Source organism: Hirundo rustica, chromosome W (assembly GCF_015227805.2).
Source record: "Hirundo rustica isolate bHirRus1 chromosome W, bHirRus1.pri.v3, whole genome shotgun sequence".
NCBI lineage: Eukaryota > Metazoa > Chordata > Aves > Passeriformes > Hirundinidae > Hirundo > Hirundo rustica.
Genome location: NC_053487.1, coordinates 20,764,830 through 20,992,199, shown reverse-complemented (window position 1 = coordinate 20,992,199; position 227,370 = coordinate 20,764,830). Strand labels below are relative to the sequence as shown.

Here is a 227,370-nt window from a genome sequence, read left to right as displayed (position 1 = left end):
GATTAAGGGAAATTCAAGGAGGTGTGTTACTGATCTCCTATACCTACCCAAATTAGACAGTAGTCTACTTGGAAGGGACCTACAGGTTCAGTTGGGGGTAGGGATATTTCCTAAAGAGAGTAAAATGGTGGTTCAGATGATGAGAATGACTACTGAGGATCTAAAAGAGGTCAAACCAGAGGTATGGGCTGAAGAGGGGAAATATGGATATTTAGATATCCAGCCCATAAAAATAGAAATGCAGGAAGGAGCATCCCCTATAAGAGTTAGGCAATATCCTATTTCTATAGAGGGCAGGAAAGGACTAGCCCCAGTCATAACCCATCTACTGACTGAGGGAATATTAGAACTGTGTATGTCCCCCCACAATACCCCCATTCTGGCAGTAAGGAAAACAGAGAATAAATTCAGGCTAGTACAAGATTTAAGAGAAGTAAATAAGAGGACAATTGCTCGGTACCCAGTGGTGTCAAACCCATACACACTTCTAAATAAAATCCCTAGAGAACATGCTTGGTTCACTGTGGTAGACCTAAAAGATGCTTTTTGGGCCTGTCCTTTAGCTAAGGAGAGCAGAGATTGGTTTGCTTTTGAGTGGGAGTGCCCTGAAAATCAGAGAAAGCAGCAATTAAGATGGACACACCTTCCCCAAGGCTTTACAGAGTCTCCAAATTTATTTGGACAAGCTTTGGAGGAATTACTAGGACAATTCACCCCTAAAAGTAATACACAAGTCCTGCAGTACGTAGATGACCTCTTGATATCAGGGAAGGAGCAGGATGAGGTGAGAGAAACTAGCATTGATCTCCTAAATTTCTTAAGAGAAAAAGGCCTTAAAGTGTCTAAAAACAAGTTGCAATTTGTGGAACCACAAGTCACCTATTGTCACCGAGACACAAACCAGGGTAACAACCTATCTTGGACACCTCATTGGGGAAGGGTATAAGAAACTAAGTCCTGAGAGAATCTCAGGCATACTGTCCATCCCAGCTCCAACAACCAAAAGAGATATAAGAAAACTACTAGGCCTATTTGGATATTGTAAATTATGGATAGAGAAATATTCACAGAGTGTTAAATTCCTATATGAAAAATTAGTCCAACCTGAACCCGTAAGATGGACAGTCAAAGATGAAAAACAATCGGAAGATTTAAAAAACAAATTATCCTCAGCCCCAGTTCTGAGCCTCCTGGACCTAATTAAGAGGTTTGACTTATTCATTAATACAGAAGGGGGAATCACCTATGGGGTATTAACTCAAGAGTGGGGAGGACACAGAAAGCCTGTTGCCTGTCTTTCAAAGCTCTTAGATCCAGTCGCAAGGGGATGGCCAACTTGTCTCCAGGCTATAGAGGCCACAGCAGCCCTTGTAGAGGAAGCACAAAAGCTGACACTACAAGGAAAAATCACTGCACACACACCTCATGACCTTAGGGCAGTGTTAAGCCAAAAGGCTCAACAATGGTTAACTGGCTCTAGAATCCTAAAATATTAAATGATACTAGCAAATGCTAGTGATCTAGAGTTGACTACATCTAAGAGCCTAAATCCTGCACAATTCCTCTCAGGGGAGCCCATACCAGAGTTGGAGCATGACTGCTTAGAAGTCATAGACTTACAGACAAAAATGAGGGAAGACCTTGAAGATATCCCTTTACCATGTGAGAGGGTGTTATTCACTGATGGATCATCTAAAGTATTAGAAGGAAAAATAGTATTAGGATATGCAGTAGTCGAAGGCATTGAAAGAAAAGATTTGAAAGTCTTAGCAAAAGAAAAATTACCCTCAAATTGGTCCGCCCAATGTTGTGAGGTCTATGCACTTAAGAGGGGATTAGATCTGTTAGAACAAGACCAAGGTACAATATACACAGATTCATGGTATGCCTTCGGGATAGTACACACATTTGGAAAAATTTGGGAGGAAAGGGGGTACCTAAATTCCAAAGGAAAAGATTTAATACATAAGGAATTAATCAAGTCAGTATTGGAATCGCTCATGAAGCCTAAAGAGGTCGCAGTGGTGCATATCAGGGGGCATCAAAAAGGAGACACCTTTGAAAGCAGGGGGAACCAAGTGGCTGATCAAGCCGCCAAATCAGTAGCCCAAAACTCAGGGAAGCCAATAGAAATTTTTAAGTTAAGTAACACACTGCCTAATAAAGTAAAAGAACCAATATATGATGAGAATGAGCTGAGAGAAATAAAGAAATTAGGATTACATCAAGGAAAGCAAGGGGAATGGTTAACCCCAGATGGACGAAAATTTTTGAATAAGGCCCTAGCTCAGAAAATACTAACAGAAATACACCCCTTAACTCACTGGGGCACCCAAGGGTTGTGTGATCATTTTCTAAGAGAATATCTATGCATTGGAGTATACAGTCTTGCAAAAGCAGTTACTGAAGGATGCTTAATATGCCAAAAAGTAAGCCAAAAAGTAATGAGAAAAACTACACCAGGAGGAAGACAGATAGCATTGAGGCCTTTTCAAAATATACAAGTGGATTTCACGGAAATGCCTCCAGTGCAAGAATACAAGCATCTACTTGTTATAGTTCATCACTTAACCCATTGGGGGGAAGCTTTCCCTACTAAGAAGGAAACAGCACAAGTGGTAATAAGAATATTTGTAGTGGTGTGAGAATTGTTTTATTAAGTTATTAAGTTATTTTTGTAAGATTTTTGAGTTATTTTTGTAATGGTTTAGTCCACTGTATACCCCTGTGTTCTGTATTGGTTTTCCTCTTATAAGTTGGTTGTTTAACCGACGTTTTCTGTCAATCATTCCTTCCCTGCACCTGTCCCTGTCAGTCTCTCTCCCTCTCCTCGTGGTCGCCCTGTCTGTCACTTCGAGACCCTTCCCTGGATTCTGGAAAGATCCAGAAGAGGTGTCGAGTGATAGGCTGGTGCCCGGGGAATCCCCTCCTACCCTCCTGTGATTTGTTAATGGTTCAGAAGTTGACACCCCTGTTACCACCCCCATGTTCCCTGATTGGCTGACCCGTTTTCAGCCCTCCCCCATTTATAAGTGGCTGTCAAGCTTTGATCTCTGCTCTCTCTGGGCAGCAGTGGGCTGAGGCGGAGCTCCTTGCTGGACTCCACTTAATAAACTACCTTCTACCCTGCCTAAAGAGAGACGACTCTTTCCGTCGCCGCCGTCGCAACTCCATCGGGTCCACTCGCTGGTTTGGGGAACCAAGAACCTACCGGGAGGAGGTTACTCGCCCTGCCTGTAACCCCGACCGATCCTCGTAGTAGCAGTGCAGAACTGAGCTAGCCTGCACGCCTGGAGGCGTGAGAGGACACTGCTATAAATATTAGAACACATCATCCCCCGGTATAGGTTAGTAAATAATATTGATTCAGACTGTGGCCCCCATTTCGTCGCACGAGTACTACATAATGTCATCAAAGCTTTAGGGATCAAGTGGTGGTTACATACACCCTGGCACCCCCAAAGTTCGGGGAGAGTGGAGAGGATGAATAAAACCCTCAAGAATATATTAACTAAATTAATTACAGAAACAGGAATGAATTGGCTTAAGTGTCTGTCCCTAGCCCTTTTGAGAATTCGAGTCTGACCGAGGTCTGACATAGGGGCTTCACCATATGAAATGATGTTTGGACTCCCCTTCTTACTAAGCCCATACAGCACTGGGGATTATGTAGAAGGAGAGGCAGTTACACAGGAATATATAAAGACAATTGGAAAAACATTAGCAGATCTTAAGTAAAGAGGGTATCTTCCTCAAACCTCTCCCTTAGATACTGACATGCACCAAATCAAACCAGGAGACTGGGTTTTAATTAAATCTTGGAATGTTACCCCACTAACATCTAAATTTGAAGGTCCGTTCCAGGTCTTGTTAACTACTCACACTGCAGTGCGAACTCAAGAAAAGGGCTGGACACACATTACCAGAGTAAAAGGACCATTACCACCCTCAAGTAACCTGTCAGGCTCAGACTCTGCAACACCAACAGAGACTTCCTCCGAGTGGATTACCATTCCAGATCCAGACACGCTTAAAGTAACTTTCAAGAAACAACCAAAAACTGGTTAAGGACAGTAAGAGACTATAAAGGTACTACCAGTTGTTACCATGAGGTAGAAAAGTGATCACTATTGTTAAGAGTTATCACAATGGTTAAGTTATTGTAAGTTTTTATAGTAAATAATTACAAGGTGTTAAAGTTGTAAAAGCAATAGTTATCATCAAACTAAAAGTTGAAATATTATTACCAATTTCCCATAGGGCACACCCCAGGAAAGCTAACCAAAATTGATAAAGAAGTAGGAATAAGCAGGGAAGAACTCTCAAAGTCCAGCCTAAGAACTCCCCGACCCAAGAGGCAAGACCAGGTGAGACCAAGAAAACCACAGGTGAAATGGTTCATACTGGACTCTTGAGAGGACTAATAATAGTCCTAATAATGAGCAAATCCACAAAAGGAGCTTGCTCCAAATGTTACTATCCCATCTATGGCGGAGAAAATCTACAATCCTTGATAAGAGTTCACACCCATGTGAATTCGACATGTTTTGACATGACTCAATTATCTACCTGTCAGGAGGATGGGAAACAATATTGGATTGTTAGAAATGCTGCAACTTTTAAGCAGCGCTTAACTGGGGAATGCCCTATCAGAGAATGGTTTTGTTTTGAGGAATTAGATAATTTGGAAGGAGTCGCAGACTTGATAAAAGAGAGACCACTAGCGGTAAGAAAAAGTGAAATAAATGAATCCCTTGGTAAAAACTTGTTTATTGATTTAATAGAAAGAATCAACCATGAACTAAATATAACAAATTGTTGGATATGTGGAAGTACACAAATGTCTGATATATGGCCCTGGGAGGGGACAAGCCTAGCACCCCTAGACATCTTAAGGTGAAAATTAATTAAACAAGAGCCTCCAAATAAAGGGGAAAGAAGAAAAGAACAATGGAATCTAAAATCAAAAGTAATTGGGGAGGAGTGTATAAGGAGGACAGGGAAAATGTATAAGACATTCGTGGGGAGAATGGCTTGTAAGAGGTACTTGGTGATAAAAAAGTTAGAACAAGAGTGGATCCCCAGGGAACCTAATATATATTGGTCCATTGGAAAAAAAGAAACAGGATGCATCTATAATGAAGGTTATAATTTACATGAGTGCACTGACCGAGGAACCAACCCTTTTTGGGGAATCAGAGAAATATCTAAGTATTGGGAACACCCCTTTGACACCCAGAACATATCCTGGAGAGCCCCAAAACACCTATTTTGGATTTGTGGGGACAAAGCTTACACCCACCTCCCAGGAGATTGGGCAGGTAGTTGCACCATAGGGGTGATTAAGCCAGCCTTCTTCCTACTTCCACGAGAATCAGGGAATCATCTAGGTGTACTCTTATATCACAATTTAAAAGGGAATAACCGAAGGAAGAGGACAGTAATTGACATGGTGTCCTAGGGTAACTTTATGATGCTTGTATCCCCAATCGTCTGTTCTGTTTGTGCTGTATATTGAGTCCTGTGCCTTTAAGACTGGTTCTAAGAGCAAGGAGAAGCGCAGAGTTTGTTTTGAGAAAACTGCCTGACTCCTCCACATTCTTCTGCGGACGTGGTGTTCGGCAGAGGCTTGGAGAGACTGCAGGACAGAGATTTCTTTTGCTTTTAGTTAGTTTCAGCTAGCTAGGGCAGAGAAGTTCCCTGGACTGGTTTTTTCCCTTTTTCTTGGAACTGTTTAAACCTGCTCTGGACTGAAAACCCAGGGGAGCACTGGGGGCTGCACCTGCGGCCCACCGGGGCCTGGACCTCGGCATTTTCCAGCAGCGCTGGAGGGACTGGGACTGAGGAGAGACTGAGAGAGAGCCGAGCTACACCCACGGCAAGAACTTTCTCAATTTGCCATCTCACTTCAGAAGGAGAGGTTTTATTGTTTCATATTATTCATTTTTTATACTTGTATGCACTCCATTTGTTTAGTAAAATAGTTTTTTCCACTTCTCTCCATGGAGGTTTTTTTTTTTCCGGACTGGTTGGAGGGAGGGGCCACTGGGGTTTGCTTCCCAGAGGGATCCTATTCAGGGGTTTTCTCCCAAATTTGTCCCCAAACCAGGACACATGGGCAGCACCCAAACGTGGAAAGGGAAAATATGGACACCCGAAGAGATAATAAAAACATATGGACCAGCGACCTGGGCCCAAGATGGGTCATGGGGGTACCGAACTCCAATTTACATGTTGAATAGAATCATCAGATTGCAGGCGGTATTAGAAATAATATCAAGCAAAACAGCCCTAGCTCTTGATCATATCAGTAATCAAGTAGCACAAACAAGAGCAGTAGTCTACCAGATCAGGCTAGCAGTTGATTACTTATTAGCCAATGAAGGAGGCATTTGTGGAAAATTTAATTCATCTGAATGCTGCCTCAAAATTGATGATAAAAGTGAGGTAATCAGGAATATTTCCAAAGAAATAAGAAAAATTGCCTATATAGGTACCCAAGAATGGAAGCCTTTAATTAATACAGACTGGTGGGACAACTTTTGGTCCCTTAAAGGAGCCTGGTGGAAAAAGTATTTATAGCGATAAGCGCATTTGCCAGCCTTTTACTTCTCCCCTGCATCCTCCCTTGCCTAATTCGAACTATAACCACTACTGTCCAAACAAGTCTCCAGATTCCCGAATTAACAAACCAAACACACACAAATATAATGAGATTAGAGTCCCAAGAAGAAGAAGTTAGCACAGCAAAAAGAATTTATAACCAATACCAAAAATTAAAAAATATATATTCCAATGAACCTGAAACAGCAAACTGATGCAGGCAAAAGCCCAGTCAAAGAAATAGAGGGAGGACTGAAATGAATAAGAACCCAAAGACTCCAAGTTATGTTGATTGTTGTATTGTTAAGAAGGTTATACTATTTGCTGTATTGCTAAAGTGTTATGCTGTTACTTACCCCCTATTCCAAACTGTTCATGCTGACCCTGTACCCTTAAATCCCAGACTCTTGTTTTCCAAAGTTCTATATATTCCTCCCCAAATCCCAAATTCCCCTTACACCCCGGCCAGCTAGGCCTCCGCTGCTCCCTGCCTGTTCGTCAAACTACTGACACCACCTGCTCCTTGCCTGCTTGTCGAACTACTGATACCGCCTAATAGGAAAATCCAAGAGACTCCCATGATGCTTAGCTCCAAGCGGAAGTCCAATTAGCACCAGAAAGCCCCTAAAACAACAAGCCAACACAAGATCTCAACTTGGAAAAGACATTCTTATATAGACAGAACCTCAGGCTACCCATGAGCAGTTTTTATCTCCTCACCATAACCTAAAAAGTGCTAAGAGAAAGAGACACCCCTGGATTACGTGAGCCAAGGGGAGTTCCTGGGAACCCCTGTGAGGCAGGAATCCCGACTCTGCAGCGCGAGCAGCAGATTCGACTTGGACTTCCTCCTCAGCGGTGTCCTGTCCAGAGGGAGCAGCGGTGGCCTGATTTTAATAAAGGCATTAAAAAGGGGCAGGTCTCATTGCCCATTTCTTTCACAACACTCCTGACTCCCTGGCACCTCAGCTTCCTCTCCTTAATGCTCTCTCAGTTGCTTCCTTACTCCCCAAGCCTGCTACAAGGGCTGTTATCAATACCTCTTCCTACCTCTCCTGGGTTTTCCCCTCCAGGAGTCATCTCTGGTCAGTAATGCCCATCCTCTCTTTCCTCAGGAGCTCCATTTCCACACCACTCTAGGATCCTGCAGCTCCATGACTCATCTTTTTCCAGATCCTCTGCATCCAAGCAGCAGCATGCTGGGGGTGATAGTAAATCTCGAAGTGAAAGCAGGATTTTATGGATGTGCTGATTCATCTTTCCTCAGAGCAGAGCTCTGTTATGTAAATGCCAGCAGCAGCTGGTGGCAGGAGGGAGAACAGACTAATGGGGATTCAGGAACAGAGATGATTTAAGGAAGAAGCTGGATTGTAGCTGTTTCTTTCCATACTGCTCTTTAAATAAATGAAAACTAAAGTTTTTGAGAGATTTTAAGATTAGGAACTGATGACATTCAAATACCCATTGCTTCTCCCCATTTGGTGTTGTATTGGATTATGTAACCTAAAAAGGTGTATTCTATTTCATCTGTTGAAAGCTGATTTTTGGGAGATGTTTTATCCTTCTCTTGTAACTCCAGGGGGAGGGAGGAGGATGCCTTCTGATAATGGCCCAGCCATTTAAACCAGGTGGGGCAGTGTTTCTTATCTCTTTCACCACTCCTCCATCCTCCAAGGGGACATCTTCTGATAATGGCCCATTAGGGCCCACCAATGACATGACACATTCCATCATCCCATTGTGAGATCCTGCACCCAGTGGAGGAGGAGCCAGCTGTTCCTAGCTAGATAAAAACTAGGACTGAAGGACACAAGGTATCCAGTTTTTTTCCACTGGATTCCCGTAGGAAGACCGGACCCATCTCGTTGCCACTGGACTTTCTACAGCACCTTCTCTACCCCACAGAACCACATCTGTTACTCCAGGAGGATTTATTTGGACTGCTTCCAACACCCTGGCCACCAGGGTGTCAGGTCATATCCCTGACTCTGTCAGGGTTTTTCCAGGATTTTTGTTTGTTTCCTTGCTTGTTTTTTTGTACTACTACATTTGTATTTTCTATTTTTTAATATTCCTAGTAAAGAACTGTTACTCCTATTCCCATATCTTTGCCTGAAAGCCCCTAATTGCAAAATTATAATAATTTGGAGGGAAGGGAGTTTACATTCTCCATTCCAAGGCAGGCTCTAGATTTCCTTGGCAGACAACTGTCTTTCAAAACTGAGACAGGAGTTTTACTCTCAGTTGTAGTTAAAAGTAAAACTCAAGCCCCTGTTTAATTTGACTACAAAATTAAATTAACTTCCCCACAATCAGCTTGTAACACCAGGTAAAGGTGTGTCTCTCATATTTTATTTATGATTATTCTGTCCTCATGAGTCAAATCCTGCTTTAGCTGTGTATGAAAACAGAATTGTGGTTTAGCATAACCACAAATGTACAGTTAAATATCAAAAAAAAAGAAAGTTTAGAGCAGAATTGTGCAGTTGTGGTGGGTTTACCTGCATTGTACTTTTCCAATAAATTTAGATGGGGCTACACATGCCTGAATACAGCTGGATTTAAACTCTGGAACAAATTAAGCATTTTTGACTTTTTTTTAATATATATTTTCTGTGTACATTTCATAGAATACACTGAGTTGGAAGCAACCCACAAGGATTTCTATGAACATCCTGCTCATCTTGGACCTTTCATATGGAGCTAAATGGCAAACAAGGATAGTAGTTAAATTAAATCCAAGTTTTTGTTTAACTGATTAAAAAATAAGAGCTGTTCAGAAGGAATTTAGGAGTTGGTGCCTTGTGCTACACAGTTGTGAGTAAAGGAATATTGAAAAGTCCAAGTTTAAGATCTTTACATACAGAAACCTCAAATTTCGATACATAGTTTATTTAAAAAAAATAAATGAGGTGCAAAATAATTAGCACTAATTACAGTTGCTGGAGTGCAGGGCTCGTGTTCAAACCAACATCCTGTTTTTGCAGGACAAATCTCCAAGCTCCCACACCTTCCTGTGGTTCTCTCCCTCGACAAGAGCTGTTAAATAATAACTAAATAGCTGTTAGATATTATATAAGATCTGCTCTAGGATTTTTGCTATTTTTAATAATTTAATATTTAATTTCTCTGCTGCATCATTCCAATCATTCCTCTAGATGGTGCCAGACATCCAAGAGTTGGGTGCAACATTATCCTATAGGAGGGCAATGGAGGAACAGCCAGGATGCTGCTTGCCTTTGTTTCTAAATTCTATCTTGCAATAGTTCATCTTGTTGATAAATTACTTGTTCTGGTGATGTAAATATGATGGGTTTTTTTTCCTTTTGAGAATCCTAAAATCCATTCAGCCTAAGTTCCACCTTGCTGGAGCAGTGTCATCCCTTGCTCTGTGGACTGATCCATATCTCATATTTCTTTATGGCAGCCATTAGCTGCTGTGAACTGTGATCAGTGTGTGCAGCCCTGCTGCGACTGGGGAAACTTAATCTGCCTGGTTTGCAAAGCAGTGAAATTTCTGACTATTATCTAAACATTTCTTCTTATCTCTATTTCACACAGAAATGCCAAATCCAGCTGTGAATGAAACACCCAGGAGAAGGGGTGGTTCTGTGTCTTCTCCTGGAAGCCTGGGCACAAAGCATCTGACTGCAACTGGGAATTCATGACCTCTCTCCCTGGACATGCAAGTTTTACTGGAACTCCCTCAGCTAAGTAAACAATTTCAATAAAATTACATCCCTCTGTATCCTATACCCTTTTCCATAAAGTTTTGAGGATTTTAATGTTTTAATTATATTTTTCATTTTACAAAAATAAAAGAAATATTGGGAAGGAATGCAATAGGGATTTTTATTGATGCTTTTATTGAAATAAAAGGTTATGAAACAGTTTGATGTATTTTTTATATTTATTGATATCCCTAACAGACAGACATTATAAATAAGCTCATTAATACTCTTTAAATACAGTCTTATAAAATTAATTCTCAATTACTGCATGAGGTGATGGATTAGAAAACTGTTCTGTGTAAATTTGCCCACAGGAGTGTGAGCTTAGAATGAACTTTTTAAGTCATTAATCATGGAATCTGAGGATGGGATTTTGGAACATTTCTCAAAGTGCTGTCTCATACAAAAATTCTCTTCCCATAATTTTTATTTATTGAGTATGAAGATTCTTCTCATGAGATGACATCTCCCTCTTATCCCTCATAAGGAAAAGCTTTAACATGGAAACTTCCATAAATTCCTCTTCAGTAAAGTGACCCCATATTTCATTTAATTCTTGCACTTCCATCATTTAATGGACATTCACATTCTCCTATAGCCTTCCAGCTTTGTATCTCTGGGAAAAGTCTTTCCCCTGATGTCCTCAGTAGTTCAGATTTCAGAATCTCTTTTTTATTTTTGGCCTTAAATTATTAGGGCTTGAGACATAACCTGCTAGATTATGCTTTGTGTGTCATCTTGATTTGGAGAGGCCTTACATTCTTGGAAGGTCCTTTAAAGTGGTTTTTTTTTTTTTTGATCGAAGGACTAATTTAATTTAATTTCTAGTGAGGTGGTTTTCAACACCTGCAAGTTCTTGCCCTGTTGGCTGTTTCCTTTAATTTCTCTTTCACCAATAAAAGTGCATTTACAGTTTGTGAAGTCCCTAAGTTCTGTGTGGTTGAGTTTCTGCTGGAAAACCACCGCAGGTGGGAGGTGAAGCTGTGAAGGCCCATGGTGTCCATAAGGACAGAATTGTGCCATCAGTCCTTATTTCCCTGAGGTTTTTGTTGTTATCCCTGGATTATAATGGGACAAGTGTGGAATTTGATTGTAGAGGTGGAAAAAAGCATTTCCTGTTTGTTCTCCACATTTTCCTTGAAGTCTAAAGGATCTGCCATTTCCTATTAAGGAACCTCTTCTCTCCATGTGTTTCTTGATGTCTCTGGACAACTTTCTGGCTCCTGTTCTGTGCAGTCAGAAGATCTGTCTTTTCATTTTTTTTCCTCCCTTTGCTCCTTCCTCCTGCTTGGTGACTGAGGTTGTTACAGGTCACACTTTTCAGAACTTGACTTTCTTCCAAACCCATCTTCCCATCTTAATTTTGCTGCTGCCTATGGACTCTGCCAGCCCCCCATGCCCTTGTGTTTGGGGTTTTGTCCTTGTTGACTCCAGGATGCCTCTGGAATGGCTGGGGAACATTTCCATGGGAGACAGTGCATCCTGAAATGGGACATGGAAAAATCCCATTGAGAGTGACACTGACCTCTTGGTGCAGGTTTCAAGCAGATATTGGAGAGATCCTGGGAGCTGAGAACTGAGGGAGGGGGTTCAGGGAGACCAGAGGCTTGTGAGATGTGTTAAGACTCTTTAAAGCCCTGTTTTGTCCTTCTTGAACATGTGGAAAACAAACCAGGCTGTGGCACTCCTTCCCTGTCAGAAGAAAGCAGCAGGACAAAATCTGTTGTTGGAATTTCCCTCCAGCAGTACTTCCATCCCTCCCACCCAAGGACAGTTGGGGTGAGCCATGGCCATGCTTGGGAAGACTCATCCCAGGGGACCTGGGTATCTCAGAGCTGGGCACTCTGCTTTGTTCCCTGCAGCCCCACCCACCCCCTCAGCCAAAAATGACATTTTTCACCAACTGCTAAAGTCTCCTGCTCCTGCTTTAATGTTAAATTTGGGAGTTTTCAACTGGACTCTAAACTACCTCATCCAGGAATCTGCGTGGCAGCCCCGAGGTCCAGCCCCATCTGGGTGACAGAGTTTTTTTCCTTCCAACCCTGGGAATCATTTCCCTCAAATAGCTGCAAAATAAATGATGGGACATTTTCCAGTGCAGTGCTGCAACCACCCAAAACACCACTGTAAAATTCACAGAGGCCAGGCAGTGGGTGCATTAAGCAAGGCTGAGGGGGATTATGGAATTAAATTGGGAGCCCCTTCCACTCTTCCTCCAGTCAAAGACATTTGAAAATAAGTATTAAAAAAGGGTGTTAAAACAATGGCTTTGGCTAAAACCTCTGCAAGCAAAGAACCTCGTTGTGGAGGCTGTTGTTGAGCTGTGGACTGGTGTGTTTAGGCTGTGTTCCAGAGGGTTTCCATCAGGGAGCCGAGGTAATCCCAGGAACACCCAATGGCCGTGGCTGGAATGCTCCTGGAATGGCTCTACTTCCCAAATTCCCTCTGCAGAGGAGAAGTGCACCAGCCCCTCATACAGCACAGGACCTTGCCTCCTCTCCTTTGGATCCTGCTGTTGCCCGATCCGAAGAAAACACAAACAACCGAAGTCGTTTATGCGGTGCTTTATTGAGGGCCCGGGAGTCTGTGGACTAGCGTCCAAAGACAAGACCCCATCTTTACTGAAAAATCACAGGGTTTTTATATGTTTCTTTACATGATTTCTTCATCATTACAAATTCTTACTTCACTTTTACCACCTGGTACAATTATCTTTCTGACATTTAGGTTTCTGCCAAAGGTACATTCCTTAGATAAATGGATACACTCCTTAGCTACACTGCTTATATTACAAAATCTGCTATAAAGTTCATCTGCAGGTTACATGCGGCCTACCAAGCCTTAGCATGACTACTACTACTAATGTCAACTACTGTCAACTACTGTCAATTCTTAACATTTGCTACTAACTTAATACAGTTTATTGAATAAAATGAATGTGATGGCAACATAATTCCCCCCTTTTGAGCATTCTTCAGTCTTCTGCAAGAATGCTCAACTCTTAATCATCGTCGGGTTTTTCAAATGCTGGATTTTCTCGCCCGACGGCAATTTCATACTTCGGAGGAGGCGGGTACTTCTCATTATCTCTTGTTAAGGCCCTCATCACTCTTCTGGTGCGTCTTGTTTCTCTTTCAATGACTCCTAAAACACACTTATACACTAACCAAATAATTAGTAGTAAGACTGCAAATAACAGAACATTCTGTATCACTGATGACACCCATCCAGAAACTGAAAGTCCTAAAGATTTAAAAATTTCTCCAATCCAATTGTGTTGTGCCTCCTTCTCAATGTCTCTTGTTTTAAATTCAATTGTTTCTAATTGAGAAATATCTTTTTCTACTTCTAAAGTCATGTTTGGAATATGGATGCAACAATGGTCAATCTTTGTTTTTAAATACTGACACACACCATGCTCTTTTAACAATAGCATATCTAAAGCCATCCTATTCTGTAAAGTCATTCGGGATGTGGCTTGCAATTGTGAATTTATATCTTTGAATCCTTTCTTAGTGGCTGCTGCTAATCTTTCAGTTTGCCCCAGCAATTTGTACAGCATTTCTCTGTTTCTAAAAGCAGCTACAGGTGTAAAGAGTGATTCTAGAACCCACCCAATTGCAACTCCAGCGTCAGGTTCGTGCCATTCATCTCCAATTGGTATGTCATCTCCAATTTCCCGTTTCATTCTTCCTCCAATTTCTTCCCAAGTTAAATTTGACTCTTTCCAAAAGGGGCATAATGTGGGAACCCCTAATGTTATCTGGGTTACCGGGCCGTCTACTGGCATATGAGTAGTCCAGTGTCCATGTCCGGTCACCCAGACTAGGTTCCCGGGACTTCTTACAGTAGTAGTTTTACAATCCCATCGGCCCCTAATCTTTCCTTCAAGTGAATGGTTATATCCCCTACACTCACATCCCCATTTTAACAAAAATTTTACTGGCTCTATCCCTATTTGATTTTTAGTATCACAAGTGAGAACTTGAGAACAATTCCATAACCCTACTGCTCTCCCCTTCTGGCGAAACTCGTCTTTCTGTGATGATTTCTTTCCATAGTCTTGTTCTCTTTTTCCCTTCCATTCTATGCACCAGTTTACCTTTCCTAAGTAACTATATGTTTCTAACAAACTGGGTCCCCAAATACTTTTCCATTCTTCCATGGTGGTTATTTTAGTATCATTTTGACATACCTCTTCTTTCTCATATCTGTTTTTCCATACCCTAGATACTTGGCAAGGATACGTTGTGTTTTCAGGTATTACTAAACACCTTCTTGGTATCTGTGGGTGATCCCATGCATAATAACCTGGCATCTGTTCACACTGCTCTTTGGATACTCTAGACGAACCTAAGATCGCACATACAGTTACCCATTCCCCTTTTTCTTGGGTTTCAATTTTGCAATTCCACGTAACATTTACAGTGGCATTCGGCAATTGTCCCACAGGAACAATTCCCCATGGGATTGGTTCTCCTGCTGCTTTTGGGAGTGGCAAGCATGCTGTAATTCGGGATACGTTTTGCATTATTCCAAAATCTCTAATTAATCCTACTACTAGGTTCTCATGACCTTTCCTATCTAGATCCGTTTCTATCTCGGGCTGTCCCGTCCCTTCCATTACTTGCCTTGTCACTCTTCTTCTCTGAACCTTTGCTCTTCGTGCATCCTTATCCCAAACCGTGACTATATTGGCACCTTTCTTCCAGGTTGCTTGTATATTCTGGACTTCAGTTTTCTGGTCATTCGCTACAGAACAGGTCAGGTTCACATCTATTCCATTTATGACATCCACCACTGGTTCGGTAGCTGCAACTACAACAGAACCATTAATAAGAATTGGTTTCGTTATCACCAGTAACAATATAATCAAAAATGCTACTTTCTGCGAAAAATCATCTGCGTTGGGGAGACCAGCTGGGTTTCCCATTGTGCAGGGACTTTCTTGACTCGAGTGTAATGGATCCATGAGTCGATTCCTTTGACCTTTACTGCTGTATAGGTTGTTAGGATCACTTGCCGGGGCCCGTCCCATGTTTCCTTCAAGGGATGTGTGGACCAATTCTTCACATATACTCGATCTCCTGGTTGAATGTCATGCACCGGGTTCTCTAGTGGCATAGGTCGGTTCCACTGCAGGGCTCCCCTTAAGGCATTAAGAGTTTTGTTTAATAACATGACATAACTAAATATTGTCTGATCCCCTTGCACATGCAAATCTCCTTTCAACACGTTAGCATGGTATGGTTTCCCATATAGGATTTCATATGGGCTAACTCCCAATCGCTCCCTGGGTTTGATTCTGATTCTGAGCAATGCTAATGGCAATGCCTGTGGCCATTGTATTTTTGCCTCTTGACAAATTTTCTTAACTTGTCCCTTAATTGTTTGATTCATCCGCTCTACCTGGCCACTGGATTGAGGTCGCCAAGGGGTGTGTAGGTCCCAAGATATATCTAACATCCTAGCAACCTCTTGTACTATTCCTGCTATAAAATGTGAACCTCTATCTGAGGACAATCCCAACGGCACCCCAAATCTAGGAATGATTTCCCTCAACAGTGTTTTGACTACTTCCTTTGCTTGATTTGTTCGACAAGGAAAAGTTTCAGGCCAGCCTGAAAAAGTGCATACATACACTAAAAGATACTTATAGTTCTGTGCTTTTGGTAATTCTGAAAAATCTACTTGCCAGTAATCTCCTGGTTCTGGCCCCACTTGTAATTTCCCTAACTGGATCTGTTTCCTAACTATTGGGTTGTTCTTCAAACAGGTTGGACACATGGCATTCACCCGTTTTGCCAATGTTAACATCTGGTTAGAAATTACTTCTCTTTTTAGAAATTTTACTAATGCTTCTGCTCCCCAATGGCATTTGTTATGTTCAGTTTCTAAAATAGTTTTCATAATTCGGGTGGGGACTACAACTTGTCCCATACTTGTTACATACCATCCAGTTGCATTCTTTTGCGCTAGCAGCAGTGAGGCTAGTTTTTCATCATCTGGAGAATACTTTGGTTCCTGGATCAAATGTGGAGTTACAGGACTCACCTTGGTAGGTATCAAGGCCATTTGGATCCATACTTCTCTGGACACTCTTCGTGCTGTGATATCAGCTAGTCTATTTCCTTGATAGATCTTCCCTTCTTCCTTCTGATGACCCCTCACATGCATTACCGCAACCTTCTCGGGTTGGTGTACTGCGTCTAGCAAGGCTAGAATTTCAGTTCTATATTTGATAGCAGTTCCTTGAGAGTTCAACAACCCTCGTTCCTTCCACAGGGCACCATGAATGTGCACCACCCCAAAGGCATATTTAGAATCAGTCCATATATTTACTTTCTTTCCTGAGCTCAGCATTAGGGCTCTAGTGAGTCCAATAATTTCAGCTCGCTGAGCGGAGGTTCCAGGGGTCAAGGCCTTTGCCTCTACTACGGTTGTAGCTGTTACCACTGCATATCCCGCATACCTGGTACCACTTTCCACAAAGCTGGACCCATCAGTAAACAGTTCCCAATCCGGGTTCTCCATTGGGACATCCTTCAAATCAATTCGGCTGGCATACACTTGTTCAATCACCTCCATGCAGTCATGTGCTAGTTCTCCTTCTTCCTGCTCACTGCGGAGAAATTCTGCTGGGTTAATATGATTAGTCATTTTTAAATCCACATCATCCTGTTCTCTCAGAATTGCTTGGTATTGTAGCATCCTGCTGGATGAAAGCCAGTGACCCCCCTTTTGTTCCAAAACTGCCAGTACCATGTGAGGCACAAATACCTCTATTTTCCTCCCCAAAGTCAATTTCCTGGCCTCCTGGATAAGGATCACTGTGGCCGTAACTGCCCGCAAGCATGACGGCCAACCAGCACTTACTGCATCCAGTTGTTTCGAAAAATATCCTACTGGACGTTTCCATGAACCGAGTCTCTGGGCTAGCACTCCCAGCGCTAATTTCTGCCTCTCATTCACGTATAACTGAAAGTCTTTATTTAAGTCGGGAAGGCCTAACGCCGGAGCTTCTTTCAGGGCCTGTTTCAGGTCTTCAAAGGCCTTTTTCCTCTGTCGATCCCAGTTTAGCCGTGGTTCCTTCAAAGCTTCATATAATGGTTTAGCTATAAGTCCAAAATTTAAAATCCACAACCTGCACCACCCCACCATTCCTAGAAAAGACCTTAATTCCTGATGATTCCTGGGAAGGGGAATAGCACAAATTGCTTCCACTCGATTGACTCCCAACCGTCTCTGCCCTTGGGTGATTTCGCATCCCAAATAGATTACACTTTCCTTTAGTAACTGCGCTTTCTCCTTTGACACTCGGTAGCCAGCCTGACCCAGCATGTTCAATAGAGCAATAGTCAATTTCAAACACGTTTCTTTTTCTTCTGTTGCTAGAAAGATATCGTCTACATACTGGAGAATGACATAAGAGAAAGGTGACTCTCTTACCTCGGTAGTCTTCCATTCTTCTAATTCTTTTGCCAATTGATTTCCAAATATCGTTGGACTGTTTTTAAAACCTTGAGGCAGGCAAGACCAGGTGAGTTGTCTCTTCCTTCCAGTGTCAGGACTTTCCCATTCGAATGCAAAATATTTTCTACTTTCCAATGCCAGAGGGATGCAGAAGAAAGCATCTTTCAAATCAACAACAGAAAACCATTTAAACTTTTCTGACACAGATGTTAATAGAGTATATGGATTGGCAACCACTGGGTGAATGTCTTTTACAATCTTATTGATTGCCCTTAAGTCCTGCACTAACCGGTACTTACCATTTGGTTTCTTAAATGGAAAAATAGGAGTGTTAAATTCTGATTCACATTCCTGCAAAATCCCTTGTGTTAAAAATTGAGTTATCAAAGGAGCAACACCTTTCCTAGCTTCTAATGTAATTGGGTATTGTTTTATTTTGACTGGCTCTTTTCCTTCCTTTAATTCTACTACCACCGGCTGAGCAGCCTTTGATTTACCAGGGCTCCCCGTCTCCCATACCCAAGGTACTACAGCCTGATCCACTTCAATGGGAATAGGAGAGGGATCAATTTCTTTTATTACAAACAGTTTAGCAATTTCTTCTCCCGGGACCTCTAATTTTACCCTTCCATGCTCAAATATGATTTTGACATTCAATAATGACAATAAATCTCTGCCCAATAATGGTTTGGGGCAATTAGGCATATATAAAAACTGATGGTCTAACTCCTTTCCTCCAAATTTCAAGTTTAATGGTTGTAAAAAGGGTCTTTCTTCCAATTGTCCTGTTGCTCCCACTACCTGTATGGTAGTATTGCTAATAGGTCCCAGTCTTTTATTTAAAACCGAATATGATGCCCCAGTATCAACAATAAATTCTTCTGGTTTTCCATCAATGTCAATTCTGACTTTCATATCCTGTTCTAGTCAGCTTTGAGTCTGATAGTTTCCCAAAACTAATGCTTGGGCGACACCTTCTGGATTCATGGGGTAACCTGCTGAACTATTCACTGGCGCTCCTGGCATTCCTCCCAGTCCAGCTTTTACTGGACACTCATTTTTCCAGTGTCCTATCTGACGACAGAACGCACACTGATTGGGAGCAATCCCTCCTTGCTGGGGACCAGAAGGGGCTATCCCCCGTCCTCCGAATCCAATATTCTGAAAGCCTGCCCTGCCGCGTCCAAAGCCACGACCACGCCCAAAACCACCTCTGCCTCTTCCTCTGTCACCAGCTTGCTGCATTATAGCTAATATATTCGCCTGCTGTTTCTTGGCCGTTTCTTTCTCTCTATTATTATAAACTTTCCAAGCCACTTCCAACATTTTATCCAAGTCTCGAGTTTCATGTCCCTCTAATTTCTGCAATTTCTTACATATATCCTCCTGTGTCTGACCCAGAAAGATTAAGGCAAGCTGCAATTTTCCTGCTTCACTGTCAATTTCCAAATCAGTGAAGCGTCTAGCAGTTTCCTTAAGTCGCTCTAAAAATGCTGAGGGAGTTTCATTCTTATCTTGTCTAACTGTATACAATTTTGACCAGTTTATAGTTTTAGGCATTCCAGTCCTGATTCCTTCTACTAACAATTCCTGATATTCCCTAATAGCTTCCCTCCCTGCAACCCCGTTCGGATCCCATCCCGGATCATCACTTGGTACTAGTTCATTTACGGTCGTTCCTCCAGCTAAATGCAGTCTAATCATTTCTCGAGCGCGCTCTTTCATTGCCCGCAACACCATCTCCTTTTCAGTGGAATCCATTAAGGTATCTAACAAAACCTGCATGTCATTCCAATCTGGATTCTGGGTTTTAATAATCATTTTAACCACCCGTGCCACTCTTTCAGGATTCTCACGATAACTGCCTGCTGACTGTTTCCAAATCACCAGATCTCCTGGGGAGAAGGGTACTTTTACAAGCACTTTCTCTCCTTGGGGCCCCATAGCTTCCCTTAAAGGGGCGATAAGCTGGGGTTCCCCATAATTCTTACGTCCCTGTCTCGTTCGTGCCGCGAGCGGAGTATTTCGCTGATTTTGGGAAGAAACAGGGGAAGAGGTTGGAGAACGTATAGTAACCTTTTTAGTATTTCTTGGCTTTATCTCCTCCTCCTCCTCCGAGCTGCTCTCTGGTAACGGTGGATACAGAGAGGAATGAGGTGAGACAGAGGGGAGGGGTGAAAAAGCAAGGGAGGGTGAGACAGCAGAAGGGGGGGGTGTAGCAGAAGTTGTACTGGGTGACACCATTAAGGATAAGTCCTCTTCTGGTCGAGAGGTTAATGCTAAGCATTGGACACATTTAGATTTTTCTTTACAGCCTCCGCACCCAGATTCTTTCGTTTCTAATACCATTATTCCACATTCCGTCTGCCACTCCTTTTTACGGCGCAGTAAATAAAACAAGTCCAAATACTGTACCTCGTCCCATTTTTCATTATCTTTTAAGTACTGCATTAATGAACTCAAAGTATCATAATCTATAGTACCATTTTCTGGCCAAGACGGCCCTTCTCGTTCATATTCTGGCCACCAATGATTACAATATTCAATCATCTTACTCCTACTCATCTCCTGGAAAAACCCTTCACTTTTCCATCTCTTCAACAAACAACCAAGCGGTGTATTTTCAGGGATCTGCATGTTTGACTGGCTGAGTTTTTGTAAATGCTTTACAGCTCTCATAAATAACTTCTTCAATCTCCGGTAACACCTTTGACAAGCCACACCACAACCACTCCTGCAGAATAAATGCTTAGTGTTAGCGTCTCCTAACACGGGGCTTGCTCCACTGTCTACACTGCTCACCCCACTGACGAGGACAAATCTGCCAATTTTGTGGAATACCTACTTTCCCTCCGCAAACTATTTGCAGTGCCCGAGACGCTTGTTGTGCCTCTATCCGAAGCACCTGCTTATACAAATGAAAAGCCAAATATAAACAATCTCTCTGTTCCCAGTTTTCTAGTAACCTCTCTGCAGCAAGATAAGAATCCGCTCCTGTAAATTTAGGTAACTCAGTGACCCAAGTAAATATTCGCCAAGAGTATCCACACCTAATACACCAGGGTTGTCTGAGACGATATTGAAATACCCACCAGCAAGAATTACAAGCTCCACAATAAATCTTTACCCATGCACCACAAAACCTTTGTTTACACTCCCAACAATTTATATAATAGCAACGACAATCCTTCGGAGCACACTTATTTATACAATAACATTCCTGTCGTAAAGCTAAAATTAAAGAAATAACGTCCTGCCTAGATCTTATCACAATCTCTTTATCCCACACTTGAGATAATCGAAACAAAATAGGTTCTATAATCAATCCTAAGCGAAACAAATACAGTTGTTCATCAGCAATGATCTCATCCATGTACGGTATACCAAAACAATCTTACCAACACCCCATGATTTCTCGCTACTTCCTGACGCCGCAGGGAGCGAACCGGTTTTCACTTTCAACTGTACAGCAATTTCACAAACAAGCACAACAAGAAAGCAGCAGCAGCAGCAGCAATCAGCCCAGCAATATACAAGCAATAATAACCACGAGCAATATTAACAGCCTAACAGGAGAAATACCAGATAAATACCAGATAAATACCAGACCAAACCAACTTGCCGCTTCTCGACGCCGCGAGGGGCAAGTGCCGGACCTGCGCAGCTTTCGCCGCGTCTGACAGCCGGCGCCTAGGCTTCCCAGACCAACCAGACGTCTTAGCCCAACTCTGCGAGGATCGCCGCCTCGTCTTATGAGCAGGCACCCAGAACCAGAAAATAAAGCACCTTCGGGCTTACCTCTCGTGGTCGTCCGCTAGGCACAGGGGTCGGGCACGAACCGATGACTCCCGAGAATCACTCGGTGCCGGCGTGGAGTGGATCAGAACGTGAACCGCCCCAGCCACCTTCGGAGTCCCATCTGGGTCGCCAGAAAACTGTTGCCCGATCCGAAGAAAACACAAACAACCGAAGTCGTTTATGCGGTGCTTTATTGAGGGCCCGGGAGTCTGTGGACTAGCGTCCAAAGACAAGACCCCAACTTTACTGAAAAATCACAGGGTTTTTATATGTTTCTTTACATGATTTCTTCATCATTACAAATTCTTACTTCACTTTTACCACCTGGTACAATTATCTTTCTGACATTTAGGTTTCTGCCAAAGGTACATTCCTTAGATAAATGGATACACTCCTTAGCTACACTGCTTACATTACAAAATCTGCTATAAAGTTCATCTGCAGGTTACATGCGGCCTACCAAGCCTTAGCATGACTACTACTACTAATGTCAACTACTGTCAACTACTGTCAATTCTTAACATTTGCTACTAACTTAATACAGTTTATTGAATAAAATGAATGTGATGGCAACACTGCTGATGCCTTTGGCATTCCTTATCCTCTGCCTGCAATTCCCAGCTCCATCTTTTTCTCAGCATCAGGAGTATCCTGCTCCTTTCGAGGAGAGTTTGTGCAATGAAAGCTTTGCTTTAATCTGGGCTGGATTTAGCCAGATGCTGCAATCCTGGGAAAGTTTACACAGGACTCAGGTCTGCCATGAGAATGTAGCCTCGATTTGATAATCTGGGAATGGTTTATTTAAAATTAAAAACATAGAAAATCTTAGAACAGCTTTTTTTGAGCTCCTTTTGGCCTTGCAGTAGAACAAGCACCTAGGCTCTGGGTCACATATAGGGCCTAGCATCCATGAAATAGGTTTTAGGCTAATGAGGCACACTCTGCCTGCTTTAGTTAAATGAATTAGAGCAAAAAAAAAAAAAAAAAAAAGCATTTCCCATTAAAAGTCTTTAGCATCATAATAACACAATTAATTTAAATATTTAACATAAAAATACATTAAAGTAAATATTAATTTGACCCAAATGACCCCACAAATATTCCCTTACCAGGGAATCCCTTTTCTTTGTATCTCTATTAACATAATTACAGACCTTTGTATTTAAAATCTATTTTAGTGCAGTTCTCTTGGTAATAAAATAAATCCATGAGACACCTGTGAAGCAAGAAATAGGATTTACAGAGATTTTAAGCTTTTGGGGGCAAACACGGTTTATTCTAGCCCATGTCAGGGCCTGGGGTAGATGAGCACAATGACACCAGAGCAGCTGAGTGTATTAATTAGTGCTAATTAATAAAGCTACCTGGTTATCTTTGACCTTCTCACAGCTCACTGCAGGGGCTGAGGAGGAAGGATAAGGAATGAGCAGAGGAAAATCCTTCTGGTCAGTTTTTCTGTGCCTGCCTCTCCTCTGACTTCCCCAGGTCCCGTGTCCCCCTGTGCCTTAGCAGGGAGTGGTGACACCTCATCCGGCAGTCTGGAGTTCGAGGGAATTCTGTAGCCCCATGGGAAGCTGCTGGCCAGGAAGGGGCTGGGTATGCTGACTGCGTGTGACAAGTCTTGCCTGGGAGAAAACCAACACAGCAGTGGTTGGAAACCTGAATGATGTCACTATGGCAACAAAATAACTCACCTTAAAATAAAATGTGCATTGGAAGCAACCTCGTGATCAGGGAATACAGGGAGGAAGCTCCTATTTTTAATACGTATATATTTTTATGCTTATGGATTTTTTTTTAATAGTTTTTCAGCTTCCTAAATTCTTGCCCTGTTACCAGATGCTGATGCAGATATAAGAAATATTTTAATTTCTCTCAGCAATGAAATGAAACAGAACATGACCAGACCTCCAGAAAAAGGAAAAATGTGTTTACTAGAGGACAGGAAAACCCTGGAGCTGCTGATAACTACAAGTCATTCTGATGGATGTGAGTTCCAGACTATCAATATCTGCAGCTCACAGCAGTGATTTGGGACTAACTATTGCTAATATTTTTCATGGACATAGTCCATCCTTTTCCAATAATCCCAAACTCCATTTCCATATTTGTTCTTTCCAGACAGGTTTGTTTTCCCCTTGTTTCTGCATTAAATAACAGCAACAGGTGGAAATTTAGAGATCTCTCTGGAAATTCCAAACTCTCCCTGGTTCTTTTCATCACATGAGCATCCCAGACAGGTTGGAACTGTGGCGATTCAGCCACAGCACTGCTGGTGAGATGTTCCCAAGTTTTCTCATTGACGCGATGCTGGAGAAACCCAGCTAGCTTGCACTCCCTGGCATGTGCCAAGATTGGCCGCCCCTGTGCCGAATCTGGGTCGGATGGCAGTGGAGCAGAGCTGCTGAATACCGCAGCAGCAAGGCTGCTCTCTACGGCAGTCAGTTATGATGCGCCGTGGATCGGAGCAAAAAACAGGGAGGGGTCTCTCGTGTATGTCTCAGAGGATTTTATTCCCCAAGGGGTGCAGTGATGAAAAAACCAAAGAACCCGTGGCTTGCAGAGTCTTTTAAACGGGGGAGGAACAGGGGGAGGATACAATTCTTCAACCAATCAGGGATATAATGGGGAGGGTATTAAGGAGGGGTTCACAATATGACAACATATAGGAAAGGCAATGGGAGTGGAACGGGTCACATGGACCAACGGGGCATCGAAGAAAAGGGGAATTCCGGGGAGGGGTTAGCCAGGGGATAGGGACAACAAGGATTGACAGGGAACTCTCTGGAACTAAGGGAAGGGACTAGGGAAGATTGACACTATGTGAATGAGGTAACAGGTGGGTCTAGGGAGTGAATGACAGCTGGGTAAGGGAGGAGAAAACATGGGGCAAAAACAAACATATCAGGGGGGTAACAGGAACAAACCATTGGGGGAATAACTTCACAATAAGTTAACAAAACACACCACCACATCTCCCCCTTTTTTGTTTTGTTTGAAACGAAAGGAGGGAGGAGACTAACTCCTTAAACTCCTGTCTGTGGCCCTTCCCACCATCTTTCCACAGCAGCCATGGTGAATTTGGAAGGAGCCAATCTTTTAACCCTTCTAGTTAGGACTCTCTTTAGAGCCCTGCAGTGGTTTTACGTTCGCCAAATTCTGTTTGCCAAATTTAGTGTAGTGGTCTTAGTGTTTACTCTTTTTTTTGTGGGAGAAGATCAGGAGAAAGCAAAGCAGACTTACGCTAAAAAAAATAAATAAATAGTTTTATTAACACACACACAAAGAATGGAAAAGTTGGGAAAAAACTAAAACAAAACAGAATGAAACTTCAAAACACTCTTCCCTTCCCTTAACAAACTGTTAACTTCCTTACAAACAACATAGAGAGATACAACCTGTGATTTTCAGTCAGTTTCACCATTTAAACATAATCTTTCATCACTTTGGGATTCTCTCTAGAGTCCCATGGAGACATTTGCCACAAGACAAAAACAGTCTTGTGGCTCCCAATGTCACAAATCTGCAACTACCTGGAGTTTTTTGCAGATTGTGCTGTTTCACCCATTAGCAGCCTTTCCCTTGGCTACTCATGGGCCTCTCAGTGTATCTTGGGTACCGTTTTAAGAATGCTTCCTCTAGTACAAAACAAGGATTCTCTTCTATCTCTAAAATCGTCTCTATCTCAAAAGAAAATAGAGAACTCCTTTTACCCCAGGAGCAGGGGGCTTTAAGATTCCCACTTAAATCTCAATCATATTAATCCTTAACTTTGACTAAAACCAGAATTCCCCCAAACAACATTAAGATGTTACAAGAAACAGTCCATTTCTCCATAGTTTACCCCAGAGAAGTCCAGCTAAAAATGTCCACATCCTCAATCCCTCTTTCTAATAATCTTTATCAGTCCTTTCACTCTTGCTCCACTGACTTCATGCTGTGTCTTTTCTACGTCCACTCTGTCTCTTTGTTTTCCATCTCAGGGAAGGGTTACGCTTTGGAAGCTTCATGTTGCCAGGAAAAGGTTAAATCTGCCCAGGCCTGCAGTAACTATGTGATCTCTGCCAGCAGCAGTCTCTCCTCCAATGCATCTCAGATCAGCTGAATTTCCCCTTCCATTCTTTTCCTCTCCATCTAGGAATCACCGGGGGGGGGGGGGGGGGGGGGGGGGGGGGGGGGGGGGGGGGGGGGGGGGGGGGGGGGGGGGGGGGGGGAGTGCTCTGCCCACCCCTCAGTGACAATCGGGGCAGCCTCAGCCCTACCAGGCCCATAGCTGTTATCAGGGGCCTGGCAGAGATCCTTCCCTGCTCCGTGGCTCCGAGGAAGTTTTAAAAAGTAGTTGATGTTAAGCTGCAACCTCTCCTCCCCTGCCGGGAGCCAATGGAGTCCAGCTAAGCCTTGGGCCAGCTCCCCGCCCCCCCCAAAAGGGGGGTAAGCAGCAAGGCCAACTCAATGTTACCTGTTCAGCTAACCCGGAGGAAAAGGGCCTGACTTGAACAAAATCAGGATTTATATGGGTACTTCCCAAAGTCACATTCAACATTCTCAGTGGTCAAACCAGATGCCAATATCCCAACCTGGCTTCTGATAGGCCCCTGTCCTTTCTAAAACAATTCCAAGGTCCTGACAGGGTAGCACTTCACATTCCTCTCTAACTAAAAACTAAACTGTGCCAAGCCATGACAAGCCCTAAACTCTAGGAAAATCAAAATGATAATGAGAACAACCAACAAAGCATCTTTTACAACTGACGACATCTGCCCTGGCAACCCTCAGTCTTTAAAGAGGTTCCCCAGCTAGTCTCCTGCTTCCCGTTTAATCTCCTCAATCATACACTTCATTTCTTGAATGGAATCGAGGATACTCTGTCTTCTGCTGGATAGATTGAAGCAGCACATCCCTTTGAAGTCCTCACACTCATACCCCTGCTCTACTGACTGGGTTAGAAGAAAAAGAAACCACAGGAGTTCTGGCCTCATCTTGGGGGTCGGGAGGATGCCCTTAAAAGAAATCTAAAAACAACATACACAGATAAGAAATACTGTTTAAAACTCATCAAACAAATCTGTTAAAAACTCTGAATCAGGGATAACACGGAACTTGGGTTTCCCACTTCCTTTGCATCATTGCCTAGAGGAAGCAATTGCAACATCATCTGGTTGGGAAGGTAGAAGTGGGGCCGCATTCTGGGCCTTCTTTTCCCTGGGTGGAATATAGGGTTTGACCCATTTTTGTGGAACCCGTTTCAAACCTGAGGGGGTGGATACGTAAGCATATCCTCGCCTCCAAGTGACCAAATCAAAAGGCCCCTGGACCTTCCAAGTCTCAGAGTCCTTCACCAGGACCGGCAGTTTTCCCTCAAACTTCAACCGATGACTTTGTTTGAAGTGCCTGACAACAGGTGGATTAAGATTTTCAAAGGAACAGTTAGGAAAGTTCATATTAAACAGAGCCTTAGAAAGCCGTTGGTGTGGACTGTTGATCCTGGTATCCCCTCTCTGATGTTCCAAGGTCTTCTTCAATGTCTGGTGAGTTCTTTCTATCACTGCCTGGCCAATGGGGGAGTACGGGATCCCCTTACAATGTTCCACCCCCCACTCCTGCAAGAAATTACCAAACTCCTTGGAGGGAAAAGTTGGACCATTTTCAGTTTTTATCACTTTGGGGATCCCCAATGTGGGGAAGGCCTGTACAAGGTGTTTCTGTGCATCAGTGGTCTTCTCCCCTGTGTGGGCTGAGGCATAAACAGTGCCAGAGAAGGTATCAAAAACACATGAATATACTTGAATTTTCCAAACTAGGGGATGTCTGTGACATCTGTCTGCCACATCTCACAACTGCCAAGCCCTCTGGGGCTGATCCCCAATCCCAACGAGGGTAAAGAAAACTTTTGACAATTTGGGCACGTGTCTACAATTGCCTTGGACTGATCTTGCCTTAGATGGAATTGGCAGACCAGACCTGGGACATTCTGATGGAATTGTTGATGGCTTAGCTTGGCCTGCTGGAAGATGTTAGGTAGGCCAACCAGCTGTATAGGAGTGGCTAGGGCATCTGCTCTGCAGTTACCCTCCGCGATGAAACCCGGAAGGTCAGTATGTGACCTTACATGCATAATGTAGTAGGGTTGCTCTCGGTGGGAAACTAGATAATATCAGCTTCGAGAGCAAGCTGAAGATGGCTGGGTTCGAGACGTCTTTAAGAACTGTGTTCTCCGCTCTGGACACTACTCCAGCTACATATGCCAAATCAATAATTAAATTTATGGGTTCCGACAACTTCTCAAAGGCCCTGACGACTGCGGCCAACTCAGCAACTTGAGGGGAACCCTCAACTATCACAATATCAGCTTCTCACTGCTGAATTTGAGGGTCCTTCCAAGTTATCACTGACTTGTATGACCCTCCGGATGCATCAGTAAAAACTGTCAAACCTTTGAGAGGTTTGCAGCTCTGTTTCTCTTTTGGACTCAAATTAAATTCTGAGTTAAATAATTTATGACTAGGATAGTGGATCAAAATTTTCTCGGGGTATCTATCCAGAGCAAACTGCAACATCTCGTTCTCATGGAGCAACTGCTCCAGAGTGTCTTTAGTCAGCCTTCCGGTCGACAGTTTAATTGGCACATTGATGCATGTAAACTCACACCCTGCCAGCAGTTGCATCCTGACCCTAGCTTTGCTGATCAGCTGCGCCATCAACTCCTGTGGCTTGTGTTGTAGTGCATTAATTTGGTTTATATTGTATTTCATTTTTATATTGGGTTTTGTAATGGTTTCTTCTGTACCACCCTGTTCCCCTAGAAAATGTATCACGTGGTTTTTCCCTGCTCCCCCGCCCTGCCCATTCTCCCACACTGGAATGTAACCCAACACTGTTCCACTCCCACCTTGTCCCTGATTGGGTAGTGGCTTGTCCCAGCCTCTAGCCCCATCCCCCCTGGGAAAAAGCCCTGGAATCACGTGGGGATCTCTCTCTTGCTGCGGGGACCGGGACGGGGACCAGACTGAGCTCTGGACTCCGCGGGGGCAGGACCCCAGAATAAAGCTGTGATTCCCCCCCCCGGACTAAGAGCAGACTCTTTCCTTTTGCCATCAATGGAAGCCTGCTCTCTCTAAAGGAAAAGGTTTGCAGCCCCTGGGATCTTTAAGACCCTGAAGGAAAATTCCTTCTGGCGTGGTCTCTCTCTCAAGCTAGCCAAGGCAAAAATGGAGCGTGGGCTCCGAGGGAGAGAGAGAGCCGTTCAGGCTTGGTGATACTCTTGGACAGTTGGTAACTGAGGAACACCCACTCTATGATCAAGAGAGGATCCTTCTGGTCCTTGTCCCACTGAAAAATCAGCTCATGCAAGTGTCACGATCCGCTCGTACAAGCGGGGGTCGTGATGGTTCGTTTACTGATCTCAGAGTGCAAAACACAACACAGAGGGGATTTCAGCATTAAAACAAATGCACCTTTTATTGATTGACCATAGAAAATGCGATAGAGGGATTAAGAGTGAGAGAGAGAGAGAGAGAGAGGAAAGGGGGGATATAGCTACCAAATGTGGAGACAGAGTCCTCGTGGTCTGGTCGATGGGTCCGCCTGTCACGTCAGGGAGAGTCTCTCAAAATCTCTGGTGAACTCAGGGGTTTTTATTATAGTCCTCCATCATGGGGGGAACTGGTAAGTCTATTGAAGCCATCGAGGGGGAACAGGTAGTCCATGCTCTTAGCAGTAAGCGAGAGCCATTGTCTTCTTGGTCCAACGATCACGCTTCCAGGCGAACATCTCACTTTGGTTAAGTCAGACCCAGCCCCCTGTATTTGGGTTGTCGGGGTCTTATGTCTCAGTCCTTGAGAGGGGTTTCATATAGGGGTCTCAATCTCAGTCCATGGAAGGGGGTTTTGATCTCTGTCTGTCACGGTGGTTGCAAAGCAGATGAAGGATTTTCTGTGGGGGACCACCAAAGTTACCCCAGAAAGTTCCCTTGGCCAAGAGGTGGGGAAATTCATAGGCTATCGTTGTGAAGCAGGGACCATGAAGCAGGTGTAATCTTCAGGTACAGAACTACCATTACACTGCTCAAAGCCAGTGTACCGTGGCATGGTGACACAGGAAAATGCACCTGTGGATGACTGGCAAGCATCCACCTCGAGCAGGCCAGAACTGCAGTGGGGTCCTCAGGGTCCTTATGACGATCGTGAGGCAAGTGAGGGGAACTTCAGACAGACTCTTACAGCAAGTGTGGCAGTTTTCCCAGGATGATAAAATTAAATGAGACATCTGGCCAACAATGATGAGCCGGCCAGCTAGACATTGCCGATTGAACCCTCTCCAATGCCTGCTGAGCCTCCTGAGTCAGAGCCCTCAAAGAATCCAACTCCTCTCCCCTCTTCAACAAATTGAAGAGAGGGGCTAGGTCCTCTGTGGTGAGCCCCAGCCAGGGCCTGACCCAGTTCAAGGATCCCCACAGCTAATGAAGATCCCTCAAAGTCTCAGGCCTATCACTGATTACCAACTTCTGAGGTGTTATGGTCCAGTTGGCTATCTCAAGACCTAGGTACCTCCAAGGTGGAAGCCTCTGCACCTTTTCTTGCTGCAACTCAAATCCCGCAGTGGCCAAAGTAGTGATAGTCTCATCCAGGACTTGTGTAAGTATGTTGCCGTTGGGGGCACACACAAGCACGTCATCCATATAATGAAGGATGATAGCCTCCCCCGCCTTGGCACACACTGGGGACAGTATTTTGGCCACGTACCACTGGCAAATACTTGGACTGTTCTTCATCCCTTGCAGCAAAAGTTTCCAGTGGTAGAGCCTCATGGGTGCCTCCCTCCCTATTGATGGAAGGGACAGAGAACGCAAACTGCGGGGCATTGGCTGTGTCTAGGGGAATTTGGAAGAAATAATCTTTTATATCAATAACAGCCGAATTGCAATTTTGGGGTAGCATTGAAGGGGATGGCATACCCGGTTGCATAGACCCCATGTCCTCAATGACCTCGTTAATCTTGCAGAGGTAATGGAGGAGGTACCACTAGTCCTTCCCTGGCTTCTTGATAACAAACACTGGAGAATTCCAAGGGCTATTTGTTTCTACGATGTGTCCTTTAACTAATTGCTCCTCCACAAGGTCGCGGAGCACCTTCAATTTCTGTTTACATAGTGGCCACTGATCTGTGCACACTGGGGAATCAGTCAGCCAATTCAGTTTCTGGATGGGGCACTCTTCGGTGGCTGCAATTAAAAATCCCTAGGGTTTTTTGGGGTCTCTAGTTTAAGCCCCCATTGGGACATGGCGTCTCTCCCTCATTGCGTAAATTTGGAATCTAAAACAAATGGGCGCAGAGAAGCCAATTGCCCGTTTGGTCCCCAAATTTGCACAATGCCCTTAGACTGCTTTGCCAATCGTGTGCCCCCTATACCCATAACCTTGCCAGCCATGGGTTTGCAGCTCCCAATGTGATGGCCATTTGTGTGGTGGGATGACCGTCACATTTGATCCCGTGTCCATCATCCCTTGGAGTTGGATGAAATCCTCCTCCCTCTTGAGCCCACACCAAATCACAGGCTTGTTCTCTCCCACCATTTCTGCCCAATACACTGAAAGTTCCAGATCATCATAGAGAAATTGGGGCAATGGTATGGCCTGGGCGATGACTTGGCCTTTTGGCAGGAAGGGAGAGGATGGACACAACATGCCAAAAGAGCGAGTCACTCCAGATCTGATGGCAAAACTCCTGGAGCAATCTCGATCTCAGTGGGAATGTGCTTAGAATCCCCAACAAGATACTTACTGTCAGTCTGAAGCAGATTGGTCACCTGTCCAGGATCAACAGTGACCACTTGCCAGTCCGGTGTACCGAAAAGCATGCTCTCTGTTTTTTGTTCCGAGATTCAGGTGGTTTTAGAGTCTTTTTGCCTTCTGCAAAGCTCTGAGCCAAACACAAGAAAGAGACGGAGTCTTCAGGTTCTGATTTTTCAAGGTTGCGTGCTTTGTTTATTGTTTCTTATCTTACAATTTTTTCAGTGCCAAACAAAGGTCTGTGCAGCTGCTCGGGCATCTGGTGACTCCTCCCCACTGGGCTGTGGCATTATCTTTTATACTAATTGCTACGTGTTCTTTATTTATCATTATTTGCCAATACCTATCACTTATACTAAACAGGTCATCCCTACTTTGACCCAATCTCTTTAAACTACTTTGTGCCACCTTCACTGCAGAAAATGGAGTGAGGGAAGAAGAAAGAAGAAGCAGGAGACAACGCCCCAAATCCTCCATTTTGCTCCCATTCACTTCCATACTAAAAACCCAAACCTACTGTTTTCTCACCCTGTGATAAGCTAAACTACTATCTTTCACACTCTTGTGGCTTGCAATCCTACCCACAGTGCAGGAAGCCTTTCCCATGGACTGGGATCAAAGCCAATGTCCCTCTGGGCTCTGGGCCAGGGTCCCAGACCCCCCTGTCTAGGTCCCTGACCCTCCAGGGCAGCCAAAGGAATGCCCTGGACTCCAACAGCATGCCAGTTGTTAACTCGAGCCTAAATGGTTCATTTACACTCTTAGTTGTAACCAACCCTGAGGGTTCCTGAGGGTCCCATATTTTCCTAGAATTGTGTTGCTCCACAACCCCAATGACCCGGCAACCTGTCCCATTTATTTCATCACGTGGGACAAGTTCGCGCTCCCCCTCAAGTTTTTTCATGCAGGAACATGCCCCTTCTTCCCTTCCTACACTGGTGTATGTGATGGTGTCTCGATTTGGAAGACAGGTAACTGCTAGGGAGGAGTGGGGCCTCTCTAGGAATGGGGAATTCCAATCCCTTCCCTCCAAGCTATTATAATTTAGAAGATTAAAGAGGCTTTTCAGTCAGAGCTATGGGGAAAAGAATAACAGTTCTTTACTAGCAAGTATAACAAGGCAAACAAACAACAACAACTACAGCATTAAAAATAAACAGAACCAAGAACCTCGAGGGGCTTTGTTTCACAAAGCCTGGGGTAGTCTTATCTCTTGGGACTCTGAGAGCACCAAGCTGGACCAGTGGAAACTCCCGGGCTGGTGGCTGGAATGGCAGGATGTCCCAGGCAGGCAGGGGGGATGTCTCGGCAGGCAGGGGGCTGCGGGGCTACAGCATAGCAAAAAGAGAGCAGTGCTGAAGAAGCCGCAACAGCCAGACAGGGCTGGCCCAGCTCCAGCAGGGCAGGCGAAGGAGCTCAGAATTCCTGGGCACACAAGCAGATGATGGTAGATTTCCTAGGACTGGACTTTCTGGTGACAGTAGACTCCTCCCACAGCAAGCAGTAGCCTGGCCTCCTCCCTCCAATGCCGAGAGCAAGAAGAACCAAAGCTGCCCCCAGATTTGTCCTTTTCTTCCCTAAAACTCACGTGATCATCCCCCTCCTGACTTTCGGCCACCTCCTTTGTGTTGGTCAAGCACTATCTAAGCATTAGTACTTAGTCTCCTAGCAACTTAGGGGGAAAAATTCTATAGGAAAAAAAACAGGAACCAACCTAACTCCCAACAGATGCTTTATTCTTAAAAGGACAGAAACGCATCACATGTCCCTCCCACCCACACTAGGAACATTTAACTCTCCCAGCCACCGGTGGTCGAGGTGGAATGGTGGCTGGTGCTGCAATCTGGCCCCTGAGCCTGAGACCTTTCTGCTGATCTACCAGGTCCATGATGGCCCGCTTCATGCATGTCTCAATGAGGAGGTCCAGTGTTGCAGTGCATTAATTGGGTTTATATTGTATTTCATTTTTATCTTGGGTTTTCTTCTGTATCCCCTGTTCCCTTGGATAATGTATCACGTGGTTTGTCCCTGCTCCCCCGCCCATCCCCCCACACTGGAATGTAACCCAGTTCTGTTCCACTCCCACCTTGTCCCTGATTGGGTAGTGGCTTGTCCCAGCCTCTAGCCCCGTCCCCCCTGGGAAAAAACCCTGGGACTGCCAGGGGCTCGCTCTCTTCCACCAGGAACGGGGACCGGACTGAGCTCCAGATTCTGCAGGGGCAGGACCCCTGAATAAAGCCGTGATCCCCCCCAGACAAAGAGCAGACTCTTTCCTTTTGCCATCGATGGACACTTGCTGTCTCTAAAGGAAAAGGTTTGCAGCCGCTGGGTAACTTTTAGGACCCTGAAGGAAAATTCCTTCTGAAGTGGTTTCTCTCTCAAGCTAGCCGAAACAGAGCACAGGCTCCGAGGGAAGAGAGAGAGCTGCTTCAGTCCAGGGTTGGCAGTGGATCAACAGAAAGTCCCAAAATGATCCTCTTGCAAACTTCATTGGCATTGCTTTGTACCACTTCCAGGATCATCTTTTGCTGCAACTCTTGGTCCTCTATCTGACTCTCCACCACTGCACAAATCCTGTTGATGAAATCTAGGAAGGACTCAGAAGGGGATTGTTTAATAGAAATATAACTTTGCTGAGAATCTTTTGTAGGCATAATCTGAAAGGCCTTTATTGCAGCTCCTTGCATGCACTCAAGAACAGGCTGAGGGATTCCCCCAGCCTGCTTGCATGCTTGAATCCATTCACCTTTGCCGCTTATATGTTCCATTGTAAGAGGATTATTTTCTGCGTCAAATGCGCTTTCGAGGCTTTGCAAGAGCTCAGGAAGGAGATCCTTGAGTAACCTCTTCCATGCCCTTCCCCACAGAATATATTCTGTGGGAGTGAGGAGGCATGAAAATAAATCTTTTAGGTCACTAGGGACCAGCACATTTGATGAAAAGGTGGCTTTCAGCAAGCCTTTAAAAAAATTCACCTTTCCGACCAAATTCTTTCTGAGCTCTGCAAAGCTCCTTTTTATTTTGGTAGGAGAAAAGCTCCCATTTAGGATGGGTTCCCCTATGAGTATAGGTAACAGGAGCAGCAAAAGGAAAGGCCTCCAGTTCCAGGTTCTGGCCCTTGGGCCAGTCACTTTCAGTTTCCAGACTGTGGGAACCAGAAGTCGGGGGGGGGGGGGGGGGGGGGGGGGGGCTGTTGCTGTGTATTATTTGGTTTCGTATTGCATTTCATTTCTATATTGGGTTTTATAATGGTTTCTTCTGTACCCCCCTGTTCCCCTGGAAAATGTACTATCCCAAAGTTTTTCCCTGCCCTTTTTCCCCACCCATTCTCCCACACTGTTCCCTTCCTGGAATGTAATCCAACCCTGTTCCACTCCCACCTTATCCCTGATTGGGTAGTGGCTTATCCCTGCCTCTAGCCCCTTCCCTGGATATAAGCCGAAGTAACACGTGGCAAACCCTCTTGGCTCCAGGGACTGGGGCAGGGCTCCTGACCCAGGCTGGGGCAGGACCACAGAACAAAGACTGAATAAAGCCCTGGTTTCACCCTCGGATCAAGTGCAGACCTTCCTTTGCCATCAACAGGGATTGGCTCTCTCTCCTAAGGGAAAGTTTCCTGGCCGCTCCTAGGTTTTGGGACCCTGAGGAAAAATCCTTCCAATTGTGGTTTGTCTCTCGAGCTAGCTGCAACAAGAACAGAGCTGGAGAGCTCCGTGAGGGAGACAAGCCACAAGTGGCGCCTGCGACATGATGCCTGAAGCCACTGGCGTGGCTCCCAGGAGTGAGGCCCGAAGAATCAGGCGTGGAGCATGTGGCCAAGGGAATTCACGCAGGCACGTGAGTCCAAAAACATGGCTTATCCATGCAGAGACAGATCCGTCAGGCTTGGCGTTCGCTGTGGAGCCCCCGAAACACCGGACTCCACAGAGCGAGGCTGTGGTTTTCCTGCGGACTTCAAAAACCCATTGGACTAGTGTGAAGAAGCTCCCCAAATGGCAGGCTGCTCCCAGAAGAAAGCGACCACTTGTGTGGCCAGCCAACCCTGGGAACCAAAAGTGGAAGCTCTTTTTGCACCAAAGAGACAGTTTCAGGCAGAGGAGAGCGACTGGGAAGCTTTATTGTCACCACGCTGGAGTTCGGTAAGTATTCCCACTCAAGAATCCTAGGAAAAAATCTTTCAGAGGCTTCAAACCTCAGGGAAAGGTTTTTCCTTTGGGGGAAGGTTCTCGCCTTCAAGGGCAGACCTTCAGGGAGGATGCGCGGACCCTGGGTGGAGGAGGTAAAGGTGTCTCTTCCCGGGTTTCCTTTTCTTTCTTTTCTCCAGTGGGGTTTTTTGTTTTTTTTTTCTCTCAGTTTCCCAGTTGCAGACAAGGGGGACACAGAATCTTAAAATCAGAGCCAAAGAATGGGTGTTAGGCTGTCTGTGTTCCAGGAAAAGGTATTTTACCAAGTTTTAAGTGCCTTGGATGATGGTGGGACCCACTGTTTAAAGAAACAGTTGAAAAAATTTATTCGCTGGTTGTTTTCTCACTTTCCCCATGTGCCCTTAGAACAAATAAGCTTCCCAGAATTAGGGGAGACTGTTACAAATAAATTGGCTGAATCAGGCACTCCTAAGGACACAGAAACTGCAAATTTTGCTCTCTGGAGTTTGCAAATTCGGCTTGCATTGCAAAAGCAAAGTGAAGTGAAGAAACAGCCAGTTCCTAGTGAATTTTCCCCAGTTTCCCCAGTTTCTGCCTCTCCCGACCCCAAAAATCCTTTCCCCAAGCTCGGGTATTCTGAGGAAAGCAGCCCATGAAAAAGCGCAGGGAAGCTGCAGTCCCCCTGGCTTTCCCTGAATCCCCGATTCCCCCTGCCCAAGTGATCCTGGCCAGACTGCTCAAGAAACATCTAAACCTACCCCAAACCTCCCTTCTTCCCCAGTTTGTACATCCCATGTTCGGTTTACCTTTGTGGACAGATCGGGTGCCCAAAATCCCCAGTTTAGTGATCCCCAAGTTAGTTTCGGTTTTGTGGGGGGTCACAAGATGTAGGAGACCATGCAGCATCCTTCTCCTTTGGTCCCCAAGATGGTGGGTGCCATGCGGCATCAAAACACGTGGAGCCTCTTTCTTTGTCTAACCCTCCTTCTTCCCACAATCCCTTTCGTAACCTGAGCAACCCTTTCCTCACCCCAGACCCCTCCTTCCCTTTGGAGCTGCCCCTGGCACCGCCCTCACCTCTGACTCCACCCCTATCCTCAAACCTCCACCCTCCAACTCCGCCCCTTGTGACTCAAGCCTCCAGCCCCTCCCTGCTCCCAGTTCCCATGGTTTCCCCGCCCACAATCCCAGTTCCCATGCCCCGAAGGAGGGGGCGGGGGGAGCTGGGAACCCAGAAGCAGGAACTGATCCCAGCTTCTCTGCCACCCCTGTCACATATCAACGGTCAAAAAGGGGGGGTGTTGTCCATGGTGATTGGGACCCCCTTCCCCAACAAGCGATTCAGGATTTATGCAAAGCTCATATCAATTTTGGATGCGAAAGTGACTACTTTCGCAACCTTTTAAAAGCAAATTTAGCAGGGAATCCTATAGTTCCCTTTGACATCTGGCAGCTTTTTTCATCCCTCCTTTCGTCCACACAGTTTAGGCTTTGGGAATCAACATGGAAAAAAAAGTTAAGAGATTTACTTCCCGAGCTTTGGCAAAATCCTGAAACGGCTGTTGATAATAACAATTTACCAATTCGATTAGAACATCTATGTGGTGATGGTGAATGGGTCTCAGCACTCAAGCAGGCTCAGGAAATTCCTTTAGCTATTTTGGAGCGCATTAAAGATGCTGCTTCCAAAGCATTCTTTTCAATCCAGCCCAATGGGCCTTTCCAACCACACAGCAAAAGAAGGCAGCTTCCATCAGAACCTTTCATAAAATTTGTAGAGCGATTAACCAGAGCTATCGAGTTACAGGTTAAAAAGGAAGGAGCCCAGGAACAGGTCCTGGAGAAAATGGCTCTGGCCAATGCAAACGAACAGTGCAAGGCAGCCATCCTCAGCCTGCCCATGGAACCGGCTCCAACCTTAGATGACATGCTCCAGATGTGTGCCAGGAAGGTTCCCTTCATGACAGCTCACCAAAGCCACAGTTCAAGAAATGCATTTAAGCTACCACAAAGAGCCACTGCTGCAGACACCGTGCCTCCTGTGCCTGTGCCACGACCACTGCCCAGAGAAGAACAACATGACTCCTGTGCAATCAGGCTGGACATTGGGCATCTCAATGCCCTTTAAAGAGACAATTTTTGGACTTTCAGGACAATGGGGGCGGGGGGGTCTTGAGGGCCCAAAGGGAATCTTTCAAAAAACTAAAGGATGAGCGCCGGGTTGCCCAGCGTACGGACATAAATGTGGCAAGTCCAAGGAGGGGGGAGAAAAAACAGGAAAACGCGAATGCCAACCTAACTCATCCTGCCTTAACCAGTTCTGCTTTTCAGCAGAAGTCACCGGACATGACCCTTTCAGATCATGACCTGAGCAGACCCAATCTAACCACTGAATGTCTCCGGGAGCCTTTTAGGTTGCAGCTGACAGAGTCCTTGCACCTAATTGACACAGACTGGCATTTAGGTTCAATGGATCTGCAGGTGCCAGGCTCTTGGCAACACGTTGGCAGTGTTAGGAAAATTAATCTACGAACACCAGAGGTTTATGTCCAAAAAGGAGACAGAGGAGTCCTTTTACTTTATTTGAATAAAGGGAGAGGCCGTGGGGCATTTCCCCTGGGGTCTCTCAGATTTTCGGAGAACGCAGCCTCCTTTTTATCCTAATTTCCCGGCCGCGTTTCCCTCTCTCTTTCCTCATTGGCTGAGGTACTTGAGAGGTACAGACTTCCTGAAATGCCTAAGATTCCCCTTTTAATGTATAACTCCCCCTTAATTTTTAATTTTTATGGGATTTATGGGTTTTTCCCCATTGTTGCTTTCATCTTTCAATATTTAATTTCATCTACAGTTTGTTTGTAAAGGCAAGTATCTTCTTTTCCATTCATCAATCAGTAGAATCCTTCCCATTGTTTTGCTTATCTCTCAGTGCTAGTTCTATCTACCAGCAGACCCAGGGCTTGTTTGTAAAGACAAATTTGTCATTCCTCTCAATCCTTCCTCTTTTATTTTTAATAATTGTCTTTACAAACTTTACTTATCATTGACTTAATTTTTTGTTCTTGGGTGTTGAGGGTTAAGTTTCCTGTAGAATTTTCCCCCCCCCCCCATAAGTTTCTAGGAGACTAAATACTGATAGTTAAAGGGTGCTCAACCCGAACAAAGGAAGTTGATCACTTAGTTTTGGGGGAGGGAAAAAAGCTCCGGGGAGCTGAGGGTGGTGGGCTCACTGCTCTCGGTTTTCCGGGGAGGACAGTCGGGCGACTGAGAGCTGCGTGGAGTCCACGGTTAACAGAGGAGTCTGGTCCTGGGAATTCTATCATCTGTTGGAGCGCCCAGGAATTTGGAGTTTCTTCGCTGCCCTGCTGGATTTTGGGTCAGCCCGGGTCCAGCCGCTGCAGGTTCTCCGGCACTGCCCACTTTGCCTGCCTAGCCACCCCCCTGCCTGCCGAGGACAATCCACTGCTTCCAGCTTCCAGCCATCAGCACCGGAGTTTCCACCATTTGCCCGCAGGGTTCTTGGTTCTGTTTTACTATTATTATAATTGCTGTTGTTGTTTGTCTGTCCTGTTATATTTACTAGTAAAGGACTGTTATTCCTTTTCCCCATAGCTCTGACTGAAAAGGGGTTTTTTTTTGTTTTTTTAATCTTCCAAATTATAATAACACGGAGGGAAGGATTTGAATTCCTCATTCCTAGAGAGGCCTGCCTCTCCTTAGCAGACACCTGTCTTTTCAAACCAAGACATTGGGTCTTTTTTGGTTTTGCAATTATTTGCAGTGACATCAGTTTCTGTCCCTTTGTAGCCATCTCTGGATCAGTAGGCATGGCTACTACCTGCATCCTTTGATCACGTGTTGAATAAGTTGTACTAAGCAAGGGATCATGCCTGGTAAAAAGATAAGAGTTGCTACGACACATAAGAGGAAGAAAAGCATTTGTTTAACCCATTGTGCTGGCTTGAAGGCAAAACCAGCAAGAGACTCCAAGTCAGAAAAAACAATTTAATAGGAGAGGAAAAAAGAAGGTAAAATAAAATAAAATAAAACACATGCAATGGTACAGAAGATCACTGACAGAGTCAGAATACAACCTGAAACCGTGGTGGTAGCAGTCCAGATGAAGCGGTCTTGTTGAAGCAGTGTTCCTGCAGAAAGGTCTGGTAGCTCTTGTCCTCTGGGAATCCAGTGGGTAAGGCTGCCTGTGCTGTCCCAAATCCCAGGTTATATCCAGGTGGGAATGCTTGGCTCCTCCCCCTGGGTGGAGCATCTCACAATGGGCTGATATCATTTTATCAGTCTTGTAATGGGTCCTTGATTGCCTATTAGACAGAGATAGCTCCTGGAGGAAGTTATCTATGAGTCATGCAGCAGGGCATTGATGGGCCATTAGCAGACGATAGTCTGGAGGCAGGGGGCAAGGGAAACAGTGCACAACTTAGTTTCAACATTTCATGTAGATGGTGATAGAATACATACTTTGGGCACATCTTACATTGTAACCTAGGACACCCATAGTCCACCGGGTAACCACGAAAACATGTCCTATTCCCATCCTTTCCATGTTTGGACCGGTACATGAGCTAACTTTCTTATTTCTTTTGTTAATTGTTTCACCACTTTTCCATTGTCATCTATTTGCAAACAGCAGTTTGATTCATTTAATTTGCCACACACTCCTCCTTCTTCTGCTAATAAATAATCTAATACCATCCAATGTTGGAATATTGCATTTCTCATCTGAGTAGATTGGTCAGCAAGAAGGTCAAGAGCTGTAGCTGTCTGGTTCATTATTACTTCAAAGACAGCTTGTAACCTAATTATCTGGGTTAAATTATAAATGGGTTCTCTGGCACCTGAAATGAATTCATTAGGATTCCATGTGGCTGGTCCATAGTGTTGTATGATTCGTTCAGGTGGCCATTCATCCTTTCCCCACTTTTGGGTGCTCCGTCCCACCAGGGATGTATCAATTGACCGCTTTTCTCAAATTAGATCATCATAAACTTTGATTCCTAATTGATTTCCCTGAACTTGTGGTAGTAAAAAGAACAATGGTCTAATATACCCCACATAACATATCCCTGACCAATCTGGGGGTAACCTGCGGTAAGCATATTGGCCACAAATCCACTAATGCCCTCTTAAAGCCCAGGTCCCATTGGCAAATGGACCTTTCCAATTTTCATCATCAATTGGTGGGTCAAAGTAAAGCTTACGTCCTGGGCCTAGTGGTCCCCCAACAATAGTTGCCTTGCTATAAGCATCACAGTATTTGCACTTCCAAGCTCCTACATAAGGTTTCCACTTGCAGTTACATCCCAGATCTGTTTTATTGGATCTAGACCACAACTTATTAAAAAGAGTCCGAGTTCCATTCCAGTGCTGCCACTTCCACTGATAATCACGAACAACATGTGTCCTACTTGTGGAATTATCTCGGGGGCAGCTTAAAAATAAAGGGTAAAAAAACCTATCTTTTCCCACTGCTTTACAGCCTTCAAAATCCTTTTGGTGATTATGGAAGAAACACCTTACCCAGCTACTATTAGTGAGCTTAACATGTGTTTGATTCCATCTGCCTTGATATCTGGAACAATCATAAGGAGGGCAGTTGGGGGTCCAACAATCTAAACCTAAAGTCCAGTCTCAGACACTTTTTCCCACATATACGCCTCCTGTTCTATTTAGACAATAAATGCCTCTCAGAAGAATGAAGCTGCCATGGACTTCCTTCCTCATCCCAAAATCCTGTTCCATTATGGACCTCACTCAGGGTGCTAACCCACCATTTAGGTTTAACTGGACTGGCCACCCATGGCCAGTCTTCAGATCCCCCTGGCCCTCCGCAGACCCAGCAATTGCTAAGGTTAAAGGGTTTTGCTACTTCTTCTCCTAAGGTTAAAAAATTATTTTCCCACTTTTGACCCCAACCTAACTGGCAATATAAAGGTAAGATTATTAAGAGAAACATTCTAATGGTGTCATCTAATCTCCTAACCTAATTTTCACTTTCATGTTGTCCTCCACACCACCTGTGGCAAGTGAAGGCACAGAAACAGCTTAACATAAAGAAAACAATGACAGTGAGGATTGGCCCTCAGTGACTGGAGATCCGAGAGGAGGGATGCTCACGCAAACTATTTAAGCAGGCTCTCTGTGGGTAGGCACACGAGGCTTCCCCTGATGTCGACACACTGGCTACTGCTCCAGTCCATTCCTGCGGAGTGTCAGTCATGACTTCCCATACTTCTCTTCCAGCTGAGATGTCCAAATCTCCGGGGCCTCAGAGACTTTGACCCGAGTGTGGTGGGTCCACCCGTGTTCTGCTGTCTTGATGGCTGTTTCTGTGGTCAGCAACACTTGGAAAGGTCCACGCCACTTAGCCACTAGTGGTGCTTCTTTCCACTCTTTAACTAGGACCCAATCTCCTGGTTGGATGTTGTTGGGGAGGAAGAAGCCAAAAAACCCTATAAATATGATTGCCTCTATTCTGAGAATGAGAAACCTGTAACTGAGATAGAATTGAAAGTAAGTTTTGATGTTTGAGATGTATTAGATACTGGAACTGCTGTGCCTGCAGTTCCCCTCGCGCACACTAACGCGGAGATGTCCACCACCCCCCCGCGTGTTCGGCCGCGTGCGGAGTGCCCCAGCCCCGCGCCGCGGCGGATGCTACAGCCCGTTCCAGTCCCGGCTCCGCGGCGTGCCGCAGCCCTGCCCGCAAGCTACGAGCAGCTCACTCCCGCAGCACAGACGGCGGCTGATCGTGCACGCCCTGTCCCCCCTCCGCGGCGTGCCCCGGCCCAGCCTGCGAGCTACCAGCGGCTGAGTGCCGCGGCACAAACGGCAGATGGCCGTGCGCGCCCCGTCCCTGCTCCGCGGCGTGTTCCACCCCGCCCCCCCCGTCCCTGCCACAGCGACGGCTGCACCGGGGGCCGGGGCTGTGGCCGAGTTCACAGCACGACCCCCTGCCGACGTGTCCCCATCGCACGGTGACTCTCCGGAGCCCCCAGCCGCGGCTCCGGCGTGTCCTGTGCCCACAGGCTTCTTAGAGATCCCTCCCACGGTTCCTGCTGCGATCCCTGCGCCTCCGCCACGTCCCGCGCGCCCCATGCAGCCCGCCGCCATGATAACTTCCTACGCCGACCCTGTGCACGCAGCGCATTCGCATTTCGCGCCAACGCGCCCGGCCGCGTCACCGCCTGTGATACGGCCCCATGCAGAAACCTACGCTCAGCCGGAACTTGTTACATCGCAAATAGTCCACACTGCCGCGCGTGCTGCACAGCCCCCGACGCCACAGCCACCAGCAGTTTCTGCACGACCACAGCCTCCAGCAGCCCTTCCTTCGTCTACGACCCTGTACGCAGCACAACAGCAACATGATTCTACAGCGACTTATATGTATCCTTCCGCGCCTCTTCCACCGCCAGACCTACGTGCTACTGTAACAGCTTCATGCCTGACGACTCCTCCCGCAGCTTCAAGTTCCTCTCAGATGTCTTCACTAACAAGCTCTCTGCCTCCTGCATCCCTGCTTCTGCCTCCTGCATCGTGCCCAAGCATGACAGTACCACAGCTTGGCACACAAGCCATGCAACGAGAAGGGGGAGGATGGAATGTGACAGCCACTTTAACAAATACAGGACAGACAGAGAACTGCTTTGCCCTTGCAGATGCCAGCCCTCTCAAATCTGAGGATCCACCAACACCAATCCCGATTTTGGAAGGTCCCCAGAAATGTTCTGATGACCTTCAACTGACAGACTGGCATGAAGTCACACGAGAAATTTGCAAAGAAGAAAATCTAAATCCTCTAGCTATGCCTGTGATATTCAGCCAGCAAGCTGGAGGTCCCAGAACAGGGACACCTATCCCATCTCAGGACATGAAAGAATTGCAAAAAGTGATAAAGGACAGTGGCATCTGCTCTTCATATTTTAAAGAACTGCTGAAAAATACCCTAGAAAGAACACGCCAAACCCTAAAACGCATTTTAAGTCAAGTGAAAAGGGGGAAAGCCCAAGCTACACCTCAAAAGAGATTGAAGAAAGCTCAGTATGTTTATAATTTTCTGAACAGCTCTGCAAAAGAGCCTCACCCTCACATTTACAGACATTTCTTGAACACTAAAAAGGTAAAACTGAAAGAACACCCCCCAGTTTCAATTAAAAATTTAAAATCAAGACAGTTAGAAAGACCATATAATCCTGTAACATGGGGAAAGAGGTTTGCATTTGCCTCCACAAAAAGAGGACTCAAGTGAGTTCCAGTGAAGAATGTGAAGCAGTACCACGCATCGAAGCCTGCTGACACACCCATATCAGCCAGTACTGCTGCAAACCAAGAAGCAAGCACCCAGACCTGAGCTGCGCAGAATCATCAGGAGAAGATGATCCGCCAAAAGCAGCCCAAGAAAAGACTGAAGTTTTATTATTTGCATGTTACTTTTGTTCTTTTGTTTTAGTTTTTGTAGTGAAGCTTTACCTAAGTCAACCAAAGATGTATGTCTGAGTTGTTTTAGCTAAGTCTGCAGGCTCTGATACCATCTGTCTATCTGACAGAAGCCCTGAAAAACCTGTTTAGTTAGAGTACCTTTTCCAAAAGATTTTGAAGGTTTGTGCTGCACGAATTCATCCGATCACTCTGTTTCCATTCATAAACAATTGCAAGAACTGAGAGATTTAGCTAGCCAAATTACAATAGATGACCCATCCTGGTTAGACAATTTGTTTGATGGTTTGAGCTTTGCACCTTGGCTAAAGGAACTTTGTAAGATAGGTTTGATCATTCTAATAGTAGTAGTTGTAGTTTTAGTAGCAGTTCCCTGCATACTTCAGTGTGTGAAAAAAATAATGAGTAAGACAGTGTCTAGTGTTTTAGTTGTTAATAAGAACGGGGGAGATGTTGGGGAGGAAGAAGCCAAAAAACCCTATAAATATGATTGCCTCTATTCTGAGAATGAGAAACCTGTAACTGAGATAGAATTGAAAGTAAGTTTTGATGTTTGAGATGTATTAGATACTGGATCTCTGGGAAAACAGTTATGTGACCATCTGAAAGTTACCTGCAGCCAGACCCAGAGGTCAAATGGAATGTTCTGTCTCACCCCTCAATGTATGGTTCATCCCACACCTGTACCCCTCCCCTGAAGTATCAGGTATCTGTAACCCCATTGGCACAAGGCTTGTTCCAGCCCACCTTGAAGACCCCTGATAAGGGGTCCCAAGGGGGCTGGACGGTCTCTTTGCTCTTTGCTCTCTTTCTGCTTGCACCCTTCCCCGAGGACTTTCCTCTCTTGGAATTTCCTCTCCCTACTTCTCCCTTCCCCCACTTTCCTAGGCCTTGCCACGAGCTGCAGCCTAGCAGCTCAGAGCAAGGCCTCCACATCCCTTACAATAAACCTCATCTTCTAAAACCTAACTTCAGAGATCTCTCGTCTACATTTATCTACACCGTCCAGGAGTCCTCAGCAGCAGGAGGAAGCTATTTCTACAGGATGTTGTGAACAGCAAAGTCCAAAGGTAGAGTCTGTGCCAGCTGAGCTTCCTGTCGAAGAGATTTCACAAGAGACAGTATCCTGGCCACATATTGTTTTAAATATACATCACTTATCTCTACGCCCCCACTAGGCTGGGAATTGTAAGGGTAAGGAATTCCAAACATCAGTTCAAAGGGAGGTAATTGAATATCTCCTCTGGGTCTAGCCCTTATCCTTGCTAAAGCCAGTGGCAAGAGCTGTACCCATGGCATCTTAGTTTCTATTACTAGCTTCAAAAGGTGTTTCTTTATTTCTCCATTCATCTTCTCCACCCTGCCGGAACTCTGGGGATGCCAGGGGGTGTGGAGATTCCATCTTATCCCTAGAGCAGTCATAACTCCTTGAAGATTTTTTCCTGTAAAATGAGATCCTCTATCTGAGTGTATTGCTTCTACAATCCCATATCTTGGAATTATTTGTTCCAAAAATACTTTAATAACTGATCCTGTAGTTGCTGAAATGGCAGGAAATGCTTCTGGCCACCCTGTTAACTGACATACTATTACCAGAAGGTATTTAAACCTTGCCACTCATGGCATTTCAGTAAAATCCACCTGGCATCTCTGGAAGGGACGTATAGCCCAAGGCCTCCCTCCCCTGGCAAGTTTCTTTGTAACTCTGTTATTTGTTTTAGCACAAATCAAACAACCTTCAATAGCTCGCTTTGCCAGGGTAAAAAGACCCACAGCAGCATACATTTTGAGGAAAGCTTCTGCTAGTCCTCGAGAGCCCCAATGGCTCCTTTCATGGAGTTGTTTTAATAACTGTAAGGCTAGAGCTTTTGGTACCCACTGTTTACCATCCCTTGTAAACCAATTACCCCGGTTTTCCTCTGCCCCACTCTTTTTAATTATCTCAAGTTCTTCTGGTGAAAAAGACAGTTTCTCTGGCAGTGATGCAGTTACTGGGAGCAAGGGGAGGATCTTAGAGATTTCTGGCGACAGTGCAGCTTTTTGAGCTTCTTCATCAGCCAGTCGGTTTCCTAGTGCCTCCTCTGAGTACCCTGTTTGGTGCCCTTTAATGTGTATTATTGCTACTTTTTTTGGTAAGTTCACCACCTCTAATAGGTGAGAGATTAAGTTCTCATGAACTAACTTCTTTCCCCTGCAGGTTAATAAACCACTTTCTTCCCACAGTTTCTCGAATGCATGTATCACCCCATATGCATATTTAGAGTCAGTAAAAACATTCACTGTCTTATCCCGGTATAATTCACAGGCTCTCACAAGCGCATACAGCTCTGCTGTCTGAGCTGACCAGGTGGATGGTAACCTCCCCCCTTCCTTTAGTTGCTTTCCATTCACGATAGAGTATCCTGTAAATCGTTTCCCTTCTACCACCTTTGAAGATCCATCAGTAAACACATTTTCTCCCTCAGGCCATGGAGTATCTCATAAATCTTTTCTAGCCTGGGTCTGGAGATCTAATACCTGAATGCAGTCATGGGTTTCTCTTTCCCCCTCTTCTTTAGGGCCGTTCAAACAGGAGGCTAGGTTAAATCCTCCCCCACTTTTAAAATCTAAATCCTTCTGTTCTATTAAGCAAGATTCATACTGTAATAACCAAGCGCTGGTCATCCATTTAGAGGCTCTCTCAGTTAACAAAGCTTTAATCTGGTGTGAAACTTTAACAATCAGATAACCTCCCCTTGTCAGCTTTCGAGCCTCAGCCACCATCAGAGCTGTAGCTGCACAGTTTTGCAGACAATGGGGCCAACCCCTGGCTACCGGGTCTAAGAGTTTTGAAAAATAAGCAACAGGCCTCCATGTCCCCCCATGCTCTTGCACTAAAATTCCTTTACAATGACTCTGTTTAACATCCACATATAGTTCAAATTCCTTTTCTGTGTCTGGAAGAGCTAAGACTGGGGCATTAACCAATTTGTCCTTTAATTTTTTAAAGCTTTGCTCTCCCTCTGGTGTCCATACCATGACATTAGGACTGTCTTGGGTTAAAAGGTCATATAAAGGTCTGGCCACAACAGAAAAATCTTCAATCCATACTCTACAGTACCCCACCAACCCTAAAAACTGCCGTAACTCCTTTTTTGTCTTGGGTAATGGTACTTGTAAAATCCCTTGTATTCTTTCCAGATCAATACACCGCAACCCCCCAATCAAAATATGTCCCAAATATTTGACCTTTTTTTCTACCAACTGCGCCTTTTTTTCAGACACTCTAAGTCCTTTCTTAGCAAGAAGATTAAGCAGCTGTACAGTAGCCTCCTCAACCACCTTTTCCTGTTCCCCTGATAAAAGCAAGTCATCAACATATTGCAACAACCTAACTCCTGAGGGTGGAGTAAATTCTCTTAATATTTTCTGCAATGCTTGCCCAAACAGAACTGGTGACTCAGTGTAACCTTGAGGTAAAACTGCCCATGTCAATTGTTGTTTTACCATTTTCCCTCCTTCCTCATGTTCCCACTCAAAGGCAAAATACTGTTTACTATCTTCTGTAATCGGACACCCCCAGAAAGCATCCTTTAAGTCCAGTACTGAATAATACTGGTGTGAAGAAGGGATCTGATTCAGGATTGTATAGGGATCTGGAACTGTGGGATGCCTTGCTTTGACAATTTCATTTATTATTCTTAAATCCTGCACCATTCTGTAGGCTCCATCTGGTTTCTTAACTGGCAGGATAGGGGTGTTATAGGGAAACATACAGGGCTCCAAAAGACCTGCTTTTAGCAGGGACTCAATGACAGGCTGTAACCCCTTCTTTCCCTCCTTTGAAAGAGGGTATTGCTTTTTAGACACCACTTGTCCTGGTTGTTTCAGAGTAATTTGGAGAGGCTCTATGTCTAGTTTTCCGTATTTTCCTGGGGCTGCCCACACTTCCGGATTTATTTCAGCATAAGCCTTCTCAGACATTTTACATAAAGATATCACAGTGTTGGACTCTGTGTCATTTTTTTACAATACTAATTTGCATTCCCACTTTAGCCATCAAATCCCTTCCCAGTAAATTACAATCACAATTAGTAACAAACAGGAATTCATGTATTTCAAACCTGTCCCCCACATCTATTAATAGTGGTTGAATAAAATACACTCGCTCATCCTTTCCACTCACTCCTTGAATGACTAATGATCTTTTTGATAATTCCCCCCCCAGGTATAAAATTTAAAGTGGATCGAGAGGCCCCTGTATCTACCAGAAAGCACACCTCCTCTCGATCTGGACCCACCTTAAAAGTTATCAAGGGCTCCTGTGTGGTGGGTCCTTGATATAATGGGAGCCCCTGACACCCCTAACAATCCATTTCCATTATCCTCTGGACTTCCTCCTCCTGAGGGTCCAGCTGTTTCTGTGGACACTCCCTTTTCCAATGCCCTTCTGCCCAGCAGATAGCACACTGGTTCTTTTCTAACCTCTGTTTGGGTCGGCTCCCCCCTGCTGAGGAGGGAATACCTCTGCCACTTCCCTGTGGCTGACCCTGTCCCCTCTGTCCCGGGGGACCCCTTGGACCTGTTGTTTATTTTTCTGTGGCTGCAAAACTCTGCCGTCATCTTTGCCTTAGCCTTTACGTTTTCCTCATCCCTCCTTACATATATCTGCTGTGTTTTTCTAACTAGTTCTTCTAGAGGCTTGTTCTGCCACTCTTCATCTTTCTGTACCCCTTTCCGTATGTTAGGCCAGGCCTTTGTAACAAATTGTACCTTCAACAGTGTGTCAAAGGCTGGTCCCTCTGGATCCATCCCCCCATGCTTCTGCAAGGCCTCTCTAATCCTCTCTAACCAATGAGAGGGGCTTTCATGTTTCTCCTGTTCTAAGGACATAGCCTTAGCTATGTTGTTAGTTCTGGGAACTGCTGATTTAATTGCCCTAATCAAATAAGCACGGTAATCACAGAGGAGAGCCAAACTGGTCTCCTCATTTGGGTTCCACTGGGGGTCCACCTGGGGGATGGCATCATCTACTGTAGGTACGTTAGGTCCAGCTCCCCCTGCTGCTTGTGGATGTTCATCCTCCCACAGCTGCCGAGCTTTCTGCAAAACCATTTGTTTCTGTGATGACCCAAATAAAATCCCCAGGAGAAAATCCCAGTCCTTCCATGTATAATCCGCATTTCCCAAATATTCTTCTATCTTTTCCCCCACCCCTATGGGATCATCCAAATATGGGGGTAATTCTTTTTTCAACCCCCTTATATCCTGGGTAGTAAGTGGTATCATTACAAACCCAAAGCCACCCCCCTGACCCCCCAAAGGAACTTGGCAGAGTGGCATCTGATGTACCCCTGTGTCTTGGGTCCGGAGGGCTTCTGATGTGCTCAATTGATTTCCTCCTCTAGTTCTACGTGATTGTATGATAGGCTGCTCCCTTCCCCCTACACCATTATTATTCTCAGGTGGGGCCGTAGGAATAACATTCCCCTGATCCCTTTGCTCTGGGAGTTGAGGATACAGGGGACCTGCAGCTGGTCCTGGTTCAGCTGGCAACACTGGAGGACAAGATGGGGGAAGGTACTGAAGAACATCCCAATTCTCACCAGTTAACCCTTCTTCCCTTTTTTTCCTCTTCTCCCTTTTTCTTTAACACATAGATTTCTTTTGTTGCTTGTCTAAAATATGTCAATCCACATTCCCTTTCAATCCATCCTTTACAATTCTCCTCTAAATACTTTAACAAAATTCTACACAAACGAATCCTATTTGTTCCATAAGGTGGCCACATAAGCTCCTTTGGCAACTTATACTCCGGCCACACAAAATAACAATATTTTACCATCATCTGCATAGTTACCTCTGGGTGAATGCATAGTCTGTCCCAAGACCTCAGCATTCTCCCCAAGGGACTCTCCAGGGGTATTATGGGATCAGCATCCCTTTTGCCGGGGCCCCTTCCCGGCTTTACCCTAGCAACCCTCCATGGGTGCTGTGTTTTACCTGTGCTGCCCTCCATGGGCACCCTCCCAGGTTTGCTCCCTGAAGATCCCATTTTACTCACCGGTGAGATTTTCAGTGGTCCTTCCCTGCGGACTCTTCACGGACCCCCCCTGGTCTGCCACTCGTCTGTCTCCTGGACAGTCTTGGGAACCCAATCGATCGCCCTATGCCAGCCGCCACCAAGGGGAGCTGATCACTGAAACTGGGTGAGGCGCACCTTCAGCTCTGCTCGCTGCCCGCCACCCCAGACAGTGGAAATCTCCCGGACGAGAGCCCCCAAATTGTTAGGAAAATTAATCCACGAACACCAGAGGTTTATGTCCAAAAAGGAGACAGAAGAGTCCTTTTATTTTATTTGAATAAAGGGAGAGGCCGTGGGGCATTTCCCCTGGGGTCTCTCAGTTTTTCAGAGGACACACCCTCCTTTTTATCTTAATTTCCCGGCCGCATTTCCCTCTCTCTTTCCCCATTGGCTGAGGTACTTGAGAGGTACAGACTTCCCGAAATGCCTAAGATTCCCCTTTTAATGTATAACTCCCCCTTAATTTTTAATTTTTATGGGATTTATGGGTTTTTCCCCATTGTTGCATTCATCTTTCAATATTTAATTTCATCTACAGTTTGTTTGTAAAGGCAAGTATCTTCTTTTCCATTCATCAATCAGTAGAATCCTTCCCATTGTTTCAGTTATCTCTCAGTGCTAGTTTTATCTACCTGCAGACTGAGGGCTTGTTTGTAAAGACAAATCTGGTCATTCCTCTCAGCAGTAAGTATGTCATCCTTGGGGACACCAAATACACACTGAGAGATATCGAGATCCTTCCGGGTCTCGTCTCATCAAACCCTAAACAACTCGTTCTTTGGCTGCGCTGTGTCCGCCCACCCTTGTTTCTGCCTAAGGGGCAGATAATAGCTCAGGCAATTCCAGCACCTGACCCATTCCCTGAGAAAGACATCACGAGGAACAAACACCCTGAGGTTTGCCCCACACGAGTTATTGGGAGGGACAAACTCATAATAGGGTGTGAGGTCCGTCACAGTGGGGAAGTCATAAACATCAAGGGCGTTTTAGACACAGGGGGATATGTAAAAATTGTACCAGAAAGGATTTGGTGTAGTGGTGTGACAGTTGTTTTATTAACTTATTAAGTTATTTTTGTAAGATTTTTGAGTTATTTTTGTAATGGTTTAGTCCACTGTACCCCCTTGTGTTTTGTAATAGTCTTCCCCCTTATGAGTTAGGTATTTAAGCAGACGTTTTCTGTCAGTCATTCCTTCCCTGCACCTGTCCCTGTCAATTCCCCCCCTCTCCTCGTGGTCGCCCTGTCTGTCACTTCAAGGCCCTTCCCTGGATTCTGGAAAGATCCAGGAGAGGTGTCGAGTGGTAGGCTGGTGCCCGGGGAATCCCCTCCTACCCTCCTGTGATTTGTTAATGGTTCAAAGGTTGACACCCCTGTTACCACCCCCATGTTTCCTGATTGGCTGACCCGTTGTCAGCCCTCCCCCATTTATAAGTGGCTGTCAAGCTTTGATCTCTGCTCTCTCTGGGCAACAGTGGGCTGAGGCAGAGCTCCTTGCTGGACTCCCCTTAATAAACTACCTTCTACCCTGCCTAAAGAGAGATGACTCTTTTTCCGTCGCCGCCGTCGCAACTCCATCAGGTCCACTCGCTGGTGTGGGGAACCAAGAGCCCACCGGGAGGAGGTTACTCGCCCTGCCGGTAAACCCGACCGATCCTCGTAGTAGCAGGGCAGAACTGAGCTAGCCTGCACACCTGCTGAGCGTGAGAGGACACTGCTATAATTTGTCCCTCACATTGGGAACTGCATAATGTGGCAGGGCACGTACAAGGTGTAGGGGGAATGAAATTGGCAGAACAATCAAAGAGTGTTGTGCAAATTAAGGGGCCAAACAGACAATTGGCTACACTGCGTCCATTTGTTTTGGATTATTCAGAGCCCTTGTGGGGGAGACACCTGATGGCCCAGTGGGGGGTCACGATTGGCATTCCAGATGCCCCCTGGTTTTTTGGGCTGTGGCCACTGAAGAGCTCCCTACCCAGAAACTCAATTGGAAAACTGATTCACCAGTCTGGGTAGAGCAGTGGCCGCTCAGTAAAAAAAAATTGAAAGCGCTTCCGGAGCTAGTAGATGAACAGCTAGCTAAAGGCCACATTGTGGAAACCACATCTCCATGGAATTCCCCAGTCTTTGTTATCAAACAGGCAAACAAAGGCAAGTGGCAGCTCCACCACTATCTCTGTCAAATTAATAATGTCATTGAGGACAGTGGTTCTCTCCAGCCAGGGATGCCGTCCCCAGCAATGCTCCCTCATAATTGGAATTTGGCAATTAATGATATCAAAGATTATTTTTTCCAGATTCCTCTGAACCCTGACGATGCCCCATGTTTCGCCTTCTCGGTCCCTACCCTCAACCGAGAAGCCCCAAGTAAAAGACACCACTGAAGGTATCTTCCCCAGGGTATGAAGAACTCGCCATTTATTTATCAGTGGTACCTCTCTTCCTTGCTGTCCCCAGTGCGCGCAGCTGCAGGAGAAGCCATCATCCTGCACTACATGGATGATGTGCTTGTGTGTGCCCCGAATTATGACTTACTGACCCACGTGCTTGACCTGACAATCGATTCTTTTGTTGCTGCAGGGTTCAAGCTTCAGGAGGGAAAGATTCAAAGGATGCTGCCTTGGAAGTACCTGGGTCTGGAGATTGATAAGCGGACCATTGTGCCACAAAAATTGGCTGTCAAAAATAACATCAGGCCCTTAGCAGGTGTCCAGCAGCTGTGTGGGTCTTTAAATTGGGTAAGACCTTGGCTAGGTCCGACCGCCGAGGACCTAGACCCCCTCTTCAATCTGTTAAAAGGGGGAGAGGAGCTAAGCTCTCCTAGGACCCTTACCCAAGAGGCACGAGCAGCCCTAGAAAAGGTACAGGACTGCATGGCCACCAGACAGGCCAACAGGTGCAAATCAGACTTGCCATTTAAATTCATCATTTTAGGCATACTGCCACACCTACACAGGATGATTTTTCAGTGGGAAAGAGTGGAAAAATCAAAAAAGGACAAAGACTGTAGGGATTCCCTCTTAATCATCAAGTGGGTTTTCCTCAGTCACCACTGGTCCAAAAGAATGACCAGGCCACAGGAACTGGTAGCAGAATTGATCCGGAAAGCCAGGACCCGGATCAAGGAGTTGGCAGGATGTGATTTTGAGTGCATTCACATCCCAATTGAGGTAAACTCGGGCCAAATCACAAAAGCAATGTTGGAGCACCTGCTTCATGAAAATGAAGCTTTGCAGTTTGCTCTGGATAGTTATACAGGTCAAATTTCAATTCATCGGCCTGCCCACAAATTATTTAGAGAACAAATTCAGTTCAAATTGTCATTAAAAAGTGTTCAGAGCAGGAGGCCCTTAAAGGCTCTAACTGTTTTTACAGATGCATCCGGAGCATCCCACAAGTCAGTAATAACTTGGAAAGATCCTCAAACTCAGCAGTGGGAGGAAGATATTGTTGAGGTGGAAGGATCACCTCAAGTAGCTGAGTTGGCTGTATGTTGGAGTCCAGGGCATTCATTTGGCTGCCCTGGAGGGTCAGGGACCTGGGCAGGGGGGTCTGGGACCCCAGCCCAGGGCCCAGAGCTCAGAGAGACACTGGATTTAATTTCAGTCCATGGGAGAGGCTTCTTGCACTGCAAGAGGCATTGCAGGCCACAAGAGTGTGAAAAATTAGTAGTTTAGTACATCACAGGGTGAAAAAACAGTGGGTTTGGGATTTTTGGCATTGACGTGAATGGGGCAAGATGGAGAATTTAGGGCGTTGTCTCTTTCTTCTTCCTTCTTGTTCCCTCACTCCATTTCTGCGGTGACGTTGGCACAAAGTAGTTAGTGAGGATTGGGTCAGAGTAAAGATGACCTTTTTAGTAATAGTGATAGACATTGGTAAGAAATAGTAAATAAAGAATACGTAGCAATTAGTATAAAAGATAAGGACAGCCCAGAGACAGGAGGAGTCACCAGATGTCTGAGCCGCAGCAAACATCTTTTGGACACTGAGAAAATTGTAAGATAAGAACTAATAAACAAAGCATGTAACCTTGAAGACTCCGTCTTTTCCTGCGTTTAGCACAAAGCTTTGCAGAGGGCCAGAACTCTAAAACCACCTGAATGCCGGGGAATTTAAACTCCTGAAAAGGAGCCCCCGAAAACTAGCTGTAGATGTCAGAGCTTTTGAAAAGTTTCCTGAACCATTCAATTTGGTCACAGATTCAGCCTATGTAGCAGGTGTAGTATCCAGAGCTGAGCAAGCTGTACTGAGTGAGGCCTCCAACACTGCACTTTTCAACTTGCTCTCAAAACTAGTAAATCTAGTCTCCCACCGAGAGCAACAATTATATGCGATGCACATCAGATCACACACTGATTTACCAGGGTTCATAGCCGAGGGCAACAGAAGGGTTGATGCTCTTGCTGTGCCTGTGGAGATGGCCCCACTCCCAAACATCTTTGGACAAGCCAAAATCAGCCATCAGCTTTTTCACCGGAATGCACCAGGCCGAGTCCGCCAGTTCCACCAAACTCGGGAACAGGCTTGGGCAATTGTGGCAATGTGCCCCTCGTGCCAGCAACACGCACTCCCAGCCCTAAGTGCAGGAGCGAACCCCAGCGGATTGAACAGCTGTGAGGTATGGCAGATGGACGTGACACACATCATGTCCTTTGGTAGGCAAAGGTATGTCCATGTATCTGTAGACACCTTTTCTGGAGCTGTCTATGCCTCTGCCCACACAGGGGAGAAGGCTAGTGATGCCATGAAACACCTAATACAGGCTTTCTCCTTCCTGGGCATCCCCAAATCAATAAAAACTGATAATGGACCCACATACACATCCAAGGAGTTCGGAAGCTTCCTGCAGCAATGGGGAGTAGAGCACAAAACAGGCATTCCCTACTCCCCGACAGGTCAGGCCATCGTAGAAAGGACCCACCAAAATCTCAAAAGGGTTCTCAGCCAACAATGTCAGTCTCTAAAAATAGAAATGCCCCAAATCTAATTATCCAAAGCCTTGTTCGCTCTGAATTTTTTAAATTGCACATATGAAAATCTTAACCCACCGATTGTGTGCCATTTCAGAGAGAACTGCCAACTGCAGCTGAAAGCAAAGCCACCGGTAATGGTAAAGGATCCAGCAACCAAGGAGACAGAGGGCCCCCATGATCTAGTCACCTGGGGTCATGGGTACGCCTTTGTGTCCACTCCCTCAAGTCCCAAGTTGGTGCCATCCAAGTGGGTGAAACCTTTCATCCCTAAAAGTGCAAAGCCACGTGCAGAGGACCCACAAGTGGCCAGTGCTGCCTGGAGAAGGAGAAAGCGTCGAACCTTCTCCTAACTATCTGTTTTCCCTTGACAGTGTTTTTCTGAAATTTGTTTGCACTGGATGTCATTATTTTATTTTTCAGCTTTAAAGGTACTCAAGATCCAAACTCTGAGCATCTCCCATGGACTGAGCCTCCCTCCTTCTCAATTTGATAAGCAAGGGGGTAGATGTTGCTGTGTGTTATTTGGTTTCGTATTGCATTTCATTTCTATATTGGGTTTTATAATGGTTTCTTCTGTACCCCCCTGTTCCCCTGGAAAATGTACTATCCCAAAGTTTTTCCCTGCCCTTTTTCCCCACCCATTCTCCCACACTGTTCCCTTCCTGGAATGTAATCCAACCCTGTTCCACTCCCACCTTATCCCTGATTGGGTAGTGGCTTATCCCTGCCTCTAGCCCCTTCCCTGGATATAAGCCGAAGTAACACGTGGCAAACCCTCTTGGCTCCAGGGACTGGGGCAGGGCTCCTGACCCAGGCTGGGGCAGGACCACAGAACAAAGACTGAATAAAGCCCTGGTTTCACCCTCGGATCAAGTGCAGACCTTCCTTTGCCATCAACAGGGATTGGCTCTCTCTCCTAAGGGAAAGTTTCCTGGCTGCTCCTAGGTTTTGGGACCCTGAGGAAAAATCCTTCCAATTGTGGTTTGTCTCTCGAGCTAGCTGCAACAAGAACAGAGCTGGAGAGCTCCGTGAGGGAGACAAGCCACAGGGAGCTACATGAACAAGGGGTGTTACCAATGGGGGGTGGAGATTCCCAGTGATTCCCAGTGATGTTATTGGGGTGGAGCAAGGGGAGGAGCAAAGAGAGGAGCCAAATTGATTGACACAGGGGAGGAGCCGAAGAGGCTGATGCAGAGGAAGGGGAGGTACCCAAGGGATGAGAGGAGTTGAATGACTTGAAAGGGTTGGCTGGAGGGGAGGAGGCAGAGAAAAAGGGATTGTGGGAAGAAGCACATGCTCTATTTTGTGGCCTCTGGGGGTCATTTTGTGAGGCTGGGAACAAAGGAACAACCTGAGGATTTTCAACTGCGGGAAAAGGGTTGGATTGAGGGTTTGGGGAAGAGTCCCTGGCAGCAGGCACTTTGCTGCCAGAGCTGGGGTCCCAAGAGGGTTGTAGAAAGCCAGGGAGTCAATTACAGCCCTGTGCTTTTATATCTCCACAAGTTGCTTTCTCCAACCTGCCCAGGGTAGGGGATGAGGAGTTGGAACAAAGGGACTGGGAAATAGGGGCTTCGGGGAGAACTGGGGAAAACTGCAGTGGTTGGTTCTCCACTTTCCCTCAGTCCTTCTGTCTCTCCTGGTCTCTCACCACCGACTGAATTTTAATAAACAATGCATAGAACTTATCTCCAGAGGGATCCCCCATTTTTGTCAGATTTGTCAATACAGTTCCTACAGCATTCCAAAATATCACAGTTCTAACATCTTTCGGGGACATTTGTGGAAAATGGAGAAGCAGCCATCTCACAAACTGGTATAGCAAACCCTGTGAAAACTTCATTTCCCCCCCCCACCAGGGTATCCTCAACTAGGACATAAATCTCCCTCTGCCACACGGACTACTGCACACCCATCCCATCTGTGCAGCAACTGATTTGCCCTTCCTTGCAGTAAAAAGGAGAACTAAAACGAAAAAGAGTTCAGAGACCGCCTGGAGCATCGGGGCGCTGTGCTCAGCCGACTCACGCGACTTTTTGCCCGTCGGTCCCTTAGGGGACAATGTGCCCGTACCCATGCTGAGACATAGACTTTAGAGAATTAAGGATTTTTAGAGGGGTTAAGATTTTAGTCAGAGATAAGCTTTGCTGAAATTAACTAAAGTAGATAGGTAGGCTTTGTTGAAATTACAAGTTAGTAATTAACTAAGAGAAATTGGGTTTGGGATCACTCTTCCATATTAGAATAACTGATTACTTGTCAACTTTGGTTAGCTGTGTTTATAATGAAGAATATAGAAACTGATGAATAGCTTTTAGGAACATAAGACAATTGTAGGCCTCCTCTGCTCAGAAACCCATTGAACGGTCATGAAGACAGAAATAGGAGTCCTACCAAGGGTTCATTTATCACATTTGCATTGAAAAGGTAGAAAGGTCAGAACGAGGAAGACTTCTTTACTTCCACATTTTGGGGACCCCTCCCCATGAAAAGGACCACTGACCCATTTCAAAGAACAAACTATGCATGCTTAATAGCTTTTGAGCTAATTACCATACGAAGTGGGGAATGGGATGTACCAGGGTTATGAATATGCATTTGTGTTTTGGGTATTCAATACTTTTGTAAATAAAAGGACTCTGTAATCACCTGTAAATTGCAGTGTGAATTTGGGAGCTATCCCGCACACTGTCCGGTGCCGTAATAAACATACACTTTCTAACTTTAAACTGTTAGAGAGTTTTTGTCCATCTCAGTTGGGTATCGATACTAGATCAGTACCCATATTTTCTTTAATAAGTCATTTTGGCGAGCCAGCCAGGAGACTGCTCTCTCTGGCCGTGGGGCCAGCGGGGTCCGGGACCCCTCTGGGCACCCACCCGGAATTTTCTGGGAAGAGGGCTCCTGCGGTCCCGCTGAATACCCGGGGAAAGACCCAAAAAAACACCAAAAACCTGGTTTGGTGGCTTTGGTTGTGCGCAGAAAGCAGAGAGTCCAGAGCTTGTGTTCAGCTTGGCTGAAGTAGCTGAGAGATTTTTAGTGCTGAGATATGCTTGGCTCTCAGCTACATACTTGCTACGGTGTATGGAAGTTTGATTGCAATTTCTAAAGGTATTCTAATAACAATATATCTAGAGCAAGGCATAACAGAGGACCTGGTCTGATAAGTGATTAATAACCAGCAATTTGAGTGGACTGCCTAACTGCATTGTGGGGGTTTTTTCTTCTTTTACTGAATAAAAAGGAGTCCCCCCCCTTGTAGAATAACTACATTTTTTTCCAACAGCTGCTGTTCCAAGCCTCATTTTAAAAGAACATTGCTCCCCCGTGTCAAAGATTATAACTAACTTTTTTAGAAAATTAACAGTTTGTTTTATTCCTTTGTTTACTAGCAAAATTATATGCCCAGGAATAGGAGACACAGGAATCGAGGACCTGGTTCGGAGGAATTCCCCTGCTCAAGGAAGGATTGCTATTGTAACCCGTGGATTGTGTTTCGTTGTGTAGTTTGCCAGGAGTCGTGGGTCAGACAGGTAACTCATAGTGAAAGGGCTGGAATGAGCAATTCCTAAAACCATAAATTGGTCAGCCCTATATGCCATTAAACAAGTTCCCTCTCAAACACCTTCTGAATTTTTAGATCATCTGCGGGATGCGATGCAGCGACACACCACTCTGGACCCTGAATCGGATGAAGGGAGACAACAACTAATAAACTTATTTTTAGGACAATCCACAGGAGACATCAGGCAGAAACTCCAGAAGATCCGGGGTCCAAATAGTCGAGATTTGGAAGCTCTAGTGGATGAGGCGTGGAGAGTCTAGTAATCGGGAAGAAGGATATAAACAAGGAATGAAAAGACTGGTAGCAGTAGTAAGGGAGGGAGAAAAGGAAAGACGTGAGCAAGGTCCACCGAGACAAGGACCATCCCAACTGGGAAAAGATCAGTGTGCATATTGCAAGAAAATTGGATACTGGAAAACCCAGTGCCCAGAGCTAAGAAGGGGTGACAAACAGAAAAAAGGGAATCGGAGAGGAGAAAAGGTGGTTGCTCATGTGAAGGAGGACTGAGGAGGACCGGAGGGCCCTACCCTAGGGGACCCCCTGGTTATAGTCAAACTAGGGAACAAAGAAAAAGAAGTGGAATTTTTAATAGACACAGGGGCAACATTTTCAGTGTTGAACAAGGCCCTAATACCTGTAACCAATGATTATGTTATGGTAAAGGGGGCAACTGGCCAATCTGAAAGAGCTTATTTTTGCAAACCATTGAAGTATAAATTGGGAAAACAATGGGGGATTCATAAATTTTTATATATGCCTAATGCTCCATCTGCACTTTTGGGCAGGGATCTGCTAGAGCAGCTGGTTGCAAAAATAATATTCAAAAATGGGGAAATTAGTTTGGAGGTAAAGGACCACCAATATGTGGAGCTATTAAGTTTAATGTTAATTACCAGAGAAACTGAAGTTGTAAGTGAAGAGGAAAATTTTAGGAAAATAATGGATCAGGTGTTTCCTGGGGTGTGGGCTTCTAATATACCAGGAAGAGCAAAGAATGTGTTACCTGTACAAATTAAGCTCAAGGAAGGGGAACGACCAGTGAGAGTCAAACAATATCCCCTAAAGAAAGAAGATAGAGAAGGGATTAGTCCAATCATAGAAAACTTTTTACAAATAGGATTACTAAAAGAGTGTCAATCTGATTTTAATACTCCCATTTTGCCAGTAAAAAAGCCTGATGGGTCATATAGGTTAGTACAAGATTTAAGAGCTGTTAACAAAGTAACTGAAGATCTGTACCCAGTAGTTGCTAACCCTTATACCTTGTTAACCCGTTTAACACCTGAACTAACTTGGTTTACTGTTCTAGATCTAAAGAATGCTTTCTTTTGCCTCCCTCTCCACGAAGCCAGCCAGAAAATTTTTGCATTTGAATGGGAGAACCCCAAAACTGGAAGGAAAAATCAGCTCACATGGTGCGTACTACCACAGGGGTACAAGAACTCCTCCACTATATTTGGGGAACAGCTTGCAAAGGATTTAGAATCTTGGGAACCTCCACCAGGAGAAGGACAGTTACTCCAGTATGTGGATGATCTCTTAATAGCCACCCAGACCCAGGAGACATGCGTGGACTGGACGGTAAGCCTCCTAAACTTTCTAGGCCTGCAGGGGTATCGAGTATCTCAGAAGAAAGCCCAAATGGTGAGGCAAACAGTCATTTACCTGAGTTACAAAGTGAGTGCTGGACAAAGGACTCTAGGGCAGGATCACAAGGAAGCAATATGCCAGACCCCAAAACCTCAGACAGTGAAAGAACTAAGAACCATTTTAGGCATGACAGGGTGGTGCAGACTGTGGATTTATAACTATGGGTTGCTTGTTAAACCTCTGTATGCCTTGATCAGGGAAGGGAGCAGAGATCTTCAGTGGACAAAAGAAGCAACCCGAGCCTTCGACCAACTAAAGAAGGCCCTTATGTCAGCTCCAGCCCTGGGACATCCAGATGTGAATAAACCATTTTCCCTGTTTTCCCACAGGAAGCAAGGGATTGCCTTGGGAATATTAGCACAGAGCTTAGGCCCGTACCGGCGGGCAGTGGCCTATCTTTCCAAGCAACTGGACACAGCAGCTAAAGGATGGCCAGGGTGCCTCAGAGCAGTTGCAGCAGTGGCAATAAACATCCAAGCTCACAAATTCACCCTAGGCCAGAAGATGACTGTGCTAGTATCTCACACAATGTCTGCAGTCCTTGAGGCAAAAGGGGGACATTGGCTCTCCCCACAGAGGTTTCTGAACAAGATGGTGTTGAGATTGTGGTAACTAACATTGTGAATCCAGCTTCCTTCCTCAGCGGGAGTATGGGAGAACCAGTGATCCATGATTGCCTGGAGACCATTGAAGCCACCTACTCCAGCCACCCGGATCTGAAGGACACCCTGCTTGTGGATGCTGAGACCTGGTTTACTGATAGAAGCAGCTATGTCATCAGTGGGAAAAAGCATGCTGGGTATGCGGTTACTACAAGCAGAGAGGTAATAGAGTCTGGACCACTACCAGCCAACACCTCTGCACAGAAGGCTGAGATAATCGCCTTAACTCGAGCATTAGAGTTGGCAAAAGGAAAAGAGATCAACATCTACACGGACTCAAGGTATGTATTTGGGGTGGTTCATGCACATGGAGCCATTTGGAAAGAGAGAGGACTGTTGAACTCACAAGGAAAGAACATCAAGCATGCACAAGAGATACTGAGACTGCTAGATGCAGTACAGCTACCTGAGAAGGTAGCCATCATGTACATCAAGGCACACCAAAAGGTGAGCTCTGAATTGGAGGAGGGGAATATGCTGGCAGACAGAGAGGCAAAAGACGCAGCTAAAGGTGAGGTACCTGATGAGACAGTTGAAACAGCCCTAATCCCAGATGGAAAAATTCTTATTGAAGGTAAGCCAGTATATACTAAAAAAAATAAGAAACTCATTAAAGCAGAGAAAGCAAGTTATAATCAGGAAGGATGGGCTGTGACAGAAGAAGGGAAACTCGTAGTATCTTCTTATTTATTGTGGTCATTAGTGCAGAAAGAACATGAGAAAACACATTGGGGAATAGATGCCCTGTATAACCATTTGAAAGAAAGAATCATGGCCAGGAAACTACAGGGCACAGTGATACAAGTAACTCGTCAGTGTAGTCTTTGCCTCCAAACTAATCCTAAGAATACCCCAAAACCTAAAGTTGGACAAATTGGGAAAGGTTGTGGCCCTGGGCAACAATGGCAAATTGATTTTACAGAATTACCCAGAAAAGGAGGATATCATTACCTTTTGGTATTAACTGATATCTTTTCAGGCTAGCCAGAAGCTTTCCCTACTAGGAGAGCTAAGGCATGAGAGGTTACCAAAGCACTGCTGCAAGAAATAATACCAAGGTTTGGAGTTCCAGCCACCATATCCTCAGATAGAGGGCCACACTTTTTATTTCAAAAATTGTGCAACAAATAAGCCACCACCTAGGAATAGATTGGGAACTGCATACTCCATATCACCCCCAATCGAGTGGCCAGGTAGAAAAGATGAATCATTTGATTAAACAACAAATTGTGAGATTAGGACAAGAAGCAAATTTGCCTTGGCCCCAGGCTCTCCCATTGGCATTATTGCAAATTCGGACTAAGCCAAGGACAAAAGAAAAATTAAGCCCCTTTGAAATATTATATGGGAGACCATATGCAGTCCAAGAAAGAACAACACCTATACAAGTAGGGGAAGAAACCCTACACAGGTATATGGTGGCCCTGAACAAACAGCTAAGAGAAATTGAAAAACATGTGGCTGGGACTCAAAACAGAGAATTAGATGGGCCAGTACATGATGTACAACCTAGGGATTAGGTGTATGTTAAGTCTTTTGCAGAAAAAACCTTAGAACCACAGTGGGAAGGACCATTCCAGGTGCTCCTCACTACCTTCACTGCAATCAAGATCAAAGAACAGAAGGCCTGGATCCATCACTCCCGAGTGAAGAAAGTCCCTGAAGGAGTTTGGAAGGGGACACCAGGCGACAACAAACTGAAGCTGAAACTCACCCAGAACAGTGAATAAATGGACTTGTAGGAATCATGGACACAATGGAGAAAATTGTAACTATTGTAGCCATTGTCATAGTAAAAGGAGTCAACGCAATACCACGCAGGTACAATGTAACTGGAATATACCAGTGCCAAGGGAAGGCTTATGATCCCCACTCCCGTAAGGCCTTAAATGAGATCCTAAAGGTCACAAATGCACATTTGTGGGAAGGGAGAAATGTTTGGGGATGCAATTACGCATTTGTACAAGATGGGTTCTGTGAGGCTTACCGTCCACCCATGAAACTCATCCGGATCAGTCCTGAATGCTGTGACAAATGCTTGACAAAGTGTCCTGAATTTAGACTAAAAATAGAGGGGTGTGCAATAAAAGGGTATGATCTTGATTTTAATGTCACTCAGGTCTGTACTGACAAAGCCAGAACTACCCCAATAATGCCAAAGAAAGCTGTTTTAACCCAAAGGCCAGTTATTCCAGAAGTAGAGGAGAAGCCCATAGTTCCTATAGTTACTAGAATTGGGCCATATGCTATTAAGAAAATGGGAATTCAGAGACTACTGGTTAATCCAGAATGGTCTCTGAAGCGGGTAGAAATGGGAGTACAAGTAAATGCTTCGGACATTCGGCCAGAGTGTGCCCCATTTCTTAGAAATTCCTTCATGGATTGGACCATTTGGCTTCAAAAACGGATGCCCTCCAATTTTAGGAGCAAGAGAGATTTCACTGGGCTCCTAGGGACAGGATTGGGAGTGTTAAACACAATAGATTCAGAAATGTTAATGAATAAATTAACCACAATAGGGAGTGACTTAGTTAAATTACAGCAACCTCTGCAATCATCTTTACTAGCACTAGGTGACAGCCTTTGGAAATTATCTAAAGTATCACCAGAATGGGAGAACACCGAAGAACGAGGCCATGAGGTAATAATTAATGCACTAGGTACAGCCAGTGAAAACATTTCACTAGCTCTTGGATGTACTCAGGCACAACTGTGGATGCAATCGGTGGCTGCTGCAGTCATTAGGGAAGGCGGGGAGGGAATATTCCCTGCTGAACTCCGCAAAATTGTTTGGGATAATGCATCTGAGATGGAAAGATAACTTCAGTCTTGGTGGACTTTAGTCAATTTCACCTACAACCCCGTGACTAGTAAGGTAACAGCTTTTGTTTTAACCATACACAATGCATCAGTGAGCTTAATTCACCCAGTAGTTCCCCTAGGATTAAACCATGAAGGGACTGTGTTGTATCCTTCTGAACACAGAATGTGGGCACGGGAAATCGGAGGAAAATGGCAAACCATTAATTTAGAGCCCTGTTCTATGAGGAAACAACTAGGGTACATATGTGAGGAGACACTAGAAAATGATAAAGATACATGTTTGGACACAGACCAAAGCATTTGCCACTTGGAAACACATTCAGGCAATCAAACAACTTTGCTTGTATATATAGGACAAGGTTGTGTCTGTCTCAGGACAGCATGTCCCACCATAATGATAGACAATCTAGTCATGAATGAGACTCAATTTAATTTATGTGTTTGTAACTTTGTTAAAATTGAAGGATGTGATTTTTTATCGGGCACCTGTAATATCACATCAGTATATAAAGGCCAACGTAGTTACTGTACAAGATATAGTGCCTGTGCCCATAGGGATGAATTTGACTTTAGTTGCTCAGTTATTAGAGCATCAAGAATTGAAAGAAATTTTGAGAGAAATTAAAAATGCGAGGAAAAAGACTTTGATCACTATACACCATGACACAGAAACCATCAAAGGGGTTTTTAAACGATTTGAAGAACACTAGTCTCATCATTGGTGGGATGTGCTTTTTGGATGGTCACTCACAGCAACCAGTATACTTAATGCTTTAATTCATCCCATCATTGTGTTGCTCATTTTAGTTAGTATAAGCTTAATTTTGTCCATTGTGATGTTTGTTTGGAATTGGGGGATGCTGCGATGGATGACAGTTTAACCTCGCTGTCAAAGGCATATGGTTTAGTTCTGAGAGACACTAGGCATGTGTCTTGGGCAGATGAAGAAAAATCCCCATACTGAGTAAAAGAATTTACTCACCCTAAAGAAGAAGTGGGGAATGAGACATAAACTTTAGAGAATTAAGGATTTTTAGAGGGGTTAAGATTTTAGTCAGAGATAAGCTTTGCTGAAATTAACTAAAGTAGATAGGTAGGCTTTGCTGAAATTAAAAGTTAGTAATTAACTAAGAGAAATTGGGTTTGGGATCACTCTTCCATATTAGAATAACTGATTACTTGTCAACTTTGTTTGGTTAGCTGTGTTTATAATGAAGAATATAGAAACTGATGAATAGCTTTCAGGAACATAAGACAATTGTAGGCCTCCTCTGCTCAGAAACCCATTGAACGGTCATGAAGACAGAAATAGGAGTCCTACCAAGGGTTCATTTATCACATTTGCATTGAAAAGGTAGAAAGGTCAGAACGAGGAAGACTTCTTTACTTCCACATTTTGGGGACCCCTCCCCATGAAAAGGACCACTGACCCATTTCAAAGAACAAACTATGCATGCTTAATAGCTTTTGAGCTAATTACCATACGAAGTGGGGAATGGGATGTACCAGGGTTATGAATATGCATTTGTGTTTTGGGTATTCAATACTTTTGTAAATAAAAGGACTCTGTAATCACCTGTAAATTGCAGTGTGAATTTGGGAGCTATCCCGCACACTGTCCGGTGCCGTAATAAACATACACTTTCTAACTTTAAACTGTTAGAGAGTTTTTGTCCGTCTCAGTTGGGTATCGATACTAGATCAGTACCCATATTTTCTTTAATAAGTCAATGCAGCGGTCGCTGCTGCACCACACCCCTGCAGACAGCCTGCTGCTCTGCTGGGATGGCTCCTGCTGCACCCGCCTGCACCTGCCGAGCCCAGTGCGCCACCTGCCCCTCTTACCAAATCCTGGAGGCTCTGGAACAGAAATCTGCAAGAAAGGTCTCCGATCCGGAAGAGACCCCCCTGTCCGCGGGAGGGTTGCCTCTTCATCCCCGGTGAACCACGGCAACCAAAAAGCAAGCGAGTTTGACCCAGGGTCCTGACACACCACAGGCTATAAATCCAAGGAAGTTCAAAGAAGTCCAAACAGACAGCCTGGTCTGTGGGGCTCCTTGAAACGGAATGCCCTCACAGTGGACGCCAGTTGACATGATGCCAGAGAAACTCAGCTAGCTCGCACTCCCTGGCATGCGCTGAGATTGGCTGCCCATGCACCGAATCTGGCTTGGGTGGCAGTGAAGCAGAGCTGCTGAATACCACAGCAGCAAGGCTGCTGTCTACGGCAGTCAGTTATGATGCGCTGTGGATCAGAGTAAAGAACAGGGAGGGGTCTCTCATGTGTGTCTCAGAGGATTTTATTCCCCAAGGGGTGCAGCGATGAAAAAACCAAAGAACCCGTGGCTTGCAGAGTCTTTTAAACAGAGGAGGAACAGGGGGAGGATACAATTCTTCAACCAATCAGGGATATAACGGGGAGGGGATTAAGGAGGGGTTCACAATATGACAACCTATAGGAAAGGCAATGGGAGTTGAAAGGGTCATATCATCCACAACTGTGAGACCTGCGCTGCAATCAAACAGGCCAAGCAAGTGAAGCCTCTGTAGTACGGTAGACAATAGTTAAAGTTCAAGTATGGGGAAGCCTGGCAGATTGACTACATCACCCTTCCCCAAACCCACCAAGGCAAGCACTACGTGCTGACCATGGTGGAAGCCACCACTGGATGGTTGGAGACCTATCCTGTGCCTCACGCTACTGCCCGGAATACCATCCTGGGCCTTGAAAAGCAAATCCCGTGGAGACATGGCACCCCGGAGAGAATAGAGTCAGACAACGGGACCCATTTCAAGAATGGCCTTATAAACACCTAGGCTAAAGAACATGGCACTGAATAGATATATCACATCCCTTATCATGCACCAGCTGCTGGGAAAGTTGAACAGTGCAATGGACTACTTAAGACAACCCTGAAGGCACTTGGAGGGGGGACCTTCAAAAATTGGGAAGTGAACTTAGCAAAGGCCACCTGAATAGTCAACACCCGAAGGTCAATCAATTGAATTAGTCCTGCCCAGTCTGAAGCCTTGCACACAGTGGATGGAGATAAAGTCCCTGTGGTACACATGAAAGGTATTTTAGGAACGACTGTTTGGATTAATCCCACCTCAGGCAAAGGCAGACCCATCCATGGGATTGTTTTTGCTCAAAGACCTGGTTACATTTGATAGGTAATGCAAAAAGATGGGGAAACCCATTGTGTACCACAAGGAGACCTAATTTTAAGTGAGAACTGTGCGTAAGGTTTCAGTCTGTATGTATGTATATGTGTATGTATAAGCATGTGTGTGTATATCTATATCTATATCTATATCTATATCTATATCTATATCTATATCATCTGTAAGAGTGTATTGATTTGGGTATGATGTAGATGGTCAAAGAATAAGGGGTGGATTATGTCCTAGGTTACAATGTAAGATGTGCCCAAAGTATGTATTCTATCACCTTCTACATGAGATGTTGAAACTAGGTTGGGCAGTGTTTCCCTTGCCCCCTTCCTCCAGACTATCTTCTGTTAATGGCCCATCAATGCCTTGCCACATGACTCATAGGTAACTCCCTCCAGGAGCTATCTCTGTTTAATTGGCAATCAAGGACCTATTGCAAGACTCATAGAATGATATTAGCCCATTGTGAGATGCTCCGCCCAGGGGGAGGAGCCAAGCATTCCCACCTGGATATAATCTGGTATTTGGGACAGCACAGGCAGCCTTACCCACTGGATTCCCAAAGGACAAGAGCTACCAGACCTTTCTACGGGATCACTGCTTCAACAAGACTGCTTCATCTGGACTGCTACCACCACCCTAACTAACAGGATGTCAGGTTGTATTCTGACTCTGTCGACTCTGTCAGTGATCTTTTGTACTATTGCTTTTATTTTTATTTTTTTCCCTCCTATTAAATTGTTTTTCTGACTTAGAGTCTCTCACTGGTTTTGCTTTCGAGCCAGCACACTCTGGAACTAAGGGAAGTGACTAGGGAAGATTGGCGCTATGTGAATGAAGTAACAGGAGGGTCTAAGGAGTGAATGACAGCTGAGCAAGGGAGGAGAAAACTTGGGTTAAAACCATACATATCAGGGGGGTAACAGGAACAAACCATTGGGGGAATAACTTCACAACTTAACAAAACACACTACCACATCTCATAATCCTGGATGCTTTTTAGACTGGAGTGAGTGACTTTGACCACCTCTGTGTGAGGGAAGCTGGGATGGGAAGTGCAGTGGAGGGGGTGAGGCCATGAGCTGTGCCACGCTGCAGCAGCCCTGGCAGCTCCTCAGGGATTCAACCCTGGCAGCAAAGAGGAGTTGTCCTGTCGGGCTTTTCTCCTGCTTGCCAACAGCAAAGAGCATTTATGGGATGAAGCATAAGGCCACGGAAAACCCAGCACCCCTGATCTGGTCCTGCAGTGACCCTTGACTAATCCAGGGTCAAAATAGAAACACAAATTGTCCAACATTTCACTGGGAAGCAGAAATACCAGTGAAATCTCACAATGATTGGGTTTGAATCATCCAGATGATGCGCTGCAAAAGGGGAATGTTGCTCTGAAAATCCCACTGATCCCCAGGGACTGGGATCATGGTCCAGGTGGAGAGATTCTCCCAGTGTTGCAGTGGGCAGAGCAGGCAGAGCTGGAGCCAGAGCTATTTTAAGATAGGCAGCTATTGCAGAGGCAGCCTGCATTGGCATTGTGCTCACCCAGCATGTGTGTGCTGGGGATGGAGCATTTACCTGGGAATGGACAAAGAAGTGCCAAAGGCTCCACAGTCACAGGTTTTCCCATGGTTTTTGCAAAGTTCAGCCCATTCATAAGAGTCGTGGAAAGCCCAGCACATCCCAGCAGGAATTGTCAGCACCCACAGCTGCATGAGCAGCTCTGGACTTCCAGTTCTTGCAGTGCAAAAATAAATACATTTACAGAATAACTGTATATAATACAATATAATATAATACTTATATAATATATAATTCTATATTATAATTATATAATATCATAATTTTCCTCCCTATATCCCATTTTCTGAGAGCTTTGCACCCAGTTCAATGGCAGTGAAAATAATTTACTTCCAACTGTTTCTTTTATAGGAAACCAGAAAAAGTGGATTAAAAGGAATGAGGTTATGCAACATGAAAATATACTCCAAAACAACTGTGGAGGAGGGAAGAGGAGGTTCTGCTCTGGTCCTGGGTGAGTTCAAGGGGGTACTTTGGATACTTGGGTGCCAAATAATGCTAATAATTGAGAATGTCACATTTTGACCTCAACAGCACAGCATCCAGACAGTGCGTCTCTCCGTCCCATCGGTATTTCCTTGCAATCCCACATTCTCTGCAGCCTGTGGTCATTGGGAGAGCAGGGAATTGCTGTGGCTCCCTGCTCCCTGGCAGTGCGGGAGGGATGAGCCGAGATTGAAATCATTCCCTAACATTGATGTGAGAACGACTCCAACACTGGCTCTGGCTCCATCCACATCACTCCTGCACCCCATATCTGCAAGGAAATGTAATCACTTGTCTTACCTCCTGGTTTAATTAGTCCCTCCTCTGGGGCTAATTAGGAGCGCGGTCTGCTCGGAGGTCGGGGACGGAACCCTCCCTCCCTCTCCTGCTCCTGCTCCCGCTCCTGCTCCCGCTCTTGCTCCCGCTCCTGCTCCCGCTCCGTGCCATCTGCCATTGCCATGACACTGGCTTTGCTTTTCATGCCTGGCTGGGCGCGCTGGATGCGCGGGGTAATGGGGCTATTTTTCCCCCCTTGGTCTTTGGAAAGGAAGTAATGATAGTAAACCCAGGAATGGCTGGAACTGCTGCACACTGCCCTTTTCCTTCCCACTTTTGAAGCTTTTTAACATTCAGTTTTCCAGCAACTGGGAGGAAATTTGCCCTGAAAGAAAGAAACAAAAGCCTGTGTTATTTTTAAAACACCCCTCCCCCTCTCCCCCGCACCACACAGGCAGCTGAAGAGAATTTCTCTTCCAAAGGGATGATGTAATGGGCTTCGTCAGCCAATACTGGAATGAATAAAACACGACACCCGAAATCCATCTAGGCTTTTCATGAAACTCCTGAGGTTCCTGGAGCAAGTGGTCGCCAAAATAGGCTGGAACCGCTGGTTTTGTCATGCAGCTCTTGAGAGAAGTGAGATGGAGTTAAGGGCTCTGTGAAAAGTGCATATTATATGGCTCTACACAAGATATTTACTATATGTATTATGTTGTATTGATTGTTAATGTTGTATTAATATTTTGATAGTATGGTAAAGGTAGTTTTGTAGTTAAAATATAGTTCTTATGTACCAACCACAGGAAAATGTAAATCTATCAGAGAAAAAAGAATTTACTACTTCCTTATCAGAAGAGACCAACTCCTCCTGCCTTGCTCGGCCTTGTGGATGCCATAGATTAAAGGAAAAAAGTGATACTAACCAGAGACAATTCTTTCTTTGAATGGAATTTATGCATCATGTATGAAATGCATGAATATTCAACAGGCTATTGCTTTTAAGAGTTAATCCTTTGTTAACAGGGGTCCTTCTTCGGAGCTTTTTGCTCGGGGAGGCACCCAGACGTCTGTAACTTTGTTTTTATTGTCTCGTATTGTCCTAACCTTAATTGTTCAATTTTTTTACTCTAATTCTACTTTTATAACCATTTTATTACTATTAAACTTTCAAAATTTTAAAACAAGTGATTGGCATTTTTCACAATTATGGTAGCAGACGATGGTTTGAACACCTCACTGCCGGTGCCTCAGTGGAATCAGGGTGAGGACGGCGCGCCCTGCCCAGTTGGCAGCCTCGCTCTGTGTTCCCCTGATGTGACCAGCAGATGCAGGTTACGATCAGTGGACAAGAGGAGGCAATAAAACAAAGAAAAGGGAAAAGATTCCCTAAAACCGCAGTAATTAGCCCCTAAGACTAAAGTGTATACGAAGACAAAGACTCAGGGACAAAGGATAGGTAAGTACTGGTTTGGACGGGGCGGTTAAGGGGGGGATGAATGTGTGTGAATGAGAGGCAGCTGGTTATCCCAGACCTGCTATGTGAGTGCGGAGTCTCCTATGCTGCATTTCCGTTCTTTCGCGAGAAAAACGGCCAGTAAAGACATGAAGCGGGTGATAAGAAGAGCGAGAGAACCCCCCCTAGGGAAACTGGGACTGGGTCTACCCCTAGGAGACAGAAAGCCAGGGGTTTTCCAAGTATAATCCATAAAAAAAAAAAAAAAAAAAAAAAAAAAAAAGGCCCCTAAAACTTTAGCTGGGTTGAGGGATTAATATCCCAAGAGCACCCAGGGTTCTGCCGGATTGAGGTTATGCCCAAGAGCATCTAGGGTTGGACAACACAGCTGGATTGAGGGATAAAAATGCCCAAGAGCATCTAGGGTTGGACAACACAGCTGGATTGAGGGGATATCCAAGAGCACCAGGACTGGCCAGTACCACCTAAAATTGTAATAGGTGATTTGAAAGTAAAAGGTATCTTATTGTTGTTTTGTTGCGTGAGAGTGAGTCACACACAAAATCTGCCTCAGCTTCCCGGGTGGGTGGGACTGTGGCAAGAGATGTAAGTGACCCGCAAACAGGCCATTGTTCCCCCGGGCGGGTGGGGGCTATGGCAGAACTATGGCAGAACATGTGTGTGACACACAATTCAGCTCTTTTCCCTCCAGGCATGTGGAGGGGGGGTCATAGTAAAAGTGTGAGCGACATGCAAATCAGCCTCATAGGTGGACCGGCACCAGAGGCGACCAGATTCTGGGCCCTCCTCAGAGGCCCAGCTATACTGGAACCCAGAGACCAAACCCAAGGCGAGGGGGGCCACACATGGAGCCGCGATTCTCTGGCGACAGGGATCGGCTTCATGTCCTAAGGGTGTGAAAGAATGTGTAAAAGTGAAGGAGAAATGAAGTAAGAGTAGATGGATGAAAGCACATGTAATGTTGATTGTTAATTTTAAAATCCACTATATCTCCTTGGAGGGAGGTGTATTGTTTTGAATAGTTGTGTGAGAAAGAAGGGATTTTTTGTGTGTGTGTGCATAGATAGAAGTAAGTAGTCTTTAGGTTGTAAGAGAAAGTGAAAAACAGAGGTGGGAGACAAATAGATACGATCTTAAAAAATGGGACAGAAAAACAGTAAGTTGGATACAGGCACGAAAAAAGGGTATAAAAAATTACCAACGGAAATACCTCAAGATAGACCTCTGGGAGTTATGTTAGCTAACTGGGATAAAAACCCTTGTACAAGAAGAAAGGAAAAGATAAAGATGATACAATTTTGCACGATAGAATGGGCAGAGAAGGAAATAAGATCTGACCACGTTTATTGGCCCAGATACGGCTCTTTTGAGAACTGGATTTGTCAGGCTCTAAATATATTTGTAAATTCAAAGGAACCGTTTAATCCCGAAGAAAGAGAATATGCCACATGTTGGACAGGAGATTTTAGGAGAAAAAAAATCTTTAACGTATCAGAAACCCCCGAGACGAAACAAGAAAAGAAAAAGGGGAAAGAAAAGGGAGGGGAACAAGAAGAAAAGAAGGAAAAAGAGTGGGATCCTTTGCAGGCTTTGCCCCCTCCGTTCCCGCTTGCGCTCCCGCCGTTCGCGGCCGAGCCCCCTGTCCCGGGTCCCGCTTCAGCCCCGCCTGCCCCGGTTCCAGTCCCGAGTGCTGGCTCGCAGCCCGCGGCAGCTGCGCCGGTCCCCGCATACACCCCAGCCCCGGCCCCGCCGGTGAATTTGTCTGCCCCGGCGCCTGGTCCGAGGCCGCCCTAACAGCCATGCCGGGGGTCCCTCCTGACGCGTGGTCTAAGACCGCCGCCCCGACCGTGCCGGGGGTCCCGCCGGTCCCAGATGTCCTATCGCCAATCGCTTCCCCCACTGCCCGATCCCCAGCTGCCCTGCCCGTGACGGCTGTGCTGGGCACTGCCTCTGTTGCTTTGTCTCTGCCGGGAGCCGCTGACTCAGCCGCCATTAGCCCCACGCAGGCTGCCCACGCTCCCCTCTGGTATCCCCCGGAACTGCCCCCTCCTCTGCCAGTCCCGGCAGCAAACCCCGCCTACGCTCCGCCCTTGGAGGACCAAGCCTAAGCGCTATGCCCTCCCCTCACCCCCCTTCCTGCCCTGAGCTCCGTTCCCTCGGTAAACACAGCTACTGCTCAGAGAAACGACTTCTCCCTAGAAATGCCTTATCGAAACACTAGAAGTTCACTTAAAAGACAGCCCTCTCTGGATTCTTTCTCAAAACATGGGAAAAAGACGACAGAGGATAAAAACCAAAAATGGAATAAAGAAATTAGTCTATTTCCACTAAGAGAAGTCCCAGTGGGAGGGCGTGGAACAGGGTTTGTAAATGCCCCTTTGACTTCTTCTGAGGTCAGAAATTTTCAAAAAGAAATCAAAGGAATTTTAGAAGATCCCATAGGCACAGCTGAACAATTAGACCAATTTTAAAGTCCGAATATTTATACTTGGAAAGAGATGCAGTCTATAATGAAAATAATATTTTCTCAGGAAGAAAGGCAATTGATCAGAGCAGCTGAAATAAAAGTTTGAGAAAAAGAGAACCCACAGGGGCCCCCCGGAGAAGACAAAATGCCAAGTGCACCTCCTGAGTGGGGTCAAAATAATGAGGAAGGGAGGAAACACATGAATGAATATCGTAATTTAATAATCAAGGGAATAAAAGAGGCAGCACCCCGAGGGCAAAACGCTAAAAAAGCTTTTGAGGCACAGCAAGAAAAAGAAGAATCTCCAACTGAATGGTTAGACAGACTTAGGAGAAATATGGAACGATATTCCGGAATAGACTGTGAAACTGATGTGGGAAAAGCTTTGTTAAGGATTAAGTTTGTTACTAATGCCTGGCCAGATATTAGAAAAAAATTAGAAAAAATTGAGGATAGGAATAATAAATCATTAGATGACTTATTAAAGGAGTCTCAGAAAGTTTGCAGGATGGGAAGTCAATGCCCAAAAGAGGAGAGATGGATTTGTTTTACCTACATTATTTGGCACAAAGCACAAGATTTAGTAAAAGAGCAATTGATAAGCAAAAAGTCTAAGTCAGTACAACTGAGACGTTAATTTTGAGGAACTAAGGATTTTTTAGGAAAGTTAAGATAATAAGTTGCTGAATTAGCTGAAGTAGATAGGTAATCTTTGTTCGCAGTTAACAGAAGCCGGATCTTAGATAAGCTACCCCGGATCTTGTAACTCATTTCTTGTCAGGTTTATGTTTATGTAGTTGTCCTTGTCATGAAAAACAGAATGTGGTAAATAAGACATAAGATAGCTGCAGATTTCCTGCTTAAAGGACCCATTGAACACAGGAAACTGTAAGTTCTACCAAGGAATCATTTGTCACAAATGCATTGAAAAGGTAGAAAGGTCAGGACGAGGAAGACTCATCTTACTTCCTCATTTTAGGTGACCCCTCCCCAAAATAGACCCCCGACTCATTTTAAGAAACAAAGTACGCATGCTTAATAGCCTTTTTGCCAATTAGCATACGAAGCGAGGAATGGGAGGTGACAGGGGTATGAATATGCATTTGTATTTTGGATATTCAACACTTTTGTAAATAAAAGACTTTGTAATTACCTGTGAATTTCGCAGTGCGAATTAGGGAAATATCCCTCGTGCTGCCCGGCCGTAATAAACATACACTTTCTAACTTTAAACTGTTAAAGAGTTTTTGTCCATCACAGTTGGGTATCGATACTAGATCAATACCCATATTTCTTTAATAAATCATTTTGGCGAGCCAGCCAGGAGACAGCTCTCTCTGGCCGTGGGGCCAGTGGGGTCCAGGACCCCTCTGGGCGCCCACCCGGAATTTTCTGGGAAGAGGGCTCCTGCGGTCCTGCTGACCACCCGGGGAAAGACCAGAACCTGCTGGAACTACGGACAAAAGGTATGTTTATATTTGAAAATAGGTACCTTGGTATAGGCGGTTGGTAAGACACTGAGGGACGTCTCGTGCACAACATACGCCTCTTGGGTTTGTTTGTAAAAGTTGTGTCAGCTCTGCGGAGCTTGGTATCAGTGGTTTGGTAGTCCGTGTCCCGTAGTGGGGACAGCGGCAACCTGTCTTTGTTGTGTCATCTTGCAGTTTAAAGGTGCCTTGGTAGTCCGTGTCCCGTAGTGGGGACAGCGGTAACCGGTTTTTTTTGTTATGTCATCTTGCAATTTAAAGATGACTTGGTAGTCCGTGTCCCGTGCCGGGGCAGCGGCGGCAGTGAAATAACCGGTGTTGTTGTTGTGTATTAGGAGCAGCGGTGGCTCCGGTTACAGTTTGTGGTTCAAAGGTACCTTGACAATCCGTAATCCGTGTGGCGAGCCCATGCTGGGACGCGAAGGGTCCCGTTGTGGGTCGCAGAAAATCCCGATTGCGGCCCCGAGTGCACGGAGTGTGTGTGGTGTGAACGGATCCGTGTTCTGTGGTCTCGTGGTTTTGTGTGTTTGTGTCTTCAGGTGTGGAAGAATTATTGGTGCACCGTATGTATCGTGGTCTGTGGGAGTTTGTGTAAGCGTTTTGATTTGTGTGATTTTGGAGTGTGTTAGTAACCTGTGTAAATGGTTTTAGGAGTTTTGCAGGCTTGAAGTTGTAAAAGCCTTTTGAATTCCCCGCCTGATCAGTGGAGGGATCCCTCTGTTTGTAGGACGGAAGGATTTAAAGTGTTTGTGTTGTATCCTGATTGTGTGCTGGAGGGGAATTAGACTGTGTGTGAGCTTGAACAGCGAGTGCTTTTGGCAACAAGATTTTGCTGACGTTTTGTTAGGTGAGGGAAAAAAATAAAAAAAAGAAAAAAAAGAAAAAAAGCATTTGTGTTAGTTTAAATTGTTTGTTTTTGAACTAAAAGGAGCAAGCGGCGTAAGGAGGTTTGAAACCTGAGCCAGCCCCAGGGATTGGGAGGGGGTGATTTGTTTTCCTGGTAACCGCGGGGGAATCCAGGCTCTGCATCCTCGGGCCGCGTCTCTAAACTCCCTGTAAAACGCTAAGAAGTTCTTTTGGCGAGTGAGTGTTTTAGTTAAAGGGAAAAAGGTTTTGCTTGTTTGTGAGGCTTGCAGTTGCTAGAGTGTGTGGCAATATTTTAAAGTCCTGGTTGTGTAGTCCTTAACCACAGAGTGGAGAGGCAGCGTGGGATCAGGGTTACCCCCCCCACCTCCTTCTCACGGAGGGATTTGTGTGTGGTGTCCCGGCCGAAATCCGTATGATTTTTCGGCGAGACCTTGTTGAAACTTCTGGTGGAGTGTGTTTGGGGTCGTGAGGGACCCCTGGCTATTTTCTTTGCGAGCCTAAATCGGTTGGTGTTTGAAGTTGGGTCTCTCTAAGAAAAGGCTTTGATTGTGTGCAGAAAGCAGAGAGCCCAGAACTTATGCCCAGAGCTAGCAGAAATAGCCGAGAAATTTTTGTTGCTGAGAAGGGCAATTGAAGTAGTCTACTTTGTGTTTTGTAACATCTTGGAACAAAAGGGATTCTAAACATGGGGGCAAATGAGAGCAAAGAGATTCCCAGAGGAAGCCCTTTAGGGTGTATCTTAACACACTGGAAGGAACTGGTGGGCTGTGGTGGTACCGAAACTAAGAGGGAGCTTGCTAAGCTTTGTACACAATGGTGGCCATTATATAAACTTGATGAAGGTGTGAAGTGGCCAGTAAAACGGTACACTGGACTATGAGACATTATTACAATTGATGCTTTTCCTTCGGCGTGAACAAAAGTGGCAAGAAGTAGCTTATGCTGATATGTTTTTCACTCTCAGGAATCATCCCGAGTGGCAAAGGGATTGTGGAATGAGGTCACCATCTGATCCTTTAGTATTAGCCCTTGAAAAGGATAATAAAGCTACTAAAAGGAAGCCCAAACGGTGTTGTAGTACCTGCTCGATAAATCAGAGGTGCACCCATCCTGACAAAGTATACCAAGCAGAGGCTTTGGAACAAGAGACAGAAGACATACTTAAGCCAGCCCCTAGGAGGCAGGAAAGGAGGAGGGTGGTGGGGGACGCAAATTCAGAACCATCATTGACTCCAACCCCCCCCACTTCATCTTTAGCTTCATCTTCCTTTGGGAGGACAGCAATTGAGGTAGGGGTTTCTCCACCCACTCGTAAACCCCGGGATCCACCACTGCCTAGCAGTGACAGTGAGTGGGATGAACCTTAACCCCTCCCACCAGGTCCTAAGATTCCCTCACAAGGACCTATAGCATCAAGGACCCGAAAACAAACCAGAGTTGTCGTACAAGCACCTCTAAGACAAGCAATAACCTCTGATGGGGAAACAAAACTGATTAAAGTTCCCTTTTCCTCAATTGATTTAGAAATTTGGGAAAGGATTGCTAAGGGCTATCGAAGTGATCCTATAGGGGTTGCTAAGGAAATGAAGTTTATGGTTAAGCAGCATTCACCTGATTGGGCAGATCTGCAACTGCTACTTGATGCCTTAACAGAAACTGAGAAGCAATTAGTTTTGAAAGTAGCTGGGAATCTGGCTGAAGATGATTGTAGGACAACACAGGAGGATGTTAAAGATGTATTTCCCCTTCAAGACCCAGGTTGGGATCCTAATGATGATGAGGAGTTAGGGCGGTTAAAGAGATACCAAGAACTAATAGTAAAAGGGCTAGAAAGAGCAATCCCCAAAACCATAAACTGGTCAGCCTTATATGCTATCAAACAGGGCCCCTCTCAAACACCTTCTGAATTTCTAGATCACCTGTGAGACGCAATGCGCCGACACACCACCCTGGATCCTGGAACTGATGAAGGAACGCAGCAATTAATAAATTTATTTTTAGGACAATCCACAGGAGATATCAGGCGGAAACTCCAGAAGATCCGGGGCCCAAACAGCCGGAATTTAGAAACTTTATTAGATGAGGCCTGGAGAGTTTTTAGTAACCGGGAAGAAGGGTATAAACAAGGGATGAAGAAACTAGCAGCAGTAGTAAAAGAAGGAGAAAAAGGGAAACATGGGCAAGGTCCACCAAAACAAGGACCACCCCGACTAGGGAAAGATCAATGTGCATTTTGTAAGAAATTTGGTCACTGGAAAAACCAGTGCCCAGAATTAAGAAAGGGTAATGAACATAGAAAAGGTGATCAGAAAAGGGAAAAAGTAGTTGCTCATGTAAAAGAGGACTGAAGGGGACCGGAGGGCCTTACCCTAGGGGACCCTCTGGTTATAGTTAAACTGGGGAACAAAGAAAAAGAAGTGAAATTTTTGATAGACACAGGGGCAACATTTTCAGTGTTGAATAAGGCCCTAATACCTGTAACCAATGACTATGTTATGGTAAAGGGGGCAACTGGCCAATCTGAAAGAGCTTATTTTTGCAAACCATTGAAGTATAAATTGGGAAAACAGTGGGGCATCCATCGATTTTTATACATGCCTAATGCTCCATCTGCACTTTTGGGCAGAGATTTGCTAGAGCAGCTGGAAGCAAGAATAATATTCAAAAATGGGGAAATTAGTTTGGAGGTAAAGGATCAACAGTATGTAGAACTGTTAAGCTTAATGCTAATAACCAAAGAAATTGAAGTGGCAAGTGAAAAGGAAAATTTTAGGAAAATAATGGATCAAGTATTTCCAGGAGTATGGACCTCCAATATACCAGGAAGAGCAAAGAATGCACTACCAGTGCAAATCAGGCTTAAAGAAGGAGGACAGCCAGTAAGGGTTAAACAATACCCCCTAAAGAAAGAAGATATAGAAGGGGTTAGCCCAATTATTGAGAACTTTCTGCAGCTAGGACTACTGAGAGAGTGTCAATCTGATTTTAATACTCCTATTCTGCCAGTAAAGAAACCTGATGGGTCATACAGATTAGTACAAATTTTAAGAGCTGTTAACAAGGTAACTGAAGACTTGTATCCAGTGGTTGCCAATCCCTACACCTTGTTAACCCGTTTAACACCTGAACTAACTTGGTTTACTGTTCTAGATCTAAAGAATGCTTTCTTTTGCCTCCCTCTCCATGAAGCCAGCCAGAAAATTTTTGCATTCGAGTGGGAAAGCCCTAAAACTGGAAGAAAAACTCAGCTCGCATGGTGTGTGTTACCACAGGGGTACAAGAACTCCCCCACTATATTTGGGGAACAGCTTGCCAAGGATTTAGAGTCCTGGGAACCTCCACCAGGAGAAGGACAGTTACTCCAGTATGTGGATGATCTCTTAATAGCTACCCGGACCCAGGAGACATGCGTGGACTGGACGGTAAGCCTCCTAAACTTTCTAGGCCTGCAGGGGTATCGAGTATCCCAGAAGAAAGCCCAAATGGTGAGGCAAACAGTCATTTACCTGGGTTACGAAGTAAGTGCTGGACAAAGGACTCTGGGGCAGGATCGCAAGGAAGCAATATGCCAGACCCCAAAGCCTCAGACAGTGAAAGAACTAAGAACCTTTTTAGGCATGACAGGGTGGTGCAGACTGTGGATTTATAACTATGGGTTGCTTGTTAAACCTTTGTATGCCTTGGTCATGGAAGGGAGCAGAGATCTTCAGTGGACAAAAGATGCAACCCGAGCCTTCAACCAACTAAAGAAAGCCCTTATGTCAGCTCCGGCCCTAGGACTTCCAAACGTGAGTAAACCATTTTTCCTGTTTTCTCATGAGAAGCAGGGGATTGCCTTGGGAATATTAGCACAGAACTTAGGCCCGTACCGGAGGGCAGTGGCCTATCTTTCCAAGCAACTGGACACAGCAGCTAAAGGATGGCCAGGGTGCCTCAGAGCAGTTGCAGCAGTAGCAATAAACATCCAAGAAGCACGCAAATTCACCCTAGGCCAGAAGATGACTGTGCTAGTATCTCACACAATGTCTGCAGTCCTTGAGGCAAAAGGGGGACATTGGCTCTCCCCACAGAGATTTCTGAAGTACCAAGCCATACTGGTAGAACAAGATGATGTTGAAATTGTGGTAACTAACATTGTGAACCCAGCTTCCTTCCTCAGCGGGAGCATGGGAGAACCAGTGATCCATGACTGCCTGGAGACCATTGAAGCCACCTACTTGAGCCGCCCAGATCTGAAGGACACCCCGCTTGAGGATGCTGACACCTGGTTTACTGATGGAAGCAGCTATGTCGTCAGTGGAAGAAGGCACGCTGGGTATGCAGTTACCACAAGCAGAGAGGTAATAGAGTCTGGGCCATTACCAACTAATACATCTGCACAGAAGGCTGAAATAATTGCCTTAATCTGAGCCCTAGAGCTGGCAAAAGGAAAAGAGATCAACATCTACACGGACTCAAGGTATGCATTCGGAGTGGTTCATGCTCACGGAGCCATCTGGAAGGAAAGAGGACTGCTGAATTCACAAGGCAAGAGTATTAAACACGCACAAGAGATAATGAGGCTATTTGATGCCATACAACTACCTGAGAGAGTAGCCGTAATGCACATAAAGGCACACCAAAAAGTGAGCTCTGAATTGGAAGAAGGGAATATGCTGGTGGACAGAGAGGCAAAAGAAGCAGCAAAAGGTGAGGTACCCGATAAGGCTGTTGAGGCAGCATTGATTCCAGATGGAAAAGTTTCTATTGAAGGTAAGCCAGTGTACAATAAGAAAGATAAGAAACTTATCAAGGTAGAAAAGGCAAGTTATAATCAGGAGGGATGGGCTGTAACAGAAGAAGGGAAACTTGTAGTACCCTCCTATTTGTTGTGGTCATTAGTACAGAGGGAACATGAGAAAACACACTGGGGAATAGATGCCCTGTATAACCATTTGAAAGAAAGAATCATGGCCAGGAAATTGCAGGGCACAGTGATACAAGTAACTTGTCAGTGTAGTCTTTGCCTCCGAACTAACCCTAAAAATACCCCAAAGCCTAAAGTGGGCCAAATTGGGAAAGGTTGTGGACCTGGGCAACAATGGCAAATTGATTTTACAGAACTGCCCAGGAAGGGAGGGTATCGTTACCTATTGGTGTTAACTGATACCTTTTCAGGATGGCCAGAAGCCTTTCCTGCCAGAACAGCTAAGGCCCGAGAGGTGACCAAAGTGCTGTTGCAAGAAATAATACCACGATTTGGAGTTCCAGCCACCATATCCTCAGATAGGGGACCACACTTTATTTCGAAAATTGTGCAGCAAATAAGTCACCACCTGGGAATAGACTGGGAATTGCACGCCCCATACCACCCTCAATCTAGCGGCCAGGTGGAAAAGATGAACCATTTGATTAAACAACAAATTGTAAGATTGGGGCAAGAAGCAAATTTGCCCTGGCCTCAGGCTCTCCCATTGGCCTTCTTGCGAATTCGGACAAAACCAAAGAGAAACTAAGCCCTTTTGAAATATTGTATGGAAGGCCATATGCAGTTCAAGAGGGAACAGCATCCATTCAAGTAGGGGAAGAAACCCTACATGGATATATGGTGGCCCTAAATAAACAACTTAGAGAAATTGAGAAGTATGTGGCTGGAACTCAAAACAGAGAACTAGATGGGCCAGTACATGATGTACAACCTGGGGATTATGTGTATGTTAAGTCTTTTGCAGAAAAAACCTTAGAACCACAGTGGGAAGGACCATTCCAGGTGCTCCTCACTACCTTCACTGCAATCAAGATCCAAGAACAGAAGGCCTGGATCCATCACTCCCGAGTGAAGAAAGCCCCAGAAGGAATTTGGACAGCCACACCAGGCGATAATGAACTGAAGCTGAAGCTCACTCGGAACAACGAATAAATGGACTAAGAGTTATTTTGGACATTATGTGGAAAGTTGTAACTATTGTAGTAATTACCTTAACCATAACAGGAGTCAACACAATACCACGAAGGTATAATGTGACTGGTATATACCTGTGCCAAGGAAGAGCCTATGATCCTTACTCTCGTAAGGCTTTAAACAAGATACTAAAAGTCACAAATGCAAGCTTGTGGGAGGGAAGAAATGTTTGGGGATGTAAGTATGCATTCGTACAGGATGGGTTCCACGAGGCTTACCATCCACCCATGAAACTCATCAGGGTTAGTCCTGAATGCTGTGATAAATGCTTGAGTACATGTCTAGAGTTTAGGCTCAAAATAGAAGGGTGTGCGATAAGAGGGTATGACATTGACTTTAACATCACTCAGGTATGTACTGAGTACCTTAAGAACCAGACCAAGATCACTCCACCAGTGCCAAGAAAGGCTGTGATCACCAAGATGCCAGCTATTCCAGAAGTGGAGGAACAAATAACTCCTGTAGTTACCAAAATTGGGCCATAAGCTATTAAGAACACAGGAGCTCAGAAGCTGATAGTTAACCCAAAGTGGTCTTTAAAACGAGTAGAAATGGGAGTACGGGTAAATGCTTCACACGTTCGGCCAGAATGTGCCCCATTTCTCAGGAACTCCTTTATGGACTGGACTACTTGGCTTCAAAAAAGTATGCCTCCCAATTTTAGGAACAAGAGGGATCTCACTGGATTGCTAAGAACAGGACTGGGAGTGCTGAACACAATAGATTCAGAAGTGTTACTGATGCCCCAGTGGACTTAATACACCCAATAGTCTCCTTAGGATTAAACCATGAGGGAACTGTATTGTACCCTTCTGAACACAGAATGTGGGCACGAGAGGAATGAATTTGACTTTAGTTGCTCAATTGCTGAAGCATCATGAATTGAGAGAAATCTTAAAAGAAATTAGAGATGAAGGGAAAAAGACATTAATTACCATACACCATGATACAGAGACCATCAAAGGGGTTTTTAAAAGGCTTGAGGAACATTTGTCTCATCATTGGTGGGATGTGCTTTTTGGGTGGTCACCAACAGCAACCGGAATATTGAATACCTTAATCCACCCTATAGTTGTGTTGCTTATTTTGGTCAGCATAAGTTTAGTGTTATCCATTGTAATACTTGTTTGGAACTGGAGGATGCTACGACGAGTGGCAGCTTTAACATCACTGTCAAAGGCGTATGGCTTGGTCTTGAGAGACACTAGCTGTACAGCTTGGATAGATGAGGAAGACTCTGTATACTGAGTAAAAGAATTTACTCATTTCAAAGAAGAAGTGGGGAATGAGACGTTAATTTTGAGGAACTAAGGATTTTTTAGGAAAGTTAAGATAATAAGTTGCTGAATTAGCTGAAGTAGATAGGTAATCTTTGTTCGCAGTTAACAGAAGCCGGATCTTAGATAAGCTACCCCGGATCTTGTCACTCATTTCTTGTCAGGTTTATGTTTATGTAGTTGTCCTTGTCATGAAAAACAGAATGTGGTAAATAAGACATAAGATAGCTGCAGATTTCCTGCTTAAAGGACCCATTGAACACAGGAAACTATAAGTTCTACCAAGGATTCATTTGTCACGAATGCATTGAAAAGGTAGAAAGGTCAGGACGAGGAAGACTCATCTTACTTCCTCATTTTAGGTGACCCCTCCCCAAAATAGACCCCCGACTCATTTTAAGAAACAAAGTACGCATGCTTAATAGCCTTTTTGCCAATTAGCATACAAAGTGAGGAATGGGAGGTGACAGGGGTATGAATATGCATTTGTGTTTTGGATATTCAACACTTTTGTAAATAAAAGGCTTTGTAATTACCTGTGAATTTCGCAGTGCGAATTAGGGAAATATCCCTCGTGCTGCCCGGCCGTAATAAACATACACTTTCTAACTTTAAACTGTTAGAGAGTTTTTGTCCATCACAGTTGGGTATCGATACTAGATCAATACCCATATTTCTTTAATAAATCACAACCACCTAAACCTGTGACAATTTCCATCAACGATTTGTATACCAAACTTGAACAGCAATTAGAAAAAGAAATAGATATCTCAAGGATGGGTAAAAATCAGTTTGTAGAATTGGGGGAAAGAATAAGTAAGGAACTTAACATAACCAATTGTTGGGTCTGTGGAGGGGCTTTGATGTCAGAAGAATGGCCATGGAAAGGCAGCAGCTTAGGCCCAATTGAGCTTCTAAAATGGAACCAAGCAAGTACAAGTGGAAAAAACAGACCAGAAGGGTGGATTTTAAGCTCAACAGTGATAGGGGAAGAATGTCTCTGGGGCACTGGGAAAAGGTTAATTCATGAAGTAGGAAAAACACCCTGTAAAAGATATAAGGTTAGTAATGGAACTTCTGTATGGTGGATCCCAGAAGAACCAACCGTGTATTGGACCCAAGAAAAAGCAAAAAAAGTGAATTGTAAGTATGATAACAAAACAAAACTTTTTCAATATAATGATACAGGTAAAAATCCTTACTATGGCATCCCGGAAATTTCCTAATTTTGGGAAAATATAGATCAACAAAAATTCAACTATTGGAAAGCTCCAGATGGCTTATTTTGGATATGTGGAAAAAGAGCATACCCAAAACTCCCCTCTCAGTGGAAAGGGAGCTGCACTCTGGGAATTATACAGCCAGGATTTTTTCTTTTACCAGGACCTGATGGGGATCAATTAGGGATACCAGTTTATGAGGATCTAAAGAGAAACAAAAGAGAATTGATTGGAGGATTCCAAAAATGGGGAGATGAGGAATGGCCCCCTGAACGCATACTGGAAACATATGGGCCAGCCACCTGGGCACAAGATGGGAGTTGGGGATATTGAACCCCAATTCATATGCTAAATCATATTATAAGTCTTCAAGCTGCTGTAGAGATAATAACGAACAAAACTGGTCAGGCAATGGAATTAATATCAAGGCAACAAACCCAAACAAGAGCGGCTGTGTATCAGAATAGGTCGGCTTTAGACTATCTATTAGCTGAAGAAGGGGGTGTTTGTGGAAAGTTCAATACATCAGATTGTTGTTTAAAAACAGATGACAATGGAGATGCCGTCCTGGACATAGTCAATGATATCAGAAAATTCACCCACGTACCAGTTCAAAAGTGGGAATCAATGCTAAATACTAGCTGGTGGGATAATGTGTTGGGAGTAGAATGGTGGAAAAAGTTAGGCTTCTTCCTTTTATGCGCTACAGCTTGTCTAATATTTCTTCCTTGTTTGATCCCCTGTTTAATTCGACTCATCACCAGTGTGGTACAAGGCATGCAATTAGTGAACATTGACCAAAAGTTGCCTACAACAACACCACAAAGGATTATGGTGTTAAAGAAACAAAATAATATAGAAAACCCCTTCAAAGAAGCGAGATTGATTTGTGAAAAATATGAGCGAATAATGAAAGCTAGAAAACAATGAATATTGCTCGAGCCAAATCAACTATAAAAAGAAAGAGGGAGGATTGTGAAAAGTGCATATTATATGGCTCTACGCAAGATATTTACTATATGTATTATGTTGTATTGATTGTTAATGTTGTATTAATAGTTTGATAGTATGGTAAATGTAGTTTTGTAGTTAAAATGTAGGTTTTATGTACCAACCACAGGAAAACGTAAATCTTTCAGAGAAAAAGAATTTACTACTTCCTTATCAGAAGAGACCAACTTCTCCTGCCTTGCTCAGCCCTGAAGATGCCATAGAGATTAAAGGAAAAAAAGTGATACTACCCAGAGACAATTCTTTGTTTGAATGGAATTTATGCATCATGTATGAAATGTATGAATATTCAACAGGCTATTGCTTTTAAGAGATAATCCTCTGTTATCAAGCGTCCTTCTCCTGAGCTTTTTGCTCAGGGAGGCACCCAGACGTCTGTAACTTTGTTTTTATTGTCTCGTATTGTCCTAACCCTAATTGTTCAATTATTTTATTACTCTAATTCTATTTTTATAATCATTTCATTACTATTAAACTTTCAGAATCTTAAAAACATGTGATTAGAGTTTTTCACAGGCTCCAACCAGGGAATAAGCAAAACCACCAGGTTTTGTCCCTGCTGAGGGAAAGGGGACTTTGTGGGGCATCTGGGGACACTCAGTGAAGGGGTGCACAGCCCTTGGTGCCAGGACATCAACCCAAGCTTCAACATCCACCAGAGTTACTCCTGATCAGAACATGGCACCTACAATCACATTTTATAGAGAGATATATTTATATATTTAATATTATGTATATTATATATAATACGATATTATTGCCCAGAGAAGCTGTGGCTGCCCCCTCCCTGGAAGTGCCCAAGGCCAAGTTGGATGGGACTTGGAGCAACCTGGGCTAGTGAAAGGTGTCCCTGCCCATGGCAGGGGGTGGAACTTGATGGGTTTATGGTCCCTTCCTACCCAAAGCAATCTGTGATATGTATAAAGCATAAATATAAAAACTATAAGCAAATATCACCAATTCCTGCTGCAGCAATGAGCGCATTGTTGCTCTCCCAAGGATGTTGTGGGCTACTGAGGCCAGAAGATCTCTCCTCTCACTCTATGACTTATCCCAAGTCTCTGTCTAGCTTTCTTTGGGACCCCTTTAGACACTGGAAGAGGCTCTAAAGTCTCCCAGAGCTTTCTCCAGAACACCCTCAGCTCTCTCAGCCTGTCCTCATAGGACACACAGCACTGTTTCTGTCATCCTAAATTTCTGCAGCGAAGAGGCTGCAGGGCAGGCAGGGAGAGCTCCCAGCACTCCAGAAGGTTCCAGCTCTTGCAGAGACATCACACTTCCTTGTGATGGAGGAGAATCATGCATACATTTTACTTTGGCTGCTCTCTGGTCCCTGCCTGTGCATCCTTGCTGGACATTCCTGCAGCAGGAGCTGGGACAGAGCTGCTTCCACCATCCCCCAGCCCTGTTGAGCCACTATCACAGTGCCACATCCAGTGACACCCTGAGAGCTTGCTACTTGCTCCTGATCCCCATGCCATCACCCCATGCAGCTGGCTAACCCCAAATTCCCAGGGATGACCTCGCTGTGTGTGCAGAGCAGCCGTGCAGGAATCCCCAGCCAGGACCACCATGAGAGACTACAGCACCAAGTGAAGCTGAGAAGATTTATAGCCAAGATGAGCCAAAAAGGGGGTTGGAAATAATTCCTGAACCCAAATGGAGCAGCACTGGGAGTTGGGAATCTGGACCCCTTCTCCAACCCAGTGGTGGCCATCACCTCACCTTCAGCACCAGCAGCACCAAGCAAACATAGGCCCTAGGGTGGCATTTGGGGGGTTTTGCCAAGGGCAGGAGGATGTGGTGCCCTTTTCCTCCTGGGAAAAATTCAGCTACAATGGAGAATATTTCCGGGAACACACCTGCTCAGGGGGATGTGCATGGCCCAGGTCAGTGGCGCAGGGCTTGGCAGGGACACAGGTGGTACCTTGGGTACATCCATGCCATGTGTCTGACCCCACCAACAGCCACATGCAGTGGACAGCAGAGAAGTTTTCCTCCTTTCAAAGGGTCTGGAATGTGGCTGGAAGGGCTCAGACCAAAGGAGAGGTACAAACCTCTGTCCCCTCACCCCCCAGCTCCTTCCAGAGGTCCAGAGCCAGGGACAATTCCAGGTCCTCTCCCACCACCATGGGTTGCTGGTCCTGCACTGGTGAAGTGTTTCTGTGTCCCACAGCCCCACCGGATCATCTTCCAAAAATTTGTATAATCACTTCCTAAGCCATTACGATTCCTAGGCTCCATTTGGGCAATGAGTTACATGGTTTAATTACTCATTGTGTGAAATATGTTCATTTTGCATCTGCCACTCTGTAATTTCATTTGGGGGCTCTTTGTTTGGTGTCCCCACACAAGAGCCACCGACCCTTATTCACTGTCCCTGTGGTGCTGCACCAGGGAATACAAATCCCACCTCCTTTCCCCCCTTGTCTGTCAATTCTTTGCAGACAAAAAGTTTAATTTATTTAATTGTTACTGATATAATGTCCTAAAAGTCTCCTTTCCCCTCCAACAGTTAATTATACTTGTTAATTATTTTAATTATTCCCAGGGTAATGTTGTGGGTATAGAGGAGCATAGGAGTAAACACAGAGCAGGGAAATCAGGATTTACTCCAAGATCTTTGTTGATAACCAGGCTGTAACCACATGGGTGGTGAAACCAGAGCAGGGAATGTTTGGCCTGGATTTGGAACTTTCTCTTGGCAGCATGGAAGGATTTATAGGAAGAGAAGGCAGATCCTGTAGGATTGCCCTCAGATGAGGCCCGGAGAGGCAACTCTGGCCTTTCTCTCCTGGCAGAGCTGACACAAAATGGAACCATGACTTGGAGAAGTACTTCTGGTCAGCACCTCCATTACGCTGGATTTATATGAAGGAAGAAACCAAACCAAGCAAACTTCCAGCGTGCTGGAAAGCTGAGGCTCAGCCTGAGGCTTAGGGACAGCCAACCTCCAACTCCAGTCATGTTCCAAGGGGAGCGGTGGCCCCGGATCCATGAAACAGCAAAGCTCGTTTTTGGTCCCACAGAGCAGCCTTTGCCAGTGCCCCCGGAGCCAGGGTGAAACCCGAGAGCTGCCACAATCCAAACCTTCTCCACAGCTCCTTTTATCTTCCTGGGGGAAAACAAACAGCTCAAAAGCCGGAGCTTTGTGGCTAGGATGTCACACATCTGGTTTGAGCTCCAAGAAATGCACTTCCACTCCCTCCCCAAATTGTTCATGTTAAACAAACAAAACCTCGGCAATTTTGTGAGATTTTGGCTCTGGGATAACTTCGGAGCAGCTTTGACTGAGAATTCCAGGCTTGTGCTACACTTCATTCCCAGTGGAAGCAGCACACCTCACTCGCCAGGAGGGAGGCACTTCCAAAGGGGAACAGCCGTGCCCTGGAACCGCCTTACTGGGAATGCTGCCGAGAGTGGGAGGGGGGAGTTGTCTTGACCACTCTGTGTTTATGTTTCAATCCAGCATTTTTCCCCGTGTTATCTATGCTTCCTCACCCCCTTTTAAGAATGTCTGGAATTGTTTAAGATGTGTCCAATTGTATTAAGTTGCCTTTGAGAGCTTTATGGTGTCAGTTGGATTCCCACTCTTAGGAACAGAGCTTTCCAATTTGCCATTTTTCCCTTTTCTATCACATCAGCACCAGCTTCCTTTCAGTGCTTTCAGGTGTTACCTCAGCCTGAAGTTCATGCTAATCCTTGGACATCTCTTCCCTTTGACACAGTTCCAGTGATTCCCTGGTTGGTGCTGCAGAAGGAAGGGAGTTTGATTCCTCTGGGATCCTCTCCCACCAACCCCTCCCTGTTGTTTTCCATCAGAGGTGGATAAATCAGGGCAGATCGTAGAATAATGGAATCACAGAGTGGTTTGGGTGGGAAGGGACCTTAGAGCCCGTCTCATTCTATGCCCTGCGATGGGCAGGGACACCTTTCATGAGACCAGGTTGCTCCAAGCCCTGTCCAGCCTGGCCTTGGACACTTCCAGGGACGAGGCAGCCACAGCTTCTCTGGGAACAGATGAAAGGTGTGGGAGCAGTTCTGATCCTCCCCCCATCCCCTCCTTGACTAACTCTAGCCCAATCCCAATCAATGGCCACATGAGTCACCAGTGACATCTGTCTCCTTTTCCATGCTCACTTATGACTACCTCCAGCTTCTCCAGGCACTGGGACAGTCTCTGGAAGCCATGTTGACATTGTTCTCTCCAAGGACAGAGGCTCCTCGAAAGCCACCCAGCGCCGGGTCCGGGGTGTTCCCGGCTCCTGGAGCCCATCCAGAGCATCAAGTTTCAGAGTGGGGGCTCCCGGCAGCTGCATGGGAAAGGAGCAGCACCACTGGGACAGTCAGAGGGAGGAGCCATCATTTCCATTGCAGGGATTCAATTTTCTTTCTCCTTCATCAGATTAACACCAGTGTTACTCCATTAACTGCCAGGGAGTTGCTCTTGATCTGACAATCAGACCCATCGGAGTGTCACAAAATCCCAGGCTGGTTTGGTTTGGAAGAGTCCTCAAATATCCTCTGGTTCTGCCCCCTGCCATAGGCAGGGACACCTTCCACTCTCCCAGGTTGCTCCAAGTCCCATCCAGCCCAGCCTCGGACACTTCCAGGGATCCAGGGGCAGCCACAGCTTCTCTGGGCAGCCTGTGCCAGGGCCTCCCCACCCTCACAGGGAAGAATTCCTTCCCAATAACCAATCTAAATCTATCCTCCATCTTAAAGACATTTCCCTTTGTCTTGCCCCTCTATCCCTTGTCCAAAGTCCCTCTCCAGCTCTCCTAGAGCCTCTTCACGCACTAGAAGGGGCTCTAAGCTCTCCCCAGAGCTTTTCTTCCCCAGGTGAACACCCCCAGCTCTCCCAGCCTGGCTCCAGAGCAGTGGGGTTTTCTTTTTCTTTTTTTTTTTTTTTTTTTTTTTTTGTGTACAGTCACTTCACTCAAAGGAGCAAAGGTAGAATTGGGATGAACCTGCAAAACCCTTCCTTTTATGTGCTTGGAGGGGTTGATTTATTTTATTTTTCCCCATTTTCCCCCTTTTTTTACATCCCAAGGACCTCACTGTGATTTTCATTCTCTGATTGCTGAGGCAGCTGTGCCTTTTCCCTCCTGATCCTCCTGTGCTGGAGATCAGGATGGTGGTGTCTCCTCTGATTTCCCTGTCCCTCCCAGGACAGTGACCAGCGTTTTCAAAGTGGTTTTTAGTGGGTTAATTGTTTAGAGCAATCAAAAGCAAATGCTTGCCCAGTTCTGTGGAAGATCCCGTGAGGACACTGTGTGAGGACACCGTGCTGCTCTGGGAGCCTGCTCCAAAAGCTGGATCATGGAATTACAGGAACATTTAGGTTGGAAATACCCTCCAAGTCCATTGAGTCCAAATGTTTGTTGTTGTGCATTATTTGTGTTTATATTGTATTTCATTTTTATATTGGGTTTTGTAATGGTTTCTTCTGTACCCCCTGTTCCCCTGGAAAATGTATCATCCCAAAGTTTGTCCCTGCTCCTTTTCCTCGCCCATTCTCCCACACTGGAATGTAACCCAATTCTGTTCCACTCCCACCTTATCCCTGATTCGGTAGTGGCTTGTTCCTGCCTCTAGCCCCTTCCCCCTGGATAAAAGCCAGGAAACCACATGGAAAAGCCTCTAGGCTCAGGGATGGGGACAGGGACTGGGCTTCTGACCCAGGTGGGGGCAGGACCACAGAAGAAAGACTGAATAAAGCCCTGATTCCCCCCGAATCAAGTGCAGAGACCCTTCCTTTTGCCATCGGCGGGTGCCTGCTCTCCCTAAAGGAAAAGGTTCACAGCTGCTCCGGGATCTATGGGGCCCTGAGGAAAAAATCCTTCCAACTGTGGTTTATTTCTCAAGTTAGCCGAGGCAAAAACAGAGCCGGCGCTACAAAAGAGAGAGAGAGACACCACAGGTGATGCCCAAGCGTGGTGCCCGAAGCCACTGGCATGGCTCCCAGGAAAATGCTCGAAGAACCAGACATGGAGCACGTGGCTGAGGAACCTCACACAGGCACATGAGTCCAGAAACGTGGCCCATCCATGCAGAGAGACAGACCCTTCAGGCTTGGCGTTCACTGTGGTGTCCCCGAAACACCGGACTCCACAGAGAGAGGCTGTGGTTTTCCTTTGGACTTAAAAAACCCCATCAGATTGCTGCGAAGAAGCCTCCTGAGTGACAGGCTGCTCCCAGAGAAAGCAACCACATGTTCGTGGACAGCCGACCCTGGGAACCAAAACTGGAAGCTCTTTTGCACAAAAAGGGTCAGTTTCAGGCAAAGGGGAGCAACTGGGAAGTTTTTCGTCTCCACGCTGGAGTCTGGTAAGTAAAAAATCTTTCAGAGGTTTTAAATCTCAGGGAAGGGATTTTTCCTTTGGGGGAAGGTTCTCACCTTCAGGGCAAACCCACAGGGTGCTTTTAAAAGCAATTCGGTTTGGGCTGCGCAGCCCCGGGGTGGAAGTGGTAACAGTTTCTCCTCCCGGGTTTTTTTTTTTTTTTTCTCTCCAGCGAGGGTTTTTTTGCTTTTTTTTTTTCAGTTTCCCAGTTGCAGTCGAAGGGTGTCACCGAGACACACAAAGCAGCCACATGCAGACAAGAGGTTTCGCAGAGCAGAGGTTCCTCTGATCCGGCCCAAAAGCTGAAACCAGGCGGAGAGAGCCTCTTTGTTTTATTTCTTACTTTTTATACATTTGTGGGTCTAGCAGAAGATTGGCTTCTGGGGTTTTTCACCCCTCAGCCAAGTGGCTAGACCAACTGTCAGTTACAATTGTTTTCAGGTTAGAAATATGCAAACAAAGGACAGAGAATGAAAAACAAAGGATTTGTTTATGTTACATCTGTGGGAAAAAAGGTAGAATTGCTCTTAATATTGTACAGTAATTAAAAAGATCTGACTCCATTTATGAAAATCAAAAAGGCTATAAAAAACTCAGAAAAACCAGGGTAACAGAAGGGGACACAAAAACTTAAAATCTGAGCCAAAAATGTGTGCTAGGCTGTCTGTGTCCCAAAAAAGGGTCTTTTACAAAATTTTAAGTGCCTTGGATGATGGTGGGACCCATTGTTTAAAGAAACAGTTGAAAAAAATTATTCGCTGGTTGTTTTCTCACTTTCCCCATGTGCCCTTAGAACAAAAAGCTTCCCGGAATTTTGGGAGGTTGTTGCAAATAAATTGGCTGAATCAGGCACTCCTAAGGACACAGAAACTGCAAATTTTGCTCTCTGGAGTTTGCAAATTCAGCTTGCATTGCAAAAGCAAAATGAAGTGGAAAAACAGCCAGTTCTCAGTGAATTTTCCCCAGTTCCCTCAGTTTCTCCCTCTCCCGACCCCAAAATCCCTTCCCCAAGCTCGGGTATTCTGAGGAAAGCAGCCCATGAAAAAGCGCAGGGAAGCTGCAGTCCCCCTGGCTTTCCCTGAATCCCCGATTCCCCCTGCCCAAGTGATCCTGGCCAGACTGCTCAAGAAACATCTAAACCTACCCCAAACCTCCCTTCTTCCCCAGTTTGTACATCCCATGTTCGGTTTACCTTTGCAGGCATTCGAGTGCCCAAAACACCCATTCTGGAGATCCTCAAGCTAGTTTCAGTTCAGTGCGGGGGTCACAAGATGGACGTGACCGTGCTGCATTTTTTTCCTTTGTTCCCCAAAATGGGAGAAGCCATGTGCTCCCGAAATATGAGAAGCCTCTTTCTTTATCTTTCCCTTCTTCCCACAATCCCTTTCGTAACCTGAGCAACCCTTTCCTCACCCCAGACCCCTCCTTCCCTTTGGAGCCGCCCCTGGCACCGCCCTCACCTCTGACTCCACCCCCTATCCTCAAACCTCCACCCTCCAACTCCGCCCCTTGTGACTCAAGCCTCCAGCCCCTCCCTGCTCCCAGTTCCCATGGTTTCCCCGCCCACAATCCCAGTTCCCATGCCCCGAAGGAGGGGGCGGGGGGAGCTGGGAACCCAGAAGCAGGAACTGATCCCAGCTTCTCTGCCACCCCTGTCACATATCAACGGTCAAAAAGGGGGGGTGTTGTCCATGGTGATTGGGACCCCCTTCCCCAACAAGCGATTCAGGATTTATGCAAAGCTCATATCAATTTTGGATGCGAAAGTGAATACTTTCGCAACCTTTTAAAAGCAAATTTAGCAGGGAATCCTATAGTTCCCTTTGACATCTGGCAGCTTTTTTCATCCCTCCTTTCGTCCACACAGTTTAGGCTTTGGGAATCAACATGGAAAAAAAAGTTAAGAGATTTACTTCCCGAGCTTTGGCAAAATCCTGAAATGGCTGTTGATAATAACAATTTACCAATTCGATTAGAACATCTATGTGGTGATGGTGAATGGGTCTCAGCACTCAAGCAGGCTCAGGAAATTCCTTTAGCTATTTTGGAGCGCATTAAAGATGCTGCTTCCAAAGCATTCTTTTCAATCCAGCCCAATGGGCCTTTCCAACCACACAGCAAAAGAAGGCAGCTTCCATCAGAACCTTTCATAAAATTTGTAGAGCGATTAACCAGAGCTATCGAGTTACAGGTTAAAAAGGAAGGAGCCCAGGAACAGGTCCTGGAGAAAATGGCTCTGGCCAATGCAAACGAACAGTGCAAGGCAGCCATCCTCAGCCTGCCCATGGAACCGGCTCCAACCTTAGATGACATGCTCCAGATGTGTGCCAGGAAGGTTCCCTTCATGACAGCTCACCAAAGCCACAGTTCAAGAAATGCATTTAAGCTACCACAAAGAGCCACTGCTGCAGACACCGTGCCTCCTGTGCCTGTGCCACGACCACTGCCCAGAGAAGAACAACATGACTCCTGTGCAATCAGGCTGGACATTGGGCATCTCAATGCCCTTTAAAGAGACAATTTTTGGACTTTCAGGACAATGGGGGCGGGGGGGTCTTGAGGGCCCAAAGGGAATCTTTCAAAAAACTAAAGGATGAGCGCCGGGTTGCCCAGCGTACGGACATAAATGTGGCAAGTCCAAGGAGGGGGGAGAAAAAACAGGAAAACGCGAATGCCAACCTAACTCATCCTGCCTTAACCAGTTCTGCTTTTCAGCAGAAGTCACCGGACATGACCCTTTCAGATCATGACCTGAGCAGACCCAATCTAACCACTGAATGTCTCCGGGAGCCTTTTAGGTTGCAGCTGACAGAGTCCTTGCACCTAATTGACACAGACTGGCATTTAGGTTCAATGGATCTGCAGGTGCCAGGCTCTTGGCAACACGTTGGCAGTAAGTATGTCATCCTTGGGGACACCAAATACACACTGAGAGATATCGAGATCCTTCCGGGTCTCGTCTCATCAAACCCTAAACAACTCGTTCTCTGGCTGCGCTGTGTCCGCCCACCCTTGTTTCTGCCTAAGGGGCAGATAATAGCTCAGGCAACTCCAGCACCTGACCCATTCCCTGAGAAAGACATCATGAGGAACAAACACCCTGAGGTTTGCCCCACACGAGTTATTGGGAGGGACAAACTCATAATAGGGTGTGAGGTCCATCACAGTGGGGAAGTCATAAACATCAAGGGCGTTTTAGACACAGGGGCATATGTAACAATTGTACCAGAAAGAATTTGGCCCTCACATTGGGAACTGCATAATGTGGCAGGGCACGTACAAGGTGTAGGGGGATTGAAATTGGCAAAACAATCAAAGAGTGTTGTGCAAATTAAGGGGCCAAACAGACAATTGGCTACACTGCGTCCATTTGTTTTAGATTATTCAGAGCCCTTGTGGGGGAGAGACCTGATGGCCCAGTGGGGGGTCACGATTGGCATCCTAGATGCCCCCCCAGTTTTTCGGGCTGCGGCCACTGAAGAGCTCCCTACCCAGAAACTCAATTGGAAAACTGATTCACCAGTCTGGGTAGAGCAGTGGCCGCTCAGTAAAAAAAAATTGAAAGCGCTTCCGGAGCTAGTAGATGAACAGCTAGCTAAAGGCCACATTGTGGAAACCACATCTCCATGGAATTCCCCAGTCTTTGTTATCAAACAGGCAAACAAAGGCAAGTGGCAGCTCCACCACTATCTCTGTCAAATTAATAATGTCATTGAGGACAGTGGTTCTCTCCAGCCAGGGATGCCGTCCCCAGCAATGCTCCCTCATAATTGGAATTTGGCAATTATTGATATCAAAGATTATTTTTTCCAGATTCCTCTGAACCCTGACGATGCCCCATGTTTCGCCTTCTCGGTCCCTACCCTCAACCGAGAAGCCTCAAGGAAAAGATACCACTGGAAATTTCTTTCCCAAGGGATGAAAAACTCGCCATCTGTTTGTCAGTGGTACCTCTCTTCCCTCTCTTCCCTGCTGTCCCCAGTGCGTGCAGCTGCGGGAGAAGCCATCCTCCTGCACTACATGGATGATGTGCGCGTGTGTGCCCCCAATGATGACTTACTGTCCCACGTGCTTGACCTGACAATCGATTCTTTGGTTGCTGCAGGGTTTGAGCTTCAGGAAGAAAAGATTCAAAGGTCGCCACCTTGGAAGTACCTGGGTCTGGAGATTGGTAAGCAGACTTCTGTGCCACAAAAATTGGCTGTCAAAAATAACATCAGGCCCTTAGCAGGTGTCCAGCAGCTGTGTGGGTCTTTAAATTGGGTAAGACCTTGGCTAGGTCCGACCGCTGAGGACCTAGACCCCCTCTTCAATCTGTTAAAAGGGGGACAGGAGCTAAGCTCTCCTAGGACCCTTACCCAAGAGGCACGAGCAGCCCTAGAAAAGGTACAGGACTGTATGGCCACCAGACAGGCCAACAGGTGCAAATCAGACTTGCCATTTAAATTCATCATTTTAGGCATACTGCCACACCTACACAGGATGATTTTTCAGTGGGAAAAAGTGGAAAAATCAAAAAAGGACAAAGACTGTAGGGATCTCCTCTTAATCATCAAGTGGGTTTTCCTCAGTCACCACCGGTCCAAAAGAATGACCAGGCCACAGGAACTGGTAGCAGAGTTGATCCGGAAAGCCAGGACCCGGATCAGGGAGTTGGCAGGATGTGATTTTGAGTGCATTCACATCCCAATTGAGGTAAACTCGGGCCAAATCACAAAAGCAATGTTGGAGCACCTGCTTCATGAAAATGAAGCTTTGCAGTTTGCTCTGGATAGTTATACAGGTCAAATTTCAATTCATCGGCCTGCCCACAAATTATTTAGAGAACAAATTCAGTTCAAATTGTCATTAAAAAGTGTTCAGAGCAGGAGGCCCTTAAAGGCTCTAACTGTTTTTACAGATGCATCCGGAGCATCCCACAAGTCAGTAATAACTTGGAAAGATCCTCAAACTCAGCAGTGAGAGGAAGATATTGTTGAGGTGGAAGGATCACCTCAAGTAGCTGAGTTGGTTGCAGTTGTTAGAGCTTTTGAAAAGTTTCCTGAACTATTCAATTTGGTCACAGATTCAGCCTATGTAGCAGGTGTAGTATCCAGAGCTGAGCAGGCTGTACTGAGTGAGGTCTCCAACACTGCACTTTTCAACTTGCTCTCAAAACTAGTGAATCTGGTCTCCCACTGAGAGCAACAATTATATGCGATGCACATCAGATCACACACTGATTTACCAGGGTTCATAGCCGAGGGCAACAGAAGGGTTGATGCTCTTGCTGCGCCTGTGGAGATGGCCCCACTCCCAAACATCTTTGGACAAGCCAAAATCAGCCATCAGCTTTTTCACCGGAATGCACCAGGCCTAGTCCGCCAGTTCCACCAAACTTGGGAACAGGCTTGGGCAATTGTGGCAATGTGTCCCTCGTGCCAGCAACACGCACTCCCAGCCCTAAGTGCAGGAGCGAACTCCAGGGGATTGAACAGCTGTGAGGTATGGCAGATGGACGTGACACACATCATGTCCTTTGGTAGGCAAAGGTATGTCCATGTATCTGTGGACACCTTTTCTGGAGCTGTCTATGCCTCTGCCCACACAGGGGAGAAGGCTAGTGATGCCATGAAACACCTAATACAGGCTTTCTCCTTCCTGGGCATCCCCAAATCAATAAAAACTGATAATGGACCCACATACACATCCAAGGAGTTCGGAAGCTTCCTGCAGCAATGGGGAGTAGAGCACAAAACAGGCATCCCCTACTCCCCGACAAGTCAGGCCATTGTGGAAAGGACCCACCAAAATCTCAAAAGGGTTCTCAGCCAACAATATCAGTCTCTAAAAATAGAAACACCCCAAATCTAGTTATCCAAAGCCTTGTTCACTCTGAATTTTTTAAATTGAACATATGAAAATCTTAACCCACCAATTGTGTGCCATTTCAGAGAGAACTGCCAACTGCAGCTGAAAGCAAAGCCACTGGTAATTGTAAAGGATCCAGCAACCTGGGAAACAGAGGGTCCTCATGATCTGATCACCTGGGGTCGTGGGTATGCCTTTGTGTCCACTCCCTCAGGTCTCAAGTGGGTGCCAGCCAAGTGGGTGAATCCTTTCATCCCTAAAAGTGCAAAGCCACGTGCAGAGGACCCACAAGTGGCCAGTGCTGCCTGGAGAAGGAGAAAGCACCGAACCTTCTCCTTCTAACTATCCTTTTTCCCTTGACAGTGTTTTTCTGGACTGTTTGCACTAGATGTCATTTTTATTTTTCAGCTTTAAAGGTACTCAAGATTCGAACTCTGAGCATCTCCCATGGACTGAGCCTTCCTCCTTCTCAATTTGATAAGAAAGGATAAGGACAGGGGGACATGTTGTTGGATAAGGACAGGGGGACATGTTGTTGTGCATTATTTGGGGTTCTATTTTATTTCAGTAATGGTTTCTTCTGTACCCCCTGTTCCCCTGGAAAATGTATCATCCCAAAGTTTGTCCCTGCTCCTTTTCCTCGCCCATTCTCCCACACTGGAATGTAACCCAACTCTGTTCCACTCCCACCTTATCCCTGATTGGGTAGTGGCTTGTCCCCGCCTCTAGCCCCTTCCCCCTGGATAAAAGCCAGGAAACCATGTGGAAAAGCTTCTTGGCTCAGGGACGGGGTCAGGGACTGGGCTCCTGACCCAGGTGGGGGCAGGACCACAGAAGAAAGACTGAATAAAGCCCTGATTCCCCCCGAATCAAGTGCAGAGACCCTTCCTTTTGCCATCGGCGGGTGCCTGCTCTCCCTAAAGGAAAAGGTTCACAGCCGTTCCGGGATCTATGGGGCCCTGAGGAAAAATCCTTCCAACTGTGGTTTGTTTCTCAAGCTAGCCGAGGCAAAAATGGAGCCAGGGCTCCAAGAGAGAGAGACACTACAACTGTTCCCCCAGCATTGGCAAGGCCACCACTGGTCATGCGCCCAAGTGCCACATCCGCAGTTAAATCCCCCCAGGGATGTGACTCCAGCCTGTGCCAGGGCTGGACAACCCTTTTTTCCCTAATATCCAACCTAAATCTCCCCTGGTGCAGCCTGAGGCTGTCTCCTCTCATCCTGACAAGCTGCGTGGAGACCTCACCATGACAGGGTGCTGCCAACACTCAAATCTTGTCCCATGACACCACCTCCGAACTATCACTATCTTCACACTCTTTACCGTTGCATCTTCAAGGTCCCCAACCGTTATGATGAATAATGATAATCAGATCCACAGCAATCTGTGGATCTTTCCTGACCAGCATCAGATGTGGTAACACCCAGAACACAGGGAACAGCCAGCCAAGGACCTATTGGAAGGCACTTTCTCCACAAATTCCAAATAAACCTGAAAGTAGGTCGACTCAAGAGTTTGAAACCTCTCCTTTTCAGACAAAATAAGCCATGCTTGGGAGCTGCCATGGAGCTGGCCTTGGATTCAGTGTCTATAGACACCAGGACAGCCATGGAGGAGGGTTTGGCATAAACCAGACAATCCATTCAGTTGTGCAACTCTCTCAATACCCCATGGCTTCAAAAAGTTATGAATTTGAGCAAAATGTTCTTGGGCAATTTTCTGTACTTATTTGAAAGAGGAATTTGATTAGAACAATAGTTATAGAATTAAGAACAACTCCCACCCTGGCACTCGAAAAAGAAATAACCAAAACCAAACACTCAGTTGTATGCTCTGTGTAACAACCTCTGGACTCAGATGGAGAGACATGACTTGGGATCAGAGTGACCTCATTCCAAAGGGTGTTTGTGTTGTACCTTGGCAGATGGATGGATCCTGTGCTAAGAAAATATCAACTATATTCAGTGTCTGCTGCTTAAACCACAATACTTGAGACGCTCAGTGATTAGAGGTTGGAGCCAAAGAGAGATGGTCCCAAGGCACCAGGGCTGGGAGAAGGGGCTTCACCTTCCTGCAGGACTGCATTCCTGTTCAAAGCCCTTTTAGAGAAACCACTGGGGTAGGAAATAACACAAATCTAAAATATTTCCAATATACATTCTCTCCCTGGAGCAGTACAGGCCCATTGGGATGCCTCACCAACTGCTGGCTAAACTCATGGAATCATGGAATCCTGGAATCATTTGGGTGGAAAGGGAACTTAGATCATCTAATCCATCCCCTGCCCTGGGCAGGGACACCTTCCACCATCCCAGGTTGCTCCAAGCCCTGTCCAACCTGGCCTTGGACACTGCCAGGGATGGGGTAGCCACAGCTTCTCTGGGCACCCTGTGCCAGGGCCTCCCCACCCCACAGGGAAGCATTTCTTCCCAATATCCCATCTAACCCTGACCATTTCCCCCTTGTCCTGTCACTGTTACTGTATAAAAGATCCATCTCCCTCCTTTTTATAGCCTTTTTAGGCACTGGAAGGAGCTCCAAGGTCTCCCAGAGCCTTCTCTTTTCCAGGCTGAACACCCCCAGCTCTCCCAGCCTGTCTTTGCAGAGTGGAAATTCAGTGAATCATTTTTAGATGTCAGTCAGGATGAACTATTTTAACATTAGAACTACTGTTGGATCATGTTCCAACTGGGACGTTCAGTCTACCTGGTTTTAGCCACATCTCAGCACACTTCCACCAGGCAAAGGGAATCCAGTTACTGCTCCATCAGTTTTCACTGGAGGAGAGACCAGAGCATGCCCAAAAATCGCTGCTGGATTAAAGGAATACACTGCCAAGGCAAAGGCCCCTCAGAACTCCCTCACCTTCACTGCTGAGGAAGCTGGAGCCCAGTTAACCCCGAGCATTTGTACAGAACAGGTAGAGCAGCAGGAATAAAAATCCCGTGTCTCAGGCCTGGAAAATGAAATCCACATTTAAACATCCTCTAGTGGCCCTGGGAGACTGATCCTGAACCCCACTGAATCTAAAACACTGTCACTGAGATGCTGTTTGGGGTTAGGACACAAAATATTTAAGCTCTTGGAATTTCCCATTGCTGGACTGAGAAATAATTTAATGGGAGAGAGAAGGTTTCTGCATTGCAGACATTTTTCTTCTTATTAAATATATCCCGTAGTTGGCCATGGATGTGAAGAGACTTTCTATAAAAGCAGGCTTTAGCAGGAGTGATAAAGTTGCACAAAAAAGCTGTAACAACAGAACTGGGACTTAACCCCAGTTCACTGGTCTGGTCCAGTTCTTTCCCAGAATAAGGAAGCCTGGATTAATGGGAAGTCACACAACTGAGGCAGAGAGAGGCTTGAGCCCCAGCCAAAAGCCCAAAGCTCTCCAGAGCTCCATGGGCTCTCCCTCTCCCACTGCAGCTCTCCTGGAATTTGGGAGCTTTCTAGCAGCACAAGCAACAAACCACAATCAGCTTTTGAGGAGTCTTTTTTATTAAGATAAATCCAGCAAAATTCCTAACAGTGGGTACATACAACCAACCTGCCTTTTTTGAAAAGAAATGTTTGTATTTCATTTAAAAACAGGATTACACTTTTATTTATTTATTTTTCTTTTTTTTTTTTTTTCAAAACTGACAAAATAAAATTACATTTGGGAAACAACAGATTTCTAGCTCTTAGGTTTTTTCATGAAAATAGCTCACCTTCTTTATAAAAGCAACTCACAGAACCACTGGAATGTTTCACATGGTTATTTGTTTTGAGATCTCCCCACTTTAAGAAACCATACAACACATACAAGGGAAAAATTAAAATCTGAAGTCTGTAAGCATGACTTACACAAAAAGGAACACACTGACAGAAGTCAAAAGCTACCACCACTTATTCTTTCCATGTACCATACAAACTATTACAATCACAAAATTTTAAAACAATGATTTTTTTGTTGTTGTTTTGTTTGTTAGGGATTTAATTCCCAAGTAACTGAGATGAAGATGTTCCATAATTAAATTCATGCTAAAAAAACCTGCAGTTATAAAATAGTTGATAAAAATATTCCTCTCTGTTAACAATACAGCATGGAGGTACGGATACCAAATGATGGATATAGGACAGGGTTAACATTACTCAGACTTGGCTTCCTTATCATCAGATGCTTCAGCAGCTGGTGCCTAAAAAGGGGTTGGGAAGAATAGAAATATTATTGGTAATGCTAATTGGATTCCAATCTAACCAGCATCAAAAAGAGACCAGTTAGTTAATACAGTTAATATGACTTTGTGTGGATAGACAAGAATGCACAGAAAATATCAACACAACAGTGGGCTGATAATGCTTAAAATGAAAACATGGGAGTATTATTTAGTGAGGTAATTTTGGAATAAGTGCCTGCAGAGAGGCAGAGGTTTGGAATGTATTTTAATTAGGATCAATGATATGTTAGGGGAAGTTCAAGCCCTCATGATGGGGCACTGGAAGAATTGCTCGTCAACCACAATCCTGCTCTGTCTAAACTTTGAGGAATCACTTCTCACCTTTCTCTATAAAGACGTGCTTTTACTTTTCAAGTCAACACACCAAACCTGCAAAGCTCCTTCAAAGCCCCTCTGAAGCACATTAGCCATGTAGTGCTTTAACCAAGCGGCTCCTGATCTTGTTTTAGAAATGAAAGAATAAAGGACCCTTGGCTGGATGGTGACACTCAACCCATGAAGAGACACCACTGTCAGTGACAGAACACAATGGGCTGGGCTGTGCTATAGGCAAAGAGAGCCCTGAGAAAACACTGCTTCACTATCAGCAAAGAATCTGCTGGGACAATCCCTCAGCAGCTGATAGAGCCTGCAGCTGGACTTAGCAAAAGGCAGCTGAGGTAAGGAGCTGCCACAGCAAGGACCTGTGAGAAGAGGCTGCAGATAAGAGACAAGACTGAGTCTACTTTGCAAATCTCTTGTTGAATTGTTCTGAGGCAAATAATCATTTTAAAGAATTATGTAGAACTCAAAACCAGATTTCTGGCCCAGCACCAACCTGTGCTGAGCAGCAGAGGAACCCAGCAGTCCAGAGGGGATGTGCAAAGTCAGCTCAGGGCTGGAGGGTGATGATGTCCCTGGGCTCCTAGGTTTCTCAAATCTTGGGCATTGCTGTGAGCCAGCCCCAAGAGGGACCAGGGCCAGGAGACAGCACCTGTTGAAGGGCTCCAGCACAGAGCAGGAAGGAGCTGGAAGGAGAAGGCCATTCCTGCAGGCTCTCCCTGGGAGCTGCCCTGGGCAAGTACCACAGCTGCTCTGCCCTCACAGTGTGGCAGTGACCCCCCCACCCTCTGGAGCCCAGCAGAGTTCCTGCAACTGTACTTTCAGCACATCTGGCTCTGTTCCCAGCTTTACTGGAACTAAAGTACCTCATTAGTTTTGGTATCTCCATTTTCAGAGTGGTTTTCTTCTTTAGCATCCTCTTGTTTAGTTTCCTCTTTGCCTTTGGCTCCTTTCTTCCCTTTTGCTGCTGCCTTTTTGTCCTCCTTTTTATCATTTGCTGCTTTTTCTTTCTGTTAAGAAAACAGACAGTGAAATATTAAATCCTAATTTCCACCTTGTACATCATCATGTTCTCAACTCCAAAACTCTCTGCACAACCTCCTTCCACCCCCCAAACTTCCTGTTGAAAAAGATGAGATCAAAGTTTCACAGGAAAAATGTTTTCCTTCTGCATGTCCTGAATGTGCTACAGGGAAGTGCAGAATATAAAAGCAGCCCTGACTGGGGTTAAAAGAATTCTTATTTTAAATAGGCATTCAATTAAATTAGCTAAAAAATGTTGAACTGGCCTGTACTTCTGCCCTGCTGCTGAAAGGCAGCCACAGAACAAAACCAACATGTACAAGCACCAGAATAGTTCAGATGGGCTGTTAATGTAGCAGTATCTATTTAGAAAACTGTAACAAAGCTGTAGGCAAAGGACTTATCCCCTTCCCTTCCAGAAATATTCCTTGTGAAAATAAACCACTTCCATGCCAGAAAAACTGGGGGCTCAACAGCATCACTTTGCTAACCACAAGAGTTGCATTTATTATTTAAGTGCGGTTTCTTATACGTGGATCAGGCTAAATCAAAACAAAACCCAAAACTTTATGCTTCTGTAGTAATAATTTTCGGTAGGCAAGGTCAGATCCCGACCCTCACTAGTTTCACTTTCAAGGATGTGCCTCTTGCTGACAATAAATAACAGCACTGGCTCAGCCCCTTGCTTGATTAACCTAGTTCCCACAGAAGAACCAGAAACCCTGCAGGATCTACTCACAGCTGAGTGGGGATAAATGAAAATTATTGGATATACGTTTATCCACTCAGGAGATTTGCCTCAGTGACTACAAATTAACAAAAAGTTACAAAAAGTTAACTTTCATACTTCAATTCCTCAGTTATTAATGCACAGTTAATTTACCTTAAAAATGAGCTGCTAAGGGCAAACTCAAGTGTTAAGGGGTAAAGTCACCTGATTCTTCAATTATTAAAAATTCACCAAAATTAACAGCAAATCCTCCAGTAATGCAGAAAATTTAAGGTGGGGTCAGTACATTCAGTGAGTGAAGGCCTCTTTCCTCTCTAACCTCTCACTCCTCAGTCTGAGGGATTTCATCCCATCTGGAAAACTCTGCTACAGTGTGGTGTCAGGAGTCCTTGTCTTGGGAATACCCAGTATCCTGGTGCTGTTTGGCAGTGAAATTTAGAATTACAATTGTACTATGGCACTGCTTATTTGTTCCCTTATCCCACAACCCCCCCCCCACAACAAAGTATTAACAGAGCTAAAACCAATTCTCTGTGCTAGAAAAAGTCCCTCTTCAGAAAGCACTGGAGAAGAATCCAGGGAAACTGACTTCCATGGCTGGACTGACTGGAGAGAAAGGGTCCCACAGGACACAACAGGACCTCTGCTACAGCACTGTGTTAATTTTCCTCAATAATTTTTCTCTAGAGATGGCAACGACAGTTCAGCAATCAGGTCCTGCATTTTAGAAGTGAAAAAACTCCTTTGCCAGCTCCATGTTTTTCAAGATGGCAAAGTTTAACGGGTGAAATCTATTCTGACACACAAGAAATCATTCCAAGATACTGAAGGCTGACGAGTAAAGCCCTTGGGGCAGACATGAATTAAAAATGCCTCCACAATTCTTACTCCATCACCCTTTGCACAGATGTTGATGCAGTTTGAGGAGCTCTGGAGAGCCAAAAACACAGCTCAAGTGTCCTGGCTTCAAACAGCACCTCAGGAGCAGGAGCATCAATGCTTCCAAAGTCCATCTGGGGGCAATTCCCAAGGCACAGCTCCCAGGGGATCCATGCATGATCCCAAAGGGAGACCACACCACCCAGATGTGCACTGGGGGCCCAAACAACGCTTTGCCAGTCCCTTACAGACCTTAACTCTTGCATCCCTGTTCTTACAACTTTTCACATTCAGTTAACACAGCTTTAGTGTTTAAACCCCACAATGTTTCCATTAAAATAAAAAAGCAAACTTGGGAAAAGACCCAAATACAATAACGTGGATCATCCACTGCTGCCCTGCCCTGTGTGCCACCAGCAGCTGGCTCTGCTCTGCCTGGGGCACCAACCACTAGAGGGAAGTGCAGTGCAGAGTGCCCAGTGCTCCATCCAGCCAGGAATGTGGTCTAGAATTCCAGCTGCACAGCCGAGATGGAACAGGAAAACCTCATTGTGCACACCACTGAGATTACAGAGCTGAGCCCAAAATGACACCTGGGGTTCTCTCTCTTTTCCACGGCATCTCTGCTGCTCCGCACAGAGGATGTGGAGGGGAACAGTTCCCTCACCTGGAAGTCTGCTGGGCCATAGGCAATTGCAAATTCCTTTTCAAAGGAAAATGAGAGAGCTCCTGGTTCCCAGCCCATCATCTCCCTCTGCAACCAAAGTGTCTCTCCCCCCTGTGCTTTGCCCACCTCATCATCCCAAACCACAAGGAAAATGTGTGATGGGAACAGGTTAAAAACAATCCCTGAAGTTTTGTTGCTGGGGGGTTTATTTTTTTTTCAGCTGCAAAATCCTAAATGTTTACAGGAAAATCTAACAAAAAAGCACTGCAAACTGATGGCTGGGAAGTCTGATAAGGAGGGGATGGAAAGAAATCCCTCATGGACTGCAGAACTGTCCTCTTTGAAATGTCAAACTGTTGCTCCAAACTAAAAATGAAATTTAAATAATTTCTTTTTTAATTATACTGTCAGGCCAATGTTTTTGACATTTCCAAAAATATCCAGCTGAAGGGGTCTCTAGAACTCTGAGTGATTAAAATGTGATAAACTGATAAGTAACTGCAGAGAGGCCCTCAGAATGGATGTATAGTAAGAAACTGTAATTAAAAGCACAATTTTCAATGCCTCCTCTAATTGAGTCTCTGATCTTTATTCCAAGCATCATTTTCCCAAGAATGCACTATATGAAACTTCAGAATGGCCTTGTAAAGCAGCAGCAAAGCCTCACCACAAGGGATTTCAAATCTGCTCAGTTTACCACATTCCTTCAGTAGAAATTGAATAAAATTATGTCTTTCCCATCCTTTAGCTCACATAATTCCATCTTAAAGCTTTCAGGATAATTATGATTAAGCAAAGTGGTTAATTGTGGGGGGTTTATCCCTGCAAATACCTTGAGAAGGAAAATATAACTTCATTTCAAGACCCTTACCTTAGGTGCTGCCTTTTTGGGCTTTGGCTCCGGTTTGGGTGGAGCAGGTTTCTGCAAAAAACACAAGAAACAAGTCAGGTGAATACCAGAAATAAATACTGATTTTTATATTTTTATGAGCATTATGTTGGTAACTTTTGAAAATTTTTTGGTGGTCCTGTGAAAAATCAGTGGGCAAATTAACAGGCAAAGGAGACAGCAGGTGATTTACAGAGCCACGAGCATTTGTATGGAGAAGTCCTACAAGGAACAAATCCATCCTGAAATCAATATTCCTTAACTCTGGATACTTGTGCCCAGATGGAATGTGCACTAACACCGACGTTGTATCTCATGAGAAGCCTGGGATGTGGAGATGTTCAGGGAACAGAAACGTGGAATGGGAATTTTAAATATTGCAATACTTTAGGCATGCCTTTCCCAATTCTGGGAAAAAAAAAACCCAATAGTTTATTTTTAACCGTCCCCATCCCAAGTAATAAAATATTAAAGGATAAATACAGATACTCACAGCAGATAGTCTGGCTGACCTTCTCTTTGGCTGCACAAGGAAAGGTATGTCAGTAAAATTCAGAGAGCACGTAAAGCACAGCTTTCTCATAACTGCCACCCAAAATAACACGGCATCATGAAGCCCCATAGAAATCCTAGGATTTATGACATTATAGGCATTATGGTGAGGGCCTTGATGCCTCCCCATCCCTGGAAGTGTCCAAGGCCAGGTTGGATTGGGCTTGGAGCAACCTGGGATGGTGGAAGGTGTCCCTGCCCATGGCAGGGGGTGGTACTGGATGAGTTTAGGATCCTTCCAACCCAAACCATGCTGTGATTCCATGATCCTTGTAGGTCCAGCTCAGGGTATTCTGTGACTTCCTAGAAGTGCACCTTTGCTCAGCAGTTCTCTGCTGCCACCACTTTACTTTGCTGACATGGTAAAGGATGAAGTTCCTTTGCTTGCAAGAGTTGTGAGGCTAAAAGGGACATGTTCCCACCGGAACCGGTCCCTGACCTCAGCCCAGGGGAGCTGCTGGACCCCCAGCATCCTCAGGGGGGGTCACCTGCCACCTCAGGTGATAGTGATGGCTCTGAGCACCCCAAAACCAGGCACAGGCCACCCCCAGGGGCTGAACACCCCTCATGAGCTGCGTGGGTTTCCTAATTTCTGCAGAAGCCCACAGGAATTCTTGGAGTGGGGACCACACACAACTCCTACCTCCTCCTTTGCCTCGCCTTCAGCTGGAGCCTGCAAGGAAAGCGACACACTGAGGTGAGAAAGCAACACCATCCCCTGTGACTCCACCTGAGCCCCGAGGGGAGCCGGGGGGAAGCTCACAGGGCTCCCCAACACCACCCGCAGCAATGGCGACCTCCCCCCATCCCCGCCGCCTCACGGACTACAACTCCCAGACTGCCCCGCGACCGCCGCCGCTACGTCATCACGTCGAGTTCGAAAAGTTCCCGCTAATTTCCCCTCACACAACAAGGTCGCCGCGAGCCCCGCAAGGACAATGAGGGACAACCGGGAACGCGGCGATCGCACCCGCCCGAGATGTTTCGACTCGGTCTAGGCCCCCGGCGGCCCCGTGAGGCGCCTAGACCGGGTCGAAACCCCTCGGGTGGGCGCCTCGGTGACTCAGGGGCGACCGCGTCCCCGCCCCGCTCCCCCAGCCCGCACTGTGAGGGGAGGGGGGGCGCCCCATATTCCCGCTGCCCCAAAGTTCTTGACTACGGTGATAAATCCCTTTTCCCCGCTTTCCTTGAAGGCCAGTTTCAAATTCTGCGCCGCCTAATGGCCCCAAATTACTATTGCACAACCATCTGGTATGACAAGAAGTGGGAGGCAAAAAAAAAAAAAAAAAAAAAAAAAAAAAAAGAGAGAACAAAGGCAAACGCAGGAGAAAGAGGCAACATTTAAAGGCGAATCCAGCCGGGAATGGCGCGATGGGGATTAAAACGCTGGCGGAGGTGGGTGGGGGGTTCTGGGGTGTCGTGGCGCAGGTTTTGGGGGGTTTTGCTGCCCCGCGTTCTCCACAGGGGCAGCACAGCACTATGGCTGTTTGTAATCCAGCATGGAGACACTGCTGCTCCAGCATTCTCCTCCTTCCCAAACAAAACAGCCCAAAAGTGAACTCGCCGCGATGCCCTGCCCGCCCCGAGGCCCGAGCCCTCCGCTCCCCGCTCCGCTCTAGGACATACACCAAAATTTAAAAATGCAAAACAAAAGAAACCAACCAAAAACCCCAAAAAACTCCACACACGCGCGCGCGCTAAATTTTTTTTTTTTACAGCTAAATTTCCGCGATTGCCCCTTTAATCTCTCCCCCTTCGCTCCCCCATCTGCCTTCCCTCGTTTTTTGGTTTTTTTTTTTTCGTACTTACCTTTCTTTTGGGCATAGTTGCACCTTAATAGTTGATTGCAAAACCTAATAGAGATAAGATATCGAAAAATAAATGGAAGCGGCGAAAAACTGTTCCGACCGTCCTGAAAAAAAAAAAAAAAAAGACAGGAAAAAACCCCAAAAATAAAAAGGAAGATGTTTAAGGGACCAAGAGTTAATTGCGGCAGAAACTAAACAAAAAAAAACAAAAAAAACCCCGCTTTATTGCAAACAGTAAAATTACACCAACACGCAACCAAACTGCATGAATGGGGAGCGCGAGATGGGCCCGGCCGCTGACTGACGGCCGCAATGGCCAATGGGGGCACAGGGGCGGGGCCTCCGTAGCGCGCTTTCCGCGTGTGCACGGCCTGGAGCGTGGCTCCGGCACCGCCGCCTCCGCCCGCTCCCCGTAGGGCTCTGCGCCGCTGGCCCTGTCCGGCCTGCTGCCCCCCGCGGGCCGCCCCAGAAACTTCCCCGAAAGTTCCCACAGGCCGCAGGACCACAACATGGCTGCCTCGGCCCCGTGGCCTGCGGGAGCGCGGCCGCCGCCTCCTGGCCCTGCGGTACCTGTTGGAAAGGGCCGTGGCCCGCCCGTGGGCTCGGCCGGCGGAGGGAGGGGGCTGCGGCCTTTGTCTGGCCTGGACCCGCGCGGGGTGAGGGGGCGGTTTAACTGTCCCGGGATTGTCTGAGCACTTCGGGCTCTGACTGGCCTCTTGGGCTCTTGCACCTCGGCTGACACCGTTGAGGTTGGCCCCGGAGCAGGGCCTGCGAGCCTGAGGTTCCCAAGGTGAAATCTCAGATTTCAGCATGGATTAAGGAAAATCAGCTCTCGTTTCCATCATAGCTGAAAATGTTTGGCAGTGACTCTGTGAAAAACGCCAATCACTTGTTTTTAAAATTTTAAAAGTTTAATAGTAAATAAGATGATTATAAAAATAGAATTAGAGTAAAAAATTGAACAATTAGAATTAGGACAATACGAGACAATAAAAAAAACAGACGTCTGGGTGCCTCTCTGAGCAAAAAGCTCTGAAGAAGGACCCCTGTTAACAAAGGATTATCTCTTAAAAGCAATAGCCTTGTGATATATGTCCTAAAGTTAATTCGTGTTAAAAGATAAAAAGTATAATATTATCCCTATAAATATAAGTTTTGTTTTAATCCAATATGCTATGAGTTAACTCAGAAGAAAGCAGCTCAGTAAAAGTGCAGGAATTTCTCTAGCCTGAAAAGACAAGGGGGGGGGGAGGCACGAGACACAACATGATTAGAATTACCAGGAGAGAGACACAAACATGCCTTGGCTACAAATCGTTAAAAAGGAATGTAACATCTGCTCTAAAGTTACTTCATGTTAATAGAATATAAAATGTAATACCGAATGTATAAATATAAGTTCTGTATAAACTAGCATGTTAGAAGTTAAGTTTTGTTTTGAAATAGCATTTTGTGGGTTAACTCGGGAAGAAGGGGATTTAATAAAATACAAGAATGTCCCTAGCCTGAAAAGGCATGGGAGGGACACGAAGAGAGCTTGATTGGAATTACCAGAAAGGAGGACAGAAGACTGTCACTGCCAGGAATCGCTGAAAGGAAACAAAGGGCAACAGAACACAGAGATGATAGCCCAGAGAACCCGATGATAGTTTCAGATCCGTATCTAGATGGTCTCCGGCTGGAATTAACATGTCCACACCACACCTGGAACCGACCATTAACAGCATTGTCCTCCTCCACTGATCCATTCAGACTCTTAGAACTGAAACCTGCATGTTTAATGAAGCTGCCTCGGAGAGAGGACTTTCGACATCTCGAGCCTCTCTCCGCAATCCAGTGTATAAAAAGAGACTGCTACAAACCACAAATGTGAACTTGGGGATAACAGACTGGCAGAGTGTGTTATCATTGTTCACCCAGCGGCGACCCCGGGCTCGACGCTGTCCTTTTAATTGTGGCTGTCCGAGACTGTTGTTTTGTCTCTCAATAAAATTCCAAATTTTGATTTATCGAATTTGGTCTTCTCATTTATAACAGCCTGTTGAATATTCATGCATTTCATACATGATGCATAAATTCCATTCAAACAAAGAATTGTCTCTGGTTAGTATCACTTTTTTCCTTTAATCTCTATGGCATCCACAAGGCCGAGCAAGGCAGGAGGAGTTGGTCTCTTCTGATAAGGAAGTAGTAAATTCTTTTCTCTGAAAGATTTACGTTTTCCTGTGGTTGGTACATAAAAACTACATTTTAACTACAAAACTACATTTACTATACTATCAAACTATTAATACAACATTAACAATTAATACAACATAATACATATAGTAAATATCTTGCGTAGAGCCATATAATATGCACTTTTCACAATCCTCCCTCTTTCTTTTTATAATTAATTTGGCTCGAGCAATATTCATTGTTTTCTAGCCTTAATTATTTGCTGATTTTTTTCACAAATCAATCTCGCTTCTTTGAAGGGGTCTTCTATATTATTTTGTTTCTTTAACACCATAATCCTTTGTGGTGGTGTTGTTGTAGGCAACTTTTGGTCCATGTTCACTAATTGCATGCCTTGTACCACACTGGTGATGAGCCAAATGAAACAGGGGATCAAACAAGGAAGAAATATTAGACCAGCTGTAGCGCATAAAAGGAAGAAGCCTAACTTTTTCCACCATTCTACTCCCAACACATTATCCCACCAGCTAGTATTTAGCATTGATTCCCACTTTTGAACTGGTACGTGGGCAATTTTTCTGATATCATTGACTATGTCCAGGACGGCATCTCTATTGTCATCTATTTTTAAACAACAATCTGATGTATTGAACTTTCCACAAACACCCCCTTCTTCAGCTAATAGATAGTCTAAAGCCGACCTATTCTGATACACAGCCGCTCTTGTTTGGGTTTGTTGCCTTGATATTAATTCCATTGCCTGACCAGTTTTGTTCGTTATTATCTCTACAGCGGCTTGGTGTCTTATAATACGATTTAGCATATAAATTGGGGTTCGATATCCCCAACTCCCATCTTGTGCCCAGGTGGCTGGCCCATATGTTTCCTGTATGCGTTCAGGGGGCCATTCCTCATCTCCCCATTTTTGGAATCCTCCAATCAATTCTCTTTTGTTTCTCTTTAGATCCTCATAAACTGGTATCCCTAATTGATCCCCATCAGGTCCTGGTAAAAGAAAAAACCCTGGCTGTATAATTCCCAGAGTGCAGCTCCCTTTCCACTGAGAGGGGAGTTTTGGGTATGCTCTTTTTCTACATATCTAAAATAAGCCATCTGGAGCTTTCTAATACTTAAATTTTTGTTGATCTATATTCTCCCAAAATTTGGAAATTTCTGGGATGCCATAGTAAGGATTTTTACCTGTATCATTACATTGAAAAAGTTTTGGTTTTTTATCATACTTACAATTCACTTTTTTTGCTTTTTCTTGGGTCCAATACACGGTTGGTTCTTCTGGGATCCACCATACAGAAGTTCCATTACTAACCTTATATTTTTTACAGGGTGTTTTTCTGACTTCATAAAGGAACCTTTTCCCAGTGCGCCAGAGACGTTCTTCCCCTATCACTGCTGAGCTTAAAATCCACCCTTCTGGTCTGTTTTCTCCACTTGTACTAGCTTGGTTCCATTTTAGAAGCTCAGTTGGGCCTAAGCTGCCACCTTTCCATGGCCATTCTATAGACATCAAAGCCCCTCCACAGACCAAACAATTGGTTAAGTTCCTTACTTATTCTTTCCCCCAATTCTACAAACTGATTTTTACCCATCCTTGAGATATCTATTTCTTTTTCTAATTGCTGTTCAAGTTTTGTATACAAATCGTTGATTGAAATTGGCACAGGTTTAGGTGGTTGTACTGACTTAGCCTTTTTGCTTATCAATTGCTCTTTTACTAAATCCTGTGCTTTTTGCCCAGTAATGTAGGTAAAACAAATCCATCTCTCCTCTTTTGGGCATTGACTTCCCATCCTGCTACCACTTGTTCCCAAGTTCTCTGCAATCCAGTACTTCTTCCCTTTATGTATGCAATTGCCTAATTTGGATGGGTTATAACAGTGGCTGTTGACATGAGTGTGAGAAATGAAAAATGAACCTCGGTGTCTTTCCATGTACAGCTTTTGGTAACATCTGTAGCATGGACTTGTCGATATCCCAAAAGGGAGAAGACAAAAATTGAGTGACAGAAAAAGGAGTAACAGAGGTCCAGTATGGCTTATACTCCCACCTCCCATGCCTATGGGGTTGCAACCCACAGCAGGTGTATTTGATCTTCTTGGTGGAGAATACAGAGGCCAATCTGGTCTTGCCCTCTATTTCCTTGTCACTTCCTCGTAGCTAATTTCCAGACAAATCGTTTTTGACACTCCTTAACTGTCGTTTCCCACTGTTCTTTAGGTATCTCCCATTCAACAGGCACTAATAATTCCCACCTTGTCCTAGGGTAACTTTATGATGCCTGTATCCCCAATCGTCTGTTCTGTTTGTTCTGTATATTGAGTCCTGTGCCTTTAAGACTGGTTCTAAGAGCAAGGAGAAGCACGGAGTTTGTTTTGAGAAAACTGCCTGACTCCTCCACATTCTTCTGCGGACAGCGTGTTCGGCGGAGGCTTGGAGAGACTGCAGGACAGATTTTTTTTCTTTGCTTTTAGTTCGTTTCAGCTAGCTAGGGCAGAGAATTTCCCTGGACTGTTTTTTTTCCTTTTTCTTGGAACTGTTTAAACCTGCTCTGGACTGAAAACCCAGGGGAGCACTGGGGGCTGCACCTGCGGCCCACCGGGGCCTGGACCTCGGCATTTTCCAGCAGCGCCGGAGGGACCGGGACTGAGGAGAGACTGAGAGAGAGCCGAGCTACACCCACGGCAAGGACTTTATCAATTTGCCATCTCACTTCAGAAGGAGAGGTTTTATTGTTTCATACTATTCATTCTTTATACTTGTATGCACTTCATTTGTTTAGTAAAATAGTTTTTTCCACTTTTCTCCAAAGAGGGTTTTGGGTTTTTTTTTCCGGACCGGTTGGAGGGAGGGGCCACGTGGGTTTGCTTCCTTAGAGGGATCCTATACAGGGGTTTTCTCCCAAATTTGTCCCAAACCAGGACACACCTACAAAACAAAGTTATTATTTCAGTTTCTTCGATTTCTACTTGGATAGGAGATCAATTTGTCCCTTGACACTTCCTGCAACGAGAGCGTTGATTGTGTGAACTACAATACCAATTCTTCCCACAATCTAAACATTTACATTTAACTCAGCTAGCATGTCTGGTATTTGGGTGGATCAAACAGGGTATTTGGTCTGGCACTGATGGAAGTTGCAACTCCTCTTCCTCCTTGTATAAATCACAGGCTAAGGTGTGAATACAAGAGTTCTCTGTCTGAAACAGTCCTGATCTTCCTGTTTGGAGTGGAAGTATTACTCCCCAAGGAGGGTATCGGAGGCGTCTCAAAGCTTGTCCAGGCGGTACTTGAAACCACTGATATAAACTTGGCCTTATCTCCCAATTAGGTGTGATCCTGGGTATGTTTCTTGGACCATTTGGGTCTTCCCAGTTCATTACCACCCAGTCCCCGTTTAAGAGTCAATTTTGTATCACCCGGTTCAGATGTAATCGTCCACTCCTTAGGTTCTTCCACAGGTCTTTTGATTCTGCTGGCGTGGATCCACCCTCGTTCCTTGGTCCGGATCGCAGCCTCGGTCGTCAGAAATACCTGAAAAGGACCTTCCCATTGAGGAGTTAAAGATTGTTCTTTCCAGGTTTTTACTAGCACCCATTCCCCTGGATGAACACTATGGATTTTAAAGTCTAAAGGTGTGGTTTGATGGATTATTCCTTTCAACCGTAAGTTTTCAAGAGTTTTTGCAATGGTGTTAACGTATCTTTTAACACTCATTTCCCCTACCTCATAGGTAGCATTTTCATGTTGGGTGGTCAAAAAGGGTAACCCAAACATCATTTCATAGGGTGACACTCCCAGGTCTGACCTGGGTTGTGTTCGGATCCTCAATAAGGCCAAAGGTAGGCATTGTACCCATGACATTTGGGTTTCAACTATTAACTTGGTCAAAGTTCTCTTTAAAGTCTGGTTCATCCTTTCTACATGACCAGAACTCTATGGATGCCATGGGATATGCAGCTCCCATTTTATCCCTAAAGATTGAATTATTTGTTGTAACACTTTTGACGTAAAATGCATTCCTCTGTCTGAGTCTATTCTATTAACCATTCCGTATCTGGGAATAATCTGTTCTAAAAGGGTTTTACTTACCATGTTGGCTGAGGCCTTGGTAGTGGGAACTGCTTCTACTCAATGAGTTAGATGGTCTGTCATTACTAATAAATACTTCCATCTTTGTACTTGAGGAAGTTCAGTAAAATCTACTTGGATACTTTGAAATGGTCGAAGAGCTAACTCACAACTTCCTAATGTTGTTTTTCTCATCACCTTTTTGTTTATCCTTTGGCAAGTTATGCATTTTTCAGTTACTTGCTTTGCTACTCCAAAAATCCCAATGCATCCATAGTTCCTTAAAAAATGATCACACAAAGCCTGAGTACCCCAGTGGGTTTTCTGATGCATGTCTTCTAATATTTTTCTAGCCAGTATTTTATTAAGTAATTGTCTTCCATCAGGAAGTTTCCATTTCCCTGATTCAGCCTGTTCTCCTCCTATCTTGTTTAATTCTTTTTTCTCTGCTTCACTAAACTTTGGGATTTCCAATTTTTCCTCATTTGGAGTTAATATTAACATAACTCTTTCAGCTCCATTTTCTGCTGCATCCTTAGCTTCCTGATCTGCTAAATTATTTCCTCTTATTTCTGGGGTCACTCCTCTTTGGTGTCCCTTAATGTGTACTATAGCTATTTCTTCAGGTAGTTTTAATGCCTCTAAAATCTCTAAAATGAGTCCCTCATGTATTAATCCTTTTCCTCTTGAGTTAAGTAATCCTCTTTCTTCCGAAATTTTTCCAAAAGTATGTACTACTCCAAAAGCATACCTCAAATCAGTGTATATAGTTCCTTTCTTGTGTGCTAAATATTCCAGTGCCTTTTTTGAGCATATAATTCACAAGTTTGAGCTGACCAGTTTGAAGGTAATTTTCCTTTTTCAATAGTTTGCATGTTTTTTCTATCAACTACTGCATGACCTTACATTCTTTTTCCTTGTAGACATCTGGAGGAACCATCCACATAGATTATTTCCCCTTCTGAAAGGGCTTGTTCTTCAAGATCCCCTCGAACTTTTGTTTGGAATTGGATAATTTCTAAACAATTATGTATTAGGTTATCTGCTGGTTCTCCATATAGGAATTGAGCTGGATTTAAACTCCTGTTTACCTCTAATGTCAGATCATCACTATCTATCAAGATTGCTTCATATTTTAACATTCTAGAGTCTGTCAACCATATTCCAGCTTTCTGATTTAACACATTTCGAACCGCATGAGGTGTGCACACAATTAGTTTACCTCCAAAAGTAATGTTACAACTTTCTCCTACCAGGATTGCAGTAGCGGCTATGGCTTGAATACATACTGGCCAGCCGTGGCTCACTGGGTCTAACATCTTTGATAAATAAGCTACTGGTCTCTTTACTCCTCCCCACTCCTGGACCAGAACTCCACGAGCTACCCCCTTTTCTACATTCACATACAGATGAAAGGGTTTTTCTAGTGAAGGTAAGCTTAAAGCTGGTATTGAGGCCAGTTTTAACTTCAATTTTTCTAATTTATCATCATCTTCCTTGGTCCATTTTATATTATCTCCCTCTCTCAACTTTTCATACAGAAATTTTACTGCCTGTCTGTACCCCTCAATCCATAATCTACAATATCCCAATAATCCGAGTAGTTTTCTGATTTCCCTCTTTGAAGAGGGAGGTGGAAGGGTGTCACCCTGGTTTTTCTGAGTTTTTTAAAGCCTTTTGATTTTTCATAAAATTGGAGTCAGACCTTTTAGCTACTGTACAATATTAGGAGCAGTTTCTACCTTTTTCCCACATATGTAACATAAACAAATCCTTTGTTTTTCATTCTCTGTCCGTTGTTTGCATATTTCTAACCTGAAAACAATTGTAACTGACGGCTGCTCCAGCCAGTTGGCTGAGAGGTGAAAACTCCAAAAGCCAATCTACAGCCAGACCCACAAATGTATAAAAAGTGAGAAATAAACAGGCAGAAGGCTCACCACTTTGTTCTCCACCTTGGCTCAGCTTGAGCTGGGTCGGAGGGAGTCTCTGCCCTGCGAAAATCTCTCGTCTCCTGTGATTGCTTTTCGTATCACGATCACAGAAGGGATAAAATTCCTGCAATTCTCTCTGGACGGAGCCTTTAACTACCCTTACTTATCAAGTGTCCAAAATATTTTACCTCTGGTTCTACAAATTGCAGTTTCCCTTTTGATAACCTTAATCCTTTTTCTCCAAGAAAATTTAAAGTTTTATTGTAGCTTCTCTAACTTCAACTTCATCTTCCCCAGATAGTAAAAGATCATCCACATATTGGATAATTTGTATTCTAGGAGGAGTGGAGAAGGCTTGCAGTATTTTTTCTAAAGCTTGCCCAAATAAGTTTGGAGACTCCGTGACCCCCTGCGATAATTTCGTCCATCTTAATTGCTGCTTTCTTCCAGTTTTTGGATCCTCCCATTCAAAGGCAAAGATATCTCGGCTCTCCTTGGCTAGTGGACAGGCTCAAAAAGCATCTTTAAGATCCACTACATTAAACCACTGATGCTGGGGTGGAACTTTACTTAGAAGTGTATAGGGATTGGGTACCACTGGGTAACGAGACCGAGTTCTTTTGTCAACCTCCCTTAAATCTTGTACTAGTCTATAACTCCCATCAGGCTTCTTTACTGGGAGAATAGGGGTATTATGGGGAGACATGCAAGGTTCTAATGTCCCGTCCTTTATTAGTCCTTCTATTACTGGCTTCAAACTTTCCCGTCCTTCTAAAGATATGGGGTATTGACGTACACATATGGGACAATCTTCTCTCTCTATTGTAACACTTATAGGGTCAATATTTAATCCTCCCCTATTTCCTTCCCCAGCCCAAACTTCCTTGTTAATTTTTTCTTCATCCTCTTGGCCTAATTTTAAAACATTAGCTGTCATTTTCCCATCTTCTGGTATAACCCCTATTCCTAATTTCACTTGTAAGTCTCTTCCTAGTAAGTTGCTACCTGCCTTTGGGACCAATAAGAAATCTCTCATCCAAATTTTAGTTTACCCTTCAATTACTACATCTTTAATGACTGGAACTGTAAAAGTTTCTCCTTTTGCCCCTGTTACTTTTGCAGTATCTTTACTCACACTATAACCTTTTGGTACATTTAGCAGGCAGGTTCTTTCTGCTCCTGTATCTACCACAAATTCCAATTCTTCTTCTTGGGGGCCCACTTTTAGAGTTATCACAGGCTCTAGATGGTATTTGTCCCCTAAAAAATAGAGCCTTTGACCTCCCTATTCCTCATCTGTGCCCATCTCTTTGAAGATTTTCAGATCTATTACCTGCTTAGGACAATTTTTCCTATAATGTCCCTCGCCCCGACAGTAAAAGCAGACATTCCTGGAATGCTGCTGAGACTTGGTTTGTATTGGGATTCTATTCTTTTCCTTTCCCCTGTCTCTACTAATTTTATATCTAGAAGTAGTGCCTGTATGTTTTTGATTTTTTTGGAAAATGTTTTCTCGCATGGTGACTGCCATTAGTTTTGCTTTCAGTTTAGCTTTCTCTTCATCTCTTCAGACATAAACTTTCTGAGCCTCCTTTAATAAGTCATCTGATGATTTATTATGCCAATCCTCAAATTTTTCTAATTTTTTTCTAATATCTGACCAGGCATTAGTAACAAACTTAATCCTTAACAAAGCTTTTCCCACATCAGTTTCAGGGTCTATTCCGGAATATTGTTTCATATTTTTCCTAAGTCTGTCTAACCATTCAGTTGGAGATTCTTCTTTTTCTTGCTGTGCCTCAAAAGCTTTTTTAGCGTTTTGCCCTCGGGATGCTGCCTCTTTTATTCTCTTGATTATTAAATTACGATATTCATTCATGTGTTTCCTCCCTTCCTCATTATTTTGACCCCACTCAGGAGGCGTAGTTGGCAGTTTGTCTTCTCCGGGGGGCCCCTGTGGGTTCTCTTTTTCCCAAACTTTTATTCCAGCTGCTCTGATTAATTGCCTTTCTTCCTGAGAAAATATTATTTTCATTATAGACTGCATCTCTTCCCAAGTATAAATATTCGGACCTAAAAATTGGTCTAGTTGTTCAGCTGTGCCTAAGGGATCTTCTAAAATTCCTTTGATTTCTTTTTTAAAATTTCTGACCTCAGAAGAAGTCAAAGGGGCATTTACAAACCCTGTTCCACGCCCTCCCACTGGGACTTCTCTTAGTGGAAATAGACTAATTTCTTTATCTCATTTTTGGTTTTTATCCTCTGTCGTCTTTTTCCCGTGTTTTGAGAAAGAATCCAGAGAGGGCTGTATTTTAAGTGAACTTCTAGTGTTCCGATAAGGCATTTCTAGGGGGAAGTCGTTTCTCTGAGCAGTAGCTGTGGTTACCGAGGGAACGGAGCTCAGGGCAGGAAGGGGGGTGAGGGGAGGGCATAGCGCTTAGGCTTGGTCCTCCAAGGGCGGAGCGTAGGCGGGGTTTGCTGCTGGGACCGGAGGAGGGGGCAGTTCCGGGGGATGCCAGAGGGGAGCGTGGGCAGCCTGCGTGGGGCTAATGGCGGCTGAGTCAGCGGCTCCTGGCAGAGACAAAGCAACAGAGGCAGTGCCCAGCACAGCCGGCACGGGCAGGGCAGCTGGGCATAGGGCAGTGGGGAAAGCGATTGGAGATAGGACGGCTGGGACCGACGGGACCCCCAGCACGGTCGGGGCGGTGGTCTTAGACTACGCGTCAGGAGGGACGCCTTGCACAGCCCTTAGGGCGGCCGCAGACCAGGCAGACGGGGCAGACAAATTCACCGGCAAGGCCGGGGATGGGGTGTATGCGGGGACCGGGGCAGCTGCCGGGGGCTGCGAGCCGGCACTTGGGACGGGAACCGGGGCAGGCGGGGCTGAAGCGGGACCCGGTACAGGGGGCTCGGCCGCGAACGGCGGGAGCGTGAGTGGGGAACGGAGGGGGCAAAGCCTGCAAAGGATCCCACTCTTTTTCCTTCTTTTCTTCTTGTTCCCTTCCCTTTTCTTTCCCCTTTTTCTTTTCTTGTTTCGTCTCGGGGGTTTCTGATACGTTAAAGATTTTTACTCTCTTAAAATCTCCTGTCCAACATGTGGCATATTCTCTTTCTTCAGGATTAAACGTTTCTTTTGAATTTACAAATATATTTAGAGCCTGACAAATCCAGTTCTCAAAAGAGCCGTATCTGGGCCAATAAACGTGGTCAGATCTTATTTCCTTCTCTGCCCATTCTATCGTGCAAAATTGTATCATCTTTATCTTTTCCTTTCTTCTTGTACAAGGGTTTTTATCCCAGTTAGCTAACATAATGCCGAGAGGGCTATCTTGAGGTATTTCTGTTGGCAATTTTTTATACCCTTTTTTCTTCCTTGTATCCAACTTACTGTTTTTCTGTCCCATTTTTCCAGATTTTATCTATTCGTCCCCCACCTCTGTTTTTCACTTTCTCTTACAACCTAAAGACCACTTACTTCTATCTATGCACACACACACACAAAATCCCTTCTATCCCACACAACTATTCAATACAATACACCTCCCTCCAAGGAGATATAGTGGATTTTAAAATTAACAATCAACATTATATGTGCTTTCATCCATCTACTCTTACTTCATTTCTCCTTCACTTTTACACACTCTTTTACACCCTTAGGACATGACGCCGATCCCTGTCGCCAGAGAATCGCGGCTCTGTGTGGCCCCTCGCCTTGGGGTTGGCCTCTGGGTTCCAGTATAGCTGGGCCTCTGAGGAGGGCCCAGAATCTGGTCGCCTCTGGTGCCGGTCCACCTATGAGGCTGATTTGCGTGTCATTTACACTTTTACTACGACCCCCCCTCCACACGCCCAGAGGAAAAGGGCTGAATCGCAGGTCACACACACATTTTGCCACAGCCCCCAACCATCTGGGGAAACTGAGGCAGATTTTGTGTGTGACTCGCTCTCACACAACAAAACAACAATAAGGTACCTTTTATTTTCAAATCACCTATTACAATTTTAGGTGTTACTGGCCAGTCCCGGTGCTCTTGGATATCCCCTCAATCCAGCTGTGCTGTCCAACCCTAGATGCTCTTGGGCATAACCTCAATCCGGCAGAACCCTGGGTGCTCTTGGGATATTAATCCCTCAACCCAGCAGGTTTCAGTCCTGGATGTTCTTTGGCACTTATCCCTCAATCCAGCAGACTTTTTGCTTAACTCTGGGTGCTCTGGGAATATTAATCCTTCAACCCAGCAAAAGTTTTAGTCCTGGATGATCTTGGGCAATTACCCCTCAATCCAGCAGTCTTTTTGCTTCCTAGGGGTCCCACCCCTTCACTAAAACTCAGTCCCAGTTTCCCTGGAGGGATTCTCTCTTCTTATCACCCGCTTCATCTCTTTACTGGCCGTTTGTCTCGCGAAAGAACGGAAATGCAGCATAGGAGACTCCGCACTCGCTTAGCAGGTCTGGGATAACCAGCTGCCTCTCATTCACACACATTCATCCCCCCCTTAACCGCCCCATCCAAACCAATACTTACCTGTCCTTTGTCCTTGGGTCTTTGTCTTCGTGTACACTTTAGTCTTAGGGGCTAACTACCGCGGTTTTAGGGAATCTTTTCCGTTTTCTTTGTTTTATTGCCTCCTCTTGTCCATTGATCATAACCTGCATCTGTCGGTCACAGCAGGGGAACACAGAGCGAGGCTGCCAACTGGGCAGGGCACGCCATCCTCGCCCTGATTCTACTGGGGCACCGGCAGTGAGGTGTTTTAACCATCCTCTGCTACCATAATTGTGAAAAATGCCAATCACTTGTTTTTAAAATTTTTAAAGTTTAATAGTAAATAAGATGGTTATAAAAATAGAATTAGAGTAAAAAATTGAACAATTAGCGTTAGGACAATACGAGACAATAAAAAAAAGAGACCTCTGGGTGCCTCTCTGAGCAAAAAGCTCTGAAGAAGGACCCCTGTTAACAAAGGATTATCTCTTAAAAGCAATAGCCTGTTGAATATTCATACATTGCATACATGATGCATAAATTCCATTCAAACAAAGAATTGTCTCTGGTTAGTATCACTTTTTTCCTTTAATCTCTATGGCATCCACAAGGCCGAGCGAGGCAGGAGGAGTTGGTCTCTTCTGATAAGGAAGTAGTAAATTCTTTTTCTCTGAAAGATTTACATTTTCCTGTGGTTGGTACATAAAAACTACATTTTAACTACAAAACTACATTTACTATACTATCAAACTATTAATACAACATTAACAATTAATACAACTTAATACATATAGTAAATATCTTGCGCAGAGCCATATAATATGCACTTTTCACACCTCCACCATCTATTTTGTGTATTTCCAGAGGGAAAGCATAAGGTGTATTAATACCACCTTTGGGACCAAAGCACTTTGCACTAAGATGTGAAGCAGGAGCTGCTGCTCTGAGGTGTCACTGTTCCTGCTCAAAGCCAGGACAACCCTTTCTATAACCTATAATAAAGTGGATTCTGCAATCTTCCTAGAAAACCAGTTCCAGCACCCAACTGGCCTTAACCCCCCAAAGTTTTCCCCAGCATCTAAACTGTACTTTGGTTGTGAATTTCAGCTTCTTTGTGCCATGTCCAGCAGATCCAAAGAACAATGAGCATCAAATTCCAATAACATTTTACAGACTGCGTAGTTTCACATATTATAATTTTCTCCCTAAAACTTCATTTTTCTAGACTAAACAAATTCTTGGAGACCTCATTGTGAAAAACGCCAATCACTTGTTTTAAAATTTTAAAAGTTTAATAGTAATAAAATGATTATAAAAATAGAATTAGAGTAATAAAATAATTGAACAATTAGGGTTAGGACAATACGAGACAATAAAAACAAAGTAACAGACGTCTGGGTGCCTTTCCGAGCAAAAAGCTCCGAAAAAGGACACTCGTTAACAGAGGATTATCTCTTAAAAGCAATAGCCTGTTGAATATTCATACATTTCATACATGATGCATAAATTCCATTCAAACAAAGAATTCTCTCTGGTCAGTGTCACTTTTTTTCCCTTAATCTCTATGGTGTCTTCAGGGTTTAGCGAGGCAGGAGAAGTTGGTCTCTTCTGATAAGGAAGTCATAAATTCTTTTTCTCTGAAAGATTTACGTTTTCCTGTGGCTGCTATCTCTTTGCGAATATTCTCTCCCTTCTTAAAAAATACATTTCTATTTTAACTACAAAACTACATTTACCATACTATCAAAATATTAATACAACATTACTAATCAATACAACATAATACATATAGTAAATACCTTGCGTAGAGCCATATAATATGCACTTTTCACACTCATGATCTCATAGGCCATATTTTCTAAACCTTTTGTCATTCTTAGGCTCCTCTGGACTCCACTTTGCATTCCTGCCCAGGTCTGTATCCAGTAATCAGGTTAGTTAGGTAACAGATCTGAGCGTGGCATTTGCAGAGTCAGCAACAGCATCACCATGTTGGTTCACACTCCTCCTGATCCCCTGTAATCCCCGGATCCCTTTCAGTGCTGCTCCCTGAACAGCTGTTCCCCAGTTATTGACAAATTCATGGTGACTTTTTGATTTGTCACTTTTTACGTCATCTCCCTCTCCAAGGGCTGAGATGTCAATAGTTTATTATCTTCCTGCACTTTGCAGTTAAGCTGAGCAATTTTCCATCCACGGAGCCACCCTTCTTCCCCTTCCTCCAGTCAATGTTGATCCATCAATGCCATGATTATTTTGTTAAAACACAACAATTATTTAAGGATGGCTCTGACTGGCCTCCTGAATCATGGGAAAGGCATTTTCCAGCCTCAGTGTAACCATGTAACCAAATTCAATCATGCCTCCTTCATGTTCTCCTGTGTTAATCAAGATTTTAAATAGTGTTTGCAGTAGTTTTCTCCATCTTCTGAATTAAATGTGGCCTGAAACACATTTCAAGAGCTCTTGGTCTCTGAGTTCTCCATTACCATCAAGGTTTGTGCTTGAGTTGCCTCAGGAGGTTTGTCCTGTCTCCCTGCAGTTACTCTTTCATCCTTTCTGTATTCTGGGAGAAGTCTTTGTGGAAGAGAAACAGGAATTTATTGAAGGGTCTGTCAACATCTGAACAACTTGCACGACCAACAGTTTGGATCAAAATGTGCAAGTGAAGCACAGATTTAAAATTCACAACTGATTTTTGCATTATATTTGCTCTGCCTCATTTTTCACCTTTAAATTTTCTCAAACACTTTTATTTAAAAGAAAAAATTCATTAAACCACAAACTGACCTAAATAATGACTAGTGAGAAGATGATTTCCCTCTAAAGAGACAGGATAAGCTGCCGTGAGATGCTGTTATGCTGCAAGTATAAATGGCTGTAACTATGCAGGAAATTACAGACTTGGTTGTAGCCAGGAGAATAAGTTTATTCTGGAGTATTAGTTTGTAACGTGACTTTTTGGATGTTTTTGCCCAAACTGTCATTTTTTTATTCAGTACAAAATCACCTAAAACTGAATTGATGAACCATCTCAAATCAAAGCAATGACTCAGAAATTAATCTTCTTTTGATGTGCCACTGTTTCAATGAGAAAATTCCATGCTAAAATTTGAATTCTCTAAGGAGTCATTGACTCCAGAGGTAAAACCATCCAGTCTGCAAACAGAAACATGGGACTACATCAAACCAAAAGTGACCAGCACAGGATGGTCAGTCTGAACAGCCCACACTGAACTTACAGAGTGATGCTCAAATGCTGAGGAATAGTTTGAAAATTGGGAATGTCCTGCAGAGGAGGAGGGCCTGCTCCTGATAGCAGAGATCTGAAGTACTTCAGGAATGTTTTCCTGGACCACCTTCTTGAACTGAAGTAGATCAGGACATTCCTGAATAAAGGCAGAACAGACCTAAGTCGCTGTTGGGTGATTGACTTCTCACCTTCCTGGAACAGGTAGTCAGATACATGTTCCTTTCTCATCCCTTTGTGCTAAAATTCATGGGGGTTGGAACGTTAGGCGATTCCTTTCCACACATTCTGCTCTCAGCCTGGTTCATTTAAGTGTGCAACAGCCCCACAGTCACGAGTTCAGAGGAAGGGAAATTAGGATTCTGTGTGTGTCATAGTCATGGCACATATGACCAGTAATATTAATACATATTTTTGTGGCAAAATTCCACAAGACACATTTTTGTGTTCTGTGCCTGGTGTTTAAAGTGTCCTTCTGCCTAATTTTATATAACTTTTGGGATGAGTGGGTTATTGATCTACAGAAGAGGTTTGTGCTTGGTTAATTTTATAGTTTGTCCCAGGTAAAAATTGATTTATGTGTCAAATTCAGTATTGATTGAAATAAAACATTTAGAGTTTATTAATCTGGGAAGATGAGGATGAGGAATTTAGGATTCTCATTGAGTCTGTTTATCTGTGCTTCAGTAAAACCTTTGGCTTAGCTACAGCTTCTTACCTGGTCCCCGATAGTGAAGGGGGTGACTACATGCTCCAGAATTGTATTAAACACAAAACACAGGTAAGATGATACAAGAATGACTTCCAGGGAGCTTTGGGTATCTCTCCCAAAGCAGGAGCTCACACTGGAGTTGTCTGGACTCCCTTGATAGTCAACAGAAAAATGCTGGCACCTTAGGGAGCTGGTGCACTCCATTCTAGGACAGATGTTCAATCAGGTGCGCTAAACCAGAAAATGTATTTCCTCATCTAACACAAAGGAGATTATTCACAGATTTGGTGCATAAAAATAAATGGGAATGTCTATTTCCACTTACAAAACACTGGCACAAGTCGCCCAGAGAGATTGTGGACTCCCAATCCCTGGAAGTGTCTAAGGCCAGGTTGAATGGAGCTTGGAGCACCCTGGGATACTGGAAGGTATCCCTGCCCATGGCAGGGGGTGGCACTGGATGAGCCTGAAGGTCTCTTTCAACCCAAATCATCCTGAGATGTGGTAGTGGCATGCAAAGTGATAACACGGAGACGAGAGGTTTGCAGTGCAGAGTTGCTCCCCAAGAGAGCGAGCCTCTTTATTTCTTTCATTTTTATGCATTTGTGGGTCTGTTTGTGGATTGGCTTCTGGGGTTACTACCCCTTCACCCCACTGGCTAGACTAGCTGTCAGTTACATTATTTTCAGGATAGAAATATGTAAACAAAGGACAGGGAAGGAAAACAAAAGGTTTGTTTATGTCCCCATGCATGAGAAAAGCAAAACACTGCTCCTAATATTGTGCAGAAACTAAAGAAACTGACTCCATCTTATAAACAAGCAGAAGGCTTTAAAAAAACTCAGAAAAACCAAGGTGACACTGAGATTCTATGAGATACCAGGTTTTCAGCCCAAATAACAGGAATAGTCATTCTGCTAATTGTTGTAGTGCATTAATTTGGTTTATATTGTATTTCATTTTTATATTGGGTTTTCTTCTGTATCCCCTGTTCCCTTGGAAAATGTATCACATGGTTTGTCCCTGCTCGGCCGTGCCCATCCTCCCACACCGGAATGTAACCCAACTCTGTTCCACTCCCACCTTGTCCCTGATTGGGTAGTGGCTTGTCCCTGCCTCTAGCCCTTGCCTCCTGGGTAAAAGCCCTGAGAGGAGGAGGAGCAGCCTCTTTGCATTGGGACGGGGACAGGGAATGAGCTGGAGGGGCAGGTCAAAAATAAAGCCCTGATCCCCCCTGGACTCTTTCCTTTTGCCATCGATGGGACGCCTGTTCTCTCAAAAGAACCCCTACAGCTAATGCTTTTTTAGGACTCTTTGCTGAACTGGGCCTTCAAGGGTGGCTGCCCTGAAAGGCAGAAGACAACCTTGAAATCTGTCAACAGCCTTGTCTGGCCCTGGCTCCCTCTGACCTAGGACTGGGCTGGACAGAACACAATTTGTGCTCTGAACACTAAATCCTACCTTTCTCAAGCCCATCCCATGAGAAACCTGAAGTTCCCACTGGCTGTGAGCTCAGAGCCAGCTGGAAGGAAGGAAATGGGGCTGCAAATCAATATCTGCTGCCTGCCATAAAGTGTTGGGGGGGTTTTACATTCTTGGAGATGGCCCCTTGCATTCACAGTCTTGACTTTGCAGAAGCCTTGGGGGTCTTCTAGGACTGAGTCAGCTTTGGTCAAAGGATCTGCTCACAGACTTGCTCACCCCCAAATTCTCTGGGAATCTTCAAATAGCTTCTAGGAAGACTTCTAGTAAAATAAGTTAAAAATCAGTGTGAAAGGTAGGAAGGTTTGTGAAACTTTGCTGAGCTTTCTCGGTCACAACTGTCAGTTGCTTGCTGAGTCTCCCTGGGAATGGATTGTAAAAGCTGGGAGCCTCAGCCATGTCCTGAGGCTGTGTGGAAGCAGTTTTACCCACTCCAAGGGTGCAGGGAGGACCATCTGGCAATGGTTAGGTTGTTATTATTCACTGTGTCCATTGATTCTACCCCAACCTGATGCTTCGGCATGAGACAGATCCTCAGGCAAGCTCATGAGTTCTTGTCTGGGAACTCCCCACCCTCCTCCTACTCCTCAAACACATGCAAAAAACTCACTGCTGTTTTCTGTCCCAATTATGTCTTTTCTGCATGTTCCTGTTAGCCCTCCATGGCAGACTGGTATTAGAAATCATCTTTCAGGCCTCCTGCTTCTGCCAAGATTGAAAAATTACTTATCATGGGTTTGAATTTTTTGTAAGTCATGTGTCAGACTGTTTTTTACACCATTATCTTTATGTTGCACTTCATAGAATCACAGAATCCCAGGAAGGGACCTTAAAGTGATCTCATTCCACCCCCTGCCACGGCAACAACACCTTCCACTATCCCAGGTTGCTCCAAGTCCTGTTCAACCTGGCCTTGGACATTTCCAGGGATGGGGCAGCCACAGCTTCTCTGGGATCCTGTGCCAGGGCCTCACAATCCTTACAGGGAACAATTTCTTCATAGCACCCAATCTAGATCTACTCTTGGTCAGTGGGGGAAGCTGTTACTCCTTGGATGTATCTGTAGTCCTGCAGCTGTAGTTTTCCCGTCCGTGTATTTCCTTTGGGTACTCCAGCGTAACTCAGTGCCCTTCAGGAGCAGGCACAGGACTTGCCAGAGCCCAGACTGGCTGATGGCTCTGGACTGGGAGGATGGATGGTCAGTCTGGAACACACGGAAAAGCAGGGATTAGACACCAAGTGAGGAGTTGTGTGTGGCCAGCCCCACTCTGGATGGGAGATTGTCTTCAAAACAGGGAAGCAGTGGAGTCACCATCCCTAAAAGGGTTCAAAATTGTGTAGATGTGACACTCGGGGAAATGTGTTAGTGGTGGCCTTGGCAGTGCTGCGTGAACAGTTGGATCCATAGTCTCGGAAGGCTTTTCAGACCTAAATGATTCCATGGTTCTTTGAAAGCACTGCTGACCTCCACCCCCCAAGGCACCAATATGGACGTCCCCGGGCCTCCAATGTGTCACAGAGCCCCAGGCAACTCTCTCCTCCTCCCTTTCTTCCTCTTCCTCCTCCTCCTCTTGGGCCGAGGGGAGCAGGCCAGGCCCCGGCAGCCAGCGTGGGGCTGGGGCCTGGAGGGCTGAGCCAGGTCTGGGAGGCTGAGCCGGGACCGACGGGTCTGGGGGTGCTGAGCCAGGACAGGTGGTTTTAAGGTAGCTGCACTGTAATGTCACTCATTGGTTCCACTGCACAGGTGAAAAACAGCACTCACAGAGTTCCTGCTCTGTGCCGTGAGTGACCTCCTCTGCCATGTGCCTGCCACAATTACTTGTAAATCAAGAAAACCCAGCCTTGCTGAGTTTCCATATGAGGAAGATCTCTTGGACTTCCCCACCTGCTCCCAAGAAGTCTTTGGAGCAGGGGAGCAGTTTCCACCTCCCATGGCATGGGATGGAGCAGGACACAGGCAAAGCCAGGAGACACACTCTGAGTCACGGTTTGTGCTTTGGCTCCAGTTACTGCCAGGCTGGGACTGGGAATGAAGGATGGATTTCTGATTTCCTGTTGAGAGTGCTAAGCTAATGTCCCTTGCCCATCACACCTTCTCCATTTCACCCAGATCCCGATCATCTCCTCTGGCACAAGCATGATCCGAGAGCAGACCCTGGCACAACCTCACGTTACTCACAGGTGGATTCTGGATTAATTTCTCTCCATGATTACAAAGTAGCTGTAGAGCACATGGGAGCATGTTCTTCCTGACCCTTTGGACAAGAGGGAATTTGCAGCTGATACTGCAGTGTCGTTGTCAAGATGGCCACAGCACTCAAGAGTGCTTCTTTAAAAACTTCAGAGGGCTTCAAGCATCAGTACCTTGTTATCTAAAAGTCTTTCATACCTTTTCTATGTTGCAGTCCCATGAGCAGCTCCACAGCTCTGGCTCTTTCTCTCTTTCTTCTGCATTTGTTGGAGTCCAGGGCATTCCTTTGGCTGCCCTGGAGGGTCAGAGACCTGGACAGGGGGGTCTGGGACCCCAGCCCAGAGCTCAGAGAGACACTGGCTTTGATCTCAGTCCATGGGAAAGGCTTCCTGCACTGCAAGAGGGTTTGCAGGCCACAAGAGTGTGAAAGATAGTAGTTTAGCTTATCACAGGGTGAAAAAACAGTAAATTTAGGTTTCTAGCATTGAAGTGAATGGGGGCAAGATGGAGAATCTGGGGCATTGTCTCCTGCTTCTTCTTTCTTCTTCCCTCACTCCATTTCAGCAGTGACGTTGGCACAAAGTAGTTTAATGGGGATTGGGTCAAGGTAGAGATGACCTGTTTAGTATTAGTAATAGGCATTGGCAAGAAATGATAAATAAAGAATACGTAGCAATTAGTATAAAAGATAACGACTGCCCAGTTCGGGAGGAGTCGTCAGATGTCTGAGCAGCTGCGAACATCTTGTTGGGCACTGAGAAAATTGTAAGATAAGAGAAATAAACGAAGCATGCAACCTTGAAAAATCAGAACTTGAAGACTCTGTCTCTTTCATCCGTTTGGCACAGAGCTTTGCAGAGGGCAAAAAGACTCTAAAACCACCTGAATGTCAGGGAAAGCCACCAACATCTGGCGTCCCTGAGTGGCCTCCTGTAAAGGAGCACTAAAAGGGTCAAAATAAAACCTCTGCATGGAACATCACAAGCTCTTGGAAGATCAAAGTGCCAAACCGACACAGCTCCAGAGAAGAATCACACTTCTGGCCAGAACAGCTCGTCTCCAATTCGTCCCAGACGGCAGATCTCCAAGGGCCCTGGAATCTGTCACCCTGAAACCTGCTGGACAGTGATCAGGACACCTCTGAGGCGAATTTGACACGGCTGCACACAAGCCTTTGTGCTTTGGTAAGAACAGTCAGATCTAGAACATAACATGGGGGGAAACCACTTCACAAGAACGAATTACCATATTAGAAACACTAAAAGAAATAATATCAAAATACAATGTAGCTCTGAAAGATAAAGAGCTTGAAGCCCTAATGCTTTGGGTGAAATGTAACTATTCACAATGTGACACCCATTCTGTTTTTGAGCCAGGTTTTTGGCAGGAAGTAAATAGAGCTTTGTAAGACAAAGCGACACGTAAAGACAAGACAGCAGCGAAGCTTTTATCCGCTGGGAGAATTATGTTAGAAGTTAGAACAGAACATACCAGAGAAAGCTCCAGGATTGGAGAGCAGCCAAGAAGCAGCGAAAGGGAGTATAGCACAGCTTTATCTGTCGGGCAGATTGAGCAAGGACAGACAGGCAGGCTATCTCCAGGTTTGTTACCTCCTCCGGGGGATGGAGGGGGGGGGACCTCTCAGCCATTGCAGGATTCGTCAGAAAACTCGTCAAAACCCCCAAAATTAGTGCCAGGAAAAAGAAAGCTTTTAATACACCCAAAAGATCAGGAGGAATTGGATATGCTTTTCTTTGAAGCAGTTCCAGAGCATATCCCGCATTTTTCCGGGGGGGGGGGGGGGGGGAAGAAGCCCGCTGCGGAGCCCCTTTACCCCTCCCCAATCCCCGCGCGACATCATCCCGCCGCTCCTCTCCCTCCCCGTGGAGAAACCGAACGCGAGCGGGGGGGGGGGGGGGGGACGGGCCACTGGCGGGGCGGGGGAAGCGCCGTCAGAACAGCGGGGGGGCGAAACTGCGCGGGAGACCGATTCTAACCTATCTCGTCGGAGCGCGGCGGGGCGCGGTGAAGCGCGGTCGGAGGGCGCGTCGGGCGGCGCAGGCGCGGATCGCGGGGAAATGCAGTCCGCGGACAAAGGGGGTGACATCGCGGGTGGCGATTCTAGGGCTGGGGGAAGGCCGGGATCCGGGTCGGCGACTCGGCGCACGTTGATGACGCAAGCTACGGGAAGCAGCACAGTTCAAAATATATTCGCGTCGCGAAGCGCCGGGGGGGGCCGAACCCGGAAATACCGAGCCGAATACTACAAACCCCAGAAGTCTCAACAGCTGGTCCAGGCGCAGGCGCGGCAGGGGCAGGAAGAAGCCCGAGGCGCGATTCTGTCCGGGGCGGGGCAGATTCTGATGACGAGGGAGAGGGGACGGGACACCCCGTCGGATACCGCCGGGCCGGGGCAGGCAGGGGCGGGGCGGGCGGAGACGGAGCGGGCAGGGACGGGGCGTGGCCGAGGCGGAGAGTGTCTCCAGGGTGCCACCCCCAGGCAGCAGAGGCTGCGGAGCCCGACTCCGCCCATCAGCAGTCTTGATTCTGAGCCGCCTGCGCGCGGAGATTCAGAAACAGCTGCCGAGATATTGCGGACGGGGGCGCGTCCGAAAATATCTCAGATTTTACAGGCATTCCCAGAACTTAAAAGATATTTAAGAACTCCGAGTCCGCAAAGGCCAGATGTCAGCGTGCCGTCGTCACCAAGGGGCGGGGCAGAGAGGCAGCGAGCACGGAGACAATCCATCGCATCCACCGAGGCATCGGTTTGGGAAGACACACCCACGCTGCACCGCTTCTTTCCAATTTCATATAAAAAATCAACTTCTTCAGAACAGCAGTTCAAACAAAAGCCGAGAGAACCTTTGCTGAGGATGAGGGACGATGATGCTGTGGAGGGGGATCAGGAGATGTCAATCACTGACGAAGACATCATCCGAATTACTGCTTCAGAAGGGATTCCTGTCCGGAGAGCAAAAGCACTTGAGTTTACACGGCAAGCTTCATCTTTTTTGTTATCTGAGGATTTTATGAAGCAGTTTTTTCGAAAGTTCACTGAAACAGCTTCAGAATTTCAGCACGACCCCATGTCTTCCTTCTCTCAGATTTTTCTTCCAAGGAAAGAAGCTGCAGAGAAATTTGGTGATGCCCAGCAAACACTGATTTCTATTCAGTGAGAAAAAGAGAAAGAAAAGGAGAAAGAAAAAGAAAAAGAAAAAGAAACAAAAGCAGATGACGTGCAGCCTCGAAAGCAGGTGGAACCTGGAAAGGATGAAGCAACAGCAAAACCACAAACAAAGCAGACAATTTCAGAGGCAGACAAGGCACAAGCTTCTGCCACACCGGACTTTCTTGCAACAGACTGGACAGACATAAGGAAATATGCATTGAAAGGGGAGGCGCTTTTGATGGGTTCAAAGGGCATGGCTATGCCAGTGACTTATGATGCACAGGATGCAAACCCAAGATGGGAGCGACTGGATCGTGAAAGTCGTCAGGGATCTGATGAAAGCCATTTGTGATAATAGATTGGGATCTCCATACTTCAAACCACTTTTAAAAGGGACATTTAATATATATGATTTAACACCATATGACCTCCGATCCCTTGCTTCAATGATCCTGAGTGACTCACAATTCATCATCTGGGAAACAAAATGGAGAAAAATTCTTAATGAACTCAGAACCAAGTACCAGGGAGGGCCAAATGCAGGTTTCACCGTGGCACAATTATCCCGTGATCCTCCACTTGACAGTCCAGCACGCCAAGCCAGGCTTTTTCCTCGAGAAGTGTTGACAGACATCAAGAATGCAGCCAGAAAAGCCATGGTGCAAATTCCACCAGCAGGAGTTACAGAAAGTAATTTCACAGATATAAAGCAAGGTCCTTCAGAATCCTTCACTTCATTCGTCGATCGTCTCACACAAGCAGTAGACAGGCAAGTCACTGATGAGGGAGTGAAGTCGCATTTGATTCGGTGCCTTGCATTTGCAAATGCCAATCCAGAATGCAAACGTGTCATCAGTGCAATGCCAGGACAACCTACCATGGCAGAAATTCTAGAGGCATGCAGCAAAGTGGGGACACCATAGCACATTGCCACGATTTTGGGGGATCAGGTGGAAAAGGCTGTCAAAGAAGCATTTGCAAATTTTCAACAAAGACAATGCTACAAGTGTGGCAAAGAGGGGCGCTTCAAGAAGGACTGTCCAGAACTTGCAGAGATTGCAAGCTCACTGGAGGTTTGTCCAAAGTGCGGTGCTCATGCTTGCAGTGCATGAGAACATTGTTGTAACATCAGAAAATGTAAGTACTTTGCCTCTCACATCAGGGCACATTCATTTCTTTTGGGATTTTTAGCGAAGGCAGTGCACACACAGAAAAATTGACCGTGCCAATTTCAAAAATATCCATCTTTTGGGAAACTCAAAAATGTTCATGTTTCAATTGACACATTTTCAGGTGCAGTTTTTGCATCATTGCACACAGGTGAGACAGCACAACATGCTTGTCGACATTTCTTGCAGGCATTTACATCTTTGGGCGTGCCGCAAGAAATCAAAACAGACAATGGACCAACATACATAGGGAAAGTGCTTGACAAATTCCTAAAGAGGTGGGGTGTCCATCATACCTTTGGTATCCCACACTCTCCAACAGGTCAAGCAATCATTGAAAGGACACATCACACATTGAAATCCCTTTTGGACAGACAAAAAAGAGGAGAAACAGACGCAACACCATACATGCGCTTGAATAAAGCCTTGTATGTGTTGAATTTTCTAAATGGCTCTTTTGCAGAGCCAACTCCACCAATCATCAGGCATTTTTCAAACAGCACAAGAGCGAAACTGAAGGAAAATCCTTTGGTTTTGGTCAGAAACCCAGAAACAGAGCAAATTGAAGGGCCATTCAAATTAATAACTTGGGGCAAGGGATATGCTTGTGTCTCCACAGCAGTTGGGCCAAAGTGGCTGGCAGCGAGGCATGTGAAACCGTACCGAGTCTAGACGCAAGCAGAAACGGACCCCAAAACTGGAGGAAGAGAAGTGGGCACGCAGACGTGAGCCGGTGTCAAGACAGCAGACATCCCTTCGTTCTACGTGCAAAAAGAGACTCTGGGACTTGAGTTTTCTTTGGGGCTTGGGTTATGTTGCATTTTTAGGGATTCCCATGGGAAAAAGGCCATTGAACATGAAAGAACTATCCTTGTGCCTCATTCTCTCTTTGGTTGCCTTGAGCAATGCGGCAGTTTTGCCCGTGGCTCAACCAAAAGAGAATGTTTGGGAAACTCTAGCCAATGCATCAGGTTTGGATACTATCTGCCTGACACACTCAAAGCCAGGGAAACCTTTCTCAACATGTTTAGTGGGGTTGCCAGTGAGCAAATGGCCGATTCCAGAAAACATCCCTCCAGTTATTTCAAAGTCCATTGTAAATCCAGTAGACCAATGGGATGTTTGGACGAAATACCTTCCTGTGGCTCCTTTTGAACCCCAGGAACTGGAAATTCTTGGATCGGTCTAAATGCAATTCTGTGTGAAATTCGGCCTTTCTGGAGTGGCACAAAACAAAACTATAGACGTCACTCCAAACCTCAATTTTTACAGAAATTCATCGTCTTGGTGTAATTACACTAAGATACTGGAAAAACCATCCAATCACGTTCCAACTCAGTTGTCGAGGGGAAACTTTTTCATTTGTGGGGACAAAATTTGGCCCGCAATTCCCGCAAATGCCACAGGTGGTCCATGCAGCATTGGAATGCTTTCATTGCTAACACCCAACATGACATTGCTGAGAGAACAAAAATATAGAGGGAAAAGATCTGTCCAAATGTATGATCCAAATTGTGATGACAATGTTCACACATGAAGCAAAGCTCAGAGAATTGCAGTTGCACTTTTCTCACCACAGACAGCATCAGGAGTGGCCTTGACACAATTGGATCGGGTGGGTTGTTGGCTGAGCAAACATGCCCGAGCCATCTCTCTTGCACTGAGTGACATGTTGTTAGACATTGATAGTGTAAGACGAGCAAGTCTCCAAAACAGGGCAGCGATTGATTATCTTTTGCTGACCCATGGGCATGGGTGCAAGGAATTTGAGGGAATGTGCTGCATGAATTTGTCAGATCATTCCAAATCCATTCATGAAAACATCAGGCAATTGCAGGAGAGTGTGAACAAACTTGGAGAGGTAACTGGGTCATGGATGGATGGTGTGTTCAATTTGTTTGACCTTTCACCATTGTGGAAGGAAATTTTAAAAATAGTTATATATATTTTAGTAGGGCTTGTAATCCTTCTCATGATTTTGCCATGTTTGTTTCTATGTATACGGCAGGCAATGGACAGGGCTGCCAAGGAGGCGTTCTTGGTTCAAAGAGGAGGGGGAGATGTTGGAGTCCAGGGCATTCCTTTGGTTTCCCTGGAGGGTCAGAGACCTGGACAGGGGGGTCTGGGACCCCAGCCCAGAGCTCAGAGAGACACTGGCTTTGATCTCAGTCCATGGGAAAGGCTTCCTGCACTGCAAGAAGGTTTGCAGGCCACAAGAGTGTGAAAGATAGTAGTTTAGCTTATCACAGGGTGAAAAAACAGTAAATTTAGGTTTCTAGCATTGAAGTGAATGGGGGCAAGATGGAGAATCTGGGGCGTTGTCTCCTGCTTCTTCTTTCTTCTTCCCTCACTCCATTTCAGCAGTGACGTTGGCACAAAGTAGTTTAATGGGGATTGGGTCAAGGTAGAGATGACCTGTTTAGTATTAGTAATAGGCATTGGCAAGAAATGATAAATAAAGAATACGTAGCAATTAGTATAAAAGATAACGACTGCCCAGTTCGGGAGGAGTCGTCAGATGTCTGAGCAGCTGCGAACATCTTGTTGGGCACTGAGAAAATTGTAAGATAAGAGAAATAAACGAAGCATGCAACCTTGAAAAATCAGAACTTGAAGACTCTGTCTCTTTCATCCGTTTGGCACAGAGCTTTGCAGAGGGCAAAAAGACTCTAAAACCACCTGAATGTCGGGGAAAGCCACCGACACTTCAGAGGGCTTCAAGCATCAGTACCTTGTTATCTAAAAGTCTTTCATACCTTTTCTATGTTGCAGTCCCATGAGCAGCTCCACAGCTCTGGCTCTTTCTCTCTTTCTTCTGCATTTCCAGCTCACTGCTTCCTGTCTCTAGGATGGCTGCCTTACCCTTTCTGTCCCTCATACAACCTCCTGTCCCTTCCTCCTCACAGCACAGCCAACAAACTCCAACTGACTCCTCTCCCAGCTAATTCACTCTTTTATCACACCCATAGCTGTGAGGGCAAGGCTGTTCCCACTCTTAGATAATTAACACAGCTGCAATATATGGGGGGCAAGATTGCCTTTAGCACTATCTCTGTCTCCCCACGCTGCAGTATCTTTCAGTGTGAGATTCTCCTACAGTTCCTTTTTTAAAACAGCTGAATTTGCCAGCACTCAGAAGGCTCCATCCTTGCCTGTGCTCTAAGGAAAAAGCAAGGGGATCTTTGCCATCACTGGCAGTTTTTTAATGTGAAATCTCGGGATGACTCTGGGATGGCAAATCCCTTGGGTTTCCCTTTTGGGAGCACCTAAAATTTGGTCATTTTGCTTTAGGTTTTGGTCTACAGTGAGAAGGATATTTCATAGCTTCCCAAGTGTTTAACAGTGAAAACAAAAACAACACCATGAATTTTACAGGAGTAGCGTGGGAATAGAAAACATCACATTTTCCCACCAATAAAGTAGAAAATTTGTGAGTCAAGAAAACCAAGTTGTGTCAATGATACCTGATTTGTTTATTGCTCTTAACTTAATAAATCTCATTTCATTAAGATAAAATGCCTCCTAGAGTGCACTTTTGAGAGTAATCATGATAGCAGTGTTTTTAGGAGGCAGGAGGACAACGTGCAGCTCGCTCCAGGTGAATCTCACCTCTGTGGAGCTGATTCCAAGTCTCCAAGGAGAGGAGAGCTGGCAGCCAGCCAGGAATGTGACAGGGGAGCCCAAAGTTCAAGTGACCCACCCTCTCCCATTCTCCACCTGCGTTTTTTTCCTCTTTTCTGATAAGCTGTGGTTTCTCCCTCCTGCAGTTCTTTGCCATGAATCAGGTTACACACTGGAGCCAACAGGAATTCCCAGGATGTTTCTCAAGCAGCTGGAAAGAGGCTGCACAAACACAACTGAAGAAACATTCCTTGAAGAATTTTAATCTCTTGGATTTAACTCAGTTTGTTTTAAACAGATTAGAAAGTACACCATTTATTTTAATAAATTTTGAAATTCCTTGAGCCAGGGAATTTTTATGGCATACCATCATCCTCAATAAATTTTGGTTTATTGCTTTTTCAAAAAAACTTAAAACTCGTGACTGCTTCAAAGATTCAGATAAGTATCATAAGTAATATCAAACTGGGGCATGTCCTCCTCAAAACAGTTTTCTTTCCATTACTATTGGAAAATTAATTAAGCAAATATAGATTACTTAATTAAATTCTTTTTAATTCAGTGGGTTTTAAAAAAGATAATATTTTATTGGTAGAAAAACTAATAATATGAAACAGGAAAGCTTGTTTGGAAAACATTTCAGAAATACTTCCTTGTTTTTTGTCAAGAGCAGAACAAACATCTCACTTTCATCTTAGCTTGTAGATGTAAAATTGTAGCTTCCTGTGCTTAAAACTGTACATATTTCCCATTTGCTGTGAACCTGATATCAGAATAGATAATAAAATATATATGAGGTAATAGCTGGAGTACTAGAAGCAAGTGGGAGACAGGTGATGGATATGAATTTCCTTCAATAACATGTAACCATAACTATAACAATTAAAAATGTGGGGGATTTGATGTCTTTTTTGTGTGTGTAAGATACTTTACAATAACCACAGGAACGTGAAGAACCCCACTGGATGCAACCTGTCCTTTAGCATGGGCTGGCACATCACTTGAGCAGTACCTTCCACGCTGGAATAGATTTTAAAAGGAAATTCTTAATTCTAAACACCATTACCCAGAAAGAGCCACACACCCCTGACTTCTTGTGCCCCACATCGAGGCCAGCGGCCAAGGCACGGGGCTGGCAGTGCTGCCATGTCCCTCGCACTGCGGCTGGGGCGGGAGCAGGGCAGGGCCCTGGATGCTGCAGGGCAGTTGGTTGAGACATTAAAATTGAAGAATTAGGGATTTTAGGAAAGTTAAGATAATAAGTTGCTGAAATAGCTGAAGTAGATAGGTAAGCTTTGTTCACAGTTAACAGAAGCCGGATCTTAGATAAGCTATCCCGGACTTGGTAACTCATTGCTTGTCAGCTTTATGTTTATGTAGCTGTGCTTGTAATGAAAAACAAAATGTGGTAAATAGGACATAAGATAGCTGCAGATTTCCTGCTTAAAGAACCCATTGAACACAAGAAACTATAAGTTCTACCAAGGATTCATTTGTCACGAATGCATTGAAAAGGTAGAAAGGTCAGGACGAGGAAGACTCATCTTACTTCCTCATTTGGGTGATCCCTCCCCGGAAGAGACTCATTTTAGGAAACAAACTATGTATGCTTAATAGCCTTTTTTGCCAATTAGCATACAAAGCGAGGAATGGGAGGTGACAGGAGTATGAATATGTATTTGTATTTGGGTATTCAATACTTTTGAATATAAAAGGCTTTGTAATTACCTGTGAATTTCACAGTGCGTATTAGGGAACTATCCTGCTTGCAGCCCGGCCATAATAAGCATACACTTTCTAACTTTAAACTGTTAGAGAGTTTTTGTCCGCCATAGTTGGGTATCGATACTAGATCAATACCCATATTTCTTTAATAAGTAATTTTGGCGAGCCAGCCAGGAGGACTGCTCTCTCTGGCCGTGGGGCCAGCGGGGTCCAGGACCCCTCTGGGCGCCTACCCAGTATTTTCTGGGAAGAGGGCTCCTGCGGTCCCGCTGACTACCCAGGGAAAGACCAGAACCTGCTGGAACTACGGACAAAAGGTATGTTTATATTTGAAAAGAGGTACCTTGGTATAGGCGGTTGGTAAGACACTGAGAGACGTCTCGTGCACAACATACGCCTCTTGGGTTTGTTTGTAAAAGTTGTGACAGCTCTGCGGAGCCTGGTATCAGTGGTTTGGTAGTGCGTGTCCCATAGTGGGGACAGCGATAACTGGGTTTTTTTTTGTGTGAGCTTGCAGTTTAAAGATGCCTTGGTAGTCCGTGTCCCGTGAGGGGGCAGCAGCGGCAGTGAAATAACCGGTGTTGTTGTTGTGTATTAGGAGCAGTGGTGGCTCCGGTTACAGTTTGTGGTTAAAAGGTACCTTGATAATCCATAATCCGAGTGGCTAGCCCGTTTTGGGACACGAAGGGTCCCGTTGTGGGTCGCGGAAAATCCCGATTGCGGCCTCGCGCGCACCGTGTGTGTGTGTAGTGTGAACGGATCCGTGTTTTGTGGTCTCGTGGTTTTGGGTGTTTGTGTGTTCAGGCTGTGGAAGAATTATTGGTGCACGGTATGTATCGTGGTCTGTGAGAGTTTGTGTTGTAAGCGTTTTGATTTGTGTGATTTTGGAGTGTGTTAGTAACCTGTATAAGTGTTTTTAGGAGTTTTGCTTGCTTGAAGTTGTAAAAGCCTTTTGAAATCCCTGCCTGATCAGCGGAGGGATCCTTCTGTTTGAGAGAGCGGAAGGATTTAAAGTGTTTGTATTATATCCAGATTGTGTGCTGGAGGGGAATTAGACTGTGTGTGAGCTTGAACAGCGTGTGCTTTTGGCAACAAGATTTTGCTGACGTTTTGTTAGGTGAAAAAAGCATTTGTGTAGGTTAAAATGGTTTATCTTTGTAGTTAAAAGGAGCAAGCGGCGTAAGGAGGTTTGAAACCTGAGCCAGCCCCAGCAATCGTGGGGGTAGTGATTTGTTTCCCTGGAAACCGCAGGGGAATCCAGGCTCTGCAGCCTCGGGCCGTGTCTCTAAACTCCCTGTAAAACCCTAAGAATTTTTTTTATTGGCGAGTGAGTGTTTTAGTTAAAAAAATATATGTTTTTGCTTGTTTGTGAGGCTTGCAGTTGCTAGAGTGTGTAGCAATATTTTAAAGTCCTAGTGGTGTAGTCCCTAACCACAGAGGAGTGGAGAGGCAGCGTGGGATCAAGGTTACCTCCCCAACTCCTTCTCACGGAGGGATTTGTGTGTGGTGTCCCGGCAGAAATCCGTAGGATTTTTCGGCGAGACCTTGTTGAAACTTCTAGTGGAGTGTGTTTGGGGTCGTGAGGGACCCCTGGCTATTTTCTTTGCGAGCCTAAAACAGTTGGTGTTTGGAGTTGGGTCTCTCTGAGAAAAGGCTTTGATTGTGTGCAGAAAGCAGAGAGGCCAGAACTTATGCCCAGAGCTAGTAGAAATAGCCGAGAAATTTTTGGTGCTGAGATATGATTAAGCAGCATTCACCTGATTGGGCAGATCTGCAACTGCTACTTGATGCCTTAACAGAAACTGAGAAGCAATTAGTTTTGAAAGTGGCTGGGGATCTGGCTGGGGATGATTGTAGGACAACACAAGAGGATGTTAAAGATGTATTTCCCCTTCAAGACCCAGGTTAGGATCCTAATGATGATGAGGGGTTAGGACGGTTAAAGAGATACCAAGAACTGATAGTAAAAGGGCTAGAAAGAGCAATCCCCAAAACCATAAACTGGTCAGCCTTATATGCTATCAGACAGGGCCCCTCTCAAACACCTTCTGAATTTCAAGATCACCTGCGAGACGCAATGCGCCGACACACCACCCAGGAACCTGGATCTGATGAAGGAACGCAGCAATTAATAAATTTATTTTTAGGACAATCCACAGGAGACATCAGTTGGAAACTGCAGAAGATCCGGGGTCCAAAAAGCCAGAATTTAGAAACTTTACTAGATGAGGCATGGAGAGTTTTTAGTAACCGGGAAGAAGGATATAAACAAGGGGTGAAGAATTTGGTAGCAGTAGTAAAAGAGTGAGAAAAGGGAAAATGTGGGCAAGGTCTACCAAAACAAGGACCACCCCGACTGGGAAAAGATCAATGTGTATTTTGCAAGAAATTTGGTCACTGGAAAAACCAGTGCCCAGTATTAAGAAAGGGTGATGAACATAAAAAGGGTGATCAGAAAAAGGAAAAAATAGTTTCTCATCTAAAGGAGGACTGAGGGGGACCGGAGGGCCCTACCCTAGGGGACCGTCTGGTTATAGTCAAACTGGGGAACAAAGAAAAAGAAGTGGAATTTTTGATAGACATAGGGGCAACATTTTCAGTGTTGAATAAGGCCCTAATACCTGTAACCAATGACTATGTTATGGTAAAAGGGGCAACTGGCCAATCTGAAAGAGCTTATTTTTGCAAACCATTGAAGTATAAATTGGGAAAACAGTGGGGCATCCATCGATTTTTATACATGCCTAATGCTCCATCTGCACTTTTGGACAGAGATTTGCTAGAGCAGCTGGAAGCAAGAATAATATTCAAAAATGGGGAAATTAGTTTGGAGGTAAAGGATCAACAATATGTAGAACTGTTAAGCTTAATGCTAATAACCAAAGAAATTGAAGTGGCAAGTGAAAAGGAAAATTTTAGGAAAATAATGGATCAAGTATTTCCAGGAGTATGGACCTCCAATATACCAGGAAGAGCAAAGAATGCACTACCAGTGCAAATCAGGCTTAAAGAAGGAGGACAGCCAGTAAGGGTTAAACAATACCCCCTAAAGAAAGAAGATATAGAAGGGGTTAGCCCAATTATTGAGAACTTTCTGCAGCTAGGACTACTGAGAGAGTGTCAATCTGATTTTAATACTCCTATTCTGCCAGTAAAGAAACCTGATGGGTCATACAGATTAGTAAAAGATTTAAGGGCTGTTAACAAGGTAACTGAAGACTTGTATCCAGTGGTTGCCAATCCCTACACCTTGTTAACCCATTTAACACCTGAACTAACTTGGTTTACTGTTCTAGGTCTAAAGGATGCTTTCTTTTGCCTCCCTCTCCATGAAGCCAGGCACAAAATTTTTGCATTTGAATGGGAGAACCCCAAAACTGGAAGGAAAAATCAGCTCACATGGTGTGTGTTACTGCAGGGGTACAAGAACTCCCCCACTATATTTGGGGAGCAGGTTGCCAAGGATTTAGAGTCCTGGGAACCTCCACCAGGAGAAGGACAGTTACTCCAGTATGTGGATGATCTCTTAATAGCCACCCAGACCCAGGAGACATGTGTGGACTGGACGGTAAGCCTCCTAAACTTTCTAGGCCTGCAGGGGTATCGAGTATCCCAGAAGAAAGCCCAAATGGTGAGGCAAACAGTCATTTACCTGAGTTATGAAGTGAGTGCTGGACAAAGGACTTTGGGGCAGGATCACAAGGAAGCAATATGCCAGACCCCAAAACCTCAGACAGTGAAAGAACTAAGAACCTTTTTAGGCATGACAGGGTGGTGCAGACTGTGGATTTATAACTATGGGTTGCTTGTTAAACCTCTGTATGCCTTGATCACAGAAGGGAGCAGAGATCTTCAGTGGACAAAAGAAGCAACTTGAGCCTTCGACCAACTAAAGAAAGCCCTTATGTCAGCTCCAGCCCTGGGACTTCCAAATGTAAGTAAACTGTGGTATTTCTCCATGAGATTAGATGACCGCTGATGGCAAAAAGAAAGAGCCTGCTCTTTGTCCGTGAGGAAAATATTGCTTTATTCTCCAGTCCGGCCCTGCATTGGCTGGAGATCTTCCCCGATGGCTTTCCGGTGGCAGACTGAGCTAGGGGGATTTTTCCCCAGGGGGCAGGGCCAGAGGCAGGGACAAGACACTACTCAATCAAGGATAAGGTGGGCGGGGAACAGAGTTGGGTTACAGCTGAACAAGGACAAAACACGTGATTACAAATACAATGAAACACAATATTAATGCATTACAACATTTCCCCTTTTCTTATTAAATTAGGAAGGAGGAAGGCTCGGTTTGTGGGAGATGCTCAGAGTTCGGACCTTGAGTACCTTTAAAGTTGCAGAAGAAAAATGACCTTTAGTGCAAACAAACAGTTTAGAAAAACAATGTTAAGGAATAATTATAATTATAAGGAGAAGGTTTGGCGCTTTCTGCTCCTCCAGGCAGCACTGGCCACTTGTGGGGCCTCTGCAGGTGGTTTTGGAGTTTTAGGGATGAAAGGTTTCACCCACTTGGCTGGCACCCACTTGGGACCTGAGGGAGTGGACACGCAGGTGTACCCACGACCCCAGGTGATCAGATCATGAGGACCCTCTGTTTCCCTGGTTGCTGGATCCTTTACAATTACCGGTGGCTTTGCTTTCAGCTGCAGTTGGTAGTTCTCTCTGAAATGGCACACAATCGGTGGGTTAAGATTTTCATATGTGCAATTTTAAAAATTCAAAGTGAACAAGGCTTTGGACAACTGGATTTGGGGTGTTTCTAATTTTAGAGACTGATGTTGTTGGCTGAGGACACTTTTGAGATTTTGGTGGGTCCTTTCTACGATGGCCTGACCTGTCAGGGAGTAGGGAATGCCAGTTTTGTGCTCTACTCCCCATTGCTGCAGGAAGCTTCTGAACTCCTTGGATGTGTATGTGGGTCCATTATCAGTTTTTATTGATTTGGGGATGCCCAGGAAGGAGAAAGCCTGTATTAGGTGTTTCCTGGCATCACTAGACTTCTCCCCTGTGTGGGCAGAGGCATAGACAGCTCCAGAAAAGGTGTCTACAGATACATGGACATACCTTTGCCTACCAGAGGACATGATGTGTGTCACGTCCATCTGCCATACCTCACAGCTGTTCAATCCACTGGGGTTCGCTCCTGCACTTAGGGCTGGGAGTGTGTGTTGCTGGCACGAGGGGCACATTGCCACAATTGCCCGAGCCTGTTCCCGAGTTAGGTGGAACTGGCGGACTCGGCCTGGTGCATTCTGGTGAAAAAGCTGATGGCTGATTTTGGCTTGTCCAAAGATGTTTGGGAGTGGGGCCATCTCCACAGGCGCAGCAAGAGCATCAACCCTTCTGTTGCCCTCGGCTATGAACCCTGGTAAATCAGTGTGTGATCTGATGTGCATCACATATAATTGTTGCTCTCAGTGGGAGACCAGATTCACTAGTTTTGAGAGCAAGTTGAAAAGTGCAGCATTGGAGACCTCACTCAGTACAGCTTGTTCAGCTCTGGATACTACACCTGCTACATAGGCCGAATCTGTGACCAAATTGAATAGTTAAGGAAAATTTTCAAAAGCTCTAACAACTGCAGCCACCTGAGGTGATCCTTCCACCTCGACAATATCTTTTTCCCACTGCTGAGTTTGAGGATTTTTCCATGTTATTACTGATTTATGAGATGTTCCAGATGCATCTGTAAAAACGGTTAGAGCCTTTAAGGGCCTCCTGCTCTGAACACTTTTTAATGACAATTTGAACTGAATTTGTTCTCTAAATAATTTGGGAGCAGGCCGATGAATTGAAATTTGACCTGTGTAGCTATCCAGAGCAAACTGCAAAGCTTCGTTTTCATGAATCAGGTGCTCTAACATTGCTTTTGTGATTTGGCCCGAGTTTATCTCAGTTGGGATGTAAATACACTCAAAATCACATCCTGCCAACTCCCTGATCCAGGTCCTGGCTTTCCGGATCAACTCTGCTACCAATTCCTGTGGCCTGGTCATTCTTTTGGACCAGTGGTGACTGAGGAAAACCCACTTGATGATTAAGAGGAGATCCTTACAGTCTTTGTCCTTTTTTGATTTTTCCACTCTTTCCCACTGAAAAATCATCCCGTGTTGTTACCCTGGTTTTTCTGAGCCTTTTGTTTTTCTTAAATGGAGTCAGATCTTTTTAGTTATTGTACAATATTAAGAGCAGTTTTCTACCTTTCTCATAGATGTAACATAAACAAATCCTTTGTTTTTCATTCTCTGTCCTTTGTTTGCATATTTCTAACCTGAAAACAATTGTAACTGACAATTGGTCTGGCCACTGAGGCTGAGGGGTGGAAACCCCAAAAAGCCAATCTTCTGCTAGACCCACAAATGTATAAAAAGTAAGAAATAAACAAAGGGGCTCTCTTCTCTCCGCTCTCTTAGCTGGGAGCTGGTTCGGAAGGACCTCTGCCTTGCGTAATCTCTTATCTGCGTGTGACTGCTTTGTGTGTCTAGGTGACACCGTGTAAGTGTGGCAATTTGCCTAAAATGATGAATTTGAATGGCAAGTCTGATTTGCACCTGTTGGCCTGTCTGGTGGCCATACAGTCCTGTACCTTTTCTAGGGCTGCTCGTGCCTCTTGGGTGAGGGTCCTCGGAGAACTTAGCTCCTCTCCCCCTTCTAAAAGATTAAAGAGGGGGTCTAGGCCCTCAGTGGTCAGACCTAGCCAAGGTCTTACCCAATTTAAGGACCCACACAACTGCTGGACACCTGCTAAGGTCTTGATGTTATTTTTGACAACCAATTTTTGCGGCACAATGGTCCGCTTACCAATCTCCAGACCCAGGTACTTCCAAGGCAGCATCCTTTGAATCTTTTCCTCCTGAAGCTCGAACCTTGCAGCAACCAAAGAATCGATTGTCAGGTCAAGCGTGTGGGACAGTAAGTCATCATTGGGGGCACACACGAGCACATCATCCATGTAGTGCAGGATGATGGCTTCTCCTACAGCTGCACGCACTAGGGACAGCAGGGAAGAGAGGTACCACTGACAAATAGATGGCGAGTTTTTCATCCCTTGGGGAAGAAATTTCCAGTGGTATCTTTTCCTCGAGGCTTCTCGGTTTAGAGTAGGGACCGAGAAGGTGAAACGTGGGGCATCATCTGGGTGCAGAGGAATCTGGAAAAAACAATCTTTGATATCAATAACTGCCAAATTCCAATTTTGGGGGAGCATTGCTGGGGATGGCATCCCTGGCTGGAGAGAACCACTGTCCTCAATGACATTATTAATTTGACAGAGATCGTGGAGGAGCTGCCACTTGCCTTTGTTTGCCTTTTTGATAACAAAGACTGGGGAATTCCACGGAGACGTGGTTTCCACAATGTGGCCTTTAGCTAGCTGTTCATCTACTAGCTCCTGAAGCACCTTCAATTTTTCTTTACTGAGCGGCCACTGCTCTACCCAGACTGGTGAATCAGTTTTCCAATTGAGTTTCTGGGTAGGGCGCTCTTCAGTGGCCACAGCCCGAAAAACTGGGGGGGCATCTGGGATGCCAATCGTGACCCCCCACTGGGCTGTCAGGTCTCTCCCCCACAAGGGCTCTGAATAATCCAAAATAAACGGACGCAGTGTAGCTAATTGTCCATTTGGCCCCTTAATTTGCACAACACTTTTTGATTGTTTTGCTCATTTCATTCCCCCTATACCTTCTACGTGCCCAGCCACATTTTGCAGTTCCCAATGTGAAGGCCACATCCTTTCCGGTACAATCGTTATAATCGCGCCTGTGTCCAAAACTCCTTTGTGGTTTACTACTTCCTCACCGTGACGGACCTCACACCCTATTATGAGTTTGTCCCTTCCAAGAACTCGTGTGGGGCAAACATCAAGGTGTTTGTTCCTTGTGCTGTTTTTTTCAGGGAACGGGTCAGGTGCTGGAATTGCCTGAGCTATTATCTGCCCCTTAGGCAGAAACAAGGGTGGACGGACACAGCACAGCCAGAGAACCAGTTGTTTAGGGTTCGATTGGACGAGACCCGGAAGGATCTCGATCTCTCTTGGTGTGTACTTGGTGTCCCCAAGGATGACATACTTACTGCCAACATGTTGCCAGGAGCCTGGCACCTGTAGATCCAATGAACCTAAATGCCAGTCTGTGTCACTTAGGTGCAAGGATTCTGTCAGTTGCAACCTAAAAGGCTTTTTTAGACATTGTGTGGTTAGATTGGGTCTGCTTAGGTCATGATCTGAAAGGGTCATATCTGGTGACTTCTGCTGAAAGGTAGATCTAGTTATAATGGGATTATTTAATTTAACATTTGCATTTTCTAGTTTTTACTCCCCCCTCCTCGGATTTGCCCTGTTTATGTTCGGCACGCTGGGCAAGTAAGCGCTGACATTTTATTTTTTTGAAAAATTCCCTTTGAACTCTTGAGACCTCCCACCCCCATTGTCCCAAAAGCCCAGAAATTGCTTCTTTAAAGGGCATTGAGATGCCCAATGTCCAGCCTAATCACACAGGAGACATGTTGTTCTTCTCTTGGGTGGTGGCTGTGGCACAGGCACAGGAGGCACAGTGTCTGCTGCGGCAGCTCTTTGCAGTGGTCTGAATGCATCTCTGGGACTGTGGTTTAGGTGAGCTGTCATGAAGGGAACTTTCTGAGTACACACGTGGAGCATGTCATCTAAGGTTGGCACTGGTTTCAAGGGCAGGCTGAGGATAGCTGCCTTGCAATGTTCGTTTGCATCGGCCAGAGCCATCTCCTCCAGGACCTGTTCTTGGGCTCCTTCTTTCTTAACCTGTAACTCGATAACTTGGGTTAATTGCTCCACAAACGTTACAAAAGGTTCGGGTGGAAGCTGCTTTATTTTACTGTAAGGTTGGAAGGACCCATCGGGCTGGATTGAAAAGAATGCTTTGGAAGCAGCATCTTTGATGCGCTCTAAAACAGCTAATGGAATTTCTTGAGCTTGCTTGAGGGCTGAAACCCATTCACCATCACCACATAGATGTTCTAATCGAATTGGCAAATTATTATTTGTAGAAATTGCTTCCTCCTGCTGCTGAGGACTCCAGGACGGTGTAGATAAATGTAGACGAGAGATCTCTGAAGTTAGGTTTTAGAAGATGAGGTTTATTGTAAGGGATGTGGGGGCCTTGCTCTGAGCTGCCAGGCTGCAGCTCGTGGCAAGGCCTAGGAAAGTGGGGGAAGGGAGAAGTAGGGAGAGGAGATTCCAAGAGAGGAAAGTCCTCGGGAAAGGGTGCAAGCAAAGAGAACGTCCAGCCCCCCTGGGACCCCTTATCAGGGGTCTTCAAGGTGGGCTGGAACAAGCCTTGGGCCAATGGGGTTACAGATACCTGATACTTCAGGGGAGGGTTACAGGTGTGGGATGAACCATACATTGAGGGGTGAGACAGGACATTCCATTTGACCTCTGGGTCTGGCTGCAGGTAACCTTCAGATGGTCACATAACTGTTTTCCCAGACATCCAGTATCTAATACATCTCAAACATCAAAACTTACTTTCAATTCTATCTCACTTACAGGTTTCTCATTCTCAGAATAGAGGCAATCATATTTATAGGGTTTTTTGGCTTCTTCCTCCCCAACAATTATTATCAACAGCTGTTTCAGGATTTTGCCAAAGCTCCGGGAGTAAATCTCTTAATCTTTTTTTCCATGTAGAGTCCCAAAGACTAAACTGTGTGGATGAAAGGAGGGATGAAAAAAGCTGCCAGATGTCGAAGGGAACTATAGGATTCCCTGCTAAATTTGCTTTTAAAAGGCTGCGAAAGTATTCACTTTTGCATCCAAATTTGGCATGAGCTTTGCATAACTCCTGAATCGCTTGTTGGGGGAAGGGGTCCCAATTACTGTGGACAGCACCCCCCCTTTTTGACCGTCGGTATGTGACAGGGTGTGCTGGCTTGAAGGCAAAACCAGCGAGAGACTCCAAGTCAGAAAAAACAATTTAATAGGAGAGGAAAAAAAAGTAAAATAAAATAAAACACATGCAATGGTACAAAAGATCACTGACAGAGTCAGAATACAACCTGAAACCGTAGTGGTGGCAGTCCAGATGAAGTGGTCTTGTTGAAGCAGTGTTCTTGCAGAAAGGTCTGGTAGCTCTTGTCCTCTGGGAATCCAGTGGGTAAGGCTGCCTGTGCTGTCCCAAGGCCCCGATTATATCCAGGTGGGAATGCTTGGCTCCTCCCCCTGGGCGGAGCATCTCACAATGGGCTGATATCATTTACCAGTTTTGCAATGGGTCCTTGATTGCCCATTAAACAGAGATAGCTCCTGGGGAGAGTTATCTATGAGTCATGCAGGACGGTATTGATGGGCCATTAACAGAAGATAGTCTGGAGGGAGGGGGCACGGGAAACAGTGGTGCACAACAACATTTCATGTAGATGGTGATAGAATACATACTTTGGGCACATTTTACATTGTAACCTAGGACATAATCCACCCCTTATTCTATGACCATCTACATTATACCTAAATTAATACATTCTTACAGCTAGATAGATAAATGTACACATATACAGAATGAAACCCTACACTCAGTTCTCACTTAAAATTAGGTCTCCCTGTGGTATACAACGGGTTTCCCCATCTTTCTGCATTACCCACCAAGTGGAACCAGGTCCTTGAGCAAAAACAATCCCACGGATGGGTCTGCCTTTGCTTGATGTGGGATTAATCCAAACAGTTTTTCCTAAGATGCCTTTCATGTGTACCACAGGGACTTTATCTCCATCCACTGTGTGCAAGGGTTCAGACTGGGCAGGACCAGCTCGATTGATTGACCCTCGAGTGTTGACCATCCAGGTGGCCTTTGCTAAGTTCAGTTCCCAATTTTTGAAAGTCCCCCCACCGAGCGCCTTCAGGGTAGTCTTAAGTAACCCATTGCACCGTTCAACTTTCCCGGCAGCTGGTGCATGATAAGGGATGTGATATATCCATTCAATGCCATGTTCTCTAGCCCAGGTGTTTATAAGGCCGTTCTTGAAATGGGTCCCATTGTCTGACTCGATTCTCTCAGGAGTGCCATGTCTCCACAAGACCTGCTTTTCAAGGCCTAAGATAGTATTCCGAGCAGTAGCATGAGGTACAGGGTAGGTCTCTAACCATCCAGTGGTGGCTTCCACCATAGTTAGCACATAGCGCTTGCCTTGGCGGGTTTGGGGAAGGGTGATGTAGTCAATCTGCCAGGCCTCCCCATACCTGTACTTCAACCATCGTCCACCGTACCACAGAGGCTTTACCCGCTTGGCCTGTTTGATTGCAGCGCAGGTCTCACAGTTGTGGATGACCTGTGAGATGTTGTCCATAGTAAGGTCCACCCCTCGGTCACGGGCCCATCGGTATGTTGCATCTCTCCCCTGATGACCAGACGCATCATGGGCCCAACGGGCTAAGAATACTTCTCCCTTGTGTTGCCAGTCTAGATCCACCTGTGATACTTTCACCTTGGCGGCTTTGTCCACCTGCTCGTTGTTGTGATGCTCTTCATTAGCCTGACTCTTGGACACATGTGCGTCCACGTGTCGAACCTTAACGGTCAGCTTCTCTACTCGGGCAGCGATGTCTTGCCAAATCTCAGCAGCCCAGATGGGTTTCCCTCTGCGCTGCCAATTGGCCTTTTTCCAGCAGTTCAGCCATCCCCACAGAGCATTAGCTACCATCCACGAGTCGGTGTAGAGATAGAGTCTTGGCCACTTCTCTCGTTCGGCAATATCTAAAGCTAGCTGGATGGCTTTAAGTTCTGCAATTTGATTTGATCCACCTTGTCCTTCAGTAGCTTGTGCAACTCGTCGTGTGGGGCTCCATACTGCAGCCTTCCATTTCCGGTTAGCGCCTACAATTCGGCAGGAACCGTCAGTGAAAAGGGCATATTGTCTTTCAGTCTCCGGTAGCTCGTTATACGGTGGGGCTTCCTCGGCACGTGTCACTTGTTCTTCCTCTTCTTCAAAAGATAATCCAAAAGTCTCACCTTCAGGCCAGTTAGTTATAATTTCTAGAATCCCAGGGCGATTCGGGTTTCCAATACGGGCGCGCTGTGTGATGAGGGCAATCCATTTGCTCCATGTGGTGTCAGTGGCATGATGCGTGGAAGGAACCTTTCCCTTGAACATCCATCCCAGCACTGGTAGTCGAGGTGCCAAAAGCAGCTGCGTTTCAGTGCCAATTACTTCTGAGGCAGCTTGAAGTCCTTCATAGGCGGCTAAGATTTCCTTCTCTGTGGGAGTGTAGTTGGCTTCAGATCCTCTGTAGCTTTGGCTCCAGAATCCCAGTGGTCGGCCCCGAGTCTCCCCAGGCACCTTCTGCCAAAGACTCCAGGACAGGCCATTGTTCCCGGCTGCTGAGTAGAGCACGTTCTTCACCTCTGGTCCCGTCCTCACTGGGCCAAGGGCTACTGCATGAGCGATCTCCTGCTTGATCTGGGCAAAGGCTTGCTGCTGTTCAGGGCCCCAGTGGAAATCGTTCTTCTTGCGGGTGACCAGGTAGAGAGGGCTCACAATCTGGCTGTACTCAGGAATGTGCATCCTCCAGAAACCTATGGCGCCTAGGAAAGCTTGTGTCTCCTTCTTGCTGGTCGGTGGGGACATGGCGATGATCTTATTGATGACCTCAGTGGGAATCTGCCGCCGTCCATCTTGCCACTTTACTCCCAGGAACTGGATTTCTTGGGCCGGTCCCTTCACTTTACTTTGCTTAATGGCAAAACCAGCTTTCAGCAGAATCTGGATGATCTTTTCTCCTTTCTCAAAGACTTCCCCTGCTGTGTTCCCCCATACAATGATGTCATCAATGTACTGTAAATGTTCAGGAGCCTCACCTTTTTCCAGTGCAGTCTGGATCAGTCCATGGCAGATGGTGGGGCTGTGTTTCCACCCCTGGGGCAGTCGGTTCCAGGTGTACTGTACGCCCTTCCAGGTGAAGGCAAACTGGGCCCTGCACTCTGCTGCCAAAGGAATGGAGAAGAAGGCATTGGCAATATCAATGGTCGCATACCACTTTGCTGCCTTGGACTCTAGCTCGTACTGAAGCTCCAACATGTCTGGCACAGCAGCACTTAGTGGTGGGGTGACTTCATTCAGAGCACGGTAATCCACAGTCAGTCTCCATTCTCCACTGGACTTACGCACTGGCCATATAGGGCTGTTGAAAGGTGAACGAGCCTTGCTGACCACCCCTTGGCTCTCCAGTTTCCGAATCATCTCATGGATAGGAATCACAGAGTCTCTGTCGGTGCGGTATTGCCGTCGGTGTACTGTTGTTGTGGCGATTGGTACCTGTTGTTCTTCAACTCTTAGTAGTCCCACAGCACAGGAGTCATCTGAGAGACCAGGCAAGGTACTCAGTTGTCTGATGTCTTCTGTCTCTACAGCAGCTATCCCAAAAGCCCAGCGATATCCTTTTGGATCTTTGAAGTATCCATTTCTGAGGTAGTCTATGCCAAGGATGCATGGGGCCTCTGGGCCAGTCACGATGGGGTGTTTTTGCCACCCATTCCCGGTTAAACTCACTTCGGCCTCCAATACAGTCAGCTGCTGGGACCCTCCTGTCACTCCAGAAATAGAAATGGATTCTGTTCCTACATACCTTGATGGCATCAGGGTACATTGGGCACCAGTGTCAACCAAAGCCGTATATTTTTGTGGGTCAGATGTGCCAGGCCATCGGATCCACACAGTCCAATAGATCCGATTGTCCCTTTCCTCTACCTGGCTAGAGGCAGGGCCCCCCTATTCCTGGTCATGGTACACGTTGCTTTCTTCCTGTAAATATGTTCCTGAGGTCCCTTCAAGTGGATCAGTCATATCATTCTTCTTATACTGTCTGGGGTTCTGTGCCTTTGAGACTGGAGCAGTGTTGGCTCTAGATGAGCTCTTCGTGGTAGGTGTCTCTCTCTTCAGTTCACGTACCCGGGCTGCTAAGGAGGAGGTGGGTTTTCCATCCCAATTCCTCATGTCTTCTCCATGTTCCCGAAGAAAAGACCAGAGGTTACCCCGTGGAGTGTATCCTCTCTCCCTGGCTGGTGGGTACCTGCTCCTAATGGCAGAGACTCTTGTTGGTTCTGGCGAGATGTGGTAAATTTCTTCCTTAAGTTCCTTTTTTAGTTTCTGATGGCCCTCTTCAATCAAGCTCCGGACTTGCTCAGCCAGCCTTGTTTCCACGGATGAGACATGGGTACGAAATGGGGCGGTGACAGTATCCTCGTAAATTCTTAGTTTATTGACCAAGACGCCCACCTTGTCCTCACCTTCCCTCCATTGCAGCGTTGCCAGGTAACGGGAGTACATCTCTGGTCCAAGCCGTGCAAATCTCAACCACATCTGCGATGTGCACTGGACATCATCTGGGCTTTTAGGAAATCTCTCGTCTTCTGAGAAAATGATCTCCAGCACAGCCAATTCCCTCAGGCATCGGGTACCTTGTTCCATTGTGCTCCATTTTCCTTGGTGCACCTGGAGGTCTTCTTTACAAAGGTATCTGTCCCTCACACTTGTTAGCAGTCGCCGCCAGAGGCTGAGAGTTTGTTGGGTTCTCCCGATCCCCTGGTCAATGACCACATCCCGAGACAGCGATCCCAGTTGCCTGGCCTCACTTCCATCCAGAATGGTGTCATTGGCTGCAGCGTCCCAGATGCGGAGCAGCCAGGTTAGGATGGACTCGTTTGTCTGGCGGGTGAATTCCCTCCGCAGGTCACGCAGTTCACCCAGGGATAGAGAGCGGGTGATGATCTCTGGCTCTGTCTCTTCTGCTGGGTGCGAAGGTCCTGCCACATCCTCATCAGTCATTATGCGGACTGATTTGCTCTTTGATTTCTTCTTCTGAACAGGGGCAACTGCCACTGGTTTAGGTTGTTCTGCTTCGGTGACAGTTTGTGTGGAGATGCTGATGGCACTTTTGGTTTCTTTCTCCTCTGTGACAGCTTGTGTAGACACTGACACTGTTGCTTTGTTTTTGGTTCCTTTCTCCTCTGTGATGGTCTGAGTAGATGCAGAAACTGTTGCCTTGTTTTTGGTTCTTTTCTCTTTTGTGACAGTCTGCATAGATGCGGTTCCTGTTTCCTCTACGACAGTTTGTGTAGACACGGATGCCGTTGTTTTGCATTTGTTTCTTTTTCCCTCCTCCTCAAGGAGACGCTGCACCACCCCATGTAGTGTTTGATTTCTAAACATGGTGCAGGCCGTGCAGAGAAGGCAAAGCAGAACTAACAACAATATTATGCTGTCCTTGGCACCTAGAGAGAACTCAATACTTTTGAAAACTGCTGTGCCATACCTAAAAGACTGGAAAAAATCATTCTTTACCCCTCCCCACAGGGGCTGGGTGCGATTATTGAGAGCCCAGATGTAGCATTCTGGACCAGGACAAGAACACAAAATAGAGTATATATTCCGAATTATGCTCATTGCCTCAGAGGTTATCATACAATAAACATAATAGACCAATACAGCAATTCTGCTACCATACCCTGGTCTACACATGAGCATTAAGACCGGCAAATACTGCCCCATGTGTGGGAAAATGTAGAGAGCTAGGTATAAGATATATGAAAGGATGTTGAGCATCATAGCGGACAGCTGTTTCTTTTTTCCTCACTACAAAATTGTAATTCTGACTTTTCTCAGTACCTCCTGCCCCACGTTGGGCACCAAAATATATGTGCTGGCTTGAAGGCAAAACCAGCGAGAGACTCCAAGTCAGAAAAAACAATTTAATAGGAGAGGAAAAAAAAGTAAAATAAAATAAAACACATGCAATGGTACAAAAGATCACTGACAGAGTCAGAATACAACCTGAAACCGTAGTGGTGGCAGTCCAGATGAAGTGGTCTTGTTGAAGCAGTGTTCTTGCAGAAAGGTCTGGTAGCTCTTGTCCTCTGGGAATCCAGTGGGTAAGGCTGCCTGTGCTGTCCCAAGGCCCCGATTATATCCAGGTGGGAATGCTTGGCTCCTCCCCCTGGGCGGAGCATCTCACAATGGGCTGATATCATTTTATCAGTTTTGCAATGGGTCCTTGATTGCCCATTAAACAGAGATAGCTCCTGGGGAGAGTTATCTATGAGTCATGCAGGACGGTATTGATGGGCCATTAACAGAAGATAGTCTGGAGGGAGGGGGGCACGGGAAACAGTGGTGCACAACAACATTTCATGTAGATGGTGATAGAATACATACTTTGGGCACATTTTACATTGTAACCTAGGACACAGGGGTGGCAGAAAAGCCGGGATCACTTCCTGCTTCCGGGTTCCCGGCTCCCCCCCCCACCCCAGGGTGTGGGAACTGGGACTGTGAGCAGGGAAACCGTGGGAACCAGGGGCAGGGAGGGGCTGGAGGCTTGAGTCACAAGGGGCGGAGTCGGAGGACGGAGGTTTGAGGGTAGGGGGTGGAGTCAGAGGAAAGGGCAGTGCTGGAGGGGGCACTGAAGAGAGGGAGGGGTCTGGGGAGAGGAAGGGATTGCGAAAGGGATTGTGGGAAGAAGGGACAGACAAAGAGAGAGGCTCCTCGTGACTCAAGAGCACATGGCTTCAGCCATTTTGGGGAACAAAGGAGTCCCCTCCATCTTGTGACCCCCCTTCTGAACTAAGACTAGCTTGGGAATCACTAAGATAGGGGTTTTGTGTACTCGGACTGCCTGCAAAAGCAAACCGAATCCGGGGTTTACCAACTGGGGAAGAAGGGAGTTTTGGGGAAAGTTTAGGGGTTTCTAGAGGAATATCCGATTTTGGGGTCAGGATAGGGAGAAACTGAGGAAACTGGGGAAAGTCCACAAGGAAATGGCTTTTTTTTCTTTTCATTTTGTTTTTGCATTGCAAATAAAATCTGCAAGCTCCAAAGAGCAAAATTTTCTTTTTCTTTATCATTAGGGGAGCTTGACTGAGACAATTTTTTTACAACAGTTTCCCAAAATTGTGGGGAGCTTATTTGCTCAGATGATACATCTGGAAATTGAGCAAATAACCACTGAATGAATTTTTTTAATTGCCTCTTGGAAAAATGGGTTTTCCCATCATCTGAGACACTTAAAATCTGATAATAGGCTCTTTTTTTGAGACACAGATAGCCTAGCACCCATTTTTTGTCTCAGATTTTAAGTTTCTATGTCCCCTTTTATCTGTGACTGAGAAACTGAAAGGAAAAAAAACCTCGCTAGAGAGAAAAAAAAAACAAAACAAACCAAAAAGAGGAAACAGTTTCCTTTTCCACCCTCTCCCAGTCTGTCGAAAGAAAGCACTTTGAAGGTTTTTTACTCTGAAAGCAAAAACCTTCTGCGAAAGGAGAAACTCTTTTCTCTGAGGTTTAATGCCCCTTAAAAAGATTTTCCCTTAAAAAACTGAAAGTGGTACTCACCGAAAATCCAGCGTTCCTTTCCTTTCTTTCCCAATCACTCCTTTTGCCTGAGACTGACCCTTTTTGGTGCATAAAGAGCTTCCAGTCTCTGATCCCAGGCTCAGTTTTACACGAACACATGGTCACTCTCTCTGGGAGCAGCTTGCCGGTCGAGGGCTCCTTCGCAGCATTCCGATGGGATTTTTTAGTCCAAAGGAGAAAACTGCAGCCTTGGCCTGTGGAACCCTGTGTTTTGGAGACTCCACAGCAAACGCCAAGCCTGACGGGTCTGTCTCTGCATGGGATTCCTTAGCCACGTGCTCTCTGAGTGGTTCTTCCAGCTTTTTGGGAACATTTTGTGGCTTCGAGCCGCACGTAAGGCGCCAGTTGTGGTATTTCTCCACGAGACTAGACGATTGCCGATGGCAAAAAGAAAGAGCCTGCTTTTTTTCCGGGGGGAAAATATTGCTTTATTCTACAGTCCTGCCCTGCTTTGGCCGGAGATCTTCCCCGATCGCTTTCCAGTGCCAGAGTGAGCTAGGCCCTGCCTGTCCGGGGGGGGGGGGGAGGGGCAGGGTTTTCCCCAGGGGGCAGGGCCAGAGGCAGGGACAAGACACTACCCAATCAGGGATAAGGTGGGCGGGGAAAAGAGCTGGGTTACAGCTGAACGAGGACAAACCACGTGATTACAAATACGATGAAACACAATATTAATGCATTACAACAGTAAACCATTTTGCCTGTTTTCCCACAAGAAGCAAGGGATTGCCTTGGGAATATTAGCACAGAACTTAGGCCCGTAGTGGAGGGCAGTGGCCTGTCTTTCCAAGCAACTGGACACGGCAGCTAAAGGATGGCCAGGGTGCCTCAGAGCAGTTGCAGCAGTAGCAATAAACATCCAAGAAGCACTCAAATTCACCCTAGGCCAGAAGATGACTGTGCTAGTATCTCACACAATGTCTGCAGTCCTTGAGGCAAAAGGGGGACATTGGCTCTCCCCACAGAGGTTTCTGAACAAGATGGTGTTGAAATTGTAGTAACTAACATTGTGAATCCAGCTTCCTTCCTCAGCGGGAGTATGGGAGAACCAGTGATCCATGATTGCCTGGAGACCATTGAAGCCACCTACTCCAGCCACCCGGATCTGAAGGACACTCTGCTTGAGGATGCTGAGACCTGGTTTACTGATAGAAGCAGCTATGTCATCAGTGGGAAAAAGCATGCTGGGTATGCAGTTACCACAAGCAAGGAGGTAATAGAGTCTAGACCATTAACATCTACATGGACTCAAGGTATGCATTCGGAGTGGTTCATGCTCACGGAGCCATCTGGAAGGAAAGAGGACTGCTGAATTCACAAGGCAAGAGTATTAAACACGCACAAGAGATACTGAGGCTATTAGATGCCATACAACTACCTGAGAGAGTAGCCATAATGCACATAAAGGCACACCAAAAAGTGAGCTCTGAATTAGAAGAAGGGAATATGCTGGTGAACAGAGAGGCAAAAGACGCAGCAAAAGGTGAAGTACCTGATAAGGCTGTTGAGGCAGCATTGATTCCAGATGGAAAAATTTCTATTGAAGGTAAGCCAATGTACAATAAGAAAGATAAGAAACTTATCAAGGTAGAAAAGGCAAGCTATAATCAGGAGGGATGGGCTGTAACAGAAGAAGGGAAACTTGTAGTACCCTCCTATTTGTTGTGGTCATTAGTACAGAGGGAACATGAGAAAACACACTGGGGAATAGATGCCCTGTATAACCATTTGAAAGAAAGAATCATGGCCAGGAAATTGCAGGGCACAGTGATACAAGTAACTCGTCAGTGTAGTCTTTGCCTCCGAACTAACCCTAAAAATACCCCAAAGCCTAAAGTGGGACAAATTTAGAAAGGTTGTGGACCTAGGCAACAACAGCAAATTGATTTTACAGAACTGCCCAGGAAGGGAGGGTATAGTTACCTATTGGTATTACCTGACACCTTTTCAGGATGGCCAGAAACCTTTCCTGCCAGGACAGCTAAGGCATGAAGAGGTTACCAAAGCGCTGTTGCAAGAAATAATACCATGATTTGGAGTTCCAGCCACCATATCCTCAGATAAGGGACCACACTTTATTTCGAAAATTGTGCAGCAACCCCAGGCTCTCCCTTCGTCCTTATTGCTAATTTGGACAAAACTAAGGGCAAAAGAGAAATAAAACCCTTTTGAAATATTGTATGGAAGGCCATATGCAGTTCAAGGGGGAACAGCACCCCTTCAAGTCGGAGAAGAAACCCTACATGGATATGTGGTGGCCCTAAATAAACAACTTAGAGAAACTGAGAAATATGTGTCTGGAACTCAAAACAGAGAACTAGATGGGCCAGTACATAATGTACAACCTGGGGATTATGTGTATGTTAAATCTTTTGCAGAAAAAAAAAACCCAAAAAATCTTAGAACCACAGTGGGAAGGACCATTCCAGGTGCTCCTCGCTACCTTCACTGCAATCAAGATCAAAGAAAAGAAGGCCTGGATCCATCACTCCCAAGTGAAGAAAGGCCCAGAGGGAATTTGGAAGGTCACACCAAGCGATAACTAATTGAACCTCACTTGGAACAACGAATAAATGGACTACGAGTTATTTTGGACATTATGTGGAAAGTCGTAACTATTGTAGTAAATGCATCCAGGCAAACAGACAACTTCACTTGTGTGTATAGGACAAGGTTGTGTCTGTCTTAGGACAGCATGCCCCATCGTAAAGATAGACAACCAAGTTGTGAATGAGACTCAATTCAATTTGTGTGTTTGCAATTTTGTTAGAATTAAGGGATGTGATTTTTCCTATTGGGCACTTGTAATATCACATCAATATATAAAGGCCAACCTAGCCACTGTGCAGAAGATATTGCCTGTGCCCATAGGAATGAATTTGACTTTAGTTGCTCAATTGCTGAAACATCACGAATTGAGAGAAATCTTAAAAGAAATTAGAGATGAAGGGAAAAAGACATTAATTACTATACACCATGACACAGAGACCATCAAAGGGGTTTTTAAAAGGCTTGAGGAACATTTGTCTCATTGGTGGGATGTGCTTTTTGGGTGGTCACTGACAACCAAATTGGCTCCACTGAATTGGAGGATGCTACGACGAGCGGCAGCTTTAACATCACTGTCAAAAGTGTATGGCTTGGTCTTGAGAGACACTAGCTGTACAGCTTGGATAGATGAGGAAGACTCTGTATACTGAGTAAAGGAATTTACTCATTTCAAAGAAGAAGTGGGGAATGAGACATTACATTTGAAGAATTAGGGATTTTAGGAAAGTTAAGATAATAAGTTGCTGAATTAGCTGAAGTAGATAGGTAAGCTTTGTTCACAGTTAACAGAAGCCGGATCTTAGATAAGCTGTCCTGGATTTAGTAACTCATTGCTTGTCAGCTTTATGCTTATGTAGCTGTGCTTGTAATGAAAAACAAAATGTGGTAAATAGGACATAAGATAGCTGCAGACTTCCTGCTTAAAGAACCCATTGAACACAGGAAACTATAAGTTCTACCAAGGTTTCATTTGTCACGTATGCATTGAAAAGGTAGAAAGGTCAGGACGAGGAAGACTCATCTTACTTCCTCATTTTGGGTGATCCCTCCCCGGAAGAGACTCATTTTAGGAAACAAACTATGTATGCTTAATAGCCTTTTTTGCCAATTAGCATACAAAGCGAGGAATGGGAGGTGACAGGGGTATGAATATGCATTTGTGTTTTGGGTATTCAACACTTTTGTAAATAAAAGGCTTTGTAATTACCTGTGAATTTCACAGTGCGTATTAGGGAAATATCCCGCGTGCAGCCCGGCCATAATAAACATACACTTTCTAACTTTAAACTGTTAGAGAGTTTTTGTCCGTCACAGTTGGGTATCGATACTAGATCAATACCCATATTTCTTTAATAAGTCATGGTGATGACAGAGCCCAGCACGGAGCCGTGGGTCGTTGTGATATATGTCCTAAAGTTAATTCGTGTTAATAGGATATAAAATGTAATACAAACCATATAAATATAAGTTTTGTATAAACTATCATGTTATAAGTTAAGTTTTGTTTAAACTAGCATATTGTGAGTTAACTCAGGGGAAGGTGGCTCAACCAAATACAGGAATTTCTCTAGCTCGAAAAGGCATGGGAGAGACACGAGGAAAACATGATTGGAATTACCAGAAAGGGGAACGAGAAAATGCCGCTGCCGGGAATCCTTGAAAGGGAACAAAAGGCGACGGAAAATGGAGATGATAGCCCGGAGAACCAGATGATTACCTCAGATCAATATCTAGATCGTCTCCATGAGAAATTAACATCTCCACACCACACCTGGACCCAACCATTAACAATATTGTCCTCCTCCGCCGATCTATTCAGACTCTCAGAACCAAAACCTGCATGATTAATGAAGATGCCTCGGAGGAAGGACCATCGAAATCCCGAGCCTCTCTCCGCGATCCAGTGTATAAAAAGAGACTGCTGCAAACCAAAAATGTGAACTTGGGGGATAACAGACTGGCAGAGTGTGTTATCATTGTTCACCCGGCGCCGATCCTGGGCTCGACGCTGTCCTTTTAATTGTGGCTGTCTGAGACTGTCATTTTGTCTCTCAATAAAATTCCAAATTTTGATTTATCGAATTTGGTCCAATCTTGTTTATAACAGTCGTGATGGCTGCAGCCATGAGGGGACCCAGCCGTGAGGGAAGCGGCCGTGAGGGGACCTGGTGCTGAGGGGAGCCGGCACTGAAGGGAACCAGCCGCTATCACGGCGACCCCCCACGCTTGGCTCCCTCCCTCTCTATGTCTCCCGCCCCGGTGTTCCCCTGTTCCCCCGCCGCTCTACCTCCGCCCTGAAGCGGCTGCCCTGCCCGAGCCCCCCCGTTCTCTCGTCGTGGCCCCGCCACCATGGCTCCCCCGCACATCTCGCGCGGGTCGTCGAGAACGCTCCTCCTCTCCCATTTATTTCTTCCTTTTTTTACTATTTGTTTATTTAATTAATTTTTAAAAAAACATTTTCCACCCTTCCGGGCTCGGGCGGCGGTAACTGCGGATCGAGGCGGGGCGAGCGCTCCCACCGCCTCCCCGCTCCTGCCCTCCCGCCTCAGCCCCAGCCCGCGCCCGAGCTGCCCTCACACACCCACCGCCCGCCCAGCTCCACATCTCGCCGCTGCCAGCATGGTCATCAAGGTCTACATCACCTCTTCCTCCGGCTCCACGGCGGTAAGCGGCGCCCCGGAGAAATGTGTGCCGGGCGGGGGACACGGAGGGCGGCCGGGGCAGCCGCGGTCCCCTCACGGCTCCCGGTGCTGTGCGGGCGGTGCTGCGGCTGCTGCCAACGGAAAGCGGCATTTCCTCGGTGATCCCGCACCCATCGTCCTGTGCTGGGATAGCAGAGCCACCAGTATTTGAGGTTTTTTTGTTGTCGTTCTTGAAGTTAAATTCTAAATGTGTTGTCCGTCATTTGGTTTTGATGAGTTTATTCCTCACTGATTGTGGCAGGCATGTGTGGCCGCTGTCCCAGTAGCCTCCGGTTCTTGCCCTGTTGAGAATACTGGATTTTGCTTTTCATAGCTCCAGTGTGTTGTAGGCAGAGCTCGGACTGTGTTTTTCAAAAGGAAAATAAAGAGATACACAGAAATAGTGGGATTTGTGCCTATGTTCAGGTGTAGCTCTGTGTCCTCAGGATCATCTGGTTTCTGTTTGATCCATGTGGGAGATGCTCTGAGGCTGAAATCCGGGGGATTTGGTTGCAATTGGTATGGATGTGCTGGAGAACTACAAAATGCCAAGTACTCAGAAAATGCCAGCTATTGCAGTTAATGATCAGTGACTTTTACTACGAGGAGATAGAGTCTGAGATCTGGCTGTATGATGGCCTTTTCCTGTCACTGTTCGTGCTTCAGGTCCCCAGACTTTGTGAGGACAGTGATGTACAGAAGATAAAAACAAGCCCTCACTGCATTCTCCTTTGCTTGAATGCAGTCACTGGTCTGTGGGCTTCAGCAGATCAAATACCAGTTGGTAAGCTTGGGGTGACGGGCTGCAGATGGCACAGGAGCCTGTGCTTCAGGTGTCCCTGCTGTCCCTCCCTTCCGGGGTCATTTTTGTTAATCTTGATGCCAGCACTGACAGTGCTGGTGCTGGTGGTGAAAAACAGAGGATTATTTCATGCTGAATCTGGGGAGGGTCTTGAAATCCTGAGTAGTTCATTCATAAAAGGGATCCAAAGGGATTTCTGCTGGGTTCATACAGAACAATCATCTGGAAGGTAAGCAGCAGATTAGAAAAGTAATCCTTTCTTTCTAATGCAGCTGTTAATAGGTTTCAAGTTGACTTCTTCAGTTGCTATAGATTTTTATCAGCACCCTCTTCATGGCACCTATTAATTTCTGTCTGTTTGGTGATACTGAGCTCCAGGGGTGCAAGCACAGATCTCAATCCCAACTGTGTTTTTCTAGTTTTAAATTAAGTTTTTAATTATTAGCTTAGCATTTTCTACAGTGCTGCCTGTTCCTTGCGTGGGTTGTACGTTACAAAGCTCCAGTCTGACTAACTGCTGCCTTTCAGGCTCCTTTGTGCATCTCTGCCTGTGGAATTTGTATGTAGCATTGGTGTAGTCTGTTTTTTGGGGAATTCGAGCGTAATGTGCACATAATTGCCAGTTTTATGACATGTACATTTATATATATATATACACACACACACATACACTCATGCCTGTGTCTAAAGCTGGAGCAGCTCAAGAGATCTTGTGGTAATGAGCAAGACTTGCACATTCTTAGATTCCTGTGTACACTGAGGGTGTTTCTGTTGGCAGGAGCAGCCCAGCACCTCACTGAGTGATGTTTTCTTTCCAGTATAAGAATTTTAATCAATGTTTCAACCTAAAGTAAGACAGAGGCACCTCTTTGGAGGGAATGGGAATGAGTTGTTTCTGTGGCTCTTAAAACCGTTGGTGAGACAGGCTTTGCTTGGAGGTCCAGAGAAGCCTTTCTGGGTGCTGAATTTGAAATAACCCACTCCAGGAATGGAAAATCCACATCAGAGAAGATTGTTACAGAGAGATGGAACAGAGACAAGGCTGTTTGCAGCAAAGTGACTGAACTGAGTGACATTAGCCTGGGAAGGGCCCTCACTCCTGCTAGGTCATCTTTGTACTGTAGTGACACCCAGCACTGTGTTATTTTGAGTTTTAAAAGGCTAATTTGCCTGAGTAGAAGCAAACCAGAAATAAGTATCAAATCTCCTCCTTCCTGCCCCATTTCTGGAATCTGAAGAAGCTTTTGTGTGACTGGAAAGTGTCTCCCACTGAAGGGAAAAGGGTTGAGATTGCTTCACACCTCACGCCCTGGGGCTGTGAGTCTTGGAGGGTGCCCAAATTTTGTGGTCTATTATTGGCAAAGTCCTGCTTTGTTATATGGTATATTTTGCCACATCACAGTGTATAAAATGTTTCTCCAAGGCACTTTTCTCTATAATATTTATATTCAGTATGATGTATCTGTGAGGACAAAACTGTGTGAAGCTCATGTCTAAGCAAAGACATTGCTTGTCTTTAATCTTCCTCACCATGGATGCTGTGCTGGTGAGTTGTGGGCTGGGCAGGGATGCACGGGGATTGTAATTATGAAGATAAAGTGAGGGCACCCACATGGGAATGTGCATGTGAAGCTGCTATCTGGGAGCCTTCCTGCATGGCAGACAGTTGAAGTGAGCAGTGTTCCTCAGCCTGGGACAGTGGTAGAGGCTACAGACAGAAATGAGACACAAATGCCGCATTCAGAAGCGCATGAGCGTTGCAGGAACAGGGACTGTGCTGGCTGTGAGAGGGGTTTCAATGCAACCTCCCATTCAAATCCTTCAGGAAGTGAAAGGAAGAGAGGCCTAAGAGTCATTAGAGTCTTGCTCCTGGTAGAAAAGGATACAAGGAGGGAAGAAGCTGGATGGCACAAATCCAGTGTGTGATTTTCTCCACAGGATTTTGGTATTTTGTTATTTTGTTGATTTTGGGGCAAGAGATTGCCCACCACCAGAATCCCTTTCTTCCTGAAGGCATCTGGATTGACCATTTTATTGATTTCATGTAGAAGGGAACCAGCTGCTGAAATTCTTCTTGGTCTTATGAGTGTGCATTTGTTGCCAACAACTGCACAGGTCTTGAGTATGGACTTTGAAAGAATTTTATTTGTTCATCCAACACCCCCCTGCAGTTTCAGGGGCATGGCTGAAACTGGAGGCTGTGGCTGTGGAACTGAAGTGCCAACACTGGTTGTGGTGGGCTGACCTCTGCCCTGTGCCACTGCCATTGCTGGGGGCTGTGGAAACTGCCACATCAAATGTCTGGTGTCCAGATGCTCCTTGGAGCCAAGTGCTTCATCTTTGTGATCTACATCCCACATTTCCATCTCTCCCAGCTCTGCCCTCCTCCCTTGTTTTGATGGCTGTGTGAGTGGTTTTCTTTCCTTGCCTCCTACTGTGACTGCAGACATGGCAGAAAGAAGAGATGATCTCCAGAGTCGGAGTCAGAGTCCCGTATTACAGAGACCTGCTGCTGTTTAGGGATGGTTTTAGAGAGGAAAGGAAATTTTAATTTATTTATCATTCACAAAGTTAAGGATGTGGGGGGTTTATATTTTTCTTGTATTGTCTTCTTGCTTGGGGAAAGATCTAGGTCTTCTCCTCTCCACCTCCCAAGAAATGAAGAGGAAAGAGGCCCACAGTCTGGAAAGTAAACATTTGCTTGCAATTACTCTTTTCTTTTTCCAGTAAAGCACCAGAGAACTTGCTGGTGCTACTGGAGACATATAACCAGTGGCAAGTGCTTTCTGGAGCATTCCAGAGGAGAACAGCTCTGGACAAGAGCTGTTGGAAATGACGAGAGCAGGTGTAACCACCAGCTCTTGTCCCTGTTCAACAGCTCAGGGCTTTGGGAGGGCTGGCAAGGCTGCTTCATCTTCTGAAGTTTGAATCCCAGGGAAGTAATACATGGAGAGGTGAAGATTGTATATAAAAAAAAATATTTTGCATTTAAATCCCCCAGGGGCCTTTTTTCTCAGATGGTCACAATAAATGCAAATAATGGCACCCTTACAGAGAACGAGCAGAGTGTGTGTGCTTTGTGTTTGTATTCTTTGGCTGCTATGAGCTTTCATGGAATTAGAGACTCGTTCAGGTTGGAAAAGGCCTCAAAACTCATCGAGTCCAACGGCTTTGCCATGGTGGTGCTGGGCCGCGGTAGGAGGTGGCTCTGAGGGGAAATGCAGCCACAGCAGGGTGGCTCTGTGCATGAAGTCCTTATCAGTGTGGATCACAAGTGTCCCTTGTTCTGCTGCCATGTTCGAGGTTCCCAGCGTGCTGTCCCAGCCCGGATGTCTGTGGTCATGTTTGTCACTGCGGAAGCCCCAAGCAGGGACAGCAGATGGTCAGGAGCAGCTTGTGAACTTCCTTGGGCTGCCTGGAAGGGCAGTTTATGTGGGAAGAAAACACTGATAAAAATCTTTGGTAAATAGTCTTGTACTGTGATGCAAGTTTAGGTAAACACACATATTATGGGGAAATAAGCTGCATCTGTAGTTAAAAAATAATCTCATAGTGTATGTATGTTTTTGGGATACTCAGCTCATGCAATTTATATACCATGGGTGAAAACTGACTTGTTAAGCTAGGTATTGATTTTTAACCCCCTCTTTTGTGGAAACATAATACATGTGAAGGACTTTTTTGGATACCCAGTGTTCACCAGAGTTTATCTCAATAAAATGGTAGGAGTTGATCTGAGTTGGAGCTTTTGGGATGGAAGACAAAATCTGTAATGCAGCTCAAGCTCAGATATGTTCCATCTGCCTCCTGGGTTGTTTTTTGTAAAGTCATTGTTCCAAACTTGAGATAAGTCAAATATTTTTCTTAAAATATTGCATTCAAATTTTTAATGTAGCCAGATGAAGCGGCTCTCTCTCTCCCTCGGCGCCTGTGCTCTGTTTTAGCCTCAGCTAGCTTGAGAGAGAGAGCCCAGGCCAGAAGGAATCTTCCTTCTCAGGGCCCTAAAGCTACCCAGAGGCTGCAAACCTGTCACCGTGAAACACAAAGAAATCACACGAAGACAAGAGATTTCTGCAGAGGTTCTTCTGATCCAGCTTCCAGCTGAAAGGGTGGAGAGAAGACACCCCTTTGTTTATTCTTTTACTTTTATACATTTGTGGGTCTAGCAGAAGATTGGCTTTTTGGGGTTTCCACCCCTCAGCCTCAGTGGCCAGACGAATTGTCAGTTACAATTGTTTTCAGGTTAGAAATATGCAAACAAAGGACAAAGAATGAAAAACAAAGGATTTGTTTATATTACTTCTGTGGGAAAGGTAGAAGAACTGCTCTAATATTCTACAGTAACTAAAAGATCTGACTCCATTTATGAAAATCAAAAGGCTAATAAAAAACTCAGAAAAACCAGGGTAACATCTCACCCTTTTAACTTTAAAAAAAGAAAAAACAGAAAAAGAAAAATGAACAAATTTACAAAGGGAATATATACAAGTTCAATCACTGTCTGTGGAGGAATCATCAGAGTGATCACTCGAGGATTCATCCACTTGGTGGCTTTCAAGTTGATCACGGCTTCCACCTTGCCTGTCAGCTGAATTCTCCCTCTGTGGTCGCAGGTCAGGACGGACACACTTTGAAGGTAGCCAGCGTGTCCCAGTGTCCGTGGACACACACGCATACCCTCGCCCCATAGAGATTAGGTCATAGGGTCCTTCCCATTGCTTGGTGACTAAATTTCGGACCCGTACCTTTGCTCGAGGCTGTTGCTCACCATCTGAAGCCTGCAACGAGAGATGATGGTTCAAAATGACAGGATTATTTGAGTTCTGCGGCACCGTAAGGTGATTGATGGTGTACAAAGCCTTTGCCAACCGACTGTTTGGGGTTTCACCCTGCATTCCCCGTTTCTGCTTCTGAAGAACACGCTTGAGTGTACCATGATTGCGTTCTACAATCGCCTGTCCCGTTGGAGAATGAGGGATGCCAAAGTTATGTGACACACCCCATGACTGTAGGAACTGCCGTACCTGCTGCGAGGCATAAGCAGGACCATTGTCGGTTTTCACAGCAGAAGGTATGCCAAGAACAGCAAAGGCCTGCCTCCAGTGCGCAATGACATCACGGGCTTTCTCTCCTGTGTGAGCAGAAGCCCACATCGCAGATGAGAACGTGTCCACCGTGACATGCACATACTTGAGCCGGCCAAACTCGGCGACCTGGGTAACATCGGTCTGCCAAAGCTCCAAGGCTTTAAGGCCTCTGGGGTTAACCCCTGCCGGCAATGGCGCACCAAGGGCGTGACAGTCATCACATGATTCGACAATTTCACGAGCCTCAGTGGCCGTCAGCTGGAACTGCTTCTGCAGCGTATGCGCGTTTTGGTGGAAAAACCCATGCGATGCCTTGGCCTGCGCGAGCACGTCAGGCTGAGGGGCTACCCACGCTGGGTTAGCCAACTTGTCAGCCCTTGCGTTACCTTCCGCTACAAATCCTGGCAAATTAGTGTGACTCCGTACATGCAGAACGTAGTATGGATGAACTCTGGCCTGAATTGCACACCACAGGGCCTTGAGTAAATCAAACAAGGTAGGGTTACTGACCTCCTTCAAAACTGAACAACTCAATCGCTGTGCGATGTCAGCAACATAGGCAGAGTCCGTGATCAAATTGAAAGGTTCCTGGGAAAATTTCTCAAATGCCATGACAGCAGCCTTTAGTTCAACCAGTTGGGCTGAGCCATCCTCATGGCCTTCCAAAACCTGCCACTCAGATCCATCCTGCCAGGTAACAATGGCTTTTCCTGTTTTCCCCGAACCGTCAGTGAAGACGGTGGGACCTTGCACTGGCTCTTGGCTACTTTTGGGTCGTAGAGAAAATTGAGTATTTTTGGCCACTTGCAATAGCTTGTGGCTAGGCAGATGATAAGTGATCTGCCCTGAAAAGCCCTCGAGAGCACTTTGCAGCGAAACATTGTTCGCATAGCTCCAATCAAATTCCTCCCTCTGAACCGGGAGTATGATCTTTGAGGGATCTGCACCCATCAATTGCAAACAGCGTTGCCGGCACTTGATTATCAAGCGCGCAATCAATTCAAACAGCGCTGTCGCCGTCTTATGCGGCTGATGAGGCAGGAAGACCCATTCCAAGACGTGCAGAGGATCAGTCCAATCATCATTCCATTGGCCGATGATACCTGTAGGATGTAAATCAGGAGTGGTGATGAACACAGTAACATCAATGGAAGGTTCAATGCGGTACACCTGGCAAGCCGAAACAGCTTGCTGAACCTCCTCCAGCACTTTTCGTGCCTCAGGGGTCAATTCACGAGGTGACTTTAAATCAGTGTCCCCTTTCAACAATTCAAATAAGGGAGACAGTTGTGCTGTGGTCAGTCCCAAGTAAGGACGTAACCAAGTGATAACACCTACCAGCTTCTGAGCATCATTCAGTGTCTTCACCGATTGCACAAATTGCACCTCCTGGTGACGGATTGTCCGTTCCAGAATTTTGACTCCCAAATATTTCCAGGGAGGTTGTTGTTGTACCTTTTCTGGAGCCACCTGCAGTCCATGTGAATGCAGAGCATTCAACAACTGAGGCTGTAGCCTCAGCAGCTCTTCCTGAGTGGGCGTAGCCACCAAAATGTCGTCCATATAATGATAGACGTGAGCATCAGGAAACTGCTTGCGAACTCCAGACAAGGCACGGGCTACATACCATTGGCATAACATTGGGGAATTCCGCATTCCTTGAGGCAAAACTCTCCATTGATACCGCTGTGCGGGCTCGGCATTATTTATTGTTGGCACCGTGAAGGCAAATTTTGGTCTGTCATCGGGATGCAGAGGGATCGTAAAAAAACAATCCTTCAGATCCACGATGAGGACCGGCCAGTCCGCAGGAAGCATGGTAGGCGATGGCATACCAGCCTGCAATGTCCCCATGCCTTCCATCATGGCATTGATCTTTCGGAGGTCTTGTAGCAACCTCCATTTCCCAGACTTCTTTTTGATACAAAAGACAGGAGTATTCCAGGGACTGGTAGATGGTTCCAAATGCCCCTGATCCAACTGCTCCTGTACAAGTTCACGAAGGGCGACTAGCTTGTCATGAGGGAGGGGCCACTGATTCTCCCAGATGGGTCTGTCCACCAGCCACCGTAAAGGAGGCGTGGGACACTCTGTGCCCTTCATCACAGTGGCCCCAATCAAAAATCCGTCCCCAGTCGCACCCCCCACGCGGCCAAAACATCCCTCCCCCAGAGGTTCTGAGGAATCTCAGTAACATGAGGCCAAATTATGGCAGTCTGTCCCTCCGGGTTCGTGATGGCCACGGGATTCTGGCTCACGTAGCATTGCTTCGTTCCTCCTAAGCCCGAGATCGATGTCTGTGCCAGGGTCAAAGGCCACTGCGGGGGCCAAGCAGCCAGGGAGAGAATGCTCACGTCAGCCCCCGTATCTAGGAGGCCACGAAGGTGAATCTCCGATGGCGTGGCACCAACCATGGACACGGTACACAGCGTCTCAGGACGGTCTTTGGTCAGGACAGCAGTCCAGCGCACTTGAGGTGGCCCTGTAGAGCCGAAGCCACCGTCTCCCCGTGACCGGTCCTCGGTCCTGGAAACAGAAGACTTAAAAGGAACAAGTTGAGCAATTTGTGTGCCTTTTGGGATAGTCAGAGGGGGGGTGGGTGTGGAGACCATTGCATGAATCTGCCCTGAAAAATCTGCATCAATCAGTCCCAGGTGCACTATGATGCCCTGAATGGTGGCACTGGACCTCCCCATCAGGAAAGCACTCATGCCATCACCCAAGGGACCAAAGGCATCCAGGGGAACCTTGTGTATTTTGTCCGAATCAATCACGACAGACTCGGCTGTGCAGACATCAACGCCTGCTGAACCGCGGGTGCTGGCTGCAAGCCTGCTGAGCAGATCTCCATTGGTTGGGGCTGAGGCAGAGACATTTGTGTCTGCACGCGTCTCACCTTCGCGCTCTGCGTCACGTTTCCCGAACTGCCCAATGACTGACCATTCACATGCACTGTCGCCTTACACGCATTCGCAGCGTGATTCGGCCTTCCACACCGTGCACAATAAAACAAGACAGCCGAAGGCTTCTGCGCCTTCCTTTGTTTCTTCCTGGCCTGAGCACCCCACTGCTGCTGTTGCACCCCTTGGGGAACGACCCAAGCAGGCTGCACAGCAGCAGCCACAGCCGGTTGCACGGCCGCAGGCACGGCCGGCTGGACCGCTGTAGCCACTGTCGGTTGGACAATCGTAGCCACAGCTGGCTGCACAGCTGTATGCACGGCAAGCACCTCTTGGCTGGAAGGGGATATCTTTGCACAGGCCCCAACCATGTCCGACATGGATGGTTCCCCGGGAAGGGCCTCAATAATCCTCTTGCAAACAGCATTACAGTTGCCCTGAGCAACAGACTGAATCATGAGCTTCCTTGCTGCCGGATCACTCACCTGCTTCTCAACCGCAGCAGTTAACCTCCCTGCAAAGCACAGGAAGGGCTCATCAACTCCCTGGACGATAGTCGCAAAGGGCTGCTGTGGAGTAGCCAGCTGTAAAGTCTGAACCAGGGCTGCCATGCCTGTCTGCTGGCACTGCTCCTGGACCAAGGGCTCATAACCAGCCTGCCCTTCGGCCCTGGTATAATTGCCTGTTCCCATTAGCATATCAATATTAACCATACGCCTAGGATCTCCTGGACCCAGTGTCGTATTCCGTTCCACCGTTCTGCCTGCCAACTGAGTCCATTTACTCTCAAAGAAGTCATATTCAACCGGTGGGAAAAGGGCCCGAGCCAAGCTCCGAATGTCAAAGGGCGTCAAAAGACTGGCATTAAAAGAACGGAGAACCTGCATCACCTCAGCTGAGCCCAAACCATATTTCCCAACTGCATCACGCAGTTCTGACAAGGCCTGCCAAGCCAAGGGTTGATAGGTGTTATGAGTAGCACCCTGAAGGACAGGGAAGGCCTGAAGACCCTCAGATGAAGCAGCAGCACCCGCCCTATCCTGCCCTGTGGACCCCACAGGGTCAGAGGCAGGCACTCGACTGGGAACTAGCTGAACGTCAGACACGGCAGGTTCAGCACCAGCATCAGCATCTCCACTTAGTCCTTCAACCTTAGCCTTTACTTCGTCCCAGAACTGGCCGCGGTCTCTCGGCCTTACGGTCACCTGACAAGGGGGTAGCGTCCAAACTGTTGATGAAGAGCCAACAGCGCGAGAATTTCTGCCCTTGTCAAAGACCGGCCGCATTTTGGCCGTGTCCCCGTTCGCGCTGAACTTAAACACCTCGGTGCCTGCAGCCGCCGCAACGCTAGCAGCAGGAAACGGAGGCGGGGTCGGACCAGCCACTGGCGCTGGCCCCGCCGCATCCTCAGCGGCGCTGGAGCCCGCACCAGCTGCTGGAGACCGGTCCGACGGCTCCGCGGCGGACACGCATCCCTGTGCGCCTGAGGAGCCTGTGCTGCGTTCAGGAGGAGGCGGCGACCGCGCCTCCGTGACTTGGGGTACCGCGTCAGTCCCTGCGGGCAGGTCATTAGAACTAGGGGCATCAGAGCCTCTCCCCGCCCCGCCAGCATCGCCTGCAGCCCATGGGGCTGGCGCGGGAGGCGGAGTATCCGGAACCCCCCCGAGAAGGGGTCCCGCGGGGGCCCGGGAGCTCGTGGGCCCCCCCATCCCGGAGCGGGGCGAAGCTGTCAGCCCGCGCAGGGAGGCGGCACCCGCCGAGGGACTGACCGAGGCTCTGCCTTCGGCAGCGTCCCCGCCCCGCGCTGCCGGCGGTGCAGGGGCAGAGGCGGCCGACGCAGCCGCCTCCGGGCTCGGCCCGGGCGGCAGAGCGGGAAACGGCAGAGCGGGAAACTCTACGCCGCCCGACCCCATCGGATACGTAACGGTCGTGCGGCAGAACAGACAATGCACCGTGACCGAATCGCGGCCAAAAGACAGGGGGGCCCGCTTTTCCAGGGCGCCCTCCCCCACCAACGCCGGAAAGGCTTGGAGAGGGGGCGGCCCCGCCCCGCTCCAGCGGCTCCGCTGTGCGGGGCTCGGCGGGACCGGCGGGGCCGGCCCCAGGCTCGGCAGGGCTCTGCCCCCCCTCTGCCCGAGACCAGCGCCAGGACCCGAGGGGGGGGGAACCCCCCGCGCAGGAACGGGGGAGGAAGGGAAAGAATCCACATCACAAAGCAGCTGAAATTCAGATTCCGGGTCTGACATAACGACCCCGCCCCCTCCCAGCTCTCCGTCCCGCTTCGGACTGGGGCTCTCAGCCTTCGAACTGTAAGGAGTCGACTTAAATACAGCTCTCTCAAATAATTTCAACCGCAATAAGAGTTCCGCGATGTCTTCATCGTATTCTATATCAAGAGAGTCTAACATACAGTCCCCCAGGAGGTACCACTCCCGTCGACTAAGCACAGACCCTGGCGTGGGAAAGAACCCATGCCGCCTGCCCCATGCAAACAGATCCTGTAGTCCCTCCTGGGATATCTGAGCATCCTTCCGCTCCAAGAGATCTCCCCAAAGTTCCAAAACTAAAGAATCCTCCATGATAAACACAAAACAGGGAAAAGGAGAAAGGAAAAACCTCACCAAACCGTTCACCCACACTCAGGGTCACCAGATGTCACCGTGAAACACAAAGAAATCACACGAAGACAAGAGATTTCTGCAGAGGTTCTTCTGATCCAGCTTCCAGCTGAAAGGGTGGAGAGAAGACACCCCTTTGTTTATTCTTTTACTTTTATACATTTGTGGGTCTAGCAGAAGATTGGCTTTTTGGGGTTTCCACCCCTCAGCCTCAGTGGCCAGACGAATTGTCAGTTACAATTGTTTTCAGGTTAGAAATATGCAAACAAAGGACAAAGAATGAAAAACAAAGGATTTGTTTATATTACTTCTGTGGGAAAGGTAGAAGAACTGCTCTAATATTCTACAGTAACTAAAAGATCTGACTCCATTTATGAAAATCAAAAGGCTAATAAAAAACTCAGAAAAACCAGGGTAACACAAACCTTTTCCTTTAGAGAGAGTAGGCGTCCATTGATGGCAAAAGGAAAGAGTCTGCTCTTTGTCCAGGGGGGATCACGGCTTTATTCTGGGGTCCTGCCCCCACCAAGTCCGGAGCTCAGTCTAGTCCCCGTCCCCGTCCCGGTGCAAGAGAGAGACCTCCAGGCAGTCCCAGGGCTTTTTCCCAGGGGGGACGGGCCTAGAGGCAGGGACAAGCCACTACCCAATCAGGGATAAGGTGGGAGTGGAACAGAGTTGGATTACATTCCAGTGTCGGAGGATGGGCGGGGCCAAGCAGGGACAAACCTCGTGATACATTTTCCAGGGGAACAGGGTGGTCCAGAAGAAACATTACAAAACCCAATATAAAAAAGAAATACAATATAAACCAAATTAATGCACTACAACAGCAAGAGATTAAATTGGCTGTAGTTGTTGCAATAGTTTTAATATCTCAAAATAAAAAGCATTCTACTGTGCTTAACGAAAACCAGTTTCTGACAGCAGGAGAAAGATGGAAAAATTCTATTCCACAGTTAAAGCCAGGAAAGGCTTTTTGCTGAGAATTTTTCTAGGTTGTATATGCAGGTAGGACAGTGTTTATTCTGAGGTGGTGCATCAGGATTATGTCTCTGCTTGGGGAGAAGAGGCAGATTTTGGGGAGAGGCTGGATGCTGTCAGCTTGTGCTGGCTTTCCCTTGAACCCTGAACTGCAGCATGTTTTAAGACAGGATCCACACAGCATTGTGTCAGGGCTAAGCACTTGTGCATTTTAAATAAATATCTATAGAGTTGAGCACAGAACTTTCCTTGTCCTCACAAAATTCCTCTAGAGGTCAGTGAATTGACATCTGTGTTAAGGAGCAGAGGGTGCCAAGACTTGAGTCTCTGCAAGGTTATTCTTACTCCTTCCAGGAAAGGAGGAATTGGGGAGAGGGGAGACAAAGGGAACTACACCAACATTGACAGAATTCATCTGTTCAAAGTCAAAACAGAATTGAAATATTCCCCTCTATGACAAAAACAAGAGCTTAGGATGCATCATTGCCATAGCCAAAGGGAGGTGAACTCTGCCTGTTCCTTGTGCTCCCCAGCCTTGGAAGCACCAATAGGTCCTGGCACTGATTGGAGAGATGGAAATCTGAACCAAATCCACATCTTATTATCAATATTCTGCTATTCAGGAATGTTTCTACTCAAATGTGAAAATTCAGTGTTAATTCCATTTGTTTAACCCCAGCTGTACACAGGGGAGACTTTCAGTTTATGATTAAATTTAAATGCTTTTGTTGGTCAGATATTTAACAGAGCCTGAAAGAGCTTTAATTGCAATGCTTATCTACTGTTGTTTGTCCCAGAAAAAAAGCTTCCATCCAGGAGAACATCCTTCCTGGGACAGCACCTCCAGCTCCAGCTCAATATTAAGGCAGAAATATTTTCTAACACTGAAAAGGCAGCAGAGTGAGACTGAGCTTTAAAGCACCAGAAAAAAAAAGTGAAGGGTCAGCATCCAACTGGCCTGGCTGAGGTTTGTGCTCTCAGGATACAGCTGAAGTTGTTTTCACATCCTGACTTACAGCTCCTTCCCGGACTTGGTTTCCTCTGTGAGATGTGGATGTGGTGATTTATTTCTTTAATTAATGATCTGAAGTTCAGTTTCTGTGGGGCTGTTTCTGCGCATGAATCAGCCTCTCTAGAAATTCTAAAGGCACTTGAGTGTAAAATTTTAACTATTAACTGTTGCTTAATTGCTGGAGTGTTGGAGTGAAGAGAGGAGCCCAAGGCAGCTGTGGTTTGAAAAAGAATCTCAGGGAAATCTGGGAGCTACGAGCCATCTTCCGGTGCTGCACAAATGGGTGTTATTCTTCACTGGGCTCTTTCCCAACAAATGGTGGACAGAGACAGAGCAGGGAGGAGAATCAGGGCAGTGTCAGAGGAGAAAGCTGTGCCTCACACCTGAGCTACCTGTCGCATAGAAGGGAGGGTGATCCATAATATTGAATCCCTGGACTTTTGGAAAGCTTTGGACAAGCGTTAGCCAGGTTAAAAATAATTTTTTCCAGAAAGAAACTAAGCTGCTGTGGGATAAGAGAAAAGGATCATTTATTTTCTTTTTGGCTTATGTAATTGATTGCACATCAGTTACAGAAAGCAGATAACAATCAAGATTTGGAAACATACAGGCAGCTTTTACAATCTGCAGAAATTACCGGGAGATTCCCACAGAGGTCTGTGATGGACTCTAAGCAAACAGTGCAAGAACAGCCTGCTGTTGCTGTCCCAGCTGGAAAACTGGGAAGAAACAATGGTTGTCTCTCAGTTTTTAGTTCCGAGATTCAGGTGGTTTTAGAGTCTTTTTGCCTTCTGCAAAGCTCTGAGCCAAACACAAGAAAGAGACGGAGTCTTCAGGTTCTGAATTTTCAAGGTTGCATGCTTTGTTTATTGTTTCTTATCTTACAATTTTCTCAGTGCCCAACAAAGGTCTGTGCAGCTGCTCGGGCATCTGTTGACTCCTCCCGCACTGGGCTGTCGCTATCTTTTATACTAATTGCTATGTGTTCTTTATTTATCATTATTTGCCAATACTTATCACTTATACTAAAAAGGTCATCCCTACTTTGACCCAGTCTCCTTAAACTACTTTGTGCCACCATCACTGCAGAAAATGGAGTGAGGGAAGAAGAAAGAAGAAGCAGGAGACAGCGCCCCAAATCCTCCATCTTGCTCCCATTCACTTCCATACTAAAAACCCAAACCTACTGTTTTCTCACCCTTTGATAAGCTAAACTACTATCTTTCACACTCCTGTGGCTTGCAATCCTTCCCGCAATACAGGAAGCCTTTCCCATGGACTGGGATCAAAGCCAATGTCCCTCTGGGCCCTGGGCCAGGGTCCCAGACCCCCCTGTCCAGGTCTCTGACCCTTCCAGGGCAGCCAAAGGAATGCCCTGGACTCCAACAGTTGTCCTGTGCAAGAATGAGGTTTAAATTCTGCTAAAACACTGTTTAGGGGAGAGGTCTTGGACCCATACTAGGTAATTCTACAAAAATACCTGTCCTAGGGTAACTTTATGATGCTTGTATCCCCAATCGTCTGTTTTGTTTGTGCTGTATATTGAGTCCTGTGCCTTTAAGACTGGTTCTAAGAGCAAGGAGAAGCGCAGAGTTTGTTTTGAGAAAACTGCCTGACTCCTACACATTCTTCTGTGGACGGGGTGTTCAGCAGAGGCTTGGAGAGACTGCAGGACAGAGTTTTTTTTGTTTTTTTGCTTTTAGTTAGTTTCATCTAGCTAGGGCAGAGAAGTTCCCTGGACTGTTTTTTTTCCTTTTTCTTGGAACTGTTTAAACCTACTCTGGACTGAAAACCCAGGGGAGCACTGGGGGCTGCACCTGCGGCCCACCGGGGCCTGGACCTCGGCATTTTCCAGCAGTGCCGGAGGGACTGGGACTGATGAGAGACTGAGAGAGAGCCGAGCTACATCCATGGTAAGAACTTTCTCAATTTGCCATCTCACTTCAGAAGGAGAGGTTTTATTGTTTCATATTATTTATTCTTTATACTTGTATGCACTTCGTTTGTTTAGTAAAATAGTTTTTTCCACTTTTCTCCAAAGAGGTTTTTTTTTACCGGACCGGTTGGAGGGAGGGGCCACTTGGGTTTGCTTCCCAGAGGGATCCTATACAGGGGTTTTCTCCCAAATTTGTCCCCAAACCAGGACAATACCATATTCATGGCCATGAAAAACAAACAGAATGTCAGGAATGTTTAGGATGGGAAAAAGGAAAAGAAAAAGAAAACAACCCACTGGATAAATGTATGCTGAGTGTGTCTTTAGTAGACTGGAATCATTGTCTTTAAATGATATAAGAAAGTGAGAAAAGGGAAGAAAGCAGGGTGAGGTGAATACTGTTGGAGGAACAACCAAATAAGGCAGAATTTGTGGATAATAGGGTGGAAGCTGTGGCTGCCCCATCCCTGGAAGTGTCCAAGGCCAGGTTGGATGGGGCTTGGAGCAACCTGGGCTACTGGAAGGTAGGGGGTGGGACTGGATGGTCTGTAGGGTTCCATGATTCTGTGAATTCTGCAGTTGAGAAAGTGTCATGGGTTGGCACAGTTTTGTTTCTAGTTATGGAGAAATGTGGAATGTTTTTCCCTGCCAGGAACTTGGAGTTGCTTTGGGGGGAGGGGGGGGGAGAACAGGGACCTATCAGAAAGCTAGCCAAGATATTGGCAGCTAGTTTAACCAATGAAGATGCCAAATTCAACTTTGGGAAGTACTGATATAAAACATTCATCCCCGGCAGGTCATTCTCTTCTTTCTAAGATAGCCATGCGGTAACATCGTGGGCAGCAGGGGGGCCTGGGTCAGGCCTTGCTGCCCTCTGGGCGGCCAGGCGGGGCCGGGCCGGGCCGGGCCAGGCCTCTGGGAGCACTGACCACACAGGGAAAGGCCCAGGCTGAGCCCCTTTCCCCTGGCTGCCTTCGGGAGAGAAAAGAAAACAGCTCAGCAATGCCACATGCCCGAGGCCGCAGCAGAGGGCCAAACTATGGCCCAGCTTAAGAACAACTGGCAGCAGGGAAAGAAAGCCTGTAGCTTTGTAGCAGCTCTGAGCCAGGCCGCCCTGGATGAGACTGGGGGGTGGAAGAAAGGACATCCACCAGCTTCCCCTATTGCACAGCTTTGCATCTCTACAGCCCTGCAGCCCAGGGCAGGGGCAGAGAGAGCACATGGCCAGTGCAGGCCTGGGCAGATTTAACCCTTTCCTAGCAACATGGAGCTTCTAAAGCCCAACCCTTCCCTGAGAGAGAGAAGAAAGAAAACAAGAGGGTATGTAGAACAGACACCGTATGAAGTCAGTGGATTAGAAGTGAAAGAACTGATAATATTACTGGAACAGGATTGAAGAAGTGGACATTTTTAACTGGACTTCTCTAAAGTAAACTGACTTATTAAAGAAATATGGGTATTGATCTAGTATCAATACCCAACTATGACGGACAAAAACTCTCTAACAGTTTAAAGTTAGAAAGTGTATGTTTATTACGGCTGGGCAGCACGAGGGATAGTTCCCTAATACGCACTGCGAAATTCACAGGTAATTACAAAGCCTTTTACTTACAAAAGTGTTGAATACCCAAAATACAAATACATATTCATACCCCTGTCACCTCCCATTCCTCACTTTGTATGCTAATTGGCAAAAAAGGCTATTAAGCATGCGTACTTTGTTTCCTAAAATGAGTCGGGGGTCTATTCTGGGGACGGGTCACCAAAAATGAGGAAGTAAGATGAGTCTTCCTCGTCCTGACCTTTCTACCTTTTCAATGCATTCGTGACAAATGATTCCTTGGTAGAACTTATAGTTTCCTGTGTTCAATGGGTTCTTTAAGCAGGAAGTCTGCAGCTATCTTATGTCCTATTTACCACATTTTGTTTTTCATTACAAGCACAGCTACATAAGCATAAAGCTGACAAGCAATGAGTTACTAAATCCAGGACAGCTTATCTAAGATCCGGCTTCTGTTAACTGTGAACAAAGCTTACCTATCTACTTCAGCTAATTCAGCAACTTATTATCTTAACTTTCCTAAAATCCCTAATTCTTCAAATTTAATGTCTCATTCCCCACTTCTTCTTTGAAATGAGTAAATTCCTTTACTCAGTATACAGTCTTCCTCATCTATCCAAGCTGTACAGCTAGTGTCTCTCAAGACCAAGCCATACACTTTTGACAGTGATGTTAAAGCTGCCGCTTGTCGTAGCATCCTCCAATTCCAAACAAGTATTACAACGGATAACACTAAACTTATGCTGACCAAAATAAGCAACACAACTATAGGGTGGATTAAGGTATTCAATATTCCGGTTGCTGTTGGTGACCACCCAAAAAGCACATCCCACCAATGATGAGACAAATGTTCCTCAAGCCTTTTAAAAACCCCTTTGATGGTCTCTGTGTCATGGTGTATGGTAATTAATGTCTTTTTCCCTTCATCTCTAATTTCTTTTAAGATTTCTCTCAATTTGTGATGCTTCAGCAATTGAGCAACTAAAGTCAAATTCATTCCTATGGGCACAGGCAGTATCTTCTGCACAGTGGCTAGGTTGGCCTTTATATATTGATGTGATATTACAAGTGCCCGATAGGAAAAATCACATCCCTTAATTCTAACAAAATTGCAAACACACAAATTGAATTGAGTCTCATTCACAATTTGGTTGTCTATCTTTATGATGGGGCATGCTGTCCTAAGACAGACACAACCTTGTCCTATACACACAAGTGAAGTTGTCTGTTTGCCTGGATGTGTTTCAAAGTGACAAATACTTTGGTCTGTGTCTAAACAAGTGTCTTTGTCACCCTCTAATGTCCCTTCACATATGTATCCTAGTTGTCTCCTCACAGTACAGGGCTCTAGATTAATAGTTTGCCACTTTCCTTTAATTTCTCGTGCCCACATTCTGTGTTCAGAAGGGTACAATACAGTTCTCTCATGGTTTAATCCTAAGGGGACTATTGGGTGTATTAAGTCCACTGAGGCATTGTGTATAGTTAAAACAAAGGCTGTCACTACACTAGTCACAGGGTTATAGGTGAAATTGACCAACACCCACCAGGACTGAAGTTCCCTCTCCATATCAGAGGCATTATCCCAGACAATTTTGCGAATTTCAGCAGGGAATGTTCCTTCTCCACCTTCCCTGATAACTGCGGCAGCCACTGATTGCATCCACAGTTGTGCCTGAGTACACCCTAGGGCCAACGAGATGTTTTCACTAGCTGTGCCTAGTGCGTTAATTATTACTTCATGATCTCGCTCCTCTGTGTCTTCCCATTCTGGTAATATCTTGGTCAATTTCCAGTGATTGTTACCTAGTGCTAGTAGAGAGGATTGCAAAGGTTGTTGTAGTTTGACTAAATTGCTCCCTACTGTGGTTAAGTTATTCAGCAACACTTCTGAATCTATTGTGTTCAGCACTCCCAGTCCTGTTCCTAGCAATCCAGTGAGATCCCTCTTGTTCCTAAAATTGGGAGGCATACTTTTTTGAAGCCAAGTAGTCCAGTCCATAAAGGAGTTCTTGAGAAATGGGGCACATTCTGGCTGAATGTGTGAAGCATTTACCTGTACTCCCATTTCTACTCGTTTTAAAGACCACTTTGGGTTAACTATCAGCTTCTGAGCTCCTGTGTTCTTAATAGCTTATGGCCCAATTTTGGTAACTACAGGAGTTATTTGCTCCTCCACTTCTGGAATAGCTGGCATCTTGGTGATCACAGCCTTTCTTGGCACTGGTGGAGTGATCTTGGTCTGGTTCTTATGGTACTCAGTACATACCTGAGTGATGTTAAAGTCAATGTCATACCCTCTTATCGCACACCCTTTTATTTTGAGCCTAAACTCTAGACATGTACTCAAGCATTTATCACAGCATTCAGGACTAACCCAGATGAGTTTCATGGGTGGATGATAAGCCTCGTGGAACCCATTCTGTATGAATGCATACTTACATCCCCAAACATTTCTTCCCTCCCACAAGCTCGCATTTGTGACTTTTAGTATCTTGTTTAAAGCCTTATGAGAGTAAGGATCATAGGCTCTTCCTTGGCACTGGTATATCCCAGTCACATTATACCTTCGTGGTATTGTGTTGACTCCTGTTATGGTTAAGGTAATCACTACAATAGTTACAACTTTCCACATAATGACCAAAATAAGTCTTAGTCCATTTATTTGTTGTTCCAAGTGAGGTTCAGTTCATTATCGCTTGGTGTGACCTTCCAAATTCCCTCTGGGCCTTTCTTCACTTGGGAGTGATGGATCCAGGCCTTCTTTTCTTTGATCTTGATTGCAGTGAAGGTAGTGAGGAGCACCTGGAATGGTCCTTCCCACTGTGGTTGAAAGATTTTTTTTTTTTTTTTTTTTTTTTTTTTTTTTCTGCAAAAGACTTAACATACACATAATCCCCAGGTTGTACATCATGTACTGGCCCATCTAGTTCTCTGTTTTGAGTTCCAGCCACATATTTCTCAATTTCTCTAAGTTTTTTATTTAGGGCCACCACATATCCATGTAGGGTTTCTTCCTCTACTTGAAGGGGTGCTGTTCCCCCTTGAACTGCATATGGCCTTCCATACAATATTTCAAAATGGCTTAGTATCTCTTTTGCCCTTAGTTTTGTCCAAATTCGCAATAACGCCAATGGGAGAGCCTGGGGCCAGGGCAAATTTGCTTCTTGCCCCAATCCCACAATTTGTTGTTTAATCAAATGGTTCATCTTCTCCACCTGGCCGCTAGATTGAGGGTGGTATGGGGTATGCAATTCCCAGTCTATTCCCAGGTGGTGACTTATTTGCTGCACAATTTTCGAAATAAAGTGTGGTCCCCTATCTGAGGATATGGAGGCTGGAACTCCAAATCGTGGTATTATTTCTTGCAACAGCGCTTTGGTCACCTCTCGGGCCTTAGCTGTCCTGGCAGGAAAGGCTTCTGGCCATCCTGAAAAGGTGTCAGTTAATACCAATAGGTAACGATACCCTCCCTTCCTGGGCAGTTCTGTAAAATCAATTTGCCATTGTTGCCCAGGTCCACAACCTTTCCCAATTTGGCCCACTTTAGGCTTTGGGGTATTTTTAGGGTTAGTTCGGAGGCAAAGACTACACTGACGAGTTACTTTTATCACGGTGCCCTGCAATTTCCTGGCCGTGATTCTTTCTTTCAAATGGTTATACAGGGCATCTATTCCCCAGTGTGTTTTCTCATGTTCCCTCTCTACTAATGACCACAACAAATAGAAGGGTACTACAAGTTTCCCTTCTTCTGTTACAGCCCATGGCTCCTGGTTATAACTTGCCTTTTCTACCTTGAAAAGTTTCTTATCTTTCTTATTGTACATTGGCTTACCTTCAATAGAAATTTTTCCATCTGGAATCAATGCTGCCTCAACAGCCTTATCAGGTACTTCACCTTTTGCTGCATCTTTTGCCTCTCTGTTCACCAGCATATTCCCTTCTGCCAATTCAGAGCTCACTTTTTGGTGTTCCTTGATGTGCATTATGGCTACTTTCTCAGGTAGTTGTATGGCATCTAATAGCCTCAGTATCTCTTGGGCATGTTTAATACTCTCGCCTTGTGAATTCAGCAGTCCTCTTTCCTTCCAGATGGCTCCGTGAGCATGAACCATTCCGAATGCATACCTTGAGTCCATGTAGATGTTAATGGTCTAGACTATTACCTCCTTGCTTGTGGTAACTGCATATCCAGCATGTCGTCTTCTACTGATGGCAGCTGCTTCCATCAGAAAACCAGGTCTCAGCATCCTCAAGCGGGGTGTCCTTCAGATCTGGGTGGCTGGAGTAGGTGGCTTCAATGGTCTCCAGGCAATCATGGATCACTGGTTCTCCTGTACTCCCGCTGAGGAAGGAAGCTGGGTTCACAATGTTACTTACCACAATTTCAACATCATCTTGTTCTACCAATATGGCTTGGTACTTCAGCAACCTCTGTGGGGACCTTTTGTCCACTGAAGATCCCTGCTCCTTTCCGTGATCAAGGCATACAGAGGTTTTACAAGCAACCCATAGTTATAAATCCACAGTCTGCACCACCCTGTCATGCCTAAAAAGGTTCTTAGTTCTTTCACTGTCTGAGGTTTTGGGGTCTGGCATATTGCTTCCTTGTGATCCTGCCCTAGAGTCCTTTGTCCAGCACTCACTTCGTAACCCAGGTAAATGACTGTTTGCCTCACCATTTGGGCTTTCTTCTGGGATACTCGATACCTTTGCAGGCCTAGAAAGTTTAAGAGGCTTACCGTCCAGTCCACGCATGTCTCCTGGGTCTGGGTGGCTATTAAGAGATCATCCACATACTGGAGTAACTGTCCTTCTCCTGGTGGAGGTTCCCAGGACTCTAAATCCTTTGCAAGCTGCTCCCCAAATATAGTGGGGGAGTTCTTGTACCCCTGCAGTAACACACACCATGTGAGCTGAGTTTTTCTTCCAGTCTTGTAGTGGTTTCACGTTCACTAAATTCTGGTCTTAGTACTCACTGAGTCGTTGAAAACCGATATAGTCACGGACAAAGACCCTCTAACTAATTAAAGTTAGAAAGTGGTATGTTTATTCACCGGCGGGCGGCACGGGAGTCATCTCCGAAAGGCGTGGCTGCCCTGAACAAGGCTCTTTGCTCTCTATTTATTTTCCAAGATCTTACATACAATACATATGCATAACCCCAGCACCTCCCATCCTCGCTCTGTATTAAAATGAGGCTATTAGTCCTTCGCACGTGCACAGTTCTTCTCTTAAATTGGGTCGGTGGTCTCGAATTGGGTCAGTGGTCTCAAAGGATGAAGTCAGGAGGGTTTCCATCAGGTCTCTGTGACCCTCTGGCACGATCCAAGGTCCACTGCTTTGTGATTGATTGATACCAAGTCCAGGTGCTGGCCATTGTGACTTCTTAAAGAAATATGGGTATTGATCTAGTATCGATACCCAACTGTGACGGACAAAAACTCTCTAACAGTTTAAAGTTAGAAAGTGTATGTTTATTATGGCTGGGCAGCACGAGGGATAGTTCCCTAATACGCACTGCGAAATTCACAGGTAATTACAAAGCCTTTTACTTACAAAAGCGTTGAATACCCAAAATACAAATGCATATTCATACCCCTGTCACCTCCCATTCCTTGCTTTGTATGCTAATTGGCAAAAAGGCTATTAAGCATGTGTATATTGTTTCTTAAAATGAGTCAGGGGTCTATTCTGGAGGGGGGGGGTCACCCAAAATGAGGAAGTAAGATGAGTCTTCCTCGTCCTGACCTTTCTACCTTTTCAATGCATTCATGACAAATGAATCCTTGGCAGAACTTATAGTTTCCTGTTCAATGGGTTCTTTAAGGAGGAAATCTGCAGCTATCTTATGTCCTATTTACCACATTTTGGTTTTTGCTACAAGCACAGCTACATAAACATAAAGCTGACAAGCAATGAGTTACTAAATCTGGAAGATCCAGCTTCTGTTAACTGTTAACAAAGCTTGCCTATCTACTTCATCTATTTCAGCAACTTATTATCGTAACTTTCCTAAAAATCCTTAATTCTTCAAAATTAATGCCTCATTTATCTATATTAAGTGCTGTTTTATTTGAAATTATTCTAAGTTTTAAATACCTGTTTATAATTGCAAGGACATGCAGCTTGTTACAGTTTTGCAAATAACACGGAAGAACTAGTAATAATTCTATATCATAACTGTTATTGGTTATAAGTTATTTTAGTATTTTCCTGAGTTTCATTTTGAGGTCATAAGTACATGACTGTTTAGACAAGTGTTAGCTCTCTAAGATAGTTACTACTGATATATTGATTACATAACGTGAATTTACTGATATGATAATAAGTATTATTTATGAGATATTATCAGTGTACTTATAGCCAGTTTCTTCTCATATACTTTGCCATCTCTTTGTGTGTAATTATTTATAAGACGTGCCATTTCAGGATTTTTCCTTGTGTTCTAGTTGTTTATGCTGGGTTCTGCACTGGCTCAGTGGTTTGACCAGTGCTGCCTCATGATTCTTAAGTCTTTTTCAGATTTCCAAGAAATGTTATCTGAGGTTTGTAGAAGGCCTCCTCTGATCTGAGGATATTGTGATGCTGCTCCAGTTCTGGTCATAGAACCACTCCAACAGTTTGCTGAGTTCAAAGCATCCTTATCCTGACAGAATTTTGGAGGAGACCAGTTATTAAGGAATTAAATTGGTCTTTTATCCTAAGATTCTTAAGAACCTTGTTTTAAAATATGTGTAGGGGTTCTCTCCCAGTTAGAGCTTTGGCACTGGCCATGCCTTAGCCCCTCCTGGATGGGAAAAATTGCCAACAGGCCCAGATGTTTTTGCATCAAAAATTGCATACGTTACTTTGACTCAGCAATTTGATTTTATAAATATGGCAGCTGAATCTGTTTTTAGAATGGGCTTGAAGATCATTATTCAGAAATGATTGTTCAATCACTCATTGATTAGTTTCCAGCTGTTGTAATTTCTGGGCTGATGGTGCAATGCTTAGTGCTTGACAATCATCTGATTTCACATGTGCTATTGACTGTGTTTATCTGCCTAATTTCTGAGTACTATAAGGGTTTGTTTCCTACATGTGTTATTTTGCCTTGATGTTTCATCCTGTGTATAACCATAGACATACATCCCATTTCTTTACAAAAAAGGGGAATTTAGTGCCCAAAGAATGTTTGAATAATGCAAGATATGCATTAGAACCTTAGACAATAGATAATTATGAATAATGCAACATTTATATTAGAAATTTGGGAAAGGAATTATCAAATCTAATTTTCAATCGAGTAACAACAGTAAAGCCTAATTGATTTATTAACTTAAGGAGAAGAGATGCCTGTGTCTTATCATCAGTAGGTTCAAAGAGTCTCCTGTTCAAAGTTCCATCAGACACCAATCACCACCGAAGAATGAGGCCCAGTGAAAATCATTGTACAGCCTTTGTGGCTAGAACAAGATCAGAAGAAGGACTGCCAAGACAGTTACATCTGGAAACTACAGGGACAATTTGACAACAAAAGCACTATCTTAACATCATAGTTGTGTGTTGTAATGCATTAATTAGGTTTATATTTCATTGGATTTGTAATGTTTTTTCTATGTATCTGTCCTATGATCTGTCCTAGCCCAGCAGTGCCCATCCCCCACACTAAAATGTAACCCAGCCCTGTTCCCCTCCCGCTTCTCCCTTATTGGGTGGTGCCTCTGGGCCCTGCCTCTGGGCCCTGCCCCCTGGGGAAAAAGGTCCTGACAGGAGGGGGCGAGCTCTCTCTGGCACCAGCGAGTCATTGGGACAGGCTCCAACCAAGCAGGGCAGGACTTGAGAATAAAAGCTGTAATATCCCACTCAAAGCCAGAGAGCAGACTCTTTTACTTTTGCCATCGGCGGTCGTCTAGTCTCATGGGGAAAAACTACAACAGGCACCTTACGTGCGGCTCGAAGCCACAAAAGGTTGCTGTCACAGTGTCCAATTCGCGCTGACCCGCGCGACCACAGGCTAGCTCAGAGTTTCACTGTGGCAACGTGGTACGATCGGAGCGGTGGACCAAGCGTGCCGCTTCCTCCCTGTGGGAACTTGAACCCCACCGTCAGCGACGGGCACGTAGATGATGTAAGCGACCTCGGCAACTGAATGAAAGGTGGACTCTCCCGAGCAGGATGTAACGTAGGTTTATTGAGGCAGAGGGATGCGGGGCTCTGCACGCTGCACCTGCTGCCCAGGAGAGACCCTGAGGCCAGGCGTGCGGCAGGTTTTAAGGGGGGGGTGGAAACGGGGGTGGCGACAACCGGTCAGCCAGTCACAGGAATCGGGGGGTTTAACCAGGGGTGTGAACCATAGAACTGGGGACCAACCACAAAATGATGGGAGGGGGTCTCCCGGGCCCCAGCCTATCACTCGGCACCCTTCCCGGAGTTTTCTAGAAGCCAGGGAAGGGTCTCTGAGTGGCAGGCAGGCGACCACGAGGAGAGGAGGGGGGGGATTGACAGCTACAGGTGCAGGGAAGGGATGAATGACAGAAAACGTCTGGTTTTACAGTAGACAAAACAACCAATGCAGAAGGGAAAACCAATGCAGAACACAGGGGTATACAGTGGACTAAACCATTATAAAATAACTTAAAAATCTTACAAAAATAACTTAATAACTTAATAAAAACAATTCTCACACCACCACAGTTGCCAAAAAGCTGGAAGAACCACTTGGGGAGCATGTGGCTGAGGAATCTCACGCAGGTACGTGAGTCACGAAACATAGCCCACCCATGCAGAGACACAGACCTGTCAGGCTTGGCGTTCGCTGTGGAGTCTCTGAAACACAGGATTCTACAGGCACGGCTGTAGTTTTCTCCTTTGGACTTAAAAAACCCATTGGAGTGCTGCAAAGAAGCCCCACGACCAGCAGGCTGCTCCCAGGGAAGGTGACCACATGTTCATGGAAATATAACCCTGAGAACCGAGACTGGAAGCTCTTTTGCACCCAAAAGGGTCAGTCTCAGGCAAAAGGAGTGATTGGGAAAGAAAGGAAAGGAACGCTGGAATTTTGGCGAGTATCACTTTCGATTTTCTAAGGAAAAATCTTTTACAGAGGTGGGTTTCCTCAGGGAAAAGGGGATTTTTTTCTTTTTTGGGGAAGGTTTTTGCTTTCAGAGTAAACCTTCAAAGTGCTTTAATAGCACGCCTCTTTTGGCAGCCTGGGGGGGGGGGGGGGGGGGGGGTGTGGAAAACGAAACTGTTTCCCCTTTTGGCTTTTTTTTCTCTCCAGCGAAGTTTTTTTTTTCCTTTTGGTTTCTCAGTCACAGTAAAGAGGACACAAAACCTCAAAATCTGAGCCAAAAATGGGTGCAAGGCTGTCTGTGTCTCAAAAAAGAGTCTATTACCACATTTTAAATTCCTTGGATGATGGCGAGACCCATTGTTCAAAGAAACAGCTGAAAAAATTAACTCTCTGGTTGTTTTCTCAGTTTCCACATTTATCATTAGAGCAAATAAGCTTCCCAGAATTTTGTGAGGCTATAACAAAAAAAATAGTTGAATCTGGCTCTTCTAATAATAAAGAAGATGCAAATTTTGCTTTTTATAGCTTAAAAACTAAGTTTGCATTGCAAAAGCAAAATAAAAAACAAAAAAAGCCAGTTCTTGGTGAATTTTCCCCAGCTTGTACCTTTGCAGGCAGTCCGAGTGCTCAAACCTCCCATCTTAGTGGCACCCAGGTGGGGGGTTCACAAGATGGAGGGGATTCCTTTGTCCAAAATGGCCAAAGTCATGTGCTCTCGAGCCACGAGGAGTCTCTCTCTTTGTCTGTCCCTCCTTCCCGCAATCCCTTCTTCTCCCCAGACCCCTCCTTCCCTTTGGTGCCGCCCCTGGCACTGCCCTCTCCTCTGACTCTGCCCCCTACCCTCAAACCTCCGCCCTCCGACTCCTCCCCGTGTGTCTCAAGCCTCCAGCCCCTCCCTGGCCCTGGTTCGCACAGTTTCCCTGCCCACAGTCCCGGTTCCCACACCCTGGGGTGGGGGGGGGGGGAGCTGGGAACCCAGATGCAGGAAGCGATCCCAGTTTTTCTGCCACCCCTCACCCCTTACACATATCAACAGTCAAAAAGAGGGAGTGCTGTCCACAGTAATTGGGACCCCTTGCCCCAACAAGTGATTCAGGGATTATGCAAAGCTCAGGCCAAATTTGAATATGAAAGAGAATACTTTTGCAACCATTTAAAAGCAAATTTAGCAAGGAATACTACAGTTCCCTTTGATCTCCAAAAAGATTTGCTTCCGGAGCTTTGGCAAAATCCCGAAACGGCTGTTGATAATAAGAATCTGCCAATTCAATTAGCAACCCAGCCCGATAAGTCTTTCCAACCTTACAGTAAAATAAAGCAGCTTCCATCAGAACCTTTTGTAAACATTTGTGGAGCTGTTAACCCGAGCTATCGAGTTACAGGTTAAGAATGAAGGAGCCCAAGAACAGGTCCTGGAGGAAATTGCTCTGGCCGATGCAAACAAACAGTGCAATGCAGCTATCCTCAGCCTGTCCATAGAACCGGCTTCAACTTTACATGACATGCTCCAGGTGTGTGCCAGGAAGATTCCCTTCATAAAAGCTCATGAAAACCACAGTTCCAGAGTCAAGACGCCACAAAAAGCTGCTGCTGCAGACACTGTGCCTCCTGTACCTGTGCCATGGCCACCGCCCAAGAGAGGAACAACATGTCTCCTGTGCGATCAGGCGGGACATTGGGCATCTCAATGCCCTTTAAAGAAGCAATTTCTGGACTTTTGGGACAATGGGGGTGGGAGGTCTCAAAGGTTCAAAGGGAATTTTTTTAAAAAAATAGAAAATGTAAATGTTAAACTAAATAATCCTGCTTTAACCAGTTCTGCCTTTCAGCAAAAGTCACCGGATATGATAGTAAAGGATCCAGCAACCAGAGAAACAAAAAGTTCTCATGATCTGGTCACCTGGGGTCGTGGGTACACCTATGTGTCCACTCCCCCAGGTCTCAAGTGGGTGCCAGCTGAGTGGGTGAAACCTTTCATCCCTAAAACTACAAAGCCACCTGCAGAGGCCCCACAAGTGGCCAGTGCTGCCTGGAGGAGGAGAAAGCGCTGAACCTTCTCCTTATAATTATCATTATTCCTTAACAGTGTTTTTCTAGACAGTTTGTTTGCACTAAAGGTCATTTTTCTTTTGCAACTTTAAAGGTACTCAAGGTCCAAACTCTGAGCATCTCCCACGAACCGAGCCTTCCTCCTTCCTAATTCAATAAGAAAAGGGGAAATGTTGTAATGCATTAATTGGGTTTATATTTCATCGGATTTGTAATGTTTTTTCCATGTATCTGTCCTATGATCTGTCCTTGCCCAGCAGTGCCCATCCCCCACACTGAAATGTAACCCAGCCCTGTTCCCCTCCCACTTCTCCCTTATTGGGTGGTGCCTCTGGGCCCTGCCCCCTGGGGAAAAGGGCCCTGACACAGGGGGGGCGAGCTCTCTCTGGAACCAGCGAGTCATTAGGATGGGCTCCAACCAAGCAGGGCAGGACTTGAGAATAAAAGCTGTAATATCCGACCCGAAGCCAGAGAGCAGACTTTTACTTTTGCCATCGGCGGTCGTCTAGTCTCATGGGGAAAAACTACAGTTCTGTTTCTACTGATCTTCTTCAGTTGTTCCTTGTTTCAGGATTCAAGAACACATCCAGTGATGTCAAAGATCAACATCTTCAGCTGATGGACTTTTTCCTGAGTTTCAATTATTTGGACTTTAAAGCAAGAGTCATTTATCTTAATCTTCCTAAAAAGGTGTAATTGTACCTCATGTAATATCTCATGCCTTTGGTGTGCTTTTGCAGTTACCAATGGGCCGTGGTTTTAATTTGTAGTGGCTGGGACCATGCAGATCTTTGGGAATCTGGTTCTATTATTTCTGCATTCCTTTTAGCACCTGAGGTGATTGTAGCACAATCTTTAATTATACTGAATGAATTTAGTTATTAGATGTAACTTTGTAATCCAGATTTACATCCTGCAGGTATCATTGGCCAATGGAGTGAAATGGTCCAATCCTTTGCACATCTTGGAATCTCTGCACCTGCTGCTTCTCCAACTTGCTTACCTGTAAAGATGTTTTCGAAAGGGTGTCAGCTTTAATACCCAATCATGTTCAGTGTATCAGAACAGTGTATAAAAAGAGTGTTTTTCTAATAAATGTTGCTATGTATGCCCTCCAAGAAGACTGGAGTCATATCATTATTTCAGCCATCCCAAATACAATAACAATAGATGGGCACCTTGTTCCTGGTGGAATGAGGAAGACAGAGAGGAACAGTTATTGTGGGATGTGATACCAGCAACCAAAATTCAGGCTCCTGCAATAAAAGCATGACATTTCTGCACATTTTTCCCCAGGGAACACCCACCTCTTGACCATGACTCCACAAGTACCATGGTGGATTATCCCTGAGGGAGCTCTTGGCTTTCCCTAGGGTAACCCTTCAGTGCTCTATGCTGACCTCTGGGACAGATATTTGGGAGCACCCAGGAGATGTTTTAGTGGTACCACCTCTTTTTTTGTTGTTTTTTTTTCCCTTTTTAGAAGCAAACCTTTTTTTTTCTTTTTCAGCTTACCCTAAAAAGCTCCAAGCCACACATTCCACTTCCCCTTCTGGGAAGGATTCCACCTGCAGCTATTGTGGGCAGCAGGAACAGGAAACCCCAGAAAACCCCGAGCCACCACGTGGGGTCTGTCAGCACATCACAGGCCACGGGGACACTGAAAAGTAACTTGGTGCTGCAGGGAACTGGGGAGCCTCATGGGCACCCAGAGCCCAGGCAGGCTGAGGTTTAATATAACATCAATGATTCCAGTCAAAAATTTGGGTTTAGGGAGAATTCGAACAAAATTTCATTGAGCAGCTGGAATATTGATGTTACCCTGGTTTTTCTGAGTTTTTTATAGCCTTTTGAATTTTCATAAAATGGAGTCAGATCTTTAGTTACTGCACAATATTATGAGCCGTTTCTACCTTTTTCCCACATATGTAACATAAACAAATCCTTTGTTTTTCATTCTCTGTCCTTTGTTTGCATATTTCTAACCTGAAAACAATTGTAACTGACAGTTGGTCTAGCCACTTGGCTGAAGGGTGAAAAACCCCAAGAAGCCAATCTTCGGCCAGACCCACAAATGTATAAAAAGTAAGAAATAAACAAGGAGATCTCTCTCCGCCCCAGACTCAGCTTTGAGCTGGCACGGAGGAACCTCTCGGCCCTGCGAAATTTCTCATCTACGTGTGATTGCATTGCGTATCACAGTAATATATTGATAAAGAACAAGTTAAAAGAATATATCTCAGCAGAGGTGTAAGTACATTCTGCCCCCTGGAATATTTAATTCATGGATTTCACCTCAGTGTGTAGATCAGTTCCCATTTATTGGCTGCCCCCAGGACACCACGCCCTGGTCCCACACATTGTCAGGAGAAACCCACCCTTTCCCTGAAGTTTTTTACCTGCTGGATGCAGCCTTTTGTTTCTCTTCATGGAATGAACATAAGCAGGTGGCTATTTCCAAGGATGTCTTTGTTATATAAAAATATTCAATAAAACTGTCCCCAAGCCATTTTCCTGTGATCAGTGACCTGTCCTTGCTGTTTGATGGCTGAGCTGGAGCAGAGCCTGGGCAGGAAAGGGAGCTGTGCCCATGGCCTTTCCCAGCATGCAAACACCAGCACCAATATCCACACACAGCATTTCACACTCTGATTTATATAAATCTAATGTGTGCAACATGGATGTTGTTGCTTTCTATTCCAGCAAAGGTTTTGTTTTTATAATTCAACTACCAGGAAAGAGGAACAAAATTTGGTAATTTAAAATTTCAAGGCAAGATTTTCCGGAAATTCGTTTGTAGTTCTGTTCCCTATTCCATTATGTTCATATATCTCACTCATTTGAAACAAAGAACCAACACAGCTTAAAATAAATTTTAAAAAGCAACAGCAGGTCTGGGAGTTCTCTAACGCATCTTCGTTAACTTTGGTTACCTCTCAGATTAGTAATTAATTATTGAAATATCAACTTTGTACAGTTGAGCAATAGAGAAAGGGAATAAATGGTCCGTGGGCCTTAGAAATTTGACAATGGAAAGCAAAAGTGTGTAATCACTACAGATGGGGAATGAGAACAAAAAATAGCAACAGAGCAGATTAAGAAATTGTACTATTGCACAGAATTAGAAACTTTTTTGAGGAGGATCAAGGATCCCTAAATAGCAAATCAGAGTCCAGGAAAGGAAAGCCTCTGTGTCCCAACACAGGAGTGAGAGGCAGGGCATCCCTTCCTGCACCAGCATGGGGAGACAGGGAGAAAAGATAAAAAATCATGGGATGACAGACTGGTTTGGGTTGGAAGGGACTTCAAAAATCATCCAGTGCTGCCCCCTGCCATGGGCAGGGACACCTTCCACTATCCCAGGTTGCTCCAAGACCCATCCAACCTGGCCTTGGACACTTCCAGGGGCAGCCACAGCTTCTCTGGGCCCCCTGTGCCAGGGCCTCACCATCCTCACAGCCAGGAAGTTCTTCCCAATATCCCATCTCACTCTGCCCTCTGGCATGGTGTTGTTGTGTATTATTTGGGTTTATATTGTATTTCATTTTTATATTGAATTTTGTAATGGTTTCTTCTGTATTCCCCTGTTCCTCTGGAAAATGTATCATCCTGAGGTTTGTCCCTACCCCTTTTCCCTGCCCATTCTCCCACACTGGAATGTAATCCAGCTCTGTTCCACTCCCACCTTATCCCTGATTGGGTAGTGGCTTGTCCCTGCCTTTAGCCCTTTCCCTGGATATAAGCCAGGAAACCACGCGGAAATCTCTCTCTCTTGGCTGGGGGATAGGGACTGGGCTCTTGACCCAGGTGGGGGAAGGACCACAGGAGAAAGACTGAATAAAGCCCTGAGTTCCCCCAGATTAAGTGCAGACCTTCCTTTTGCCATCGACAGGGACCTGATCTCTCTAAAAGAAAAGGTTCACAGCTACTCCTGGGATTTTTGGGGCCCTGAGGAAAAAATCCTTCCAACTGTGGTTTGTCTCTCGAGCTAGCCAGGGCTCCGAGAGAGAGACTGCCACAGCATGGGAAGCCATTCCCCCTTGTCCTGTCACTCTGGGCCCACATCCTTGGCCCTCTCCAGCTCTCTTGGAGTTCCCTCAGCCACTGGAAGGGGCTCTAAGCTCTCTCCAGAGCCTCCCCACCTCTCTCAGCCTGGCTCCGTAATAGAGTTGATATTCCCAGAGAGTTCCAGAGAGCCCAGAGCCCCTATTTCAGCTTTACCCAATCAGAGCTACATTTAGGAAATATGCTGTTCCCACTTACCCTCAAGAAGAAGCAGCAGTGGTGGGACAAAGAAACCCCCTGCAAGTCTCAGCTCTTCTTCTGGGGCTGGTTTTAGTCCCAGCTCCTCAGGGTCCTGCAGTTTCCCTTCTCCAAAGTGTGAAAAACGCTGATCACTTGTTTTAAAATTGTAAAAGTTTAATAGTAATAAAACAGTTATAAAAATAGAATTAGAGTAATAAAAAAATTGAACAACTAGGGTTAGGACAATACGAGACAATAAAAACAAAGTTACAGACGTCTGGGTGCCTTTCCGTGCAAATAAGCTCCAAAAAAGGACCACTGTTAACAAAGGATTATCTCTTAAAAGCAATAGCCTGTTGAATATTCATAAATGATGCATAAATTCCATTCTAACAAAGAATTCTCTCTGGTCAGTGTCACTTTTTTTCCCTTAATTTCTATGGTGTCTTCAGGGCTGAGCAAGGCAGGAGAAGTTGGTCTCTTCTGATAAGGAAGTAATAAATTCTCTTTCTCTGAAAGATTTACATTTTCCTGTGGCTGCTATCTCTTTGCGAGTATTCTCTCCCTCTCTTAAAAAATACATAATTTCTATTTTAACTACAAAAACTACATTTTAACTACAAAACTACATTTACCATACTATCAAAATATTAATACAACATTACTAATCAATACAACATAATACATATAGTAAATATCTTGTGTAGAGCCATATAATATGCACTTTTCACAAAGAGAAGTTCCTCAGTTCCTCACTCACCTTTCTTTCAGAAACACCACCAAATAAAGCCCCAGGAAAAGCCACGTTGTTTCCATGGCATTGCAGTTTAAAAGGTTGTAAAAATAGCAACAAATTTTCTCTTCCAAAGAGAGCCCCAAACAAGCATCCCAAGGAAAAAAAAGCCTCGATGGGCATTGACCAAACAGGATTCTCAACCCATTTTGTGCAAGTTTTGATAATTCAGCTCCACACACAAATTTCTCCCCACTTTTCTCCAGTGCATCAAATATTCCTCCAGATTTTTTGCCTTCCCAAGAGCACAGCCCTCAAGTGAAGGGGAACATCCACAACCCCTACATGGAAGAGGATGGAAAAGGGAAGATCTTTAACCTCCTGGGATTCACAGCTCTATACTAAAACTCTTTTATTTCCCCTCAGAAGGGAGCCAGGATGGTGGATGTGGGAGTGGAAGGTTCATTAGCACCTGAGCACTCATTTACCAAATGACCACTGACCCTCACAAGTGATTTATATTCCCAACAGATTTATGGGATTATCACAAATAAATTAACTCAAAGAAAAAGTAGGCAAGGATTAAGTGGTGAGGATATTCTGGTAAAGAAAATTAGGTTAATTACAATCAAATATCTGATTTTTTGAAGTCTGTATGTAAAACAGGAGCAAAACAGTGAGAAAAAATCAATTTTGCCATGCCATGTATAAACTAGTGGAGAGCAAGAAAGAACACTGATAAAAAGTAGATTTCAGCCTATTAAAAGTAGATTATTTTACATTTTGAGTGAAAAAATAAGCTGCTCAGATTATTTTCATTTGTTTAACAAGCAAATGGCTTTTTCCTGATTAAAAGAGAGATGAATGAAAAATACAGGTATTTATTGTTTAACATTTTTCTGATTGTCAGTCAGAATTTTTAGTCCCAAAGGGAAGGGTTTGGTCTTTCAGGTTTTAAGTCTTTCTTGATTTTAACTGGAATAGAACATTAATTGATGGAAGTTGTTGTTCTGCACAACTGAGCATCCTTTTTTTCAGGATTTAATCCTTCCTCCAGAGAAAGATGGACTTTGAGATTTCATTGCAAAATTATTGTAAAGCTCTGGAAATCCTGACCTGGAAGGTACTAAAGGAAACCACCACTAGATATCACCATTTGACTATTTAATAAATTTCAGAAAAATTGTTAATGTGTAAAAATTCTAATTATCCTCTAGGTAGATGAAGTCACCTTCTAGAGGGGCTTAATTCCCACAATTGAGGCAGACTGGAGAATGTCCTGACTACACGATTAATTGGGGAAATTTAACTAAAGAGTCCAGCTTTCTACAGGGTCTGGGTCCCAGGACCTGGTGAATATTCCTCTGTGGGAACACAGGATGAGAGCTGGATATGAAGGTAAAAATTCCCTGCAAGCATTTCTCCTCCAACGTCAGATTTTCTAGCATGTGGATAAAAATCAGCTCCAGGCAGAATCTGGCCTTAGATGTCTGCCCTGTAAAATATGGCACTGCTTTCCATTGTAATGAAATCCAGCTGCTGCCCTTCAGCAGACTGGAAAAGCACCTTTCCAGGGATTTTCCCCATGGAATTTGAGTTCACTGAGGCATTTTTCCTCCTAGTGAAAACGGGCACAGCTCCACTGCAGCTGATGGAGTTTTACTCAAACTCATACTGGGACTTGGCATCTTCCAAATATAAATAAAACCAAAGCAGGTCATGGATTGCAACATGTCAATTAAAAAAAAATCAATTAAAATAGTGTTTAAGTTAGTAATATATGTATTTGTCTCATCTTTTTAGAAATTAACAGATTTTTCCCCTAAAAGGTATTCTGCAGCAACATCTTTCTTCCTACAGAGAGAAATTAATTTTGAGAAGTTACTTAAACTGTGGATTAAACCAGTTTAACAAATGCTGGGGGGGAAAGCACATGGACAATATTTTTCCATGGGCAAAACTACATAAAATCAATAACAAAATACAATGTGCTTTACATTAACAATGTGCATTTACCTGCACCTCCATTTGTGCTGTGAAAACATGTCATTGGGGTGGTCTAAATTACCTATTTTCCTCAAAACACTGCTGTTATGTGGTTTTATTTTCATTCCAGCTAAAATTGTCCACATGTTTAATAAAATTAATTAAAAAATTAATTCTGAAACCAGTCCTGAGAAGGGATGGGATGAACACAACTTCCCAGTAACCTCAGGTTTTGCCAAAATCATTATTTATGTGTTTTCTCCTCTGCCACTCCATTTCTGTCCCGGGGATGGAGCAGCAGATCCATCAGGGATTCTCCCACTGCAGCAGCTGCTGCTGATCTATTGACTTTAATCCCTGAGGCTGGGGCTGAGGTGAGCAGCAAAGCAGAGGGGTTCCTCCAATGCATTCCTCAGTGCTGGGAAGGACAGAAAACCAGCAGAGTTTGGAGCTCAGGTTTAACCTCTGACTTCCTCATTTCCTGAGGAAGAACCTCGTGCAATTAACTTCTTTCCAGACTTTGGCATGCACTATAAATAGATCCCAGGGGGAAGCAAGGGCTGGGGCATGGCAGCACAAATGGCATGGAGAACTTCTTGCTACGGATAATTGCAAACACTTTGTGTGAAAAGTGCATATTATATGGCTCTACGCAAGATATTTACTGTATGTATTATGTTGTATTGATTAGTAATGTTGTATTAATATTTTGATAGTATGGTAAATGTAGATTTGTAGTTAAAATGTAGTTTTTATATACCAGCCACAGGAAAACGTAAATCTTTCAGAGAAAAAGAATTTATGACTTCCTTATCAGAAGAGACCAACTTCTCCTGCCTCGCTCAGCCCTGAAGATGCCATAGAGATTAAAGGAAAAAAGTGATACTAACCAGGGACAATTCTTTGTTTGAATGGAATTTATGCATCATGTATGAAATGTATGAATATTCAACAGGCTATTGCTTTTAAGAGATAATCCTTTGTTAACGGGGGTCCTTCTTCGGAGCTTTTTTGCTCGGGGAGGCACCCAGACGTCTGTAACTTTGTTTTTATTGTCTCGTATTGTCCTAACCTTAATTGTTCAATTTTTCTATTACTCTAATTCTATTTTTATAACCATTTTATTACTATTAAACTTTCAAAATTTTAAAACAAGTGATTGGCATTTTTCACAATTATGGTAGCAGAGGATGGTTAGAACACCTCACTGCCGGTGCCTGAGTGGAATCAGGGTGAGGACGGCGCGCCCTGCCCAGTTGGCAGCCTCGCTCTGTGTTCCCCTGGTGTGACCGACAGACACAGGTTAAGATCCATGGACAAAAGGAGGCAATAAACAAAGAAAAGGGAAAAGATTCCCTAAAACCGCGGTAATTAGCCCCTAAGACTAAAGTGTATACGAAGACAAAGACTCAAGGACAAAGGATAGGTAAGTACTGGTTTGGACGGGGCGGTTAAGGGGGGGATGAATGTGTGTGAATGAGAGGCAGCTGGTTATCCCAGACCTGCTATGTGAGTGCGGAGTCTCCTATGCTGCATTTCCGTTCTTTCGCGAGAAAAACGGCCAGTAAAGACATGCAGCGGGTGATAAGAAGAGCGAGAGAACCACCCCCAGGGAAACTGGGACTGAGTCTTAGGGAAGGGGTGGGACCCCTAGGAGAGAGAAAGCAGAGGATTTTCCTAGTATATTGGAAAAAAAAAAAAAAAAAAAAAAAAAAAGGCCCCTAAAAATTTAGCTGGATTGAGGGATGAGTGTGCCCAAGAGCATCCAGGATTGAAACCTGCTCTGTTGAGGGATTAATATCCCAAGACCACCCAGGGTTCTGCCGGATTGAGGTTATGCCCACGAGCATCTAGGGTTGGACAACACAGCTGGATTGATAAAAATGCCCAAGAGCATCTAGGGTTGGACAACACAGCTGGATTGAGGGGATATCCAAGAGCACCGGGACTGGCCAGTAACACCTAAAATTGTAATAGGTGATTTGAAAGTAAAAGGTATCTTATTGTTGTTTTGTTGTGTGAGAGTGAGTCACACACAAAATCTGCCTCAGCTTCCCGGGTGGGTGGGACTGTGGCAGGAGGTGTAAGTGACCCGCAAATCAGCCCTTTTCCCTCCGGGCGTGTGGTGGGGGGGGCCATGGTAAAAGAGTTTAAGTGACACACAAATCAGCCTCATAGGTGGACTGGCACCAGAGGCGACCAGATTCTGGGCCCTCCTCAGAGGCCCAGCTATACTGGAACCCAGAGGCCAACCCCAAGGCGAGACAGGGGCCACATGGAGCTGCGATTCTCTGGCGACGGGGATCGGCTTCATGTCCTAAGGGTGTGAAAGAATGTGTGAAAGTGAATGAGAAATAAAGTGAGTAAGAGTAGATGAATCAAAGTATATGTAATATAGATTGTTTCTTTCAAAATTCACTACATCTCCTTGGAGGAAGGTGCATTGTATTGAATAGTTGTGTGAGAAAGAAGGGATTTTTTGTGTGTGTGCATAGATAGAAGTAAGTAGTCTTTAGGTTGTAAGAGAAAGTGAAAAACAGAGGTGGGGGACAAATAGATACGATCTTGAAAAATGGGACAGAAAAACAGTAAGTTGGATACAAGGAAGAAAGAAAGGGTGTAAAAAATGACCAATGGAAATACCTCAAGATAGCCCTCTGGGAGTTCTGTTAGCTAACTGGGATAAAAACCCTTTACAAGAAGAAAGGAAAAGATAAAGATGATACAATTTTGCATGACAGAATGGGCAGAGAAGGAAATAAGATCTGACCACGTTGATTGGCCCAAATACGGCTCTTTTGAGAATTAGATTTGTCAGGCTCTAAATGTATTTATAAATTCAAAGGAACCGTTTAATCCCGAAGAAAGTGAATATGCCGCATGTTGGACAGGAGATTTTAGGAGAATAAAAATCTTTCACATATCAGAAACCCCTAAGATGAAACGAGAAAAGTGTGAAAAATGCCAATTTCTTGTTTTTAAAACTTTGAAAGTTTAGTAGTAAATAAGGTGGTTATAAAAATAGAATTAGAGTAAAAAAATTGAACAATTAGGGTTAGGACAATACGAGACAATAAAAACAAAGTTACAGACATCTGGGTGCCTCCCCGAGCAAAAAAGCTCCGAAGAAGGACCCCTGTTAACAAAGGATTGTCTCTTAAAAGCAATAGCCTGTTGAATATTCATACATTTCATACATGATGCATAAATTCCCTTCAAACAACGAATTGTCTCTGGTTAGTATCACTTTTTTCCTTTAATCTCTGTCGCGTCTTCAGGGCTGAGCAAGGCAGGAGGAGTTGGTCTCTTCTGATAAGGATGTAGGAATTTTTTTTTTCTCTGAAAGATTTACGTTTTCCTGTGGTTGGTACATAAAACCTACATTTTAACTACAAAACTACATTTACCATACTATCAAACTATTAATACAACATTAACAATCAATACAACATAATACATATAGTAAATATTTTGCGCAGAGCCATATAATATGCACTTCTCACAATCCTCCCTCTTTCTTTTTATAGTTGATTTGGCTCGAGCAATATTCATTGTTTTCTAGCCTTCATTATTTGCTGATTTTTTTCACAAATTAATCTCGCTTCTTTGAAGGGGTCTTCTATATTATTTTGTTTCTTTAACACCATAATCCTTTGTGGTGTTGTTGTAGGCAACTTTTGGTCAATGTCCACTAATTGCATGCCTTGTACCACACTGGTGATGAGCCGAATGAAACAGGGGATCAAACAAGGAAGAAATATTAGACAAGCTGTAGCGCATAAAAGGAAGAAGCCTAACTTTTTCCACCATTCTACTCCCAACACATTATCCCACCAGCTAGTATTTAGCATTGATTCCCACTTTTGAACTGGTACGTGGACGATTTTTCTGATATCATTGACTATGTCCAGGACGGCATCTCCATTGTCATCTATTTTTAAGCAATAATCTGATGTACTGAACTTTCCACAAACACCCCCTTCTTCAGCTAATAGATAGTCTAAAGCCAACCTATTCTGATACACAGCCACTCTTGTTTGGGTTTGTTGCCTTGATATTAATTCCATTGCCTGACCAGTTTTGTTCGTTATTATCTCTACAGTGGCTTGAAGTCTTATAATACGATTTAGCATATAAATTGGGGTTCGATATCCCCAACTCCCATCTTGTGCCCAGGTGGCTGGCCCATATGTTTCCAGTATGCATTCAGGGGGCCATTCCTCATCTCCCTATTTTTGGAATCCTCCAATCAATTCTCTTTTGTTTCTCTTTAGATCCTCATAAACTGATATCCTTAATTGATCCCCATCAGGTCCTGGTAAAAGAAAAAATCCTGGCTGTATAATTCCCAGAGTGCAGCTCCCTTTCCACTGAGAGGGGAGTTTTGGGTATGCTCTTTTTCCACATATCCAAAATAAGCCATCTGGAGCTTTCCAATAGTTAAATTAAGGTTGATCTATATTCTCCTAAAATTTGGAAATTTCTGGGATTTTTACCTGTATCATTACATTGAAAAGTTTTATTTTGTTATCATACTTACAATTCACTTTCTTTGCTTTTTCTTGGGTCCAATACATGGTTGGTTCTTCTGGGATCCACCATACAGAAGTTCCATTACTAACTTTATATCTTTTACAGGGTGTTTTTCCTACTTCACGAATGATCCTTTTCCCAGTGTGCCAGAGACATTCTTCCCCTATCACTGTTGAGCTTAAAATCCACCCTTCTGGTCTGTTTTTTCCACTTGTACTTGCTTGGTTCCATTTTAGAAGCTCAATTGGGCCTAAGCTGCTGTCTTTCCATGGCCATTCTTCTGACATCAAAGCCCCTCCACAGACCCAACAATTGGTTATGTTAAGTTCCTTACTTATTCTTTCCCCCAATTCTACAAACTGATTTTTACCCATCCTTGAGATATCTATTTCTTTTTCTAATTGCTGTTCAAGTTTTGTATACAAATCGTTGATTGAAATTGGCACAGGTTTAGGTGGTTGTACTGACAGCCTTTTTGCTTATCAATTGCTCTTTTACCAAATCTGATGCTTTTTTCCCAGTAATGTAGGTAAAACAAATCCATCTCTCCTCTTTTGGGCACTGACTTCCCATCCTGCTACTACTTGTTCCTAAGTTTTCTGCAATCCAGTACTTTTTCCCTTTATGTATGCAATTGCCTGATTTGGATGGGTTATAACAGTGACTGTTGACATGAGTGTGAGAAATGAAAAAAGAACCTCGGTGTCTTTCCATGTACAGCTTTTGGTAACACCTATAGCATGGCCTTGTCGATATCCCAAAAGGGAAAAGACAAAAATTGAGTGACAGAAAAAGGAGTAACAGAGGTCCAGTATGGCTTATACTCCCACCTCCCATGCCTATGGGGTTGCAACCCACAGCAGGTGTATTTGATCTTCTTGGTGGCAAATACAGAGGCCAATCTGGTCTTGCCCTCTATTTCCTTGTCACTTGCTCTTAGCTAATTTCCAGACAAATCATTTTTGACACTCCTTAACTGTCGTTTCCTACTGTTCTTCAGGTATCTCCCATTCAACAGGCACTAATAATTCCCATCCACAAAACGAAGTTATTATTTTAGTTTCTTCGAATTCTACCTGGATAGGAGATCAATTTGGCCCTTGACACTTCCTACAACGAGAGCGTCGCTTGTGTGAACTACAATACCAATTCTTCCCACAATCTAAACATTTACATTTAACCCAGCTAATATGTCTGGTATTTGGGTGGATTAAACAGGGTATTTGGTCTGGCACCGATGGAAGTTGCAACTCCTCTTCTTCCTTGTATAAATCACAGGCTAAGGTGTGAATACAAGAGTTCTCTGTCTGAAACAGTCCTGATCTTCCTGTTTGGAGTGGAAGTATTACTCCCCAAGGAGGGTATCGGAGGCGTCTCAAAGCTTGTCCAGGCGGTACTTGAAACCACTGATATAAGCTTGGCCTTATCTCCCAATTAGGTGTGATCCTGGGTATGTTTCTTGGACCATTTGGGTCTTCCCAGTTCATTACCACCCAGTCCCCGTTTAAGAGTCAATTTTGTATCACCCGGTTCAGATGTAATCGTCCACTCCTTAGGTTCTTCCACAGGTCTTTTGATTCTGCTGGCGTGGATCCACCCTCATTCCTTGGTCCGGATTGCAGCCTCGGTCATCAGCAATACTTGAAAAGGACCTTTCCATTGGGGAGTTAAAGATTGTTCTTTCCAGGTTTTTACTAGCACCCATTCCCCTGGATGAACATTATGGATTTTAAAGTCCAAAGGTGTGGTTTGATGGATTATTCCTTTCAACCGTAAGTTTTGAAGAGTTTTTGCAATGGTGTTAACGTATCTTTTAACGCTCATTTCCCCTACCTCATAGGTGGCATTTTCATGTTGGGTGGTTAAAAAGGGTAACCCAAACATCATTTCATAGGGTGACACTCCCAGGTCTGACCTGGGTTGTGTTCGGATCCTCAATAAGGCCAAAGGTAGGCATTGTACCCATGACATTTGGGTTTCAACTATTAACTTGGTCAAAGTTCTCTTTAAAGTCTGGTTCATCCTTTCTACACGACCAGAACTCTATGGATGCCATGGGATATGCAGCTCCCATTTTATCCCTAAAGATTGAATTATTTGTTGTAACACTTTTGACATAAAATGCATTCCTCTGTCTGAGTCTATTCTATTAACCATTCCATATCTGGGAATAATCTGTTCTAAAAGGGTTTTACTTACCATGTTGGCTGAGGCCTTGGTAGTGGGAACTGCTTCTACCCAATGAGTTAGATGGTCTGTCATTACTAATAAATACTTCCATCTTTGTACTTGAGGAAGTTCAGTAAAATCTACTTGGATACTTTGAAATGGTCGAACAGCTAACTCACGACTTCCTAATGTTGTTTTTCTCATCACCTTTTTGTTTATCCTTTGGCAAGTTATGCATTTTTCAGTTGCTTGCTTTGCTACTCCAAAAATCCCAATGCATCCATAGTTCCTTAAAAAATGATCACACAAAGCCTGAGTACCCCAGTGGGTTTTCTGATGCATGTCTTCTAATATTTTTCTAGCCAGTATTTTATTAAGTAATTGTCTTCCATCAGGAAGTTTCCATTTCCCTGATTCAGCCTGTTCTCCTCCTATCTTGTTTAATTCTTTTTTCTCTGCTTCACTAAACTTTGGGATTTCCAATTTTTCCTCATTTGGAGTTAATATTAACATAACTCTTTCAGCTCCATTTTCTGCTGCATCCTTAGCTTCCTGATCTGCTAAATTATTTCCTCTTATTTCTGGGGTCACTCCTCTTTGGTGTCTCTTAATGTGTACTATAGCTATTTCTTCAGGTAGTTTTAATGCCTCTAAAATCTCTAAAATGAGTCCCTCATGTACTAATCCTTTTCCTCTTGAGTTAAGTAATCCTCTTTCTTCCCAAATTTTTCCAAAAGTATGTACTACTCCAAAAGCATTCCTCGAATCAGTATATATAGTTCCTTTCTTGTGTGCTAAATATTCCAGTGCCTTTTTTAGAGCATATAATTCACAAGTTTGAGCTGACTAGTTTGAAGGTAATTTTCCTTTTCCAATAGTTTGCATGTTTTTTCCATCAACTACTGCATACCCTGACATTCTTTTTCCTTGTAGACATCTGGAGGAACCATCCACATAGATTATTTCCCCTTCTGAAAGGGCTTGTTCTTCAAGATCCCCTCGAACTTTTGTTTGGTATTGGATAATTTCTAAACAGTTATGTATTAGGTTATCTGCTGGTTCTCCATATAGGAATTGAGCTGGATTTAAACTTCTGTTTACTTCTAATGTCTGATCATCACTATCTATCAAGATTGCTTCATATTTTAACATTGTAGAGTATGTCAACCATTTTTCAGCTTTCTGATTTAACACATTTCGAACTGCATGAGGTGTGCACACAATTAGTTTACCTCCAAAAGTAAGCTTACGACTTTCTTCTACCAGGATTGCAGTAGCGGCTTGTGGTGGTTTCAGGCAGATTTTGGGAGAAACCCTCCCACGGGGCCTCCCCTCCCCTCTTCCAACCGGTTCGGGAAAAGACTTCCTCAGAGAGAAGTGGAAAAAACCTGTTTATTAAACAGGCAAAGCACTCCCAGCACAATACCCGATGACAAGAGCTTCGTGCCACTTACGGAGGGATAACAAACTTAAAGAAAGTCTCCTCTATAAGATAGTCACTGTGCTCCACCGCTCCGTCTCCGCTGGCGTTGGGAGAAAAGGAGATGTGCAGGGCTGGTCTTGGTGGGGTGGGTCCCCTGTGGAGGCCCCCGGTGCTTCCCCAGGTCCTTAGTCCGGAGAGGTTGGAACAGTTCCGAGGAGAGGGCAAATAAGAAAAAAGGAAGGAAAAAAAAGAAAAAGAAAAAAGGGAAAAAAAAGAAAAAAAAAAAAAGGGCAAAAAGCTTCAGCTATTCTACAGTGTCTAACTACGCTAGCACTAAACTAACTAACTGCCGGGGAAAAAAACCAAAAACAACAGAGCTTCTTTCGTCTTGCCGTGTTCCAACTCCTCCGCTTCAAGGTCACTCCAATGAACAGAGTTTTCCTGGGGAAAACAAACGGCGCTTCCCTCCCCCCTGCACCCAACAGACGATTGGGGGATACACAGTCACCCCAGGACACGGCTATAGCTTGAATCCATACTGGCCAGCCGTGGCTCACTGGGTCTAACATCTTTGTTAAATAAGCTACTGGTCTCTTTACTCCTCCCCACTCTTGGACCAGAACTCCATGAGCTACCCCCTGTTCTACATTCACATACAGATGAAAGGGTTTTTCTAGTGAAGGTAGACTTAAAGCTGGTATTGAGGCTAGTTTTAACTTCAATTTTTCTAATTTATCATCATCTTCTTTGGTCCATTTTATATTATCTCCCTCTGTGAACTTTTCATACAAAAATTTTACTGCCTGTGTGTACCCCTCAATCCATAATCTACAATATCCCAATAGTCCGAGTAGTTTTCTGATTTCCCTCTTTGAAGAGGGAGGTGGAAGGGATAAAATTCCTGCAATTCTCTCTGGACTGAGCCTTCGACTACCCTTACTTATCAAGTGTCCAAGATATTTTACCTCTGGTTCTACAAATTGCAGTTTCCCTTTTGATACCCTTAATCCTTTTTCTCCAAGAAAATTTAAAAGTTTTATTGTAGCTTCTCTAACTTCAACTTCATCTTCCCCAGATAGTAGAAGATCATCCACATATTGGATAATTTGTATTCTAGGAGGAGTGGAGAAGGCTTGCAATATTTTTTCTAAAGCTTGCCCAAATAAGTTTGGAGACTCTGTGAACCCCTGCAGTAATTTCGTCCATCTTAATTGCTGCTTTCTTCCAGTTTTTGGATCCTCCCATTCAAAGTCAAAGATATCTCGGCTCTCCTTGGCTAGTGGACAGGCCCAAAAAGCATCTTTAAGATCCACTACACTAAACCACTGATGCTGGGGTGGAACTTTACTTAGAAGTGTATAGGGATTGGGTACCACTGGGTAACGAGACCGAGTTCTTTTGTCAACCTCCCTTAAATCTTGTACTAGTCTATAACTCCCATCAGGCTTCTTTACTGGGAGAATAGGGGTATTATGGGGAGACATGCAAGGTTCTAATGTCCCGTCCTTTATTAGTCCTTCTATTACTGGCTTCAAACCTTCCCGTCCTTCTAAAGATATGGGGTATTGACGTACACGTATGGGACAATCTTCTCTCTCTACTGTAACCTTTATAGGGTCAATATTTAATCCTCCCCTATTTCCTTCCCCGGCCCAAACTTCCTTGTTAATTTTTTCTTCATCCTCTTGGCCAAATTTTAAAACATTAGCTGTCATTTTCCCATCTTCTGGTATAACCCCTATTCCTAATTTCACTTGTAAGTCTCTTCCTAGTAAGTTGCTATCTGCCTTTGGGACCAATAAGAAATCTCTCATCCAAATTTTAGTTTACCCTTCAATTACTACATCTTTAATGACTGGAACTGTAAAAGTTTCTCCTTTTGCCCCTGTTACTTTTGCAGTATCTTTACTCACACTATAACCTTTTGGTACATTTAGCAGGCAGGTTCTTTCTGCCTCTGTATCTACCACAAATTCCAATTCTTCTCCTTGGGGACCCACTTTTAGAGTTATCACAGGCTCTAGATGGTATTTGTCCCCTAAAAAATAGAGCCTTTGACCTCCCTATTCCTCATCTGTGCTCATTTCTTTGAAGATTTTCAGATCTATTACCTGCTTAGGACAATTTTTCCTATAATGTCCCTCACCCCCACAGTAAAAGCAGACATTCCTGGAATGCTGCTGAGACTTGGTTTGTATTGGGATTCTATTCTTTTCCTTTCCCCTGTCTCTATTAATTTTATATCTAGAAGTAGTGCCTGTATGTTTTTGATTTTTTTGGAAAATGTTTTCACGCATGGTGACTGCCATTAGTTTTGCTTTCAGTTTAGCTTTCTCTTCATCTCTTCAGACATAAACTTTCTGAGCCTCCTTTAATAAGTCATCTGATGATTTATTATGCCAATCCTCAAATTTTTCTAATTTTTTTCTAATATCTGGCCAGGCATTAGTAACAAAGTTAATCCTTAACAAAGCTTTTCCCACATCAGTTTCAGGGTCTATTCCGGAATATTGTTTCATATTTCTCCTAAGTCTGTCCAACCATTCAGTTGGAGATTCTTCTTTTTCTTGCTGTGCCTCAAAAGCTTTTTTAGCGTTTTGCCCTCGGGATGCTGCCTCTTTTATTCTCTTGATTATTAAATTACGATATTCATTCCTGTGTTTCCTCCCCTCCTCATTATTTTGACCCCACTCAGGAGGCGTAGTTGGCATTTTGTATTCTCCAGGGGGCCCCTGTGGGTTCTCTTTTTCTCAAACTTTTATTCCAGCTGCTCTGATCAATTGCCTTTCTTCCTGAGAAAATATTATTTTCATTATAGACTGCATCTCTTTCCAAGTATAAATATTCGGACCTAAAAATTGGTCTAATTGTTCAGCTGTGCCTATGGGATCTTCTAAAATTCCTTTGATTTCTTTTTGAAAATTTCTGACCTCAGAAGAAGTCAAAGGGGCATTTACAAACCCTGTTCCACGCCCTCCCATTGGGACTTCTCTTAGTGGAAATAGACTGATTTCTTTATTCCATTTTTGGTTTTTATCCTCTGTTGTCTTTTTCCTGTGTTTTGAGAAAGAATACAGAGAGGGCTGTCTTTTAAGTGAACTTCTAGTGTTTCGATAAGGTGCTTCACTAGGGGGAAGTCGTTTCTCTGAGCAGTAGCTGTGGTTACCGAGGGAACGGAGCTCAGGGCAGGAAGGGGGGTGAGGGGAGGGCATAGCGCTTAGGCTTGGTCCTCCAAGGGCAGAGCGTAGGCGGGGTTTGCTGCCGGGACTGGCAGAGGAGGGGGCAGTTCTGGGGGATGCCAGAGGGGAGTGCAGACAGCCTGCGTGGGGCTAATGGTGGCTGAGTCAGCGGCTCCCGGCAGAGAAAAAGCAGCTGCGGCAGCGCCAGCGCAGCCGGCACGGGCAGGGCAGCCGGGGATCGGGTAGTGGGGGAAGCGATTGGAGATAGGACAGCTGGGACCGACGGGACCCCCGGCACGGTTGGGGCGGTGGTCTTAGATCACGCGTCGGGAGGGACCCCCGGCACGGCTGTTAGGGCGGCCGCGGACCAGGCAGCCGGGGCAGACAAATTCACCGGCGGGGCCGGGGCTGGGGTGTATGCGGGGACCGGCGCAGCTGCCGCGGGCTGCGAGCCCGCACTCGGGATGGGAACCGGGGCAGGCGGGGCTGAAGCGGGACCCGGGACAGGGGGCTCGGCCGCAAACGGCGGGAGTGCGAGCGGGAACGGAGGGGGCAAAGCCTGCAAAGGATCCCACTCTTTTTCCTTCTTTTCTTCTTGTTCCCCTCCCTTTTCTTTCCCCTTTTTCTTTTCTCATTTAATCTCGGGGGTTTCTGATACGTGAAAGATTTTTATTCTCTTAAAATCTCCTGTCCAACATTTGGCATATTCTCTTTCTGTGGGATTAAACGGTTCCTTTGAATTTATAAATACATTTAGAGCCTGACAAATCTAATTCTCAAAAGAGCCGTATCTGGGCCAATAAACGTGGTCAGACCTTATTTCCTTCGCTGCCCATTCTATCATGCAAAATTGTATCATCTTTATCTTTTCCTTTCTTCTTGTACAAGGGTTTTTATCCCAGTTAGCTAACAGAACTCCCAGAGGGCTATCTTGAGGTATTTCCATTGGTAATTTTTTACACCCTTTTTTTCTTCCCTGTATCCAACTTACTGTTTTTCTGTCCCATTTTTCAAGATCGTATCTATTTGTCCCCCACCTCTGTTTTTCACTTTCTCTTACAACCTAAAGACCACTTACTTCTATCTATGCACACACACAAAAAATCCCTTCTTTCTCACACAACTATTCAATACAATATACCTCCCTCCAAGGAGATATAGTGAATTTTAAAATTAACAATCAACATTACATGTGCTTTCATCCATCTACTCTTACTTCATTTCTCCTTCACTTTTACACATTCTTTCACACCCTTAGGACATGAAGCCGATCCCTGTCGCCAGAGAATTGCGGCTCTGTGTGGCCCCTCGCTTTGGGTTTGATCTCTGGGTTCCAGTATAGCTGGGCCTCTGAGGAGGGCCCAGAATCTGGTCGCCTCTTGTGCCGGTCCACCTATGAGGCTGATTTGCATGTCACTTACACTTTTACTACAACCCCCCCTCCACACGCCTGGAGGTAAAAGGGCTGATTTGCGGTTCACACTCACACGTTCTGCCATAGCCCCCACCCACCGAGGGGAACAATGGCCTGTTTGCGGGTCACTTACACCTCTTGCCACAGTCCCACCCACCCGGGAAGCTGAGGCAGATTTTGTGTGTGACTCACTCTCACACAACAAAACAACAATAAGGTACCTTTTACTTTCAAATCACCTATTACAATTTTAGGTGTTACTGGCCAGTCCCGGTGCTCTTGGATATCCCCTCAGTCCAGCTGTGTTGTCCAACCCTAGATGCTCTTGGGCATAACCTCAATCTGGCAGAACCCTGGGTGGTCTTGGGATATTAATCCCTCAACCCAGCAGGTTTCATTCCTGGATGATCTTGGGCACTCACCCCTCAATCCAGCAGACTTTTTGCTTAACCCTGGGTGCTCTTGGGATATTAATCCCTCAACCCAGCAAAAGTTTTAGTCCTGGATGCCCTTGGGCACTCACCCCTCAATCCAGCAGACTTTTTGCTTCCTAGGGGTCCCACTCCTTCTCTAAAACTCAGTCCCAGTTTCCCTGGGGGGATTCTCTCGCTCTCCTTATCACCCGCTTCCTCTCTTTACTGGCCGTTTGTCTCGCGAAAGAACGGAAATGCAGCGTAGGAGACTCCGCACTGGCTTAGCAGGTCTGGGATAACCAGCTGCCTCTCATTCACACACATTCATCCCCCTCGTAACTGCCCCGTCCAAACCAGTACTTACCTATCCTTTGTCCTTGAGTCTTTGTCTTTGTGTACACTTTAGTCTTAGGGGCTAATTACTGCGGTTTTCGGGAATCTTTTCCGTTTTCTTTGTTTTATTGCCTCTTTTTGTCCATTGATCGTAACCTGCATCTGTCGGTCACAGCAGGGGAACACAGAGCAAGGCTGCCAACTGGGCAGGGCGCGCCGTCCTCACCCTGATTCCACTGAGGCACCGGCAGTGAGGTGTTCTAACCATCCTCTGCTACCATGATTGTGAAAAATGCCAATCACTCATTTTTAAATTTTTGAAAGTTTAATGTGGCTATGCTCTGTCTCCGCACCAGGTGGACACCGGCCTCTGGCTGGCTCAGATCTGCACAGCAACCAGGATGTTCCCAGTTCGGATAGGCACGCAGGTTATCTTTACCTGCTGGCTCGGCTTCTCAGCAGCAGCTGGACTAAGTAGTGTCGTGACAGCAGCAGCAGTAGAAAAGAATGGCTCTCAGCTTAGCAGGTTAAAAGATGTTTATTCAGGCCTAACTGCGGTAGCACCACAGCTAGTCCAAACCACAGGCCAGAGAGAGGCCAGAGAGCTAGAGAGAGTTTGAAATTCCCTCTCCTCATCTTATAAGCAGGGGAGGGATCAGGGGAGGTTACAACAACACAATGAATCAGGGGATTCAGGGGGCAACAAGAAGTGTCCACCTCCAAGCCTTGGACCAACCAGCCCCAGAGGAAAGGAATTCCCTCTGGGCGACCTACCACCTGAAGCCCTCTCCGTCTGATTTCTCAATCTTGGGAGGGGTCCCGAAGTGATAGGCAGGTTGTCCCAGAGCGAGGGGGGGCAGAGGGGATGGTCCAAGTCAGGTAAGGGGTGGGAGGACTGACACAAAACACCTTATTATACAGAAAACACAAAAGGGGATGGGCTGTTACAAAACTGGGGATACAGTGAACTGAACCATAACATAAAACTTTTTATAAAAACCTAATAAAACAATTCTTGTACCACCACAGTTTAATAGTAAATAAGATGGTTATAAAAATAGAATTAGAGTAAAAAACTTGAACAATTAGGGTTAGGACAATACGAGACAATAAAAACAAAGTTACAGATGTCTGGGTGCCTCCCCGAGCAAAAAAGCTCCAAAGAAGGACCCCCATTAACAAAGGATTATCTCTTAAAAGCAATAGCCTGTTGAATATTCATACATTTAATACATAATGCATAAATTCCATTCAAAGAAAGAATTGTCTCTGGTTAGTATCACTTTTTTCCTTTAATCTCTATAGTGTCTTCAGGGCTGAGCAAGGCAGAAGTTGGTCTCTTCTGATAAGGAAGTAATAAATTCTTTTTTCTCTGAAAGATTTACGTTTTCCTGTGGTTGGTATATAAAAACTACATTTTAACTACAAAACTACATTTACCATACTATCAAAATATTAATACAACATTAACAATCAATACAACATAATACATATAGTAAATATCTTGCGTAGAGCCATATAATCTGCACTTTTCACACTGACCACAGAAACAGCTGTCAAGACAGCAGAACACGGGTGGACCCACCACACTCGGGTCAAGGTCTCTGAGGCCCTGGAGATTTGGACATCTCAGCTGGAAGAGAAGGATTGGAAGCCGCGACTGACACTCTGCAGGAGTGGACTGGAGCAGTAGCCAGTGTGTCAACATCGGGGGAAGCCTCGTGTGCCTCCCCACAGAGAGCCTGCTGAAATGGTTTGTGTGGGCATCCCTCCTCTCAGATCTCCAGTCACTGGGGGCCAATCCTCGCTGTCATTGTTTTCTTTATGTTAAGCTGTTTCTGTGCCTTCACTAGCCACAGGTGGTGCAGATGACAACATGAAAGTGAAAATTAGGTTAGGAGATTAGATTACACCATTAGAATGTTTCTCTTAATAATCTTACCTTTATATCATCAATTAGGTTGGGGCCAAATGTAGGAGAATATTTTTTTAACCTTAGGAGAAGAAGTAGCAAAAACCTTTAACCTTAGCAATTGTTGGGTCTGTGGAGGGCCAGGGGGTTCCGAAAACTGGCCATGGGTGGCCAGTCCAGTTGAACCTAAATGGTGGGTTAGCATCCTGAGTGAGGTCCATAATGGAACAGGATTTTGGGATGAAGAAGGAAGTCCATGGCAGCTTCATTCTTCTGAAAAAAAGCATTTGTTGTCTAAATAGAACAGGAAGCATATATGTGGGGAAAAGTGTTTGTGACTGGACTTTAGTTTTAGATTGTTGGACTCCCAACTGCCCTCCTTATGATTGTTCCAGATATCAAGGCAGATGGAATCAAACACATGTTAAGCTCACTAATGGTAGCTAAATAAGGTGTTCCTTCCATAATTACCAAAAGGATTTTGAAGGCTGTAAAGCAGTGGGGAAGGATAAGTTCTTTGACCCCTTATTTTTAAGCTGCCCCTGAGATAATTCCATGAGTAGGACACATATTGTCCATGACTATCAGTGGAAATGGCAACACCGGAATAGAACTCGAACCCTTTTTAATAAGTTCTGGTCCAGATCCAACAAAACAGATCTGGGATGTAACTGCAAGTGGAAACCTCATGCGGGAGCTGCGAAATGCAAATACTATGATTCTTATGGTGGGGCAACTATTGCTGGGGGACCACTAGGCCCAGGAAGCAAGCTGTATTTTGGCCCACCAATTGATGATGAAAATTGGGAAGGTCCCTTTGCCAACGGGACCTGGGCTTTAAAAGGGCATTACTGGATTTGTTGGCAATATGTTGTCTTGGTTTGAAAAGACAGGTATCTGCTAGGGAGAGGCAGGCCTCTCTAGGAATGGGGAATTTCAATCCCTTCCCTCTGTGTTATTATAATTTGGAAGATTAAAAAAAAAACAACTTTTCAGTCAGAGCTATGGGGAAAGGAATAACAGTACTTTACTAGTAAATATAACAGGACAGACAAACAACAACAGCAATTATAATAATAATAAAACAGAACCAAGAACCCCGAGGGGCTTTGTCTCACAAGTCCCGGGCAGTCTGATCTCTTGGGATCCCAAGAGCACCAAACCGAAACGGTGGAAACTCGGGGCTGATGGCTGGAAACGGTGGGTTGTCCCCAGCAGGCAGGGGGGTGTCCTGGCAGGCAAAGTGAGCAGTGCTGAAGAAGCCGCTGCAGCTGGACCGGGGCTGACCCAAAATCCAGCAGGGCAGGTGAAAAACTCCGAATTCCTGGGTGCTCCAGCAGATGATAGAATTCCCAGGACCGAACCCCTCCGTTAACCGTGGAATCCACGCAGCTACCAGTTGCCCGACCATCCTCCCTGGAAAAGTGAGAACCGAAAAGAACCACCACCCTCAGCTCCCGGGAGCCTTTTCCTCCCCCTAAACTAAGTGATCCACTTCTTTTGTATGGGTTAAGCACCCTTTAACTATCAGTATTTAGTCTCCTAGCAACTTATGGGGGGAAAAATTCCACAGGAAAACTTAACCCCCAACATATGCTTACCCCAGGTTACCCCCAAACTGGTCAGGGATATGTTTTGTGGGGTATATTAGACCACTGTTCTTTCTGCTACCACAAGTTCAGGGAAATCAGTTAGGAATCAAAGTATATGATGACCTAATTAGAGAAAAGCGGTCAATTGATATATCACTGGTGGGAGGGAGCACCCAAAAGTGGGGTAAGGATGAATGGCCACCTGAATGAATTATACAACACTATGGACCAGCCACATGGAATCCTAATGAATTAATATCAGGTGCCAGAGAACCCATTTATAATTTAAATTGGATAATTAGGTTACAAGCTGTCTTTGAAGTAATAATGAACCAGACAGCTACAGCTCTTGACCTTCTTGCTGACCAATCTACTCAGATGAGAAATGCAATATTCCAACATTGGATTGTATTAGATTATTTATTAGCAGAAGAAGGAGGAGTGTGTGGCAAATTAAATGAATCAAACTGCTGTTTGCAAATAGATGACAATGGAAAAGTAGTGAAACAATTAACAAAAGAAATAAGAAAGTTAGCTCATGTGCCAGTCTAAACATGGAAAGGATGGGAATGGGACATATTTTTGTGGTTACCCAGTGGACTGTGGGTTAAATGAATGCTTTTCTTCCTCTTATGTGTGGTAGCAACTCTCATCTTTTTTACCATGCATTATCCCTTGCTTAGTACAACTTATTCAACACGTGATCAAAGAGATGCAGGTAGTAGCCATGCCTACTGATACAGAGATAGCTACAAAAGGACAGAAATTGATGTCACTGCAAATAATTGCATAACCAAAAAAGACCCAGAAACAGAAAATTAAGTCAATGATAACTAAAGTTTGTAAAGACAATTATTAAAAATAAAAGAGGAAGGATTGAGAGGAATGACAAATTTGTCTCTACAAACAAGCCCAGGGTCTGCTGGTAGATAAAACTAGCACTGAGAGAGAAAAGAAACAATGGGAAGGATTCTACTGATTGATGAATGGAAACAAAGATATTTGCCTTTACAAACAAACTGTAGGTTTGCTGATAAATGAAATTGGATATTGAAAGATGAAAGAAACAATGGGAAAACCCCATAAATTCCATAAGAATTAAAAATTAAAAGGGGGGTTATACATTAAAAGTGAAATCTTAGGTATTAGGCACTCTGGGAAGTCTGTACCTCTCAAGTACCTCAGCCAATGGGGAAAGAGAGAGGGAAATGTGGCCGCGAAATTAGGATAAATAGGAGGCTGCGTCCTCCAAAAATTTGAGAGACCCCAGGGGAAATGCCCCATGGCCTCTCCCTTTATTCGAATAAAGTAAAAGGACTCCTTTGTCTGGTTTTTGGACATAAACCTCTGGTGTTCGTGGATTAATTTTCCTAACACTGTGATAAAGGCGGTGGTGGGGTAGAACCATCATTACTACCTGAAAGCAAATTAAACTGGCATAAATAATTATGCTGTAGAAAGCCTTTCTGTTGCACTTTGCCTGTCACTGACAATTTGCATATCTTAGGAAAACCTTTGTCAGCTTCTGTCCTTTCTGCACTATTATGTGCCTTTCTGGATAGTTACCAGTTAATGTGAAAAAGCAGATGGAAAAAAACTTGAAATTTCTGATAGAGAATCCTCAGACCTCTCCCCTTATCTGTGCACAGCAGCTTCCTGATTTCAAAAGAAGTTTGAAAACCTTTGTTAAAAATGTCCCTGATTCCCAGTTTGAATAAACCAAATGACATTCAGCTAAAATTATTCAGCTTTTTCCACAATTAAATTCCATTATCGTGAACTGCCAAAGTAAAATGGAAGGTCTCTTAACTAATGTGTTGGTTGTTTGCTTTTATTTTCCATGGTGTGTATTGTATAAAGCTGTGTGAAGTAGAAGGAGGATGAACAATAACTGTAATTTTTCATCAATAAGTGGGGCATTTTTAGACCCTTTATTATGGGAACACACCAGGGTTGGTGGGTTTTCTCTATTGTTTATTTTCCCCCTTCTTTTTCTTTTCTTCCTGTTATTTTTTTTACTCATTTTCCTGAAAAACCTATTGAGACTGATTGGATATTTCACCAAACTTAAGGAGCAGTGTCAGGTTGGTTTTTAGCACCAGGAATGATTTTTTATGCAGTCCTTGCATACCATGAGAGCTCAGCATTGCACAAGCACACATTTCTCCTGCCCCACTAATGAAGAGGCAGTGTAGCAGTATACAGGGGAAATAATTTCATTAAAAAAAAAAAAACATTTCCACATGCAGGGGAATTGTCCTCATGTTGTCTCAGTTGGTTTTCCCCTTGTTCTTCTGCAAGACTTAAAATTAAGCTTCCCATGAGAAAGGCAGAAAAATTAATCACAGAATCCTAGAGTGGGTTGGGTTGGAAGGAACTAAAATATCATCTCATTTCAGTCCCTGCCATGGGCAGGGACACCTTCCACTAGACCAGGTTGCTGAAAGCATGATTTGCTAGTGTGCAGAATGGTGTAATGTGGGAATACACAAGACAGAAAGACAGACTTAATTAGCATGGCTGGTTTGATAACCAAGATGCCTGTTACAGTGTGTTAATTGGGTTTATATTGTGTTTCATTTTATATTGGGTTTTGTAATGTTTTCTATTGTATCCCCTGTTCAAACTGTATCGCGTGGTTTGTCCCTGCTCGGCCGTGCCCATCCTCCCACACTGAAATGTAACCCAGCTCTGTTCCACTCCCACCTTGTCCCTGATTGGGTAGTGGCTTGTCCCTGCCTCTAGCCCCTTCCCCCCTGGGTAAAAGCCCTGGGAGAGGGCGGGGCGGTCTCTTTCGCCTGGGAACAGGGACAAGGAAGGAGCTAGCTACCGGCTCCGAACTCTGCAAGGGGCTGGCACCCAAATAAAGCCGTGATTTCCCCCCGGAAAGAGCAGACTCTGTGCCTTTTGCCATCGACAGTCATCTGGGTCTCTCTAAAGAACAACCACAGATGCCATGGCAGGAACAAACAGAGCCTTGAAGATTACAGAAGATGGGATTAAACCTGCTTACAGAGAAGAGATTCAATCAACCCTCTGCAAGCAAAACATGTTGTGAATGTATGAGCTGTCTGTATGATCTTTTAACCTGATTATTTTAGTGGAAAATTATTAACCTTCCTGAAATGGTATATAAGCTTTTGGGAAACCTGAGAAAAATTGAATTCTGATCACCGAATCAGTCTTCCCGTCTCTCTATCAATCATCAATAATTGGTGCTCCGTGTGATCGGAGAACGACCGGCTAGCTGATGGCAATTGATGACGCCTCTGGAACTGATTGTGAAGGTGAGAGAGCCACGTTTGGGCCCACAATCACCTGCATGCTGCGACGTGCCAGGTGAGCCAGGGGAACTAAAAGTATGGGACAGGACAAGTCTGACAAGAGAGACGTCTATGAAACCATGCTACACCTCCTGAGCAGTCATGGATCCCCCATCCACAGGCGGGACCTTAAGTCGCTCCTGCGATGGGTGTCACTCATGTTCCCCGATACCACGCCTTCTTCTATTTTTACTCTCCACTACTGGGACAAGGTCGGTGTAAAACTGTGACATAGCTATGCTGCCTGGCCACAAACCAGAGCTACATTTTCTCCCTGCTTGGAGGGCAGTCATGGACGCAATTAAAAAAGAGGGGGGGAGTGAGGCAACCTGTGAGGATACCGCAGAGATGGCCCCCGCATCCGTGCTAAATCAAGATCTGACCAGGTCCCGCTCCCCATCCCCCATCCGCACCCCCTCCCCGATGAACACCAGGGATAGAGCCCAGTCGCCACCTACAGCCCTACCGCAATCCCACCAGCGACCTCAGAGCCGCCGAATGCCGAATGCTAATCGCCTATGCGGACACTCACTCTAGCAGTGATGATGAGCCTTTCAACCCCAGCCCCGAAAAAGATCTGCACTTATTCCCTTCAGATATGCATAACAACTGGTTACGGATAAAAAAGAAAGCCCTTAAGGACAGAGATTTTGATACTGCGGCAAAAATTTTTGTAGCCCCTGTGCGACTCGGCCCAAGGCGGGGAATCCACAATGGGAGCCCTTGAGCCACTCAGAAATTATGGAACTGCGCCGTGCCATGGCAGAATATGGTCTGGGGTCCCCCTACTTCAATAATTTATTAAGAGCAACTTTCACTATTCGCCTCATGGCTCCTCATGACGTCAAATTTTTGGCAAACCTTTTGCTCACACCAACGCAATATGCAATATTCATGGCACAATGGAAAAAAAGACTGGAGAACTTAACAACATATGCAGGGCACGCAAACCAAGCCCTGGCTGCCTTAACTATTGACCACTTAGTGGGAGAAGGGGTGCATACCGACCCTAATGGCCAGGCTGTCTTACCAAGAGAAGCCCTGGAGGGGATCACGGAGGCAGCTCATTCTTCATTTCTTAAAGTGTTTGATGCCAAAACCATACAACAATCCTTCATAAATATCAAACAGGCTCCCCAAGAACCCTATATGCAGTTTGTGGAAAGATTAAAACAAACACTGGAAAGATCGATTGATAATGATCAAGAGAGGGAAGTTGTGCTCCTCAAACTGGCTATAGAAAATGCCAATGAGGACTGAAAATGCCTCTTGAAAACCCTGTCCCCAGAACCTGAGCCCACACTGCTTCAAATGATTGAAGCTTGCAACCTCCTGGGGACATTGCAGCATACTACAGCAGTAACATACCAAGCCGTGGGACAAGGCATAGCCGATGCTTTTGCCACTTTGAAAATAATACCCAGAAAGCAGTTGGTTTGCTTTGGCTGCGGGAAGCCCGGGCACATTAAAAAAGACTGCCGAAAGGCGCAAAAACCAAAGACACTGAGTGTATGCCCTCGCTGCCAGAAAGGTCCTCACTTTGCTAATTCCTTTTGCTCTAAATGTCACAAAAATAGCCAGCCTCTACAGGAAAACTCATCTAGCAGCACGGGATGGCAACGCATGAAGGCACAAGTCACACAGCCTACCCAGCAGCAGCTGCAAGAGCCAACCTTCAGCATCCAGCCATCCCTGCCCCCACCACCCGGTCCATCGCAGAACTGCGTGCAGCCACTCCAGGAAGTGCCGGATTGGATGTATCAACCAGTAACACAGTAACGTTGACCGGTAGCTCAGTATTTTGTCTCCCCACAGGGATTTATGGACCTTTGCCACTGGGTTACCATGCTTTGCTTTTAGGTAGATCTTCTACCTCGGTAACAAGATTGTTTGTTTTACTGGGAGTTATTGACTCTGATACGGTTGTGGAAATAAAAATCAGGGCTTGGACTCCACAGCCTCCCTGCGTGGTCCTGGCAGGCAGCAAAATCGCTCAGCTTGTACTTTTGCCAGCAGCCCCTTTATCCGCACCCCCGATAGCTATACAGAGGGGAGGTGGGTTTGGTTCAACAGGGATCCCACAAATTTTCTGGACACAACACATCACTTCTCAGCGTCCCACATGCCAATGCAAAGTGTCTCTGAAAGGCAAGGAGTTAATTTTAACTGGGCTCATTGATACCTACACAGATATTAGTCTTATCTCCCGAAGTCAATGGCCTAATGATTGGTCATTAACGCCTGTCCCCCAGGTCCTTTCAGGGGTGGGTGGGAACAGTCAAAATTATCAGAGCCAACACCTGGTGCAAATTACAGGGCCTGAGGGAAGGGTAGTTACTGTCAGGCCTTTTGTGCTGTCTGCACAGCTGATTTTGTGGGAGAGAGATGTTCTATCGCAGTGGGGAATTTTCATGCAGTTGAATTTTGTATAAGGGTCATTGGGGCACACGACACCCCCAAACTGACTTGGAAAACCTCTGATCCAGTTTGGGTAGACCAATGGCCCATGTCATTAGAAAAACTGTGCGTATTACAAGAACAGCTGAAAAAAGGACATATAATCCCATCTAATAGCCCTTAGAATTCACCCGTTTTTGTAATTAGAAAGCCATCTAGGGGGTGGAAGCTGTTGCATGACTTAAGGAAAATAAATGAGGCAATTGAGGGAATGGGACCCCTGCAGCTGGGGCTCCCTTCCCTTCCATGATCCCTAGAAATTGGCATCTAACAGTAACTGATTTAAAGGATTGGGTTTTTTATATTCTGCTGCATCCAGACTATGCGCCCAAATTTAGCTTTTCTGTGCCAAGCATTAATATGCAAGCACCACTAAATATATATCATTTGTTAGTTTTGCCTCAAGGAATGCGAGACGGCACCACCATATGCCAGTGGTACATGGCAAAAACTGAGTCAGGTCCGGGAAAGAATGCCTGATGTTCTGTTGTGAGAGGAATGAGATTTGTCTTTACAAATATGGATGATATTCTTATCTCTGCAGAAACTGTGGTTCAAATGGAAGAAGCAGTGCAGGCTGTCTGCCAGGCTGTTACATCAGTGGGCCTGACCATTGCTTCTGAAAAGGTCCAAAAGACATCTCCCTGGAAATATTTGGGCTGGCGAACAGGCAGGCATTCTATTTGGGCACAACCCTTGCAAATTTCAACTGAAATCAAAACTTTACATGATGCACAGAAATTGGTGGGAACAATAAATTGGGTTCCCCCCTTGCTTGGGATTTCAAATGCAGATTTGGAGCCATTGCTTGCCCTCCTGGGGGGAGAGCCCGACTTTTATCACCTAGATGTTTAAACAAAGAAGCATAGACTGAGCTTCAGAAAGTGGCTGATGCTATCTCTCAGAGGCAATCAGCTCTGTGGGCTCCAGAACTGCCACTTTGGCTAATCATTTTAAACCCCAGCAGGCAACCTCATGCCTTAATATTTCAGTGGGACTCAAAAAACAGACCCTCTGCTAATTATTGAATGGGTCTTTTTGCCTAATAATATGCCCAAGGCTATTTCCATGCAAGATGAACTTATGGCCATGTTGATTGTCAAGGCTTGTCAAAGACTGACCTCCTTGGCTGGGAAAGATTTTGATCATATCTGTCTACCTCTCACAATGTTTTATTTGAATTGGTTGCTACAGATGTCTGAGAAATTACAAATTGCTTTAGCAGATTACCCAGGGCAGATATCTATCCATCCACCTAAACACAAATTATTAAGCTCTTCTTTTAATTTACTCCCGTGAGACATTAATTTTGAAGAATTAAGGATTTTTAGGAAAGTTAAGATAATAAGTTGCTGAATTAGCTGAAGTAGGTAGATAAGCTTTGCTTGCAGTTAACAGAAGCCGGATCTTCGATAAGCTATCCCGGATTTAGTAACTCATTGCTTGTCAGTTTTACGTTTGTGTAGCCGTGCTTGTAATGAAAAACAAAATGTGGTAAATAGGACATAAGATAGCTGCAGTTTTCCTGCTTAAAGGACCCATTGAACACAGGAAACTATAAGTTCTACCAAGGATTCATTTGTCACAAATGCATTGAAAAGGTAGAAAGGTCAGGATGAGGAAGACTCATCTTACTTCCTCATTTTTGGTGACCCCTCCCCAGAAGAGACCCCCCGACTCATTTTAGGAAACAAAGTACACACGCTTAATAGCCTTTTTGCCAATTAGCATGTAAAGCGAGGAATGGGAGGTGACAGGGGTATGAAAATGCATTTGTATTTTGGGTATTCAACACTTTTGTAAATAAAAGGCTTTGTAATTACCTGGGAATTTTGCAGTGCATATTAGGCAGCTATCCTGCATGCTGCCCGGCCGTAATAAACATACACTTTCTAACTTTAAATTGTTAGAGAGTTTTTGTCCGTCACAGTTGGGTATTGATACTAGATCAATACCCATATTTCTTTAAGTAAGAAAAGGTTGGCTCTCAGCTTAGCAGGTTAAAAGATGTTTATTCAGTCCCAGCTGCAGGAAGTCTGCAGCTGGTCCAAACCTCAGGCCAGGGGGGCCAGCAAGCGAGAGAGGAGAGCAGAGCTGAAGAACAGAGTTTGAATCTCCCTCCTCCACCTTATAAGCGGGGGAGGGGTTCAAGGGAGGTTACAACAAGACAACAAATCAGGGGATTCAGGGGGTACCAAGGTGTGCCCACCCCCAAGCCTCTGACCAACCACCTCCAGAGGAAAAGAATTCCCCCCGGGGGACCTATCCCTGAGATTTCACAATCTGGGAGGGACTCCTGGAGTGATAGACAGGCTGCCCCCGAGTGGGGGTGGGGGGGTGGGGGGGCAGAGGGGATGGACACGGATAGGTGGGGGGTGGGATGATTGACGCAAAACACCTTATTATACAGAAAACACAAAAGGGTTACAGAAATGGGGATACAGTGAAATGAACCATATCATAAACTTCTTATCAAAACCTAATAAATAATTCTCGCACCGCCACAGGTTGCAACTGACAGAATCCTTGCACCTAAGTGACACAGAGTGGCATTTAGGTTCATTGGATCTGCAAGTGCCAGGCTCCTGGCAACACGTTGGCAGTAAGTATGTCATCCTTGGGGACACCAAGTGCACCCCGCAGGAGATCAAGATCCTTCCGGGTCTTGTCTCATCAAACCCTAGACAACTGGTTCTCTGGCTGCACTGTGTCCGTCCACCCTTGTTTCTGCCTAAGGGGCAGATAATAGCTCAGGCAATTCCAGCACCTGATCCTTTCCCTGAGAAAGACATCACGAGGATGAAACACCCTGAGGTTTGCCCCACATGAGTTATTGGGAGGGACAAACTCATAATAGGGTATGAGGTCCGTCATAGTGAGGAAGTCATAAACATCAAAGGAGTTTTGGACACAGGGGCAGATGTAATGATTGTACCAGAAAGGATGTGACCATCACATTAGGAACTGCAAAATGTGGCAGGGCACATGCAAGGTGTAGGGGGAATGCAATTGGCAAAACAATCAGAGAGTGTCGTGAAAATTAAGGAGCCAAACAGGCAATTGGCCACACTGCGTCTGTTTATTTTGGATTATTCAGAGCCCTTGTGGGGGAGAGACCTGATGGCCCACTGGGGGGTCATGACTGACATCCCAGATGCCCCCCCAGTTTTTCAGGCTGTGGCCACTGAAGAGCGCCTGTCCTGGTTTGGGACAAACTTGGGAGAAAACCCCTGTATAGGATCCCTCCAAGGAAGCAAACCCACGTGGCCCCTCCCTCCAACCGGTCCGGAAAAAAACCCAAAAACCTCTTTGGAGAAAAGTGCAAAAAACTATTTTACTAAACAAATGAAGTGCATACAAGTACAAAGAATGAATAGTATGAAACAATAAAACCTCTCCTTCTGAAGTGAGATGGCAAACTGAGAAAGTCTTTGCTGTGGGTGTAGCTCGGCTCTCTCTCTCAGCGTCTCCTCAGTCCCAGTCCCTCCGGCGCTGCTGGAAAATGCCGAGGTCCAGGCCCCGGTGGGCCACAGGTGCAGCCCCCAGTGCTCCCCTGGGTTTTCAGTCCAGAGCAGGTTTAAACAGTTCCAAGAAAAAGGAAAAAAAACAGTCCAGGGAAATTCTCTGCCCTAGCTAGCTGAAACTAACTAAAAGCAAAGAAAAAAAAGATCTCTGTCCTGCAGAAGAATGTGGAGGAGTCAGGTAGTTTTCTCAAAACAAACTCCGCGCTTCTCCTTGCTCTTAGAACCAGTCTTAAAGGCACAGGACTCAATATACAGCACAAACAGAACAGACGATTGGGGATACAGGCATCATAAAGTTACCCTAGGACAGCGCCCTACCCAGAAACTCAATTGGAAAACTGATTCACCAGTCTGGGTAGAGCAGTGGCCGCTCAGTAAAGAAAAATTGAAGGTGCTTCAGGAGCTAGTGGATGAACAGCTGGCTAAAGGCCACATTGTGGAAACCACGTCTCCATGGAATTCCCCAGTCTTTGTTTTAAAAAAGGCAAACAAAGGCAAGTGGCGGCTCCTCCATAATCTCCGTCAAATTAATAATGTCATCGAAATCATGGGTTCTCTTCAGCCAGGGATACCGTCCCTAGTGATGCTCCCCCAAAATTGGAATTTGGCAGTTATTGATATCAAAGATTGTTTTTTCCAGATTCCTCTGCACCCAGATGATGCCCCACGTTTCACCTTCTCGGTCCCTACTCTAAACCGAGAAGCCTCGAGGAAAAGATACCACTGGAAATTTCTTCCCCAAGGGATGAAAAACTCGCCATCTGTTTGTCAGTGGTACCTCTCTTCCCTGCTGTCCCCAGTGCATGCAGCTGCTGGAGAAGCCCTCATCCTGCACTACATGGATGATGTGCGCGTGTGTGCCCCCAATGATGACTTACTGTCCCACATGCTTGACCTGACAATCGATTCTTTGGTTGCTGCAGGGTTCGAGCTTCAGGAGGGAAAGATTCAAAGGATGCTGCCTTGGAAGTACCTGGGTCTGGAGATTGGTAAATGGACCATTGTGCCGCAAAAATTGGCTGTCAAAAATAACATCAGGACCTTAGCAGGTGTCCAGCAGCTGTGTGGGTCTTTAAATTGGGTAAGACCTCGGCTAGGTCCGACCGCCGAGGACCTAGACCCCCTCTTCAATCTGTTAAAAGGGGGACAGGAGCTAAGTTCTCCTAGGACCCTTACCCAAGAGGCATGAGCAGCCCTGGAAAAGGTACAGGACTGTATGGCCACCAGACAGGCCAACAGGTGCAAATCAGACTTGCCATTTAAATTCATCATTTTAGGCAAATTGCCACACCTACACGGGATGATTTTTCAGTGGGAAAAAGTGGAAAAATTAAAAAAGGACAAAGACTGTAGGGATCCCCTCTTAATCATCAAGTGGGTTTTCCACAGTCACCACCGGTCCAAAAGAATGACTAAGCCACAGGAATTGGTAGCAGAATTGATCCGGAAAGCCAGGACCCGGATCAAGGAGTTGGCAGGATGTGATTTTGAGTGCATTCACATCCCAATTGAGGTAAACTCGGGCCAAATCACAAAAGCAATGTTGGAGCACCTGCTTCATGAAAATGAAGCTTTGCAGTTTGCTCTGGATAGTTATACAGGTCAAATTTCAATTCATCGGCCTGCCCACAAATTATTCAGAGAACAAATTCAGTTCAAATTGTCATTAAAAAGTGTTCAGAGCAGGAGGCCCTTAAAAGCTCTAACTGTTTTTACAGATGCATCCGGAGCCTCCCAGAAGTCAGTAATAACTTGGAAAGATCCTCAAACTCAGCAGTGGGAAAAAGATATTGTTGAGGTGGAAGGATCACCTCAGGTAGCTGAGTTGGCTGCAGTTGTTAGAACTTTTGAAAAGTTTCCTGAACCATTCAATTTGGTCACAGATTCGGCCTATGTAGCAGGTGTAGTATCCAGAGCTGAGCAAGCTGTACTGAGTGAGGTCTCCAACACTGCACTTTTCAACTTGCTCTCAAAACTAGTAAACCTGATCTCCCACCGAGAGCAACAATTATATGTGATGCACGTCAGATCACACACATCGATTTACCAGGATTCATAGCCGAGGGCAACAGAAGGGCTGATGCTCTTGCTGCGCCTGTGGAGATGGCCCCACTCCCAAACATCTTTGGACAAGTCAAAATCAGCCATCAGCTTTTTCACCAGAATGCACCAGGCCTAGTCCGCCAGCTCCACCTAACTCGTGAACAGGCTCGGGCAATTGTGGCAATGTGTCCCTCGTGCCAGCAACACACACTCCCAGCCCTAGGTGCAGGGGCAAACCCCAGGGGATTGAACAGCTGTGAGGTATGGCAGATGGACGTGACACACATCATGTCCTTTGGTAGGCAAAGGTATGTCCATGTATCTGTAGACACCTTTTCTGGAGCTGTCTATGCCTCTGCCCACACAGGGGAGAAGTCTAGTGATGCCATGAAACACCTAATACAGGCTTTCTCCTTCCTGGGCATCCCCAAATCAATAAAAACTGATAATGGACCCACGTACACATCCAAGGAGTTCAGAAGCTTCCTGCAGCAATGGGGAGTAGAGCACAAAACAGGCATCCCCTACTCCCCGACAGGTCAGGCCATCATGGAAAGGACCCACCAAAATCTCAGAAGGGTCCTCAGCCAACAACATCAGTCTCTAAAAATAGAAACACCCCAAATCCAGTTATCCAAAGCTTTGTTCACTCTGATTTTTTTTAAATTGCACATATGAAAATCTTAACCCACCAATTGTGTCCCATTTTAGAGAGAACTGCCAACTGCAGCTGAAAGCAAAGCCACCGGTAATGGTAAAGCATCCAGCAACCCAGGAAACAGAGGGTCCTCATGATCTGGTCACCTGGGGTCATGGGTACGCCTGTGTGTCCACTCCCTCAGGTCTCATGTGGGTGCCAGCCAAATGGGTGAAACCTTTCATCCCTAAAAGTTCAAAGCCACCTGCAGAGGACCCACAAGTGTCCAGTGCTGCCTGGAGGAGCAGAAAGCACCAAACCCTCTCCTTCTAATTTTTATTTTTCCCTTAACAGTGTTTTTCTGAACAGTTTGTTTGCACTGGATGTCATTTTTTTATTTTTCAGCTTTAAAGGTATTCAAGATCCGAACTCTGAGCATCTCCCATGGACTGAGCCTTCCTCCTCCTAAATTTGATAAACAAGGGGGAGATGTTGCTGTGTGTTATTTGGTTTCATATTGTATTTCATTTTTATATTGGGTTTTTAATGTTTTTTTCCATACCCCCTTGTTCTCCTGGAAAATGTAATATCCTGAAGTTTGTCCCTGCTCTTCCCCCCACCCATCTCCCATATTGTTCCCTTCCTGGAATGTAATCCAACCCTGTTCCACTCCCACCTTATCCCTTATTGGGTATTGGCTTGTCCTCGCCTTTAGCTCCTTCCCTGGATATAAGTCCCAGACCATGCGGCTGGGGCTTTCTCTTAGTTCAGGGAGTGGGATGGGGCTCCTGACCCAGGCTGGGGCAGGACCACAGAAGAAAGACTGAATAAAGCCCTGGTTTCACCCTCGGATCAAGTGCAGACCTTCTTTTGCCATCAATGGGGACTCGCTCTCTCCTGCTAGGGGAAAGATTCTCGGCTGCTCCTGGGTTTTGGGACCCTGAGGGAAATCCTTCCAACTGCAGTTTGTCTCTTGAGCTAGCTGGGGTGGAAACAGAGCCGGGGGCTCCGTAAGAGAGATGAGACACAGCTCTGCAATCACAGAATCATCATTTAAGTTTGATAAGACCCTTAAAATCCTCAATTCCACTCAGCAGGATTTTTCCAAGCACTGAAGGCTTCAGGCCCTTTGGTCAAATGCACCTTTGCTGAGCCATCTATGCCCTGGAGCTCAAAGTCAGCTGGAGGATGAGGAGGAGGCTTGGGAGTCAACAAAGGAGAGAAAAGAGAAGTCAACCTGGCACTGCAAGGGCACTGGGCAGGGTAAGAGAAGTGGCCCAGTGAGAAGCCATAAGGACAGTCGTATTCCTCCTGAGACACCTCCTCTCCCAGGAGAACCAGGAACATCCATGAGCAGCTCCCTGCAGCACAGGCAGATTTGCAGTCATACCAATCCCACTGCAGAGGGGTCCCCTTCTTTGCTTTAATGAATAGAAAAACACCCAAATACCATCATGTAAACCCTATTTCCCTTCAGCTGCTTATACAAAACCAACAAAAGCTCACTCCATATTGGGTGATCTGTTCTGAAAGCAGAGATTTACCAGCGAATACCTCGTGGTTCCTCACTGGAGTGTGAGATCTGCTCACTTGAAGCTGTGAGTGCCTATGTTACAAAAAAATAATTCCCTTAGATATAGAGAGAATGAAAGCAAGGTCATGTTGGTGAGGATCACTGTGATAGGAGCTGAAGGATCTTGGTATCAGGATGTTGTATCAGAGCTCCACACACTGAAGCCACTTCGCTTTGTGGTTGCCCCTCTGGTTTGTGTTGATGGTGCTTCTCTTCCTTGCTGGCATTTAACATCCACATCTCCAGAGAATGACATTTCAGAGCCTGGTTAAAATCATTGTCTTTCATGGCAGAGAAAGTTTGTTCTTCAAAGTAAAGAAGATTAAAAAAAAAATGCTGTAGCAAACAGTGGTGAAAACCAGATTAAAAAACAACCAAAAAAGGGTTTAATTCCATTATTTTCAATTAGCTCTTTGATTGAAGTAATTTGCACTTGTTGCTTGTTTTACATCTCTTATCGTCCAGCATTTTATTTCACACATCTAACAGTATTAAATCAAGCTGTTTTCTAGTCTTTGCCTTCTTTTGAAGCCTCTTGAAAGTTGAAGGCAGAATTAAAAAAAAAACAAATATTAAAAATGAACTTTCATCTCCATGGAGGTTATTTTTAATCAGACCTTTGTCATCAAGGGCTTGTTTCATATATGTTTGGGATCTGGGAATTATTAAAAACGCCAATCCATCTTGTGAAAAATATTGCCCAGGCTTCAGTGTTTTGAAACTTCAGCATCATGTATGAATTCATCAGCAGCAGTGGAGACTTGGTGCTCCTGGTTGTAGATACTCACATGTAGTAATGGCTCAGTAAGTCTACACAGGATCCTACTTCATGTTGCAAGCTCCTGTTTATTGACCCTTGGTTCTGAATGGCTGGTGGTTTTAATAATAAATTATAAAGCAATTTATTAATATGAGTCATTGAAAACCGATATAATCATGGACAAAGACCCTCTAACTAATTAAAGTTAGAAAGTGGTATGTTTATTCACCGGTG

The 227,370-nt window shown here is 45.2% G+C and overlaps 2 protein-coding genes and 1 long non-coding RNA gene across 10 annotated transcripts; 1 reads left to right on the top strand and 2 right to left on the bottom strand.

The window, feature by feature from the left end:
• Positions 1–12,897: 12,897 nt before the first annotated feature.
• On the bottom strand, positions 12,898–131,004 carry LOC120764830 (uncharacterized). Of its 6 annotated transcripts, none has more exons than XM_040088896.2 (6): positions 130,864–131,004; positions 130,590–130,773; positions 128,791–129,210; positions 69,266–69,626; positions 31,386–31,523; positions 12,898–15,483 (listed from the first exon to the last, which is right to left on the bottom strand). In XM_040088896.2, the coding sequence occupies exon 6, from the start codon at positions 15,370–15,372 to the stop codon at positions 13,336–13,338; it is 2,037 nt and encodes a 678-aa protein (XP_039944830.1). In that variant the 5' UTR covers positions 15,373–15,483; positions 31,386–31,523; positions 69,266–69,626; positions 128,791–129,210; positions 130,590–130,773; positions 130,864–131,004; the 3' UTR covers positions 12,898–13,335. The 6 variants fall into 6 exon arrangements, 4 of the variants coding, with proteins under 4 accessions (XP_039944830.1, XP_058279863.1, XP_039944831.1 ...); XM_058423880.1 differs by having other exon boundaries at positions 128,791–128,986; XM_040088897.2 differs by lacking the exons at positions 69,266–69,626; positions 128,791–129,210; positions 130,590–130,773; positions 130,864–131,004 and adding an exon at positions 92,525–92,694.
• LOC120764829 (non-histone chromosomal protein HMG-14A-like) lies at positions 100,663–108,579 on the bottom strand. 3 transcript variants are annotated; one of them, XM_040088895.2, is made up of 7 exons: positions 108,526–108,542; positions 108,275–108,318; positions 107,109–107,138; positions 106,407–106,436; positions 105,896–105,946; positions 102,592–102,735; positions 100,663–101,362 (listed from the first exon to the last, which is right to left on the bottom strand). In XM_040088895.2, exons 2-7 carry the CDS (start codon positions 108,287–108,289, stop codon positions 101,315–101,317), a joined length of 318 nt encoding a protein of 105 aa, XP_039944829.1. In that variant the 5' UTR covers positions 108,290–108,318; positions 108,526–108,542; the 3' UTR covers positions 100,663–101,314. The 3 variants fall into 3 exon arrangements, with proteins under 3 accessions (XP_039944829.1, XP_058279864.1, XP_039944828.1); XM_058423881.1 differs by having other exon boundaries at positions 108,275–108,579; XM_040088894.2 differs by lacking the exons at positions 108,275–108,318; positions 108,526–108,542 and having other exon boundaries at positions 107,109–107,180.
• Positions 131,005–138,458: 7,454 nt separating the features above from the next.
• Positions 138,459–157,129, top strand: LOC131378736 (uncharacterized). The gene is made up of 3 exons (XR_009208583.1): positions 138,459–138,596; positions 142,116–142,213; positions 156,669–157,129. It is a non-coding gene; the product is annotated as an uncharacterized LOC131378736 (long non-coding RNA).
• The last annotated feature ends 70,241 nt before the right edge of the window (positions 157,130–227,370 follow it).

What these genes read in the sequence shown, in the direction of transcription:
- LOC120764829 (XM_040088894.2), bottom strand. Translation starts at nt 107,180, where the DNA reads ATGGTGTTGCTTTCTCACCTCAGTGTGTCGCTTTCCTTGCAGGCTCCA. An exon ending in AAGGCGAGGCAAAGGAGGAG is followed by an intron (nt 106,437 to 107,108) that starts GTAGGAGTTGTG and finishes TTCCTTGTGCAG; the next exon opens with CCAAAGAGAAGGTCAGCCAG. An exon ending in GGTCAGCCAGACTATCTGCT is followed by an intron (nt 105,947 to 106,406) that starts GTGAGTATCTGT and finishes TGTTTTTTGCAG; the next exon opens with AAACCTGCTCCACCCAAACC.
- LOC120764830 (XM_040088896.2), bottom strand. Translation starts at nt 15,372, where the DNA reads ATGGGACGGGCCCCGGCAAGTGATCCTAACAACCTATACAGCAGTAAA.